Below are 288358 nucleotides of genomic sequence, written 5' to 3' on the forward strand. Positions count from 1 at the left end.
CAGGTAAAGTACGCATGCAACATTTTCTTTCTTGTTTTTCTCTAAGCTTTACTGTATTCACCAAAATTAGAGAACTTTGTTAAACTGAACAGTGTTCATCTTACTTCGGCACACAAGACTTAAAAATAAATAAATAAACACAATACCTGGAAGTTTGCTTGGCTGTGCTCCCATCTTTACCAGATTACTTTTTATTTGTAGTGAGCCTAGTTAAATGTATTTGCACAGCCGGGTTCTTTAAAATAAAACACAGTACACTCCCCCAGTGACTTTTGACGTATGGCAAGAATTTCCGAGGTTAGCCAGGTTTAGAAAAAAGCACTGAAACGCTCTTTATTTCAGTGGCTAGCTGTGGGCAGCTAAAGCCGGTAGTGCCAGGCAGTGGAAACAAGTCATTGGATGCATTGTTTTCAACCTTTTTTTTTTTTTAACATTATGGTAAGCAGTTATATCTATACTTCACTTGCGAGTCATACAGTTAAATAGGGCTTATTGTAATAAGAAACCATCAAAAAGGCTTTTCTATTACTATTCAATGTTTTGACTCAATAACAGAATGGTTTGTTTTTTTTTATAGCTAGATATATTGAATGTTTATTTATTTTGTACAATAAAATCACTTTTCATGTGGTTTTACATTCTTAGAATTGGTAGCACAGAAAAAAACCAAAAACATTTCTTTAAAAAAAAAAACAAAGAACTAAAGCAGATCAGTTTAATGGAAAAATATAAGATTAGCATTAAGTATCATAAAGTGTCTCACCATTAGATCTGGTGCATTACCAAAGGATGGGCCAGCTGGACTCCATTACTGTGTGCAGCAACATCACTTGGTAAATCAGGTCCTTGCTACGGATACACAGAATGACTCAAATCTATAAAAAACTAAATACAGTGGATTTCCTGCTAGGTGAAGAACTTATATTTTATTGATTTAACAGATGGAAATGAAGTACATAAAAATCCCATGGCTAGTTACAGTTTCCAGGGTTCTTCAGTGAATAATGCAGCCTTGGGTGTGTCCTTGGTCCAGTCTACAAGCACAGGGCTTAGGTATCTTCTGCGAGGTGCGCTATCTGAAGCTGAGCAAGGCCAAAGTCAGAAATGTCTCTCAGGCTTATTTCAAGCTTTTTCTTCTCCAGTGCCTGCCTGTGGATTTAAACAACTCCCTCACACACCCATGTATTCACATTGCATTACTGTGCAAACAAAATGCTGAAGGCCATTATCACACAACATATAGCAACATACGGGCTTTTTCTTTCACCTGCAAGAGACACAAAGAAGTACAATTAATGCCACCCTTACTTAATCTGCCTTTTCAGTTTAAACAAAGAACGGTTTCCTATAAAACATAATACAAACTTAAAGAAGTGCAAACCTTGTTTTTAAAAAGTAAAAACGTGTGGCTATTGTACAAGCGCCAGGACACAGCTGCGAAGTGCTATATTTGAATTATTGCACATCTTTAATGCAAAACAACTGAAAAACCAAAAGATCACAATAAAGGGGGCCTGTAATGATGTTCATTAAGGTTATAAGAAAATGGATGGGTTAGTGCTTTAAAAAATCCCTTGTAGTTTCTTGCAGCACTGAAACATTTACATTTTTTTGAAATCTTGAGGAAAATGTGCCGCAAAACTTGGAACTGTTAGAAGCACTGTATAAAAATCTGTAAAATATTAGGGTGTGTCCCTGTCACCTTTACAGGTCTACCATAATCCATTCTGAGAAGCTCTGCTCTTCTCACTCTGCAGTATTGTTCTCCTATAAATCTCCCACAGAACAAACACCTTTCCAGAGCTACATTCCTTAGTACATGACCTTCCCTGGGACTGCAAATTCAGTGAGCCTGCCGAAATAAAAACTGAAAACATCTTTCACTGCATCCCCAATGATTTTCTGTGTCAACACTTCTATTACGTTCTGCAGTGTATCGGATTTTTAAATTGTTAATAGGGCTGCAATTTCATATTAACGACTTCTTATATTCGTCCTCTGAGAACACACTACACCATGGATCAGGTTGGAGGGTTAACATATGGGTTTCTACAAAAACACTTTTCATGCAGAAAAGAGCCCAGAAAAGAGAGGAGTTTGGTTCTTAAACTCTGTGGTGTGCTACCGGAAGATAAGGGGACACTATAGATATAGTTCCTCAGAGTGTCATCCTTTTTCATTTGACAGCCTCTCCTGTGCCATGATGGTTCTCACTATTTCGGTTGATACCTGAAAGCTAGACCTAGTAAAGCCTTTTGTGGGTCTGGGGTCATATTCGAGGAAATCTGATGAAGAGAACTAACGCAGACTAAACTGTGTTAAAATGCTGCAGTATTTTGCACATTATTATTAATAGAAATCAGAGTAGAATTATTAGTGGAGAAAGGTCAAAGTTATAATTTACTATCATTAAAATGTATTTTTTCCAAAATAGTATTTTCCCCTTTATATGGTGATATGTATTTTTAGTGCTGCAGGAAATTAGTGTTCAGTTTAAGTTGCAAGTGCTATAAAAAACAGAAGGACTGCTCAGATTTGCATAATTCTTTAATTGTGGAAAAGTAAACTTTTCAGGGTGTGTTGTGTGTCATAAATCTTTCAGCTATACCATCTACTATTTTTGCAAAATTTGGGCGTCGACAACAAAGGATTTATGTATGTTACATGCATATATACCTGCTTCTAAAAGCTACAGCTGTTTGAATACACTAGAATTTGTAAATAATAACTTAAGAACAATTAAATAATTCAATTAATCTATTTACTTTATTTACCCAAATCCATATTTACAACAATTAATCTCAAATATACAAATTCACATAATTCCCCATGTGCAGGGCTTCCATCCTGTCACAGCGATGCATTCAATATATACTGTAGTTGCTACAGATTTCCAATTTTCCTATATAATTTATCACTGCAAGGCTTTACCAAACGTTCTACCTGCGTGGCAGTCAGAAGGTTAAATAAATAGAGGTTAATGAATTAGCTATGCACTTTGGTTTGTACAGCATGAAGCATAGTTCATTGAGACCACAGCTATGAAGTCTACAACTCTGGATACAGAATTATTAGGATGTATCCTTCCTGAATCCATACTAAACATTGCAGACATAACGGGACTTACTGACCTATCCTGGCACACTTCCAGAATATTCCCAAAATTCTGAAAAACAGAAAGAACAAAAAAAAAAAAAAAACAATTAATAAAACAAACACCACCTTGCTAAAAATCTACAAATATCAACTAATCTGGGAAGGCTAGGCTGAAACAGCCACTGTAAAAAACACACAGGCACAAAATCACGTTTGACATTTCAGAATTCCTCTTTATTTACATTTAATTTATCGTTTTTACAATTTATGGTTTGCGGGCAAAGCCAAAGGTGACCAGCGTTTCACATGTAAATTACTACCAAACACAGAGCAGACAAGAGTGGTTAAGATCACACTCTGCCTCGCTCATATATATTTCACTAAGTCAAAGTACCATGTAACATGAAGAACTAGATTTAATCTTACAAAGATTGCACTTACACGTACCTCACTCCCAGTCATGTAAATAGAAACCTTCAACACAGACCTCAGAAACTGACTTTCTAATGCAGAGCTTCTCAAACTCAATGGTGAGTGGAACTACAGTGTGTGGTTAGTATCTTAAATTTGCCCTTGTGTCCCAGCTCACAATTCCTCCAGACACAGTACTGTATGTTGGCTACTTAAAGATCATTTGGAAATCTGCCATGCAAGAAGAGTGTCTGTTCCAAAGACACTGACAGAAACATCTTTGCACAACTGCATTTAAAAAGACATTGGTCTTTCTGCAACTGTATCGTATAATACTATAAATAAAAGTACTTGTCTTAAAATTACTTTTTACACAATTAAAAGTTTTAAGCCTTGGGGGTCCTGTTAAGAACATAAGTGCTCGTCCAGTTCCTAGTAGCTACTTACTCTTAAAACTTTGTTGGGTCTTACCGTAAAAAAGGGCAGATCTTAAAAGGAACCTACAGGCTCAGTATACAAAACATGGCTGGTCAAACCATTCTATACCCGTACCACAATTGTAAAGAAGTGTTTCTCTCCCTCTGTCCCAAGCCTATCTCCACTTAATTTCTACCTGCCCCTGGTCCTAGGTCCTGTGCTGTGTTTGAAGTACTAGCTTGGGGTTAACTTCTCAACTCCTTTTAAGATTTTAGAAGACTTCATGAAGCCCCCTTCTCATTTTAGTACGAGTCAGAGTTAGAGATGGTGTTCTAATAATTGCAGACGAGCGAGTGCCTGAACATTGATGGTCATCTATTCCCTGTATTGGCCTCCCTTATTTCCTGTGTGCACAGAAGAGCAGCTGTACCACTTACTAATATAGGACTCTGTGTTTAAATGATCCAGCTCTTGAAGCCAAGGAAAGCTACACAAAGGCAGCCAAGGCTCATCAATGAACAGTCTAGATAATTACCCATATTCTAAGCTATAGAAAGCAATTCATAAGAATCTGCCAGGCAGTTATAAAAAAAAATAAAGGTAGCTGTGTAAATAGCCACATTACAGTCTGACTTGTTGTGAGCTTGTGGCTGAACACTCTTTCACTCCCTAGACTGCAAGAACATTTTTTTACAACAGTTAAAAACAATAAAATAAAATTATATATATAATTTTTTTTACAGATACTATATTTAAACAGCATAATTGCTCAGCTTCACTAAACAACAAATAGTTTGATTATTGTGACTATGAGAAAATTAAGACAGCAATAAAATGAAATTTTATAATTACATTTTTTCTGTAGTCAATTTTAAGTTTGCAATACAGTATTGGTATTCATATGGGTGTGTTTGTTCATCTTTATGACCACAAGGGCTTTTCTCAATGGAATAGTATAAAGATTTTTATTAAAAGATTATTGCTACCTCAGTCTGTACACCAGCTGTCAGATATCAGTGGTTCACCAGTCTAAGGCATAAGTCTGATCATGGAGGAGGCAATGACAAAAAGAAAACAGAATAAATTACTATAGGATAAATACATGAACTAATTTTGGCTGGTGATACTACAGTGTAAGGAGCTTTTATCAACAGGTCAAGTAAGTAAAACATAAAACAAAGTCAGCAGCTACTGTTTTATTTAGTAATGTCAGCCATAAATGGTACATGTGCTCATTGTTTGCTTTGCCAGATTGGGTCATTGTCTAGCACTTTCATCAGTGGAAAAGTAATACCACAAATCATGAACCTTACACACTCTGGATCTAGGTGCTGGGGAAGAGCAACAGATGGTACTCTGACTGCTACATGCTCTCAGAAGTGGCCATGACTGGGTGGATAACAGAATAAACTGTTGCACTGCCAAGGAAGCAACCTCAAGTCTTGTGTATTTTTTTACAAAAATAAATCTCGTTATTTTTGTTTTAACTCAGTCCAATGAGAGACAAATAAAACAGAGAGTATTAAAAGGCTCCGCTTAGCTTAGAACAAAGAGAGGTGGTAAAATAAGCTTTGAGGCTAATCTTATACGTTATAGCATTATCATACTCTTCACTGAGGCGTGAAGAAAATAAAAATCCCAATGCTGGGAAAGCGCAGGACTGCATTAAAACAATGACTAGCTAACGTGATATTATCTTTAGTCTGATCAGTCTTGATTACTGATTTTAATGGAAAACGTTTAGCATTAAAACCGTGTTTCTGTCAGTCATCTAAAGATAAAAAGGATCAGTACCAGAAGCAAATACCAAACCAAGGCGATACAAAATGAATGGGAATTTAAGAAATCTTTTTTAGTCCACAAAGGAAACTGGACAGAAGTGGAAGTGTGGAAAATGCAACGACATTCATACTTCATCGTGGAATCATATGAGGCATCGTCTAACATCACTTAGAATTTGAAATGCCAATCAATCATTTTCCTGATCTGGTAAATACCTACTTTATTTGCCCAGGTAAACCAAAGTGGAAATGTTATTTCCAAAATGTATTCAGTCAGCCTTTGATGACTTCTGACAAGAAAACAGCCCAAGATGCAACTTCTTAAGACCAGAAGACCCAGCAGCGGTATGCCTACAAAACAGCTTCTGACAGCTACTGTTTGCTGTCTTGTAACTACACCAGGTGGGCTGGGTTAAACCAGATGGTATCTGACAGCCAGCCACCTATTTTTTCAGATCAAGATATATACATGCTCCATTAAAAAAAAAAAAGTGTATTTCTATCTTTAACTATAGAGGTATGTAATTAGCCTACCTTTTAAAACTGTGGATACTGATTTCTGGTACTTTACATCTTCTAATTTAGTCCACGTTTCTACATTAATTGCTATATCATAAGCTTTAAACAGAAAACGGGTGACATTGAAGTGGTTTTAAAAGAAAGCATACTTTATAATGGGAAACTGTTCAAAAGCTAGGTAATCATACAGGTGTTGGCAGTCTTAGACTTAATTTTGTGTTTGTTTGCTATTAAGATGGGTTTGTTCTTAGAGATAGATCCTCTGGCCAAGAACTAAACAACTTTCTTTTTTTTTGTTTTCATTTCTAACCGATAACAGATACAGTAGGTATCTAAACTCAATTATCTAAAATGTATTATCGCTTGAATCCACTCTTTTGCAAACAGTAGTACAGGCATACATGTGAGGTTTCTAAACAGTAAAATCTCTGTAGTTTAAACTAGGGATGCACCTGAACAACTGCCCCTTGGACACTACATTTCACTTAGCATAATGTGAAGCTAAACGACTCAAATCCATGTCATTAACTCACCTGAGTGATTGTAAAGTACAAGTGGTGCGGTACAGACCATGAAAAGTAAAGGGCACTGATTGAACAATCACTGGCAAACAGGACAAAACAGTCATAAGAACAGAAGATGTTTAAAAAATGTATGAATGAGAGGAGGCCATTTGGCCCAATAATGCTCACCTAGTTCCTAATTGACTGATCTCAATCAGGTCTTAAAAGGGTCCAATAATTCAGCAAGTCCTACAGTAAGTCTCTCTCCACTTAATCCCCAACTCTGTCCTCAGGTTATGGTTTCCGTACTGTGCCTGAAGTATGTTAGGGTCAACTCATTTAAATTTTACATTTTTTTTAAACTTCAATAAAGTTCCTCCCTAATTCTCCTTTGTTCTCGGCTGAAGAACTTCAGATCCTGCAATCGGTCCTCACAGCTCTTTCCTTTAAGCCCTGGGACTAATCTGGTTTTTCTTTGTTGGACTCTCTAATAGTCATATGCAGATGAAACGTTCATTTGTTATCAAAGTTATGTAATGTATTTTATAAAATATAAACCCTACAAGATTTATTTTTTAAATAAAAAACAGTGTGCCCAATTGCCTTTCCACCCAATGTGTAATGTCCAATAATTTTTCTCCTCACCGCAGCAATTCCGCACAAAGCTCAGGAGAACAAGGTTCAGTAGACATCCTCTAATCCCATGACTCAGCCAGCTTCCTCTTTCACACCCAGGAACTCCACGAGCTACTAACCTCTGCATGACAAAGGCCAGGTGTCCGCTCTTGAGCTCACTGAGCGCCTGGCCAGCAGGGTTCCCTGTAGCACGATGAGGTGAAACAGTCCCCAACGGTTTTGCCTCCCTAACCCACGGGAGCACCAGAGCCACTGGGACACTCCCTTTGAAGTCCACAGCGAAGACCAGCCTACTTTGCACAGCCAGGACACAAACCTGAACTGTATGACTCCCCCTGCGGCTGTGCTTTTACCAGGTGAGCCACTCGGGAACCCCCCCCAATATAAGATTTTTAACATGTTTAATATACATTTCATTTTAGAGGAACAATTGTGCACTCACTGACTAGCGTATAGGGGATTTCAGAATTGCTGATAGACCACAAAAACTTCTGTGTTGTATGCTATGTTTTTTTTAAACTCTAGGAACTTTGATGTGTTTATAATAAAACAAACCAAACCACAGTCCATGTGGCTGCTGTAACTGTCAATGAACTTGCCCTTACCCGGATTTGTTTTTATCCAGAATGCTGGGAGCCAGGGCTCTGATGTAAGCGCAGGTACATATTAACAGCAGGATGACCGTCAATAAGCTCTGGAAGTTGAAAATGGCAGACTGCAAAACAAACAGGCAGAATTGAGGATTTAAAGGTTTAACAAGGAATAGTATTTTTTGGTTTCCATTATGGCAAAAAGATAACATCTCTCCAATATGCGTGCAAGACTCCTTTCTGTGAATGGGGTTTAAAAGGGGATGAAAAGTGCTATCTTTTTTCTAACAAGCATGTGGTCTTCATGAAATAAAACTGCAATGAACATTCCCAAAAGTAGTGAAGGCATTAGCTGAAATGCTGTTTGACAATTTGATGAGTACATTTCTGGAAAAAGCGTGACTTTACAAAGTGCCACCCCTGAGAAGAGGGGTACATGTAATTTAGGGAAGAGGGGTACGTGTAATTTAGGGAAGAGGGGTACGTGTGGGGAAGGGAAAGTCTTGAACTTTATGTCAGTACTGTATTTACGGTGTGCATTTCATGTGTCAAGATCGAGGATCATACCATAATGATTCCTTTTAAATACTATCAAATAAACACAAATAAATGTATCTTGAAAAAGAAAAAAAAAAGGTTTGTTTTAGCTTTCAAATAAAGATGTAGAAACTCTTGTTGTCTTTACACAGTGCAATTAATTTGAAACCTTATCATGTAGGAAAAAAAAAAAAGGTAGTATTTTTGCAGTCTTGAGCCTCTAGGATACCCTGTAGTGCTGATGGGGTTTTTCCTAGAAAACCCTTGAAAAAAAACCCCACATTTTTACATTCCTGAATCCCTGCCAGAATAGACCCTGCTGTGTCTGTCCTGCTCCGCACTGCTATGGTTCATCAGACTCTTCCCCCATCATCATTTAATTCCAAGAAGTGTCTCAGGGGCAAACAGATGTGCCATTATAGTCATAAAAGATGGTGACGGTGAAGGTGATGAATAGGACTCCAAAGGGTGGCTGATCTTTCCTCTGCTCCCAGTCTCCAGAGACTAATGCAAATTTGTTACTTTTTTTTCAGACGCCACTATATTTCTTATTAATAGTGTTGTCACAGCTGGTGACAAAGTTGAAAGTTCAGTTTGTCAAGGCAGACAAACAAATGTGGAGTTTGCAGTGGAATCTAGGGCTCACCACGCAGCAGTGACCCCTGTGGCGGATAGGGCATCTGTGGTTCCGCAGTGGAGCCACCAGATCTGTGTTGTCCTCTGGCGCGATAGGTCTGGCTGTGGATCCACAGCATGTAAAATTACAGATTGGCAGGAGAACGTCTTGTGAGCGGTGAGCCGAGGATACAGATAATAATTGGGCATACCAAACTGGGGAGAAAAACCGGGATAAAAAATTGGCGACGGCTAAATTTATAAAAAAAAAAACGTACTCATTCAAATAAATCTTCATAAAATGTTTTGTAATAATGGGAAAGAAAACAAACATGTTTAGGTAACAGTCTTATGTATTTATTTTTCCAATCCTTCTACACAACGGTATTCATGAATCACGTAGAGAATTAGACAGCGTTATAATTCTGACTCGACATATATGGCAAGCCATTGTAACATGTAATCCTCAATTGCTGATATCAGCAATTTTAACACTGATATCAGTAATGTATTCCTGATATCAGCAATTCTCTTTTTGATATCAACAATTCTCAATGTTATTTTTTGATATCAAAAATAGAATTGTTGATATCGGAAACAACTGGATATCAAAAACAGTACCTTTTATTTTGATATCAAGAATGGCATTTCTGATATCAACAATTATATTTCCGATATCAAAAATGCATGCTAATGAACATCCGGATTCAATTTTGGACTTCAAAAACGTGTACTAATAAGACAGGGACTTCCAGTCGACACATTTGTAAGCACATTATCCTGGGTATGCCAAGATGGGCGATAGTGTTGATAACACTATGTAACACAATTTTTGTTCCTGGGTAGTAAGTGTTATTTCCTAATTGCTTGTGCCTCAAAAGTATAGAAAATGGCTATCATTCCCCACAAACTTTGCTTTTGTGACCAGGACAGTGATATTTCAAAATATCACTATTTCCAATGGGAAAACGGGCAAATGTGTGTCTTTTCATTCACATAAAGTCAGAAAAAAACAACATATGAATCAGTATAATCGTAAATCTCGAAAAACTACTCACTTCTAAATCTTTTGTAGTCATTTTTGTATTACTTTAGTATAAATACATGTTAATTTGGATTCATATGTTGTTTTTTTCTGACTTTATGTTAACGAAAAGACACAAATTCGCCCGTTTTCTCATTGGAAATAGTGATATTTTGAAATATCACTGTCCTGGTCACAAAAGCAAAGTTTGTGGGGAATAATAGCCATTTTCTATACTTTTGAGGCATAAACAATTAGGAAATAACACTTACTACCCAGGAACAACAACAACAACAACAAAATAATAATAATTGTTACACGGTGAAATGTTTCTGCTGTATTAAGGCGCGTTTTTCATCTACAGAACGGACATGTCTAACAGTAACGAAGCATCAGAGTTTGTGACTTTAATACGAAGGTCTTTTCAAAGACGAAGAAAAAGCGATTTAACAATTTATTGTATGGTCATAACACATTGTATAACACATTTAAAAAAAAAAAAATGCTTTAGCTGAACATCACTACTTCTGTTTTAATTATCTGAAACTATATAAGCCTCGCCAGTTCCAGTCCTGCCTGGAAGTGCATTTTCTATGAATTGCTGTTGTCCATGTCACCAGAATTCTCAGACATTTTGCCAAACACAAAACAGACATACAGACCAGGTGTAATTCATCACCTAATTAGTATGCATTTCTGATATCAAGAATTCAAACCGGATGCTCATTAGTATGCATCTGATATCAATTATTCAAACCGGAAGTTCATTAGTATGCATTTTTTAATCTCATGAATGGCATTTCTGACATCAAGAATTGTATTTTTGATATCAAAAATACGATTACAATATTGATATCAGAAATGCCATTTGTGATATCAATAATGCCATTCTTGACATCAGCAATTGAGAATTAAATGTTAAAACGGCTTGCCAGGGGGGCATGTAATCATTATATTGGATGGTATACACTGTACACACCATCAAGACATCAAAGTGCATTTCTTGTGTATTTATAAATTATATGCAGAGAGATAAACTATCTGATTATATGAATGCATGAATACAGACACGTACAGCAACAGGTACTTAAACTACAGTAAATTACACTATAACAGACAGGCGTAGTAGGTCGCTACTTTTTTTATTTTAATTATTTGTAACTTTTAGCGACGATGGCTGGGCACAAGAAAATAACAAATTGAAGAAACGTTTTACGGCTGCATAGTGTTTTGATGTTAAACTTTATTAAATGCTCCTGTCTACGATTTTCTTGATTTCATATATTCAGCAAAACAGGTCGTCTAATTAGCAAGCAGTTCTGTCGGTTTTCATTAATAACATGGGGAGCAATAAACGACCCGCTGTAGCAATAGGAATGAATGATAAATATCGTGCAGGTATTATTTCAAAAGGTTATAAACAGCACATTTCTTACCATAGCGAAAACGCTCTTACAGCCACCTCACACTTCCTGTGTGTCCCTGAAAATGACGTAGATTATGTGCCTACCTATGATTGGCCAGTCGGCCATAGTAATTCCGCGCTGAACTATTAGTCATTAAATTCTCTTTTTTTTCCCATTGGACAAGAAAGCTACACAACTGATGACGATTTTTTCTACGCATTATGATTCGGTCGATAGGTGCTTTTCAACGTTCTACTTTCTAGCACCCGGAAGACTATGCAGTTTAAAGGTAAGGTGCGTTATCAACGTTAACACTAAGTGAACAACTGTAAACATAAATGAGAAAACTTGCAAGCACAGAAATAATTAAATTCTATTTTCTACTGATGCATTTGCTGGAGGCGGAGCACACTGTTTACGTTGTCTGGCTGCATGGTTTCTGGTGAGGCTAAGCTGCGGAAGAATGTAAACAGAAAGCCACGAAGTTGGCTGTGTTTTTAGTGTGAAATGTAACGAATGTTTTGGGAAGCCAAATATGCCACACTGGAAGCAATAAGAGATGTCTGTCTTGCCGTTTGCAGGATTAAGGTGTGTCGAACTTGCTAAGTTGCTGTGTTTGTTTTGGCAATGCTGTGCCCTCATATTAATAAGTACAGTATGTACAGTCTACAAAATGAAGATAAACAAAACTACTATCATAGAAATATGAACATGTTTTCCATGTGTAAAATATGTATATAGTGCACTCCTAAGTTTTTGAATTTGTGAAAAGTACTAGTATAAGTACCAATCAAGCGCTCCTAAAAGTAAACCTTTTGTATCATATTTACTTTTTTTATGATGTACTATTTATTTCTTTAAAATAAGATAACTTCTGAGCTTTGTTATAAGGGAGGCCGCTGGAAACCATCCCCAAAATACATTTAAATGGGTACCAAGAGTAGCATAGCCCCTGTGGGTTGTTTTAAACACTGTGCATCAAGCAAGAGTAGCATCCCCTGTGGGTTGTTTTAAACACTGTGCATCAAGCAAGAGTAGCATAGCATAGCCCCCCTGTGGGTTGTTTTAAGCACTTTCAAGCAAGAGTAAACACTGTGCATTAAGCAAGAGTACCATAGCCCCTGTGGGTTGTTTTAAGCACTGTGCATCAAGCAAGATTAGCATAGCCCCTGTGGGTTGTTTTAAGCACTGTGCATCTAGCAAGAGTAGCATCCCCTGTGGGTTGTTTTAAACACTGTGCATCAAGCAAGAGTAGCATAGCCCCTGTGGGTTGTTTTCAGCACTGTGCATTAAGCAAGAGTAGCATAGCCCCTGTGGGTTGTTTTAAACACTGTGCATCAAGCAAGAGTAGCATAGCCCATGTGGGTTGTTTTAAACACTGTGCATCAAGCAAGAATAGCATAGCCCCTGTGGGTTGTTTTAAACACTGTGCATCAAGCAAGAATAGCATAGCCCCTGTGGGTTGTTTTAAACACTGTGCATCAAGCAAGAGTAGCATAGCCCATGTGGGTTGTTTTAAACACTGTGCATCAAGCAAGAGTAGCATAGCCCCTGTGGGTTGTTTTAAGCACTGTGCATCAAGCAAGAGTAGCATAGCCCCTGTGGGTTGTTTTAAGCACTGTGCATCAAGCAAGAGTAGCATAGCCCCTATGGGTTGTTTTAAGCACTGTGCATTAAGTGGGTACTGACTTTCTTAAAGGACTAAGCTGGCACAAATATTACTTTCAGCTTTGTGGGGGACATTTGTGGGGGATATTTTAGAATCTTCTGTTTTCTTTTTATAAAAGCAGCTAGATTCCTTTCATCTCTGCCTTCCACATATTAGATATATTTTTAATGACTAATTTTCAAATGATCCCAAACAAAATCACTGAGTATAGGTCTGATCCCTTATTTAAGTGAGTTTTCGAGTAGACAAGGTTTGTGTGTGGGGGTAGGGGAGAGTCTTTAATCGTAGGAACAATTTCAGTTGCTGTTTCTTTTAGTTCAATAAGTAGTGGCTTTAGCCAGTCCTCATTTGTATTATTTTATCCATGCTAAATCACAGGCGTGGTTTAAATTAGGATATGAGTTTGGAAGATATTGTTGTACATTTCTTTGGTCTCTGTTACAAGAATAAATCACTGCACCAAGAAATCAGAAAACCCCATCAATATTTGTTTGAACCACAGAACTGAAAACATGTACCCTCTTACTGTAGTTACTAATTCCATGTTTACACAACCCTGTCCATCAGTGTTAGTGTGATGTGGCATTTTCATTAAGTTTGCTTGCCTTTTGTAATGTTTTCCAATAGTTTTTTTTGTCTTTCATGTGTCACTTCATTGTTATAAAGGTGGTCTGGGTATGGATTTTATAACTGGGATAGATCCTGCCTGACTTTTTTATTTTCTGCTCTAGTAACTCTTCCCTATACAATTGCATTATCAAGTAAACAGTCACCCACAGCTGGAAACAAGGTTCTGTCCCAGATTAATCCTCCGTTACCTTGCTGTGCAATATAACTGAAAAAGATCAAAAGTGTGTGTTTGTTTTTTTGTAATTTTAAATATATATATATATATATATATATATATATATATATATATATATATATAGTACTGTGCAAAAGTTTTAGGCAGGTGTGAAAAAATGCTGTAAAGTAAGAATGCTTTCAAAAATAGACATGTTAATAGTTTGTATTTATCAATTAACAAAATGCAAAGTGAGTGAACAGAAGAAAAATGTACATCAAATCAATATTTGATGTGACCACCCTTTGCCTTCAAAACAGCATCAATTCTTCTAGGTACACTTGCACAAAGTCAGGGATTTTGTAGGCATATAGTCAGGTGTATGATTAAACAATTATACCAAACAGGTGCTAATGATCATCAATTCAATATGTAGGTTGAAACACAATCATTAACTGAAACAGAAACAGCTGTGTAGGAGGAATAAAACTGGGTGAGGAACAGCCAAACTCAGCTAACAAGGTGAGGTTGCTGAAGACAGTTTACTGTCAAAAGTCATACACCATGGCAAGACTGAGCACAGCAACAAGACACAAGGTAGTTATACTCCATCAGCAAGGTCTCTCACAGGCAGAAATTTCAAGGCAGACAGGGGTTTCCAGATGTGCTGTCCAAGCTCTTTTGAAGAAGCACAAAGAAACGGGCAACGTTGAGGACCGTAGACGCAGTGGTCGGCCAAGGAAACTTACTGCAGCAGATGAAAGACACATCATGCCTACTTCCCTTCACAATTGGAAGATGTCCAGCAATGCCATCAGCTCAGAATTGGCAGAAAACAGTGGGACCCTGGTACACCCATGTACTATCTGGAGAAGTCTGGTCAGAAGTGGCCTTCATGGAAGACTTGCGGCCAAAAAGCCATACCTCCGACGTGGAAACAAGGCCAAGCGACTCAACTATGCACGAAAACACAGGAACTGTAGTGCAGAAAAATGACAGCAGGTGTTCTGGACTGATGAGTCAAAATTTGAAATATTTGGCTGTAGCAGAAGGCAGTTTGTTCGCCGAAGGGCTGGAGAGCGGTACATGAATGAGTGTCTGCAGGCAACAGTGAAGCATGGTGGAGGTTCCTTGCAAGTTTGGAGCTGCATTTCTGCAAATGTAGTTGGGGATTTGGTCAGAATTAATGGTATCCTCAATGCTGAGAAGTACAGGCAGATACTTATCCATCATGCAATACCATCAGGGAGGCATCTGATTGGCCCCAAATTTATTCTGCAGCATGACAACGACCCCAAACATACAGTGAAAGTCATTAAGAACTATCTTCAGCGTAAAGAAGAACAAGGAGTTCTGGAAGTAATGGTATGGCCCCCACAGAGCCCTGATCTCAACATCATCGAGTCTGTCTGGGATTACATGAAGAGGGAGAAGCAACTGAGGCTGCCTAAATCCACAGAAGAACTATGGTTAGTTCTCCAAGATGTTTGAGCCAACCTACCTGCCGAGTTCCTTCAAAAACTGTGTGCAAGTGTACCTAGAAGAATTGATGCTGTTTTGAAGGCATTGGGTGGTCACACCAAATATTGATTTGATGTAGATTTTTCTTCTGTTCACTTACTTTGCATTTTGTTAATTGATAAATATAAACTATTAACATGTCTATTTTTGAAAGCATTCTTACTTTACAGCATTTTTTCACACCTGCCTAAAACCTTTGCACAGTACTGTATATATACAGTATGACTTGCTGTACACTATAGAACAATATTTAAATCCAGCAAATTCTTTTAAATCTACTAAATTTTTTAATTTTTGGGAGGGGGAGGTCAGAGGGCAGACAAAAGGACAGTTAACATCATAAAAGTTTAATTTGATCTTACAATCTTCTTACTGTGTAAACCTGAAATTTAAACTCTGTTTTTTTTCTAAGTGGTAGTAAAATAAAAACAAGAAAAGGTTAGTGTTGTTGCCTTTCTTAGATTTTAAACTGTATGTGCTGTCTGTGTGCCAAGAACACATATGAAAGCAAGAGGCATTTGAAAGTGATTTCAGTAAAAAGACTCTTTGGCTCCCCTTGTAACCCATGGTACATAGATAATTAAAAAATTAAAAGGTACCTGACATTTTCTAAATCTTTTTCATTTTTATTGTTTTTATCAGAGACCACCTCAATTATTTCTTTTGTAGGGGTTAGAGAACATACATAAAAGCCTTTTTGATTTGAGGTACTGAGGTATTGAAAGCTCTTGGAACCATCTCATTGGAACAATACAAACAATCCTACATCTGTGCCACAGACCTGACCGTTGATTTCGAGTCAAACTTCTCTTAAAAAAGGCATCCTCGGGACACTGCGGAGATTGTAATAAAAGTAGAAGAGGCTCAGTTTCTACTGTATATGGCTCGCTTGCATCCTGAGTAAGATTGATGGCTCCAGTGCAATGGTGATGGGAGAGAGCCAAATTACACATTGTTTTTATTGAGAGGCAAATTAATGAATGAGATAGTGTGAAAATGAAGCTGTGTGTCCCAAGCACAAACCCGGCTTGTTTTTACAAATGAGCCAAATGATTGGGAAGGAGGTGGACTATTTGTTTATGTGTCTACAAAGGGAGCTCAGAGGCCACCCATTTCAACACAGTAGCCGGACAGGAAGGCTTTCCAAAGGCAGTCAGCTGTATCTGACTCGCTAAGGAAATGACATTCAAAATCCGAGGATGGATGTGCTCTGAATTGTAAGCCTAATAAAAGCGTCAAATGAAGTCCTGCTGTAATTTTAGTGCCTTGTTTTCACACAGTTCATCTGCTAGCCTGCAGTTCTCCTGTCCATTTCAAATAGTGGTTAAAACACCAATAACAGGAGAGTTAATTTGTCAAATGGCCTGTAGCCTCAACATGGGAGAGCAGCTATTTTAATGCTAAGTCAACCTTAGTGCTTCATTGCATATTTCAATTACTCTAGATAATAGCACTCTGAAGTAGTCTGCACTTAAGACTAATTCAAAAGTTTGAAGTTTTGAAGACATGAGTGAATAAAGCTATAAAGAATTGGGGCGGGGTGTTGGTGCAAACCTGTGAAACCCCTGAACTGTACGCATGGGCTGGCTTGGAGTTTGTTGAGAATCTGGTCAGGATTTAAGTAAAGGTTTTGCTGGGCGCTGTGTATTTATTCAAAATGTAACAACTTCTCTAATTAAACAAATACTAGATTTTTATGTGAAGGCCTTATTTATACTACTGCAATACATACCAGTTGATATTGAGAAACATTAACATAGTTGCAAGTACCATACAAGGGGTCCCAACTCCCAGCTAGTTAAATGCGTTGCACATTTATTTCTTTTTATTTAGTGTGTCCAATTATTATTTTTCCCTGAATTTTCTCCCAATTTGGAATGCCCAATCACTTTTCACTGCAGCAATTCCCCACATGGCTCAGGAGACCTGAAGGTTCAGTGGGCATCCTCCGATCCCATAACCAAGCCAGCATAGTTTAACACCCAGGAACTTGAGAGCAGGTATCAGTGAACTACCGACCTTTGGAGGACAAAGGCCAGCCCTGCAGGTGTTCGCCTTTGAGCTCACTGTGCACCTGGCCAGCAGGATTCGCTGTAGCTCGATGAGGAGGAAACAGTCCCTGACAGTTTTGCCTCCCTAACCCATGGGAGAGCCAGAGCCAATACAATGCTCCCTTCGGAGTCCCCAGCGAAGACCGGCCTACTTCGCACAGCCAGGATGCAAACCTGTGCTTCTACGAGGTGAGCCAGTCGGGCATCTCTACACATGTATGTTTTGGGGATAGCTTTTTTGTTCAAAGAACATAAAGGCAGCATGATACTTCAGAAAGTCATTTTATACACTATCAGCCATAACTATTTAACAGTCAGTAGTGCTGAATTTAGAAATACTAAAAGTATGCTGGAGTTCATATTCTCAAAGCTATTTACTTCAAATAATAATTGGTGCATTTTTTCTGAAAGACAAAAAATACCTATAACAGTAATACAAATAATAAAAAAAAAACTTAAGTTTCCTCATTAGCCTCTAAAGAAAATGTCTGAGCTGTTTAGTACATTTATTGGGTGTTTCTTTTTTGAGAATCTAGCCATTAATCTACTGTAGTTATCGTGTTATCTTTTGTAAAGCTACTTAGTGCTGAAAGAGTTACTGTAAATGGGTGATGCAGGGTGAATTTTAATTGTGTATTTATTTTTTATAATGGCTCAAAGACCCAACACTATGGGGTCCCTGCTGTGTATTGGTGGTAGTAAAGTTCTGTTGAACTTCTTCCAAAAGCCTTCATCTTGTTACCAAGTATAAAGATTTCCTTAATAAAATCAGTGCAAAGCAGCAGATTTCCCGTATAACCTCAGGGAGAGAGGGCTATATAGTTTCACTTAACAAATATGTGGGTCAGCTCAGTGCACTACAGTGCGTTGCATTTAATAGTGTTTTAACTTGCCTGTTCAGGAAGACTAAAACCTATAAACCATGTGGAATTAATATAAGTGTTCAAGCTGTATAAAACAGGATCAGAATGGTTTTCTGACAAAAAATACCAGAATAAGAAGCAGTAATTACTAATTAATTAGTTGCACAGACTGTTACCAAACTAATTCATGTCTATGAAGCATCTATGACACAGTATCCAGTGATCTCAGTCATTATCTTCAGCCAGACACTGTCAATACTAAAAGGCATTGACAGTGTCGACCCAAGGGACTTTTTCAGCCTGAAAAAAGAAACAAGGACCAGGGGTCACAAATGGAGTTTAGAAAAAGGGGCATTCAGAACAGAAAATAGGAGACACTTTTTACACAGAGAATTGTGAGGGTCTGGAATCAAATCCCCAGTAATGTTGTTGAAGCTGACACCCTGGGATCCTTCAAGAAGCTGCTTGATGAGATTTTGGGATCAATAAGCTAATAACAACCAAACGAGCAAGATGGGCCGAATGGCCTCCTCTCGTTTGTAAACTTTCTTATGTTCTTATGTTCTTATGCTTGATAGAATCATGCCAAAAGCTCATTCACAAATATCCTATTTGTTTAAATGAGGTTATTATTGCTAAAGGTGCCTCAACTAGCTATTAATTTAATTTTCCTTGTCAGGGACTGAATACTTCTGAATTAGCATTTTTGGAGTTTTACAAAAAAATTGCTGAAATAAATAATTGTAGACATCTGTTTCTTATAACTGCCTTTCCTCATCCACAAAAGCAAACATTTTGTTACAAAAGATTTTTCCTATCATTTGTTTTGAGAAATTATAAATTTCCATTGGGGTATGTAAACATTTGACTAGAACTGTATGTTATTAACATTACAGGGGTTATCTCAAAGGTCCACTTCAGGTATGGTAACAGGTGATGGATGTTACGCTCTTTTCCAGCCACATTTTTAAAGATTGTTAACATAGGCCAGTCTCTCATCAAAACAGTGAAAACTACTGTTTATACATTAATTCTGTGTTGATTTGCCAAATAAGTTTAGACAATTGCCCCAGTTTGAGATGACTGTTGTAGAATGTCTGCTTTGTTATTCAACCATATGAGAGATGCAATACATTTACAAAATTCTAATGTTAGGTGCTCATATTAAACAACAAATATACCTTTTTATAATTTGTGTTTCTTCTTCCTTTTTTTTTAAAAGGCAAATTGAAACTGGGTAACTTTCAGATTTGCCTTTTTATGGCCTTACAATGTTTTAGTTCTATTCTCAGATGTGTTTTTCAAACTACCTCATGCATTTGTGCCCTGTATAAAGTTTGTACAGTGCAGTCTAGCAGCTGACTCTCTTTACAGTGTCATCAAGCTTCTCAAGAGGTCTTCCTGTAGACATTTTTCAATTAAATAAACAAACAGAAATCAGCTCACTAGGACCACTCCTCGCTGTTAGTTAGCCGTACAGGAAAGAGGTTGTTTTGTATTGCCGTGGGCTCTTTAGGAGAAAGGGCTGATAAAATACAAATCTCTCACTTCACTCTTTTGCAACGTCGTGCTTCTTGACGTGAGTGATGCTTCAACTCAGTCACTTATAGCAGTATCTGAAGAGACAGTACAGACGGATGCAGAACATTATCTCTACTGGCACTTCCTATGTTTAAGTGTCAGGTTATGTGGTCTTTTTCTTGCTGATTCTGTTGGTTCTTTGTTGCGGTGCTAATGTTTTCAGGTTTACAATACTTTTTAAGACTCATTTTTTATCTATGAAAACAAAATGTGTTTTTTTTTAATGGAGAAAAAATGCCAATGTTTGTATAGTTGTTTTTTCTACACAATCCAGCCACCTTGCAAAATATTTTTGTCAGTCTTTATGTCCTGGATTTGACATTTAAGTCAACACGAAAATGTTAACCTTTCTGTACATTCCCTTTCCACATGGTCTTCAGTGGTAATTAGAAACCACTGTACTTAGGTGTATTACAATGTCATTTTCCACTTACAGAATGGGATCATGGTGATACAGAACTTAAATATTTGTTTCTGACTTTATCAGTTTTTTTCATTTATTCTGTCTTTTCTTTCTTCCTTTTTCTGCATGCCTACTAATGCTAAAATACTGTTCCTGATCTAGATGATCTACAGTAGTTATAAGGCATCTCCACCTCTGCAACGTGTTTATAATTGCACACATTCATAAGTACAGTATACACAGTCATACTTTATGCAAACATAAGAAACATATACAGTGCCGAGAAAAAAGTTTGTGAACCCCAATGATAATTATGGAAATTCCATAGTTTTACCATGATAGCTGCCTTGATATTTTCTTAAATATACAATAGGGTTTATATTAACCAAGTCCATGTCTTTTGAAACAAAATGATGTATGAATTAGACAAGCAATGAGTAAGTAAGATTCAGGGTATGTGAAAAAGTAAGTGAATCCCTGGTTTTATCAGCTTAATTAAGGGGATAATTAGAATCAGGTGTTTAAATAATTAGGTAGATCTTCAGGGGTGAGTTTGGGAGGCCCCACCCTATGCAAAGATCAGAAACTTTGTGAGTTTGGTCTTCACCATTTACAGGTGTGTGGAAACATGTCATGTCAGTCAAAAGAAATCTCTGAGGACCTCAAAAAAAAGTTATTGATGCTCATCAGTCTAGAAAGGGTTACAAAACCATTTCTAAGGATTTGGGGCTCCACCAATTTACTGTCAGACAGATAGTCTACAAATGGAGAAAGTTCAAGACCACAGTCACTCTACCCAGGAGCGGTCGTTCTACCAAAATCTCTCCAAGAACAAACCAGAAAATCATCAAGGAAGTCACAAAGAACCCAGAGTAACATCCAAGGATCTGTAGGCCACTCTCGCCTTATCTAATGTGAGTGTTCATGACTCAACTATCAAACTGAACAAGAATGGTGTTCATGGAAGGATAGCCAGGAGGAAACCACTGCTCTCTGAAAAGAATATTGCTGCCCATCTGAAGTTTGCTAAAGAGCACATAGATGATCCAAAAGACTTCTGGAGTGTGATGTTTTGGGACTGCTTTGCTGCCACAGGACCTGGACAGCTTGCCGTGATTGACACAACCATGAATTCTGCATTGTATCAGAAGATTCTAGAGAAGAATGTCAGGCCATTCATCCCTGAGCTGAAGCTGAACCGAAAGCGGGTCATGCAGCAAGACAATGATCCTAAACATACAAGCAGATCTAGAAAATAATGGCTGCAGAAGAAGAGATTCCACGTTTTAGAATGGCCTAGTCGAAGTCCAGACCTAATCCCATCGAAATGTTTTGGCAGGACCTGAAGCGAGCTGTCCATGCAAGAAAGCCCTCAAATGTCCCCAAGTTGAAGCAGTTCTGTAAGAGGATTGGACCAAAATTCCTCAAAACTGACCTACAGTTACAGGAAACGCTTAATTGAAGACATTGATGCTCAAGGGGGTGCCACCAGTTACTGAATCTAAAGGTCCACATACTTTTTCACACATAGCTATTGAATGTTGAATCATTTGTGGATCAATTAAATGCTGAAAATGCTTTTGTGTAATTTGTTTAACAAGGTTATATTTATCTATTATTAGGAGTTAGATTAAGATCAATAACATTTTAGGTTTTGAAATATGTGAAAATCCTGAGGGGTTCACAAACTTTTTCTCGGCACTGTACACAAGAATGCACCGCAGGATTGAGATGAGACTACAAAAAAAGTGTGTAGGTCATCTTCCAATTACTAATTTCCAAAGACATAGCCCTCTTGGTCCTTTTGAAGTGCTTTCTGTAATGGCTTAGCCTTTAGGTAAATACTGGTTACAAGGGGAGAACATGTAGAGAATGCCCAGTATCTTAACTATACCATGGTTACTGACCTTACAGTGCTGTGGTGTGTAATCATGAGGTTTCTAATCACTGAAGATAGCATGACTTATGGACTTGTTCTTTTCAGATAATTGAACACAGTATTGTAGAAATGTAAATCTAGGTTGACAGGTCAGGAGGCATTGATGAAAGTGTGTTAACTTGGGTCACTGCTGAGAAAGGTAACATTAGATATGGAAGATTATAGGGAATAATCGCCTGTTGATTTTTATGTTTGTACTGATTTTCAACCTTCCTTTTTGGCAGGCTGTTTTTATTTATTTTTTTTATGTTGCATGATTAGCTGAATGTAAATTAAAACACAAAACATACTTAATATTAAAGCTGTGCTTCCATTTCTTGTGAATTAAATGTCCAAGAAGTAATCAGTTCCTTCATACAGTACTTTAAAAACATATGGATCACCACAAAGTGTTCCTTTTATCCTATGCAAATTAACCTTGCATGACAACTCTATGAATACAAAGTAATCTTACAGAATTGGAGTATAGTTGGGCTTTTTAGTTTCTGAGCTGTTTTGAACAGGTATAATCTGCAGGATCTCAGGTCTCTACACCCCAAGCCAGGGTGACAACCCATTCTGAATTGGGTCACATGCCGTGGGATAGTACATTTCACATTATGTTATGCAACTTGTAACACATACCATATGTTTAATCGTAGATAGAGATGAAAGTTTAGTTTAGTTCAATGTACCTTTATTTTAAAGACTTTAAATTGCAAAGATTAACACTTGATGTTCATGTACAGATAGTACTGTACAGTATAATACAGTGAGTTGTTCCTGCTTTACTTTTGGTAATCTGAGTTCTTACCTTTTGGATGTACTTTTAGTAGGTTATTACTTTAATCATCAATCAAATAAGTTATGAGGCACAGGCTGATTTGATTTACAAACGCCGGAATTTTCACTTGACATGCCTATGTATCTGTCAAATATCTCTGCTCTGTACATTCTTAATCTTGCAAAATCAATCCATTGAAAGGTGGAAAGTTTGTGCATGTAAAGATTATTTCTTATAAACTGTATGTGTGTGTGTGTGTGTGTATATATATATATATATATATATATATATATATATATATATATATATATATATATATATATATCTGCCTTAAAAGTACAGTATTAAAACTTAACTCCAACAAAATCAGCAAAGCTAATTTTACCAAAATGGTTGTTTAGATAATGTTGATTTATTATCTTGCAGTGTGTGAGTAACATAAAAAATGCAGACCACTGACAAATAAAAAAAAAAAAAGCTGAATTAATTTCAGCAGAGGGTCACGTTCAGAGCTATGGAAAGGGGGCGTTGCTTGCAGATGGTGGGATTTTGTTTTGCTCAGCTTGTACTCTTCAACCTACTGCTTACTTAGTAGATATACTGCATTCGACTCTGTTAACCACACAGGAAGTCAGGCTGTCATTAAAGCACTTATGAAGAACGGCTGAAATCAATCTTTGTGTCTGCCTTTGTAATAGACACGATGTCTATATGAAATCTGTGCGCTATTATTGGCTGGCTGAAAGAGAAGTTGTAATTATTATTATTTTTTGTTGGTGAAATACAATTTGACATTTTGTTGTTTTCTAAGAGTTTCTTGAAGGGTCAGAATTCAATTGTTCGCTGATAATAGCATGGTTTTGGCTGCTTTAGCTCAGGTAAAACATAACAATACTATAATATTCTGCTTTCAATCATGCTTTTGATTATTTTAATGATAAATAAAAAGAACTTTCGGATTTGCTTGATTTTTAAATGTATTTTTATGAAAAGATTATTTAAAACAAAGGGGGGGGGGGGGGCACAAGCTAGCCCCAGTTGCGTCTTGCTTAACCTGACAACTTTATAAATGGCTTGTTCTGACAGATTGACGAAAAGGAAAAGCTCTATCCATCAGTAAGATTTCTCTTGCGGGACTGGTGATTGTTGCCTGCAATATTGATCCCAGTGGACAATCGGGACTACTAGTATGTCAAACTAAGTCAATACAAATGAGGTATCTGAAATGCTTGCATCTGCCTTGGTAACTTTAAAATTATGTTAGTTTAGAATAGAGGGTGTTTATAAGCTTTCCCAGAATATTTGATGAAAGATAAATACTGCAGATGGGTCATTTAAAAGGGTTTCTTGAGTAGTAAGTAAGTCAGTGTCATCTTTTTTATGAGGTTAAAGATTAATCTTCCAAAATCCTTAATGCCTGGCATTGTCTACCTAAGGGATCACTGTCAAACTGTGATCCATGCTATTAATTTTAAATCCCCTTTATTTGTCCCCCAAATGACTTTGGTTAAGGTGACCCTCATGTCTGTGAATGTGTGTTATTGTTGCCGTTTTTAGATCATATAACAGGAGCTGTTTTGTGTGTGTTTTTTTACATTCCAAAGTATTTCTTAGGGGACGACAGGATAGATATGAAGTTGTGTATAGTTACTCTGAACATATCGGTAATGCCATGTTCGTTTTTTTACACTGAGTAGGAAGATGCATAGCTAGATACTGTAATAGTGGAAAGGCAGCTGTAGGATGACACAGCAGCAAGTTAGCTTCAGTTGTTAATGATGTCTTCGTGCCACCCACATATAGTACCGTACAGTACAAGGAGATGCAATAGACCTACCTGGAGCTAATATTGAAAGTGATGACGACTTAAACTAGTGTATGGCAGAAAGATTTTATTGCAGCCTAACCCTATCAGTGCCACAGACTAGTTTATTTGGCATCCCATCTTTAGAGCCAATGGCAACTTGTGTTGATTATCAGTCATTTTAAACAAAAGTCTGTGTTTACGCTGCCCAGTGGAACTGTCCACAGATACAGTTGAATTCTCAAGCATGTGTGTCTTTTTTAAGCACCATTCTAATTGGAATAACTACTGTATTTAGTAATGTATAATAGGAATCTGTTTACTAGAAAGTCAGTGTTCTCAATAGCATGGATACCAACATAGGTGACTGATATAATAGGCTTGGGGAGGCTCAGCCTCCCCAAAATAAATTGCCCAAACCATCACAAGAAATTGTTCTGACCAACACGAAAAATATTTGTGAGAGAAGATCGATTATTTATTTTTATTTTTTTTTATCCCCGCAAGCAGGCAAAGCAGGTCTAACAAACATATTTCTCGTTTTCCTACTGCGCAACTGCCAGACCGCTAGGGGAGCTGGGATATCAAAATCAACACTGTAGTACAGATACAGGATTTAGGTGCATTTCAATGACTGGTTTAACGTCAATTCTTCCAGCCGATATGAGCCCCTCATACCGCTGCAGGAGGCAGTCAATGAAAACTCCTTTTCGCGCATTCCCTTGCCTGGAACATCCTTGTTACAATTTCTACATTTATTCAAATTGCTGTTATCTATACAAACAGCTTGATCCGTATCTGATTTTACAGAACGTTTGGCAAAAAAAATATTTTCATAGCATACTGTCTGTTTTCACGCACCACCGTTTTGGGAGAATTTGATAACTGTGACGCTACAGTCATAACATATTTCCTTCGACTATTTGAACAAATGCCACCTTTCAGAACACTGTTTGTGGTGCCAGATTATGAACGCTTCTGAAGTTTTCTCTTTAGATTTTTCCAGTCCTTCACTCCATTTTCAGTGAAAGCGGGGTCTTTTGAACTTCTAAAAAAGTGTCTGCAAGGAAAGCATCTACCTGCTTACTGTACTGAAAATATGAAAACGTATTTTAATATTCTGACAAAAATGAATGGTTTTGCTTACAAATGTTTTCGAATACACAGGTAAACAAGGCTATGATGGTCCTGTTGCAGTATCATCACGGTTCAATATACAGGATTTAGTTGCATTTCAGTATCATTCGAGGAGACAATGCTTGGCTGGTTTAACGTCCATTCTTCCCACCGATCTGAGCCCCCCCATAGATATTCGAAAGTTTACGGTACTAGTACAGTTATTTTTGTTTTTGCAAATATACCTTTTGAAATACATTGAATGCCCCTTGATTATAAGTATGATAGTAAGTGCATGTTTAGAAGCATAAGTCAGTGTTAATAATTGATTTAAATTGGTATGAAATGATGGAAATGGTGCTTGTGAAATTTGTGTAGGTACTGCAGGACTGCAGAACAGGTTAACAGATTTAAAGGTTTTACAAACAGTGCAGCTTGTTATCCTGACTACACTGGACACGGTTAAGCTCATTCAAGGTCATGAATATCACATTATTTTAGCTGGTTGGGACTCGTTAATGCACCATTTGAAGCCTTGTGTCGTTTCCCTGTGTAATTCTATTCAGTCTAACTTCGAGGCATAGGCCTAGCTGGTAATCGCATGAACACGGCAGTGATTAGCAAATTCAACTGAAGTGTTAAAGCCCTTGATATAATACTTCCTGATTGAATGCTGCCATCTCATTTTATCTGACTCTCAGCCTTCAGCTGTGGTTCAGTAACAGGATCCCCTGATTCTCGTTCATTTGCTGGAAGCATTTAACAATGTGACCACTGTGTTCTATCACATTATATTGCACGTCCTTCATTGGGGTGATCTACAGCATATAGTTGATTAATTCAAAGAGCTTGGCACTCCTGATATGCTCTGCAAGAGGCATTTAATCTCTAGTATCATGCTGAGCCGTCTCTTTAGAGAGGGGGTGCATTAATGTACGAGTACATTTACCATTCATTAAAAAAAAAAATGCACATGGAAGAAATAAATCAGGAGGCTTTTTTATTTAGTTTTTTATAGCAAGCAAAAAGATTTTTCAGAAATGTTTTTCAGTGCTCTGTTGCTGTAACAAAATACTTGTGGTTAAAATGTACTGTATTGCAGCTCTGTTGCTTTTAAATATACTGTACAGAAGTAAAATAAGGCTGTCCTGCTGGACAGAGATGATTTGCTGGTGTTAAATTCTAAATTGCCTTTACAAGAAATAAGTAATTTAAAAGTAATGCAGCCTGTCTGCGCTACCGTTCAATATTTCAGGGTCCCAAATATTGGTCTCATGTAAAGCAAATAATGTTTCACAGCCAATTTTAGTTTTTTCTTAACAGGTTAAAGGGTACATAAGGACCTTTTTAATTTATTGTGTCAGAACTACATTTCCCATCATCCTCCTGCTCACATATGTAACATGAGATTGATTTACCAGTGAGCAGGAGGATGATGGGAAATGTTATTCTGAGAAGTCAATGCGGGTACATGGGACGCCATCTTGAGGCAGGGAGTGCAATGTAAAATAATAATAATGTAAACAGTACACACACCTTACATAAACAGCTGTAGCAACACATGGGAACATGTAACACAATAAAATAAAAGGTCCTTATGTACCCTTTAAGCATGAAGGTTTTTAAGATCACATTTACCTACTAATTTAAGTGTGTTAAGGTGATTTCTTCAACACCCTTAAACAACAGGAAGAGTGCATTATGTAAGATAACTGATATGCTATTTGAAAGAGAGGAGTTTGACCTGCCAGTTATAGTGGTCCAGCTTTTTGTCTTTGCTTAACACATCTGTTATTCACAATATGTAGATGTAATGTACAATTCCAGCAGTGCTGCCATAGGGTGTGTCTTTTTAAATCCAGATTCTTTTTTATTTGTTTTAGAATGGACACAAGCGTGCGCAGGATTGAAGTTTCATCGGAACCAGGGAAAATCTATTTCCTGAGAATAACCTGGGAAGAGGATCTTGGGTCAGGTTTCAGTGTGGATTTGTGTGATGGACAGTCAGCTTGGAGTGGGAAAGGTAACGTTGAACTCCTGGTTCATCTCTAACACATGCTACAATTATGAGGAACATTAAGTCGCAGTTTGAGCAGCTGAGTGCTGAGCACTTCAGAAGCTCACCCGTCATAGGCTGTGTTTGTTGTCAGTCAGTCACCATGGTTTCAGATCTATGCTGACCCAACAGACAGATCATCATCAGTAAGTACAAAGAGAAATAATTCCTCACTATTTTGTTGTTATTTTATCAAAGTGTTTCAACGTTAAAGCAAAATCTGAAAAAAAAAAAAAAAAGTGTAGTAACTTTTAACACAAAACAATGCAGTGCTTCCCCTGCACTAATTGTGACTGTGTAATGGACCTGGAATTGTGTAGTTAATGTGTAAGACACCTGTCTATGGAATTCCATGCAATTCCAGGTGTTTCACACAGTATTGAACGTGCTGCCTGCAGTCCATTTAGAAACGTGGGTTCACTGCAACTTGCACATGGTATACGATAATGAAAACCATCGGTAGGTGGCAAAGTCATCACAAGTACTAATCATAATCGTTAATTATACACAGACGTATGAACATGTTTTTAAGACTAATTGCTTAACAAAATGGTAACTATACACAGTAAATTAAACACCAAGACCTCTGTGGTTGTGAGCTGAGGTCAGAAGCAGGGTTCGGTTGTCAGGTTGTGCCCTTTTCATAACCAGAAGGTCTTTCTGAATAGCCATTCCAACATTTTGCTTAAGCTATTTATGCATTCATTCATTTCTTATGTTTTACGGTAAAGCTGCTGTAATTATTAAAATATCAACCAACTCTGAAAAAACATCCCTAAAATAGCTGCTATTATTGTTATTAGGGCTACAAAAATGTAATAACTGCCACTTTGACTAGTGTATGTGCAGAATAGACATTTGCAGTATCTTTTGATATTTTATTTTGCCTGTATATGCCACTTATACTCCACTGTGGTCTAGACTACAAGTCTTGAAAAAGCAGATAAATCGTGATTCCTGCAGTCTTTCAAAAGTCAGTGATATTTTTAAGCAGTACTTTGATGGCTGGAAATGTATTTATGGTGTTGAAATTGAAAGTGCACAAAGACATTGCTCGAAATCAGCACAAAAAAACTCCACAAGGTAAGATTGTTTGGAATTGAAAAAGAATGCATGTACATTTCAACACTGTGAAGTTTGAATATGATTCTGAATCTTTAAGTGAAGGTAAACCTGTTGAATTAAGGGGTTTCACTCACATTGCAGCCTAAAGATCCAGAAGGATTTATGGGAAAGGCAACCTCTTCATTAAGCATGCCTGCGATCAGTGGCAGTTTTATCACATTTGCAGAAGTGTGTGTGTGTGTGTGTGAAAACATACACCTGCTATGATAAGATTTTGTGAGGTATTTTACCCAAATGACTGCTCATTTTACAACATTGAAAGCCATGATTACATTGCGATAAAGTGCACCTGTTGGGACTTGATGTTGGGCCTGAGGGTATCTGGTGGTGATTGAAACACTCAACTTTGGCTCTTGCTATAATCCTTGTATCTCGTGTAATCCAGTATGCGAACAGCTGTATCTGACTGATTGATTCTGCAGGTCTTGAAGTACATCGAAACAAGCAGTGATTGTACAGTAGCTATATTAATCAGTTCAAGTTCTCTTACATGCAGTACAAAAGGATTTTAATAAGGGTTTATGAACTAATCATATAAGGAATCATATACATTCAACTGCACATAATAGGGGTCTAATTTCATTAAGGCAGTGGTTCACACCCTGTTTTCCGTGAGTAAACTCCAGGTGGTCAACTCTCAAAATTTGGTTACGCAATTCTTGCAAAAAACAATTTATACACAATCACTCGTTGTGCTACTAATATTACTAAGCAACACAACAAATAGCCTTTTTTAACAATATGATATATAATTATAAGAGATGTATGTAGTCTGCATTTCCCCCCTTTATCGGTTTTCTTTTATCACGTGTGTATTTATAAATGAATTTATAGTCCAGGGCTGGCAGTGGAATGTGAAACAAGCAATGTGATTGGTCGAGCAAGGTTCCAGCTGTCCATATATTGGATGGACAATTGGAGCCTTGTCACATATTTGAAATCACTGCGCTGCCTCACAGAATTTAAAGTACCGGTAGTCATCTTGTTTACAGTTAGATGTACAGTAACTGTCAAACTGAGTGACCAATTATCAGCAACAAAACCCCAAAAGCAGTAAGCAGACATGCTGATTTGACTAGCATAGGTGCAAATATTTTTTGCCCATAAAATCCACTGTTTGACCTTGATTATAAATGCAGTAATGTTGAGTATACTTCACTTCGTCTCGTGCTGCACAACGCTCAAGGCGTCCGTATATCCGACGTATACAGACACCCTGTTGGGCCTTATTGCCTCGCAAAAGTATTCAGACCACTGACCAATTCTCTCATATTACCGCATTACAAATGGTACATTGAAATTTCGTTCTGTTTGATATTTTATTTTTAAACACTGAAACTCTGAATCAATTATTGTAAGGTGACACTGGTTTTATGTTGGGAAATATTTTTAAGAAAAATAAAAAACTGAAATATCTTGCTTGCATAAGTATTCAACCCCTGTGCTGTGGAAGCTCCCAGTTTGCACCGATGAAAGAAATTGCCCAAACGAGGACACAATTACCTTACCATTGGCCTCCACTTGTGAACCATTAAAGTTGCTGTCACATTTTCTGGATAAAAACCCCACTGTTGAAGGATCATTGGTAAGGCTGTGAATCTGAAGGAAAATGAAGACCAAAGAGCATTCTACAGAAGTTAGAGATAAAGTAATACAAATGCATAGATTAGGGAAAGGGTACAAAATAATATCCAAGTGTTTGGATAGCCCAGTGAGCACAGCTGGATCAATAATCAGGAATTGGAAGCTGCATCACACCACCCAGGCACTGCCAAGAAAAAGCTGTCTCTCAAACAAGAAGGAGACTTGTGAGACAAGCCACAGAGAGGCCAACAATCACTTTGAAGGAGCTACAGAGTTCAGTGGCTGGGAGTGGAGTAATGGTGCACCAGTCAACCATATCAAGAGCTCTGCATGACACTGGCACGTATGGGAGGGTGGCAAGAAAGAAGCCGTTACTCAAAAAGTACCATCTGAAAGCACGTCTGGAGTTTGGCAGAAAGCATGAGAGTGACCCAGCTGCGATGTGGGAAAAGGTTTTGTGGTCAGATGAGACCAAGATAGAGCTTTTTGGCCAAAACTCAAAGCGCTATGTGTGGCGCAAACCTAACACTGCCCATGCCTCAAGACACACCATCCCTACAGTGAAGTATGGTGGTGACAGCATCATGCTGTGGGGATGCCTCTCATCAGCAGGGACTGGGCATCTTGTTACAATTGAAAGAAGAATGGATGGAGCAAAATACAGGAAAATACTGTAAGAGAATCTGCTTCAGTCCGCTAAAAAACTGAAGCTTGGGAGGAAATTCACCTTTCAGCAGGACAATGATCCCAAGCACAAGGCCAAAGCAACATTGGAGTGGCTCAAGAACAAAAAGGTGAAAGTCCTACAGTGGCCCAGTCAAAGTCCTGATCTCAATCCCATTGAGAATCTGTGGCACTATTTAAAAATTGCGGTCCACAAGCATCGTCCAACCAACCTGAACAACCTGGAGCATATCTGCCAAGAAGAATGGGCCAAAATCACTCTGATACTCTGTGCAAAGCTGGTACATACTTACCCAAAAAGACTTAAAGCTGTTATTACAGCGAAAGGTGGCTCTACCAAATATTAATGTGTGGGGGTTAAATACTTATGCAAGCAAGATATTTCAGTTTTTTATTTTTCTTAAAAGTATTTCCCAACATAAAACCAATGTCACCTTACAATAATTGATTTTGAGTTTCAGTGTTTAAAAATAAAATATCGAACAGAACGAAATTTCAATGTACCATTTGTAATTCAGTAATATGAGAGAATTGGTCAGGGGTCTGAATACTTTTGCAAGGCACTGTTTATTACAGCTCCCTTTATTGCAATATCAAGCATTGCCATCAAGGCCACCTTTAACTGAAAAAGCTTCAAATGTGAAACAAATACTAACTGAATAATTTACACATTGTGAAGTCACATTTGTCTTGTCAAAAAAAAATGTATTAATTTTTTTAGCCAGCATTATTAAAAAAAAAAAAAAAAAAAAAAAAAACAAGAAATCTGCATTTCGCATTCATGTAAATGCACTGCTTTCTAGTCTGTGCTCCTTCTACTGCTTGTGTTCACTGAATTTATGGGAGGGTGGAAACACTAATCTGGCTGTTCCAGCCTTTTTGCTCGGCTGTATCGCACTGCATTGAATATTCCTAACTCCATTTGAATAACTAAATAAAAAATAAAAAACACGAAAACCACAGTTTTAATAGTTTTCATTCTCAACAATATATATGCTACAGTGTTGCCAGGGATATAGGAATATACCATCATTTCAGTACAGTTTTTGGAGAGATTAGGTGCATATAGTAACAGAGGTTAATGTGAAAAAAGAGGCTATATTTGTAGATTGATTTGTGAACTGTACCATAGTGTGAATGATCGATTTTACTTCTATATTATTACACATGTTTATTAAGCCAGATTATTATTTTTTTATTTAGTTGTCGCCAATGTGTTTACCCCGGTTTTCTCCCCAATTTGAAATGCCCAATTATTATTTTTATCCCGGTTCACCGTTGCAACCCCCCGGTGTCCTCCGAAACATGTTCCTGCCAGTCTGTCATTTTTTGCACTGTAGAGCCACAGCGAAGCCACCAGACTTATAGTGCCAGAGGACAACACAGATCTGAATGGCTCTACTGCAGACCAGGAGGCGCCATATCAGCCACAGGGGTCGCTGGTGCATGGTGAACCGTGGATTGCCCTGCCGACCTAATCCCTCCCTACCCGGGCGGAGCTCGGCCAAGTATGTGCCACCCCCTAGGAACCCCTGGTCACGGTCGCCAATGACATAGTCTGGAATTCAGCTAGGTTAATATCTCACAAGATAGAGAAATTCTATTAGCACTACTTCTGGAGATAATGTGTGCTGTCTGTTCTTGACATTGTCGTATTTAACAAAAATATTACAAATCCTATCGACCGTGTGCCACCAATCCCGTTTAATTTACACATCACAGCCCACCTGTTGTGGTAAGTAACATCCTGTACACTCTCTAATCATTTTTACGTTTTTCGGATTGCTTCCCACCCACCTCGTCTTCGTGTTCCTGTGTTTTTTATATGTACATTGAGCGAAGTTGGCGATCAGCGAGTGTAATAAATTACATGTACTTATACACATACAAATGAGTTTCAAAAAGTGGTCCGTGGGGAAAATCCAAACACCTAGGTGGTCCCTACATTGGGAAAAAGGTTGGGAACCATTGCTCTAATTCCATTTCATATGAGACTAAAAAAAATATGGAATTAACCAACTTTATCCACTTGATTTAAGACAAAACACCAAGATCACCCCCCCCCCCCCCCCAGATTGTATGTGTGAATCTGTGCTAGAGTGTGATTGAATACTTTTTTCTTTTTATTGTCGATACCAGTGTCTGAAGAAGAGATTTCCAAAGAAGCCCAAGAAATGGAAATGAAGAGAGACATTTATGTTGATGAGCTCTGTCAGGCTCTGACTGCTGGAGGAAAGCAAACTAACAACTACAGTTTTGATCTCTCCAGAGATCCTGCAGACAGCCACACCCTGCATTTCTCTTATGAGAAAGTCCTGAAAGACGTATTTGTAAGTAGTAGATTAAGTAATATTTCCGTTACAGCTGTGAATGAGAAAACAAAAGTGTTTTTGCTGTTAGTTTTTGCAAACTCACCCGACACCATAAGGTTTAACTCAAACTGTGGACTACTGTTTGGTTCACACAGACATGACTGGGAGATAAACTCTGAGATAGTTTTTAGTTATGTAAAATATGAACAGATTTCAAAAGTCATTTCTGTATATTGCGTGTGAGGCTAATTTTTCGGAATATCACTAGAATTTGATATAGATTTTGACGCTGTTCAGACTTCCGTGTTTATAGTACGTCACAATGACACACTAGAACTTAAACGATACAGCGTAACAGTGATACAGCTGTACCAATGTGGCAAAGATAGTTTGTTCTTTCTTGTCTAGATTAACCATATACAGTACTTGGAACACCTTGCTTGTTTTTACCATCTGAAGGTCAACCTTAAATGTATGAATACATTGATCTCAGTGTCGGTACAATTGCATCATTTTCACTGAACTACTGGCAAAAGTAGTTTACTTAATTAAATCTGTCTGCTAAAACAGTATCTCATTTACAGTAACTCGTTATAGCATCTACAGTGTAACTGCAGTAACTTGGAGAACAACAAAGAAGGCCTTCTAATCAGTTACAGTATTTATTGTTCTTATAGCCCTTAATTTTAAAATATCGGTAAACTTTTACAATAAGCATTTGCTGTCTTTCAGTTTTAAAACTAGCTGTGGTTCACAGCATAACACAGTGGAACGATCACAGTATCATGTAATTGTAGGACAGTATTGCCATGTGTGAAAGCTTTAACAATATAAATCTGAAATGAAAATGCTTTAATTTTTAAAAGTGCCCAGCATTTGAAGTGGAGATATCAAAAACACAACTGTAAAACCAATGGGGGCCAGGGTTTCTGCAACCGTTTCTTCTAACTTGTATCAAAAACACAAGTTAAGTGTTGTAATTGGTCAGTCTTGTGAAAAAAGCTATGCAACCTTCATCTTTGTCTCTTTACTTATGGTAGTTTGCAAAGATCTCTTCATAGCTTTCGACTTATCCTTAAAATGCTGACAACTCCTCTTTTTATCTGTACAATCTGATGCTTACTGTATATTGTCTCGGGGGGAGGGGGGTAATTATATTCTTTAATAGACAGATTTGCATTTGTGTGCATTGTTTAAATGTGTTAATTAGTGTGTGACATCATTTTTCAAAATGTAAACTATTTGCATCAGTTATAGAAAACTATAAGATATCTCTAAAGTAATGCACAATGTAAACACACAGATGCGTGTTCAACCACTGAGAAAGGCATTGCTAACTACATAATACCATGCATTGTGGGGGGAGTATAAGGATCAAGCCTGTCTCTGTGCCCGCACTTGCCAGCACTACAGACTTAATTGCAATCTATTGCATCTCTGCAGTATATTTAAAACTCTATGCTGCCTTTCTTTTACAGAAGGTGTTGAGGGTACCCTAATCTAGACTATGTTATATTATATGCTATTTTAACTACCTGATTTGCTGTTTTATTGAAGGCTGTTTCTAGAAACATCTTTTCAGATTCAGAAACAAGAAATACTTCAATGGAAAATTACACTTTTCACCTACGTTTCTGTATTTTAACTGCACATTGCACCCTGGCTTTTTCACTGTAAGGTGACCTTTGGGAAGCAGATTTTCTCCAATGCACTGCTCCAGTATGAATTGCATGTGTACTTTAATGCCCTGTATTGATTGCTTTTTTTATGCACACATAAATACGCTGGCTGTAATATTTTATTAGTCATGCCAGACATGGAGCCATATACCACTAGTAATCAATAGATCATTAAATAGCAAAATAAAATGTTACGGTAAAGTACTTCAAGTTTTCACACAGAATCTTTGCACTGATACTTTTTACTGTTCACATAATATCAGCACATTTTATGCTGTTCATTTACTGATATTCTTAGGTGTCTGTATAGGCATTAAAGGAAATAAATGCTTGGGAAGTTGGCTGAGCAAAAACTTTAATATATATACACACATACATACGTACATACATATATACATACAGCGGTAAATATCTGTATGTAGTGGAAAAGCCTTGCAGGTTTATTATATGTATGAGGTCAGCCTTTGTGATGTTGTCTGGGAAAACATTACAGAAATGTGAAGTTAGGTGTTGACGTATTCCCACATGTTGTAATGTAAATAGTTTTTTTTTTTTTTATCCCATGTTTCCTGTATTTATGTTCTGTGTTCCATCACAGGACTCATACACACTACCTATTAGGCACACCTGCCTGGAAAGAGAATGATTTACCCATGGCAGCTCAGTACCTGCAGGTGCAGTGTCTGCTCCTAATTCAATGCTGTGAGCTTCTACTTTTCCTCTCTCCAATAAGAACGATGACAGAAAACAGATTTGGAAACTTTTTTCTTTCGACGCTCACCTGGGATTATAGAAAACAGCAGAATGTGTTTTTTTTTTTTTTTGACAAGCATTAGCTGAGCATGTTATCCCTCTGCCGACACAGAGCAAACGTCAGTAAACCTAAACAATAAATGAATGGTTGTATAATTAGAACTACGTACGCACAAACTAGTAACAATCTCTTGTGTTTTTCTATCCATCTCTCTGGGGTGTTCTGTCTGTGAAAACCTAAAATCGGAAACCCAAGATATGTGCTTCATTGTCCTGATCACTGACCATAGCTTTATATAAACCTCTTGACCTAATGTCAGAAATCTGGCATTAGCCAGCAATGACCGAGCTCACCATGCAACAGGACGTATTTCGATTGTCACAATCTTCCATGGACAATGATATAAATACACGTAGCATGAGGCTGACATGCAGAAAAAGCAATTCAAAATGTTCTTTTAAATTCTGATAAGAGTAACCCCAACAATATTTTAAATGCTACAAAGACTGTTTGTAATACATGTTCTGTGTGGAATATATCAGGTTCTTTCTGCTATGGATGAGCTTTGATCTTGAAAACACACAGAACAGAGAGTATGATCGGAAAATATGAACAATGAAAATGATCCTAAATATCCAGTATTTTCGAAACGGTTCTAGAGCTTGTTCATGAGAAGGTCCCAAATTGCAGTCTACAAAGAAAACTTTACCATACATTGAGCTACTGTATTATCCAACAAACTATTATTTCAAGGAGGTCTTTAATAATTCTAGAAACTACAGAGTTTAATTCAGTTTTTTGTGTTTTATTTTTTTCTCAAACACCACATATTCAGTTAGGTAGGTAGTATATAATAAGTATTGAAAGCTTACTTAAGTTAGGAAATACTACTGTAATACCAAGTGTAGCTGTTTTTTTAGATATGTGCAGCAGTGGGATCATGTCCTGTGAGCAAACTTGCAGCAATGGGTAATAGAAAGGGTTTCTTTCAAAGAAAAATAACTACACCGAGTCCATTGTATGGATGGAGGTTTGCTTATGAGAAAGCTTTATGACTTATAACTTGTGAACATGGATTAATCTGAAAATCGGTATGCACCTTCAACATGTTGGGAGAATGAAACACGCACAGTTGCCAATTGTTATAACAAAGCCTTCCCCCAGGTGATTAATTTAATGCTGCTTTATGCTTTCTCACGTTTTTCCCTGGTGCCCAATTCCTTTCAATTTAGCACAGGTACGGGAAACATAAAAATAGTGACTTTATGGTGTCAGGGCAATCTTATGATATTTGCTAAAATGTCATGGAAGCGATTTATTGTAATAGTTTACTCTGACTGTTATGCAGATTGGCTTCCTGGATTTTTATTTTCAGAAAACATTACATCAAACTGTTTGCTGATGGTGAAAGGGTAGCATAACGGGAGGTAACCATCTGTCTTTCACATTTTAAACCACAAGGTATGTACAATATATTTGTTTCAGAAGCTTACGTAGCAGAAGTAAAAGTAGTAAAGGATATAAGAACATAAAGTTTACAAATGAGAGGAGGCCATTTGGCCCATTTTGTTAGTTTGGTTGTTAGTAGCTTGTTGATCCCAGAATCTCATCAAGCAGCTTCTTGGAAGTATCCCAGGGTGTCAGCTTCAACAACATTACTGGAGAGTTGGTTCCAAATTCCCATGATTCCTTGTGTAAAAAAGTACCTCCTATTTTCTGTTCTGAATGTCCCTTTATCTAATCTCCATTTGTGACCCCTGGTCCTTGTTTCTTTTTTCAGGTTGAAAAGTCCCTTGGGACAACATTGTCAATACCTTTTAATATGTGTACTTGCTTGAATTGTGAAATATTCAATTAAAATGAAAGCTGCCTGTTTAGAATCACTGACAGTTTGCGTATATCACATCAAAAATAACCTTTTTGTGACTTAAAAACTAAACAAAAGTATGCCCATAATCCAGGGGTGAAATTCATATCTATATATAACATCGTGTAACAATTTTTTTTTTTTTTTATTCCTGGGTAGTAAGTGTTATTTCCTAATTGCTTATGCCTCAAAAGTATAGAAAATGGCTATTATTCCCCACATACTTTGCTTTTGTGACCAGGACAGGTAAATTTCAAAATATCACTATTTCCAATGAGAAAACGGGCGCTTTTGCAAGCTTAGTGCAAGCAGGACAAACTGCTGAATGAAAGTGCATTTGAGAAACGTTGCACCAGTGGATTGTGTGAATGGATGAAAAGCAGATTAAATAAGTCCCAGTACCCAGTACCGGCATTAAAATAAGTCCCGGTACAGAGTACCGGCAGAATTTCACCCCTGCTTATGATTTATTTTTAACTTCCTTCCACTTCAACTCTGTGTGATTTTGATTTCTTATGATGAGGGGGTCTTAAAAAAAAAAAAATGTACATTTCTGAAACCAAAGCTGTTATTTTAATGATAACCCCTGGTCATTTCTAGCATTTCCTTACTTTATTTTATTAAGATTCTGATAGTTGGGACACTTAGTAAATGAATTACTGCAAACCTGGAATGCAAAGGTTGGTTGTAAAAAGGGGAGTGAAACAAGTGCATGTTGTCTGTGTAAACTGAACATTCCTGGTTAAACTCACTTTACACAGTTACCCTGTGACCTAATAAAGGTATCGGCTGGTGAGCCGATGGTGTTGTCTGAGTGTCTCGTCAGCCACCTGTCTAATGTCTAATGGAGTTTTCCGTGCCTTGGCTGTCACTTTCTGACCAACCACTCTGTAAATGATCTGACTCTCCTGATCCCTATCCCTGTTTTACCCCTCCCACTTGTCCAGTTTGATTTGATACCTTCTCACGGCCGATGTCATTTTGTAGGGCGTGCCAGCGATTTTATTGCCAGTGTGTCTTCTTCACAGCTGCGAATACAACCAGATTGTTTTGCTTTTGGTCTGTTTTTTTTTCCTTCCTGAAATTTGGGACAAACATTGCTTTCTCCTCTAACTAATGAGAGGAGGCTCTGGTTTTACATGTACAGCTGTGGTGAAGTCACTGAGAGCGGTTGTCATTTGAGGGGATTTTTTTTTTCTTTTATGTCTTCCTTGTAAGCGCTGCTTGATTTACACCTATCAGTGTTGAACAAAACATATTATTCACTGGTCTGAGGTTTGCCTCATGGATTTCGTGCTACCCCCCAGTGACAGCAGCTCTGTATTCACGGCGACCTGAAATGGACACAATTTCACCATCTGATAAACCAAAGGCTCTCCTAGGTTTCCATTTGCAAGGCTCTCCAGAACTTTAGTGGTGCACTGCCAGTGCCACCCACCGCCAAAGCACAACCTGTTCTGTCCAGATAGGAGGGTGTTTATATAATTCCAGGACCCCCTACATTCAAGAAACTCTCTCCAGTGGAATAATGTTTTGCTTGAGGAAAAACTCTTGAAGTTTGGCAACTGTTCCCCCTGAAATATGTTCTTGCTTTACAAGAAAACCTTCTCTTTTAAAACTTAGATATCTTAGCTTCAGCAAATAAATGTACAAAATCAGATGGTTACCCGGTTAAGTTGTCAAAAAACAGAAATAAAAAACAATCCGCCCATTATGTCTTGTACATTGTTTGTTCCTCAGGGGTTGAGCAAAACTGTTGCTAGTTTATCTATTTAGGTAGTTGTTAGCCCACAGGACACAGTTCAGGAGTAAACCAACAAAGGTACAATTTAATCCCTAACTCTATTTGGCATGGCTAGGGCAGGCAGCCTTACTGAAAAAACATGTATCTGGTAATGTTTAAAACACTTTCATATACTGATGCCAAAAGTTTCTATCACATAACTGCTGTGTATTTGAAAACATTAGGAAATAATGGCTCCCTGCAGTTAAATTAATGTTAAATTGATCTCAACATGCCTTAAATATTTAGCAACTAGGAAGGCTTCTCACTTAAAAACAGTGGAGGCTATTGTAGCTCAGAGAACAAGAAGCACACCGCAAATACAAAGAGCGAGAGAGAGAGAGAGAGAGAGGATTTATATTCAAGCAACCACAAATATTCATTGCCTTTGGTGTGGTGACGTACTTTACTGCAGTTCTGGACCTGCTTGGATGAATCGTTGGCACTATAAATTAAGATGACTTGCTTGGATTTACAGATTCCTGAGGGCGCTTCTGTAATGTGGAGCTTTTGTTATCGTCCATGTCTGCTAGTTCCGAAACATACCGTTACCATACTTTTACTCTATACTGTTGACTGTGCTGGGAAAGTAACAGAGGAAGACCCTTTCTGAAATTTGTAGGACTGATATCTCCATAATGTGAAACCCTGTGATTACAGTTCTAGGGCCCCATTCATACAACTTCGTAAGCACAGTTTTAAAAACATGTTTTGTTATGACATGTTTTCAGTTCATGGAAATGTAACCATTTAGAAAGGATTTGCTACTATATTCAAATTTTTCAAAGCACTGTTTAACATAAGATAATGTTCATGAACAACAACAACAAATAAAAATCTTTAAAACCTTCCTTAAAGTTTTGCAAATTGGGATCATTTTTATTCCCTGGCATCTTTAAGATGGATATTGACTCTCAAAAAAAAAAAAAAGTCCTTAAAATGCACTCGCCAAAAGTTTTGTAGTGCTTGGAGAAGTGAAATTCCGGGTGGCTACATCCCATGAAACAACATACCTGGGATATAACGTACCACACTGATATAAAGAACCAGTATCATGGAACTGAATAAAATCGTATTAAATAAAGAGCAGGAAATGGTTTCATTTAATAAAGTTATTTGGTCAATTAATATATGAGAGTATATCTGCTTTACTGTAGGGGGTTCAGGTAGCCAATCTTAATGACATGCCAAAAAGACCCTACTGAGCTGTGCTGGAGTGAGGCAGCGCTCCACAGTTGCTTCCATCTGCAGCCTCTTCACAATGAAGGCTACATCTTCTGCTGTCCAGGTCCCCAGATACAAATAAATTGTGCTTCCTCATATGCGCCTCGTATTTATAGGCCTTTTGGGCCAACAAAATACAGTGTACATATTTATTTTTTTTATTGTATATCTCGAGGCTCTGGGAGTGAGACAAAAAATACAAAATGTTATGAACTTTAAAAAGAAAAAAATAAATAAATAAATATATATATATATATGTGTGTGTGTGTGTGTGTGTGTGTGTGTGTGTGTGTGTGTGTGTATATATATATATATATATATATATATATATATACACATATATACACACACACACACACACAGACAACCTGCTTTCAGAGCCAATAAAAACAAGTGTAATAGAATAACTGCAATAAACAACTCACCTTTATGAAAGCTTTTAGGAAATGTCAAGGATCTGTTCATGTTTTTATCCAGGTATTAATCTGATGCCTTTTTTGATTTTTTTTTTTTTTTGTGATTTGTTATAACCATGGTCATTTTGTTTATTTTTCCCAATGATCCCCCCTTGGACTTTTCCACATTTTATTGTGTTACAACATAGAATCAAAATGGATTTAATTAGGAGTTTTTGCCACTGATCAACACAAAAAAGTCCATAATGTCATAGTGAAAAATAAAATCTACAAATTGTTCAGCAGAACAACGCAGCTATAAACAAGGCAGTCTTCCCATCGACAGCGAGTGGAAGCGACAGCGAGTGGGAGAAGTACAGGCGTGGAAAAGTACAGAGCAGTTTAGAAGCAGTTTGAAAGCAGGCTGACAGCTGCAGAAGAAACTAAATTTAAAAAAAAAAAACCCTCAACATGGTCTTCAAGCCAGTAATCTGTGACACTTGCTTGATGTGGGAAATCCGAGAAAACCCAGCGGAGCTAAACCAAGTGTGCGTAAAGTACCGCGCGATCCAGGACTTGCATATACTAGTAAGTATGCTAGAAATGAAGCTGGAAGAAGTGAGACAGCAACAGGATCTTGAGGAGCTGGCACACCCACAATTCATGGAAGTCTGCATCACCCCTAACAGACTGAAAGCCACCAGTGAGATAGAAGGTCAGAACATCCGGGTTCAGGTAGGCAGAAGCGGGGAAAAAAATAAACTTTGTCAAACACAACCACCAGATATCAAAACAACCAACAAATTTGAGTCACTTCAAAATTTTGATGAGCAGAACCAACAACAAGAGAACGAAAGGAACAACATCCAGGACCCTATTGACAGTGGTGACCAGACAGCAAAAAGAAGGGAGGTCATGATTGTTGGGGACTACATATTGAGAAACACAGCAAGTTCAATTCGCAGTTTGGACCCCCTTACTACAACAGTGTGCTGCCTTCCGGGAGCCTCGGTCAAGCACATCACTGAGAACGTGGACAGGCTCCTAGAACGAACAGGAGATGATCTGGTAGTAGTCGTCCACATCAGTACAAACAACATTGGAAGAGACAGACCAAAATCCCTGCAAAACAAATTCAGAGAGCTAGGAAGGAAATTAAAAGAGAAGACCAAAACTGTGGTATTTTCTGGTATACTACCGGCACCTTGCAAAGGACCATATGGACAGCTGGAAATAATTAATCAAAACGCATGGCTGAAGACGTGGTGCACACGGGAAGGCTTCACCTATCTTGATCATTGGACCACATTCTACAACGAGGACTATCTGTATAGACGGGACAGACAGCACTTAAATAAAAAGGGAACCAATCTACTTGGAGAAAAGATACTCAAGCAGGTTCAGAAGCATTTAAACTAGAAAGGAAGGGGGGAGAAATCAACAAAAAAACAGAAGGGAGACCGCATCAAAACAAGGACAACAACTCAGGTAAGACAACCATTAAATGTATTTATCTAAATGCTAGAAGTATCAGAAACAAAATTCTAGAACTTGAAGCTACTGCACTAACAAGTAACTATGATGTGATAGGTGTTACAGAAACTTGGTTGTCTGAGAGTGATGGGGATGAATATAATATTTGTGGGTATACACTGTATAGGAAAGACAGACAGGACAGAAGAGGAGGAGGGGTAGCGCTATACATAAGAAACAGTCTTGAAGCCCAGATTTTAAACCTGGACAAAGGAAACAAAGCTGAATCAATATGGGTCAGAATAACGGAAAAAAATTCAAAGGGCATAATAATAGGATCATGCTATAGACCGCCAGATTCAGACAGTGAGCAAAATATCTGTTATACAATGACATTAGAAATGCGTGTAGCAAAGGAGAAGCCATACTAATGGGGGATTTCAACTTCCCCCATATAAAATGGGAAAAACCGGTGGGGAGCACGACAGATGAAATTGAAATGGTGGAAATGACAAATGACTGCTTCCTCACACAATTGGTCAAGGCACCGACTAGAGGGGAGGCATGCCTTGATTTAGTCTTTTCAAATAACGAAGACAGAATAACTAAAACAGAGGTCAGAGAACCACTAGCAAACTCAGACCACAACATGGTCTCATTTTTGAAATATTTTTAAAAACCCCAAAAGTAATGACTAAAGCTAAGGTTTACAATTTTAGAAAAGCAAACTATGAAGGTGTGAAACAGAGACTAACATAAGTAGATTGGAGTAAAATAGAGAAAACATCCACAGAAAAAGGATGGCTGTTCTTCAAAAATGTAGTACTAGAGGCGCAAAACAATTACATTCCTAAAGTAGACAAATCTAAATGTAAAAGTAAATTTTTCAATTAAAATTAAATCAATTAAAAAAAAAAATTCAGTGAATAAAGGCACTAAAGAGCGTTAAAAAGGGACCAAAAAGAAAGTACACAGAAAGAGAACACGAAACTGCAAACGCATGTCAAAAAGGCCAAGAGAGAAATAGAAAAGATTGCTAAGGGAGCTAAAACCAATTCTAAAATGTTTTTCCAACATTACAACAGCAAGAGAACATTTAAAGAGGAGGTTAAATGTCTAAGAGATACAAATGGCAAAATCATAGATGAAGAAAAAAAAATAGCAAATATATTAAATGATTACTTTTCACAAGTTTCTACAAAGGAGGATACGGACAACATGCACCACATGTCATCCAGTTCCTATCCAGTTTTAAATAACTTTAGCATAACCGAGGCAGAAGTGTTAAAGGGACTAGGAGCTCTTAAAATAAACAAATCCCCTGGGCTGGATGAGATCCTCCCAATAGTACTCAAAGAAATGAAAGAAGTTATTTACAAAACGCTAACCAAGATCATGCAACAGTCTCTTGACACAGGGGTGGTACCGACAGACTGGAAAATTGCAAACGTAATACCGATCCACAAAAAGGGAAACAAAACTGAACCAGGTTTAACTACAGACCAGTAAGCCTGACTTCTATTATATGCAAACTTATGGAAACTATAATAAGATCCAAAATGGAAAATTACCTATATGGCAACAGGGTCCTGGGAGACAGTCAACATGGTTTTAGAAAAGGGAGATCGTGTCTAACTAACTTGCTTGATTTTTTTGAGGATGCAACATCGATAATGATTAATTGCAAAGCATATGACATGGTTTATTTAGATTTCCAGAAAGCTTTTGACTAAGTCCCGCACAAAAGATTAATTCTCAAACTGAACGCAGTAGGGATTCAAGGAAACACATGTACATGGATTAGGGAGTGGTTAACTTGTAGAAAACAGAAAGTACTGATTAGAGGAGAATCCTCAGAATGGAATTTGGTAACCAGTGGTGTACCGCAGGGATCAGTATTAGGTCCTCTGCTGTTCCTAATCTACATTAATGATTTAGATTCTGGTAAGTAAGCAAACTTGTTAAATTTGCAGACGACACAAAAGTAGGAGGAGTGGCAAACACTGTTGTAGCAGCAAAGGTCATTCAAAATGATCTAGACAAGATTCAGAACTGGGCAGACACATGGCAAATTACATTTAATAGAGAAAAGTGTAAGGTACTGCATGCAGGAAATAAAAATGTGCATTATAAATATCATATGGGAGATACCGAAATTGGAGAAGGAATCTATGAAAAAGACCTAGGAGTTTTTGTTGACTCAGAAATGTCTTCATCTAGACAATGTGGGGAAGCTATAAAAAAGGCCAACAAGATGCTCGGGTACATTGTGAAAAGTGTTGAATTTAAATCAAGGGAAGTAATGTTAAAACTGTACAATGCATTAGTAAGACCACATCTTGAATATTGTGTCAGTTCTGGTCACCTCGCTATAAAAAAGATATTGCTGCTCTGGAAAGAGTGCAAAGAAGAGCGACCAGAATTATTCCGGGTTTAAAAGGCATGTCATATGCAGACAGGCTAAAAGAACTGAATCTGTTCAGTCTTGAACAGAGAAGACTACACGGCGACCTAATTCAAGCATTCAGAATACTAAAAGGTATTGACAATGTCGACCCAAGGGACTTTTTCAGCCTGAAAAAAGAAACAAGGACCAGGGGTCACAAATGGAGATTAGACAAAGGGGCATTCAGAACAGAAAATAGGAGGCACTTTTTTTCACAGAGAATCGTGAGGGTCTGGAATCAACTCCCCAGTAATGTTGTTGAAGCTGACACCCTGGGATCCTTCAAGAAGCTGCTTGATGAGATTTTGGGATCAATAAGCTACTAACAACCAAACGAGCAAGATGGGCCGAATGTCCTCCTCTCATTTGTAAACTTTCTTATGTTCTTATGTTCTTATGTATGTTTGGAGTCATTGTCCTGCTGGAAGAAGAAAGTCCCAGGTCTCTTGCAGACTTCAGCAGGTTTTCCTCCAGGTTTTCTCTGTACTTTGCTGCATCCATTTTACCCTCTATCTTCATGAGCTTTCCAGGCCCTGACGCAGAGAAGCATCCCCATAGCACGATGCTGCCACCACCATGCTTCACGGTAGGGATGGTGTTCTCAGGATGATGTGCGGTGTTAGGCTTGCGCCAAACATAGCGCTTAGTTTTGAGGCCAAAAAGCTCTATTTTGGTCTCATCAGACCATAGAATCTTCTTCTACTTGGTTTAGAGTCTCCCACATGCCTTCTGGCAAACTCTAGCTGAGATTTTATGTGAGTTTTTTTCAACAATGGCTTTCTTTTTGCCACTCACCCATAAAGGCCAGTTTTGTGAAGCACCCGGGCTATTGTTGCCGTATGCACAGTGTCTCCCAGCTCAGCCGTGGAAGACTGAAACTCCTTTAGAGTTGCCATAGGCCTCTTGGTGGCCTCCCTGACTAGTGCCCTTCTCTCCCGGATACTCAGTTTTTGAGGACGGCCTGTTCTAGACAGATTCACAGTTGTGCCATATTCTCTCCATTTTTTAATAATGGACTTTACTGTGCTCCAGGGGATATTCAATGCCTTGGAAATGTTCTTATATCCGACCACTGATTGGTGCTTTTGAAGAACCTTATTCCGGATTTGCTTTGAATGTTCCTTCGTCTTCATGATGTAGTTTTTGTTAAGAAATGTACTAACCAACTGTGGGACCTCCCAGAGACAGGTGTATTTAACCTGAAATCATGTGAAACACCTTAATTGCACACAGGTGGACTCCATTCAACTAATTATGTGACTTCTAAAGTCAATTGGTTGCACCAGAGCTTATTTAGGTGTGTTATAGCAAAGGGGGTGAATACTTATGCAATCAGTTATTTTCTATTTAGTTGTAATTAATTTAGAACAATTTGTAGATTTTATTTTTCACTTTGACATTATGGACTTTTTTTGTGTTGATCAGTGGCAAAAACTAAATCCATTTTGATTCCATGTTGTAACACAATAAAATGTGGAGAAGTCCAAAGGGGTGAATACTTTTGAGAGCCACTGTATCTATCTGTGTAATTTAATTCAATGTATTATTTTTTTCTGGGTAAAACAGGGTATTACTCCAGACCATAGTTTGAGAGATATATTTTTAAACAAGTTCAAAGGCAAATACACATTTTCTGAGAGGAATACAAACAATGGTAATAGAATAAAACTGGCAACAAACAGCTTAGTTGGAGGAAAACCATTTGGTAAAATTGGTTTTATTTATTTATTTATATTAAAAGCCTTTGATTTTATACTTGCTTTTTAAAGAGCTTTGAAAGTTTCATTTCAATTGCTTTCCCAGAATGTACTATAAGAACATGCTTGGCTGTTTTTCTTTTCTTTTTATTATTCTGCATACAACTTTTAACTGGTTTATTAAGCAATATTGGAAATAGAAAATGCCGTAGTTGATTTTACTGCCGGTATGTTCCCAGACAGTAGAGGGTCATTTCCAGTGGGCTGCCTGCTTGCAGTGCATGAGCTAAATCTGGATCCTTGTCTGTTTTTTGCTTGGAATCCTGACAGACAGGAGATATTGTAGAAGCTGGTTTCTAATCGCTGAGGTGGATTGTTGTGATAAGAAGCGAGGGCATACCACAGGCCTAGTAGACCTGATGCTTTGTTTTCCTTCACAGCGTTTCCAGGAAGCTCTGTGCTGAGATTGGAGTCCACTGTACCTCCTTCCAGAATTTCCACTCCTTATCTTTTCAGCGCCTCCAGAGGGTGGGGAATGGGGAGGCGGCAAGATCCTTCCACTGCGTATTTTACACCGCTGTTCACAAACATTGCGACTGTGGGCATCCTGTCTTCAAAATACTAATGCCTGCCTGCCGGGGTTATTTTCAACCAAGGAGATGAAATGGAAAATTATCCTTTTAAAGTGTTAAGGGCAGGGTTTATGGAAATCTTAGTATAATCGGAAGTAAAAAATAAATTAAATTAAAACATAATGTACGACCATGATCACCAAAAGCCACTTCAAATTAAAAACTAATTCCTCATATGTATGTTGCAATGCCTTTATATTTATTACTCCTGTCATTAATAAACTTAATCCAAGCACATTCCCCGGATTACCTTAAGAACTTGACTCGAAACAAAGCACTCTTCAACTAAGCATGATATTCTAGTAATTACATTCATAAATAACAATAATACATATTAAAATGGTCTCAGTATTGCAAGGATACATGCAGCAGTAGTCAATATCTGTATGTTATAGTAGGAGTCTACACAATCTTCTGTAACACAATTATTTCTCAGCCATGTTAATAACAACATTTTTTATCCTATGATATTATAGTATACATATGGTGTGGTTTACCACTGTAAAATAAACAGTCATTTTATAGTTTGCTGTTCCAACTTGGATATGGTGCATTTACAGTGCTTTCCATGACTTTCCTATGATCAATCATACTTTCAATGTTTCTACACTTTGCTACAGAAATGTGTCTTCATTTCCAATCCGTGCTTTGTGTTGAGATCTTTGTTTAACACATGCGTAACATTACAGTTAATTTGATCCGCAGTGATCAACGCAGTTTAATTGACAAGTTACCATATTTCCATTACAGATAATTTAGATAAAGTTGGAAACAAAAACTTAAATGCTGTAATAAATTAAAAATAAAAAAAAAAGTCCTTTTTGGAAAGTTGAAGCCAGTAACATCTCAACACATTTCCATTTCTTTTTCCAGTTATGAAAACCTTAAGTAAATCCTTCAATTTGATAAAACTAATAGAACCAACCTATATTAGATTTAAAACATTAAAGATAAAAAGATTAAGCTGCAGTGTGTGTTGTAAGACTCTAATACAATGTTGCAGTTTCTGCTAACTATAACTGATGTGAGCTTTGTTTGTGCAGGTTGCATTGTCACCCCCCCCTTGACTGTAATAGTGACTTCTAACACTTCTCTGTTCCACCCTATAGTAGACATATGGCTTGTATGTTTTTCTGGTCCATTATTTAATATAAAAAAGAAACAAAAAAAACAAATTCAATAACACTGCTGATGAAAAGACAGACCGGTTAAACTAGGGAGGGCAAAATAAGTAACCCGAATTGGCCTCACCCTCCAGCTGAATCCTCGAACATTGCATGGGCGAAACTTTTGAATAATAAAGAAAAACAGATGTAAAAACTTCACCTGGGTAGACCCGAGACTGTAAGCATGTGTCCTTTAGGAAGTTTAGAATTGGTGTTCTCACTTATAATGGGTACAAAAGCCACTATCTGTCAGACTGACGTGCCTGGGTTAAGATGCATCCATATGTGCACTCTGGTGAAATGGCGAGGGTGAAACAGGTTATCAGACCTTTAGCTGGGAAGGGAGCTGTTTGTTGAAGGATCGGTCTGTAGGAAGTTTGGCTTCTTTGATTACTCAAGTATGACTTCCGTGCTGCTTTTAATATAGAAATGCTTTGTACTTTAGGTGGTTTTCTTTGCCGGAGTTGAGTAGGGAATCCAACTGGGGCATACAAGAGCAGACCCAGTTTATGGAAACTTTATATAATCTACATTTTTGTGATAGTTAATGTCATACTACGTGTGTGTTCAGTATGATTCTCTATTGTTGTTTCTCCTTACATCACTTTTGCTATGCATACTAACTATGGTTGTGTGGAAGCATGTAAGTGTTGTGCATATAGGTGAAGCATTGCACACTGAAGCTTCTGCATCACTAATATGCTTCCTCATCTAACTTCTCATAATAGTATATGAAAGGGTACATAAGAAGCTTTTTATTTTATTGTGTTACATGTTCCCATATGTTGCTACAATTGTTTACGTAAGGTCTGTGTATTGTTTAAATTTTTTTAAAATTTTATTTTGACTACTTTTTAAAAAACTTTTAAATTGCATTTCCTGCCTCAAGATGGCTTCACATGTACCTGCATGGGCCTCTCAGAATTATATTTCCCATCATCTTCCTGCTCATATATGTAACTGGGATGGATTAACCAGTGAAATACAGTCCTGAGAGGCCCATGCGGGTACATGTGAAGCCATCTTGAGGCAGGGAATGCAATTTAAAAATGGTCAAAATCTAAAAAAATAAAACAATACACACACCTTACATAAACAGTTACAGCAGCACATGTAACACAACACAATAAAAAGGTCCTTATGTCCCTGTCACAAAGACGGCAGCAGTAGGTGACATCAGACCAGAACCAGGAACCAGGAAATAAGCAACAGAGAGGTGGGGTTTGGTGCAGCTGAGCGATTTTTCTCGCTCAGTATTTAATAACGAAACAAACAGAAAATAAAAGACAAGCAAGACACAAGACACTGCACTCATAGCCAAAACAAAAAGACAAACAAAACGGACTATACAGACAAAACACAATGTGCTTGTATTTTAACTATTAACTATTCTTATTACCTCCTTCTCCAGTTGCGGTACAATTGCACGTGAATTAATAAAGTGCAATTCCCTGTGCTTGCATATTATTACATTTTACCTGCATGTGAAGTACTGTGCAATCCTCGTGCCTAAATACAAATATACATTTTAAACAACTTGTGTTCCACAGACCCATTTATATCCCATGTACCAGTGATTATACACCAACATTAACACACAACACGCAACATATAACACTGAAATATACACAGGGGCGGGCAACATTGCCACAGTACCCTTTAAAAAAGTTACCCCCCACTGTAAATGTTTATCATTAATTCTCTGTCTGTGTCAATCAATCAATCTTTGTTTTATATAGTGCCTTTCATAGTGGACCACCATCTCAAAACGCTTTACAAGATGCAGTAACAACAAGAAAATCCATAATACTTTAAATACAGAGAAATGCATAATACATGATATACAGTAAAAAAAAATAAAATGAATGCATAATACATAAAATACAGTGGAAAGTGCATAATACATGAAATAGTAGCAGCAACATAGCAGCTAATAGCAGATATCATTCTTAAAGAGCACGGAAAGCAAGAGAGAACAGGTGGGTCTTTAGAGTTGATTTTAAAGCGAGCGATGGTGGGAGGGAGTTCCAAAGAGTCGGAGCTATGAAGCTAAATGAGTGTTCTCCAAGTGTGGTGCACTTTTGCTTGGGGATAACAAGCAGGCTAGTCAGAGGACCTCAGTTTGAGGGCAGGGACATATCAGCAGGTTGAGGAGGTACTCCGGATCTGTGTGATGAAGGGCATTGTAGGTGAGCAGGAGAGTTTTGAAAATAATCCTGAACATTACAGGTAGCCAGTGCAGTTGGACAAGATGGAGGTTGATGTGATCACGGTTTTTTACATCTGGTAAGGATACTGGCAATGACATTCTGATCTAGCTGCAGTCGGTTTATGGTACGTGCCGGGAGTCTACCATATAGAGAATTGCAATGGTCGAGTCTAGAGGAGACAAATGCATGACAAAGTATTTCCGCATCTGGTAGGGAAAGGTAGTGATGGACTTTGGAGATGTTTCGAAGCTGGTAGAAGATTTGACCATGAAGGAGATGTGGGCATCAAAGGAGAGGTTGCTGTCAAGAAGTACACCAAGGCTTCATACTGTGGGGGAAGGCAGCAGCAGACAGTTCCCAAGGTTCAGGTCAGCTATATTTAGATTCTTAAGTTGAGTTTTAGATCCTACTAGAAGAAGTACATTAAGCCAGATCTTGGGCTTCTTGGATTGTGATTAAATTTGTTAAAGGCATCCATCATATTTTACAAGACACTATCGGGCATACAGTCCATGTAAGAACATTAGAACATAAGAAAGTTTACAAACGAGAGGAGGCCATTCAGCCCATCTTGCTCGTTTGGTTGTTAGTAGCTTATTGATCCCAGAATCTCATCAAGCAGCTTCTTGAAGGATCCCAGGGTGTCAGCTTCAACAACATTACTGGGGAGTTGATTCCAGACCCTCACAATTCTCTGTGTAAAAAAGTGCCTCCTATTTTCTGTTCTGAATGCCCCTCTGTCTAATCTCCATTTGTGACCCCTGGTCCTTGTTTCTTTTTTCAGGCTGAAAAAGTCCCTTGGGTCGACACTGTCAATACCTTTTAGAATTTTGAATGCTTGAATTAGGTCGCCATGTAGTCTTCTTTGTTCAAGACTGAACAGATTCAATTCTTTTAGCCTGTCTGCATATGACATGCCTTTTAAGCCCGGAATAATTCTGGTCGCTCTTCTTTGCACTCTTTCTTGAGCAGCAATATCTTTTTTATAGCGAGGTGACCATAAATGCACACAATATTCAAGATGAGGTCTTACTAATGCATTGTACAGTTTTAGCATTACTTCCCTTGATTTAAATTCAACACTTTTCACAATGTACCCGAGCATCTTGTTGGCCTTTTTTATAGCTTCCCCACATTGTCTAGATGAAAACATTTCTGAGTCAACAAAAACTCCTAGGTCTTTTTCATAGATTCCTTCTCCAATTTCGGTATCTCCCATATGATATTTATAATGCACATTTTTATTTCCTGCGTGCAGTACCTTACACTTTTCTCTATTAAATGTAATTTGCCATGTGTCTGCCCAGTTCTGAATCTTGTTTAGATCATTTTGAATGACCTTTGCTGCTGCAACAGTGTTTGCCACTCCTCCTACTTTTGTGTCGTCTGCAAATTTAACAAGTTTGCTTACTATACCAGAATCTAAATCATTAATGTAGATTAGGAATAGCAGAGGACCTAATACTGATCCCTGTGGTACACCACTGGTTACCACACTGCATTCTGAGGTTTTTCCTCTAATCAGTACTTTCTGTTTTCTACATGTTAACCACTCCCTAATCCATGTACATTTGTTTCCTTGAATCCAAACTGCGTTCAGTTTGAGATTCAAGTTCACTTGAACTCACTTTTTTGAGATTCAAGTTCACTTTTGTGCGGGACTTTGTCAAAAGCTTTCTGGAAATCTAAATAAACCATGTCATATTCTTTGCAATTATCCATTATCGATTTTGCATCCTCAAAAAAATCAAGCAAGTTAGTTAGACATGATCTCCCTTTTCATATAGGTAATTTTCCATTTTGGATCTTATTATAGTTTCCATAAGTTTGCATATAATAGAAGTCAGGCTTACTGGTCTGTAGTTAACCTGGTTCAGTTTTGTTTCCCTTTTTGTGGATCGGTATTACGTTTGCAATTTTCCAGTCTGTCGGTACCACCCCTGTGTTAAGAGACTGCTGCATGATCTTGGTTAGCGGTTTGTAAATAACTTCTTTCATTTCTTTGAGTACTACTGGGAGGATCTCACCCGGCCCAGGGGATTTGTTTATTTTAAGAGCTCCTAGTCCCTTTAACACCTCTGCCTCAGTTATGCTAAAGTTATTTAAAACTGGATAGGAACTGGATGACATGTGGGGCATGTTGTCAGTATCTTCCTTTGTAAAAACTTGTGAAAAGTAGTCATTTAATATATTTGCTATTTTTTTTTCTTCATCTACGATTTTGCCATTTGTATCTCTTAAACATTTAATCTGCTCTTTGAATGTTCTCTTGCTGTTGTAATATTGGAAAAACATTTTGGAATTGGTTTTAGCTCCCTTAGCAATGTTCATTTCTATTTCTCTCTTGGCCTTTCTAACTTCCTTTTTGACTTGCGTTTGCAGTTCCGTGTACTCTTTCTGCGTACTTCCTTTTTGATCCTTTTTTAATGCTCTGTAAAGTGCCTTTTTTCGCTGATTTTTTTTTTAATTGATCTATTAAACCATTTTGGCAATTTAGTTTTACATTTAGATTTGTCTACTTTAGGGATGTAATTGTTTTGCGCCTCTAGTACTACATTTTTGAAGAACAACCATCCTTCTTCTGTGGGTGTTTTCTCTATTTTACTCCAATCTACTTCTGTTAGTCTCTGTTTCATACCTTCATAGTTTGCTTTTCTAAAATTGTAAACCTTAGCTTTAGTCATTACTTTTGGGGTTTTAAAAAACACTTCAAATGAGACCATGTTGTGGTCTGAGTTTGCCAGTGGTTCTCTGACCTCTGTTTTAGTTATTCTGTCTTCGTTATTTGAAAAGACTAAATCAAGGCATGCCTCCCCTCTAGTCGGTGCCTTGACAAATTGTGTTAGGAAGCAGTCATTTGTCATTTCCACCATTTCAATTTCATCCATCGTGCTCCCCACCGGGTTTTCCCATTTTATATGGGGGAAGTTGAAATCCCCCATTAGTATGGCTTCTCCTTTGCTACACGCATTTCTAATGTCATTGTATAACAGATTATTTTGCTCACCGTCTGAATCTGGTGGTCTATAGCATGCTCCTATTATTATGCCCTTTGAATTTTTGTCCGTTATTCTGACCCATATTGATTCGGCTTTATTTTCTTTGTCCAGGTTTAACACCTGGGCTTCAAGACTGTTTCTTATGTATAGCACTACCCCTCCTCCTCTTCTGTCCTGCCTGTCTTTCCTATACAGTGTATACCCACAAATATTATATTCGTCCCCATCACTCTCAGACAACCAAGTTTCTGTAACACCTATCACATCATAGTTACTTGTTAGTGCAGTAGCTTCAAGTTCTAGAATTTTGTTTAGTGCAGTAGCTTCAAGTTTTTTAGATAAATACATTTAATGGTTGTCTTACCTGAGTTGTTGTTCTTGTTTTGATGCGGTCTCCCTTCTGTTTTTTTTGTTGATTTCTCCCCCCTTCCTTTCTAGTTTAAATGCTTCTGAACCTGCTCGAGGATCTTTTCTCCAAGTAGACTGGTTCCCTTTTTATTTAAGTGCAGTCCGTCCCGTCTATACAGATAGTCCTCGTTGTAGAATGTGGTCCAATGATCAAGATAGGTGAAGCCTTCCCGTGTGCACCACGTCTTCAGCCATGCGTTTTGATTAATTATTTCCAGCTGTCCATATGGTCCTTTGCAAGGTGCTGGTAGTATACCAGAAAATACCACAGTTTTGGTTTTCTCTTTTAATTTCCTTCCTAGCTCTCTGAATTTGTTTTGCAGGGATTTTGGTCTGTCTCTTCCAATGTTGTTTGTACCGATGTGGACGACTACTACCGGGTCGTCTCCTGTTCGTTCTAGGAGCCTGTCCACGTTCTCAGTGATGTGCTTGACCGAGGCTCCCGGAAGGCAGCACACTGTTGTAGTAAGGGGGTCCAAACTGCGAATTGAACTTGCTGTGTTTCTCAATATGGAGTCCCCAACAATCATGACCTCCCTTCTTTTTGCTGTCTGGTCACCACTGTTAATAGGGTCCTGGATGTTGTTCCTTTCATTCTCTTGTTGTTGGTTCTGCTCATCAAAATTCTGAAGTGACTCAAATTTGTTGGTTGTTTTGATTTCTGGTGGTTGTGTTTGACGAAGCTTCTTTTTTTCCCTGCTTCTGCCTACCTGAACCCAGCTGTTCTGACCTTCTATCTCCCTGGTGGCTTTCAGTCTGTTAGGGGTGATGCAGACTTCCATGAATTGTGGGTGTGCCAGTGCCTCAAGATCCTGTTGCTGTCACACTTCTTCCAGCTCCATTTCTAGCATACTTACTAGTTTATGCAAGTCCTGGATCGCGCGGCACTTTACGCACACTTGGTTTAGCTCCGCTGGGTTTTCTCGGATTTCTCACATCAAGCAGGTGTCACAGATTACTGGCTTGAAGACCATGTTGAGGTTTTTTTTTTTTTTTTTAAGTTTAGTTTCTTCTGCAGCTGTCAGCCTGCTTTCAAACTGCTTCTAAACTGCTCTGTACTTTTCCACACCTGTACTTCTCCCACTCGCTGTCGCTTGGAATACTGCCTCGTTTAACTGCGTTGTTCTGCAGTGCTGTTGTCTCCTCCCCTCGCTCGTGTCTCAGAACGGCGCTGAATTTGAATCAGCTGCTCTGAGTTTCAGCTTGTTTGTTATCAGAAAAACACACGTGGCTGTTTGACTTTGAGCTGCTGCTGTGTTTCCCCAATGTCCTTTGTTTTCTGATTAAAGCAATTAAAGATGCAATTTCTCCTTACTGCTTCTAAACTGCTCTGTACTTTTCCACACCTGTACTTCTCCCACTCGCTGTTGCTTCCACTCGCTGTCGCTGGGATAAACAACAACCTTGATTGTTAACTATAAATAAATCAGATGCAATGGCTAGAGCTATATAATTCAAGTAATTTATTATGCCAGACTAATACTTTTTGTTACAGTAATGAGGCCCTTTCCGTGATGTGTACTGTAGAGAAACAGATTGAATGCAATCCTGAGCACATCAGTGACCCTAGAATAAAATTGTATGAATTTACACAAGGATTGAAATGGTTACTTGGGGAGTAATGACTCACCTGCCTCTTGCAACCAATATTACTGTGGGCCAGAGAGCAGTTCCAGATCTCATGGGTTAAATAATGAATTGATATTGGAGTTAGGGGAGTGTTCTCGGTGCATAAGCACAGCCCACTAAATAAAAATATGCCCAGTTTCGCAGCTTTACGAGAAGTGATGGATTCGCTCCTTAGTCTTTAGAATGGAGTAACAGCTGCTGTGGGTCTCAGATTACTTGAAGTACTGTTTTATGATCATATGTAACCACAGAGGCAGTTGTGTATGCTTCTGGTTCAGTACAAGAGACAATATAATAATTTGTAATGTTTTGAGAGCAAATGGCTGTTTATGGGGCCGTAGTTTGAGTACATCATACCTTAGTTGTGTATTGTTTGAGCTGCTTTGTTAAGGCTGGAATTCACGACTAATCTAATCACAAATCCTCTAGAAGGTGCACAGAATCGAGACACTGCAACAAGAAGTATTGAAAATGAATGTGCTGTTGGTTAATCTGCATTATAATTGTAGTGCCTATGTCCTTTTAGGTTTTGTTGTTGAATGAAATACCAAAATCCCTGAGGTGAAAACAACTTGGGAAGTGCTAAACCTTCATTAACATAGTGTGATACCAGATATAATATATAAGTAAATAATTGTTTACTTATCCTGTAAAGAAAAAAAAACAAAAAAACTAATGTTTGTATAGAAAAACCACTCAATTAAAAGAAGATGCACGAAAATGTGTTTTGTTACTGTGGCAACAACGGGTTGGAAACTAAACATGAAGAAAAGCATCTGTTGAAAAAGACCATGGACATGTTATATTACCCTTTTTATCTGAAGTCTTAACTTTAACTAAAACCAGTGTGATAGAAACTAAGGAATAACAACAAAATGCACTTAATTTATAAAGCCTAAAACAAAGAATAATTATGTCTCACAAATTTAACCGTAACCAATATATGAAGCACATTACAGAAACCAGGACCAGAGGACACGTTTGCAAATGAAGTGGAGACAGGACTGAGGGTAGGACACCAGTCCTTAATCAGAAAGTGGTGACAGTATGGAATGGGTTAGCTAGTCATATTGTTGACACTGAATCATTGAGAACCCTCACACTTTTGAGATCAATCATTGTCGTTAAGGCAAAAGTGTGGGGTAGGCATTAGGCATAGGATTGATGGGAGGAATGGCCTCCTCTCTGTCATACGTTTTCTCTTGATCTTTAATGTCGATGTTATATTTGCTGTCGATGTAGTCCACAACATTGAATTAACTCTTGAGCACATTTTCATCCTTGGAAAAAACTTGGCAGCTGGTTAAAGTCATGTAACAGCAAAAGGCCCGTCAGAGGCTGTTTCACTGGGCAGTTAACACAAATATTTTATAATCTGTCATCATTACAGTGAGTGGCTATTTCTCTGTGTCAAAAATAATTATTAGAAACGCAAAGGAAAATACAGGATACTCCATGGGTGTTGGCTGTAGTTATTTCACAAATGTATTTGGGTGACTGAATACAGATGAGCACCTAACAATGAGTGAAATAAACACAGTGCTCCATGTGCATTCATATAGTATTCTATTAGTAGAAATAAAATGAATGGAAAAGAAAGTATTTCTTTAATTGTTTAAACCTAACAGCTGGATTTAGGGAATCACTTCCTATATATCAATCTAACTGTGCATCTGCTGCTCAACAATTAGCTTGACACTTTGGAATTCTGCCCAGTCATACTCTCTTTGGACTTGAATGAGATCTGGTGATACGAAATATGATATATAGAATCAGTGCAGGTGACTGTGGACAGTTGACGAAATGACATAACATTCATAATTCAAACTGAATTAACACAGCACCCCTACACATGTTACAAAATGCAGCAGCAATATACAAGACATGTACATTATTTTATAGAATAGTGAAGCAACTCACCAGAATGGGTAACACCAAATTGTTCGGTGACTGATTTTTACAACTTTGTGCAGCAAGAGAAACAGCTGTGTATTTTGCCATTAGTTTACATGCCATTTTGTAGCGATGAGATACACTCGTGGAAATCGGAATAAAAAACAATTTAATGATATGATGGCGATTCTGGAAAGATTTAATAAACCAATCAATGTCCCTCAAAACACTCTCATGATAACAAGTTGTTTTTTTTACAAAACAGTACTGTATCAGTTGTGAACAAATCGCTGTCCTTTAGCTGGAGCATTTACAATGGGAAAAATCTTTCACCACAAGGGTGTTCCCTTAGGCAAAGTGTTCTCTTAGGAGGTGTTCCTATATCCTATATATATATATGTGTGTGTTATCTTTTTTTTTTCACTTTGAAATTTTGAGGAGGCACTGCCTGCCTTTCCTCCACTGATATTTATATAGCTAGACAGATAGATAGATATACATGTATATAGAAACAGAGTTAGGACATCCTTGGTTATTAAATGTATTTGGGGATATATGGAGGAACCTGCCCACCTGTCTGTATGTGTGTCACCCTTTCATTTTATATAGAAATAGGGTGTATGATCCTAATATATATATGTTTTTATTCCTGAAGCACTCCCAGCTTGTGTAGGCTTCACGAGCATTGCACTGCGTATGCTGTAGAACAGTGGGGAAAACGACTATAAAGAGATGTACTATACAGAGACTATACAGAGAATCGTGGGAATCTGGAACCAACCCCCCAGTAATGTTGTTGAAGCTGACACCCTGGAATCCTTCAAGAAGTTACTTGATGAGATTTTGGGAATAATAAGCTACTAACAACCAAACCAGCAAGATGGGACAAATGGCCTCCTCTCGTTTGTAAACTTTCTTATGTTCTTATAAACTAAAAGTCTCATTATTAGTGAGGTCCCCGTATTCAAGTATTCAAACCAAACCCAGGGCAAATATAGTTGTATTTGATATTTTATTTGTAAACACCAACTATTTCAAATAGTTGAAATATTTAAATATATATGCTCAATTTATATTTATATAAATCAATTTTGTTTTTAAATATTCAAATATTAATTACACAGTCAAATCTTATTTGAAAATATTTTCATTTTTTTGCAGAAAACACATACTATTTGAAAATATTAAAATCAAAATATTTTCAACTATTCCCAAATAGTTAATGAATAATCAAAAACTAAAACTAATTATTACCCTAAATGTATAATTATATACCAAGTCTTGTAATTACCACATGATGATTGAGGAGGATTTCTAACGAGGAAAACGCTAAACATGTTCAATAACTTCAAAACAGGCCATAAACCAGTGGTTTAAAGATATTTAATTGTTTTCAAATATTTACCCACTGAAATAAAATATACAAATATTTCAATTAATTGATCAAATTAAATCAGTCAATCAAATTTATTTTGTATAGCGCCTTTCTTGTAACGACATCCCAAAACGCTAAATCTGATTGAAAAAGAGCAGTTTCCAAAAGATAATTGAGGCTTACCCTGCTTACAATGCAGGATAATAATCAGGCTGCTGTATGGAACAGTTACATATTTATGAAGAGTTTAAAGTATTTCAACTACTTTACTCATTTAACTATTTTCAAATAATAATTGCTTTCCACAAACCGTATTTAAATATTTTCAAATAGTTACTTTCTGTAATTTGTGTTTAATTATTTACAAATAATAGTTACTTTCTGTAATCTGTGTTTATTTATTTACAAATAATAGTTACTTTTCACAAGCCATATTTATAGCTATATTTATCCCAGGTCTGGGCTAAACAAAGGCAGTGTGCTTGGGGGTTGCAATCTGTGCAAACTGGGACTCCAGTGTGGTCAATGCAATAGTAAAACATAAGACAAGTCATCTAGTCTAGGTGATGTTGTGGGTCTTAAGCTTGTGCTAACCTTGTGTGGTCCATGTAACAAATAATGGACTCCCAGCTGAAACCAATTTGCACATTAACTAAAGGAGACTAAATGACTGTAGTGAAGCAGATTGCATTGATCACACATTCTGCTACAGAGCAGAGCCCTGCAACTTGAAGAACTGCACAAACACTGCTATAAAGGTGTCATTAAGTGCAAATGCCAATAGCATCTGGCTTATTGATTGTTTACCTGCGCTTCTTCTTGCTTATGACATTTTACAGATAATCACACCACCAGATTCACGGTACAATATGTGATCTTATCTCTCATGTAGTGGGACTTTTAGCAGAACTGATAAGGTGAGATTATTCTCCATGCCATCTATAGCTAGGATATGAACTCAAGATGACCTTCTGATCCAGGTCAACACTCAACTGTACAGGCTTGTTATTTTAATGGCAATCACTAGTACTAGTGTAGTAGTAACAGGACGTTTTAAGAATTAATGCCACACTCACAAAACACATCAAATATTGAAAAATAGTAAAGAGTTATGCAAATACTGTGCTGTGTTGCTTCCCACAGTTTGAGACACATTGCCTCACAGGTATGACATTTTACAGAGCAATATTCAAGGCAGCGAAACATAGAGTCCGAGACATCCTAATTTAACCTGACAAGTTGCTTGGTACAATATGGTCTTTGACTTGCCTCACGGTTGTTGACAAAGATGAAACGTATTTCTAGGATCTGCAACCTGTTACAGAGGTTACTGTTGAGTGTTATTGCCATTAGAAATCAATGAGGGAGTAGTTAAATCAGCTGGCATCTATCTGCAAGGCTGGTTAGGGCCGCTAACCTTGAAACTCAGTTCAACAGCAGTTTACACAACTATATAGCTGTCCAATTTAAATTAAGGTTTGAGAACCTTCTCAGCATACTATAATTGTTTAGTTTATTGGAAGGTTGGATAAACTATGTGAAATTTGTGAACAATTTCTGTTTACAGAAAATCATCAGTAACTATAACAAAAACTCTTCCTCAGCCTTCAAGACATAAGCCCCTTTCACAAATAAATACCCATTCACACAGCATGAAATTGTGCAGTCTATGCCGGTATAATACCGTCTTAACCCTTTCACACAGCTAAAGGGATCCTGTGAGTACAACTTTCAAACCTGTCAGTCAACAGATCTTTTTCATGACAACAGCGATTTGCCCATAAATGTGTATGCTTCATAAAATTAATTTGGACCAATTATGCCTTTGTTTAGTATTTACTATCCAATAGGATGTGAACTACGCTGAAAAAATACAGCAAGTCAAAAAGAAAAAGCCAGCAGATTTTAATTTTGATTCACAGTTCGTGCTGAGACTTTCCCGCGGGCATCTATCATCTATTAGAAAACGATTGAGTGTGAACAGCCAATCAGCTTCCAGATGTATTTTGCATAGTTGCCCGCTGGAACATTGAAGTGCTTAACTGTGAATTACATTTTAAATCAATCCGTGCATAAATACCGGCTTTTTCCTTTAACATTCCAATCTACAACTAATGTGATAATATAAAAAGCTACTTAAACATACTTTCTGACGCTGGTCTAGAGACAAGGAAAATCATGTCTGTGACAGGACACCGTAATGGTGGCTCAATTCGCAGCTACTGGACAGCAAATCAACAGGGAAGACACGATTGGTCCACAATTCTGTCTTCGGCTGGATCCAAACAACACCCTCCCTCAAAACCAGCCAGTCAAACTGCCAACCCTGTTTCAGTTCTTTCCGCACCAGCCAATCCACTCCCTGCCTGCTTGAATGACGCCCCGCCTCCAACAACAAGTTTCGAGTCTGACTCAATACTACATGGACTATTCAACAATTGTACATGTCCAGACAAATTATAATAACAAAGAGTAAGACCCCAATAAATAAATATGTTCGCAATAATAAGAATAATAATAATATTTTCTGTATATGTGTGTTGTTTTTCTATTCTAATTATGTTAGGGACTGTTTTCCTCAGCGGAATGTTACCTGGCGAAATATCAGAAGTTCAAGGTAAATATAGGTTTTAAAGATTTATTTTTTTAAAGAGAAAATAAAGAAATAAATAGATTTCTAATAGCGATAGAGCCCTCTCGGTGCGCGCTCTACCATGTGGTAGATGACCTTGACTTTCATTAGCGCCTTTGCCTATGGCTCAGGACACATAACTCCAGTCATGGTCCTCTACCACACCGGTAGAGCCTGCATCGACAGGCTCTATCGCTTAATTAGAGCCAGCTAGAACTGGAAGCTGATTGGCTGACGGTACTGAATCATTTTCTAATGTGCATGTTTCCACCAATAATTCTACCATTAAGCCTAAAGTATATCAATCATGTATAAATTCATTGCCAAATATCAAAATGCATAACAGCTATTTGCAAGCTAACTAGCAGTGCAGAAGATCGTAGGTTAGAGTTCAGCTAGGAGATTCCCAGCAGTATATGCTAGTCTGATTTCTAGGGCTTGAGGAGGGCCTTATTTCTAAGAAAATGACTTTTTTCTTTTATACCACAAAGCAGAGTAAATACCGGTTTGTTTTATTATTATTTTTATTTTACTAATTGAGAAAAAAGATTTTACTATTGCAGACTTTCAGTTCCAGCTGTAGGTTTGTTGTTCTGGATATGCTACCAAAGATTAATTTTTTTGTCTATATATTACTAGTTAGCAATGCATGCTAATACATGCCCAATAGTGGATTTTTCCACAGGTATTCATGAACTATTCAGTACTAATTAGTTAATAATCTGTGTTTAATTTCATGGTTTATGCAGGGTCATTAAATATGTGATAGCTAATAATTCCTCAATGGTAGAATAAAACATGTCATTTTTCTAATATTTTTAAATACAGTTGCATAATTAAATGTTTATGTTATAAAATGAAAAGCTTTACAGTATGCTTCCAGCTGCAAAGCAAGTGTGCCACATTACTGCACCGCTGAATTTCTTGCTTTGATGCTACTCCCATGAGATTTTGTAGATAAGAATCTTAACTGCAATGTAGAAACTTGTGCAATGATACCTTGGTTAGGACAGATGGCCAAATGCCCAGGCACAAACAAGGTAGCTGTGAAAACCTTGGTGGTGGGCCGATGCCACGTCACCTTGCTGTTTGCTAAAGTCAGGGGTGCAAGCACCTCTAAAAGAATCTGACCTATCTGAGGCAATGTGGCTTTTCAACAGCTCTAAACAAACATGTCCAAGGAGGTTTGCATTCCACGAGTAGGCCTAAACGCACAATTTTATTGAGCTCCTAAGGTTGAAAGTGATAGGTGACCGGAGTTTAGTACCATGTATGTAGGGCTGTATTTCAAAGAGTATTCATGAAACAATAGCCTAACAACAATTCCTGAGACTGTACCATATAATTATTCAATTTCTATAGCATTGTGGTGCCCTGCTGACATGTGCAGCTACCTGGATAATAGTGATAGAGGCGTTTGCTGAATCCGCACCACAATCGCCTCTAATCGATACTGTAGGTAAGCTGCTCTAATTTGTAAGGAGATCTTTTGGTTTGTAATAATTTGTAATGTCATGTTTTACAGCAAAAGTGATACCCTGGAGGAAGAAGGACTTGTATAAAACAGGCAGTCATTGAACTGAATGCCTGGTTGGTATGTTACCAGCTGATATGCTGGAACATAAGACTCCAGGTGTGTTATTATTCACCCTGTCATCCAGCATGGGAACATGTCTTTGTACTGACAAGCAGACTGAAAGAGGCATAGGGAGGCCTTTTAATGGGACTGAATCAGTGTAAATAATGTCCCACTGAAGTTCTCCTTTGTAATGGCCTGTGAGGTTCATCTTGTCTGCTCAGCATCACTCATTGACATCTTCATTTTACAATGTTGAAAGATCCCTCCTAAATGTTCTTCTAATGTACTGTACAGCACATTGGTCTTCGTTTGCATTGGTTTTCAAAGCTTGCTTCACAGTGTGTTTGGTTTTGCAGACATTGTCTTTCTTTCCGATAAATTGTCTATTCTCTATGAGTTATTCTTCTCTAGTGGTGTATGGCTGCTGTCACTTGTTTTTGTTGGTCCTATTTGAAAACATTAAGCACTAATGTTCAGGTTACCATACTCAGAATGTATTGCATAATATGTGTCTCGAAAGTTCTTCTCCCTAGAACTGGAGCCAAGATTCTAACAAAAAAGCCATATAAAAGAATTAATCTTCGCTATTTAATAGAATTAAGGTGCCATTCCGTGGATCTGTTTGTCATGATTCAAAAGACATAACTTGTATATGAGCATGATATGCAGGCTTATTTAATAGCACTTTCCTGAGGACAATCCTTTAAAAAGTTACTTGGGTGAAAGGACATGCCTGCTCAACTTACCAATAGGAGATGCTCTCTTGACCCACTGGGTGAAGCAAGTCCACCCTGCATAAACAGGTTTCCAGAGATTGCCATCTAAGAAAACATAATACAATATTGATTCTAAAGCATTGGCTATAACTCATTTAAAGACAGAAATATCTGTACCTAAAGCTAAACACATTAATGAGTGCTGTAACAGCTGCTTCAAATATATATTTTTCATTTACACATCAAATAATGAATAGGTTTGCAAATTAATCTGAATGTCTGTAGGGAACAGCTGTTTGGCTGGCCATAATAGTTAAAGGCATTCCAAAAAACTATGAAGTGGCCATTTTTGAAGAGGCAAGTTTATAATGATGGGGACCTGACCCCTCTGTAACCTTCCAAGGTTTAAGACAGACCTAACTTCTGGTTTTCCAAACCTCATTACAGATCATTGTACTGACAGCAAGGATGAATTAGAAACTGGGAGATCGAAAGAGAAAAGGAAAAAAAAAGTATGGGAAAGGGAGCAGTAAACAACAGAAGATTGTAGAGTACAATTTGCATGATAGCTGCTGGGTGTTTATTGGCAGCGGTAAGGAATTAGCACATTACTTTCCAGCTTTGTTGTGGGGTAGCCGAGCTGTGGCTCTGCTTGCTGCAATCATGTGGGCATTTTCTTTTGTACTGTACTTTCTCTCAAGGAGAGTTTTGTCTGCATGTTGCTGCAACTTTCAAATAGTAAAACAATCGAATAAACTATTGAACTAATACTTAAAATGTTTACTCAATTACAGAAAATGTTGCTTATTTTAAAGACACAGTACTTCTACCATCAGTAATATTGGCGGCCACACTGCAAATTCTTCTTACATATTCTTAGTTAATCGTTTGAAGAATAAAGAATATGTGGACATGCGCACATCTAAAAAGTTTTCAATCATTTCTGTAGTAAAGCTAAAGTACAACAGTCCCCCTGTACTGGATCTTATTTCCAAGGCTGTTCTAACAGCAAACTGGAGATATAAAACAGGTACAAGAAAACCTTTTTGCACAAAGCTTGCTCAGTAAAAAGAACAGCACCGGTTAGTAAAAGAACACAAAAAAAGATTCTGCTTAAACCTGTGATCACGTAAACACTCCAGAAATTATATCTTGAAAAAAACAAGCTAAACATTTTACAATGGTCTCTAGATTAAAACGTTTAGAATTGCAATATATTGCATAGAAACAAAAGATGCAAGTTTATATAAGATAAAAAAATAAATAAATCTGCTACAGTAATTAAATGGTTAATTTTACTTCATGAAGTTCTTTAAATGGAAAGTATGCAGGCTCACAGTATTCTTGTGAAACTAAGAGTGAAGCTTCCTGGTTAGGTTCAGTTTAACGGTTTCAGTGCTTGTGTTTCAGTGCAGAGTACTGAATGCCCTCTCACGTAGCACTGTAGTTGGGAACGGACAAGAAAAGCAAAGCAACTTTAGCCAGGAGCTTGTAGTCCTGTGCAAACGGGTACATATTACTCCAGGACTCCTGTACTGTAACACCAGGCTGATTGAAGTATGCTTGCATTCTTGCATCATTACACATTTGCAACATGAGGTACTTGAGACCGGTTCAGTTCACTGAGGTATAACAAGCTAATCTGTTTTGCAAAGCAGTTTAGGTTGCTTACAGCCAAAGACATTTAACCACTACTGTTGAACAGGTCAGTCATGAAGGTGACTTACTGATGAAAAAAGTTCCCCTCACTGAAACATTTTTCAAGATTCTCGGAGAGGATTTTCAGATCCTCAGTTACAGTTGAACAGATCCTTTGCTCTACACACTCATCCTGGCACACGAGAAACTGGCTATGCACTTAAAACTGAAGAGTCCCATTCCTCTTGAATGTGAAGGATGATCATCTTCACTGCTACAGGTTAACAGAAGCAAGCCTTGGTAGGAGGCTGTTAAAGTGGTTAAAGAAAGGGCTTGTAACCAGGACATTCCCGGTTCAATTCCTGGCTAACTCACTGACGCACTGTGTAATCCTGAGCATGCCACTTAACCTCCTTGTGCTCCGTCTTCCGGGTGAGACGTTGTTGCATGTGACTCAGCAGCTGATGCATAGTTCACACACCCTAGTGTCTATAAGTCGGCTTGGATAAAGGCATTTGCTAAATAAACAAATAATAGTAATAAAAACTCTTTCAGAAAGAGCAAACATCTGTGCACCACTGGATCCTGTAACTTTTGGTCCAGATCGGGAGAAATGGTGGTCAAAACTTCCAATGTGTTCTTCCTGAAGCTCAAATAGGCTTTGTTCACAGTTATTAAAACTGAGCCAGCAGATTGGATTCTAATTCAGCAGCACTCTATGGGCCACACTGCCCATTTCACATAACGTTGCAAATCTCAGTTTATTAACATTGCTAGTGTTGACTGCATTGATAATCATTTTTTACTGTGGATTCAACCTCATCCATGGTTTTCATGGAAGCCTTACTGGCAAGAACTTCTTGGTGAGCAAAACTGTGAAAAATATAAATCTTTTGGGAGCAGCTCTCTTGGAAATAATTCAGCACATAAATATATTTTAAGACAGTTAGTAAAAGTCAGGCAAAAGAAAGGTTTCAATTTTGACAGAAATGAAGAAAAGTAGAACTCACTACTGTATTAAGATTTTCCTCGCCTGACACCCCTTTTTGAGGTTTTATTTCTGAATTTGCTGCATTCAGCTGAACCTGTATGTGAAGCATCCAACATCTCAAGGCAACATGAAGCAGCGTCCTGACCTGGCATGCTTTGTAAAAAGTAGGCAAATAAGGCATGCAACTGTAGAACTGAATCATCCTTGATAGAACGGCGAGCAACACAAACTCCTGCTGACACAATGGAAAGTTTAGTGCTAAATGTGTTGACTAATCCATTTAGAGCAAGAGACTATGCAACGAAAACAAATTATAAAAAATTAAATGAAAATTGCAAGTAGTTTGTATTTGCTGAAAAGCAGGAAAATAATTGAAACAATATTTAAGCGAAGCAGTGTACAGTTGTGACTGGACCTGTGTGTGTGCCGAAAAAAAATCAAGCTATTCTACTGGCCGAGTCATAAACAAATGATACATCTTCCCTATGTCATGCCTGATGTTTCACAGTCCTTAACATAACATGAAACAGTATCAAAGTGCTGTCCATCTCTCTTCAAGGTGTTAAGCTGTGAATGTTCTGCACCATGGAGATGACGGAAGATGATTTACCACACGTGGGTGGTCAGTCATCTTCTGTCACACTGACTAGCATTCTTTCCAATAGCTGTAAAATCCATTAAGGTCTTTAATGTAATTTATCATCTGAAACAAGTCTCCGGGTGGCTGTTCAACAGCCCAGGGTCTTCTTTTGACAATACAGTGTTGAGTAGGTTGTGCATTGAGAGTGTACTTATGTGCCACCCACATGCCCACAACTGGTGTTTTATCCTGTATCTTCTGTATGAATGGTAGAGCAGGAGCCAGCTCCATTGACATTTTTTATGGCCATCCACACTCGGTTCAACTCCAGCAATGTGGATGTTCTATAATAAAAAACGAATGATTATACTTTACAGATACAGCTTTTACAATATATGGAGCAGTTATTTGATTGAATCCAGTTGGCTGGAATGCATGTGTGTGCCAGTACGATGAGATTCTCAGAAAAGTGTGTGAATGTAGTGTGCCTGCAGGTGCCATGCTAAGCTTATTGTCTGTGAGAGCACCTTAGTCCAACCTGAACACCTCTTACCGTTAATAACAGGTGTTGTTAGCTTGGATACATGGTAGGTATAAAAACTCAATTTCTATAGGCAAAAAGTCATCGCTCAAATCTGTTAACAAATTAACATTTACCAAAATCTACAAATTAACATTTACCAAAATCTACAAATTAACATTTACCAAAATCTGTTTTTGTTTTAGCAAACACCTGGGAGTGATACAGTTATTTCAAATATTGTACGGTTTGGGATTTTACATTCCTTCACGTTATCTATAGAACATTTACAAAAGAAAAATTCACAGCTTTACAAGCCTTCATTTACAGCAAGCTTGTGATGATAAATTGCACGTGTGCATGTTTGTAGATTGCGCTAAGATGTCCACTAACCTCATGGTCGTGTGCGGGCAGTGCATTGCAAGTTTCAGCCTAATTTCACAGCAAAGTACTTTGTGTGTGTTTTTTTTCTTTTTTTTTTTTTTTTCTTAAACAGAATGCTTCAGGTGTGTTACTGCAACTGGACGTGCATTTAAAGTCCCATTAAACAAGAACTTTAATACAAATGGCAAATAAATAGGAACTAATGAATTTAGTAAAATTAAATTGACATTAAGCCTATCTCTATTCTTGTCTTTTGAAATGAAAGGGAAAAGGGTTCTTCTCATGGGGTTGGAACCAGACAATTACTGGCAAGTGACTCTTTCTTCACAGACCCCTCTACATTACCTCGTGAACTAGGATCTCAGGGGTGCAAATCCTGGCACCAGTAGACATGTTTATTTTTTATTATTATTATTGTTATTCCTTAGCAACCTTGGATGATGGTAGTTTTTCATTGAGTCTGGACTACTCATGTGACCCACCCACTGCACGAAACACTTAAAACTAATTGAAGAGCGGTAGAGGGGAGCTTGATTAGGGCGGTTTTGATCATTTAATACCAGTAGGCTTTCTGGTGCTAAACTTTCAAAACAGTTTAGCCCCAATTTTCAAAATGATTTGCACCCCTGGATCTGCTTGGTAATCTTTGCAGGATTAACAAGAAGTTATTACTGTTACATTATGTTTTTAGTAAGACCTTGTTACCATCATACCACTTTATGATGCCTAGGGAATTCCTAGTACAAGGTTTTCAAATGCATTTACTTATTTTGGAGATTTCTGAACCCTTTTTACTGCACAAGCGTTAATGTGAAGGGAACAACAGTATAAATTTAATGAACTCTCCGGCACCCTTCACTTTGACCTGTGATCTAAGAGGCTGCCATATTGGGGTCCTGTGTTTTTTGAATGATAAGGACCTAACGCTTGCAGCTATTGGCTTCATACTTGGAACACAGCTTCATTCTGTGTTCCTCAGTCAAGTTGTATTTCAGTCGTGAGCAAGAAAAAATAACCCTTTCATGCAAATTATTTTATAGAGCTGCCTTCTCCACATCATGCCCACATATCCCAGAAACCATTTAAGCTAGCGATTCCATGCTGCTGGTGAGCGTGATCTCAGATCTAACATGGCTGACATGTCACTTTCTAAGTTTCTGCTATACAGTACACTTGTAGCTACTGTCTCAGTAAGGTCCCATTGGAAGGTTGTGTCATTTAGCTCCCAGCGATGCTTGCTTTTTGTTCACATAAACTTCCATTCCTAGTTACAGCTGTTCGCAGTTGTGAAACAGCAAAGACTTGTTAGAGGCATACTTTTAAAGACCTTTCTTAAGTTGTGCGGAATAGTAATTGCAGGTTTATTTGAAGGCAGTCAACCTTGAATGTTGCAACCCGAGCGAGAAATCAGGAGAGAACAGATTGGTTTTGTTTTTTGTATAGTCTAACACTTTGGGGAAAATGGCTGACCTCTTGACTAAAGGATTCTTGCCAAGCAGTCATGTTTGGCATCAAATCAAGGAAAAAGAAAGATTAAGAGCAGAATTACGAAAAATGAAGTGACGTCAGAATGGAAATGTAACACTGAAAACCCAGGAAAGCCTCCCAAAACTGGGACAAAACTGTTTTTTCTCAGCAACTGGGGTCACTGCTATGAGGAATGCAAGTGATTATTGGTGGAGCTATCTTTAACTCAGCATTCTTCAGTGTTAGGTTAACACCAATCCTGCAAAGTGAAAATTAGTCAGGCATGTGTAGAAAACAGATTGCACACAAGGATGTAAAAAAGAGGGTGAGTCCAGGCTAAAACTTAAAGCAAGTGTTAAATAGGGTAACTTAATGATTAGTGTCACCTGTCATTTATTTAAAATGTATTTAGCATAATTAAACCAGAGTTATTAGAGTTTTGTTTATAGCTATTTTTAAGCACGTTGAAAATGAACCACAAATGAATGATGTTAGTAAGAATGTTTGGACCACTACTGTAAGTCTGTCATCTCAGCCCTAAGTTTAAAGATGTAATGTAAAGAGTGTATTCATGAAGGTGTGCATGCTTGTTTAGCTCTATACCCTAACTTGTTCTGCACGTTTCAATAACTTGCAGTGTGGGGGATTATTTGAAATGGATATTGTTTTGATAAGATAGTCGTCCGACTTGTCGCTGTGGGTTTAGCACGCGGTTCATTTAATAAGATTATGGGGTGAAAAGGGTGCCTGTGTATGTGAAAGGAAGGCTTTTAAATTCTCATTCAGATGATCGTACCCAGACAGGTTTGACATTCTGTTTAGCTGAACTGGATTACAGGTTGATCTGCAGCTCTTGTGCTTTAAAGCGAATGGCTCTGATATCACGGTGATGCTATTTAGAAGTGTATCTAATCGTGATATTTCTGTAATCACTTTGTTTATTCATCATTTATGAAAAGGAAATGCAGTCACGCGTTCTACCTCTGAACAGCCAGTAAAGTAAAAAAGTTCAGTGTATTCAACTGGCATTTTCTAGCGTTTTTTTTTTTTTTTTTTTTTTTTTTTTAATTTATATGTTTAATCATTGAAAAAAAAACAAAAAAACACATGACATTTAATTATTAATATTAATAAGACAATTTATTTTAGGTGGCATATTTCTAGTGACCAAAGTATATTTATATGGATGTACAGTGATTGAGATATTATACAGTAGCCAATGGGTTTGATATAAGGTTGAAAACAAGTTACATGGGCATTTATCTAACCCTAGCTAATGTTATACTGTGTTTCCAACATACCGATACTATGCCTGGCTTCTTATTTGAAAAGCAGTATTATGGATGAGCAGCAGATGCAATGGTACAGTACTTTTTAGATATTTTGAGAGTGGTGTGATTGTGTTGTCTCATAAGGGGATTGGTGAGTCACCACAGGAAGTAAGGAAGCAGGAGAAAATGATAGTTCAGTCCAGAAGAGTAAGCCTGGTTGCCACTATACACATTTAGTTCCCGTTTTCAGAAATAAGTCATCCAGAGTTGTCTCCATAGATGGTTGTAATGTTTCAAACACACATGTCTAGCCAGGCAGAGCCTCTCCATCAGTGCCCCGCACAGCAAGTACACGACTGAGCCATCCCTGCACAGTTGGAGGGTGGCTAGTGCCAGACAATCGCCCTTTTCTTTCAGCAGGTCAGTCAGTGGCTGCCGCATTGTTGATCATTGCAGGTTCCAGTCAAGGCATGTTCAAAGAATGAACCCCCTCAGGAGGAGAGGGGTCCTGTGACTGAAGAGTTTAGGAGCTTAATTAGGTAACTGAAGTACAGTACTGAAGAAAAGTGGAATTACTGGACAGGACTCAGGGCTGCTAAAGCACTGCCTACCCCACACATTCAGCATGATTTATTATCTGTCAAAGAAGACTGACGCAGCTTCACCGGCGACCAAAAGGTGCGTTTGAACATCTCTACCTTTCAAAATGACTGATTTGCTTACAATGTGGCAGCCCCTATTATGTAAGCAGTGTAGAAATCTTTATAGGCCCCATTTTCCAAGTGGTTGGCCAGCATGCATGAAAGGAATATTAGTTTATTTTACTAAGTGCTAATTCAATGCTCGTATGAAGAGTGATCCATACATGTGCCCTTTAAGTCTTGTTTTCATCATTTCATTCTGGCAGCTGGCAGCCTAATGTCTCTTAAAACAGCAGATATTGCACCTGTTTTCATACCTGACTGAGATGCACGGTGTCCCACAATCACATTCAATTTTATACTGCAATATGCTTTCTTTTTTTTGTTTTTGGTGCAAGATAAATCAGTTTATGCGCCTTCAATGTACCTTCATAGAATGTTTAAAAGCTCCAGACAATGTTTCAGCAGAGCTCTCTTAAGCTAAGAGTACATTAGTAAGGTTTTCTAAGTGCTGCTATATGTATAGTATACTCGGGGCTTCTGCTTTTCATTTTTAACTGATATAAAATGGTAAAACTCCCTAGATGCAAAAAAAATGATATCAGTGTATATCCAATAAGCACCATCAAATCACTGGAAATGGTTACTCAATTCGCGTTGACTTGACCCCTTTCCCCTTATAAAATAACCTACAAAAAAACAAAAAAAAAACACCTTTCCCAGTGCAGTGGGCAATGTCCCTCCTTCCTGACATGTATGTATCATTGATTCATTCTGAACCCACCCCAACTACTGAGTGGCAGCAAATTCCCACATTTCTATTGGGGGATAGTGCTTGTGTGAATTTAAAGCTGTATTACAGTTCTCTAGTATTTACACTCTCATGGAATTTAAAACATTATAGCAAATTGTGGTGAAATGTAAAAAAATGCCTAAACACACAGAAAACCCAGAAGAATATGCCCGTGACTATAAGGACTTTGTTGTGGAAGATAGCAAAGGAAACAATTGAAGTGTTCAAGTACTGTCAAGTTACTATACATATTGTGACAGAAAAAAAAAAAAAAACTCCCTCAATTTTTGGAAAGTAACCAAAAACAATAATTTCATACAGTATGTAAAAAGTGAAAGCCTTGAAAAAAAAAAAAAAAAAAAAAAAAAAAAAAAAAAAAAAAAATATATATATATATATATATATATATATATATATATATATATATATATATATATATGTGTGTGTATGTATATGTATATGTATGTATGTACATACCTAAGAATATGGATAACATTGTATGTCATTTTAAAGGTAATACTTATAGATCAGACATTATCACTGTTACGGATCCAACCTTCTGAATAGGCCTATGTAATGTTCAAACATATATCTGGCACAGCACATCTTTAAACTGCAGTGCTATATCTCTGACATACAAAAAATAAACTGAAATAGGTTCCCCACTGAGAGTAGACTGTTAGATTAATGTGTGGATCTCAAAGGGAATGATACTGTAAATACATCATTGTTAAAATGGGAAAGCATGTAAAATTTACAGACTAAAATCTGTTCTGCTGCATGAATGCACCTGTTATTGATATAACTAATAACTGGTGCATTGGAACTCTCAGAGTAATACATCAGTGCACAGTTGCTTTTTTGGCACTGTCTGAAAAGAGTTTAACTAGTTTCAGTCATATCTTCCTTAGGTCAGCAATTATGTGATAATATAGCTCTACTGTTAACCATTTGGCAGACCAAAGACGTATTCATAAGATGGGTTTCTTGATTTATACCTTGAGTATTGTATGTGTCTTAATATACATTTCCACCCTAGCTGTCCACTTCAAACCATGATCCTGTTATTGTGTTGCGTTTTGGGTCTCATTTACTGTCTCTCATTGAGTACCCTTTTATACTACCTTCGCATACAGTTCACTGCTTAAATTAAGCAATTAATTATGGTAAATAACCTGGACTTCGCTATTACATTTATATAAAGAAATACTTATAGCCCAGTATGGTTAATCTACTGTACTTTGCAATATGTTTTCAGAATACAAAAGCTATATACAGCCCCCTCCCTGACCACATCACTCTTACTTTATGGGAGCAGCTCTGAAATCAGAGACTTCCTCTAGGAACTGTTAGATTAATCACACATCATTTGAATGCATTTTTAAAAAATACAAAAATACAGTAATAATGAAAACTTATCTTGACACGTATTAGTGAGAGATGACATTCTGCCTTCAGATTTATTCCTTGTGATGTTAAAGCAGTACTTGATATTACAGAGTTTAAAGAAAAACTAAACTTATGAAAGACTTGGGAGTGTTCCGAGTTTCATGTTTGCTTACTGGTTCTTTGAAAACAAAAGCTAAGAGCTAGCTGGGGAACTACAGTAAATCATACTTGATTCTTTGAATTCTGACTTCTTCTCATGTAGATGCAAATCAGTGGCCTTATATTTTACTTTGCAAAGTCCAGCATCCTCTACTTAACCCCTTCAGCAGCACAGAATTCTTTTTTCTCTTTTTTTCTAACTACATTTAAAGTTAATTGCTCTTTAATAAGGTATTAACCTAACCTTCTTTGTTCAGCAATGCTCAGTGTACATCAAAAAAGGCCACCATCCAAAGTGTTGAAATAAAGTCCCAATATATTGTATTGCTATATCCGCACTTCTGTACATTAACACTGTCACACTACTTAGATCTGCTGCTGTCAATGAACTGATTCAACTAGCTATTGAGTTGGTTCTTTTATGGGAGCCTGTAACAGGTTTCGTGCGTGGACCATCACTGAATAACGAGTCAGACACTGTGCATTGGGTGTTAATAACAACACAGGTGCAGCCACTAGGGTACCAGCAATGATAGCCCTTGTGTCAGATTTAATAAAGAAAACAAAACAAAGCTAAAAAGAAAAGTTTGCCTCACAAGGTGAGTGCTAGCCTCATTAAAAGAGACGTCCCGCTCTAGGAATCTACTACACTACATTACCCTCTATACTGATTGGGATCAGCACCTCCTAAACTAACCTACTACTGCTGCTCCCGAAGCCCCGGCCTCCCAGCAAGTCCAGGTCTTTTCAACAGTCCTGACTGGGTAGATCATCTTGTTACAGTTGAAGGGTTCCCTAGTAGTTCTCCTGCAGAGCGGACACTCTCCTCGATGTCAACAAAGTGCCCCTATGTGTAGCATGGCGTGCAGTTGTCTTGAGATGTAGCGCAGACGCATTGTGAGCTGTGCGCAGTTTCCCTGGGCACACCCCCCCAGCTTAACAGCTCAATTGGTTGCCTAGCAACGCATCTCCTGTTACATGTCCCAGCTGCATACATCTGCGCAAGAACCAGCGACAGGGTCCTCCCTGTCACAGAGCCAAACTGGAAATTTTGAAAGAGCCAACTGTTGTCAAATTTTCCAGTAAATTTGCTTTATTAAAATGTTCAGACCATCGGGCCAAGTGTAGATCTATTGATCCATTTATTTTCTCTAGGCTATGCCATTTAGAGTAAAGCTCACGAATAATAATAAGTGTCTCTGCCATTGAGCTTTCAAGGGAGTACTCAGCACTTCCAACTTTCCATGACTTAGGTAAATAATAGTCGAAAGGGCAGTACAAGTTGGAACTTTCTGCTTGTTGGATGTTTCTTCCCCTAGATGTCTTAATTTTCTGAGTAATTTGTGTGCACTTTGTTTAGTAGCTTTGATCTCAGCCTTGCATCTTGGCCAAAGCTAGTCATCCTTTCACAATCGGATATAAACCATTGTTATTTAGTCCAAGTCCAAGACCCCCAAGCTTTCTAAATTGGTCTTGTCCAGGAAAAAAAAAAGAAAGCAAATTAATTATACAGTCACTCTGTCGTCCACGTCCAATAGCCAAGATGCAAATGTACTGATGCACATGTGAAACTTCAACCCGTGCCATAATATTTGCTTATTTTTCTCTAAACAAAATCTTATAGATGTTGTGTTTTTTGGCATATACTGCATTGGCAGGCAGAACCTCATGTTTAGTAGAGCACTATGATAATCCACCTAGCATTGTTACTGGCCTGCAGGAATATTATTATTTCACTGACTCTCCTTTTTTTTTTTTTTTTTTAACAGATACACTTCATATGTCCTCTAGTTACAGCTAGATTAAATGCTTTTGTCTTCCTTTTGGTCTTGTTTTTAATTTTAAAAGTCAGGTAAGTGCCACTTCTGCTCCGAGTTTGACTCGGTTATCAGTTATCTGTGACAGGCTGCTTTTGCTTTGCTGCCAGTGGACATCAAATTTACCCAAACTGTACTGTCTTGTGTTGTGAACCTTATAAGCATAAAAACTGCAGGTTATGTTGCAGTCACATACTTTTGGTGTATGGGCTTATCTGAAACTCTGTTATAATTGGGATCCCTGTTCCATTCTTATTGGAATTCCAAATCGTGTTCTCCTGTCACCCGGTGTGGCTCATATACCACAAAAGTGCGCAATTGCATTTTTTGTTAAATAATTTTTGTTCCCATCTTTCCCTGATTATGTGGTGTAAAGTAGACACTGTGTACATGTGGTACACAGTGCTCATTGATAACAGGAATATAGTGTCCTAAACACCTTTTAAATGGGATCGGAAGAGGGTTATTTAAAATACTAATAACAATGCTGAACATGTCAGCTCAATGGGTGTTCCCTTTAAAACATGTTTTTAATGTTGCCAGTGTGTCATTTATCACTACAGGAGCACGTCATGTGTTTTGCCTCCAGGACTGGGAGTGGCAAACAGATTTCAATGGGGTTGCCACTCTACTCTTTCTGGAAGAATCCACACATATCTAATCTATGGTGGGATGTAGTGAAGGGACACCAGTGAAATCATATGTTTAATGTGCTGTTGAATGCAATTGTAAGTCATTACCAAAGACATTAACAGCATTGGCTGTAGACACTGACAGTATCCTTATTTCTCAGGATAGTATGCAGCAGGCCACTTCATTTCTGGTTTTATGCTTTTGGCATTCAGACTAACTCGTATGATGTCCAGCAGTGTACCTTATCCAAGAAACAATAAATATGTCTGGTAAAGGGTACAATCTTTGCAGGTGGCTTTTCACATCACTTGCAGTTGCTTTTCCAGTAATAATTAGCATGCCAGAGCGTCAATGTTTTAGTCTATGCACAATTTAATTTGTTCAGCAGAAGAGAAGTGCTTTTTATTCTCTTTGTAGGAGTAACATTTTGAGTAGGGGCTTAACATGTCAAATTAAAAACTGAAATTCAAAAGCTTAGGTGTGATCAAAGCTCAAACACACATCGGTTTAACCAAACTCAACAGCTGACATATTCCAGAATTCATCATATTGAAAAATGAAAAACAAAAATGATCATAAAAAAGGCTTTACATTTTTTGTCTCAGTTTTTAAAAATAAATTGTCGATTTGTGTCAAACAGTTACTGGGCCCATTTTCTATTCAAACAACAACTATTTATATAAGTATAAGCAGTTTTCATGCTTTCATTCTGAAGGGGAAATCTAATGGTAGCCTTCACTTTGATCAGTGACCCCCTTATTGGTTTCATGCTTGGTACACACCCATATTCAGGGATTCTCAACGTCAAGTTTGTGGGTGTCGTACTAGGATAATGAACCCTTATGTACCAGTTACTTTACAAGGTTATGCAGCTGCAGTGTTCAAGCCTCATTCTGCTGCATTCTTTGATTTTCTTTGTCAAGTTCCAATGCAGGTGGTTTCCAATGAATAAGTCATTTGAGGGCCATGTTTGTATTTCTAATGATATTGCTCAGGATGTCTGGATCCAGCTCAAGAGCCTGGCTGGTCTCACAGTAAAACCAGAGAAGGTAGTCTGTAGGTGTGAGATCCTATGACCTCAGTTGCCATTCAACAGGACCTCTGACCCAGGGTGACAGTTGCCCACTTCTTTAATGTAAAAATAGCGATAATTAATCATGCAACTTATTTTTAGGTTTTACAATTAAACTAGCGCCATTTGGCAATGTTTGCATCAATCTTGAGAAATTGAGAAGTGGGTATTTGAATATAATAATTGCAGGTCCAGTGTTGTTAAGTGCTACATAATTGCAATAGGAATTGGACCCAACAAATTCCCAACCCTCCCAAAGTAATTTCTGTTGCCTTTTAAAACTTTTCATTAATAGTGACTGCCAAACGGTGTCTTGTTTCTTTTACGTTATCATTAGGGAAGAGTAAATGAGGTTTGGAAAAGATCCAGACTGTTTCGAAGCTCCCTGGAAAATGCAGGTATGGATGTCACTATGAAATCAGTCAAGCAAATATCAACAATTGAGCCAGTTTTACTAGGAAGTTGTTCAGGGTTTGACATTTATATGCCATCATGTTGTGGTAATAACAGTAATTTATTGTACAGTCAGTGCAATCAAGCCCAGAAGGGCATGTACGTATATTATTATTTGTACAATTGTGTTCCTTGCTGGCACACTGTCTTATTTGGTGTATGAAGCCTGTTTTTTGTCAGTTTGCTTGTGACGTGTGTGTGTGTGTGTGTGTGTGGTGGTGGTGGGGGTGTATTACTATCAATGTGTGGACAAAATTTGAGAAAATGCCCCCACAAAGATAGTAACTCCTGAAAAAACAATATTGTGGGGATGTCCCCACTTTGTAAAGCACCTTTTTTTTTAAATTAAATATGCTTTAAAAAAAAAAAAAAGGAAGAAAGAGAAATAAACAAAGTGCCAAAATATTTAATTTGTTCTCAACTTTCAGCCTGTGTGGAGTTTTGTCTCACTGGAGTACATAAAAATACAGTGAGAGTAAATGAGAAGTCCTTACAAATATAGGAGTGCAAATGTGTGTGTGTGTGTGTGTGTGTGTGTGTGTGTGTGTGTGTGTGTGTGTGTGTGTGTGTGTGTGTGTGTGCGTGCGTGTGTGCGTAAATGGGCGGGGTGTGTGTGGTCTCAGTGTGTGTGACTGTGTGTGTGTGTGTCTCTGTGCGTGGGTGTGCATGCATGCACACATACACGTATGTGTCTCTGTGCACACACCCATGTGTGTGGTGTGTGTGCTTGCACACACACGTGTGTGCATGCATGGTCTCAGTGTGTGTGAGTAGTCATCCATAACATTCTGTGTGTGTGTGTCACATCATGAGCTTAAACCTATATAGTAGTAGTTCCACAGTACACCCAGTGACGTCATAGATTGTTTCACAATTTCCCTTGTAACCTAGAACACGGACTGATTGATTCTGGAAATAAAATTATTTCCAGGCTTGTCCTTTTAGAGGAACAATGCTTCCTCTGTAGGAAGGCCTGTGAGTGTCATTATCGTTCATCACCAGGCTCTTGGCGATTTTAAATAACTCAAAGCATACAGTGCTTGCCTTTTCACATCTCATATCAGGTCCTGTTTTTTTTTTTTTTATTGTGTGTTGGCCTCTTCATTTAAACCAGTCATCTAATAAATGGCAGGATGTCGACCTCCTTGAAGCTTTGCAATTAGAAAAGGGCATTTTGGAGAAAGGAAACAAAGCTATCCTGGGAGAATTTGACAAGGATCCTGGTTTAATGACAAGTGCCATGTGAACACAACGTCTACCAAATAGACAGAAGTCCACACATGATTGCCTATGTCAACACTGTCCTTCAAATGCCATATGAAGGGTCGGTAGCCTGATAGTGTCAAGGTCACGGGTGGCAACTTCTGGCTTGTGTCAAAATACAGACCTTCAGATGTTAAAATCTATCCCCAGACCGCTCTCCACAACACAGTAACTACAATTAGCACACCCCTGGGATATGGCGCTTTCATATTACAGTGTGTGAGTTAACCCTGTCAGAACTACGAACAGGCCACAGCATTACCAACACAACCAGTTTGGAACAAGCGTTGTGCAGTGGTCCTGACATGGTAGCATAGACTAGGTTCAAGGGGCAGAGCTGCAGTATCCTCTTAACTACTCAATCCTGTATCATTAAAATGATCTTTTAAACTGCGTTTTAATGTGATTTTCTAAGCAAGATGTAAGCCTTATTGCGAATGTATTCTTTAGATTTGTAGTTTATAAAACACACTAGAATCACTATTTTTTTAAAATATATTTTTATTGGTTTTCAGTTTAGAGCAGGAAAAACAAGGAAAATGATGTTTAACATTTTGACAAAATGTTAATGTGTTACTAGAATCACTATTGATAGTGACAGTCGCATGAAGAAACAACAATAATGTCCAAAGAAGTGATGGGTTTTAAAAAGTCACAAAGTGTATCGCTCAACAGGGCATAGTTAACACATATACAAATATATTTGTACATCAATGTAATTAGGAAACAAATTGTTAGGAAGCCTGTCGGACTCATCATCAAAAAATCTTGTTACTTTGATAAAAAAAAATATATATATATATTGAGCTCCTCTTTGTATTGCAAAAGTAAAGCAATCCCATACAGTAGGTGAGAAGCTGATGTTATTACCAATCTGTTTGTAGACATAGTTAAAGATAATGCAGGTAACAAGGCTGCACAAAAAATAAATAAATAAATAAATAAAAAAATCCAATGTGTGCTGCTGTCGAATAATACTGTGCAAAGCAGAGTAATTATAGACATGGCAACTTTACTCTCCAGATCAATACTGAACAGCATTTTTATAGGTACTGTGAAAGGTAGCGTCACAGCCCAGGCTGGTTACTCTCAGAAAGCAGATTCAGAAACAGGAGTTGTGCAGTCTAAGTGCAAGAGCACAGATTATCGCATTTGATTGATACAGTGAGTATGGGGCGTTTGTGTGGTTGAATTTTGACTTACAATCGAAGGCAATAGTACTAGGTGAGGTGCGCATCAGTTTTCCAACAGCAGTAAGTTTGTGTAACGATAGGGATGCATTGTAAGCATGTTTTTTTATTAAAGTTTAATTTCTGAGGTGTTTTGTACGTTCTCAAGCTGCACCCCCCTCAGCAGGTTTATTCCCAAAGTGGTGTAACGATTGTTTCAAAATGACAGGAGTTTATATGTAGCTACATAATTAAATAGGGACGCTTTTATTGTAATTAATGCTATTAAGCCTACCACTGACAGTGGGTGTAGAGAAAACGTTGAGTACGAAAGGCTTTTCAGATTGGAAAAAAACAACAGAAAAATGTAGATCACCAAAAAAGCTATTCACGTGTTCACATTTTGGACCCAAACCCCACCTATGGATGGTAGTGTATATATACTGTGTGGCACCACAGTACAGTAATTGATTCCATTGTAGCTCAATACATTTTGATAGCACTGGCATGCTAAAATATGAGAGCTGCCCTATGGCAGCATTTCCTCCTTCTTACGGACCCGTCATTATAGTCACACGAAATTCACATTGAAGATGATTTGGGGATGGATGCTGGGATGGATTTTCCTCTTTCCTGTGTTAGGTTGCATTGAAAACACCCTTCATTTAAGCCAAAAATCCCAGTTTAGGAGACATGCTATATGAAAACAAATGTCATTTAAGAGTTACAGGAAAATATGCAACATGTTTAATTCCATTAAATTATATTTCATTAAATTAAATGTGTCACAAAGTTACAAGCCTGTTAACAGTTGGATAACTTTTTTTCCAATGTCGGATTAATTTCAATATGTAGTTTCATGGTGCAGACAAATTAATCTGGATTTGATTTTTAATGGATTTACTTGCCTTACTTCAAATACCTGCAACTTTAAAGCAAATGCCAAGCGATAATGAAAAACTAGTGTTACATTAGCCTGCTGTAATCCTCCGAGACAGGTTCTGGCTGATGTATTGTTCCATTAAACTGTGTCCTAATGAAACACACTTTGTGTGAAAATACATGTGATGCCTTTGCTGTTGGTTTAAATAAACTAGATTATCTAAGACTCTGACTTCATGATTAAATTAGTGTCACTGAAGCACTAACACTCTTACAGTGTTCATGCAGTTAGGGAGGATTTTCATTGGATGCAGGAACAACTACCAACATTGTGGTCCATACATTTTTTCTGCATGTTATGTTTATGAAGAGCAAAAACCACAAGTGCACATAACAATGCTGTTAATCAACTCACTGGCCATTATATAGAAATAAGAATTAAAAGCAGTGCGCTATCACTCACTCAACCATTTACCGAAATGTTCCTGTACTTGAGTCGCTAAACAATTACGCTTGTTTTAATGCTGTTCTCCAATGATCCCTAATCCGTCCTCTGATAGTAGTTAATTCCATGGTATAACAAGCACCTTGCTATAACATGTAAAATAGTTGGCTCCCAATTTACATCTGCAAAAAAAATCCAACTGATACCTTTCACATACCAGCTTGTAAATGTAAAAAGTTTGACGTTTTTTTTATTTACCTTATGTAAATAAATTGATCCCCACATGATTTGCACAACTTGAATTAATGGCAGCAAATGTGCTTACTTAGCAGATGTGCGCAGATTGCTGTTGAGTGTCAGAGACTCATGGAAACAGTTGGCAATGTTCAGTTCACTATTAAAAGCTAATTAGGTTTATATATATATATATATGCTGTTATTTGTTTAGCTTGCCACATTAAGCAATGTACATTAATTCAATTTATGCAAAGTCAGTTGGCTAAATCGTAATGTAACCGGAGTACAAGCATGGATTGGGTGCTGTATTTAAATACAGTTCCAAGAACTAGTTCAGATTGAAAGTTCATTAGGGAATATATAATTAGGAGCACACATCAGCTTAATCAAGACTTAACCACCTCCCCTTCCACATTGCTGATTGAGTGATGTCTGCTCACTCAGCAGATTCTGCTCTGAATCATCTGATGATGCTAAACAGCAACCGCACACATGTGAGGCTGCTTCCTGCATTGTTTGAGGTATAAAACAGATCCAGGTGTTGGAACAGAGAAGCAATCTACTGGTGAACCTTCTCTTGCATTTCTGTTCATGGCAACCCAAGAGCGACCCCTAAAGCTGGGTTTACAGTAAGCAGTTTTGTTGTGTGAAAAGCTGCACAATGAAACTGCTAACAACCACACTGTAGAAGACAACCTGTGACAATGGGGGGTATGTTGCTTTATGTGCTCATTTAAAAGCAGAACCCCGCTCTACTCCATGCAACCAGCTGCACAACTGCTCGGAAACAGCAGCAGCAATGTCCACACTACACTAAGTTTGTTAATTATTAGATCAGCTTATTAGATCAAATCTGGTAGATATGGTCTTCACTTTATAAACAAGTACAGTACCCCTTTTTGAAGTTAATTTAAGTGCCTCATTGTGGACACAATGGGATTGATTCTCAAAGCTTTTTTTATACATTATTTTTATTTAAAACTAATAAGAAACAACTTATGACTACTTGCAACCCCTAAAATGAATGTCTTGATTTATTTATTGATTTATTTCTAGTTTGGTACTATTATATGCTTTTCCTTTCAAATGACAATTCAGAGTAAGAAACTATCAAAAGCCAATTCAACGTCGCAGTTGATTCCTGGAGGCTTTAAGCTGAAAACCTTGTGGGTTGGAACACTCAGTGTTGCTTTACTGGTGTTTAATGTAGTGGTGTTTATAGGAGCAGTAGACAGAAGTATAAACTTTTAAAATAGCTGTTATAACCTACATTTTTTCATCCTAGCAGTGTCTTTTGAGTCAAGGCATACAATTTGCTACAACAAAAATGTCAGTCTTTAGAAGAAACTGCTGGTTGGTTAATGACGGGAAAGAAGGAATTGACGTTTTCTCACTCTCCAGTTGATATGAGCCAGGAAGTGCATGACTGCCTGAAAGTGATTCTTGCTGACAGGACTAACCTACTATAGTAGCAGATATAATTTGTTCAAATGAAATACATAACTTTTTGCTTCTTTCAAAATTGTACATGTCTAAATAGTGAACTGAAGTGCAAGACAGGAGGTAAGTATTTCTGGAGTCACCACTGTGCGCAAAGTCAACATGCATGCACACATGCTTTTATTTTCATTCTCTGTTTGTACAGTAATTCATCGTAACATTTCCAGATTTACTGTACATGTGGCAGCTTAAGAAACACTTCGAATATGAATTTGTTTAGCTTGCTAAAACATATGGAACATACTCTTGCTTATATACTGCTAATTTCATTTTAATTGATCCTGACATTTAACTTGCTGGAATGATGTAGTGAGTTCAGTTTATTAAAAATGTAAAAAAAAAAAAACATGGTGGTTTGTGGTAGATACTCTATGTGGTGCATTAAAGAAATGTCTCTGTGGTTAAAATACTTATGCAAATGTCTCTTTTCAACCACAAGAAACCACAAGAAATGATTAACAACAACAACACATTTCGTTTACTTATAAAGCTTAGTTTTTCTTTAGGTTAGGCATTGGCACATGGATGGATTTTTGGTTTAGCAAGCTTGGTATTTAAGCAAGTTCCCTCTTTTTCCCAAGGTTCAAGGTTGCTTGGTTTTCGCTGCTGATACAGGCTTATTGGTGCAGGCAGGACTTGTGCTCTAAAGTGGAACTAAATGTCAGTTTCTAGACTATAATGAAACCTCCCCATTTAACCACATGTATATAATTATTGCTTGCCTTTGTGTAACTGAATATGCTTGAGAAATATTCCTTTATTTTCAAGCAGTTTATTATTTTAACATTTTTTGGCAGGTAAAGTGAGGCCATGAATGCCTAGCTATGTCACTTTTTTTTGCTAATTTGTAATTAAATTGGTTAGTTGGCCATACCTCTCATCTGTAGAATGAAGCACTGTTACATGTATAAAGCACTTGTACATATATGGGTAAAATAGTCTTAATGATAAACAGTCTGAAGTGTAGTAGTGCTTAGAAACGTATGTCTCTGTTGTTTTTTTGAACATCGCCAAATTTTCAAAGCTTTTTTTGTGACAGGAGATTCCACTTCAAAAATAGAAGCAAACCACTTGAGTGTGATTTTTTAAAATTAAGAAATTAAGTTAATTAATTAAATATGTGATGAAAAGCTTTGAAAATATGTTCCTGTAGTTATCATTCTGCTTAATACAGAAATTAGTAAAAGAGCATACTGGCTGTACTTTGCTCTGTTAATTAGTAAAAGAGCATACTGGCTGTACTTTGCTCTGTTAATTAGTAAAAGAGCATACTGGCTGTACTTTGCTCTGTTAATTAGTAAAAGAGCATAACTTTGCTCTGTTAATTAGTAAAAGAGCATACTGGCTGTACTTTGCTCTGTAAAAGAGCATACTAATTAGTAAAAGAGCATACTGGCTGTACTTTGCTCTGTTAATTAGTAAAAGAGCATACTGGCTGTACTTTGCTCTGCTAATTAGTAAAAGAGCATACTGGCTGTACTTTGCTCTGCTAATTAGTAAAAGAGCATACTGGCTGTACTTTGCTCTGCTAATTAGTAAAAGAGCATACTGGCTGTACTTTGCTCTGCTTTCTGGTGCTGGACAAATATCTTATAGTGTATGAAGCATGAAATTCATGATGTTTTATGTTGACGTTTGTGACCTGTTAATGTTAGCTTTGATTATATAATATAATGATAGTAATGATGTTTGTTTATTTGCTGTCCTAATGGATAGGTCTCTCTTGTAATAGAGATGTTTTAATCTCAAGTCCCTTATTAAAGTTTACCATAGTGGCGTTGCAATAAAGCATAAGTAAGCATTGTAAATAACAGATATGATTTAACACTGCAGAAACTCTCTCTTGGTTTGTCTCACAGTTTCTAGCAAACATACCCCAGCTGAAATAAAGTGAAATGCATTTTAAACGCCCTGTAATTATCCAGCAGCTACAGGCTACAATTTGGCTTGTTGGCTTTCCTTTGTTTAATGATGCAAGTTTTGAAGTAAATTTCACAAGCATGTAATGTATGGTAGACTGTCTCCTAGAAGGGCTTACACAGGCCCTGTTATCACTGCTGTATTACATTTCAGAATGATGCAAGCAGCTGGTGCCACCAGCATCGCCACAGTGCTTTGGCTGAAATGCCCAGTGACTGAGTTCAGGTCATCAACATCGCACTCCAATATTATGAGCTGCAGTCCCAACCAGAAGATTGATGCTTCTGTTGTAAAACTTACAACAAACTCAGTCAAGCAGACACACTTTTCAGCTAGTGCCTGCCTTAGTCCACCTAACAAGTAGGCGTTTAACTTTTTTTTTTGATTGCATGTTTTGAAGTCGTAGAGGATTGATTCTTCTGTCGACAATGCTGATATGGAAAGAGATAACACAGGGGTTCATTTTGCAAGGCAATGGGAAGTGGGTACTTCCTGTGTGTTTTTTTTATTTTTCTTTTTTAATAAATTTTGAAATATCGCAGATTTGCATTCTGCACATTGTCAAATACAGTTTGTCAGTACCCAACTGTATAGAGTGGGTACAGGCTGTGAAATTAGGGTTAGGATTAGGGTTAGTCAGATGGTAAATCTAGACACTGGCCACATCATCCCCAAATGTTCCAATGTTAGAAACAAGCACTGCTATCAATATTTGCTTAGAGAGTCAGGTAGGACTTTCAACTTATACATGAACTATTTTTACCACCATGGCACAATGTCAAGAAAGAGCGTCTTTTCTTTCACCATGTTCTGCTGCATATATAAAATAAGGGTCTTAATTTATTCCAAACACCATATCTGTGACATTGAAATCTTCCATCTCAGTGGCATCATGAGTTAATAATGTACTTTTTCAATGAATTTGCTGCCGTGAAACGGTTTACTAATGTAAACACAATGTTGCATCTGCTTTTCTCCTTTCACGGCTGAAGCATCTTAAACTGAATGAAGTAAACCAGCAGCCGATGGCACTGGCCGTGGGTCAGCCAAAAAATGTTCCAGTCCTGAGTCACCGAGCAGGTGTCCTTTTTAGTCTGTAACGATTGATGAGTGACAGTTAGACAAGAAAGCGGGCCATTACTGCTAAAAAAGAAAAAAAAAATGTGCAAGGAAATTTAATGAACCAGGCTACAGTACAGCAGGATTAGAGTCAGTGCAACTCTGATAACATGATGAGACCATGTACTATACACTAGGCATAAAAGTGTGCTGTAATCTTACCCAAACTGTTCCATAAAAATGGAACAACAAAATTACAAACTGTGTAGGTCTTGGGAGCAACAATAGGCACCATTATGTTATCTACAGTGAGATGCACACAATACATGATGTGGGATTACAGAACTGTTTGTGTACCTAAGGAATGATTCACAACTTCACTATCTCAGTATAGATACCTTCTGGAAAAAGGAAATGTCTCTGATAGTTCATTCATGACCATTAGTTGTCAGGCTCCAGTGGGACTACAAGTGTCCATTTAAATTATCTCTAGTACGGTATGGTGAAAACAACTTTACTGTGGATCAAAAGACGGTCGTCTTGGTTTATCCCTACTACACCGAGCGCTTTGCGAGTGATGAAGAACAGCTCCATGGTCATAAATGTCCAACTGCATCTCTTAACGCTGGACATGTTTCGATAAAGAGCTCAGTAGTGTGTCACTTGAGTGATCACTGATAACATTTAAACAGTTCCACTTTAAAATAAGAATCTTGCAGCCGGCACACTTAGAATTTCAGACGCTTCCTACTTCATCCCAAGGCATGGGCGTTTCATAACTGATGAATGTCCATCTGAGGTCCATGCCTCCACTGATTATATCTTTCTTAAGAATCATCTGGATTTCATTTATTTAATCCAGTAATACAAAAATAATCCTAGTTGTTTGAAAATGACCACTGGAGGTGTGCAGTTGAAACTGATTTAATATTTTTCCATTTGCTTCTGAAATCCATCTTTTAGGAGTCTTTTCAGAAGCAGCCTAGTGGTTTAAAACAAACAAAAAAAAGACATTAGTTAGTAAGCCTGGTCTGTAATCATCTAAGCAGAAATTAACTATAGAAAATTAAAATAACAACAACAACAACAACAACAAACAACAACAACAACAACAACAACAACAACAACAACAACAACAACAACAACAACAACAACAACAAAACAACTACACACAACAACAACAACAACAACAACCATATTTAACAGGTAAAAATGTAGATAACGTCTCTTCCCTGATAACCTTTAATAGGAACGTGAATAACATAAAGTATATTGTGGGCATTGTTATGTCGCAGTGTATGAGAACCCCAAATCTTGTACTAAGCATGCTCTCTTACCCAGGTGCCGCAGCATACAGTAACTCAGTTTTTGTCTCCCATGTAGTTCAAACTTGGATCCGCTGAGCTGCATACCATCTCAAAGCCCATTGAAGTCATTAAAGAGCTGATTAACCACGGACTCGACCGCAGCAGCGAGCTACAGGCCAGGAATGAACACCTGCTGGGAGAGAACGAGAGGCTGGGACGAGAACGAGACTACGTTACTGAAGAGTAAGTGGAGTTCTATTGAGGTGGAAAATAGGATGCAGAACGTGCTGACTTTGCATTCCCCAAAATTAGCATTTTTAAACACCCAGGTGCTTGGAGCTTTTATAGCTGTGTGAAGTGGGGCGCATGTTTAAAAAGCCCCCTTCTACCCCACTGAGACTCTTTTTCTCACTAAATATCGTGGTATTACTGAAAAAATTCCTCTCTAAATACAAACAAAATATTTGAAGGATAATGTGACATCACAAGTGCAGTCATTTCCCAAAATGTTACCCATTTAACCCCACTCAGACCCCTTGTATACTAAATATCTTGTTATCTCTGAATAGATTATCATCCTCACTTCAAAAACTAAGCAACAGATTTTAAAAAGCAAGACATCCCATAAATCCAGCCTCCTATCCCAAATGTTATTCATTTCCAACCAATGCAGAATAACTGGCTGGGGTGTTCACTGAATGCTGTTCCATTAATGGTGATTTATGTTGAAAAAACAAATATCCCACATTGGTATTAACTGTATTGTAGGTGATTGTAATTGACTTGCCTTAGTTTTGTTTCATGACTTTCATCCCTTTACATTTTAGTTCCATTGGTTAAAACTTGCATACTAAACTGTCCTAATTTGGGAGCACTATAGAATACAATGGCCCTGTGTTCAATGCTTTAAAGAAAGAAGAAAACCAAAACAGAAGAGCTGGATAAAATGATGTAATGCAGTGAACTCATTTGGTAGCATGGTGTTTTTTAAAGGGTGACGTGGGTTGGCCTGAAATATATGTCACTGCTATAAAATAAAAAAGAACCTGGGCTGTGCCTGAAATTCTGCTGCACTGTTTGCTTGATCTCAACCTGTTTTAAGTGCCATCAATTTAGCATAGCGGTACAGCACTCGCATTGTAAGTGTTTTTATGGCATCCTTAGTTGTGGCCATATTTTTTCCAGTTTGCCCCAGCTGCATGCAGTTGTCTGGATCAACAGTTACATCATGATTTGTGCTGGTATCAAAAATTCCCTCTCAAGAAAGCAAAACACTCCCAATTGCAGCAGGTTTAAAGGGGCCGTTTTTCATAATCTGTCCTCTCCAGTATCTGCTGCAGGACTGTGTCTTGATTCAGACAGGAGGATAAGGCATGCCTGGCCTTTCAGATCAGATCCGGAGAATGGGAAGTCTATAAGAGCTGATGTGACTTGAGATTGCTTATCCTTTTCTTATTTTTGGGGTCTATTCAATTGATCTAAATATTTCATATTTGTGTACCACGGTTTTGAAAATCGAGCATTTTAACAATGCATGTATGTATTCCCAGTCCTATTTAGTGTTTTATATGACAGCAGGTTTTAAGTCCGCCACATAGATCAATTTAATAGACCCCAGAGTCAGTCGGGGAGATAAGCAGCTGCTTTTATTTTGCAAAGTCAGCAGACAATAAGGGACAGCGGTAGAAGGTAATTGGTTCTCAGTTAAAATTGAAAGTAAAATTGCAGCTCGCCTTTGTCTTGAAAAAATTTGGTCATAACTCTTGAAATCTTTGTTTTTGGATAAAGTCATTATTATATCCCCCTCTGACACTGTACATAATAAACTACATATGAGAAAGCAACCAGGCATAGTTAAGGGTTGTCAATATTCCAATATCACTATGTGCATAGAAACTAGGCTTAATTGTAAAGTAAAAAAATACATCATCACTTTTTTATGTTTAATAGTAGTTGTTGGCTTGGTTCCAATATACATTTTTTTGAATTAATATTGTAAGTTAATATTTTGTATGTAGGGTGACTGTTGTTATAGTAAACATCATTTCACTATTGATGCAATTAGAGACACCTTACTATCGATGTATAAACTGTAGTTACCTGGGGTGTAAGTCTGCTTCAGGAACTAAGGCCGCATTCAGTGTGTGATCCTGTCATTCATGTGTTTTCACTCTGAATACAGAAAAAAGGGCAGGAGGGGATCTTGTTATGCATACTGATTCTGTTTTCCGATAGGCTATCAGAACTGAAAAACCTGTGATTATGATATTGTAATTCCTTCAGAATTGAACAGTGAGACCCTAAACACTGCTGGTTATGGGAACTGTTGAACTCTTTTGGAGAAACAAGGCATTGGGGAGGGAGGAGCCTGAAATATATAACTCTTCAGATCAATTCAGTACATCATCGGATTTCCAGGAAAAGAGGTTCAAAAGGAATGCACTTTCATTGTCTTTGGGAGCACCAACAGTGGATGATTTTTTTAATTACATTTTTCAGGTTTTACTGCTGAACCTCACATCTCAGACACCATCTGAGCTACTGACTTCATACTGTTCTTAGTTCTATTATATTGCCAGTGCTGTCCACTTACAATGAATGATTTCACTGCCACGTTTTTTGGCATACAAGGGTTCATTGTTGTTGTTATTTGTTTTTTGTTCACATTTCTAGTTGTATATCACCTTTCATAGCATCATTCAAACAGCTTTCACCTTGCCTGCTTCTATACTGTCTGCTGTCTGTCTTCAGGTTGAAGAAATACGTCCAGGCCAAGGAGGTTCTGGAGCAGGATCTGTACACTCGCTTTGCCCTGGTCCTCAATGAGAAAAAGGCCAAGATAAGAAATTTGCAGGAGAAGTTGAAACAAGCACAAGAAGAGGTGGAGTCGGAACTGCAGCACAGGTAATTCTGTTCACTAATTACTTATACAGTACATTTCACTTACTAATATTGACAATTGCAGGTTAAAACATAACGTTGGGGAGATCAGATTGTCTGGCATTAGTGTGAAAGCAGTATAATTTCTGACTGAGGGCCCTACTTACTGCACATGACGTCAAGTGAAACTCGTTCAGCCATTATGGAACATCTGCTATTTCTAAGGAGATGTCTCATTTATTGCTCTAGTTTCCAAGAAAGATGATCAAAATGCAGGACAAACTATAAAACATTTGACAGGAACATAAAAACCCCAATGAAAATCCCACTGGCACTGTGCAGTGCATATATAATTCTCTTTAAATGAGTCTTAATTTATTTTTCTTTGTCCTTGGTCCTGTTGCATTGATAGCAATGGCAGTACTTTTCCTTTTGTAGAAGAATGTTTTAGACAAAAGTCAATGATTAAAAAAAGGCTTCAGATCTCTCTATGTTATTTCAAATAAACACAGTTGTGATACATGTGAGTGGGGTTGGTTTTGTTATTCGAAGAGTAAGCATTCTAATGGCATATTTTTACAACACTATTAAACTTAAAATAAAAGCCTCCAGTCAGAAAAGTTCTGTACAGTATTGGGCAGTGATATTAACATCCTGAATTTTGTATTTTGATGACATGCAGGAGTCATGTCCTTCTCCAAGCTAAACGACGCAATAAATAAACATCTCTTTAAATGTCCTGCATTGGAGTTGGGTGTTTGGGGTGTTTCCAGTGTGTTGGGAATGTTGGGGTCCTCCCAGTTCCTAGAAATCCGAATTCACACATAATTTTTGCTTGGGACTACCGTGCGAGGATGAGAACTAGCAGCCGTGTAGCGGACAGAGTAGTTCACATTCTTCCTTGGGCAGGAACAGCACGGCAGAGCGCCCCCCAGCAGCAGCAAGGCAGAGGACCCCCAGCCAAAATACATGGAAGCTCCCAACTCATGTTTCTGTGCCTCTGTGACCAGGGGGTTGTAGAAGTCCCGGATGACACTATTGGCTGACCAGTGTTATCAAGTAACCTTTCTTCTGAGACTGGGATGAGGTTCCTATTTTTAGCAAAGACAAAATATAGTCATATTCCTTATGAGTGGAGATAGAGCATGATTCCTAAAAGACTAACGCTGAAAATGTAAAACAACATGCTTTTATTAATATATATATATATATATATATATATATATATATATATATATATATATATATATATATATATATATATATATATATATATATATATATAAAAGCCTACACTGGGTCAAAGTTTCTTCCTCCCAGTTGTTGTTAGCAGCCCTGTCAAACCATTTGCCCAAGTAGTTGATACATAGAGGATAAACCGTGAATGTTCATGGAGTACTGAAGTATGTCCTCAAATGAGGATGGGCACATACCCACCATGTGTTATGGCACTTTGCTGATTTAATATGGTCCCCAATTGGGGTTCTGTCTTCCAAGACAATAAAACAAACAACTGGATAAGCAGAAACGTTTCCTGGGATATAATCACAAGTAATCACACTGTAATATATTATTAAACAGTGTCTTAAACAATACTTTAACTGCACACTAGCTTAGAGTCTGCTGTCTGTGTCGGCGATCCACAGAGTGCAGTAGGTTGTTGACAGCTGTGCAATTCGTTACCTTCTTTTAGAGGTGACACATCTCCTGTTGAGAGCAAAGCGCCAGCAGAGCAAGATTATGAGGGAAGCACAGATGAAGAAAGCAAAGAGAATGAGAATCCCAGACCTTCAACGTCAGCCAGAGGTAAGATAAAGGGGCTTTGTCTTTTCCAGGGAAAATTGTGGCCAGATATATATCTGTGCAAGGGTGGACCACAGCAGTGCCAAACCAGAATTAATGAGATCCTTATGAACACTCTATGTATTACTGGGAAAAAAGTACAAACAGCAGTTTACTTTGGGGAGGGAGGGACGGCTATTGGGGCAAAATCCAAGACAGAATCTAAATGCTTCGTAAACAGTGAAAAGCAACTCGTGTAAATAAAATCTTGTATTGTTTCCTTTTAATTTAACTGAGCTTGGAAGGAATAGTGACAACACAAAAATGTTGCAATATTTGTATCTATGAAAGAGAGTATAGTTGTTTAATCAGCCACGTATTATAGGTAGCCAGCATTCTGTTCCAACTGATATTAAAATACCTTTATTGCAACATAAGGAACATATCCGTAATATATGAATACATTATATAACCATATAGAGTAATTGAATGTCCTATACTAAACTTGACGTGAACAGAAGCACTGTTTCTGCTGCTAGCTGGGTGCTTGTGATCTAACTGTTCCAACTGCATTTCTAACTGCAGCAAATGAGTCTTTCAATAGCAACTTATTGTTCAATTTAAAATAGCTTCTTTTTTTTTTAATTGCAACAATGTTGCTACAGTAGCTATTATATTACCAATGGCATGCAGGTACACATTGTGTCTCTTGCTGTTTACATAGCTGGGTGAGAAACACCACAGTGTATTCAGGGTTTGAGTCTGGCTTGATGATACCCTGGATGTGCTGTGTTTACCAGTAGGCTGGCTTGATGATGCCCTGGATGTGCTGTGTTTACCAGTAGGCTGGCTTGATGATGCCCTGGATGTGCTGTGTTTACCAGTAGGCTGGCTTGATGATGCCCTGGATGTGCTGTGTTTACCAGTAGGCTGGCTTGATGATGCCCTGGATGTGCTGTGTTTACCAGTAGGCTGGCTTGATGATGCCCTGGATGTGCTGTGTTTACCAGTAGGCTGGCTTGATGATACCCTGGATGTGCTGTGTTTACCAGTAGGCTGGCTTGATGATACCCTGGATGTGATGTGTCTACCAGTAGGCTAGCTTGGTGCAGAGGGATGTGCTTCTCTTAGAGATGCTGCTCTTGAGAGGGGGAGGTATAACACCAAGGCCGTATCTGTTTTGTCTGTATTAAAGTTCCCATGATACTTGGAGCGGACGTTTGCCTTAAGGATATGTTTTAGTTTCTCCCAAGAAGCCACATGCACAGCTATACAGACACATGCAGACATACTAACATGCGCCTGTATCTTAACCTTTCAACTTCCAGCTGCTAGACTTATGAAAATCAATTTTTGGTATGATTCACCCCCAGCCCCCCCAAAAAAGAAAGATATATTTTTTGTTTTGTTGAGCACAAATATTTATTTATTCTGTTTCTGTGGTTTTTGGCCATTTCTAATGAGCTCTTTCTGCAGCTGACTGGTTGACAGGTAACAATGTGTTGCTCCTGTATTGAGTGCTGTCTTTCTGTTTGGTTGTCGATGCGTCATGGTTTAATTGCTTGGTTGGATTTTGGACAAGCTGCACATTTTCAGGATGTTAAGGATACAGACAGACATTCTCAGCAGATACCCACACTATATATCAATTGTAAACCCCATTTCACTAACAGAAGAGGTCTTCTTTAAATCATAGTACATCTAAAGGAATATTTCTAGCAATTTACCTTTATCCTATACATTTGACAAATGGTCCTTTTTGATTTATGAAAGTGTTTTTTTGTGTCCTAAACTATTTGGAGTCTTTAAATCCTGTGGTTATACTCCTCTAGCCAGAGGTGGCAAGTATTTCTTTTATAATCTTTTTAAGTGTCTCAAGATGCTACATTGAGTAGTTTTATATTTAGAATAGTCAAGGAATCCCATGATTGTATTTTGTTGTAGGTTAACTAGTACTTTATTCTGCAAATTGAAGACAGTCTTATTGTGTGATCTTGTCACAGGAGATCATAACACATAGCTCAGGACCCAGCAGGATACTTAACAAACCTACCCTGGTGTTTGCTATCTGCATAGTTTGCAACCCGTTCTGGTTTCTATTTTCACCTCCAGTAAGTTATTTATGCTAATCTAACAAAGTATATAAATGGTATTATTACAGTTATGTAAAATAAAAATGTTGGGATGGCGTTTGTTCCAGATGGTCAGCTGAACTTAAGTATAAATGTTGGTCAGAGGTTAAACCTGCAAAATATGGGGTTCTGTGTCTTAAAATAAGACTGAGCAGTCTGTGTGTCTGCTTGCAGTTTACCCCCTGCTGAATTATGAATTTACCCATTCTTATTCTTTAAAGTCATTAGGCTGAGATAGAAATGAAGTGAAAAAAGTTACCATGTGTTAAGAAATGGTTAGCAAGTTCCCTTATTGAAGTATTTGTCAGGTAAATGAGTTGTTCCTTCATATGACTGTAAATGGGCCAGATGTTCTTCCCTATTATTTTATCCAGAGAGGCCATCCCATGCCATGTTGCTTAGTTTCATTTGGTTTTGTTTTTTCTACTGAAACTCGTGTGATTGGTCACAAAGTGCTATACGTTACCACAGATTGCTTTATTGGCCACAGGGTTACAAAAGCTTAATTTATTGCAATGACTTGAATGAATAAAATGCAACTCCTGATTTAAATGGACTCACGCTTTAATCAACAGATTCAATATTGATTCTTCAGCAGAGTTCCAACATAACCCGTCACTTTGCTCAGGCACTGCGGTTTAAATGCATGTTTTATGACATAGAGCTGAAATTTAAGCAACTATGCATCACCCTCTTTTTATGTTTGCAAAATGCAAGATCTGAATACAAAAATGACAATTAGTTTAAACTGAGACGTGAGATCAGCCCATAGTAAAACCTAGAATAAGATAAAACATAATGCTGTATAATTAGAATTTTATCCTTAAAGTAATTGGGCATATACTGAAGGCAACAGACCCCTCTTCAAACATGCTTTTTAAACATTGTTGCATTCTGTGCATGTTCATTTTCAGTACTTGGAAGCTGAATGGAACAAGCAGGGAGGAAAGAAAACAATACTATAATTAGAGCTTTGTGACACCCCTGTGTAATTGGTAGAGGCCCTGACAGCACCTCCTGTTTACTGTATCTGTGAAAGAGTAATACAGTCGTCTCCGCGCATAGAAACACCTCCTAAGAGAATACTTCGCCTAAGGGAACACCCTTGTGGTGAAAAAGATTTTTCCCATTGTAAATGCTTTGGCTAAAGAAACAGGAACTTTGCTTAAAAGAACACCACCTTGGCCCCATTAGTGATTAGCTCACAACGGATACAGCACTGTTTTGTAAAAAAAGTGAGAGTGTCTTGAGTGACACTGATTTGGTTTATTAAATCTTTCCAGAACGGCCGTCATATTATTGAATTGTTTTGCATTCCGATTTCCACAAGCGCACCTCATCGCTACAAAATGTGCCGCTGTTTCTCTTGCTGCACAAACTTGGAAATTGTTTGAGCTCTTAAAAAAAAAAATTGAATCAGACACAAGTCGCAGAGCAATTTGGTGTTACCCGTTCTGATGAGTTGCTTCTCCATTCTGTTAAATAATGTGCATGTCTTGTATATTGCTGCTGCATTTTGTAACATCTGTAGGCGTGCTGTGTTAATTTAGATTGACAGTTAGTTTATTAGCCCTAAGTAAGTCCATTATTTTTGCCTCTGCCATTGTGACAGACCATACACATCCACCAGCTAATTTCATAGTACATACTTATGTAAGCTTTTTGACTGTGCTGTTTTGCTTTAGTTTTATTAACATTAGTTTGTCTTTTACTTTGTTATTATAGTTATTAACATACATTTGCATATTGTTTTGCTTTTACTTATTCAGTTCATTTCATATGTTGATGCATGTGCATCATGACAAGTAATACATATGTATTTATTTATTGATTGATTCATATTGTGTTCTGGAAGCTAACTCTGTCTTAGAGAACACTTCAGCTGTAAGAACACTGCAGCCAGTGGCTACTGTATCAGTTTTTTTTTTAAATGTTCCTGCACTTTAATAAATTGCCTGTTTGTGCTTGCTTTAGCTTTGCCTCTCAGTACCCCAGCAGCAGTTTATTTTAAGCTTAGTTACAATGTTCAGAAGTTGGGGATGTTTTTGCATAATAAGGGTGGCTTGGTTGGTTTATTTTCACACAGACTCCATTTCAATAATTAAAAAAAAAAGAAAAGTAAATAAAGTGAGCATTAAATCACTCTATTCATTGCCCGAGCTTTGGAAAAGGCTTTGCGTCTTACTCCTGGGGTACACTAGTGGGCTATGATTGATTGTCTGCAGAAGAAGCAACTCTCACAGGTTTCCAGTGTTTTAATGCTGTTTTGTAACTGCTAAAGTGAGTCACAATCCCCACTGCTGCATGTGGTGAAAATGCCAAGGAAGACTAGGTGAATGTTTTCTATGTGAAGGAAAGGAAGAATTATTTCACGATCCAGTAATTTCTTAAACGTTAGACATTAAACCACTTTTAAAACCACTTCTGATATGAAAAGATTTGAAGATGGGTCTTATCACGGAACATACTTCGAAATAATAGGAGGCCGCGAGTGGTGTTTCCCAGGACAGGCGGAGCAAAGAGCTGCTTCCATGCTCTTCCCAAGCAGCAGGCCAAGTAGGGTTCAGAACTACTGGTCAGAATTACAGCTAGAAGAACCCAAAGCAGTCTCCTTAGAAAATCTCTACAAAACTGTTCATTCGCTTCCCTATAGTAGGACGCAGTTCTGTACAGCGTACTGTCATTTATTAAAGCTGCTATCTGGCCGAAAGCTGTTACTTTGCTGTCAAGGCTATACTTATCTTAGGATATTGGGGTCAAGGTTGCCTGTGGAATGTAGGCACAGAAATAAAACAGATCTGTAATATAAAGCAGGGAGACTGAGACAATGATAGATGCCAGTTGTATGGAAAACCAGTTGCTGATTTGGGGCTTTGTATACAGTAACATGCATCTGGGATCATTGCAAGTATTGGATTTCACTTTAAATAAAAATAATTAGTTTCAGTATGAACAAAAAATCAGGATCAGTTCTCCAGCTTTTATTCACCTTGGCCATATGCATGCTTGTATGTGCTGGGTTTGTATGTAAAATAAATGAGAATTTAATCCACATTAGATGACATTGGTAAAAAAACAATTAAAAATGCATTTCATGGTTTTTTTCATTGTAAAAACATTTTTGTCACTGTAGACCTGTAGACCCTGATATCACAATCTCTCTCTCTCTCTCTCTCTCTCTCTCTCTCTCTCTCTCTGTCTCTCTCTCTCACACACACACACACACACACACACACACACACACACACACACACACACACACACACACACACACAAAATTTTGCTTTATCACCCTGTAGCTGCTTCTGTGATTTAAAGGGTGCACTGCAGCAGAACTGAATGAGATTGGTCCCCATTGAGAGAAATAAAACTATTGTACACATTAAATGACACAACATTTTTAATGGTTTTTTTTTTTTTATGAAGAGAAAATAAAACTAATACTTTTGCAAAACTAGTAAAAAGCAGTCCATAAGGTTAATTTAAGGACTCAAAATCGTGCTGTTGCCACAGTTTCATTTCTGGTTTGGCAATAAAGCCCTTAGGACACTGTTTACCAAGATTCAATCAAATGTTACTATTCAGCATGCTTTTTTTGTCAAGGTAATTCTTGTTTCATTTTTAAATGCAATATATGTTTCTTTTTTCCTCTGTTAGAAACTCATGCACAATGGTCTCAACAGGGCCTGCACCACAATGATTTATGCCTATCCCTAGTGAATCCACAGTGGAAGCAAAGTAATCCACACGTGCTTTCTTTAGGTTTTCTCAGGTAGCAAGACAAACACGGTTTTGTTTTTGGTGTGAATTAAATTACGTGATCTTGGGCAGGTTTTGGGACTGTGAGAGGGAGTTTGGAATTAAATCTTGCGCTTTTCTTGTTTTCTTTCTCCAGGGTGAGGGAACTGATAATAAAAGAAATTAAACAATTTAGCACTAGACCATGTAGATTGACTTAAAACATGGGAAGCAATTCCCTGGACTTTCCCAGTTGAGATAGGGAACCGCTTCCATCACCTTTCAGCTTTGGGTTGATCTGTATCATTCACTGCCCTACTCTGAAATTGTATCACTGTAGATAGTATAACTACAACGAATTTGAGTGTCTGGATTCAATGCTTTGTTATTGCACAGGATTGAAAGGATAATGTCACTGTGCATTACATGGCAGAATACAGAGTTTAATGGATATGATTGAGTTAAAATGGAATTTGTAGTACATCATCTTAGTGTTTGTATTACTTGCTCCACAGTAATACAGTGACAACTGAAGGTAATGCTTTCAAACTGTGAGTTGATTACTTGGTGAACTGTTTAGGGTCTCTCAGTGAATGACTTTTATATCCACAGTATTAATATCTAGAGTTGTGTTCTTGACATTATTCACTTTGTTGTGGAAGTACGCGTCAACTTGTTACTGTACAATCCAACCCAGGTCCTTTGGAGGTACAGTACTAGTGTGTACATCTAATACCATGCAATGTTTCCCAGTCACAGATGGATGTTTCATGTTGACCCAAGTCAAAGCTTATTATGTGTAAAGATAACCAAATTATATATGTGCATATTCCCTATTGTTCCATTGGTAGGTAAATAGTATTAGAGTATTGGAGCGTCATACATATCAGATTTGAAATGTTAAGCCCTGGGCAATAGGAATGGTTTTGAGGGTTTTTCTTTTTTCTTTTTTTTCTTCTCATTTTAGTTTGCACAAATTTGCTTCTACTCATTTTCAAATCACAAACGTTGTGTAAACATTCAACTCTCTTTTGAGGGCTGTGCGGTTCACAGATTGTTTTGTCAACACAAGATGGAAACCAGTTTTCACTGATCACTTCAATCCAAAACTAACAGCATGAGAAGAAAACTGGGAGATCTAGAGGCGCCTGTTTATTTAGGTTTGCTAAAATAAATATCCTGAACATTTTTAAAGATTAGTGGCCATCCTTCATAATGCCTTTTACCTCCCAATGGTTGCATCACCAAGGCGGTTTTATTTCACGCTGATGACAGATACTCTGCTCTGTAGTTTAATTTGAGGAAAGACAGTTTATGTCTGTGGGATAAAATGAGGTTAAAAATAGACACTGGACCTACTTGAGTTCATTGTGCTGGTCATTTATTAGAAATAATTCTTAAGAACACAGCTGATGTGTAAGTAAGGCTGACAGATGTATTATAAATGAAGTGCACTGACCACAGGTCTTGTATAAAAACACTGGGCAGTAAAACCTGATGGTGGACCACACTATGGTCGACAGAATTGTAGGGCTTTGAAAACAAAAGGTAAATAGTGATTGATTGATTGATTCATTCCAAAAAGCTAATTGGCAATACATGTCTATTGCAGTGCTGCCGATGGACCACCAAGGAGAGAGAATAGCCTGTAAAACACAAGCTTTGTAGGATGTTCCAGAAGCTGAACAAGTCCCTGTTGCTTACAGGATAAAACAAAAGTGCACAAGTGAGATTCCCTCTTCACCCTCCTCTGACCTTGTGAACCGGTTGTTTTGTCTTTGTTTATATATCCTACCTCATTAACATATGAAACAGGATTAGCGTTAGAGATCTGTTAATTGTTGTCTGTGATTGTTCAGGTAACAGATAGAATCACGTTTATGTTTTCACTACCAGTGGAAGCAAAAGTTATTTTAGTTCTCCATCATAAACTGCAAAACAAAGCATTACGCTGGCACATTATTGGAAGTTGCGAGCCTGGTGGACATGGTTGTTGCCTCCTGATTGTAGTTTAGGTTTCTTAGCCCACCCTGGTGACCATACCTCCCTCACTACTCAATAAAGGGCTCGGGTTTCCTGGTTTCACCTGGTGTTTTTTTTTTCCCTGTGTCATTATTGTTGTGTCTGCATTTTTTTTTTCTTTTTACATTGTAGACATTGTAGACACGTTTTTATGGTTAAACAGGGTTATCCATAGATGTGATTCCTTCTGATTATGTTAATGTTGTCACTGTTCACACATAATACAATGTATTTATTTTTTTATTTATTTATTTTTTTACTGTTGGTGGTTGACCATGACCATACCAAACGATCAAGATGGGCCGAATGGCCTCCTGTCGTTTGTAAACTTTCTTATGTTCTTATGTTCTTATGTCTGTGGTTATAAATCTGTTTAATTTCATGGCTGGAAGAGATGGAAAGAAGTTCCCAGTATTCCCAGTTGTTTATAATTTTTTTTAAATATATATGTTTCTTGTTTACCCGCTGGGTAGTATTTAACAGTATTCTGACATTCCTTATAGCCCACCAGTGTCTGTGGGAGATTATAACTTCAGAGAGGCTGTGCTGTACACATAGGATGAAAGAAATCTGATGCTGCTTGAGCTTGGATCCCAATGGGACTGGCAGAGGTATGAACTCACCATGCTCTGCTTCAGAGCTCTCAGCCGGATGGGTGCGCTTGTGTTTAGAAAGGCTTGCCAGCTTCATGGCAGTACGCACTCCTTTCACCTCCTCCTGGAACTTCATAATGTCTGATGTACATCGTGGGGAAAGGAGCATCCTGAGTTAGACTGCAAAAATATAATATTACGCTTATACAACGTCCATGCATTTCTAGTCAATCACTGGAATTATGTATGGGAAAGCAAATCCCTAGCAACTGTAAACATGTCTACTAGTAGTTTGTGAATAGGACTCAGTATGTCACAGTAATACCCCCTGTGTCTGGAATCTCAAGATTTACAGACAAGTACTTTCTTAGTTTAATGCTATTGAAACATTTAGTAATAACGTTTTGATAATAAATGTGAAAAGATGACTTACTTCTCAACATTTATTTTTTAAACCTAATGAAACCAAATAATTGTGGAAGGAGTTGCAGGGGCTTTGCTACTTATTGCAATAATCTAAAATATTATAATCAAGAATACCAATACTGGGGAAATACACATTGTGTGTGTGTGTGCGTGTGTGTGTGTGTGTGTGTGCGTGTGCGTGCACTGAGGGCTCCCTCATTTTATGTTTTTAAATATAATCTGAAAGGTCAATCACTGAGGTAGGTAGTTTTATGTGATCCTGTGTGAAGGGAAGGAAGGATAGTTAGAGATAAGAGACCCCCAGGGGTAATTAAAATATGCATGTATCTGTGATTCCTGCTTTAGGAAACCGTGGCATTGTTGTTTTGGTTTGTTTTGTTTGCAGGCAGTGATCTGTGTAATCTGGAATGTCACTTTATATAGCCTTCTGTGTTGTGTGTGGGGTCAGCACCCAAGAACATTCTTCTGTGTTGTGTGTGGGGTCAGCACCCAAGAACATTCTTCTGTGTTGTGTGTGGGGTCGGCACCCAAGAACATTCTTCTGTGTTGTGTGTGGGGTCGGCACCCAAGAACATTCTTCTGTGTTGTGTGTGTGGGGTCGGCACCCAAGAACATTCTTCTGTGTTGTGTGTGTGGGGTCTGCACCCAAGAACATTCTTCTATGTTGTGTGTGGGGTCGGCACCCAAGAACATTCTTCTGTGTTGTGTGTGCGGTCGGCACCCAAGAACATTCTTCTGTGTTGTGTGTGGGGTCGGCACCCAAGAACATTCTTCTGTGTTGTGCGTGGGGTCGGCACCCAAGAACATTCTTCTGTGTTGTGTGTGGGGTCGGCACCCAAGAACATTCTGCCTCGTTAATATTTTTTATTTGTTTTAGGAGGGGTCTAGTGTTAAATTTGCTCAGAAGCAAATCTTTTCATTTTGTGACCTTGCCATTGACTACAATGAAATCGAATACAATACAATACAATACAATCGAATATGTACCCAACTTCAGTATAATAATGTACAACACAGCTTATTAATACAAGTTTCAATGATAAATAGTATTAATGATTACCTATTTGGACAGTGATTTTTAAAAAAAATATATATTTATGTATTGATTGATTTAATATATGTTTAGCCAAAGAAAAACACAAAACAAACAGTGAACAAAGTACACTTGATAAATGAATCTAGAACCCTTGGCAGGAGCGAGGTAAGGCAGAGAAGAGTTTAATCTTTGAAGAAACCTACCGAACCCTGTCCTTAGCCAAGAGACTCACTTTCCTTTAGTCCTCAACCTTTGACACCACAAAGTAACAAACCAGACTGACTCCTTTCAGTCTACTAATCAAACCGGCAGTGATGCCTTTTTTACACCCTGCTCTTCGATAAAGCTGCCGAGGTCTTTGGCAAGGAATGTGTATTAAATATGTAGTGCAAGTCTTGGGGGATTGGGTTTCACATTGGTCATGCCACCCACTTGCACACTGAAACCAATGAAAAAGAGTCCCCTGTAACAGGTCATTCTTAGGCGCTGGGGTGGGTTTGGAAAGTGCTTTCACTGAAGGTCAAGACATACATTTTCCTGTGTTTAGATCTCAGAATCAGCCGAGATTGCACTCTTCTTCCTGTAGAATGGATTGTTCTCCTTTGTTGACGAGCACAATGGCTGCAGCCACCCTGTTGCACTGTGTGTTTAGGAATTTGACACCAGGAGAATGAGTGGTAAAGTAAACTTTCTTATAATCCAGTTGCTGTTTTCTTTAAGACATGGAAGCTGCAGTGGCATGGAAGTAATGGGTAAATGTTTTCTTACTGACTCCCCTTACCAATCCACTTCACCCATAACTAGGGGTATGAGATTTTCAGTAACATTGAAAAAGCTCAAGAAACATGTTTGCGGTAAATATGCCATCAATGTTCCATGTGTGAAGATTTCAAGCCACATCAATTTAAATTTGATTTGCACAACATACATGTACATAAACTTTCCTAATTTTTTTCTGGTATGTGCTCAGGCTTGGATCCACTATTTAACAACATAGCATAACATTGTTTTGTGGGGTGTGGCACGGTAGCCTCCTAGCCCATATGTTACTGCAGGGTAGAAACTTTAACAAAAACACATTTAATAAAACAAAATGGCACTAGGGCCAAAACAACAGGTTCTACAAAACTCACGAAATGTGAACAAACAGATGGGACAGCATATAAACACTAAGTTTCCCCACCAACACAGACATTAATTCTCCACACTAATTCCAGTGATCACCCTTGAACACCTATTTTGCATACCCGTGGCTGGAGCCTAATTAGTCATTTACTTCCTTATTTACTTGTCAGCTCCAGTCACATTCCCACGTGTTTTGAGAGGGAGAAGTTGAACCCCCTCTCTGCCGACCCACACACACAGCCCTTTCACCCTGCCACATAGGCTAACATCGTTATTACTGGCCCAGGAGAAGGGAAATAACTAATTATGTTGTTAGCATTTCCATCAACATTTCATCCTGTTTATGAGCTATAAATTAAAAATACAAAATTTATTTTCCAAAGTCAGTCTGTTCACGTGTGCCACATTGTGATTTATTAGTTTTAAAGCAGGTGCAAGCATCGCATGCTCATCTATGAAAGGAAGGTTTTAAACAGAGAAAGCTTCTGAGCTCTAGAGGATGCTGCTCCAAGGGACTGCAGCTAACTTGGCAAATGGCCTGCTTGACGAGACCTTGGAATGTTCCCGGGTCCTAGACCACATGCTGTTTAATGGAAGCAAAATGGCAAAGTGACTAAGCCAATAATTCTTATGCCAATGCAGTTCTTTTCACAGTGGTAGGAATTTAAGTCACAGTCTAATACAAAACATGCAGCTGATTTTATAGACCTAGTCTTTTTTGGACAGAACAGTTTCCTTTCCAGTATATTATACCCCAATAGATAGCATGTACTCAATATTTTTGATTTCTGTCTTTAAGAGAGAAGATTCAACATACTTCATGGTAGCTGTGCTCTTCATCCATAGCACATAGCAGAAGAGTTGACTGTTGGAAATTAGGTGGATAAAGACTTAAGACACAGAGTGGGAGACACTTTTGAGGGTATGGAATTGTTACGAAGTTATGGTGTTGATGCTCAATCACTGGGATCTGCTAGGAACTACTTGGTTCATACGTTTTTTATTTTTATTTTCTTATGTGTCAAATATAAAATTAAGGAACAGGTTTGAACAAAGTCCTGCAAAGGAATAGACAGGAAGGGCCTGCCTCTGTTGCTTCAGTTTATTAATAAACCAGGATATATGGAGAAAGCTATCGAAATCATTAAATTGTGTTTTTAAAGTATTTTCAGCTATTATTCTTTATGATGTAGTGGGCTATAAGAACACCATCTGGTAAAACAATTGAATTAAAAAATGAAATGCAGGTGTTTGCCAGGACATAAGTACAAAGAGGTTTGAACAAAATATAGCGCCTGTTTATATATATATATATGCTCATTTTAAAACATTATACACTAAAACGTTTCTGCTCCAGTGATCTAATGGCCTTCTCCAGGTCCACTATTAGGTGATAATATACTAGAAATGAGGTCGTTGTTTTTTGTTATTAAAGTTCAGGTTGAAGTTGTTGCAGTAAATGAACGTTCTGAGTTGTTTCTTACTGGTTTTCTGTAACTTTTGCACAATGTTCAAACCTTACAATTTTGAGTTTTCTCAATTTCTGGGTTTAATACTTGCTCCGATTGCTTCAACAGTTAAACGTGGCCACACCCCACTTGATGACAGTTTACATGATGTCACTGACGTAGCACCCACCCGCAAGCGCCGACAACGAAACCAAAGAGGTGAAAAGGATGCTGGGAAAGAAGCCCAAGAGCCACAGGAGAAAGGAAGGTACGACTAGCTGAGTGGAACAAATAGTAACATTAGCACAATGCACAGTAGTTTTAATAGGAGGTGTCTCTTTAGTGGATGGGGGTTTGTGTGAACAGTCCACTACACCTACTTGAACGCCTATTTGGTCTTATTAAGACGTGCATTGCATGAGAATGAAGTACCAAGCAGTAAGACTACACAGTTCTCTACATTTCATACTTTACAGCTGTCTGCCTTGAACAGACAGCAGAACAGTCTAATATTCTCAAGATAGTAGGCACCCTGGTTGCCAAGTGTTTCTATATCTAAGGGACTATATTCTATGCTTTGGACCTTGCTGCATATATCCATTCCCAATGTCTTTTAAAGGAACTAGAGCAGGGCTTCTCAAACTTGGTCCTGGGGATCCCCTGTGTCAGTTGGTTTTCATTCCAACCAAGCTCTCAGTTACTTAACTGTACCCTTAGTTGAACTGATAATTTGCTTAATTAGACCTTTTTACTTGTTTTCAGCTATTAAACAGTTGTATATTTCAAGTTAGCTATAACATTTTAATAATAACTTGAACTCTGCAACCAATTAGGTAATTGAGTGGTAATTGGAGTATTGTCACATGTATAGAAGAGGAGAAAATACTTTGGTGAAGAGAGCTTGGCTGAGTGTGTCCTGTGTTAAAGGTGTTGAGGTATGTTGTTGACTGTGTAGTGAAGGTGATTGTTCAGCCTACAGCCGGTTAGTCTTTTTTTTGGCCACTATGTCCACGTTTGTTTGTTACTGTATTTTGTTTGTTTAATAAACATGTGCAACAGTGCTTTAACTGCAGCTTTTTATCTGAGTCTCGTTCCTGCCACCTAACATCTGGGTCCGCAGTGCTATCCTACCACAAGTGGTGTCAGGGTGGGATAGTGCCCCTACGACTCAGAGACAAGAAGCTGCAGTTAAAGCGCCGCCTGCCTGCCTCGTTTTGTTTGGCATGGTGGCCAAAACAAAAAGCTGTAGGCTGGGCAATCGCCTTCACTATGTGGTCAATAACACACCTCTAAATACACAGTTTAACAGAGGCTACGCTCATCCAATTTAAACAACAATCTTAATACTGACAGCCCTAGTTTGAGCTAAGTGAATTAAAAACGCTTTGCCTAATTACATGCACTAGTATGAATGTTGTTTTTCAAAGCTATTTTATTGATCTTGATATTTAGATTTGCCACTGCTTAGATTGAATACCTGCTGTTGGTTACCATTTGTGAATTAGTGCATAATGAAAAGTAAAGCAAATGTTAGTCAAATACAAGTGAAGTAGAGCAATTAAAGGTGATGCTGTAATAATTCCCTTACATTGATAAGAGAGTAACTGCAAGCCTCCAGCAATCCTGCAGTCAGGAGATGGGTGCAACATCCTAAACATTATCTTAATTTGTACAAGAAACCTTTTCACTGTCTTCATAATTTTGTGTAATATAAAATCACTGTCGTTTACAGCAAGAATGTACAGTGCAATTACCTGAATGAGTGGGGTTCCCTGCAATCAGCCACCTAATATAGGGCATGCCTGTCTTTCTCCACAGTGACAGAGGATAAGATTACTGGATTTTATTTTTTTTTTTTTTTTTATTTATTATTTCACTTTTTTTTTTTAAATTGGAAGTGATTTGAGATTAAAAATCTATTTTACAAGGAAGACAACATTAAAACGTCATATAAAACAGGAACAGCTTTGTTACGTAGTTTGCAATTATGTGATTAAAATCGTGCAAAGAGTTGTTTCAGTCTGTTGGTTTGCAGCCTTTTATTGAAACAGTCTCCAGTACAATAACAGGAATGTAGCTAATGTTAATGCAAGGTGAGAAAACCTTGGCTGGCTCTCCTTTTCAAAAATCTACACGATGGAAGTTATGTTGTGGAGCGTCAATGGCAATCTGTAGGCACACATCAGTCTGAAATGCATAGATTTGTAAAGACACCCTTGTTTTGAAATATGTACATAACTGACGTTGTGTTGCAAGTTACTCTACAGCCTTTAAAATGTTATGTATTGTTGTGTGTTCTTTAGGAAATAAGGAAAATAAGAGGTTTTAATAAGGTCATTACTTGGAATGGAATATTTTCTTTAGAAATTGGCGTAATATGAACAGGCAGCATGTTCAGCTTTAAGATCTCAACTGGGACATGAAAAGTATCACTGTCCTGGGGCAGAAGATATTTATTGACATGAAATAGGTCAGTTTAACCCAGGAAAAGTCCTGAATTAAAAAATGAAAACCACATGCTGGTTAACGAAATGACACTGGAAGATAAAAGGACGGTCTAACAAAACATCTATCTTTAATCGGACTGCAGTTTTTTCAAGCCTCAAGTCCCTGAATCACTTCCTCTCTTGTAATTGGAAACACAGAGGGCCAGGGTCTGGGTGAAAATGGTAGGCATGCAGACAGGCTTCCCTCTGCTTACTAATGAAGACATTTGCAGGTTGCGGTTCCCTTTGCAGGTTACGATTCCCTTTGCAGATTGCGATTCCCTTTGCAGATTGCGATTTCATTTGCAGATTGCAATTCCCATGATGAAATTTATAATCATCCTTAAACTCCAGGAAAGGAATCTAACCTTTATTGTAAACTATGCTGGTGAATTATAATTAGGGCTTCGGGTTTTCATTTTTTATTAAATTAATTTTTTGGTGTTTATGTTTAGCTAAATCATTTTTTGGGGGGCTTTCGCTTTTTATATACTGTATGAGATTTTGTTTTTCAGTTACTATTCAAAATGCTTATACTGTTGTTTTTTTTGGTCAAAATATATATAGTAACTTGATAGTACTTGCATTCTTAAGTTGTACCTTCTTTCCATTGCTGTCTTCCACAACGAAGTCCTTCTCATCACAAGTACATTGTTCTGGGGTTTTTGTGTGTAGGCATTTTTAAAAATTCCGCCACAATTTGCAATTCTGTTTTAAATCCTCCGTATCTTAACTGTAATGCAGCTTTAGCAGGTATTTTAACAGTTTTTATTGGTTAAAACCGAAAATCAGAAACCCTAATTATAATGCATGGGACAGATAGTCAGGGGCATGTGGTGAGTTGGATGAGGCAACATGCATGGAATATAGAGTCACGTGATTCCCAGAAATATCTGCCTTGTTCTTATTCTTATCTGGGAACTAATGAGCTTCAACAGTTGGGCCCGATTCGCCAAGCGATTTACTCTAAACATAGTAATACAACCCTTTAAACTGTCTGCATTGTTTATTTCTGGTTTGGTAAATGTAAAGTTTTTTTTTTTCCTTTCTGATTTCTTTTTTTTTAAATTAAATAATTCAGTAAAGAGCTTTGAGAATCTTGCCCATGTGTTTGTGTGAAGTTTTTCTCAGTATCCTACAAATTTAATAAAATATTTTATTGATGAAATGATCTTATTTTATTAGTTATATTTATTAATTCATATTTTTTTTTTATTCAATGCTGAACTGAAGAATCATTCCCAAATTTGGGAGAAAACCGGGGTTAAAACCATTGACGAAGACTAAATTAAAAAAAAAAAAAAAAAAAAAAAAAAAAAAGTATAGTTATACTGAGTACTGAGCATTTGTTCAGCACCAGTGAATCCTGGACAGAGGCCATGTTCCAGAAGACTGGTATTGTTGCGTGTCTGTTGCACAGCAGGCTTCAATATCAACTCATCTCTGCAGCCATGTGTATAATTATTACACTGACCCAAAGCACTTCATCACTTTTTAATACCTGCTAAGCATTTCCTACCTGTGCTCTGTAGTCAAGTCAGGAAGAATGAGAAAATGAACCATATTTTAATTTAAATATCTATCTGTCTATTTATATGTACCAGTCTTCCCATTTTCAAGGCAGAATGGCATTTCAAATTCACTCGAATGCATCCTTTACATCGTTAGATAGATGTGGATTAAGTTTCCAAGTGTGCAGATGTTGTAGTTGATTTGACAATGAACTGAAATATAGTGCATTAATATCCTGTGTTCTGGCACCCACAGCTGCGGTGCAAGCTTCACCACACCTGGCAAACGTGCCTCAACCCTGATTTTATCTCAAGGGTTAGAGCAGATAGCTCATTCAGCACATGTTTCTTGCCCCTTTCATGTGAGATTGACAAGGAAAGCTCTCAGTAATGCATATTGAAACACTATTTTTGGTGAATATCACATCTGATCAAAATGAATTAAGTCTAGGCTGCCTTGAGAAACCATCTCAAAGGAAATTTACTTCTTCATGTGAAGATGTTCATTTCTGTTTTTAGCTGGTTTACACTGGCCCATTGAGTCTTACATCAACATGAACAACAAAAATCATAGCCAGGAAAGTCAGTAAAGTCCAGCAGCCTCTTATGGTTTCGAAATATAATCAATTATTATAAGCTGTTGGAAATGGAGCCCCATCTAAGTTTATAAAAAAAAGAAATGTAAAAAAATTTAACTTGCAATAGGTTAGTATTGCATTGTTAAAAGCATTCCAAAAAGCTTTGGAATATACACTGGGGCCAATTCAGTTCATCTAATCAGTGGCAGATCTAAAGACCCCCATCGTTAAATATTACAATATTTCTAATTAGGAATATAAATATATTAATCTCCATAGAAGTGTGTGTGTGAGATTCTTAATCAACTTGTAAGTAAATGTAAGGAAATCTGGTATCAGACATCTCAGTTCAAACAAGGTCTGCATGAATTCTGCTGTAGCAAAAATAACCCTTCCCTTAGTAACAACAGGTGCTCAACATCAGAGAGTCATCTGCAGTATGTGGGGTGCCCTATAAAACTGTCACATGAAGCTTAACTTGTCAGACGTGATTGTTGCCATTTCTGCCTGTTGGCACCATAAAAAATCAATAAAAGGCAATAGTTTAACTGTCATCCATTTTCCCTAGATTACTGTCAGTTTTGTTTGCATTATCCTACGTAAGATTTCCTTTGTAAAATGAATACATTGTTTGCAAAAATAGCTATGGTTGTGTTGATGTTAGATCTTGTAGAGTATTTCCTTGTAAAATACATTTTTAAATAACTGAATTATTTTTTAATACATTTAAGTGCCACATGTGTTCAAACAAATTTTGGACTTCATCTGATTCATTCTAAAGCCAGCCTATGTTGTGTGTAGTACTACTGTAATGCAACTATGCAAGAGAAATTAATCCTGATAGAAGGCGTGGTATGTGATCCTTCATGAGAAACCCACAACAGTGCATTCAAATAGCTACATACAGTTATATTTCCACCATACTGTAGGTCAGTTCTTAATAATTATTTTGAAGTGGTTTAACTTACTCCATTGACATAGCAGTCAAATAAAATGAATGAAAATACAGTATTTTGTGGAATAAGATGCACACTGTTTATTCCATGCACATTACTGAGCAGCCTTTGATAACACCTCTTGTGTAACGCTCACACTTGTGTCCTATGTGATATACTCCCCCATGGAGTGCTATTTCCCTGGCATGCTAAATGTATTAGTGACCTTTACATTGGTTATGCTCTAATATGGTTGCTAAGTTGAGAGCATGTGACTTTTAAAGTTACTCCTGTGTAGAGACAGTACATAGAACAACTGGGGAGTTGGTTCCAGACACTCACAACTCTTTGTGTAAAAAAAAGTGCCTCCTATTTTCTCTTCTGAACACCCCTTTATCTAATCTCCATTTGTGACCCCTGGTCTTTATTTCTTTTTTCAGGTTGTGTCGACATCGTCAATAACTTTTAGAATTTGAAATGCTTGAATCGGATCGCCACATAATCTTCTTTGTTCAAGACTGAATAGATCATTTTTTTGCCTGTCTGCATATGCCATGCTTTTTGAACCCAGTCTTACTAATGCATTGTAAAGTTTAAACATTACTTCCCTTGATTTAAATTCAACACTTATCACTATATATCTAAGCATCTTATTGGCCTTTTTAGCTTCCCCACATTGATGAAGACATTTCTGAGTCAACATAAACTCCTAGGTATTTTTCATAAATTCCTTCTTCAATTTCAGTATCCCCCGTATGATATTTATAATGCAATTATTTATTGCCTGCGTGCAGTACCTTACACTTTTCTTTATTAAATGTCATTTGCCATGTGTCTGCCCAGTTCTGAATCTTGTCTAGATTATTTTGAATGACCTTTGCTGCTGTAACAGTGTTTGCCACTCCTATTTTTGTGTCGTCTGCAAATTTAACAAGTTTGCTTACTCTGCCAGAATCTAAATCATTAATGTAGATTAGGAAGAGCAGAGGACCTAATACTGATCCCTGTGGTACTCCACTGGTTACCTCGCTCCATTTTGAGTTTTCTCCTCTAATCAGTGCTTTCTGTTTTCTACATGTTAACCACTCCCTAATCAATGTGCATGCATTTCCTTGAATCCCTACTGCGTTCAGTTTGAGAATTAATCTTGTGTGCAGGACTTTGTCAAAAGCTTTCTGGAAATCTAAATAAACCCTGTCATATGCTTTGCAATTATCCATTGTCAATGTTGCATCCTCAAAAATATCAAGCAAGTTAGTTAGACATGATCTCCCTTTTCTAAAACCATGTTGACTGTCTCCCAGGATACTGTTACCATATAGGTAATAATCCATTTTGGATTTTATTATAGTTTCCTTAAGTTTGCATATAATATAAGTCAGGCTTACCGGTCTGTACTTTGTAAATAACTTTCATTTATTTGAGTACTATTGGGAGGATCTAATCGCTTTAACACTTCTGCCTCTGTTATTCTCAGGTTATTTAAAACTGGATAGAAACAAGGCGACATGTGGGGCATGCTGTCTCTATCCTCCTTTTGTAAAAACTTGTGAAAAGTAATCATTTAATATATTTGCTATTTTTTCCTTCATCTGTGATTTTGCCATTTGTATCTCTTAGACATTTTATCTCCTTTTTGAATGTTCTCATGCTGTTATAGGAAAAACTTTCTGGAATTGGTTTTCGCCCCCGTGGCAATGCTCATTTTTATCTCTCTCTTGGCGTTTCTAACTTCCTTTTTGACTTGTGCTTGCAGTTTTAAGCACTCTTTCTGTGTACTTTGTTCTTGGTCCCTTTTAAACGCTCTGTAAAGTGCGTTATTTTTTGGAATATTTTTAAAATTAATCTATTAAACCATTTTGGCAATTTTGTTTAAGATTTGTCTACTTTTGGGATGTAGTTGTTTTGCGCCTCTAGCACACCATTTTTTAAATACTTTTTCCGTAGTTGTTTTCTGAATTTTACACCAATCTACTTCTGTTAGTCTCTGTTTCATACCTTCATAGTTTGCCTTTCTAAAATTGTAAACCTTAGCTTTGGGCATTACTTTTTTGTGTTTTAAAAAGCACTTCAAATGAGATCGTGGTCTGAGTTTGCCAATTTATCTCTGACCTCTGTTTTAGTTATTCTGTCTTCGTTATTTGAAAAGACTAAATCAAGGCATGCCTCCCCTCTAGTCGGTGCCTTGACAAATTGCGTTAGGAAGCAGTCATTTGTCATTTCCACCATTTCAATTTCGTCCGTTGTGCTACTCACTCGGTTTTCCCATTTTATATGGGGGAAGTTGAAATCCCCCATCAATATGGCTGCTTCTTTGCTGCATGCATTTCTATAACAGATTATTTTGCCCGGTGCCTGAATCTGGCGGTCTATAGCATGCCCCTGTTATTATGCCCTTTGAATTTGTGTCCATTATTCTGATCCATATTGATTCTGCATTGTTTTTTTTTCTTCCTGATTTAACACCTGGGCTTTCAGACTATTTTTGATGTATAGTGCTACCCCGCCACCTCTTCTGTCCTGCCTGTCTTTCCTATACTGTGTATACCCACTAATATTATATTCATCTCCGTCACTCTCGGATAACCAATTTCCTGTAACACCTATCACATCGTAGTTACTTCTTGGGTTATTGTCTATTTTTGTTGTTGCCCTGTAAAAATGACCAGTTTCACTTCCTCATAGTTTCAACCTCTGGACATATCAAAGAAAGATATCTTTTACACATAGCCAATATACTTAATGTTTTCAAACCATTTCATGAGATAATCCCTTACAGTTGCATTATGCCCTGGGGACAATTTGATTTTTGTCACAGCAACACAATTTCCTGTTTGTATTTTTTAAGTTTGCTGCTGTGAACTGTTTGGCTTGCTTGTTCCTGCTTTGCTATATATCGTGTCATGCATCATTATTCATTGGGTAGTCAAATAATGTCATTCTAATGTAGACTTCAAGAAGAACCCAGTCAACTGCCTCTACAAAACAGCATTATGTCAACTGCAGTCCTGAAGTTAGACTTCATAACATTGTAGCATAGAGTAAACAAACCCTTACCGGTTCTTTTGGATTTCAATTATAGGCGGGACTCGAGTGCCCTCAAGCAACAGTGCTTAGTGCACACACTTTTATTAAGCTGTGTTTTTTTATGCGATAGAACAGGTTTAAAAATATAAATTACAGAGCTATTTCATGAGCTATTGTAGCACATATTTATTGAATTGTGTTCATTTAGTTCATTTATCTTAATCCTTAATTAAAACAGCAGTAAACCCTTGTCTTTTATGTTGAGTTTTTGAGGGGGTTCACTGTTGCACTCTATACTGTTTCTTTTATTTATTTTTTATACCTATTACTTAACTTGTGTGGTTTACATTTGAAAAAATGAAAAGCACACTTCGTTTTATTTTAATGTGTGGTTTTGCCAGCACTATGATCTCAGGTAGCAGGAGCCGAAGTTTATCTTGGACTGGTGCACACATCAGAATCATATCTGACACATGAAGTAATACTTTCCAGCCACTTTTAATTTTATTTTATTTATTTTTTTTACTGTTTGGAAAAGGATTCGATGCGAAATGCTACCATAACCTCTCCTGACCCTGAGGGACTATTATGTTTAAACCACACTCGCCATCCTTTTTCCCTTCTAACTGCTATGTTTGCAAAGGTACACGCTCCATTGTGTGCTACACCAAGAGCACAATCACTTTTCTAGGTGCATAATGAAATACCAGACACTGTGGTTGCTGCAATCTAGAGCAGATTTATGACTGGTCATCATAATTGTTAGGATGTGTGTATGCGATTGTGATCGTTATGTATTTGTTCATCGGCCACAAGTGTAAGTAATTAACTGAATAAATAGTCAATAGCTCACGCACAGTTAAATCACGTTACAGGAAATAGTTAGTTACTAGAAAGCTGTGCTTGCCTTTAAGGAGGGCCTGTGCGTTAGCTTTAGTTAGGGAGGGGGTGTGCTACACAGGGAGGTCTTTTTTTTTTTTGTTTGTTTGAATTGTTTTTTAACAGTGCGGAAGCAATGAGACAGAGTTTCCCAGAGTATATAAGCTCTTGCTATAGAACACCTGTTAAGTTCCACTTCAACCCTCTGCAGTGTTTACTGAAGAAAAGTACAAGTGGGGGGGAGCCACTGATGGTGGTGACAGTAAAGAAACAAAACCTCAAGGGTGGGGAGCTACACTTTGTATGAATTATTGCAAATAGAGCTCAGGCAAGCCACCAAAACCCTGTTTGTACAGCAGCCCATGTGGCGACATCTACCACACACTTTCCTTGCCGCAAGCCCTTTCATCCTATCCTGCCTTAAATACGTCTTAGCTGGAATCAATACAACAGACAAGCTCTGCAGACCTCAGAGTGCTCTCCTTAAGCAAAGCAACTCAGTACACTTAGATAAAGGTGAGGTCCCAGCTAATTAGCAATAACAAGCCTACAGTCTGGTTTTGCTAAGCCAGCAATGTGTCCCCGGTCAGAAACCGCAGGGCGCTTGTAACATCATAGGAGGTACAACCTAACACTCACAAGGATTTCCTTACATAATCAGCTCTGTTCTTTGAATAATCAGTATCTACTGTATGTAGAAGAGTCTGTTTAGAGCCTAAATAAGATGTTCATTATACAGCATACCGTGATACTGAAGTCTGCTTAATTAGGGCATTTATAGTACAAGGCTACACCTATGCCTAGACACACACTATTCTTTAAGCCTGTCATATATTGCATATCAGGTGCTTTGTGTTATCATGCAGTGACAATGTCAGTATCCAAAATGTGCTCCTGGAAATAAGGCATATTATATACAACTAGTATTACTACTTTATGTCCAGTGTTATCCTGTTTGGACCCAGTCCATTCTTGCTGAGTGACCCCTAAAACAAATCTCCAAAATAATATTTGTGCCGGGTACCCTTAGTAGACTTTGACATGCTCATTTTGCAGTGGATCATGCTTTTCCCATGCTTGTACTATGTATTTACCAACAGAAAAGATGCTTGTAAATAAAGTGGCAATTGAGTTGATTACAGTACAACTGGCAGTTGTGGTTCCAGTAATCCTACAGTATGCTATTACATGCAGCATGCCGTAATTCAATATCTTCTACAACAACTTTTTACTTATCATTGTTTTATTCAGTATGTCTGCCATAAAAGTAGACTTAAAAAAAAAATCTGAATATCAGTGATGCTTCGCTGTAATCTCAGACAGGGATCCTCTCCCTTCTCTTAGAGTGACGCATCACATCTTTGGATTGATAATACAAGGAAGGGATGGGCTCACCTGGGTTCTTGAGTTGTTCGTCTGCTCCTCGCATGCAAGTGGAATCCATAACATGAATTCTGTACTACCTAATGAGCTCCATCTCTCTGTCACTATCCTTTTCAATCATGGGGCACGTCAAAGAAATTATGGACTAATAATATTTTCATCCCCAAATAAGAGTGAATCCTTAAGGAATGTTATACTTAAAAATATGTTTGCCAATTTGAATCTATACTGTCCTGGTGGCCTGTGGTTGACAGTGTTCTGATACCGGCAGGCGTTTACAATGTGTTGTTCATAACCTGCATTTGGAAGGCCACACCGCAGTATGACGGTAGTCAGCAGCAGCTTATTCTGCAGCTCTGAGAAAGGGTCTGTTCTATAGCTGCCCCATCTCCACCAAGGGGAATTGAGGAGTTAAAACAGCAAGTCATTAATTACCATTAATGCAGCCATTGTCGACAGTTCTGTGTACTGCCCACGCTACCTCTCATACGATATCTCTCATACGGTTTCTTAATAGTTTTACAAACACAGATTGTGTTGCCTGTGGGCACAAGGAAGGCAAAGACACCCTGGGGGAGGTGTGGATGAAGACCCTCTGAAAGAACAGGAATACCTAATAACAAATCAATGGTGCTCACAGAGACTACTTCCTTAATTTGTGTCAACCATTAATAATGGGAGGTTAATCTAATCTTAGGCAACTATAACCTCGTTTCTGGCAAATGCTAGCCACTGTGTCATCAAATTGATTATCTCAGCTGACCTTGATATATTGAAGTATCTCTATGAAGGAGAAGCGATTAGGGATTATTTATGAATGCTAATAGATGTGGGTCTTTACAGGAAGTTGTAAATGAGAAGTGTTTTGATACATGTATTATGTATCCCCATCTTCTGGCAATTCGTATCATTTATTTAATGTAATTCTGAGCTTTTCAAAAGTCAAAGTACAATTGCGCTGCACTGATGAGCCCCAAACAGGGTGAAACATGTCTGCATATACTGTGCTTTGACACTTAAAACACTGTGAATGTAGAAGCCTTTAGACGACTTTCACACAATTTGATTGGCTCTTGTAATACTGAAATTTGCATATTTCCCGGTTACCCATTGTTCTCTATTTATTGCTTTCATTCCCCTTAACACTGTCGTATCGTATATCGTGTTGCATGGGACTGTGCCTTTTAAAGGTTCTGCAGAAGAGCGAATTTCACTGTGGACTACATATTCTTTTAGATTCTGGTCACTTCTATAGGACATTAGTGGAGGATTTTTAAAGATAATTGCTGTAGATGGGTCTTGCTGTAGAATTTTAAATTTCTTTTTACAATTTTCTGTACTCTGTTGGTGAGATGGGAAGTGAGGCCTGGAGGAATTCTGTTTAGCACTGCTGATCTTGTCACTCACTGAACAGAATTCCTCTAGTCTGCACTTACCACCCCAACTATAGAGAATTACAGAACATTGTGCAAAGAAATAAAAAAAAATCTATTGTTATTTTTAGTTCATTTTTTTAAAATGTTTTTTCTTCTTATCAACCTTCACTTTTTGTTAATTTTACTTGCAACTTTTTAAAAAGATTTTGCACAATAATTATTTGTCTAGCGGATTCATATTTGTGGGTTTATTTCAGGTCAAGGTTTGTAGACAGTTTGCTGTATGACTACTGCAAAGGGGATGTTCAGACAGAATCCATGCTTGGTGAACTCATTTACCTCTCTGCCCCCCTTAGTAGTAACAATGGGAAGAAGCCAGCCCTCACTGGAGACAAGTATTACATTCATTTAGATTTTTTATATCAAGAGCGTTTTAATGGAGAACTGTTGCCCTGAGGGTCAAAAAACTGACTGACAGTCTTGGGCTTGCCAGTAGTCTTCTAGTTTTTAGCAAGCAGCATTGTATATTCATTGTTAATCAGCATGTCTTTCTGTATTAGCTTGCCTAATAACCTAGATGGCATTGGAACGATATGGATTTGAATAGGAGCCCAACCCTCCTTCACGGAAACTACCGAAGGTGAAATGGTACACCCTGTCTTTAAGTAATAAAAGCCTTGCCAATTTCTAAATGCTGGTTTTGGATATCAACTATATTTATGTAATTTTAGCAGAAAGAAAGTATTACTGCATGCTCTTTCCTTTGAGTTGTGCTGTTTTAAATAAAAGGTATTAGTTAACATTTCTCTTAAATAGATTGTCAATTTCAAGCTTGTCTTTATGAATAGCAGGCATAATAAAAAGAAAAGCAGCTATAATAAGGTTTGCATTACAAATCCTCCTTTTTATAAATCCAGCTTTTTCCTAAAGAAAAGAAACCCCAAAAAACATTTAATTTGGTTGGAATGTAACATTGTATAAAATTATTTTAACTAGAGACAGACCTAAGCGAAATGTTTTGATAAACGACAATGACGTCATCTTTGGCTTGTTTCCCCTTCAAATATTTTTATACCTAAATAGTGGGAAATAAAATAAAACAGTATCTCAAGAATGCTCTACTGTTAGGAAACTGAAACAACTTCTAATTAAAATGATCCAACTTTTATTCAACAGTACAGTAGCTTCCAAGTGAATGTCACAAGTGATTGCTAAATATTAATGTTACGAGCCATCAATAACAATGTTTTGTAACACTAATTAAAAGCCATAAAAAAACTTAATTAATTACTCATTGCTTACAAAGAACCAGATTCCATCAGCTTTTGCTCAAAATTATAGTAATTGTTTTTGAAAAAATAACTTGTAAGAAACATGTTAATTTCTAGTTTTGATGCAAATGTTGAACTGCAGCAAGACCTTAATGAATAAATCTATATTACTGTATAGCCAAGGCATTTCATGAACTTCTGAACAGTTCATCCTCATGGGTCTTCATTGCTCTTTCTTCTTAATTTTGATACTGATATTATCAGGTATAAAAAGTTAAATGGTTTAATAGCTGTCCGTTTTCAGAATCACAGCTAAGTGACTGACAGCTCTGCATTGTGTCAGCTCTGCTTTGTGTCAGCTCTCCTTTTCCCTGACTTGCACATTTGGTTTTCTTTGAAACCAGCAGGACAGAGAAGATGTCTGTAACTTCATGCCGTGCGCGGGTAGGGATTTAAACACTACGCTCCATTCGAAGTCGCTGCTGAGCCACCTCTTAGACGGGGGACCTACGGTAGATAATTACAAAACCCATTTCAGAAAGTACATGCAACAAGGGTTCCGATGAGATATGAAGCTTTCGCCTCCGATTGCCAGGTTATTAAGAAAAGCTGAAGCCAGCCTGTCTGCAGGATTCTCATGGAAATGAAGGGGCTTGTATTTAGTTACCCATCTACTAAGGCAATGTTCTTTTTATAATGCTCCTAACAGACTGAGGCAGACACCGTGGGTGCCTTGGAGTTGTATTATATCCCTTGGCAGGGGATTAGAGGCCTCACTCACTGACAGAAAGCCCTAGCACCGCGCTCCACTGGTTCAGTGCTGATATGAAACTTAGACAACACAAGGAAAGCTGAAACTGCCACTTTAAAGAGCTTTCGATTTATTCCATCTTCACTGACTTGATGAAATCGCTGACTTGATTGGGTGTAGATTTAGCTACTTTATTATGATTGCATACCTCAACTTTAACCAATGCTTGCATTTTCACAAAAATGGTCTGTAACAATGTCACAGGGTGCTCAAGATTGGACTTTGCTACTGATGAGTTGGCATCAATTAAAATTTGCCCATTCACCACCTTTCCCTATTACAGTGTTTTGTGGTGGAGGAGACCAAGTTAGTCCATAAAACGAAGGAAGTAGATCTGTTTATTTGTCTCTGTCTCTCAGAAAGGAGTTAACTTCTGTTTCAGAGCATATCTTCGCTCAGGGATTTTAGAACACAAAAACTAAAGAAAATGTACAAACCAATCAATGCTTTTCTGTTTCTTAATATTGATTGATCTAAAAACTTAAAGCAAAACAATGTGTCTAGGTAACCCAATGCATACTCTCACCACTCTTAAGTCTGTCTCCAATTAATTTCCAATTGTTTTCCCTGGTCCTAGCTTCTACGCTATGTTGAATGTATTAGTTATGTTTAATATTGCCAATACCTTTTAAGGTTTCAAATAATACAGTATTTTTATATTGAGCATCACAGAGAAAAAAAAGGATTAGGAGCCAAAATGAGAAGAATTCAAAGTTATACAACAGCTCTTTCACAACCAACTGCTTATAATCCATCAAACAGTGTGAATCCAGAAGTGTTTTGTTGAAGTGTTAAAGCTGTGTGTGTGTGTGTGTGTGTGACAGGTCCTCACAGGTACAGAAGGTTGTTAAAAACCTGACATTAAGGGGATATTTTGGGTGTATTTCTGTACTGTGTTTACAGTGATGTATTATGTTTTACTTTGAATTGTTAACAGTACTGAGTGGGTGTGCCTCCATGTGCAAAGTGTGTGGAATATGTACGAGAACAAAATAAAAAGCGTAGCTGGAGTGCTGAGGGTTAAGGGTTTATCCGGCTCGCCTGTGCAATTACAAAGCTTAAGCTCACTTGACATGAAGAGAAATAGACTCTGTTTCTAGCTTCCTGATTTTATGTCTTGATGTAGTAGTGCTATCCATAAGGACGTTTGCTAAATCCATTTGTAACCCAATTTTTTTGGTGTGTTTGTTTTAGATTATTTCTGTGTATTACAGAGCTATAACCACTACCCACTTTTAGTTCCACTGAAATAATTAATTTTCTTATACCGTAATTGTTGTCTTTCATACACTGGATATCAAATATAATATTTTTCACCTTCTTCGGGTGGTATACACATTCTGTCTTCAGTATCTAGGGACTGATTCCTCTGAAGATCATCTAGAAACGAGTCTTTGCTGTTGCAGCTATCAGGAAGAGATCTGCGCTTTACAGTGTCCTAAAGGGTTAAATCCTTGTACTGAAAAAGGTGTTGAATGGTATGTGAGCCCTAAATTAAATGTCAAATTATCAGGTTATCATCATTTTCTACTTAATAGTGCACCTGCAAAGGGTCTTCAGGTGCAGAACAGGACAATACTTATTGCTTGTATTATTTCATGCTGCTCTATGTGTGAAATAAAACAGAGTGCCTATTGTCTCCTTGATCAGCACCCGGGCAATAGTGGATAGAACAACTGCTGTTTGCTGACTCAGGGTTGGTGTGTTTTGAAGTGGGGAGAAAAGGAAAATGTGTTTGACTTTTCACATCAGACTTTTTAAATAGACTTTTTTTTGGAAAATAATTCATTAAAAAATGTGCATTGTGTCAATTGTAATGATCTAAACAGTGGAAGATGTACACACTTTATCTCAGTGTTTACCTCTCTGTTGTTCCCCTCTGGGTCTTTATTCATGGACCCAGTTTTTTTGTTCTGTTTGCACCAAAGAGAAAAACAACATACCGTAAATGTTAGAAAACTAGTAATCCTAAACCTTTATTTAACCGCTTCTCCAAAAAGCCAAGTTGTTTCTTGCTAGTTTTAAACATTAGGATTGTTTTTTTGACCTGGTCGAAAAAATTGAGACAAAGTTTGCACTGGTGCAAACTGACCAAAAAAGACAATCAAAATTTTCTCACAAAGATTTACAGTGGCGGTATTAAGATCTGCCACTGCTTGGATCATTAGAATACACCAGATTGCCTTGCATGCAGTGATATCCTGTGATTGATTCACCTACCGACTAGTGAGGACTATACAGGATTGTGATCAGCATAATAAACATTCTGATTTGTAAATCATACTTCTTTGAGATATTTGCTTTCAGGGTTCACATTACCCCTCTGCCTCAGAATTGATTAAACGGGTTGGGAAGCCAAATCCTTACAATCTTAATGACTTAAGGTTTTTAAAATAGCCAACAGGGGCTGGTTATGCAATGAAGTGAATGCAATGTTAAACCAAAAAATTACAGTACCTCTTCTGACTGTGCTATGGCCCCTGCTTTCTAGGAATCATCAGTCAGATTTGCAGAACTTGAATGACTTGGGAGAGGTTAGAGTTTGCTCTTATAATTCCTTGGGCAGTAAGCAAGACCTGAGCAGGAAACAAGAGAAGAAATTCCAGAAAGCACCAGAGGAAAATAACCTTGAACATGATGTCATTGAGAATACTGCACTTAAATCATCGGCAGATTAATAGCGAGCGCACCTGACTTTCATCGTCCACATGACAATACGAGATATTTAGCTTTTGAAAGATAAATAACGTGAAATTAAGTGACAAAAATTACATTTGTTTTGCACAAACAACCATTTGCTTTTCTGTGCATAGTTTTGTGAAATTAAAAAAAAAAAATTTCTTTTTTTTTTTTTTTTTAATTGATGGTATCATACATAAAACATGTTTCCCGTGTGCTATAGATAGAATACCTTGTTCTTTCCAATTGATCAAATTATCTTTTTTGCAATTAACAGGCTTTCGTAGTTAATCATGTTCATGTTTATTTTCTAAATACAGACCATCACTAAATCAATTCATTTTTTTTTGGTGCTTTGGTTTTACAATAAGCATTGATCAGTACCAGGTATCTATTATAGCAGTATGTATATCCAGGGCTTTAATTCACATGGAATGGAAAAAGGAGACTTCGCTATTTTTGGGATGTATATAAAAATATGTATCTAAAAATACAGTTCCCCAAACTCTAACTAACAAGGCTCCTCTTTCAAAGGAAAGACCTAAAGATCCCGGTCCTGGATCATAGTTTACAGCACCTCCCTGGTTACACAGACTATCCTGCTAGCATATTTACATTTCATTTCAACTTTACTAAAATGTTCAGTTTGTAACAGGAAATGCTGTGATCAGTGTCTACCCATCAGACTCAATATAAAACACTAAGCGTAAGCTGGTGCATTGGTTTAATTTTTTTTTTTTTTTAGAATGTTAAACCACTGAAAAGTGTTTTTTCCCTTTGCAGGTTTTTAATTGGCTTTGTTGGGTTTTGTTTTACATCAGTACATGTTATTTATTGCTGTACAGAGTAGCATGGTGCCTCCAGCAGTTAATTATGTTGCGCCTGCAACTATGTGAGAAAAACAGCAGGCAGGGTCATATAAATGTAAAATGAATTTCTTTGCAATACAGACTCAGTAAGTCTTCCTGTAGCCTCTTATGCTTGTTGTGAGCTCGTCCTCAAACATTCCCTACAGTGGTCGGAAGGAATTCCTCATCCAAACCACTGCTACCAGATTACTGCTCGGACTGCTTGAGATCACTTTGATTCAGCCACTAAAAATTCACTAGAAATAAAATATAGTAAGTTCTGGTAAATTCTTAAAGCATCGCAATGATCCAGCATCAACAACAGACACGCACTAGGTAACACACTCCATACACACACCACTCTATGTAATCGGTTGTCTCCTAACCTCTGTCATAAGTCTATCACCACCTAAGTTCTAACTGTGCCCTCTGGTCCTGCTTGCTGCGTTGTGATTAAAGTATTGGTGAGGGATATATTTGTACTATTAAGATTTAACAAACTTAATTTTACAACCTAATCGTAGCCTCTTTTAATTAGTACTCTACACTTTCGACTATATAACAAAGAATTTTGTTTAACTTCTTAATTGTTCCAACACACTGTCTGGTTGCTTTTTTTTTTTTTTTTTTTTTTTTTTTTTTTAAAACAATTATTTTTATTAATTTTCCAACTTTCTCCCAATTTTGGAATGTCCAGTTATTATTCAACCTGGCTTACCACTGCAACCCCCAAACTAACTTGTGAGAGACAAAGATGAACATTTGTGTCCTCCGAAACGAGTGTCGTCAACAGTCCGTGTTTTTTCACGCTGGAAGTCCGTCGTGTAGCCATATTCAGAATTTACAACATCGGAGGACCCCACAGTTCTGAATTGCAGCCATAGGATCACTCGTGTGCGGTGTGCTGCTTTTTTATATAAGTCTATTTTTTCTAGTACTATACTATATGAATTAGCATTTTTGATTATATGAATACATATATTGGTTGTTCTCTAAACCTGAAGACATGACATGTCTCTGAGCTGATTCTGCAGTAACTAATTGTTAAGTTCTGTGCCTGTCACGGGGTAGATATAACTTTCAGTTGAAGGCAGAACTAGAGGCACGCTGCTCAGCTAGTACACAGGAACTCTAGTTTTACTCTAAACCATTACAGCCATGTCATATAAAACTGGTTTATAGTCCAGTGCAGGAAACCTTTATAATAGCTTGAACATGATGGTTTATTATTTCTAAGGCTTGTGCATTTCATGGTCCTTCTGGTGCTTCACAAAAACACAGGATATAGCTATATCTAGACAAGCTGCTAATGAGTTCTCCATTCTGAGTAGAATTAAAACAAACCACTGTTCCTTTTTATCCCTGGTCTTACTTGTTATTGTCTATGTGCACGATTTGTTGTTTATTACATGCTGGACAACAGTAATATAATTCTGTTATCTCGGGCTATTTTAGCATTGACATACTTTAACATACCAGTGTTTTCTAATAACACTCACATTTGCTTGTTATATGTGACACTTTTGATGTATAAAAGTCCTGAAAAAAAAGTCACAACTTATTTTCTTATTATAAACTTATTATACATTTATAAGTTCATGTGTTGTGTCTGTTATTATTTCACAGTTTGAACTGAATGAGATTATGGGGCTGATGTAAAGGATAGGCGTAATACAAACAGTTGTGACTGCAAAATCCAAATTGTCTAGAGGACAGTCAGTTTATTTTGCATTGTGACCTATATAAGCTTAAGAGCAATGCAAATTACTCAACACACACAAATAATGATCTGTAAGCTGCAAGCCTGTGCAGCGGGCTATTTAGCAGCTGCACTTACAGCCCAGAGGTGAGGTGAGTCAGGAGTACAGAGAGCAGTAGGTGCTGTGTGAGATTTGTGAAGCACGAAAATCAAACCAAACTAAACAAAATCGGAGGAAGGGCAGCAAAGTCCTCTTGATTTCAGGCCACATTTTTGCTCTTGCCTTTATTGAAATCATAGGAAAATCACTCCACATGTAGGTCCCACAGGAATATTATCCACAATGTAGTCACCCATTGACTGGATAACTTTGCCATGGCTTCATTTACCTCCATGCTCTTTTTGTCTTAAGGCAAGATTTCCAGTGTCTTGGAACACAGTGAAAGGTGCTTTATAAAAGAGCCCTTCACAGTCCTCAATATTGCATCTCTATCCCTTGATAGTACAGGAAATAGAGAACGTCATGGATAGAGTACAGGGCAGATGCATTCTTTGTAGAATTGGCAAGAGCTTTGAACATTTTTAGTATGAATGAATGAATGAAGCCATGAGCCACCCCCACGTTATGTGCTCATCTTGCATCACAATTACTCAACACTTCAGACAGTTATTTTTTCATCACAGTGAATAGATGCTTGCTGAATGTTTCCCCCTTGAGAGAATCCCACCCTAGCTTTGTTCAGACATTTATTACCATCTGCATTATGTGATGATATATTTGGCAAAATGAAGAGAACCCTAAATCACAAAGTGAGTCAGTTACTGCACTAAATCACAAGCCCATGGTCTACTGACTTTTTGAGTACTTTACTGAAACTGTTCGACCACACTGCCTCCTATATACTTGTGTCTTAAATTAACCATCACATGCTTTTTAGACATGCTGTATATGTACAGGCGTTCACTCAAAATATGTTACAGTTCTGCTTTTGGGACACACCACATTACAACATATTCTGTACAGTGAAAGTTTCTTTACATCTTGCATTTACTTTCCTTTTCAAGAATAAGAGTTTTGGCATTTCTTCCTGATTGAAAATGTCCCCTGTGGTTTTAGAGAATTCATATTCTGGGAATCAAATCCTGAAATGTTGTCTGTGTCTCTGTTACGAGGCATGCATTAAACATTTAAGGTAGTGTTCCCCCTCCAGGTCATTGTGCAGACACTACTGATTAACTACCTTGGAAGAAGATAGTGCCACACATAAAGCAGGACTGCATTGTGAACCAAGTCTACTGCTAAACCAGACATGAAACAATAAGGGTATTCCTTGCCTTTTGCTCCGCAGTAACATTAGCCCTTATACTGTAGCATCCAGTTGTTTGAGGTGGCTGCCATACCATATATTTACTTGTGCACAATTTAGCTGTTTGACTACTAATTGGAGAGCATGTTTTAAAGGCAAATAAACAACAGAAAACAAACATGTCCTTCCACCTTGTGTGAAAGAGATGAGATTGCTAACTTGACAACCTGTAACTGCATATATAATGATATCATTCACAAGCACGGCTTGACTCTAGCATTAGCCCTACACCCAGACCTGGGTTTCAGAACAGCCCATGTTTTGGTAGATTCTTCAAAAGACCAGATACCAGGGGTTTGAACAATTAGGCTTTGATAAATCTGCTCTGAACTGATCACTCTAATCACAGCTGGAGTAAACCCCTTCAGGTCTATGGGTTTACTGATAGGAGCTGATAATGCAGCTATAAGGGAAGAACAGTTTATTTAACACCAACTCCTGGCTCCTGGCCATTTTCAATAATATACTTAATTTAAGGTAATTCTGAAACCCAGGAATGGTCAGTTAGTCCAGTTCCTTCAGCAGCCCTTTTGTTTCCTTGTGTGCATGTAAAGTTACAGCTACTAGCATCAGTATAGTTTGATTGATTGCTGCAGTAAGAATATCTTTTTTTCTATTTTTATAAATGACCATTCATTCACCCCACTCTCCACACACTAGGAACCAATGTACCGAAAATATTAAAATACTGTTTTATTAAACCTTCAGGCTGAAACTTAGAACAAAACTAAGTTAAACAAATCTGTTGGTAATACAAAACAGCCAAGGGCTATTACATATAGAGTGGGCATCACATCCCATCTCCAATGTCAGTGTGGTAAAGAGACCTTGCACAATGACCTAATGTTCTTTCATTTCTCTGATTCTGCCTGTGACCTATCACACGTTAGAAGATCCCCTCTCAGGCATTGCTCCTACTGCACCAGCAGTAGACATTTGTGCTGAGCCACCATACTTATTTTAAGCCCTATTGAAGAAACTGAAGAAATGATTTAAAGTCAGTAAATGAATAGGCCCTTAACCAGTGCTAAGTGACCAAATTCCTCTCAGAGGATGGGTTCCTGCCGTACAGTAGATTTACACAGGAATGCTTCCCCCCTTGACAATGAATGGAAATTACAGAAGAGAGAAGACAACTCTTTATAGAGACTGCTCCATTCCACACTAGCACTGTGCCTAAATACATCCGAATTCTGCACCGTGGGCATCAAAGATCTTGCAGCGCTGAAGAACAAGAAGGGTGGAAACAGTGAACAAATTCAACAAAGAAATGTTACAGCCTAACCATGTCTACAAGGCATTCATACTTTCAAATAAACAAACAAGCTGCTCTCAAATCACATTGGTTTGCCCCAAGCAGGCCCCCCTCAGTAATTATTATTTTTGGTTTGTTAATACCTCTTCTCTAACCTTTTCTAAACTGCTGGTTTAATATTGGACGATTGGGAAATGGCGCATGTGATGTCATACGTTTTAATAACTTCTGTGCCATAAAATGCGTTTTAAACGTCTTCCTCTTACACTGTGTTCCTGCGGAAGGTGTTCCAATTGCCCTGTGGTGGTTCTGTGTAAAAGTGCATCCGAAATGCTGCTGCTGCTGCTAACCTTTTGAGCCTGGCTTTTCAGCTGGGATTTGAACCTTGAAAGGTCAGCAGAATTTTACATATTTGAGCTGCCTAATAACTGAGTTAAAATGCACTGATTTACCAAGTACTGTACCTCCAGGTCATTTTCATTGCTTTGTATATCATTGCAAAATTTACATACTTACATAAGTGGGCCTTTTATAGGGTTCAAAACACATGGACCTGATAATAGACAAGTCAATTTCTGCAAATATAACCTTTTGTAGTTCCATTAACGGTGGAACAATTTCCATAGTAAATATTTCCTTTTTGGCTGTCCATTGTAGGACAAATTCCCATCTTGTCCTTTGGATATTTGAACAAGCTCATGGTTAATTGTTGCATCTCATAACTTAGAATTTGGGAAGGTAGAGTTTGGATTCTTCATAATGTGAATTGGCTCTTACATGTAACTTTTAGGAATAGCTTTTTCTAAGACTTTGACTTTGTCTTTGAAAGTTTGTGATCCTAGGTTATGTAGCTTTGCAGTCTTTTCTTGAAAGATATTTGCCACTTTTTTATTTTAGGCACCCATTACGATGACACTATATAAATAAGGTAATTGGAATTTCCAAGTACAGTTCTAGATTTCTTGTAAGACTGGCTTTATATGAAATCTTTTCCCGTAATAATAACTTTTGTAACTGTCATTGCAAAATCACTTGCACAAACAGAAGTCATATCTGTACAATAAATCTACTATATAAAGAATGTATTTGATTTCTAAGTGTCTGTACTGAGGTGAATTGTGTATGCTAAAATACTAATTTCAAAGTTTAGGATGCTGGGTTTTGTGTGATATTACTAAAAGTAAAAAAAAAGAAAAAAATGGCAGCGGAATACATAAGATCTATTAAGCGCTTTGTGATGGTGCTCCCCTGTGACAGGTGATATATAAAATAAAGACTGATTGATAAGAAACGCTTTTTATTTAATATAATAAAATAATGAGTAAGCCATTCTAATTTCTTCTGTATAGATTTCCCTTACTTGGCAATCAATCTGAGTGGTTCTTGGTTTACCACTTATCTCTAATTTAGCTTTTCCCAGGCTTTAAGCCTGTCTAGAGAACCCTACGTATTGGGACTAATACACACTGTATATATAAAACACAGGTAAAGACAGATTTATAGAAACATGATGATAACTCAGTATGGGAGCTGCAGGACCTAGAACCAATCAGAATGTTTTTGAACTTTGAACTTTTGAAATCTTGTTGGTCTTTTTTATAGCTCCCCCACATTGTCTAGATGAAGACATTTCTGAGTCAACATAAACTCCTAGGTCTTTTTCATAGATTTCTTCTTTAATTTCAGTATCCCCCATATGATATTTATGATGCACATTTTTATTGCCCACATGCAGTACCTTACACTTTTCTCTATTAAATGTAATTTGCCATGTGTCTGCCCAATTCTGAATGCTGTCTAGATCATTTTGAATGACCTTTGCTGCTGTAACAGTGTTTGCCACTCCTCTTATGTTTGTGTCATCTGCAAATTTAACAAGTTTGCTTACTATACCAGAATCTTATAGTTTATAATTATAGTTTATTATTATTGTAATTTCCATAAATTTACATATAATAGAGGTCAGGCTTATTGGTCTGTAGTTACCTGGTTCGGTTTTGTCTCCCTTTTTGTGGATCGGTATTACATTTGCAATTCTCAAGTTTGTCGGTACAACCCCTGTGTCAGGAGACTGTTGCATGATCTTGGTTAGTGGTTTGTAAATAACTTCTTTCATTTCTTTGAGTACTATTGGAAGGATCTCGTCTGGCACAGGGGACTTGTTTATTTTAAGAACTCCTAGTCCCTTTAAAACTTCTGCCTCTGTTAGGTTAAAGTTATTAAAAACTGGATAAGAACAGGTCAACATGTGGGACATGTTGTCCATATCCTCCTTGGTAAAACTGAAAAGTAATTATTTTTGTGTTGTCTGCAAATTGAACAATTTTGCTTACTATACCAGATTTTGCCATTTGTATCTCTTAGACATTTTACCTCTTCTTTGAATGTTCTCTTGCTGTTATAATATTGGAAAAAAACTTTTTGGAATTTGTTTTAGCCCCCTTGGTAGTGCTCATTTATATCTCTCTCTTGGCCTTTCTAACTTCCTTTTTGACATGTTTGCAGTTCCAAGTACTCTTTCTGTGTACTTTGTTCTTGGTCCCTTTTAAAAGTGCTGTAAAGTGCCTTTTTTCTCAGAATTATTATTTTTTTTAGTTAATCTATTAAACCACTTTGGCAATTTTGTTTTAGATTTAGATTTGTCTACTTTTGGGATGTAATTGTTTGTCGTGCTACCCACCAGGTTTTCCCATTTTATATGGAGGAAGTTGAAATCTCCCATTAATATGGGTTCTCCTTTGCTGCATGCATTTCTAATGACATTGTTTAACGGGTTATTTTGCTCAGTGCTTGAATGTGGTGCTCTATAGCATGCTTCTATTATTATGCCCTATCACATCGTAGTTACTTGTTAGTGCAGTAGCTTCAAGTTCTATCATTTTGTTTGTGAGACTTCTAGCATGTAGATAAATATTATTAATGGCTATCTTATCTGAGTTGTTGCCCTAGGTTTCATGTAGCCTCCCTCATGTTTTTTTGTTGATTTCTCCCCCCTTTTTCAGTGAATTAACACATTAACCGCCATATGGGTCAGTGTGACCCATTTTGCATTTAAAATGTTAATTACGCTTCTGTTGTAAATCCAATGTGCATGTCTGTTTTTTACGTTTCCTAAATATATGAATCAAATATCCTGACGGCGGTTGATAGCCAGAATCACAAAAATGATGTTATAAACAGGTCTACCTAGAACCGCCATGTGGGTCAGTGTGACCCATGCATTACAATACATGTCTTTTTGGTTTAACATAACGTAAGATATTATATTATTTTTGTAAATGCAGCCAACAAGACATGCCCCCTCCACAAAAAGCACACAAAAAGCGCACAGCACAGTACGACACAGATGTTGCTATGATTATGGATTTGTCAAGAAGCCAACTCGGTGAAAGCCTAGTTGCTTATTTTCCAATGTACCTGGGAGACAACAATGCTTCGTTTTGTTTCACAAATGCAACTGGGAATATATTAGAAGGAAATATTTAATCTTGAATGACAGGTAGGATAACAACGTATGTGCCTAATATGAAACATATTTTATATAATCTTTATATTACCTTTAAAAAAAAACATTTTGGTTTTACACAATTGTATTCAATGGAACTGCGTCTGTGTTTACAACACAGCTCCTGGATGCAGGCACAGTCAGCTGGCAGATGCGTACGCTCCTCCATAGAGTACAATGCAGCCGTCATGCCGGAAGTAGTGTTGTATTTTATTTTTGTGTAGTATTAAAAATAATGATTTTGTTTGTATAGTTTTGTGTGTACATATACCTGTTTACACCTGTACACATGTATACGTACATACCCGTTTCTTTTGAATTAGTGCATTATATTATTTTTTTCACTACTTGTAGTCATGCTGTATATACGCGCATTTCAAAAATAAAGCCTTTTATGTTTCATTTTCCAATTAAATACAGTGTTTCTGCGATGCAAATGTGAGATGTGAAGTTCATGAATACAACTTATCAGTTGTATCCGATAGTATGTCTTTCAATTTCATAACAAAGCAGTTTAAAAATGTATGGGTCAAAGTGACCCACGTGGTGGTTCTAGGTAGCTCGAAAATCCAGTGGTTCTAGTGTTAGACTTGAAATTATCAGCCAATGTTCTTATGGGTGATGTTCTTATGTTTCTACTCCAGGTGTTTGTTTTTGCAGTCATCATGTATTTTCATTTATTTATTGGGCATTAGGTTTTTCTATATTGTCCTGAGCTGCTTGATATTTTTGTCTGCTTTAATCACGGACATATGACACACCAAGTTTGATCCGTGCTTTTTCTTTGAAGTTAGGCATGTATTCTGCATTCCTGCCAAAAGTGCAGTATTGTCCAGAGACTTTCCAGTGGGAAAGCTTGTGCTACACCCACTTCCTTACCCTACTGTTGAACTGATGGTACGTGGAACACAAATGTTTTTTCATTCTGATTCTTTGCTGTTTGAGAAATATGTTATGGTGTTTCAGCTCTTCCAGTGTTATGTGATTGGTGCCACCTACTTTTGACTGTGCACTTTAGAGGGCACAACTTTTTATATGGGCTTGTGTTTGTACTAGTTTTTTGTATACAAAGTGGTATATGACAAATAAACATGAACCCATGAAAAATCATTCAAACACATTACTGAGAATGGGAAGTACTGTATGGACCCATATGGTATTTCACTGTGCCATTGTTGCATACCATTGGAATTGGATTGGGAGATCATAATGTTATCAGCAGTATTGTATCACACTCTTCAGACATGCGGTAGTGTAAGCCTTCGTATTGTTTAACTGATATTTGATTATCGCAAATAGAAGAAAAATGAATAAGCAATTATCTCCTTCACCGGTCCTACTTTTTGGAAAGTTTCTGATGAGATGCATGGACTAGTGCCATAAATACTGTTTGAGGGGCTTTGATACTTTGACAAATGAAGCATTTCTGTTCTGTGCTGTTTTTAAGTCACTTACATACACAATTCTGGTAGCTTGAGGTAACTGGTGGCATCAATTATTGATATTTTGTGACAGGAAGCCCTGAGTGTCTTGATCTTTTTTAAGTCTGCCCGGGGGTTAGGGTTAGGGTTATGTGCATGCAGTGCTCATGAAAGGGGAAGCCTAATGATACTAGCTATAATCAGTCTTCTCTTCACAGCTCAGTGAGAGCACCTATAAACCCTGTCATTCAGTCTTGGGCCTTTTGACAGCCACTTGTGCAGTTTTAGATGCCCAAATCAAGCTACCAATAGACTTTGTGCATAGATTAAATTTGTTTCTAATTCAGAAGATGGCTATTTTACCTTTTGTATGCCATCATTATTTAAGTGATACAGAGGATGACTCTGTCATCAAGGGTTCAGAGTCTCTGACCTAAGTGCTATAAAGTAACATTTCATTGTTTTTAATTATCTATTGGTTGACCCGGGTCGTACACCCCAGTGTCCGAGAGTAACTGATCTCTTTACAGCTGGCATGGAGGTTGCAGGTCAAAAATCGGAGACAAGAGTTTTCTCTTTGAAAGCCTTTCAGAATGATGGCCGAAGCTAAATATTTTCTTATAATTAAATTTGTATTACATAAAATGGGGAAAAAAAGTAAAACCCCAAAACTTTGATTACGTCTGATTGTGTATAATATTTCAGTAAGGGGAAATAGGGTTTGTGTGGCGATGCTGGTCTGGTCTGAAAGTAGCCATACTCCTAAAATGCTGCTGCAAAGAAGGATGGGGGGGAGGACGACGAAACGACGGAAAGACAGTGAGGAGTCCCAGCTTTAACGGAGTGGGGTAGTGACAAGCCTTTAATACAATGACACTTTATAGCTGTCAAAGTCATTGTGAGAATCACATCCCATCTTGAGGGGCTCAGGGGGCTTGGACTCCAGTTCGGTTTCAGGTGTCGCTGTACCTCCAAATATTTTGAAGGCTGTAATTTAAGTTTTTGTTTTTATATTGATTTTGTAAAGAAAGAAACTTGTATGGTTAGTTACAATCTATGTAGTGTTAAATAACCACCACAGGCATGTAAAATACACCACTTAAATAGTAAGTAGTGATTTATAGCCACACTTGGGGACGTATAGCGCTATATCTTTCGGAACCCCGCTACTTAAGTATCTCTCATACCCTGACATACCTCATGATATGCCACAGTCTATTGGACAGTACATATTGATTTCAGACTCTTGAAATGCAGGTTTGTTTGTTTTTTTCCTCGCTTCAAAATAGAGGGACATCATGGTGGCCTACTTTTTCAGAACCATAAACATTAATATACATTTTGGGAGTCCAAGATCAAGCATGGTTTAAAGCTGCAGAACACTATATTGTAACAAAGAACACGTGCTGTAATTGACTCGAGAGAGAGAGACAATACCACAGAACTGAATAAACATGCGCGTTGGACTTCGCATGAATGTCTGTTTTGTATTCAGTCAGCGAATGGGGTGAATTTAAAGAGGCACCAAATAGCCACACAACTCATGGGAATAGCTTTGTAGTTAAAGCAAGAGATGTCAATGAACAATCCCTGAGATGCAGAACAAGTTGTAATTACCCTGCAGTTATTTATGTTCATCTTTTACAGACAGAGGCTCATAAATGAGCTGTAAAGTTTTTTTTTTTTTTTTTTTTTTTTTTTGTTTTTTTTTTTTTTTTTTTTTTTTTTTTTTTTTTTTTTTTTTTTTTTTTTTTTTTTTAAGTATTTACTTTGAGAAAGGATTGATCCAGATGGAAGTGAAGTAAGTGGCCAGACTGCTAATAGCATGGACAGATATGTAATTACGCTTTCAGTGATTCATTTGCATAACACCCTGGGTAATTTTTGCTCTGAGCATCTGGTTCACATGTGTACAGTGCTATGATTGACATCTTTGTTCTCTCTATAAAGTGCAGATGTGTGCACAGGCACACTTTGCTTTCTTTACTTTGCTAATGCAAATTAATGGCAGGGCATTATTTTCTTAACCGCATCAGCTTGGAACCACATGAATTGCATTGTTAACTATGGAAGCTTTTTACAAGACGGGGAAATATATTGTAGATTTTTCTGTATTTATTTGTGTGCCTTGATTATAGGTGCCCCTTGGGATTTCTCCTTTTTTCTGTTTGCTTTTATAATATCTGCTATAGAGTTTATAAGTCTTTCATTACATTCTTCTCAGGGGTGGTACCGACAGACTGGAAAATTGCAAACGTATTACCGATCCACAAAAAGGGAAACAAAACTGAACCAGGTAACTACAGACCAGTAAGCCTGACTTCTATTATATGCAAACTTATGGAAACTATAATAAGATCCAAAATGGAAAATTACCTATATGGTAACAGGGTCCTGGGAAACAGTCAACATGGTTTTAGGAAAGGGAGATCGTGTCTAACTAACTTGCTTGATTTTTTTGAGGATGCATCATCGATAATGGATAATTGCAACACATATGACATGGTTTATTTAGATTTCCAGAAAGCTTTTGACAAAGTCCCGCACAAAAGATTAATTCTCAAACTGAACGCAGTTGGGATTCAAGGAAACACATGTACATGGATTAGGGAGTGGTTAACATGTAGAAAACAGAAAGTACTGATTAGAGGAAAAACCTCAGAATGGAGTGTGGTAACCAGTGGTGTACCACAGGGGTCAGTATTAGGTCCTCTGCTATTCCTAATCTACATTAATGATTTAGATTCTGGTATAGTAAGCAAACTTGTTAAATTTGCAGACGACACAAAAGTAGGAGGAGTGGCAAACACTGTTGCAGCAGCAAAGGTCATTCAAAATGATCTAGACAAGATTCAGAACTGGGCAGACACACGGCAAATGACATTTAATAGAGAAAAGTGTAAGGTACTGCACGCAGGAAATAAAAATGTACATTATAAATATCATATGGGAGATACTGAAATTGTAGAAGGAATCTATGAAAAAGACCTAGGAGTTTTTGTTGACTCAGAAATGTCTTCATCTAGACAATGTGGGGAAGCTATAAAAAAGCTAACAAGATGCTCGGATACATTGTGAAAAGTGTTGAATTTAAATCAAGGGAAGTAATGTTAAAACTGTACAATGCACTAGTAAGACCTCATCTTGAATATTGCGTGCAGTTCTGGTCACCTCGCTATAAAAAAGATATTGCTGCTCTAGAAAGAGTGCAAAGAAGAGCGACCAGAATTATTCCGGGCTTAAAAGGCATGTCATATGCAGACAGGCTAAAAGAATTGAATCTGTTCAGTCTTGAACAAAGAAGACTACGTGGCGACCTAATTCAAGCATTCAAAATTCTAAAAGGTATTGACAGTGTCGACCCAAGGGACTTTTTCAGCCTGTGTATGACCTTTGCTGCTGCAACAGTGTTTGCCACTCCTCCTACTTTTGTGTCGTCTGCAAATTTAACAAGTTTGCTTACTATACCAGAATCTAAATCATTAATGTAGATTAGGAATAGCAGAGGACCTAATACTGATCCCTGTGGTACACCACTGGTTACCACACTCCATTCTGAGGTTTTTCCTCTAATGATTTAGATTCTGGTATAGTAAGCAAACTTGTTAAATTTGCAGACGACAAATTTGCAGATAGGAACTGGATGACGTGGGGCATGTTGTCAATATCTTCCTTTGTAAAAACTTGTGAAAAGTAATCATTTAATATATTTGCTATTTTTTTTTCTTCATCTACGATTTTGCTATTTGTATCTCTTAAACATTTAACCTCCTCTTTGAACGTTCTCTTGTTGTTGTAATATTGGAAAAACATTTTGGAATTGGTTTTAGCCCCCTTAGCAATGTTCATTTCCTGTCCTTTCTGTTTTCTACAAGTTAACCACTCCCTAATCCATGTACATGCGTTTCCTTGAATCCCAACTGCATTCAGTTTGAGAATTAATCTTTTGTGCGGGACTTTGTCAAAAGCTTTCTGGAAATCTAAATAAACCATGTCATATGTTTTGCAATTATCTATTATCGATGTTGCATCCTCAAAAAAATCAAGCAAGTTAGTTAGACACAATCTCCCTTTCCTAAAACCATGTTGACTGTCTCCCAGGACCCTGTTACCATATAGGTCATTTTCCATTTCGGATCTTATTATAGTTTCCATAAGTTTGCATATAATAGAAGTCAGGCTTACTGGTCTGTAGTTACCTGGTTCAGTTTTGTTTCCCTTTTTGTGGGTCGGTATTACGTTTGCAATTTTCCAGTCTGTCGGTACCATCCCTGTGTCAAGAGACTGCTGCATGATCTTGGTTAGCGGTTTGTAAATAACTTCTTTCATTTTTTTGAGTACTATTGGGAGGATCTCATCCGGCCCAGGGGATTTGTTTATTTTAAGAGCTCCTAGTCCCTTTAACACTTCTGCCTAGGTTATGCTAAAGTTATTTAAAACTGGATAGGAACTGGATGACATGTGGGGCATGTTGTCAGTGTCTTCCTTTGTAAAAACTTGTGAAAAGTAATCATTTAATGTATTTGCTATTTTTTTTTCTTCATCTATGATTTTGCTATTTGTATCTCTTAAACATTTAACCTCCTCTTTGAATTTTCTCTTGTTGTTGTAATATTGGAAAAACATTTTGGAATTGGTTTTAGCCCCCTTAGCAATGTTCATTTCTATTTCTCTCTTGGCCTTTCTAACTTCCTTTTTGACTTGCGTTTGCAGTTCCGTATACTCTTTCTGTGTACTTTCTTTTTGGTCCTTTTTAAACGCTCTGTAAAGTGTCTTTTTTCGCTGAATTTTTTTTTTAATTGATCTATTAAACCATTTTGGCCATTTAGTTTTACATTTAGGTTTGTCTACTTTAGGAATGTAATTGTTTTGCGCCTCTAGTCCTACATTTTTGAAGAACAACCATCCTTCTTCTGTGGGTGTTTTCTCTATTTTACTCCAATCTACTTCTGTTAGTCTTTGTTTCATACCTTCATAGTTTGCTTTTCTAAAATTGTAAACCTTAGCTTTAGTCTTTACTTTTGGCGTTTTAAAAAACACTTCAAATGAGACCATGTTGTGGTCTGAGTTTGCCAGTGGTTCTCTGACCTCTGTTTTAGTTATTCTGTCTTCGTTATTTGAAAAGACTAAATCAAGGCATGCCTCCCCTCTAGTCGGTGCCTTGACAAACTGTATTAGGAAGCAGCCATGATAATTCTGACTCTGCTGTAGTTGACCTCACAGAACTAAGTTATTTCATTTCCTTAAAAACTTTGCATAGGTAGATTTGAACTGTATTTCTTCAGTTTTCCTATGAAAATTCTTACCTGTGTTTCAAAATGACCTACTTCAGTATATTACTGAAATGATCAACAGCCAGTAGTTTGATATTAAATAAAGTGTACAACTTTATTTAATAACTATTTATTTTAACTATTTATAACAACTCTTACTAGTAACCCTCCAGCTCAGGTGTGATTTATTCATTCTGTGATTGTTTGATTAGTTCAGTTGCAGATTTACCAGGGGGCTGATTGTTCAGACTTCAGTAATGTAACTAAACAAGGGAAGAAAGCGAGGACTGGATGCAGGGCTGCTCCGAGTTTCAAGCCCTGCTGGTTTCTCTTGCTTCAGATGCTGTGCTTCCCATATTGCTTTCAGACTCTTGGCACCACACTTCTCTTGGGCAGGTGCATTCTGTGTGCTAGTCAAGGCTGTAAAGATACACCAAGGTCACACAAAGACATGTATCACCATGTGCAACTCACAATACGATATGTATCACTACTTTGTGTGATGTGTATTAAGATCAGATCATAATGCTGGACTTGTTTGTTTAAAAGCAAAACTTTATTGAGACAACACTCTAGTAGGATGCATTCATACCAGCTATACATCACACGTATTCATCATCACTGAAGATCTGCTTGGTGACTGCAAGTAACTGTAGAGTGCTTTCTGTATCACTATTCATGCTAGTCAGTATCCCACAGTTAGGCTGGTCTCTGTTTTCTTACTGAAGTAATATCCCAGCCCTTATCCTATATGAATATGAGATAACACAGCAGCTTTGTGTGTACACGTACTCTAGGGCCATGAAAGTCAAACTTTTACTTTTACACAACTAATAACAAATCACTTTGCCTCATTTATGAGTCCTGAAATTGAGCAGATAATACTGCTTATTCCTAGTTTTATGTATTTATTTATTTTTAAAGTGTTTATTAAAAAAATAAGTTGCACAAAGCCATGATAAATCTGACTCTGCTGTAGTTGTGACCTCACAGAACCAATTTATTTAATTTCCTTAAAAACTTGGCATAGGTAGATTTGAACTGTATTTCTTCAGTTTTCCTATGAATATACTATGCTTTTCCCATAGCTTTAATACACTTTGCTAGGATTTTACTATTGTAAACTATTATCAGAGCAGTATTTATTTAGCTTATCTGTCTGTCAATAAAACCATTAATCTTTCAATATATTTTTTTCAAATAACTTACCATCTACATGGTCTTCAATCAATACATGGGTGACATTTTATTTGTTTTGATTCCCACATGTCTAGTATTTTTAAACCATTACTAAATTCCCCCAGTTTTTTTCTTTTTTTTTTGTATACCTTTTATGTTTCGCTTTGACTGGTTGTTGACACCAATGCGTTGTTTTGGGTTCGTTTTTAGAAACTATAACTTAAGTCCTGAATCTGTGGTTTTGAACTGTGGGGAACAGCACAAAAGAGAATATGTGGTGTTTAGCGTCTGTTATGCAGAACATCTAATTAAGAGTAATAAGTTAACCATGCAGAAGTGTTGGTGGTCTACTTTGTGGTGTCTTTACTTGATAACAATACAGTGCTGTGTTACTAAATCCTTGTGGCTTTTTCTAATTGCAGAGTAAACGCATCTAGTTTTCTTGTTCACTAAAGCCTACAGAGGCTGTCTGCAGCTGTAGTTTAGGGGGGGCACACCATCATAGGTTTAAATGGCCTTTATGGAAACTCATGCATGAACTGTTTTAATTGCCAATGTTTTGTGGCTGTAAAAAACAAAAGGTGCTGTTTTGCCTAATCCCAAGTATGGTTTACAAATTGCATGTATATGGATCTGTTTTTCTATTTTGTGGTCAGGACACATTCTGCAGTGGTGAACCAAAGGATGTTGGTGGTAAGCAATGGCTTCCCACCAGTATTGAAAAAGGCTTGGGAAAATGTGCATGTCATATGCATCACAGAATATAGGAACTATGCATGTCATATGCATCACAGAATATATTTAAAGAAAATGTGCATGTCATATGCATCACAGAATATATTTAAAGATAATGCGCATGTCATATGCATCACAGAATATATTTAAAGATAATGATGGCACTATTAAATAAGGTCTGTACACCAGTGATTTTTGATGTTTTGCGGAAATAGAAATGCTTTACGATGCACAGTTACAGCTGTTAACGCGTTTTCTGAGAACGACACAAGGAAGTTAGAACAAATTGTATTTCATAATCTTTGGGTCAGAGGAACAGCATGATTATACAAAGATAATACAAAGATTCTTTTTTAAAGTTACGCCAACTTGAAACTCTGGAATGTTTGTCAGAGGGATGAGACTATGCTGTTGCTGGCGGCAGCCCACGGGAAGAGCCTGCAGTAATTTACAAGGTTTTTTTCTTGTTTGCTAGAGAGCTGCATGGTGACACTTCTCCATCCCCTGCTGGATTCAATGACATGCTGTGTCGACAGGGTCTTTTGATCAGCAGACTCATAGACGGCTGGGAGAGCTACGCCTTCCACCTAGTGCATGACCTAGTGAATGAACCAAAAAACCAAAAGTATAATACTAAGAATAATATTACTAAGAGTTTCTGCAGTATCGATTCATTAATAATGCATTTGCTAGTGGAAGATTGCAATATAGTTTCAAAAGCTACACAAGCTTTGTGCACTGCAGTTGTTTCTAGGAAAGTAATGCTGTTGATTTGCAGGTAAAGAAATACATCAAGGTTTAAGTAATGGAATAAATGGCATTCTCTATCAAAATCTAAACGAAATTACAAGAGGCAGTGTGGTCCAGTGGTTAAAGTCTAGGGATTGTAACCAGAAGGTCCCCGGTTCAAATCCCACCTCTGCCACTGACTGACTCACAGTGTGACCCTGACCAAGTCACTTCACCTCCTTGCACTCCATCCTGCAGATGAGATGTCAAATCAATGTCCTGTTGTAAGTGACTCTGTATATAATGCACAGTTCACAGCCTGCCTCTGTAAAGTGGTTTGTGATGGTGGTCACCTATGGAAGGCGCTATATAAAAATACATATATTATTATTATTATATTAATTGTATGAGGCAGCTAATAGGAGTCTAATACAGCCCCTACTGTCTTTATTAGACATGTGTTCGTCATACCGTAGGTGATCATAGGACCCCCAGTTTATGTAAGAGCCTAAAAGATTTGGAAGTCGTATTAAATCAATAGGCTTCATTGCATTCGAAGCGCATGGTTTCACAAATGGCTTACATTGCATCAGGATAATTTAAAACAGCATTGTCTTTTTGGACAGGCTTTTTCATTGTTTAAAGTTTGTGTTTAAAGTATTGAACAAAATTGCAGACAATATCAGAGACACATGCTTATTCTCTGAGATGATGTGGTTATTGCTACCTTTTGAACCTCTTGAATGATTTCTAAGATCTGTTATATTATTGAGAAGAGAAGCTTTTTAGATTTTTAAACTAAGAACATTAATGCCCAAGGGACTCAATGAAGACTTTCAGTTATCTCATTATCTCTGGTTCATTTAATTTGACTTATTGTTTTGTTTTGGTATGAATGAGTGTCTTAACTGTTTAGTATTCCATAATGATTTAGTTGTTTAATTGTATGCATTCAGCTCCAATCTGTATTCTTCGGGTTATTAGTATAACTCTTTTTAACCTTTGTTAGCCTAAGTGTGATATTGATATATTGTTTGATAAATAGACATTGTATAATATGCCATTCATTTTTTTTCATGTAACGAATGACAAGGATTATTCAAATGTAAAACACATCGTGTTATATTGAATATAATATGTTATGGATTGTAAAATGATTCACATCTGTGCTAACTAAGTAATTATACATCTTAAAAGGTCCCAGTATCACAGGCACCTGTGAACGCTGATGAAGCCTACGGGCGAAACATGTTCGTGACTGAGAACTTTTCTAAAAATGTTTTTCATTTAAAATAAAGGAAATCATTTCTAATTTTTGAGTGCAAACCTTTTTTAGATTTCTTTATAGTTTATGTTTCTACGCACCGTAACAGTTTTGTTTACAAAGTGTGGGTTATTTTGCTTTTTTTGAGATCTTAACCCCCAATTTTTAAAATAAGGAAAAGCTTGCTTGTTGTTTGCAGCCTCAGTCTTTTTCAAATAGTTCCGGCGGGCGAGCTTTCTTCTTGTGTCAGTTAATCTAATAGCGGTCTCTCTCTCATTCCTTAGGGCTTCAAGAGCTCTAAACATTTTTTTGTGAAAGTTGCATTAAAACCTCTTCCTGATCATGATTTTGATTGTTAACTGACACACACACTGACACACACACACACATATATATGTTAACTCAACCCTTTAAATTAAGCTTATGCAGCTGGTTTCACAGCTCTTGATTAGCACTGTTCTCGGACCACCTTACCTAAAGTAATATGGAGTAGTAATCCAAATTTGTGCTAACCAGGTTCTGTGAAACCAGCTGATGGTGTTGGTGACTGAAAAAGTGAAACTCTGTAAGAAAACTACTTGCAAGGCTTATAGCTGGTCTTGTTTGTTATTATCATAACTTGGCATGGTATACAAATGGAACCATGGAAGCCATGTGGACAGTGTTGTAAACCACACACTGGAACAGGAAAGACAGATGGCAAGTTCTGGCAACTTGGGTTCAAGCTTTCATAATATTCCAATATTGGTAGAGAAAGGGTGTCAGTAGGAGAGTGAGATCTGAACTTATTGTTCTCCACGTGGAGAGGATGAGTTCATCTGAGTATGTTTTAAAGCTTGTTTCAGGGGCTTGCCAATAGAAAACAAGCAAACATGAACTTAAGTAAATCAACCCATTCTCCCACAGTGAGTTTTTGTTAGTCACCACTATGTTATAAAATGATAGATCTTAGCACACATGTTCATGGTCACTTGGCATCCTATATTAATTGTTAAATGTTTGAATACCCCACCAAATCTACAAAATAAGCAATGTGGTCTTACCTCAGTCTGCAGGCCTTCATTGATTGCCTGCTGGAAGGGTTCCTGGCTACAATGAAGTCTTACCCCAACCATTTTAAAACAAACAAGTCATGGTTAGGACCGATTGCTGGCTCGTTTACTGCAGTACATCTTAACATGGTTCAGCACTGTAGTTTTAACAAACAGGACTGCTAACAGGGCATGTGGATTTGGCCAGCCCTGCTTGCAATATAAGTGTTACATCTGCCAGACAGGGTTGCCAGTGACTTTTGCAAAAAGCTAAATTATGTTTCTGTATGACTTACTGGAGATGAAGGAAGTACATTTACTGTGATGATGTTACCCAAGCAAAGGTTTAATGGTCCATGTGTGCTTACAAAGTAAAGGTAAAACTATATATATATATGAAAATGAGTCAGAGGCTTGTAGCATGACCAGATTGAATTATATATTGCACCAAAATAAAGTAATAGGAACAGTATGTTTTTAAAATACAAATGTAAGTGTTGAGAGGCTCTGGAAACATTTTCCAGATAATTGCACATGAATACTGATAAATACTAGTACCAGACCTCCACAGTCATGGCATGACAGGCTGTAAAACTGTCACACACAGCAGGACATTGGAGAATGGCATGAACAATATTGTCTTGGGGAAAGATTTGTGACTTATGGTGACTTTTCCACAAGGACACAATGGGAAAGATTCTCAAAACTATTTACTCAAGATCATCATAAACACAATGTTCTCTTCTCAACAGAAAAAAAAACCCACCAGTTGCAATTTGAACACTAATGATAATCAACATATCACTGCTTACATGACCAAATTAGATGTCAGAGTTGTTTATGTTTGGTTTAGTAACTTTATGGGATGAGCTTCAAGAATCAAGCCCAATGACTTTAAAGCTTATTGCAGTTTCCATGTAAATGTTATTATCATGTATCTACATTATTTCAAACAGATTGAGGCAGAGAAACAAAAATAAAAAAAAAAAAAAAAAAAAATTTCAAATAAATAATAAACCGTGATAAAATCCCATCTGTTCGGGGGTGACATGATTGTGTTCTGTTCGGGGGTGACATGATTGTGTTCACATGTTACGCTTGTATAATTTCTTTGCTGACACAATGAGAGTAATAATCAAACAAGATGAAATCACCTGTTGGATAACATCCCAACTGGATGTTCTAGCAGAGGTAAAAAGTAAATGAATGATGTTCACTTTAACATTGGAACAGTAACATAACCACATTGTCTCAACGGCCTGCTCTTCTGATCTGTAGCTCTCCATCTGCCGTCTGTTTCTTTTGCCTGTTTTTTGTCTCGTCAGGCTGTTGAAAAGTAATCTTCCAGGTTTTGCTACTTTGTTGCCGTCTCTTCTCTCACGTGCCATTAGACAGCCATGCTTTACCTACTGTGGATGCCTGACCTCAGCGATGATGATATAATTCAAGCCCAATAAATCAAGGAGCATTTCTATAATTAAAAGTAAAGTAGTAGATAAAAGGTTCTACAATAATGGTGAGGCAATACCAACAGTGTCCGAGAAGCCAGTGAAAAGTCTAGGGAGATGGTAAAATGGGGATCTGAAGGACACAGTTCGTGTGGGAGAAGTTAGACAACAAGCAATGGAAGGGTTGAAGAGCATAGACAGCAGCGCTTTACCAGGCAAACTGAAACTCTGGTGCTTTCAGTTTGGTCTACTGCCAAGACTGCTGTAGCCACTGACTGTATATGAGGTTTCCTTGACAACAATTGAAAAGCTGGAAGCTTTAATCAGTTCATACATCAGGAAATGGTTGGGAGTTCCACGCTGCCTCAGCAGAGTGGGACTTTATGGTAAATGAATACTGCAGCTACCAATGTCTGCTCTAACCGAGGAGTTTAAGTGCGTCAAAATCCGACCGGAAATGACATTAGTAGATTCACGCAACAAATGGGTAAGGGAGGCAGCACCTGTGTTGAAAACTGGAAGAAAATGGACGGCAAAGAAAGCTGTGGAAGATGCTAAGGCCGCCCTTCGAATCTGAGTAATTATGGGGCAGGTTCAGGTTAGAAAAGGAGGTTTTGGTCTCAGTTCAGCTCCTCCTACATGGCACAAGGCAACCCCAGCTCAACGAAGGAAGCTGTTAGTCAATGAGATGCAAAAGCAGGAGGAGAGGAGCAGGTGTGTAAAGGCCATTTCCCAGGCCAAGCAGGGAGAATGGATGAGATGGGAGAGTGTGGAATAACGCAAGATCGGCTGGCAAAACCTATGGACAATGGAACAGAGCAGGATCAGTTTCCTCATCAGATCAGCATATGATGTTCTCCCATCACCACAGAACCTTAACCTCTGGGTGGGTGAGGATCCCTCATGTCCTTTATGTTCATCACCTGCAACATTAAGGCACATTTTGACAGGATGTAAGGTGGGTCTTAGCCAAGGACGGTTTACTTGGTGCCATTACCAGGTTCTGCGATGTTTGGCCTTAGTTTTGGAAGACAAGCGTTTCCTGACCAATAAGTTGCCACCAGTTCCATCAAAGCATTACACACAAAAGACAATATTTCTCTGTCCAGGAGAGCAACCACCAAGAAAAGGTGTTAAAACTAAGCCTCGCCCAGGACAAATGGAAGCTGCTAGAGACTGGAAGATGCTGGCAGATGCTGGTCAACAGCTTATTTTTCCACCTGAGATTGCCACCACTAACCTTCAACCAGACAATCTCTTGTAGTCTGGAAAATCATGCCTTGTTCATCTGGTAGAGTTAACAGTGCCATGGGAAGAGTCTGTGGATGAGGCATATGAGAGGAAGAAACTTTGGTATGCTCAACTCGCTGCTGAAGTGGAACAGCAAGGATTGAGAGTCCGAGTTTACCCAGTGGAGGTGGGTTGTCGAGGATTTGTGGCACATTCTACAACCCAGTTCTCAGAGACGTTGGGTTCAGTGGCCAAGAGTTGCGTCGCACAGTGAAGAACTTATCTGAAGCAGCAGAAAAGAGCAGCAACTGGCTGTGGTTGAGACAGAAAGATTCTGGATGGGGATCTCAAGAACAATAGAAAGAAAGCAATGCTGATGTATAGGTAAGTAAGCTGGGCTGAGCTGAGTGGGGGATGGAGGGGGATGATGCTGGGACGCCAGAATCACTGTTGAGCCTCTTGAGGTGTCATGGGCTAGTCAACGAAACACTGACGATGGAAGGTGCCCACTTGAAGACCCCAGAGATGTACCCTACTTAGCTCAATCCAGATGGTTGTTATGCTGATTCGCTGGGGAGGCCGCACTGGGTTGTTCCCCGGAGCCGGCATCACAGCCGTTGTGTGTGCTGATGCACTGGGGAGGCAAAATGAGCTGATCCCTGGAGCCAGCATTACACTTCGGAAATCAACACCAGACAGAAGGATATCTACATCATCAAATGCAAAACAACACAAATGGATGGAGATGCAGATGGATCACATTAGTTTACTGCAAAGCTGTGTCTTAGTTCAAATTAACATGAAGTTCAACATCTACTCTCATGTAATGGAAATCTTGTCAACTTATGTATTGCAAGTACTTTAGCTGTGTGCATAGGCCTAAGCTTTTAGTTTTGCATGCAACAATTACATTCATGTGTGAGATTTCTAGACCATACTTTTACTGAAGTCTGAAGGACAGCTACAGGTGGATTTCATATGGGAATAGTCTGGTAACTGTTGGTTTAATTAATTACATGGAGACAAAACCTACTGTGATTCTTCACCTTGGGTTGATTTGAAAAGCTTCTGAAGTTACCTGGAAACAAAGCCAAAGTTAAGTAGCACATTAAAATGCTTTACTTTCTTTTACAGTGTATCACATAAGTCAAGCATCATAGGCATAATTTTTAATACTGTATTGGTTGTCTCTCTATTCCTTTCAAGTGTGTAATGTCTTTAAGAACATTCAGATCATTTTGATGTGTGGTGTAGGTAGTCAGTGTGGTGTGAATCATTTCCAACAGCACAGTCTGCCTAAAATTTGGGGCGCCTTGTATTGTAACTGCTGTTGTTGGTCTGATCTCCTCATTTCTCTCAGGTCGGGCTCCACCCAGCAGAAATCAAGTGGCAGCAGTCAGCCCCCAAAGGAATTTGCAGCCGCAGCCAGGAGCACCCCAGACCCAGAAGACCTCTTTGATGACATCTAGCCCATAATGCCTGTGGCACAATCTCACGGTGCCAGATTGTTTTGTAGTAAAGTGTATGCATGTTGTAGGTCTTTTATTTATATGATTGTTGAGTAACTATTACAAGCAACTCATTATTTTTTTTATAATAATAACAGCCATTGATTCACTGTAAGAGTTTGTTTGTTTTTTTTCTTCAAAATATAACAAATGTACTTTCAACATGATTATACTGTAGGTTGGATATGAGCACATATAACCTATAAAATAACCTATAAACACAGGCTCTAATATATACAGCAGCACACTTGAATCAATATCATTTTTCTCTCTTCATCTGGCTTTGAGCTTATCTGGAGATTTTAAATGCATATTGTCACCCAAGTGGAATGCAATTAGGAATTCTGTTCAGTGCCAGCAGGGAAAGATCAAAGCCTAGTGAGGACAGATACAAATATAAAAGTGATCATTTATAATCCAATAGTGGAGCAGCAGAAGATCCCCAAACCACTCAGAATGAATGCCAACATCGTCATGTGAACAATCTGAAGTTACTTAATACATTTTGTCACCTTATTTCACAACCTTAAGTTACAACTCTCAAATATACAAATAAATGAAGCTAAAATGAAACTGTGAATATTTCGAGGTTAATAGTTCAAGCCTTCTTCATTGTGTCTGTTATTGATCCTCTATTGAAATACCGTACTGTAAATGCAGCTCCCATGTGGTCCTTTACCTTTTTGGTACATTAGTTTACACTAGTTGCTTTTGCTACTTTAAAGATTTAGAAAAATTTTCCCAGTTTTAAAAGGTTCTTACAACTTACTATTGCTGCCTCTTGTATGTGTGTCTCATTATGTATCATTGCAAAATCCTTTATATACACTATTATATACACATATACACATATACACACTAATATTGTTTTAATAATTTCACCCACATGTAGGAAAATTAATCACCTGACCAAACTCCTCACTACCCATGCTCAATGTTGGGGAAGTTGCTTTTAAAAATTAATTTAATTACATTACAGTTACTGTACAAATTACTTGTACAAAATTGTAACTCGTTACTGTAACTATTTGATTTTTTTTTTTTTTTTTTTACAGTTACAAATAATTACTTCATAGTTCACATTTATAGAGAGATTTTTTTTTTTTAATTTGGTCAGGCTGCAGTTTCTAAATATTATTTGAAGATCCATCTATAAGACCCAGTCATTTCCTCCTCTGTGGGCATTCCATCAAGATGATATACAAGTTACTGAAAAATGTAATCTGTTGTATTGTAATGTGTTATTCCCCAACACTGCTGATAATATGTGAACAAAATCACCTCCATTTAATCTTCTAATGTTTTTATGTGTGCTTTTGTATAGATGAAAGTCCTTCTGGACCATCTTTACAGTGTGTAGTGGGTGATTAAAAATGACCATGTGATTATTTTCTTAAAAGGATTTCCACAAAGCATGCTTATTATAGTGGTGTTTTATACTAGGCTCCTGGATATTAAATCAAAATAAAAAAATAATCTAAATAAAAATGTATTTGGAGACATTTGTGATGGAGTTGTGTTTAAAATATTGTTGTGTGTTTAAGATCAGCAGGACTATGCCATTGCCTGGAATTCGTCCATACATTCAGTGTGGTTTTGTTAATGAGGTGGCTGTCTGTGTATGAAACCATTTACAAGATTGTGACGAGCGAGCACATAAAGTCATAATTAGGCATGCTTGACGCTGATTGTACTTCAAAGTTTAGAACATCCTTTTATCCTGCTTGATACCACACACATATACACACAGTGAGACTTCTCATGATGATTGTAAATTATAAGTGCAGCAATATTAAAAACAAGTGCTGTAACCGAAAAACAACTTACTTTGTGAAACCTGGTCAAATATCTATCTGTTCTAAATGTTTATTGTCCCAAAAAAAAAAAAAAAAAAAAAAAAGCAGTTTAAAAATGTTCAATTTATGGCATGCTGAGGCTTAAAATGGCAAATAGATCTATAAATTAAGAGGCAGTAGAAATACTACATGTGTTGTGCCTCTAATGGTAAATCTGTAATTCCATTCCGTCTCTCCCTGGTGTATTTCAAACCCCAGACAGCATTGATTATTAATAATATCTAGTTAGATAAATGGCAATAATTACAGAGCCTTGACCAGCATAATAAATTTGAGGGTTTTATTTCTTTTTTTTTTTGCCTATTGCGCAGAATAAAAAAAAGAGAAATGAACAGGGAGGAACCCTCTGCATACAAAACACAAAGACACCATTGGCAATCTCTGAAAGCTTGAACTTGAGAATGACTTGTATTGATTATTTGGCTTAATACTGTCTCGGAGCAGCAGAAGCTGCACAGGACCGCATAGCTCAACGTGCTTACTTATTTAAACTCCACAGATCGCCACCAGTCATAAATTTGCACCACAGAAATCCATATCGAGCCACAATACATTCTTTATGACCAGGCTCATTATTTACCTCGCTAACTATAACAGTTTTTTTTTTTTTTTTGACCAAACGTCAAGTTGCATGTAAGGCCCTTGTATCTAAGGTTCACATAAATTTACACAAAATAAAACTGTCTAGACTCTGTATTTATCTGTTCAGAGGGTCATTTATAATTTTCAACATTTACCCGCATGCAACAGTGCAAACACTCTGGGTTTCCTTCACGGCCAGCCTAATTCTACAATAACTGGAAAAGTATGCAGAGTTTAACTCTTTCCTTCACTTGTCAAGAGGTGTTCATGCCCACGGGGGCCAAGCAGAGTCACGGTTATTCACCATCTACAATACATTTTCTTAATATTGCATTCATATCTGTTTAGTATCCTGTTACATGTGTTCACCATCATTTCTGATGCCACAGAAATAGTTGCTTTGTAGGGAGGGTTTCCATTTATTCACTTGCAGTTGCTGTTGGAGTTACACTCGGGCATTTCTACAACCTCCTCACCTCAGAACCTCAACATGCAGGAGTATCTTCAGAGGCAAAGGGCATTCATTTGTGAGTCTGGTGAATGATCTGAGCAGGAACAATAATAGATAACACATATGGTATAATAAACAGGAATAAACAGAAAATTATATAAATGATCCCTAAATGCTGAGGGAGGGGCGAGGGCATATATGAATTGAGCTATGGCAATAACAAACTATGTATAAACTATGCTTTAACCAAAAATCCATATAAAACCCATGAATGCTTTACAGGACCTTTGACATTTCAGTCAGCTGGCATAAAGCCTTGCTAGTGCTTTTTGTCTGATTTCATTATTAATTCCCAGTGGTACAGCAATTTACTTCTGGTTTCACAGAGCCGTATTTGCACTAATCTTGCACTATCTTAAGTATATTAATCCAAGATAAGGGCTGTGAAACCAAGCTTAAATGTTGTTAGCTTAATTCCTACATTTATTTGAGTGTCACCTTACCATACTACATGAATGTATAAAATCTGCAACAGTGGAGCAAGCCAAATCACGCTTTGTATCCTGTTATTTCAAATGACTCGTGTCATCTTACTTAAACCTTGTGACCCTGCTAGAACCCCATTTTCCCATTGCTTTCCACTATTACAGTTTGCTTAATATGTGAATTGCTTCATCCATACCTGTAAAACACTATCATATTTTTGATCATCTTGATCTGAAGGAACATAATCAATATAACAGTGTCAGGTTGAGTGAAATGGAAAGTTTGTTGCTGAGCAGTGTTTAGAACTTGATTAGAACATTAACATTCTGTGAATACATTCACACACTGTACAATTCTAAGGGTAGTAATTGTGTAGAGATCTGATTAAAGGATTTATTTCACCTGCTTTCTCAAGTAAAGTGAAGAAAGACCCAGTCCTTAGTTAAGCAAAAGTGGTGTTGTAATTAAAAATCACTACAAGCAGACAGGGGGAGGTCGAAGACAAAGAGTGAAAGAGATTTGGAATGTAAGAACAACATCCAGTACTGACCTCTTTCAACGTGCTTATTTTCACTGAGCGGTTTAATCATTTTTCTGTTAAATGCATTACTTTTTCAAGCAATGTTTTTGTGATTTTGTATTTCAGATTATTAGACTTTTTAATTGGTCATGTTAATACTATGGCTGGATAGAACTTATTTGAGAGACGTATAATTTGTTTGTTAAACAACCCAACACATCAATTAGTTTAGCCTTTTTTGCACAGAATACATCGTTCAACATAGAAATTGCTCTCACGGAAAGGGTGTCCAAGTACAGCAGCCCATAATGTCCCACAGATGTTGAATTCTCAAACAAGGTTATGACCTTGCATGCTATTGTTTTGAAGCCCCTCATGGTGTAAAGAGCAGCTGATCTGAACACACTGATTAAGGTACCAAGTGAAACTCCTGTCTGCTTGATCACCTCCCTCTTGTTTTTATTTTACTTACAACACTTTGTTGTATTCTCATGTTGATGAGAACAAAGTGGGCTCAATCGCCATGTGTCAACTTGTAAAATCATTTCTAATAAATTCATAAATAAAAACACAACTGACAAATTAATAAACCATTAGGGCACTGGTGATTACAAGACTGTTGCACTCATCAGCTTGTAAAATGTATCATTAGAACCAAACAGTTTTGCAGTCACATTTTACTTTCCCTTCATGATGAGCCTGTTTCAATTAGCCTGTCTGAAGTGATGGTTATTTATTGTACCTGTCAGATTGTTGTGACGATTTCCTAAATGACTTCAAAGAGCTCGGACCCTGTTAATGGATTCCTAGGAAATAAGGCTTTAACCCCCTTGTGATCTTTGTAATCCAGCAGTCTTGACAGCAGCCATTCACAGGTGCTAATAATGGTGGATATCACTGATTGCTGTTTCTGACGTTCAGTGTGAGGAGTCACAATTTGTTTTAATACAAATCGTCATTAGCACAGTTTTTTTTAGAAAGGAAAAAATGCACTCATTTAAGTGGTAAAACCAGATATGAACAAGATATTTAATTTAGGGGCTTGTTTATAGTTTAAAGCTGTTTCTTATTTGTTTTAGAATTGTAATTGCTGTTTTTTCCTTCATATAATAAAATGCGCTAGTGACTAATTTGGAATAAATAGCTTTGAAAATTAATCCTGCAGAGCACTGTTATCAAGCCTTGTAGAATCCATTATCTCTGAATCTGGTAGTTGTTAGCCTATTTGACATGTGTTTTCGTTGCAGGAATCTCTTCTCAGATTAACAATATCACAGTACAGCTTTCCGATTGTATTTTTCAGTTGTGTTTATTCAATACAAATAATGTATTAGTTTTTAAATAGATTTCAATTTACGCTCCTTTACTTTGGGTATGGTATAACACTGTACTTTTTATATTCAAAGCTTGTATTTGTTTGACCAGAAGCAATGGTTTATGATCATACTTACCTGTATGATTTTGAAATCAATACACTCAATAAACACCCATTCTCTGACACACCACTATTGATGCCCTGCTCTATCACTGAACGGAACCTGACTTATTAATGGGTACACTGTGTAAGAACTTCTTTGGCCTTTCCGCTCAAAAGTAAATGTGAACCAGCTGTTACCAGATGGTAAACAACAATCTGTTGAAAATTTTAAAAAAATACATAGTTTTAGTTCAAGGTTAAAAAACACTTGGGGACTTATTTTCTTCAAAATATAGTAACGTCAAAATTAACTTGAAAGTTCTCAAATAAACAATTGCTAAATACACACTTACTTTCCCTGTGGATGTTCACAGCTGGGTTTACAGCTAAAACAGTGTCAAATAGTCATTCAATTGTACATTTGACTATACAAGCAATATCCATATGGAGATCAAAAAGATTTACATTTTCATGCAAAGACCCATCTAAAATCCTATTGGATTTAAAAAGAATTCACACACACAAAGTGTTTGTATTCCTATATTTGTGGAGTCTTCTCATTGACTCTCATTATATTTTTATTTACTATTTCTAACTCCAGTCAGACAAAACTCCACACAGGGTGAAAGTCGACAACAGACTAAATATTTTGGCACTTTCAGTTTTTTTTTTTTTTTTTTTTTTTTTTTAAGACATCCATCCCCACAACGTCGTTTTTTCAGGAGTTACTTTGTGGAGACATTTTCTCAAATTTTGTCCCCACATTGATAGCAATACCTGCACATATATCTATATCTATATCTATATCTATATCTATCTATATATATATATATATATAGATATATATATATATATATATATATATATATATAAATTTATATATTAATAGCACATGTGTGGTTACTACTGTGGTGCTGACATCTGTTACACCAATGACAGCCTCGAGTATTACAGAACTGGAAAAATTCAGAGAAAATAGGGAGTAGGCCTATGTTGCGACAGCACGCGATATATCACTGCATACAAAACCCAATGCTACAGGCGCCACTTTATCAAACTATAAATACAGGGCAGAGTTATCAAAGGGATATCCGGACCGTCACCGTGGAATATTGGATTGTTTCTAAGTAATCTGTTTGGTATTATACTACAGTACAATAATTAGGATGTGTAATTGCGACACATTAATATATTATATATATATATATATATATAATTTATAGATTATTAATATATCTATATATATATATATATATATATATATATATAAAAAAAAAAAAAATAAAAAAATAAAATAAAAAAAAAAAACTTAGAAACATAAATCTAGTAATAAATGAAGATTGTGCAAATGAAAACTATTAGAATAATAGCGTCTAGGCTAAGCTAAAACGTACTCAATGACCTACCCAAACTTGTTCTTTAGAGGTTCTGTGTTATATCTGTTTTTCTTTACATGTGTATTCATATTTCTGAAAGGTATAATGGTCATTATCTGCAATTGAAAACGAGTTATTCTATTGGCTAATCAGAATCATTTTAGCAGAGACTGCGACGTCTCTACACCAGGGACGCTCTATTGTCTGTGTTGGTGTTAGTGGGCAGGGCTGGTAATTTGTGGTTAATGTTCTACATTCTTGTCCCAGTTACTTTGATTGTGTGTTTTACAAGATTAAGCCAAACAACCCAACGAGTTAAGGACAATACATAACTCGCCATGTGGATATTACGAATATAATGAACCAAGAAGCTTCAATATGATTGGACACTATTAATGAAATTCGAATTACCGGCGCTTGCAACAGTTCCAACCTCACGTGGTTGGGTGCTCGCTCGGACCTTGGCATCTCTGTAGTTGTCGTAGTAGGCTAGCATATTCATAACACTGTAACAAGCGACCCTGCGAGCGCACATTTAAAACATTATAATGCACTTTCTAGGAACTTGGGCCAGGGGAACTGCTAAAGATTGCCCTTTGACAGTCTAATTTTGATACATGGGATAGCTCATTGGCTTTGCAGATTGGGAGCGCTGCTTAATGGGTCTGGGTTACAAGTGAAGGTTTGGTACTAACTGTGTCTCCTTGTGGATCTTACCTGAGATGCATGTCACCACACTGACAAGCGGACCATTCATTCATTCACTCATTCATTCATTCATTCATTCATTCATTCATGTGTTGTCTGATTTGGGATGCTTGGCCATTGTTGTTGTAATAGGCATTTTCTAACTGTATAGCCATACATGGATAGGCTACTAGCTTTTAACGTTAATTTGATGACAAAAAAAGGGATATAAAAAAGCAAGTATGTGATTTAAAGATATACTAATGACAATGCGTACTAAATATATTATTTAAAAAATGCGGAATATTATTATGTATACTATTAGGATCGTTTATGCAGTGTAGGCTACTATGCTAAACATCGTTGAGCAGGTCTCTATGTTTTTGGTCATGTTAAATACAATAATTTATAATTTAAAAAATAACATGTCAATGCTGTATGTTCCTACAAAATATCATATATGATCATATATTATTTATTTTGTGACACAATACGGAAATTAGGTATGTTTGTTTTATCTGCACTGAGAAGAATTGCATTACCAAAGTAGACCATTCGTATTTTATGGGTAATATATATGCATATACTGTACTATAGACCGGCTGATTATCTGTGAATCATAGGGTGGTTGAGCATTTACTGCGAGTGATTTTGTTGATCCCATTCTTTTGAATGGGGAGTAGTTTGTAAAGCGATCTCTGCTGCATCCTTGTGTTCAGGTACAGGCACTCCTGCAGTAAGAGCTGCTGCTCAGTCCAGAAACTTGCGTTAGAGAAGCAAAATCCAGCTGTGCACTGCAGAAGAATGCGCTTTGATACGTGGCTCCTCCTGCGGGAGTTCTACTAAGTACCTTTAGAACCGTTATAGAACTTGAAATTAAAGAATGATATTAACGAGGGAAGGGGTGGGGCAGATTTAAAAGTAGACTTGTACATTAGAGTTATAGTGGGCTGCCGTATCCACGATCTCAAATGAACCAATGCATTGTTAAACTGACAGCTAACTATATATGGGAACGTGTCAGTCTTTCTATTTGTTTTCAATGCAATTTCATGTTCAAGTTTTTTGTACACAGAACACCATACGGACTTATAGCCTTCCAGTGCTGTGCTGTGCAATGCATTGTCCCGATGTACTCGGGGTTGCTCGTATAATAGCAGAACAGCCCCTCCCCTGTGTGTAATGACTTGGAGCTTTGTAGCGGGGCCATTGCGATTACACAGAAAGGCTCCTGGTCCCATTGTGTGTAGAGATGTAGAAACCAGCTCAAACGCCCATAATGAATTATCAATGCGTTGAGAAGAAGCAACACGCCCAGACTGTGAGCTCCTGAGATGGTTGGCTTCTGACACCTTTTAAAAAACCATACCGCTTTATAAAGGATACTCGTACCTTAAGCTAATTGTTAACATTGTGGGATATTTGATCTGAATAGACAAACAAATAACGCGCTGGGGACATACTGAAGACTTTACAGTTACCACAGCTAGCTAACTCTTAATAGTGATCTGTTAATAATAATAATAATAATAATAATAATAATAATAATAATAATAATAATAATGTAAGAACCACAAGGCGATATAGTCTTACTGTGGTACATGTCAAGAGAGAAGGAGAAGAAGAGGGAGGATCTGCTACCCTAAAATAGCATAAAGAAAGATGAGTGTAGTAGCGGGCAAACCTCATTGAAGCGACTCGAGTCCAGTTAATGCACACTCCTTCCCTCCCACAAACACACCCACCCGGCTCCCTTTCCACTACACCCTAATAAATCTGACCGAGGGAAGACTTTCTATTGGTCATGGCAATTCTCTAGAGAGTACCCCCACGTCTTTTAATTTGGGGGTTTCTTCGTGCACTCACTCAAGTGTGCCCCTCCTCCGGAATGACGGAATAATAAGCGATGTAAAAAGCCGTGTTTGAACTTGCAGTCGGCTGGTTTCGTGGTTCTTTCTGCCCGGATCAGAACATCAAACTGCAACCTGGAATCGGACCCGCTGCCGCGGTTATAGCAAATGAGATAACAACTGAACGAGAACAAGAGTAGTTTATACAAAAAAAAAAAAAAAAAAAAAAAAAAAAAAAAATACATACAGCATCCTTTTACATCAAAGACCCTGGAACTTCTTAATACAATCTCTATTGGAAATTCCGTTACTGAAATTAAGGATATAACTAGGATTTCCTGATCATCTGAATTTACAAGATCTAAAAACAGGTATTTTAATTCACTTTCATAATGTTAGTGTTTTTTTTTTTTTTTTTTTTTTGTATTTGTATTTGTATTTATTTATAAATGATAAACGATCAAATATATATTCAAAAAGTTTTTTTAGGTAATAATGTACAGTAAATAGTTAAAATTATTTCAATACTTGCTTTTACTTCTTTCGTGTCACAATCAGAACAATTTGTAAAAATAAACAACTATATTTACAAAAGGCTAACAAATTGTTACAAATCGCAAATAAAAGGTATACATGTACTTTTTATGCAGTTTACTACCGAAAAAAACAAAAAAAAAAACAACAAAAAAAAACATTTTCACAATTTTAAAGCAAAGAGTATAATTTGATCAACAGAAGGAAACTAAAGCGAATCGAATTGTGGTTTGCCTGGCAGATTGTGCTTTGGTCTGGGTTACCGCTAGCTGGATTGTTCCTAGAAAGCGTAGCCCATGCAAGTCGCAGCCACTCTGGAGCAAGCGGGTGTTTCACTGAAACAGTTTCACAGTGGAATGGAGTGACAGCTCGTATTTTGCAATAGTAAAAATAATGAGAAGACTGTAAAAGTGAAAGTTCCATCCCAGATGATCTGATCCGAGAACCACTGGAGGCAAAATTCTCTTTTTTTGTTGCTAATGCTCTACTCCATTCTTTGATTCAGGGTCGTCAACACAAAAATGATTACTTTGTTTCTCCAGGCTATTGTTTTAGCAATTTTTTAAAATGTAGTTTAGATTTGTGAAAATTAGATGAACCGCTATTGGCACGTCTGAAACAAATACTAATTTAAGTGATGTTTGCGGTTTTGTATGTTTAACTATGCACTTTAGTTAGTATTCAGTAGTACATTTCTTCCTTGACCCGACCTATATACACGTTAATTTCATCTCATTAAAGAGAAGCCCCAGCACGGGATACCAGCTGCTCAAGAAAAAGGCTTACAGCGGTGAACACAGGGATCTGATGCTTAAAACCTGCTAACAATGAAGGGGCTGTGCGCAATGCTGGTATGCTGATTCTCAACGAGTGCTGATTATCACTGGGTGCGGCTTTGGCTGGTGTTATACTATTCTCTTAAAAAAAAAAAAAAAAAAAAAAAGAGAAAAGCCAGAGAAAGGTATTGTCATGGTTAAAGCAAAATAATCCGAGAGTTGACCAGATGTTGGAGAGACTTATCATATGTGTAATATTAAAGGAATGCTGAACTCCGATCCAGAAGTATGTCATGATCACAATGAACAGATCCGCCTTTTTTGAGTCTTTAAATGTATATACCGTAGTAATAGAGCGAGTTGGAACATAGCAGTTCATATGTATGTCTTTTAATGACCCTATTTATAACTGTTATATATGTTATCTGCGGAATGATTTATTCTGTAACATTCATTCATTGACTTCCAACCCCAGCGAGTAGGTGAACTGTAATGCACAAAGAGCTTCAAGGAAACTATTGTATGTGGACCATTGTCTTGGAAACCAGAATGTCGCGAGCCGGTCAGGCACACATCGCCCCCTAGTGTACAATAAGCAGCTGCGTTTCATCTTGGCATTCAGCCATGAGATAGTGACTCATATTAGGAGCTCACTGGCTGGCAGCTATGGTTTGCCAGACTTTCCTTTACTATAGGGTAATCCCCTTGAAAACGTAATCATTCTGAAAGAAGTATGTTATTTGAACTGCAAATATATATATATATTTTTTCTAATCTTAAATTTACACTAGGCTTCTGATTATATATATATATGTAACTGTTCATAATAATATATTACAATACAATATACTACTAGTACTACTACTACTACTATTGCTGACCGGCAGCTCTTCTGGATCGATCTCCCGGGAATCCGTCTCCCCGAGCTGCCGGTCTTCTACCAGGACCTGCTCAAGACCCGGAGCTTGTTTTCCGTCAGCCGAGACGCCGTACCGACCGAGGACCAAGGACTCCTGCTGGAGCCCCTGCTGCACAACCCCCACCTAGGTGCGCAGGCGTTGGAGTCCCCCTCGGTGCGGCGCGCGCTGATCTCGGCCAAGGTGACCAGAGTCTGGGATCTCCTGGATCGCGAATCCGGGAGTGCAAAGCAGCGTTGCACCCAGTCTCTGTCAGGTATCTCGAGGGAGTTCTCAGGACCGGCGAGCCATCTACCCCCACCCCCCATACCCCCGGCTCTCCGGTCCTGCTGATCGAACCCAAGGCCCGAGCCCCCCCTCGGCCCGCCCTCGAGAACAACCTGAGCAGGATCTCGCAGTTCTCCTCGACCCCCTTGCCATCGGCGTCGAGGAGGACCCTGTACGCGATGACGCTCCACACCCTCCACTTCCCCGCCCTCGTCTCCCTCCGAGACACTGCTTGGCGGGAGACCCTCCGACCACCGGAGGGCGTCGGTCCCCAGTGGGAGGCCTTGTACTCCCTGCTGGTCTCCAGGGGAGCTGGGGACCTGGGATGGAGGGTCCTGCACGGAGCGCTCGCTTCAGGAGAGATCCTGCGTCACTTTACCGACTCGGACGCTGCATGCCCTTTCTGCGGTCAGTCTGAGTCGGTGGCTCATATTTCTTTTTTATGCGCCAGGCTGCAGCCGTTCTTCCTGCTGCTGAAGAACCTCCTGCTGCAGTTCTGGCTGCACTTTTCACCCACCCTCCTCATTTTCGGGCACCCTGTTCATGGCTCCAGCAAAAAGAGAGACCTCCTCGTCAATCTGCTCCTGACTCTTGCTAAACTGGCCATTTACAAGACCAGGAAGCGGAAGATGAGCGGGGAAGGTCTCTTTGACTGCGGGGCCATGTTCAGGGCCCTCCTCCGGTCAAGGGTTAATTTAGAGCACGCCCACGCGAAGTCTGCTGGCGACATGGCATCGTTTGTCGACCAGTGGACTCTAGGGGGCGTGCTCTGTACCACCTCCCCGTTTTCTTTAAATATTTAATTTACAGTCCTTTTTAACTGGTTTTCGTTGAATTAGTTAAAAGCCCATTCCTTTTAGCATCCTCAAGTTGAGGATGCTAATGAGAATTTTTTTCCTGTACATTGGATTGGTACATTGATGTCCTGTACATTGGACGGTCCCATTTAATGGGCTTTTAAACTACTACTACTACTATTGCTGACCGGCAGCTCTTCTGGATCGATCTCCCGGGAATCCGTCTCCCCGAGCTGCTGGTCTTCTACCAGGACCTGCTCAAGACCCGTAGCATGTTTTCTGTCGGCCGAGACGCCGTTCCGACCGAGGGCGAAGGACCCCTTCTGGAGTGCGCAGGCGTTGGAGTCCGCCTCGGTGCAGACACTGTTGATCTCTGCCAAGGTGACCAGAGTCTGGGATCTCCTGGGATCTCCTGGATGTCCTGGATCTTCTGGATCACAACCACTCCGAGTGGCTGAGTCCCGCGTCGCTGGTTCCCAGGGCGGCTCGGGGGACCATCAGAACGGCTCGCCGAGCAATCCAGGAGTGCAAAGCAGCGTTGCACTCAGATTCTGTCAGGTATCACGAGGGAGTGCTCGGGACCCTACGTCACTTTACCGACTCGGACGCCACCTGCCCTTTCTGCGGTCAGTCCGAGTCAGTAGTCCACATTTATTTTCTGTGCGCCAGGCTGCAGCTGTTTGTTTTGCTGCTGAGGAATTTGTTGCTGCAGTTCTAACTGCATTTCTCCCCCACCCTCCTCATATTCGGGCACCCTGTTCGTGGCTCCAGCAAGAAGAGAGATCTCCTTGTGAATCTGCTCCTGGCTCTTGCTAAACTAGAAATTTACAAGACCAGGAAGCGCAAGATGAGCGGGGAAGGTGTCTTTGACTGCGGGTCCATGTTCAGGGCCCTCGTCCGTTCCCGGATTCAGTTCGAGTACGCCCACATGGAGTCTGCTGGCGACACGGCCACCTTTGTCGACCAGTGGGCTCTAGGGGGCGTGCTCTGTACCACCTCCCCTTTTACGGTTCTTGTTTTATTTACAGTCCTTTTTTCGTTTTTTTCTTTAAATTAGTTAAATGCCTATTTACTTAGCATCCTCTTTTATGAGGATGCTAATTTGAATTTTTCAATGTCAATGTGATGACTGGAGGTGACGATGGCCTTTTAGGCATTTAAATAGGACTACTGCTACTACTAATAATAATAATACAGCTGGTCATTTGATGACAACGTTATATGTGTTTTATTTTATTTACTACAATGACTTATGAACGTTCATTTCAGGTTATAATTATTATCGCTAACGGCGATAGCTGGTGATTTTGAAAGGAATCAACAAAGGGAAAAACGAAACGACAGCTGAAAAAAAAAGAACAACTACAATAAAACTACCAGCCAGGCGTGGAATTGACCTGTTAACAGAGTCCTCAACAGAAGACTTCGTATTGGATCTTGCTTCAGGTTAGTGGTAACAGACTGGAGTCATTCAGATTCACAACAGAACAAAGAAACATGAGCATTAATACATCTTGTCACATAGGGCAGCCATATGTGTATACCCCTGTATAGCATTACTGTATACATAGTAAGTATGTCTAATATACATTGCCTACATAAATACTGTAATATCATATTAAACAGTCATGTGTAAAATGGTCCATGTTTATTTTATGTTTTATATTAAATATAGTCCTAAGTAATGTGCACTTGGCCTTCATTTTTAATTTTTATTAGATTTCTGCAGAACACATTTGTTTTTATTAGTGAGACATGGGGGTGGAGATTAGGCTGGAAAGGAAGAGTTAATACTTTATTACATCAAATCTTGGCAGTACTATTATAGTCCTTTACTGAGTTCTTAACTGTTTGAGTGGGTGTTTCATTCCAATAGTTTATTACCCTATATGTAAATTGTAGTAGTTATAGTTATTTACAATTATTTATTAATAAAACCTGCTGTACATATTCCTTTATAGAGCGAATAAGAGCACAATACTGACCCCGTTTGACACATCGGAATCTGAGAACCTATTATATATACAGTATACACACACACGCACACACACACACACACACATGAAACGGACATTACAATAACTTCTAATACATGTAGGAAGAATAGGTCAGTCTCGTCACCCCTTGCATTTAACCCTGACCCAATAAAGCCTGCCCACTGTCTGCTTACTGCCGATCACACCCCTCACCACCCAGCACTGACTGCCTAGTTGAATGTCAATCGTGTCCATTATTTCACCACCCACTTAGAGGAGATGCTTTGGTTGACAAATGATGATTGTTCAGAACCATCAGGTCTTTAGAAACCACTGGCTGATTGTAACTCAGGGAGAGCTACAGAAATAAACTGCCAGTGACACATCTATTCACGTCCAAATTAGGACATGAGAATTCCACTTTGTTTTAAAATAACTGGACAAGACTAATCTTATTGATTTTGCTGCTGTCAAACAGTGAATTTATTTTGTATTGTACATATCAAATTGATATACTAGTAATGTAACTCTAAATGATTATAATGTTTTATATATGTGATCATGTACACACACTTGACTTGTACACACCTTTGCAGTGATTTGACCCTTTTCACTGATAAAGGAGCAATCATGTTGAATGTGTTAGCCGTTTTTTAAGTAGCTTGATATTAGCTAGTGAAGCTTAAAGCTCAATTTTGCACTGCAGAGGTTAACACAATTTTTTTGCTCTTTGTAGGTCAAGATGTTATTAAATATAAAACATATCCTGTGGTTATCCTGCACCCTGACAGTAACATTTGCAGTTCATAACAGTAAGTTTGCTTTGACATGCTGAATGACTTCAAAGGGAGAGTGTATTTGACTGCTGAAAGCTTTATATTAGGCACTTTATATAAGGTAGGAACAGGACATCCTTAAAAAAAAAAAAATAACAACTTACCCTGAGCAAGAGTTTTTAGGCATGTGTCCAATGTTTTGTGATTTCCTGGCTGCTGGAATCACTGGGAAATGAAACAGATAAATTGCTAACGAATGCACGCTAAATTGAACAGGTAAGCTACAACTTCAATCATGCAGTTCCTCAAGTATGTGCACCATTTGCTTTCAAAAGCATGCTAAGGTAATCATAAAGGCAAATACGTGCCTCATTAGCAGCACCATTCAAGTGCAATGAATGCTACATTCTAAATACAAAACTATACGTCAGTAAAGTAATATGTTCTTGTGCTTACTTTTACTAAAGAAAATATACTTTGCAGCCTTCCCGAGATATACAATTTCATGAGGGTTTCATTTTGACGGGAAACTGAAGAAAGCTTCCTTAGAGTAGCTGAAACATTTAAAAAATAAATCATGTTACAAATTGAAACTAACATCTCAAATTGAAACAGAGCATGGAATAGGTATTTTCACATTCCATTTAGATAATTGCCCAGCAGGACTTTTTTTGCTGAGCCTTGTTGAAAACAGGATTCTAAAGTGTCTCTTTTGAAATGCTTTTTTTTTCAGAGAGAATCCCGGTTATAAAGGTAGTAAAAAGCCCCCCTGTTACTGGGACTCTAGCTGGCAAAGTCGTGCTGCCATGCCACTTCTCTGCCACGCCCACATCAGCGCCCATGCACAACGCCACCCACGACTACCTGAGAATCAAGTGGACCAAATTCGAGCATGACATGGAGACCACAGTGCTGGTGGCCCAGAACGGGTTGATTAAAATCGGCTCAGAATACAAGAATAGAGTGTCGGTGCCCAGCCACCCGGAAGACATTGGCGATGCCTCACTGACAGTAATTAAAGTTCGGGCAAGTGATGCCGGCCTTTACCGCTGCGAGGTCATGTATGGAATCGAAGACACCCAGGACACAGTGGCACTGGACGTGGCTGGTAAGTCAGATATATTTATATAGATACTGTACATCAGGGCTTCTCAAACCCGGTTCCTCCTTGACCCCTGTGTCTTCTGGGTTTTATTCCAACTGAGCTTCCAATTACTTAACTAAACTCTTAATTGAAGTAATCATTTGCTTTAATTTGACCTTTTTAATTGTTCTCAGCTCCTAAAAAGTTGCAGATTTCAAGTTACTTATATGGAATTTTATACAAAAAAGCAAAAAAATTCCCCAGAAACCACCATGTCCCCCCAGCTGTGATCTTCACACCACAGTCCAGCAATCTGCAAGCAGTGTGCCATGGAGTGCTGAATCATTCAGTAATTGGGAAGGTTTGGAGTCTGGGGAGGAAAACTTAACGTAACACATGGCAGCTTCTTGAACCGCTTGTAAAATGATTACATTAATCATGTCTGAAACATCTGTTGAAGTTCGAGCCATACTGTTTTCATTTGAAAGTAGTAAAACTTTGAAGTATGAGAATGGCTATCGTAAAGTTGTTTATCTAACTAGTTAATAGTGAGTAATATAAATAGGCAGCCAGTATGCTAGCTCAAAACTACCAATGCATTGGCTCTACCCTCAAAGTGCTTGCCTTTTTACAGACAACATATCCTGATTAAAAAACAAACAAACAAAAAACACCATACATGTATTCATAAAGCTTGTCTTGTTAATTGCGATTAGGTTACATATGCGTTTCCATTAAGCTCTGTTGTTTCTGGTTCTTGTAATCATCTAGTACTCAGAAGCAGGTTCACTGTTATTTATCCTAATTAAATATTCTTAACAGAATCCCCAGAAAGCTCTCAAGTATTTGTGTGGTAAAGCAAGGGGTTCCGTTTCAGAGGTCCATTAAAAAAATAGCCCTGAACCAAAATCTTGTGGTGGCTTGTGGCAGCCCCACTACCCTGAAGAGCTCTATACATCCATGGGCATTTACATAAGTGGCTTCTATTATATTGCAACACAATGTTTCCAAGCACTTAATGGAGGTCTGGAGCTGGCATCCATTGCTTCAGCTAAGCTGGGCCAAACACATACGCTCTGAATGTTGCTTTGCCATGCCTGTATTTATATAGCTAGGTTATTACAAGGTGCATCATAAAATCCATCAGTTAACAAAATTTATGTTAGCTCCTCAGGAATGTTAAAAACATAAGACATGTTATTCAAGGATAACTGGCCTGATCGAGCGATTGGAGTAATTCCAGAACTAAAAAGATGATGCAATCCTTCAACCCAATTGGTTGGGCCATTCCATAAAGTTCTCCCAAGCACTGTATGCCAGGTTTCCAAAGACTTTTGGAATATTTTGACCAAATGGCTGTTGTCAATAAATAGATTCACTCAACGCATTTCTGTGATTAAGACACTACTGGAAATGAAATCAATACTTCAAATTATATTGAATTTGGTTAGCTTCATTTTCCCACAATATACTGTAGCTCGAATTTGTCTCATATATGCCTTGTCAAGCCACATGCTCCATATGTTCAGCATTAAGTTTCAGCAAGAACAGATTCCTATTATAGAAAACAGATACCAGGGAGTTCATTTGTATGGTGCTGTGGTGTTTTATTCTGTACAATGGTATAGGATAATATAGTATAGTATATTATAGTATAACAGATATATTCACTGTCTAAAAAGGGATATTTTTATGTTTTAGAAGGTGATCCCTTACATTCAGACGTGGAGTTATAATAAGTAAATAATTATTAGTCGGATAAAGGAACACACTTCATTGTAGAGTATTCTCTTCTCAAGTGGGTTTTTTCCTTCTGCAACTGCGCACAGTTCACAATGACGGATGTTTGTTGGAGACAGATGTGTTCGTTGGGTTTTGACGGCTCTTGTTTCTGTCTTGCAGGCGTTGTGTTTCACTATCGGGCCCCAAGCAGCAGATACACCCTGAACTTTGAGATGGCTAAAAAAACCTGCGAGGATATTGGGGCTACCATGGCAACCCCAGCACAGCTCACTGCCGCCTATGAAGATGGCTTTGATCAGTGTGATGCGGGCTGGATGTCTGACCAGACAGTCAGGTAAATCAGGACAGCTCAGCTGCCCTTAAACCACGGCTAGCACAGAAAACTATTCTGTTATTAACAGTAGTGACTGTGAACTGTTTTGTTAATAATTCATCAGCAGTGATTTGACCTCCACTTTTACAGGCCTAATGAGATAAATGTGAGCTGATCAAATTGATTATTTGGCCTTACTTTCCATTTGTGAATATAAGCAATGTCAATTTTACATACACCTAATACTTTCAGAATATATGCCATTAAGCTATAATTGATTATGTATTTTCTTTCTTGTTATATTTTTTTTATTTTAGATGTAACCTTCTCTAATCCCATTTGTCAAGCACTAAGTTATTTTGTGACATTATTTACATCATCCCCATTTCACAATTCTTTCCTTTTTAGATATCCAATCACCAAGCCTAGGGCAGGTTGCTATGGAGATAAAATGGGACGACCTGGTATCAGAAGTTACGGGATCAGAGACCCCAAGGAAACCTATGACGTTTACTGTTTTGCTGACAAGCTTGAAGGTAAGATATGCTCTACTAGTTGTTGTAATTTTGACAGAGCTTTGAATAACAGTTAACTACAGTAAATGTGCCAGATATAAAATTGTGACACGGATGGCTGGTGGTGACGTCAGACCTGGAAGACAGTGGACACAGACAACAGTGTTTGGTTAATGAAAGCACTGCTTGCATGTTTTATTTAATACATAAAAGGTTTAAACAAAAACAAAACACTTAAACGGCATGATAGCCAAAAGAAACAGACAAAACAGACCACTGAACCAAAACCAAATATATGTATAACCAGCAAGCATAGCAATTGTTTATATTTAATGAACTTTACTTTGCTTTACCTCCTAACTCTCGTTCCGCCTCCGAACACACCCTCCCCGATCAGCCAATGCTGCAGGTTTATATACATGTGACCGTCTCCAAATTAATAATAAATGAATCAATCAAGGGAAGTTTAACCCTGTCCGTGCTGCAAAAACAATAACAACAAAACATCGTAGTTTATACAAATTTAAACAATACGTTTTTATCTAATAACACTATGTAACACAATTTTTGTTCCTGGGCAGTAAGTGTTATTTCCTAATTGCTTATGCCTCAAAAGTATAGAAAATGGCTATTATTCCCCACAAACTTTGCTTTTGTGACCAGGACAGTGATATTTTGAAATTTACCTATTTCCAATGAGAAAACGGTCTTTTCGTTCACATAAAGTCAGAAAAAAAACAACATATGAATCCAAATTAACATGTATTTATACTAAAGTAATACAAAAATGACTACAAAAGATTTAGAAGTGAGTAGTTTTTCGGGATTTACGATTATACTGTAAATCACTTTCATGAATCAGCCCCCAAATGTAGTCTCCCATCATGTTCTCGTTATACTGTCCTTGGTAGCGGCGTTCAAAATCCAGTATATCCTGGTGGAAGCGCTCGCCTTTCTCCTCTGAGTATGCTACCATGTTCTCCTTGAATTTATCAAGATGAGCATCAAGGATATGGACTTGGAGGGACATCCTACAGCCCATAGTGCCGTAGTTCTTCACCAGCGTCTCAACCAGCTCCACATAGTTTTCGGCCTTGTGATTGCCCAGGAAGCCCCGAACCACTGCGACAAAGCTGTTCCAAGTCGCTTTCTCCTTACTAGTGAGCTTCTTGGGGAATTCATTGCACTCCAGGATCTTCTTTATCTGTGGTCCAACGAAGACACCAGCTTTGACCTTTGCCTCAGACAGCTTAGGGAAGAAGTCTTGAAGATACCTGAAGGCTGCAGACTCCTTATCTAGAGCTCTGACAAATTGTTTCATAAGGCCCAATTTGATGTGCAGTGGTGGCATCAGCACCGTCCGGGGGTCCACCAGTGGCTCCCTCTTGACGTTGTTCCTCTCCACAGAGAACTCGGTCCGCTGTGGCCAGTCCTGCCTGTGGTAGTGTGCCTTGGTGTCCCTGCTGTCCCAAAGGCAAAGATAGCAGGGAAACTTGGTAAAACCGCCTTGGAGACCCATAAGGAATGCCACCATTGCAGCCTCTTGATTTCTGGGTGATGCCAAACAGGCATCCCCAGGCGATGGTGAACAGACATCACAAGGTGATGACAAACAGGCATCCCCAGGCGATGGTGAACAGACATCCCCAGGTGATGACAAACAGGCATCCCCAGGCAATGGTGAACAGACATCCCCAGGCGATGGCGAACTGGCCCTCCTCAAGCGATGGTGAACAGGCCCGCCCCAGGCGATGGCTCGGCAGCCCTAGGAGGTGCAGGCTCAGGCAGGAGTTGATCCTTGGAAGGTGATGGCATGAGCCACAGGTAGTCTCCCTCTTGTGGTTGAGGTGGGAGCTGCAGGTAGTCTCCCTCTGCTGGCGGAGGCGGGAGCAACAAGTGGTCACCTCTGGTGGAGGAGGTGGGAGCTGCAGGTAGTCTCCATCTGGCGGTGGAGGCGGTAGCAGCAGGTAGCCTCCTTCAATCTCTGAAGACTGGTTTTCTCCCCCTCGGTCACTGGAGACTGGTGCAGCTCTTCCTTGGTAAGGCTCTGGACACGTGGACCTCCCCTTCTTGGTCGCTGGAGATGCAGGCTTACCCCTTTTGGGCTGTGAACACTCGGCCTCCCCCCTTCTGGACTCTGGACGCTCGCCCCCTCCTTCTGGGTGCTGGACCCCCCGCCCCCCCCCCCCCCCCCCCCCTTCTGGGCCCACTGTGAGACCTGGAGCGGGGGGGGGGGGGGGGAAGACCAAAGACCTGCCATAACGAAGACCCGGGGCCCTGGCCCTCGGGGCAGCTTTAAGACTCTTGTCATGTCTGTAGCACAGGCAATATGCACACTGTTTAGTACTCAGCCCGCATCCCCTGGGCCCCCTCAGTCAGCTCCCATGACTCTCCATTTTTGGCACTGGAGCTGGTACATGCTGCTTCCTCTTTTTTGTGGACAGGTGGCCCTTCCTTTCCATCCTGGAAAGGACAGTCACCGGTGTAGTGCCTCACCTTTGCACAGTGCAGGCACCACAGACCCTCCTCCATCCTTTTAAAAAAAAAAACCAAAAAAAATCTCTTCAGTGTATTGCACACGGACGCCTGCAGTACTGTTCCTGTGACCGGACTCTGTGGACACCTGTATCCATAGGGTGGTGACCACGGGCCTACAGACCATCACTGGTCAGAAGACAGTGGACACAGACAGCAGTGCTGGGGTAATGAAAGATCTGCTTGCACATTTTATTTAATAAATAAAAGGTTTAAACAGAAACAAAACCCCCAAAATAAACAGCACGATGGCCAAAAGAAACAGACAAAACAGAACACTGAACTGAAACTAAACAAGTATCGTGCTGGTGTATAACCAGCATGCGTTGCAATTGATTACAGTATATTTAATAAGCTTTACTTTGCTTTATCTCGTGACCCTCGTTGCGCCTCCAAACACACCCTCCCCGATCAGCCAAAGCTGCAGGTTTACATACATGTGACCGTCTCCAAATTAATAATAAATGAATCAATCAGTCTGGAAACATTCTACAAGTTTAGCTATGCTCAAAAACAAATAACAACAAAACAAATTTAAACAATACATTTTTAAATTACAGTACAACAAATACAAACTGCAAAGCATAATATGCACAGGGGCGAGGTGTACTCCATCACAAAAACAAACAAGTAACACACCTTTACATAGCATAAGAACTTACTTATGGCAATTAAAAGACAATTATTATTGTTGATTAGTTTGCCTTATTTAGACTTCTTTTGTCTCATACCCATCATTAGGCAATGTACAGTACCAGGGCCATGTGTGGATTTCAAATGACCTTCCAGAGACGTAATAAAGGTGATATAATAGTATACAATGATGTTCAAAACTTTCTGTCTTTAATTGCAAATTGTTCAGTAATAAACTTCTTTGAAAAAGTGGATTTGTTAACGAACTGCAGGCTCCCAAAAGAAATTGGATAGGACCCAAAGTTATTTCACCACTTGATCTTTCAGCAGCAGGTCATAATTCCACATAAAATAAGCTTTAAAATATAGAAATGAAAATGTGATCCTCAAAGTGCTTAACTTTTCTGGCCCCATAAAGCTAAGTTTACTAGCTAACCATAGTTCATCTCCTTGTATTTCTTAATTGTTATTAAATCACATTCTTAGCCATGCATGTGGGATTAAAAATATGATGATGACCTATTAGAAGTTTAATTAAAACCAGAGATCTAGGCCAAACATTGCTTAAGAGTATGTGCAGATAAAATGACTGTGACTGGAACTTGTCTAAACTGAGAGGCTGGGGTTTTACATACATCGGCAGTGGACAGATTCAGCTTCCAGGAACGATTTCAGGTGCTACATAAAGACATAAACTGACCATCTGAGCCGAGCCTAGAACAAGTCTTAACTTTCAAAGTGCTTAAACGGTTGCTTCTTGAAAATCCCATGGACTGATTTTCTACTGAAAACTCAGGCAAGGGATCAGCCAAGTGGGCTTATTGCCCTACTTAAATAGAGTTGATAAAGGTGAATAATTTTTCTTTTACCAACTGAAAAAATATCGTGTAGACCGCTACAAGCCAGTATTAATATAAATCAATTCAAAACAGTTTTACAGGAATAAAGTCCCTGATGGTTTTCAGCCACAACCCTTTTCCTGAATAAAACCCAACAAAAATGTATATCATTTGAATGAAACCATTTTTTAATTTGCTAGGATTTAATTTGAACCCAGTCAATATGGGCACTTATATACATTCAATATCAGGTACTGGCACTAAAAGTGATTTACTCTTGCTTAGTTTCAAATGCAGAATTTGCTTCAGGATTAAAAAAAGGATTTAAAAAAATCACAATGGTCAATCCCTCTTTTAAGCAGTTCTAAAATTATTTAAAAAGAAAAATTGAATTGATAGGGCAAATGTTGTGTCTAAAAATTGACATTAAAGTTTCAATTGATAGCTTCTGGACAAGAGCATGGGGTTGTTAACTTGTTGTCATGGATACATTCCAGTGCAGGTCTCAAACAGGTACAAGACATTCCTGGACACCTGAGATAAAATAGAAATAATAAAAAGTATTCTTTCTATACTAAATTCTGAAGAAACATGTGCCAAAAACCTGCACCTAAATCAAGACCTGCTTATTGCGGTCTGTTTCTCTTGAGTAAATTAGCTAGGTGCTTTCCTACTGCAGTGCAATTACGAACAATAGGAGGGCAGAAATTCCTGGGATTCTTTCAACTCGTGATTTATAGGACCGAGGCCAGGGTTTTGAATAGAAAAGACAACAGGGACCTGCTTTAGCACACATGCCGTTATAGTGTACCATCTCAACATCATCCTGGATTCTGTCAGCTGGCAGGCAGTCGTGGAGTCAAGTTCCCGTGAATCAGACACTGAAAGCCTGTCTGTTGAATTTTTGCTGACCATTTTCATGGCACCAGTCCTGTAATCCTAACATAAAATGCCCTTTCTTAAGTGATTGTCTCTTAATATGTCTGAGGTCTGGGAGATGCTTACCCTGCTAGATCGAGGTTTGCAGAGCCTTTTACAGCCAGCCCTGTAGTGTTGATGAACATTTGATATGGTAAACCCAGTGAAGGGGTAATGCAAATGCTTTCTCTTTGTTTATTTTAACACTTCTCTGGAACTATAACTATCAAGCTGCTGTAGGTAACTTGGAAACCACAAAGGGCACTGTTAGTTACCACATGAAATGATGCAAGTGTAATGTAGAAACTGCTGTTTAATGTTCTAATTATAATAGATTATTTTACTTGAACTTAAGTCAGACTTTAAAAAGTAAACAAGAGCATGTTAAGTATCATTAGTTTGTAAAACATGGGAAGGGCTTCTCACCACACACCACTCACTTCAACTCTTACACTGATGGTTTGTTGCTACCAGGTAATTGATATGAAGAATATTTGTCTACATGCTTCAAAGAAGCACTGAAAAAAACAGTGAAGAGTATTTTATTTTTTATTTTTTATTTAATCAAGTAATATGGTCACGCTACTGTTTCATTGGGGCTTTCACTAGCTTGAGCCCCTGACCACCCGCCAGATTTGTCACCACTGCTTTATGTCTACATAAATACATTTCAGAAATATATATAAATTGAAGTTGTTTTGCCATATATGGTTTTCAAAGGCATTTGGTTGTTTTACCCCAAAGGAACAGGCTGCTAAAGCATTTTTAGAAAGAGATGGTAATCAATTTATCAAACAGCACTGGTTTCTCAAACACATTTAAAGAAGTAACAGCTGTTTGGCTGTCGTATCTGACAATTTGATTTATCCCCTATTCAGGTGAAGTATTTTATGCAGCAGTTCCATCTAAACTCACCCTCAAAGAAGCCAGGATAGAGTGCAGGAAAAGGGACGCAGTTCTGGCAAACCCAGGTCAGCTACACGCAGCCTGGAGGCAAGGCCTTGACAGGTGTGATTACGGCTGGCTGTCTGATGGCAGTGCCCGCTACCCCATTTCCATTGCCAGGACTCAGTGCGGAGGCGGCCTGCTTGGTGTGAGGACTCTATACCGATACACGAACCAAACTGGCTTTCCTCATCCCACAACAAAGTTTGGCGCCTACTGCTTTAAAGGTAAGAATTTGTCCGACATGACAATTTGATCAGGTTTCTTAGTAACAAGCTTTTCTCATGCTTTTCCCAGGATGTTGTTTTTGGTATTTCTCCACAAATTGTTTGCCTTTTCAATCAATACATTTCTGCTATTGTCCCATAAAGGAACCCTTAATGATTCCTTTTAGCAAGTAGCTTTTGGAAATAAAAAGATGTTTGAGGGAATGTTCCGCAAGACTGGTGTTTGCTAAGTGGGAACATGTGAGGTTTCAGTCAATACAGCCTTGTCTAGCTTTGGTTTCCCTGGTTCCTTAGCTCCATATCCAGAGGCCTGGGTAACACATGTTGTTCAAGCCATTGAGTGCAAATGATGTCACCTCTCTGGGTCTTTCACTGAAGTTTTCCCAGCCTGCTGCAGGAAATCGGATTTATCTCCTCCGCCTAATGATCATGTTCTCATACTTCCCTACCTGAAAGAAAACAGCAGGCTTTTTCTTTAAAGAGAAAAAGGGACCTGTGTTATCTACTACCAGCTTCAGTTCTGTACACAGCTGCTCTTAAGCTTGTTTCTGACAAGTCAGCTTTCCCTTAGAGTTCAGGCCTGAGACACTTCCAACATGTATACATTTCTCTAGGGATCTCCTTACTTCATTGTATTTCTTGTTGAGTCTAGGCCTGTTTCCATGGAAACCAGCTTGGACTCAAGATAACAGGAAAGCTAAATCATATTTTTTTCATAAGGCAGTTACAGAGAATCTCTGTTTTTGCAAATCTTCTAAATTGAGTTGACAATTAGTGATTAATAAAAGATGGTGGTCCATGATGCTTTTTATTTTTAACCATTTGAGTTTTGCCAGAAAGAAGTGTCCCCCATAAATGAACTCAAAACTTGCTTTGCTTAATCTCTGGTTTGACTTAGGCTCACCATAGAAACACGGGGCGAGTTAAATAAACATAATCATGGTTTTTTTGGCAATTATGTGATATTACTGTGTGACACAGTGCTGTGTGAGCTGACCCAGCATTTGGGACCATTGCCAACCTACCTCCTACTGTGTACCCCAAGGGTCGTATTTCATAAAACTTAGAAGCAAGAAAGCACAATACTAGTAAAAAAAAAACAAAAAAAAAAAACAATACAATATTATTATATGAAAATTCTTAGCCTCAGGGTTACTAAGTGATTCCGGTAAACTAGCTTGGACTCAAGATAACTTTTATTTCATAAAACTTAGAAGCAAGAACAATACTAGTAAAAAAAAAAAAAAAAAAAAAAAACAATACAATATTATTATATGAAAATTCTTAGCCTCAGGGTTACTAAGTGATTCCGGTAAACCAGCTTGGACTCAAGATAACAGGAAAGCTAAATCATATTTTTTTCATAAGGCAGTTACAGAGAATCTCTGTTTTTGCAAATCTTCTAAATTGAGTTGACAATTAGTGATTAATAAAAGATGGTGGTCCATGATGCTTTTTATTTTTAACCATTTTTTATTTTTAACCATTTTTTATTTTTTAACCATATATTAAATTATAATAGTGCATTGATACAAGATTGTCATGTTTTTTTAAACTAAGTTTAGAGCTTGCTATTTTTTATAATACTGCTATGGAATCAGTTAACTAGTCAAAGCTACACAAATACAAAAATACGGAATACCAGCTTGTCGGAATTTGTGAACCTTTTTGTTGATTCAGTGCCATATTTTTTATTTCTAACTGCTTTCAGTCAACCATTTCCTTCACATTGCTCCATTATGTGCATGGCTGTCAAAGAGAAAACAGAAGCTCAGTGTTAGTAAAATAACAGAAAAAATAAATCTATATATCACTGTGATTGTGGAGAAAACAAAGGTTCTTTGAAGCAAACATACAGTGATGAGATAATGTGCTTTTCCAGTTATTAGATGTATGCATCTTTATTAGGAAAATGTGCCTTGTGGCATACATCAGAGATAGCCTCAGAGCACAAGAAGCAGGGCTCTCTAATGTCAAACAGCTGCATGCTGCTCCAGACAACCAGTGCTGGAGAGCAGCCTGTGAAGTCACAGGGGGAAGTTTCTTACATATCTTTAAATGTGATGGTGAGTGGGGTGTGTCAGTTGTGGTAATTAATGCAACTGCTTCATAGTTACTAAAACACAGCTTGTATTATATACAAAAACATGAATGATAATAACCTGTAGACATTTATTAGAATGCATACAGAGCTCATGGTTGTTCCAGCCAATCGGAGTACAGATAGCCATTAATTTATTACACAGCAACAGAAATTAAATCCAAACTATGTCAACATACCTCAACCAGGCAGTTATACCGCTGAGCGCGTAATTATAGCCACACAGATATAGTACTGGCCCTGATCAAACCTGCATCTCAACTGAATTAAATGCAATTATTATGAACTTAAAACTGCAGGTATTTTCCATACCAATGCTTTGTATTCCTAGAAAAACTGATTTGCAATGTTTCTGTAAGGAAATGTTATCAAAAGAAATGTCTTGAACCAAACTAAACATGTGTTGGGAAGTAAGTTGGAACATATATGAATGGGTCATTTTATATTGAACTGTGTGACTGTGCAAACACTTATCACTAGAACACCTGAAACAGACTGGAAATCGCATGAGCTGGCTCTGATGCTCAGAGGTTTCCCTCAGTCCTTGTATGTCATCTAGTTGACCTTATCGCCAGTTCCTTCCATGACTTACTTAGTTTGTGAGTTCAGAGTGTGAAGGACCACAACAAAGGCTCTAAATGAAATTGTTGACTTCATATCGTAACACTTACTGTAGAGCAGTGCTGCCCTGTAGTCAAGGAGGGAATCCACTCCAGGACGAGCTGTCTGCTGTGGGCAACTACAGTACATGCCATGCCTTCAAATTACAGTAACACAGTACACTAAAAATACCAGACTATTAAGGTACACTTTTGTGAGAATCTGAGAATATTATGACGTCCTTGGGCGTGTTTGTTTTTGTGTGTTTACATTTATCGCTGTCAGGTCCATTAGCTTGTTCATACTGTTTATGATAATCATGTGGCTAAGAATATGCAAACATTAAAAGCACGCTAATCCCAGTTGTTAAGTAATGCTTAGCTCATGCTCAGCTTTGGTCTAGCAGCTGAGGGAGGTATGTTCTTTTTGGTCAAAACATGAATCAAAGTTCTGCATATCAAGCTGGAAACCAGACTGTACAGTTCAGAGACATAGTAGTGTTTTAAATTTAAGGCAAGCCACACCAGACTGATTCAGAATATAGTCATTTTCAATACAATTGTAATTATTTTGTTTCAGATTACAACACTCATTTACGTTGTATTGAAAGTTTGTTTGCAGTTATAAATACTGTCTTTAAGTTTCACAGCAGACAATAAAACAACAAGCAGACAAACCCATGGCTTGGGTTTATTATACCAAAAATGCTCAGTACTTGTTTTTGTCTATTTTACTGGTAACACTTTATATTAACGGGCTGTTTATTGATGTGTTATAACTGTTTTATAAATATATAATAGAGGCTTAATAAATATTGTAGTGTTAATAAAACATTGTAGATCGTTTATAACCATGCAAAAGCCATAGACAGAATTACAGTTTTATAAAGGGGGCAGTTTTTTGCCACCTATTGTACTTTGGGATGTTTAAACGTAATTCTGTCTATGGCGATTGCATGGTTATAAACCATCTATAATCCTTTGTTAACACGCTATAACATAGTTTTTAATATATTTCTGAAACATTAATAAGCAGCAACTTAATATAAAGTGTTACCATTGTACTTATTTCCACGGAGGTCTGTTCAAACCAAACAAACGTATTGTTAATACATTAAAGGCTGGTCTACACTTTAGAGTTGTGACCAGTGACCAGTTGGAATGCTAGAAACCTCCCTCAGAGACAGAGACCGATTGAAGCATGAACCACCCTTTAGCCTCTGAAACGGGAGATACAAGTTCGATCCTCAGTTTCTACCACCTGTAGTTTCTGACGGACACTGACATACCTTCTCTGCAGGACACAAACCAGCAAATGAGAAGCCTTATCTCTTGTCACAAAATGGCAATTAAGGAAAGGCTTAGTTTATCGTACTCATTTATCAACTTATAATATGGTTTAAGATGGATCTTAAACCATATCAGTCAGCACACCATTGTGTTGACTGTAAATCTAGTTTGCTAAATTATTTTGGTAGTACCTTAAAGTTATAATATTGCACTGACACATATTTGGTATTATAAACATGTCTTAATTACTTTGGAATCTGTTAGCTAATCAATGCTGCCAAAAACGAAAAATACAGAATACTGGCTAGTGGGAATTTGTGAACTCTCTGTTGTTTTATTTTGAACTGCTTTCAGTCAACAGCTTCCTCATTATGCACATGGCTGTTAGTAAACATATATATTGCTATAATTGTGTAGAACAGGGGATAAACAGTCTTGATAGAACATGTGCTAAAAGAAATAGGCTTCAGTTTAACACCATTTCCATTTGCATAGGCAGGCTGTGCTGCTTTGAAAGTAGATAGAATGACTTATAATTATATAGTAAAAATAAACAGAAAATAAATAAAATCTAGTGACATTTATACAAATCTCACTAATGTGGACACGTTTTATACAACTGAGTAGAAACAAATGTACTGGCAATTGCAGTGACTTAAAAAGAACAACGGTCTTTTGCTTTTTCTGGCAGTCTCATTCAGATTTAGTTAGCCAAAAATTGTTTCTTTCCATTAATGGAAAAAAAAGTATGAAAACATTTTCGTATAATTTGATTTATTCAAGACTACGTTTAGTATTAATAAGAAGAATCTGAAAAACGAATGAACTGCTCAATAAAATCTTTCCTGTATATTTTATTCACTGAAATGCCTGCTTTAGCAGAGGCACACTGTACTAACAATGCCCACAAAGGTATACCTGTATCAAACCCTTCTCACAATGTACAGAAAGCTCAAGAAAGTATGTTAATGGATCGTGAAAAACAAGAAGGAAGACCTTACTTTATATAATTTATTTGCCAGTAAACATGTTTCTCTTTTCTATTGTTATTTTCATGTAACATCAGTGGTTACTTGACAATCTCAGGATAGATTTGTTTATATGTTAGACCTTCCAAGAGCAGAGGATTAGCAGAATATCCAATTTGCCTACTAAAGACCATACTTTGTTTTATATTGTAGACTAGACTGGCTGACATTTTCAAAAATAATTAGAAAGAGCCCTGAAGAGAATTTGCAATAAAGCTCAGATTGATTTTAGATAATTACTAGGTCATTATCTCCACATCATCACTTAAATTACACCACAAGTTATCCTGACGTTTTGTTAAGACCACTTCAATACAGCTAAAGTGCAAAACTGTCATTGAGTCAGTTCTGATTAGAGCAATCTCCTGGACCAAGTCCATCTACCATGATGCATGTCTACGGGTGGTGTGCTGGTGATGAGATGTCCTTCTGTAAATCCAGTATGCCCTGTGCTTTGTGCACATTGAAGATCCCTTACCCCTTGTGAAAGAATAGCAGCTATATCAGCCGTACTGCCTGTTTTTCTCCAAACAAGTTTCAGTGCCCCACTTTTTTTCTAGAGCATATATTTAGGATTCCTTTGTGTTTAAAGTAACTCATCTGATGTAGTTCTTAAGGGCAGAAGACACACTCAAAATATTATTGGAAAAAATGGAGAACTTCAAATGTAGTTACAAAACTGTCCTAATGGGGACATGCTTTTATGATACTGTAGCTAGAAAGGTTTATACCCGAAATGTAAAAAAGCAAGATTAAGCCACTGTGGACAGCCAAGAGATTATAAACCTAACCCTAAATCGTAGTTTGATAAAACACCACATAGTCTAAAAATAAAGAGCCACAGACAAAAGACTAATTTGCACATCATTTATCTCCACTTTGACATGACTGGAGAACATAGTTTTCATAAAATAAAAAATTAACTGAGTAAAACAGAAAAGCAGCCTTTCATATAATTACTGAATTTAAAAGCTCATTGGTACCCTTCATCAAATTCAATCTATATAGGGAAGTTCTACATCACACTTACCATCTGTACAGTATATGTAGTGTTCTGCGTTTCTGGTTTATTCTGAATTTTACCGAAAAATTACAGGATTTTTTTGTTTTTTGTTTTTTTAACAGGATGTCGGTTTTAACTGATTTATACCCGATTTTTGCCTATTATTCAATATTTTCTCAGTACTATTTTTTAGGAAATGCACAATATTTTGATTAAAAAGCTGTTTTATTTTGACTCTGACATTGTAATAAGCAGACCTACGCAGTATCCTAGGATGCAGCAGACGTTTAGACGTCAGAGGATCAAATAACGTTCAAACGCAGTTCTCTGTCTCTTCACAAATGCATTATCACCTGATTATGTTGGCCAGTCAAAGTCTTATTGCTCTGCATGGTAACTCCTAGCTTGAGCAAAAACTGAAAATATAATATTTTTAGTGGGTGAGGAATGGGGAGAAAACTTAAAACTTAAATATTTAAAAGAAAATGAATGTTTCAAAGTATACAAAAAACAAAAATAACAGAAGTGGTTCAGATGTGGCAGAACATGCACAGCACTGCAAGTACTGTTATGCACGCTGACAATAAAAGAACACAGAAAAATAAGTGACACATTAAACTAAAACAATAAAGTGAACTGATAGACATGTAATCAGTTTATGAAGCTTTTACACACGCTTTATTAAAAAGAGAGCGCAGAATGACTGTGTTAACGAGTTTGTCAGAGCGCTGTGCTTTGCTGTTTATTGCAGACTGCAAAGAGGGATGTCTTGGTGACTTTGTGCGTCAGTACTGTCCAGTACAGCAGCTAAAACACTGCCTAACACTGCCAATCTTAATCGTAAATATTTGACAGAAAATGGTGATGCTTTAGCTGGTAAACTTATGGAACACATTGATGGAAATGTCCACTGTGATTTTTGACGCGTCTCCCCCGATGGCTTGCACCACCCAGTTCTGTCAATTTTCTTTTCTTTTTATGATGTCAAGGCTAATAAACCTGGCTTGTTTTGTGCTGCTGTCATGTTCATAACTTCTGTAGATACTATTTCCATCAGCACAGCGATTGCCCAAATGTTCGCAACATGGGAAAATGTGGCCTCGACTTGCACAGATTCTGCTTAGTCATACATGTCAGCGACATTAAACTTAATCAGAAACCAGACCTGCTATGCATCATATTCCACGTAGAAAGTGTGTATACTGAGATTTTTCCCACCCGATTTTTACCGATGTTTCAATTAAAAACTATTTATTACTGAATTTATTCCTATTATGATGTATGTAAAATAAACTCCCAGATTTTTTTTTAAATATAAAAACCGAAAATGCGGAAAACTAAGTATATGCTAAATGCATGTTTATGTCCATTGTTCGCCATATACTCTTCGCCATATACTATTATAAATGCATGCACTGTAATACTGTATGCCAGGTGTAAATGTGTGTAGCATGCTGTGTATGTTGAACTGTGTTATAGCATTGTCACATATAAACTAAGTAACAGACAAAGCTGATAATTAATAAAATATACATTATTATGTTATGTCGTGTTAAATGGTAAACACTTTTATCTACTAACTGAGCCTTTAATAAATCTGCCTTGGTGGTTTGGCTAATCTTCCCAGCTTATGAAACACCTGCAAACCCCAGACAGTGTTACAATATGTCACACCATACTGACTATTAATCTTCCATTCATCCGAAGACTAATCACTATGCCATTTTGTTTTTCCAGGTAAAGAGTCTACAAAGTTGTTCACTGCTGTTGAAGTATCAGTGGAAGGCGTGGATTCAATACGTAAAAACATATCTCAAACATCACAAGCAACAGTGAAACCCACCATGGCCATCACTTTGATAGAAAAGAGTAATACCTCAACAAAGGATCCAACTTCGGAACCAGCAACTAAAGAGAATGAAATTAATGTGGAAGCTGAAGTAGAGTCACAGACTGTTGCTGATTTGCATTCTGGAGTATTCCAACCAAGATCTCCACACCACGATAAACCAAGTGAGCAAGGTCCCCTTCTCACTAATGATGTCTTAGCAAGTTCTGTTGCCCCAGAGGCCGGCACTGCTGCTTTGACAGTTGCAGAAAGCATCCCTGTCGGCCATGGAGGGACTGAAACTGTACAGCCAGACATCAGTGAGCAAAATGCTACAGAATCTCCATCAATGTTTTCAACAAGTATGGCTAGTCCTGTTGAGCAAGATACATTTGAACCTGAACAGGACCAGGACAGTGAGACCACACGAGTGCCACCAACATCTTTAACTGCAGATATGTTCAAAACAGCAAGAGTCTATGTTTCCAGTGAAGCATCAGTTCCCACTGAGGTGTCTAGCACTTCTGATGCTACAGTGAAAACTCCTGTGTCTAATTTCCTGTCAGAAGAAGAGAGAAATTATATTTTAATTTCTGAAGAAATCCAACTTGAGAGTATGCCAGATGTGAAGCCTAGAGGTGACACTTTTTATCCCACTACCGAAGAAACCACCTTTCCAGAGGAGCTGACAGTGAAACCAAGTACAGCGACGGGTTCCAGTTCTGTGGCTCTACCGTCTACCCCAGTGATACCAGCTAAAATGTTGCCTCCAAAATCTGATGTTGAAGATGATGCTGAAGAACCTTTCACGGTAGATGAAGAAGTTCTTCATGTGTTTACTACTAAGCAGCTCTTGGTTTCTACAGAGGAGGAAACTGGACCGAATAGAGTTTTTGAAGTAATCTCAACAGCTTCAATGCCTCCAACACAGAAAAGCACAGTGGAAGACCTTATTGAGGAAAAGAGTGGTCTTGATCAATCCATTGTATCTGAAGGCACAAACACAGTTTTGGCTGAAGAGTTTTCAGAAGCTGCAGCTAGACCTCATGGGCTTACAACATACACACCTGTACAAACACAAACTAGAACAGTTTCCTCAGGTGTGTTGTCGTCCAGAACAGTGACTGAAGAAATCCATATGCAGGTTGAAGCCACCTACATACCAATGGAAGCCAAAAGTGATGATCATATTACAACATTACTAGGTTCACGTGAAGCTGAATCTGTGCATTCACAACCTACTAACAAAGAACTACCTGACATTACTGTACCTACTGAAAGCACTAGTCTTCTTAGCAGCCAACTAGGAGAAGAAGTAGAAAGGACAACTATATATAAAGATGCCTTTGATGTTGTATACACAGAAATTCCAGCTGCAGGTGCTGTTACACAGCAAGACCTTATTGATGAGGAAAGAAGTGGCAAGGATCAGGAAATTCCTTCAACAGCTAGATCTGAAACTGAAGTTACCACACAGGATGAACATAGCACAGTCCCCTACATAGAAACTACAGCCACACTCTATGGTCTGGATGGTGATAGAAAACTGGCAGCTAGCACTACAACTACAACTACATCTCCTAGCCCTATGACAGAAGCAACTCAGAGCACTGTGTCCTTGACAACGGTTTTGATGAGGGATGGTGTCACAAGTGATGGGCCTACGGAGGCATCTGTTAAGCCAGAAAAAGATGTTGAAGGATCAGCTCTGTATGAAGAAGACGGCTCTGAGTCTACTGTTGTATACACAATTGAAGATTCATCTACTTTTCCAGGTGTCAGGTCAGAAGAAATAGTAACACAGAAGATACCAGATCAATCTTCTGAGGAAGGAAGTGCCATGGACCAGGTAACAAGTTCATTTGTCACTAGCATTGGATCAACACAGGCCTCTTCCCCTCGTCCACACAAAGATGAAGAGACCTCTTCTGATAAAGGATCTGCCATGTATGAGGAGACCACAACAACAGAAGCCGCCAGTCCTCGTGCAACATCTGTGCCAGAATCCAGACAAATGGAAGACAAAGTGACTGCAACTGAAGCAGCTGTGGTTTCAAAGACTCCTCACACAACTGAGCCTGCAGGTACTCCCACAACTGATCAGGTTGACACATTATCCAAAGACCTATTAGGAGAAAGTCCAACCAGTGCACTTCCAGATGTAGCTGAGGGATCTGCTGTGTATGAGGAGCTTGATGAAACAAAAGTCAGTACAACAGAGCCTTCTAAAGTACAACCAAGTGAAGCCACAGTCCTTTCTGAAACTCTCAGAGTAAGTGCAACCAGTCTTTATAAAGATGAAGTCATCATTTCTTCTGAAAAGGCAGTAGAAGCTACACTCCAGATTGAGGAAGGATCTACCATGTATGAGGAGACTACAAAAATGGAATATAGTACTCTTCAGTCAACATCTGAACCAAAATCTGCACAGCCAGCAACAGGCATGCTGGACAAGGTTGAAATAATCACAACTGATGCAGCATTGATTTCACAGACTACTCGCACAACTGAGTCTGGTATGGTACGACAGGTTGCTCTTCACTCAACTGTGCCTCCAGGTACTCTCACAACAGAGCAGGTTTCCACCTCATCCAAAGACCTGCTGGAAGGAAGTCCAGCCAGTGCAATTTCAGATGCAGCTGAGGGATCAGCTATGGTTGAAGAGCTTAAAGAAACAAAGGCCAGTACACTTGAGCCTTCTAAAGTACAACCAAGTGAAGCCTCAGTTCACCTAACAGTAGGTTCTGAGGCTACATCTAGTCCTCACAAAGAAGAAGACCTCACTTCTTCTGAGCTGTTAGACAAAGCTATACCCACCAGTGTGCAAGGATCTGCCATGTATGAGGATACTAAAGAAACAGAAGACATTACTCCTCGTTCAACATTCATACCTGAATCTGCACAACCAGCAGACAAAGTTGAAGTGACTGCAACTGAAGCAGCAGTGGTTTCAAAGACTCCTCACACAACTGAGCCTGCAGCTAGTCCCACAAAGGAGCAGGTTGTGACCTCATCTAAAGAACTGCTGGAAGGATCTGCTATGTTTGAGGAGACGGAGCTAACAGAAGGCAGCTCCACTGATCTTTTTACAGCTAAACCCACATCTGCAGAACCAGAAGCAAGCACACCGGAGCATGTCAGAGTAATACCAACTGAAGCAACAGTTGTTTCTGAGACACTTTCATCCAGAGTAAATGCACCAGAAACAAGAACGCTAGACAAGTTTGAAGTAATCATGACTGATGCAGTATTGATTTCACATACTCCTCACACAACTGAGTCTGGTATGGTACGACAGGTTGCCACCTCATCCAAAGAACTGCTGGAAGAAAGTCCAGCCAGTGCAATTCCAGATGCAGCTGAGGGATCTGCTATGTTTGGGGAGCCTGAAGAAAGAAAGGCCATTACACCAGAGCCTTCTAAAGAACAAGCAAGTGAAGCCTCAGTTCACCTAACAGTTGGTTCTGAGCCTACAAGTATTCCTCATAAAAAGGAACTGTTAGTAGAAGCCGGAACCCCTGAAGAAGGTTCTGCTATATATGAAGAGACTAATGAAAGAGAAGCCAGCTTTCCTGATCTTTCTACAGCTGAACCCAAATCTGCACAACCAGAAGCAAGCACACCGGAGCATGTCAGATTAATACCACCTGAAGCAACAGTTGTTTCTGAGACTATTTCATCCAGAGTAGATGCTGAACCTAGCACCTCTTCTGTTAGCAAGCCTGTGGCTACTGAACAATTAGCAACCTCTGCTGAACCTACAGTGGAAGAAGGATCTGCTACGTATGAGGACCTTAATGAAACCAGCAGAGCAGAGCCTTCAAAAGTACAACCAAGTGAAGCTGCAGTTGAACCGACAGTTGATGCTCAATCTATGACTAGTCCTCAAAAAGATGAAGACACCACTTCTTCTGGGCAGTTAGTTGAAGCTGAACCTCCCATTGAGGAAGGATCTACTGTGGGTGAGGAGACTACAGAAATAGAAGCCAGTACGACGTCCAAATTTGAATCTGCACCACCTGAAGTTGAAGTAATCACAACTGAAGCAAAAGTGGTTGCAACCACTGGCTTACTAGGAAAGAAAGAGACAGTGTCTGATATACCAGAAGACACAGATCGGTCTGCAATGTTTGAGGAACATTTCCAAGGTACACCACATGAAGCGGTCACTGTTTCCAAGCCAGAGGTTACATCAGAGGCTGCCGAACCTAGCACATATGATACTAGAACTCAGGCGACACCAGCTAGTGATGTCACTGTGTCACCATCAGTCACATCGAGCTCAGAAACTAAAGAGGGTGAGGCAAAGGCACCTAGTGTGACCACAGAGGAAACTGAAGGGTCTGCCATGTTTGAGGAGACAAAGTCAACAGAAAAAATTGCCAAAGTTACCTCTGCACCTGAATCAAGCTCCCCACCAGCATTAAGCACTGTTAAATTACATGAAGGTGTAACTAAACCTGCAGAGATTCTTACCTCTCCAGACAAGAATGCAGGGAAGCCAGTAATTGTTTACAAAGAGAAAACTGAAGAACCATCAACAGTTAAGCCAACTGAGGCTATGAGCATGGCCTACACAATTTTATCACCTGATTTAAAAACTCCAGTTCAAACAGTATTGCCCAAAACAACTGCAGAAACCGGGAGACCGTCTGTCCTCCTGGAAAGTGAACCTGGTGAAGACACAACCAAAGACATGGTCATTATTGATGAGTCTCCAACTGGAATGCATGAATCTTCTGCCGAAGAAACCATGGGCAAGGATACCATGTCAGAAATTGATACTGAATACTTCACTACTGTTGCCACCAGACCTTATTCTGTTGCCAAGCCAACTACAGCCACCTCAGAAACCCTTACTATTCCCTGTACAAGGAAAACTGCCACAGAAAAGCCTATACCTTTTGGGAAGGTGAATGTCATTGTCATCACCATCAAAGGGAATGGATCAGGTAAGATCAATCCCTTGATTTCTTCACTAGAACTGGCTTTATAAACATCATGTGAGCCTTATTTTTTTTTTTTTTTTTTTTTTTTATCTTATTTTGAGATTTGTTGAAGTTTAGTGAAATTTCTATTCTATATCTCTGTCGGTTAGTAGTTGACACAGTTTAGTTGCATGTTGCCTCTAGACTACTGTCATAGGATTGTTTTTGGCTCAGAGTGTGCAATATTTATTTTGTTAGATTTTGATGCTTATTTTCCAGTGTACAACTCAAGTGCTGTACCTAGTAGTTACCAGTTCCAGACAAGATGAAATCACTTGCTTTATAATGAGGCCTCTTTGTAAAGTAAATACTTTATATTTAGGGTTGGACAACTTAGTATTTCTTCTTGTTTATCTCTAATTGTTTTTGCTTTGAAGTTGAAATATCTTGGATTTTCTACAGTGCACAAATATTACAGCCTGTTCATTATTAACATTTTTTTAAATCTCAGTTTGCAATTTTGCAAACTTAAAGTGTTAATATCTTTAATGATGACTTTTAAAGAGGCTATTGATTTCTGTTATGTGCTTATTAACACCATTGGGAGGTTATTGTGCTGTATTTAATATAAACCTTGGGTTTGTAATTCATATAATGTACTGTATGGGTCCCTTAAGCTACAGTTTAAAACAATTGTTAAAACAATCGTCTCATTTAACCGAAGGGGTCAGTTAAATTATGGTTCTGAGCAGTTCTTTGCTAGTTTTATACCCTTAAATATTTCAATGTGCTTTTTGCCTTTGCACTTGTGCCTTAATATGGGCTCTACATACACTTTTTGTGTTGCGTCTTACAAAACATAGGGTCGCTACATTTGGATACTCTGCCTTGAACAAGACTAGGCTTCACATACAGTGATGAAGACCTGTGCTAAATAGGATTAATGTACATGGTCAGGTACACAGCTACGTGGTTCAGTACCGGGCTCCTGTCACGCCAACATTAGCTGTTACGCAGCATGAGCTCTGTAATCGAGGTATTTCTGATTGGCTGGGCCTGTCAGATGAGATGATGTGAACGGTGAAATGATTAAACGCTCGCACCATCAAGGTCTATTAGTGAACCTTGTCAGTATAGTGAAATATGATTATGGAGCAGCCTACAGATGTTTTTGGTTATCATCATTATTTTTCAGCTGGTTTCAATTTCTGCTTTTCAGAAGTAATGCGGCAGTTAGAAAAGTAGGACCTCGCACCAGGGCACCCCTGTTTCAAATCATAATGCTACCCAGGTCCAGGTGCCACATTACAACTGCAAAATCGGGTAAAACCTTGCTGATTTAATGAGAGATTCATTCTTTTTTTTTTCTTTTCTGGTGCATGTTTAAAGGGCTGGGGAGAATAAAGTATTAAAACTGTTTCAGCTTTATTTGCCAATGATAACTTAGCCTGCAGACCTCTAAGCTAAAGTTTATATATGTTTTTAATACAATGTTTTAAAGAGACTTGGTGGTCTGGTGAATAGGGGTCTGACTATGAAAACTCTATTTTAAGCAGGAGCTTCATTCCACCAGGTTGTGTTCTTTGGCCCTCACTCCGGCTATAGATCTTGGCAATGATCGGCTTTTTTCAAGATTCAAGTTAAACTTACTGCACTGCTAGCCATTTGTTTTTGTGGCATGGATTTAGATTTGACAAAGAAGTTATTTTAAAAGGTAATATATAATCAATTCACTAGTTAAGTAAAAGCATATTTGGGGGAGTGTTTCACACTGTTGCTTATACGGTGGTCCCTCTGGCAGTGCTCAGCCTAAGTTCCCTTGGGAGTAATCCATCTTCATCAAATATAAGAGTTGTCAAGTGAGTGGCAGCCAAAGGAACTCTTCGTGATTTTCTAACCATGAGAGAATTTTGACATCTTGTCATATGCAATTGGTATGTATGATGACTGCTCTTCACCCCTCTAGCTAGCCCCCCTTTTGACCTCATTTAACATTACCATGGAAACATGAGTTACAAACTATGAGTCAACTACTGTATGCAGGGAAGAAATTTAACTGTAAACCTGTTGCCATGGAAATGAAAATCAAATCAGCATTGTTATATGACAAACTGTAACTGAATTGCTTTGACTGAGCTTTTATTCATTAAAAGACAATAAAAGAAAATACTTTATTATGTACAGTATTGTTATTATGAGATTCTACACTTGCATGGAAAGTTCATACCAAAATTACTTATGAATAAGGCAGTTTAAAACAAATTCTTATTTAGAATGCTTTTGGTGCTGTTGAATTTCTAAAATATAACTAGAGTAACGATGGAAACAGTCTGGTTTTAGAATGACCTAATTCTGTTTTAGGTCATAAATCTCCCTGCCATGTGATAATTTTCCTAGCAGCTAGTTTAAGGCATCTGTTATTTCCCGAGCACTCTTAGGATTTCGGAAGGGAACAGCATCCTTGACTCCAGGGTCTGGTTCACTGCTATAAGGCTGCATAAAACACTGTTCCTGGGATGCCATACCTGTGCAAATCCGTGGCATGATACAACCTGATTCACGGCGCTGGATAAAGTGTTTAGTTATTCAAATGTGATGGTGGTGGATCCCTCATATCAACTCCTCTCTTTTATTCTGTAAATAAAACTTTGAAAATTATTCAAAATTTTGAACTAGTTACCAAAAATGAACACAGTTTACAGTTCCACATCTGTGCCTTGTGATTGCAGTGAGCAGTGATAAACAGTGAAAATTCTATTGGAAACCAGTTCATTACAAAAGAGTCTCAGCATGGGATCTCTTTGCACAGTCTGAACATTCTTGAACTAACTCCTATGGATCCAGGAGTTGCAGGCATTCCCATAGCACCATAGCAACTTACAGAAATTGAACTATTTAAATGTCTTCATTCACAAACTAGACTGTTTCTTCATATGAATTGCACGTGACTACTACCTTTGTCTTCTGTATGTTGTCTGCAAAGTCAGACTGTCAGAGGTTAGGGTGTTGGGCATGCACTGGAGTGCAGGGATAACTATTAACTCTTTAAATGCTGCAGACCTGGAAGAAGTCTATGAAAAATAGCTCTACACAAAACGAAAGAGTGATACGGTAGTCTAGGAAAAGTAACACCGCAGACCAGTTAATTGGTCCTGGTCTTTGGTATTGCCCACTATAATCTTTGTATAGCTTATTTCCATGAGACATTGAAACTAGCGATAGTGGGGTTGTCTTTTCTGCAAAGTTTCTTAGTGCTGTGAAAGTTAATTCATTCAACCTTTTTCTTTGCATGCTGTAATTGCTCATTTTGACTAATATACCATTATGTGTCTTTAGTGATGTTGATGTTTGTTACAAGAAAACAAAGTGTACAGTTTCTGTATTTCCAACATCACTTATTCACAGAACATGTGCAGTCTGCGGTTAGGTGAACACTTTGCTCCACAGTAATTGCCAGGACCACCTTAGTTTATACAGATGCAGACTCGTGAGGCTTAAATTGTTTTTAAAAAAATCTAAAAAAAATCAGCCAACAGCTTACAGCTGGAGATTGCATTAAGGGATGTGTAGGTCACTGCAACAGGGCATGGCTTTTAGGCCTCTGTTATTTATTTATTTTTTTTGCATCAGGGTTCAGAGACTGCTTCATGTTTCAGATGATTGGAATTAGTTTAGCTTTCCACATGATTCCTTGGGTTAATCACTTAAGAGATCTGGGCATAAGGCTCTTCTCATGGATTGAAGCTTCAGAAAAGGCAATATTTATGTAAGGTGGTCTAGCTTTGAAGCTGAGTAACCAAAAGAAAAAGAAAAAAAAAACAGAAGACTGTCAATTAGCTTTAGAGGGCGGTTAATTGGTGTTTGTTCAGAATTTGCAGGAGTTTCAGACATACAATACAGGTACTGTCCAGAAGGGGCTGTGAACCGGATATATGTTATTACAGCAAGGGGTATTCAGTTCAAAGAACTGGGTATTCAGTTCAGTGTGTATTGGCTGAATCATGCCTACAGCATTAAGTCACAGATCCCTACATGTTAAACAGTTAAAGGAACCATCCTGAAATCTCTGCTTTATAGTTAGATGTGTTGCATTAATTGCCACGCCACTGTCTTTGCTTAGGGCCAGTTTATATCAAACTGGACAGGTGACCACAGCAAGACTGTCGTTGAGTCTAGTGAAATGAATGTGTGATTATAGCGGGATAATGACCCATTAGCTCTCCGTTTGCTTGGGCACAGAGCCCACCTCAAAGACCTCTTGTTGGCTAACTACCTGTATACATATAGCAGCCTGTAACTGGGATGCCACGTCAGGAATGATGTCATGCAGAGCCTCAGCCCGTATGGCGAGACTGCTGCTTACCATCTGGAAGCGGTCCAGCGAAAGTGAATGTTTATAGGCATTTTAACATTCGTTTCGGTGGTAGAGATTTTATTGATGAATTCCCAAGCACTACTGCTGCCTGCTGTAGCCTGTTACTAAATGAAATACACTGGAAAACATGACATTATCATTAATGTTAAGATATTCCATTAGTTTTTAGTGGTGCATAAAACATGTGTCCAGTGGTCTCAATTGCCAATTGTATCATGTTACTAATCTTGCTTGTTTAATATAATTTATTATTTTCCTATTTAAAACAGATCACTAACATTGTTTTAAACATTAGTTTAACATGCCTGTTAGATTTGTGTTTATAGGGTAAATAATTACTATATAGTATTATATATACAGGGTATGTTAAGCAACCATTACAATTATTCAGCTGGTAAATACTAAGAATGTGTGGTAAGGATGTGTTAAACACATGTTACCGTGAATCTAGTGTTATAAATGTACTAACACAGTGCTAAATAGTTTAGCTTTTCCTGTTATTTTGTGTACATTTCCAGTTTGCACACAAAAACTGTGATTGCACTGTGGTTACCCTTAAAACCAGAAGGGAATAGAACATTATTTAACAGAAGAAAATATCCAGTTGACAGTGTGAGAAGAAAGTTCACACAAGGTAATTACTTGCAAACCCATCCATCCACATAGAAGAGTGACAATACAAACTCTTGTAAAATCGTGCCCTTGCTTGTTTATGTGCTTGTCATGATTTATTTTAACAGATGCTTAGTATGAGGCTTTTAGTTTTGGCAGTGGCTGTTAATGGTCTTCCAGGTTCTTCCTAGCTGTTCCCAGGCAAACACAGCAAAAAAAAGAAAAAAACAACAAAAACCAAAACAGGTGTTCACATCTGTAACATCCCAAGTTGCAGGTGTTCTGCTTTGGAGCCATTAATCTAATCATCTGTTACCTGTGAGAACACTATTATACTTTATAATTGAGTTTAGGTTTATTGGAGGAAGAAACATATCCTTTATTACTGAACTGAGATTACAAGCCATGGTTTGGTAATGTGGTTTGCAGCCTCATTTTGAAAGTCATCCGGTTGTTGCCATCCACCTGTGTTTTGTTCCTTGTGTCCCAATGCGGGATTTGGAAAGGAAGGATAATTCGTGTTTAATTCATTGGTAAATTTGCTGCAAGGTTTATTTTGAAAGATATGTGGGAAACAGAATTGTTTGGCTTTATGCATCTTAACCAAATAATTCAGACTGAATGGACCAAGAAAAGACTATTTTTGTCAGGAAAAGGAAAATGTTGCTTGCATGAGTGTATTAGCTTGAGTCTGCAACAAAAGCATGCAGTGGAAGGGCATGGTTATGGGATCATAATATATAAATGTATCATCAGTGACCAATTTTTATATGACTGACTTTTAATAAAATGTATTTATAGATTTAGACATAGCTTTTAATTAACTTTTAAACTTCATTTTAGTCACATTGGGCACTGCTCTATACATGGAAATGTCATGTTATACTGCTTCATGTGTGCTTTAATAACATAACATTGTGTGATATAACTGTAGGCGTTCAATAAAGGTAGCCTGTTGTCCAAACACCCAGTATATGTAGAAGAAAATCATATCAAGAAGAATTTGTTTCTTTCAGGGTTAGTTTGTGGTCATTATTAGACTGTCCTGGACAGCTATTGAAACAAAAGCCTTTTTGTGTTTAAGGGCTTAGAAACTAACAGGAAGACATAACCCCAGGGCAAATGGCATGGCCCTTCAATCATCAATCACCAATCTAATCACCCCCTCTAATTACTTTAGCTTTACTTTTACTTTCTGAGGATCGTGTTACCAGGGTGCTGTCTTCAATGTAGGCCTCCTTGGGTCTGCCTGTTCCCTTCAAGGGAATGTTATTTATTCTAATACGATTCCATATTTATTTAACAATAAATTAACAATTGCTGCTTTGTGTTTCCATGGTTACAACGGGTGTCATCAGCTAAACAGGATGCAAATTGAGAAATTAGTAGCATATGGTTGAGGTAGCCCTTTTCTGCTAAACTCTTGCAGATGGTTAAATCTTTGGGAATGAGGACACAATATCCAGGTTGATAATTGGTTTTGAAATGCAGGAAGTTTAGCAGTTACAAGTGCTTTCATTTCATATAATGCTACATACAATGTATAATTTGCTTAAATACTGTATATTTGATGTAAGGATTATTATACTTCTGCCTGTAACATCCTGCAAACAGGTTTTTATATAAGACGCAAATTTAAGATGTAGTCTACTGGAATGTATATTGAAAATATATATATATATATATATATATATATATATATATATATATATATATATATATATATATATATATATATATATATATATTAGCTCAAAGAGCTAGCTGCCCAATATCGACGTTATTTCAAGCTTATTTTAGTTAGACAAATTGAACTGCTTTTATTAGCTTAGCTTATTATAAATTATTTTGTTACCACAAAATTACCACCGAACTTTGTTTCTTTCAAGTTTTGTGTACCTAAAGAACATTTGTCTTCCTATTCCCATGTTCGGAGTCACAGTTAAATAACAGGTTAGAGAAAAGGTAGATTACAGAGTAAAATACTTATTTTGACACCTGTTATTTTTTTCTAATTGCTGATAAAATATACAGACACTAAACCACATTTTAAGTATCATCTTATAACCACTGGTTCTCATTTTGTATGTTGTAACAGAGACCTGTATAATTTAATTCTTTCATTTTAATCAGGCTTCTGTAAAGTATCATTATTTTATCTGACTTTATTACCAGGTGTGTGCTATTAGAATGGTTTTCTGTTTAATTTCCCACTCATATTTACTAGACCACTGACGGAGACATTTGTGGTTCCCCTGCTTGAATCTTACTATTGGGGCAGACTATTCAAAGAGCAGACTGTCAGTTCTGACAGGAATTAGAGCCTAACATTTCCCAGTATGTTGTACCATTCAGTACTTTCGTTGCCTTGTTCAGCTTTTGTTTGTTATTTTTTGTCATATTTTGTGAGTGCCATTGGCTTTTTTAAAGAGGAGCTTGCATTGTCTTTATGTGACCACACATTGTAATCTATTTAATGTATATGTAGGACTCACAACAGTGTTGTGAGTACATTAGTAAAGGTTTCCTACCCTCCTAAACAAATGCCCAGAAATGCGTCGATAGGGGAATGTGGTAACAATGTGGTTCAGTGCCTTCTGGTTCAAGCTGAGGAACCCTTTGGCAAACTTTAGATGTAAAAGGGTATTGGTTTTAAGTAAACTAAATAGTTGGGATAATATCTACACTGACAAATTGAATTTTGGGTATTAGTATTAGGGAGGACAGTACAAGTAAATATTTTTATTGTTGTTCTGTGTTACAGTGAGCTGAGGTTGTTGAAATATTAATCTTATATATATTTATTTTTTCAGATGCAGTTGGCCCTGTTTTGGATATATTGGGTCAACCACTTGATGCTGACTCTTCAAGACCCTCAGGCAGTATTTTTCTACCTTACCCTTTTGACCACCGAGTGCCTTCTGTGACTGATGTTCCCATTCCCACAGATGTAGAAGGGGAACCCATTTCTGAAGGAAGCGGGGAACATGATTTCTTTGCCTCTTCATCTGTGACCCACACCCCAGCTTTGAGCTTCATAAATGGGAAGCATCAGGTGACACTTGAAACTGAGCATCGTGATGCACAGGAAGCAAGAGGAGATCAATTTGAGACTGTGTCCCCCACAGAGTGTATGCTTCCAGTCCAAGAAACAGCAACTGAAGACATTGCTCCAGCAGAAGCAACAACAGTGCACACTTCCACTGGCCAGCCTGATGTCCTTTCTGCACAGGTATTAGAAGATACATACACGACAGCTACAAAGCAACCTGAGGAGGACGCCAAAGTGCAAGGTGACAGCAAACTGGAACCAGAAAGTGGTGATGCAACCGAGAAACTTGCTTCTGTCACTCCCCTTGCAACTTCCCAGCCCATGTCAACGGCTTCAATTGACATTGAAACTGTGGAAAGCGACAGTCCAAAACATATTTTTCCTTTTGGGGAAGAGGAAGGCTCTAGAGAAGAATCTTCCAGAATAGGTGTAACTGTGACGTTCACTGTATCATCATCAGTTCTCACCGACAAAGATGCAGTAGTTTCAGTCACAGAAAAAGAGGAAAGTTCTGTTGTCACATCTGCTCCAGGTTTGTCAGACACTACTCCAGCAGAACCAGCTTCTCCTTCAGGGAAAACTATAGAACTGACCACCAGCAGCATAAAGGAGACTGGTGTTATTTCCAATCAGGAGGAAGAGAGCTCTGGAGATGCTCCAGTCACCGAAGCTTCCTATACTACAATCTCTGAAAAGTATATTGTGAGCTCTTCTGTACCACTTGATCATATCATGGAGCAGGATACTTCAGGAATGGAGGTTGATATTTCAATTTTCCAGCCCCCTATATCTCCCAGTACTCTGGTGGATGTAACCTCCAAAAGCATTATTGCTCCACTTACAGATGACCAAAAAGAAGAAGACACTCAAAAACCATATTCTCCAGCTTCAGTTGCTGATGATGAGTTTATGAGCACAGCAGCTACATCTACACATGACTATGACACGAAATCTGGTGATGGAGACGTAGTGAGTGTTGAAAGCTTACCTCCTGTCGAAATAGATGAAGAAAGTTCTGGAGAGGAAGCGTTTGCGGCCGAACCACTTATGAGCACCACTGTATCTCCTGCTTCCGTCACTGGTGCTGAGGTGTCTGCAACTACATCTGCAAGGACAGAAAGTACCTCTTTAAGACCAGCCATCACATTACCAGAAGAGGAGAGCTCTGGAGAGGAAGAACCTATGAGCAAAACTGTCATTGCTCCAGTCACTACAGAATCACTGGTTCCTGATATCAGAGCTGAAGAGGAAAGTGCACCAACCACAGAGGTAACTGGTAGTGAAGAATCTGCAACAGAAGCAACTAAATCTGTTGAAAGAGTAACAAGTGCAGACACCCTTTTAACAGATAGCGAGAGTTCAGGAGAAGGTGCTGTCACGGCAGAATCCATGTTCCCTTCTTTTGTTACCATTAGTACTGTTAGTCCTGTATTCAGCACTACGGGGCAGGCTGAAAAGACATCAATGCCCAAAAAGGACGGTGAAACTGCAATTACAGCATCACCCACAGAGAAGGTTTCTGTGGCTTCCAGCAGTACTGAAGAGGAGTTCACAGTTACCACTACAGATAGCAAAATTGCAAGTGCAGTCACTTCAATCACAGAACAAGAAGAAAGCTCTGGTGATATGCTTACAGAGATAATTACAACACCTATACCCAGTTCAACAGAGAAACCAAAGGCAACAACAGAAGCAAAGAAAATTGAAGAGACCCAGACAGATTCACCATTTGTAGAAGGCATCAGCTCTGGTGAAGAGCCATCACAAACAGAACCTCATGTACTGTTTTCTACTGTCATCCCCACAGAAGCTGCCACAGCCAAGGAACACACAGATAAAGGGTCACCCATGGTTACAGAAATAAGCAGCACTGATGGCAAAACACCCATTACTTCTGATCTGGTGCCTGAAGCTGTTAGCATTATTACTGTTAATGCAGTTGATGGTGTTGAGATGGCTGTTACATCTACTCCAATGCTATCTTCCGTAGTGTACGAAAAGTTTGATGAGCAACAAGTTGTATTTCCAAGTCTAACAAGCAGTCAAGCTAAAAGTGGCATTGAAGAAATCTCAGCCACCACAAAACCTTATGAAAAGACTCCATCAGTAATTATTTTTACTGAAGAAAGCCTGGATGAAGATGAGTTGTTCTCAAGTCCAAGGGATAGTGTTACTGAAGACCATCAAAGCATTGGGGTAAAAGCAACAGAAGAGACTATTATTGATGCAGATGCAGTTAAAATAGAAACACCTTACAAAGAGTCATCCCCACCTTTTCCTCCTACAGTTATTACAGAAGAAGCAGGGGGTATAGCAGCTGTGACCTTTACTCCAAGGTCCTCTGGGATACATGATGAGACTGAAGGATCTGGTGAACCTACTTTGGCTCTTACTTCTGAGTTTGAAACAACAGACTTCAATGTTGAAGCTGTGACTTCTGAGTTTGGGGTTACTCCTACATACATATCTAAAGGCATGGTTACAGTTGAGAATGATAGGGAACCTAGTGTAAGTACAGAAGAAACATTAACAAGTGAAAAGGAGAAACACACGCAAACAACACCTTTAAGTGAATCATCAGGAGATGAAATTACTGAGATGGATACAGTCCCAAAATCAGTGGAAACTACAGTTGCAGCGGAACCTTTTAAAGTCACAACTCTTTCACCAGTTCAAACAAGTTACCTGCCTAGTGAAGATCACACTGCTGCACCAGAGAGCAAATTAGAAGAAACATATATCTCTACATCACTGTCTTCTGCATCAACAGATGCAACTGAATACCCAACACCAGGACCTGATACAGAACTTCATTTAACTACTCAACTTCAACAACATGAAAAAATTGTTCAATTAAGCACCACAACTTTGCCAAAAACCCAAGTAAGTCCTTCTGAAGATGCATATAAGGAAGTAATATCAGAGGATGCATCAACTCACATATCATCTACTGAACAGTTACTTGAACAATCTGCCACTCCAGATCCCCTGGATTCTAATGCAGAATCCAGCCAAACACCTGCTGTTCCTGAATTTGTTGATGCAGGACCACCCTCATCAGCTATTGAACATTCCTCCATATCGACCTCTGAAGTTCAAGATAAGGAGAGCTCTGGGGAGGGAATTACTCAGGAAGCTGTTCAAGAAGAATCCACTGCCGGAGTAGTTGTAGTTACCACAGCACAACCTTCAGCACTGTCAGCCATCTCTCAACCAGGACCTTATCCAATGGGTGACAAGGAACTTCCCCCCTCATCTGAAACTATTAGTATAGCATTAACAACATCAACATCCCCAGTATATGAAAGCACTCTGAAGGAAACTGATGGCGAAGAGAAAAAAGAGGATGAATCCCCTTCACCTATGAAAATATCAGAGCAAACAGATGCTGAAGGTTATGCCCCATCTGCCATTGATGAGGATATCACCAGAGGTGAAACTTCAATAACTGACAGTGTTATGCCATCTGCTACTGTAGATAGTATTGATTCCCCTACACCATCCATAGGCGCTGTTTTGGAACATGAGAGTAAAGCTGAAGAAGCAGAGACTTCAACTCCACCTGCTGTCCTACCAGCTGTGGAAACTCAAGAAACTCTTCTAGAGGAGACTGAATCTTCCCCATCACCAGATGAAGAGCTTACCCCAGTGTTACAATGGGTTGAAAGCATGCCACACTTCAAAGCAACTGATGAACCAATAGCATCAAGTGAGAAGATTGAGGACAGAGAGATTGATCACAATTTATTTGACACTGAATCCCCTGGAGAGCAAGTTGAAGCTCATATGGTCCAGATTCCAGGTATATGTTATGAGAAAATAAAGAAAACAAACATTATTGGCCTGTTTTTAAGCAAATGCAAAGGGAAATAGAGAAATAAAGCAATTGCACCAGTGTAAAGATACCAAGGGACTATTTAGCAGCAGGATTCTTTCCTTTGCATTTATATTATTTCATTATTGGTTTTAAAACATTGCATTTAATTTTAAGTCTGATCTAATGCATAACAGGATTAAGTCATTGTTAATAGGAACATTTTTAGAACAGGGAAGATTCTATCGCTTCCTCTGCAACTTTCATTTCATCACTGCATGCTTGATTTATTTTTCAGTGGTGTTGTACATTGCACAGAGACTCACCAGCAGTCTGGGCTTTTTATACCTTGGTACAGAAACACAAATGCTTACGACATTTATAACAATAAATTATACCATGCTATAAATTGTCACTGAAACAAATGTATACATTATTGGGCTGTATTGAATCAAGAACATGCATGGCTAAAATATATTTGTGTCATTTGACTTAATCACAGGACAGGGTCTTTGTAACGAACAGTTGTGCCTTAATGGAGGTTCATGTTACCCAAGGAGCAATTCCTACATCTGCACATGCACACCAGGATACAGCGGGGAGCACTGTGAAATAGGTGAGGATTTATAAGCAAAGGACTCAAGCTCACACAGAACATAAACACCCACCCAGACTACAGATCATTTCTTCTCAGTTGGTCTGGTGGTATCTTAGACAACAAGTTTGTTTCTCTCTCTCTCTCTCTCTCTCTCTCTCTCTCTCTCTCTCTCTCTCTCTCTCTCTCTGTCTCTCTCTCTCTCTCTGTCTCTCTATCTCCTCTTTATCTCTGCTGAAGTAATTATTAAAGCATTTAACATATGTGGATTGCAAACATATGGTCTGTTAGACTTGGCCAGGCTAGAATAACTAAAACTATCTGGGGAAACCTGGCTGCCAATACATGGCATTGAAATATGATTACTGAAAAGTCTTGTTTTAACATATCCTGTGTACAATAGATGTATTATTATTATTATTATTATTATTATTATTATTATTATTATTATTATTATTATTATTATTATTATTATTGTATATCATTTGTATTTATTACATGGATAACATCAACATTATACTGTAATTGCAGGCTAGCTCAAAGAATAAAATTACTTGTTGTCATACTCAGATATTGATGAATGCCAGTCGAACCCTTGCCGAAATGGAGGCACTTGCATTGATGGCATCAACTCCTTCACTTGCATGTGTCTACCAAGCTACGCCGGGACTGTTTGTGAACAAGGTAACTCGAAAAACATTTACTGTAGTAAAGTGAATGATATGTTAGACAGTGCCAGAGTCATTTAAATTGCAGAAGCAGGGAACTAGAAGCTCTAGTAGCTCTCTGGTAGAAATAACAGATGTGGACATGGTCTTCTCATTTCTGTGTGATCCTTTACTAAATAAGTCACCTTAGGGTTGTTAATGGGGGCATTTCCTGTCAGTTCTACTGACATCTTTTTTTATTAACCATCGGCTTCAGGTAATAATTTCCTAATCTAGTAACTCTAGTATTCTAAAATAAATTCTGCATGCAAACTTTCCACTCACCCACATAAAAGTTTCTTACAGTTTCTAGACATGTCTGGCAAGTACCTTGAATCTATGGGAGTGAACAGCATGGCAGAATGTTCAGAAAACACTGGTAATTCTTAAAACATGGCTGAATCAGAGAGGTTTTAAGATTATCATCTCAATCCCCCCGCATAGATGCTAGCCATCACAAAATTAACCTTTGAAGTGCTGCAGAGAGGAGGACTTGTTACTAAGAAACACTCAGCAGATAGCCTCATCCTTGAAGTTTTCTCCCTTCTCTTTGATCTTGATTTGCGTCTAGACAGATTTCTGATGTAGGTTATAGTTAAAAGCTGCAGATGACTCACACAGCCCTGTTCAATTTTTTACTACAATAAAATATCTTGGTGTATGTTTGCTACATTCTCCCATAGTGTGTCCTGCACTATATAAACAGTTGTTGACAATTCAGTTTGTTTACATTCCCTAACAGTAGTTTTATTTGTAGGGGAATGTGTGGTTTCTATGAGCAAAATAATGTATTACTTACACTAGACAATTGGCTCTTTTAAAGCTTTGGAAGCAAAATGTAGTCTTTTTTCCCATGAAAAAGTGGCCGGGCCTTGCATGGAATAAAAAGCTAGGCTAAGCTTATGTAGTACTGTAGTTCAAGTAACAATAGCTGACATTGATAGCCCACACCCTTCCAGACAGGTTGTGCAAATAGGATATAAAATAAGTTGAATATTTAAATAGACTATTGTACTGTACTTTACAACATCTATACGGGAAGCATCTGTTATCAATACATGAAGGCTTGTCTTCCTAAAACTTCACTTTCATTAGGGGGTCCCATCATACTATATGAAACACACAGTTGCTCCGGTTCTAACGCTGATAATTATTATTTGGAAAGACATTAGCAAAGATGTATATGACTTAAACTACCATGTAATTGTGCTTCTGGTTTGTGGCTTGACACTTATAAGTAAGTTCAGGGGTCAATTAACATCCAAAAATTTCCTGTTTGATGGGTAGTTCTGGACACAAATGCCAGTCAGTCTGCCTGAAATTAAACTCTAACCCATTTGACCTCCAGAGTAGCATCGCTGGGTGGCTTTTAAACAAGCTGATATATTACAGGCTGACCTGAATATGGTTCCAATTTCTGAACATTGAATCACCCCGCAAGTCTGCCTCCATTAATGCAGCTGTGTTCTCAGGCTCGTCTGCCAAAAAAATACAAAGTCCCCCCCCTTTTTTTTGTCAGAACAAAAATTGTGCAGCTGTGCAAGGGGATAATGAATAAAAGAGCCTTATTAAAGCTCTGGATTAAATGCAAATGTTTTCTCATCAACACATGGGGGATTGTAGGATTAGGAAACAATTACACGATTCCTTCCAATGTTGCATGGTGTTTTCCTTGCCTGACTTCAGTGACAATAACTGGATGCCTCTCAATTGTGCGACTTGGGACTATGTGAAGAGAATTAACTCTTATAGACACTCTCATCTTCATAATACTTTGAATGAAAAAAGACATAGAGTATAACAAGAACCCCCAATGTGCATTAAGAAACTCAATTTCTCCCTTATTGACCATCTTTGACAGTACCAAGCTGCCAGAGATGCCAACAGCCCTATATTATATAGTAGAATAAGGCCATTTACTGTCTTTTATAGATGAATACAGGATGATATTTATGCAATATTTGTCAATGTCAGCACATTTTATGTGGTAAACTAGTACAACTATGGTGCTGTGCTTAATCTTGAATGACTGCCCTGTTTGAAATATCTGCAGTAGTTTAATTTAATTAATTCCATCCAGCTATCAAAATTCTACAGACCAGTTCTCTACAGTAATTTCTAATGTTAAATGAATCTGTTGTATATACATGAACTGGGCTTTTAACTATAAATAAGATGAGTAACCACCAATAAGCTGTCTTCTCTACTTCTCTGCTTTTTTTAGTTTCTAGCAGGAATTGTATTTTATTTATAAAAGAAACAAACAATGTTGCCAACCCTATGGGCATCCACACTTTATAATTGTTGACAGTTTGCAAATTGATCAACTCCAATCAACACCCTTTGATTACACACGTCTTTCACACGATGCAAGTGTAATTATGTAAATAGCTATAATATACTGTGATTTCTAAAGAACAACTTTATTAGGAGTCACAGGGCAGTGGGGGTTGAGAAGTCGCATGACGGTGAAGCAGAAAATAATTGGGAGCATCAGGACTGTGACTTCCTAGACAGTCAGACTGAAAGATGTTGTTATTGTAGCTCACAGGCCAATGAAGTCAATACCTCAATGCCCATGCCTTTAATTATGACTGAATAGGGTACCTCTGAAATGAGAAGAATTGTAATATAATAGTTGGAACTGATTCCTGGTTCCTAGTCCAAGCTAATAAGCTAGGAGATATTGAAGCTGGAACATGCAAAGCTGTGATAGTTTTTTTTTTTCATTTGTATAAATTACTCAGTCTTTTCTTAAACAATAGTTCTAGCCTTTTGATTGAGCTAGTGTTCCCCAAACCACTGGGGGCAGAGGGGTGTGTGAAAACACTGGGGGGGGAGAATATGTTTTTGGCATGTGAGAGGTATATCTGTATATTAAAAAATGGATTGGAGATTTCCTTTAACCTTAATTACATGTAAGTACGGCATTCTTTTATGCATTTGAGCTTGTAGAAACTGGATGCTGACTGATTACTTTGAATAAACTTTATAAACACACTGTGAAAACGTTACACTTAACTGTTTCAGCTCTCACGATGCACCAGGAGAATGGTGCTAGGAAACGCTCACATGTGCTCAGTATAGTACAGCATGAATACAAGCAAAAAGAAAGTCTACAACATTTTTAAAAATGATATGTTTGTCAGTGCTGTATAGACCATGCTTTGCAGAGTATCTGAACAATTCTGTGAGCGCATTTCTGAACTTTGAATTGTAAATATAAAGGCATGTCTAGGCTGGCTTTTGTGTTCCAACAATGTTTACTGTGAAATAGTCTGCTGGACTGGATTTTTTGTAAGTGATGTATTGTAAAACATTGTAAACCATTTCAGATTGGTATTTATGCAATAAGAAAATTAAATGCTGTATGGCTTTTTAATTACCTAAATAATTGGGGCAGTAGAACTACATTTCATGTTTTGGCATCAATTGAGCTGCATTTTCTGAAGATCTTGCCACGATTTAGGTAGGGCCTTAATTAATATCATTATTAACTCATGAATTGTGTTTAGGTGGGAACACTAACGATAGCACTGAGGAAGTTTCGACCCCCCAGTCGTAAAAAGCTTCCACCGCCACTGTCCCAAACCCTAAATGCCTCTTCAGGCTTCAAAATCCCAACAGAAAGGTCAGCAAAGTTAAACAGACCCCAAATTATTTTTAGGCTGAGTGTATGTGTGTCAGAGTTCAACCCCCCTTGTGCTCTGAAATGTGTGGCTCTAGTTAGTTAGGGGTCCCTGGTTAATATTAGTAATCTCTTCCCTGGTTTTTCATCTGTAGCTGTCAGATCTAAAGTAGAAACTGATACCTTGTCATTTACTAAGCCTCTCTCCTGCTGGAGGTCTTTAATGTCGTTTCCAATGATCTTGTTTGCCTCTGCTCCCCCCACTCTGTTCTTTCCTTTTCTAAAGCTGTCATCACTCAACTGCTCTGGCATGTAGTAACAGCACTCACCGAAAAAGGTCTTTATGAGCAATATTTAATATAATCAGCAAAAACTGAAATACTCTTCAGGGCATCATTATAGGGAATGGCTAATTAATTTATAATGACTTATACTGAGACATATCATTATGTTCTTAATCTAAGGTCACTCCTTCTCACTGAAAGGATTTCAGTGATCCTGTATGTGTGGGTTCATTCACTAAAGCCTGCTGGGGACTGTGTGGCACTGTGGGTTAAAGTACAAACCCTTTTCCTCTGGAGGACAGGATTCAAATACAGCTTGGACCCAATCAATTTGGGATTGAGCATTTTGGTCCCATACCCATATACCTTTCTTTTTGATAACTGACATAGAATAATCCACACAGTAAATACCGGGGACAGACTGAAACTCACTTTTTTGAGAATTCCAAACCGTCTTTATTGTTTATATTAAACACAATGGCAGTGTTGTACCTTAGTACTTAGTGCTTTTCATGTTTTTTTTCAGACACTCAGACCTGCGACTACGGTTGGCACAAATTCCAGGGGCACTGCTACAAGTACTTTGCCCACCGCCGCACCTGGGATGCCGCAGAGAGAGAGTGCCGCCTGCAGGGGGCACACCTCACCAGTGTCCTCTCAAATGAAGAACAGCTCTTTGTGAACCGTAAGTGTTGATACAGTACAAAAATGTGTAAAAAAAATTTCTAAGTAGTGTTAAATGGTTTTAAGAAGCTAATTACTTGTTTTTTTTTTCTTTTTAAATATTGACTTAATAAGGTTTTTTATTCCAGTACAATTGTTTTTTTTGTAAGTCCAGACAAGTTTCATGGTCTACTTGAATGCTCTACTTAAATAAGTAACATGACTTATTTAAATCAATCTTTACTAAGCTATTTGTAGAGTGCATTAGCTGTACAGTTCACTGGGTTGACTACATGGGAGATTACACTGTACAACTGAATCATGGAGAATGTACTGTATGTGTCTGGCAGAGCTAGTGTTAGTGTGCTGATTGTGGTTTTCAGTTTAAAGTACAAGCTAGTCCCAAAGACTTTGAAGGTTGCAGGGTGAAGGCCAGAATGGTTAACTGAGCTCAAAGGTCAGATTTCCTACAGCAAATAAACAAGCAATTTTCCTGTTATCAGTAAGAATTGCTTTAAGAACTTGAGGCCAGAAGGCGTTAATAACCACATTGTGGCCATGCTGAATTTATATAAAAAAGAGACAGCTAAATAGTTCTGACTGTTTCCAAAGCTGGGCTTGAGAACAGGAAGCATGATTCATGAGTATAAAAATGATTTTTCTTATTATTATTTCCAATGGCATCCTAATATGGAAGTTCTGTCAAGGCTTTACTTTTGTTTCTGTTGTTCCCTTTAGGTTTGGGTCATGACTACCAGTGGATTGGACTCAACGATAAGATGTTTGAGCAGGACTTCCGCTGGACCGATGGCAGTCATCTGGTGAGACAACATAAGAAACAACCTAAGCTTTTCATTGCTTTGCCAGGATCCGATGTGATACAAAAGCAAGCCTTTGCAGCAACAAACTCCTTCCTATATGACCTCGACAGAATGGTCCTGTTGACCACTTCCTGTAGTCTTCTACTGTTGTCATGTTACCCGCAGCTGAGCTTTGTACAGTGAAGGGGGTGCCCCTGGTTGGTGACCCCACTGTTTGCAATATCAGTGACCTTTTATTTAATTAGTAATGCTTCAGATAGGATAAAAGTAGGTCACTTTTTATTTTCTTGGAAGCGGATTGTGCATTGATGACCAAGAAACCCAGTGGCGGGTTTATGGAACCAGTGCTTGCATTCCAGTCTGGCAGCTTTCAATCCAGTTGGAAATAGGTGTCAGTAGAAAAGCCACTTTCTGTATCAGAAAACAAGGCTCTAACCGTCTATGTTGTTCATAAGAGCACTGAATTAGGAGTATATTTTATATGTTACATTTTTAAAAGGGAGATTTGAATCTTGAAGTGTATATTATCTTGTATCTGCCTGTCGGTGTGCGTTGCCTCACTGATGGATCACCCGTGGTGTAGACTACTCCACGTGGGGCTGGTTGTCATGGAGAACAGCAGGGGTGGAGCAGACTCTGGCATGAGTGTTGCTTAAAGTAAGCAGGAAAGTGGCTAATTGTATGCCCCGGAGTTCAAATTAGTTTTAACTTCAAAGTCAAAATTAACATAACGCCGGGGGGTGGGATATTGAAAAAATAACCCTTTGGTTATCCCTGCATGTCAGTTCAATTGTACAGTAAATCAATGCATGAGTAGCACATTGAAAGCCAGCAGACAGATGAAGGCAGTTGAACATGTTGTTTCAGATATGTTTGATGCAGGCAGCGAGACAATTTTGGAAGTCAGCATGATCCGATTCATTAGGATTGTACTGCAACTGATGCATCATCAGGTTCACACAAAAATACACAAGAGATATCCTACAAAGTGAATATTACCATTATGTTAATAAGTCACGAGTAGGATGTCTCTTACTGTTATAATTTTGGCCGAAGCGAGCTGGAAGCTCAAACTGTGAACAATTATTAGCACCATAGTGTGTTTCTAAAAAGGCTGGGGAAGGAGTACTCTAAATAACATTTCCCCAAGTTACTCCCACAATGTATTGAGGAGAAAAGAAACCACTCTGCATCAAGGTCTGGATAAGTGAAATAGCACACAATTATGGAATAGGGGTAACTATCATTTATTTATTTATTATTTTATTTTTTATATTATAAAAGAAAACAATAAACTGTGCAGTAACAAATAAGAGCACTCAGAAATAAAGTTACTGAAGTAGAGAAAAGGGCACTCCCAGCATTGTGCATAGTTGCATTTCCATTTCTTAAAACTGACTTTCATTTTTCAATTCTGAGAAATGAAAGCCTCCTGGATAGACAGCTGAAGGACAAACCAAGTACTCCTAATATTACATCAGTGTTTTTTTCTGTGATCTCTTCCCAAGTATGTATTCCAATGACTAACACTGACTAACATAAGCCCCAATGGGATGAGTAGCTAACTGGTCACAGTATATCTTTCTTCCTCTGGCTGATGACTTCCAGTTATCTGTCACTTAGACTGAGCACATGACTTCCTTCAGTTGTGCCAGTCTGGATTTAGTTAATGCAGCGTAGCAGACAGGGGCAGGGTGCAAATACCCACACAACATTTGGGATTCAAGTTTCAAAAGCACACCTCAGGGTGTTTTCATGTCCCACGGTATAATTTCCCAGATAAAAAAATTCTCAACCTGATGTAATTGCTGGATGCTGCAAAGGTCCTGCTTTTAGTCCCTAGTTACAAAAGATTGGAAATAATTTGTGTTTTGTGTGTGTTGTGGTGAAGTCTACCACTACCCACGATCATTTTGGAGAACCAGTTGACATTCATCAAGGGGCAGGCCAGCAGTGAAGGGCAAATGACCTATCCCATGCCAAGCCCTGGCAAAGACAGTGACTGGGCACATTTTCATTGGGTCATTAGCTGCCAAAACTATTTAGCTCTCTGTTTCTCCTTTTATATCAAATGAATGTATTAGATGGTTGAGACACAGGCTCGGATTTTATGATTAAGTATTCTCTATATTCCCTTCTGATGAAAACGCAGACGATAGCGCTTCCCGGACCAAGGGAAAACAACAGAATATTATAAGGTATCTTTACATGTCTTTAAAACGGTAGATAAAAACCCCCGAAAAAACATGTTATTTTTATAGATGGTATTCAGGGAATAAATAAAGTGGTTTCCTTCTTTGTTATCTTCAACTGCTTATCAGTCAAAATCAAGAAACCAATAAAAAAAAAAAAAAAAAAAAAGCTTGTTTCAAGGAAAGTTGACCTTATTTATTTGCTCAACAAAAGTAGGGCAATGCTGGTGAAACAACAAACAATTCAGTCTTCCTGGTTTGTGGAACTTGTGTTCATAGTATTTAAGGGCTAGGAGTATGAAGTGCCAACAATAGCATTTTTTGGGTGAAGAGTTTTAATGTTCAGCTTCTGAAATACATACTAAGGAGCTTCCTTCACTCTGTCTTCCATATAAAGCTTTGTTGGGGCGCATCTAAATGTGGAAAAAAGTATCGTGAAAGCATGGTACAACATTGGCAAACGAGAGACTAAAATTGTATGGTGAAAATAAATTTACCATGGCACACTATTATAAGGAGTGGCCCTGACCATGCTGCTGTGTGTGCATTCAGCTGTGACATTACCAGATGGGGCTGGGCACTTGTAAACCAATGCTGCACACACGTAATGCTAGCACACCCATGTGGACAGATCAGGTAATACTAGTATGCGTTCACTATTTTTAAAGTTATATATATTATTTTTTTTTCTCTGGGTGAGCTGTCAGGTTTCCAGATTTATCCAGAAATTGAACAGTTACTGTAAAACATTCGGTCACTTGTCATGAGCATTTGAAACATCTATTTATGGGTCACTAAGGCATTCTGCTGTATGTCTGCTAATCTTCCATTGATTTAACTAGCAAGGAACCCTCTAAAATAACAGAAAGTGGGTCTCTGTTTCTGAAGCAACTTCTTTTCACATTGAAAATGGTGCATTGCAGGCACAGGCTCATTCATCTTTTTTGTGTGAGGAAGAGTATACATTAACATAACTTCTAACCTCTTCTGCCTGCAGAGATGAATATAATCAGCCATATGAATTTAACACATGAAATAATATCAGTAATTGGACAAAGACACTATATAACAGGAAAGCAAACATGACGTTCTCTTAATTGAGTGTAACAGAAATGTAGGTCCGGCTGATGCACTGATTACTGTGAGGAGACTGAAACCTGCAGCATTGTAAACCAAACCCCAAAACATGCTGCAGTGTCTACACAGTGAGGAGCCTGTATTAATCCCCATAACGCTGAGCTGTTACAGTAACATATACACAGGGTATAATAATTGGAATACAGGAAGTGGAAACAACATTGCAGTTTTAGCTTAAATTCTGCAAGCATAAGCAGGAAAGTTTGTTGTATCCAGCTACTCAAATGCATTGTAACAGATTATAATTTGTGACGCATTATCAGTTGCTGCAGAGTGGAAGTATTAAACAGATTGCAGACTCGGGAATCCCAAGATAATGTAGGCCTGCTGCTTGCTGTTAGAGGGAGATAAGAAGGCTGTCTGTGTGGGCAAGTGCTGAAAGGCAACAGTAGATTATGGGCCCATAGCTACAGCTTACAGAAACCAGTAGCGTTTAATTTACTGTACATTCAATAGTTTTCACAACTATGCAACAGAAATATATTGTCTACGGTATTAAAATGCAGTAGACAGAATTAATTTCAGTAGTTACACTGGAGGAAAAAAAGCTGCTCAGCTATTCATCTGAAACTGGGTGGAGTGCTGCTGAACTATTCATAAGCATGGCACTTCCTCCACTCACACTGATCGGACTATTGCAGTTTATGCTAACTAAAAGAGGGCCAAAATAAACCTGCTTAATGACGTTATCAGATCTGACCTAACGGTCTTGTAATGCCTTGAGCTATCAGACATTCCTGCCAAACCACAGGAGTTTAGCTAAATCTGAGCATTTTTGGCCCTGTAGTCACAATCATGCACAGTTCCCATGATTGTTTTAATGTCTTATTGCACAAAATAACAGATTTTTATCTGATAGCTAAGTGGGGTTTATTAGCTGAAATATACAGTTACTGTAATGTAATGTTTATCATTATCCCAGGGAAATAAAATAAATAAATACATGTTCTTCACTCACAAGATCTTTAAGAGAGCTTTGCTGTTGTGGAGTCCTGGTATGAATTGAAGACAAGTTAATGGCGCTGTCGTAGTTGTACTTTGTTAGTGCTATGACAGATCCATAGTTTTAATTTAATCCAGACCCCTCTTTATATTGATAACACTGTAGATGGCATGCATACAGTGCATTACTTGTATTCCTATCATGAACCACCTATTGTATATGGTGAGGGGCAATGCAATAACCCGTTTGCTTGTTTTTTTCTTTTAGCAATATGAGAACTGGAGACCTAGCCAGCCAGACAGCTTCTTTTCATCTGGGGAGGATTGCGTAGTTATGATCTGGCATGAAAATGGCCAGTGGAACGATGTGCCCTGTAATTATCATCTCACCTACACCTGCAAAAAGGGGACTGGTAGGAGAAATACATTTTCATTTTGTATCATTAACCATTAACAGTATCATTGAAGAGAGATTTGCAAATGTGGAACATAACAGCTTTTGTATGTAATATTTTTGAGACTGTTTTACAGAGCAGCACTAACAGGACGGTGTGGTGAAATAGTGGTTGTCGATAACCTCGTCCGTAATACCAGGAAGAAACTGATTCGCTGAGAACAAGGCCTGTGGCAACTGTAATTTGGAAACAAAACTGAAACTTTTAAGGACATAGAAATGAAGCAAAAAATAAAATAAATAAATAACTTCAGTTGGGAAAAAAGTAACTTTGGTCAATTTTCATTATTCAGTTAAGTTACTAAAGGGTTGATTTGATCAACCCATATCCTGGGATAAGACAAAAAAGATCATTTTACAGCACTGGGGAATCACCATTTAGAATGCTTTAATAAAATCCATTAAAATGCTTTAATAAAATCCAGCTGTGGCAAGGTTGATGGAAAGTCCGAGGGAATATTAGTTGTGAGCCTCTAAAAGTGCTACAGACCAGTTTACAATCAAAACACGTATACTGTGCTTGTGTTTAATAAGCTGAAAAACAGATGAGTCAGCGTGTCATGACAGAAGCTTCCAGCTAGCACATCTCTGCTGAAAGTTTCCATTGAACCCCATATGAAAAAAAGCCAGCTCCGAACAATGAGGAAACCTTACCCATTTTAATGAACCATGACCTTGATTTAGGATTTAATGTACAGCCCTTCAACCACTTATGTCTACAGTATAAGAAACTTATCAAAGTAGGTCACTATTTATCTCTGCCCCTGTAGCCTTCAAGCTTACAAAAATGAAAATCTGTATTGAAAGACAGAAATGTTAGTAATCCCTGAAAATTTTATCAGCGTAACTTTTACTGCTTAAGATGTTTAAGTTGTTGCATAGATACTGAATATTATTTTTTTTGTTCAATTTTAGTTGCCTGCGGTCAGCCTCCGGTTGTGAATAACGCCAGGACGTTTGGCAGGATAAGGCCACGCTATGAGATCAACTCCTTGGTCAGATATCACTGCAGAGAAGGTTTCATCCAGCGGCATGTACCAACTATCAGGTGTAGAGGAGACGGAAGATGGGACGAACCAAAAGTATCCTGCTTGAGCTGTAAGTTGTTGCATTAAGTAATATCAACACAAGCAGTTTAAAAGAAAGGTTTATACACAGCTGGCCAGCATGCATAACACATCTGAGAGTTGACACAGGACAGCCTACCCCCTTGAAATGTGCAGAAGAAACCATTGCAGGAAAAATGACATTGTTTATTTAGTGTTGTCATATTTATCATAAACCCTTCTGTTTTTTTTTTTTTTTTTTAAGTTTGTGATGTAAGGTTGTAAAAGCTAGATTTAATAACTTAAGTTTGTGATGTAAGGTTGTAAAAGCTAAGAAAGGTTTATACACAGCTGGCCAGCATGCATAAAAAAAAAAAAAAAAAAAGGAAAAAATACCCCCTTGAAATGTGCAGAAGAAGAAGAATTTGAATTGAGTGGGGGAAGAAGTACCTTTTTTTATAAAAAAAAATTTCGTTTAGGCCGATGAATTACACCCGTTAGGGACGGCATGGGTTGGGGTCACGATATTAGGGATGACAGCCTTGTGACCTAAACTTGAAAAGAATTTACTGTAACAAATAGTATTTATAACGATTCCAATTATAAAAGCTAGAATTTAATAAATGGTCATTTAAAAAAAAAAAAAAAGAAAAACTCGCCAAAAACTGTGTCTTCTTAACTCAGGGGCTGATATGTCATGCCCTGCTGATATAAATCACATCTGAATATTTTTTAAATCACCTGTATTGCATCAACTACTTATTTTGATGTGCAATCCCGCAATAACCAAGTACAGGTGACTAAACCCAGCATTATTCCCCAGTGCTATATAATGCCCTAGAAAATGATTTTGCCCTCTGCCACTGTGTACACTGTGATTGTTTATTAAATGACCTTTTATTTTGTCTCTTTCGCAGCATCCACTTACCAAAAGACTTACGCAAAGAGATACTATAACAACAACTTTGACAAGAGTGGTACAAGGAGCCCCAACAAAAATCATGTGAGACACGTACATCGCTGGATCAACAGGCAAGAGGAATGGAGGCGCTGAGCAGCTCCAGGGAGCCAGGTCTCCACACTCATCCAGCCAAAGTCCTGATGAACAGTGCCTTTAATGACGTGTATTGGGAGGTTTTAAAGTGCATTTCAGAGAATGGCCTTCAGTGTTAAAAGAACACACCAGAAACGAGTGCCTGATAAGTTATCAGATGTTTTATTTTTTTTTAACTTCTAAAATGAGTTGAAAGTCTTGTTATCAAAGCATACTGAGAAGTCTTTTTCTTGGGTGATGTTTTTTTGGTATTGTTTATTTTTTTTTGTCTTTATCTGTAAACTTATTTCCGGCCTCATACTTTTTCACTGTACTAGTCTCCTGTTTAAGCAATTCCACAGCACGACACAGCAGTCTGTACTTGTTTAACAAGTAACACCATCTACCAGTCCAGTGAAGAAAAGAAAACATGTAAATAAGAGTAATGTGACAGTTTAATAATGCTTAAATAGTGTAAATAAATATTCATATTTAAGCAGACATAGTACTTGTTACTTACCATTGGTCATTCAGAGGATCTTATCCATTGTTTATGCTGCTCCAAGTTGAGGCTGGGAATTGTTTGAATAGCTTTATTTAAAAAAAAAAAAAAAAAAAAAAAAAAAAAAAAAGATTTGTGAAAGGAAGGAAGGCTAACTGAAATTTAACTCGTAACTGAGGGCCTGTTTCCTGAAAATGAAACATTTTCTGCTATTCTATATAGTATAATGCATTCTAAAGCACATCTAGAGACTGCAATACAGAGCCACTCACACATTCAGCCATCATCGACCAATCACATTCAGAGACTGCCCGAGGATATGACTGCCTTGCTCAGAATATGGTTGGCCCCCACTAGAGATCAAAGTGCCAGTAATACATTAACACACTTTGTATTTTGATCTCATTCACTCTCTCGGATATGGTAGCTTTGAGCGGTTCTCAAACAAATGCGCTAAACTAAAATTATGTTATTATAGAACTGCATTTTGCTACTTTTATTGTAAATAAAACATTTTTTTGTATATATAACCATTTTGTAACCCAGCTGGCTCCTTGAGCTATATTAATAATATATATATATATATATCTATATAAATATATATATATATATATATATATATATATATATATATATATATAAGTGTGTGTACATCTGAGTGCTCCAGCTTTACTCTAAATAAAAGGTTAAAGATAAAGCCACAGAGATTTAATTTATGTTCTATTTGCCTGTGAAAAGGGCAAAATGTTTTTTTAAATATAGAAAATATATATTTTATTAATTATTTCCCCTATTAACCCCTGAATTCCTTGTTATGTTTACAGTTAACCTTAGCATGGTGTAGCTTACTAAGACAACATTTTTATTTTCTTCATTAACTAAATGTAAACTGGTCATTTATACCGAGATAAAATCACATCACAGCGCTCTGTCCCTGCTTACTAAAAGTGCGCTGCACAACAGAAACAAAGTGTTGAAGTGTTGAAGAGGAAGACTTATATTTACTCTTAAGCAGATGTAGAATCTAGAGAAGACATTCAGGGGTCAATAAGGGATAATCACAGGTAGTATCCATCAATTAAAACTGCTATGGCTCATTTGCAACAACTCTTTCACGCAGAAATCCAATCAGCTGGTGCACCAGACAATAACCATCCAATTGGCTTACCCATACCAGCCAGCAAAATGTCACATTTTCAACCTGCTTTTTAGTACCATTTCAAAGCACATAATACCTTTTTTCTATGTTTATAGTATAACTTGTATATTGCATAATGTGAAGATTTTTGTGAATTACAGTTTTTCAACTTTTTATACATGCCCTGTTTCACCAAAGAAACTCAAGAAATGTTTTACTATATCTCCTTGTGTTTCACTTGTGTCTTTTATTTTTACATGTTCTAAACTATGAATAAGAATTAGTGGAGTTATAAACCCACACCCTCCCAAAAGGTGCCATTTATACATATTTGAACACTTTTATATGCATAATAGATGGTGTACCTTGTATTCAATAAGGCATTATTGGGGATGTAATAAATTGTAGTGACAACATCTACAATTACTTTGGAAATATCTTACATATTTCCCTCCCTCCTTCCCTCTCAAACCCTTTTCCAATCAACATTCTTGATGTTCAGTTAACTACAAAATGCAGCACTTTCATTCAATGGGTGCTATATAGACTGTAGAAATCACAGTGTGTAGTGCAACCTTCTTTTATTACAACCCTGTATGGAACAGACTATTAACAATGCTTAGATACAAGGAGGCTTGGTGGTCCAGTAGTTAAAGACAAGGGCTTGATACCAGGAGGTCCCCCATTCAAATCCCAGCCCAGCCACTGACTCACAGTGGGGCCCTGAGCAAGTCTCTTACCCGCCTTGTGCTCTGTCCTTCGGATGAGACAAAATAAACAAGGTCCTGTTTGTGCCTCTGCAGCAGCAGTTGTTGATACATAGTTCACTTCCTAGTCTATGTAAGTTGCTTTGAAAGAAAGCCTCCACTAAATAACTAATCTAGTGGAACGGTAGTTCCTCACGCCAAGTTACAGCGAATTGCGAGAACTGCCAGTGACTGTCTGTACAGCACGGATAGTTTGTGTGTTTTTGGAGTATTAGGGAGGTAAAACTAAATCAGCCAAAAGCACTATTCCACTTTGAATATGTAGTTTCCAACATTCTTAAGAGAAATGTAAAAAAAAAAGTCAATACCTGTCATACAGTAAGAGAAATAAGTTGCCAAAGTAAGGTAAAAATGTCCTCCTTCTCATTTTTTAATTCTGCCATATTTTTGCAGGCTCCAGGTACTTCGATCCACCCATATGTATATTACAGAACATCCGTGTTTAATGACAATTAACATGTTTTTTCTCAACATGGAAATATACTGGGGAACGCACTTATTTTGACATCTGTATCATGTATATAAAATGATTTATTGACATTTTAAAATGGACTAGTTGGACAAATCACACGCAAAAAAAAAAAAAAAAAAAAAAAATCACATTGGAAATGTGTAAAAACAGCAAGTTATCAAAAGTGCCCAGCCATTTAGAATTGAGATATCAAAAAAACAAGCCAAGTTTCAAGAAACCAGTGGGGCAACCTTGCCCAGCACAAGCTAGTAGGCACAACTGTCAAAGCTGTGGGGGCCATGTTGCCCCAATTGTTTCTGATAACTTGGCCTGTGTTTTTCATGCATTTGCCAAGCCAAGTTAGAAGTAACATTTGGGGCAACCTTGGCCCCCATTTTGTTTTACAGTTGCCCCTATTTGCTTTGTGCTGGGCAAGGTTGCCCCAATGGTTTCTTGAAAATTGGCTTGTGTTTTTGATATCTCCACTTTAAATGGCTGGGAACTTTTGATAACTTGGCATGTTTTTACATTTCCAATGTGTTTTTGTTTCAGATTAATAACATAGCACTGGATGTAGGACTGAATATACTGAATAGAAATGTATGGTTTGAGATTTTTAACTGATAGATGACTGGCTGCTGCTAATGTGCTATAATGAGTTCTCAGGAGGAGAAGTAGACAGATAAACTATGACCCTGGGGGTTGTCTATCACTTCTAAGCATTGCAAATTAATACTGTTTCTATTAGGGATAAATCAAAGAGCCAGGGGCGGTGCAATGTTTTTTAATTTAGGGGAAACATTTTCAAAACTATATCTTACCAATGAAATCACAAACTATATACACAAGGTATCCCTTGTAAGAACTAACAGAACCACTGTGGAATAGTATTCAGTTCCAAATCCATTGTTTACAGCACATCTCTCCTTGGCTTTCTGCTATTCAAATTACCGTTATTTCCCTGATTGTTAATCCATCGTCCAGACATTGGAGGACATGCCCGAACACACCCCTGTGATTGGAAACATTGCTAAACTATCGTGTTAACATTCTGAGATCTCTGAATTGAAACCACATGTATGTACTGCTGATTTGATTCTGCCAGTGTAGGTCATACATCCAGACTTACTTCCAGGATTTGACAAGCAATTTCTGGACAATACTTCTTAAATATGAACGTGAGACAATGAATGTGATACAGAGCCATTTACGTAGTGTAAAACAAACTGAACAACATTCATTATAAATCAGATATGAGAAATCCTCATTAAGGAGTAGAAATGATTCAGATGTCATCCAATGCATAGACCATACGGCACCATTCTAAAGTGAGAATTTATGATATGTTAATTTATCATAAGCAGGGTGTTTGAGCAGCTTGGCTTTATGGCCCTCTTGCCCAAACTGTAGGAGAAACATCTCTGATACAATAAGAGACACCCAATAACCGATGTATTCACCTATAAAGAAGACAATGAAAAACATCATAGATCATTATTCCTTTCCCCCACTCCTTCTACATCATAGCACAACAATGCTAATACAGTAGCTCTGTATAGAAATTAATGTGAAAAACAATGACCTTGTCAATAACTGCTTAACAGAAAACAGCGCAATTACAAATGAATCCACCAGAAGGCGACAAAAGCTGCAGCTGGAAAACCAATGAGGAGCAGAAGAAAAAACAGCCACTGAGTAACGACATGATATTTCTTGATTTTATGTCTGTGATAAATTTGGGAGGTACTAAACTGGCAGCACCGAGCACTGAAGTCCTCTCTACTGTATGTATCTGCAGTGTAGGATACAGACATGCAGATTTCTACACACTGTCCCATGAGCGGCCCTCAAACCTTCCCTGGAGGGACCACCTTCCAAGAGGGTGAGGAAACAATTCAGTCTACATGCCCACCATGATCTGTGTTTCTGAGACTCACTAACAAACATGCCCAGTACCATCTATATGTATAAGTTAAAAAGTACATTTTACCTTGCTTGGGTGGGAAAGAGGAACGTGAAGAAAAGCTGGTATAAGAGTGTGTTCTCGTGCGACACACAATTAACCAAAAGAAACACGGTCAGCAGTACATATCAACTTATTATAAACACAACACAACACAACACTTTCCAAGTCTAGCATGCATGAGATGACTTATGGCAAAATACGCTGAGCTGGATGTTCAGAGACATGACGTTTTGGTTGGCTGAGAGTGGCTTCACGATTTATAATTGGCTTATGATTTTGACTATGGCACTGAGAGACTTGAAAGTTAAGACAACCAAACATGCTTCACTTGTGACTCAGACAAATTTGAACAAACCATCAAGGGGATAAGCAGTGGGAACAAATGGAACAACAACTTTCAGCTAGAAACACAAAATGTGCAGGTTATACAGTTATAATTACAATGTACTGTATAACCAAAAGACCAAAAGCTCATAAATCAAAAGACCAAATGTTGGTTTAACAGAAAAGTTTTAATAGAATTTACCCAACTATATGCACCCAGTAATGGAAATGAACAATCAAACCGCTGTCCCTAGCAACCTTGAGCGAGAGCCCTTTTCAGCTGCAAGTTTCTCAATATTTATTATACTTGGATTACTACAATGCCGTCCCTGCCATACCTGAGAGCTACATCAGTTTGCTAATTGCTTTTGCTGCTCTTTTTAAACCTCATAATGGTATGAAGTAGGTGCATTTTTGTAAGATTATGGCATACTGGAAAAATCTAGGACAATTCTCCATTCATGGGCACAGAGTGTTAGGATAACATTATTGTAGGGATTTCTTTGTAAAATGACATCATACATATCAACCTTTTAGATTTGGCACTGCTACCACCTCTTTTTCTGAAAGTATACAGTACTGTTTTGTGTTTGGCAACCTTGGAGTATAGCTGACAACCTTAAGTTGCATTAATGCTTTCAGTAGGGCTGGTGTGTGTGTGTGTGTGTGTGTGTGTGTGTGTGTGTGTGTGTGTGTGTGTGTGTGTGTGTGTGTGTGTGTGTCATGGGAAAGTCATTTTTGTTTAAAATCTTTTATTTTTCTTTTTTCATATACTTTTTTACTGGTAAAAATGCACTTGACTTTTCAAGTATTATTGTTCTAATTCAATGCACAAATCAAAATGTTATTTTACTGGCACCTTGCATACCAGTTGTTTCTTACTAGTTTTCAAGTTTTTTTTTGTTCATTTAGATTATGGTGCAACATTGCATTGGAGCTTAAATTTTTTTGGATTATGTTAGTAGATTGTTGTTATTATTAATAAGATACAATAGGTTCTGTTTACAAAATGTTAAGGTCTATTTTAATCAATGTTTTGTTAAAGCCAATTTAATAATTCACACTGAATGAAATAGTAGCCCATGCTAGGGACTACCAATCTCAGACGAAATACACAAGCACTTAAAAAAAAAAACAGGATTTACATGTGAGCTCAAGTTTCATGAATATTGGCCTAGACCTATAGACAAAGGTGGGCATCTATCACTAATAGCCTTGATATCCTGTAGTGTGAGCAAGAGGCACACTCCTCTCCTGTCATCACACTGATGCACAGTGCAGTACTGTGCTTGGTGAGGAGCAATGGTAATAACAGATTAAATAAGCATGAGCATCACATTTACTAGACCTTTGCTCCCATACTCTTTTGGTACATTATTTTCCAAAAGAAGAAAAGAAAAAAAAAAAACGTTACAGCTAAGAAATTGTTTTGGTGCATGTAATATATCTCACATTTGCAATTTTGCATTTGAAACTGTAATGTATTTCTCTTTTTCCTTTGAGGAACTGTATACAGTGGTAGGACCCAAAGCGCAGTGAGGGGGTTGGGACAGCAGGTGGTGCTGGTGAATGTGATAACAATCGAATACTGCTTGGACTGTCTACAGCAGTGGTACTCTGGTGCCCTCGAGATCTATTCCAGTCCTGCTCTTTATTCCAACCAGGTCCTACATTAGTTAATTGCCTCTTAATAGTTTCAACCTGGACTGGATTGGATCCTGAGGGCCAGAGTTGAGTACAGCTGCTCTAGAGCCTCATTTGAAAAGTTAACACCACATAGGAGAAGCCGCATGGGGTATTTATCAACATCTGATGATAGATACAATGACCATGGACCATATTAAAATAAACATTATCCTACAGGATCTGTTCAGTTACTTAACAGACTCTAAACATCATTCAGAATAACACTGTTATATGTTGGTGTTGTTATTTTTGTCATTAGTTTAGGAAACTATAAATGTTCATCTTTTTCATTAACACAGGGGGAATGTCCCCTGACCCTGAAGTAAATTCATAGGAACATGTATTAATGCATTTTAAAGGCATTGCAAAGCATAGAAAAGCATATTAAAAACATGACAAACCACGCTAAATGCATAAACAGTTAATTTGTGAGTAAAGATACAAATAACTCAGAGGTTAGCCCCTCTTCTTCTCTCACACTGATTACACCATGTAACAAATTTTTTTTTTTTTTTGTTCCTGGGTAGTAAGTGTTATTTCCTAAGTGCTTATGCCTCAAAAGTATAGAAAATGGCTATTATTTCCCACAAACTTTGCTTTTGTGATCAGGACAGTGATATTTCAAAATATCACTATTTCCAGTGGGAAAACGGGCAAATGTGTGTCTTTTCGTTAACATAAAGTCAGAAAAAAACAACATATGAATCCAAATTAACATGTATTTATACTAAAGTAATACAAAAATGACTACAAAAGATTTAGAAGTGAGTAGTTTTTCGAGATTTACGATTATACTGTAAATACAGGATTATACTGTAAATACAGTATAATCGTAAATCTCGAAAAACTACTCACTTCTAAATTTTTGGGCAATTTGGATTCATATGCTGTTTTTTTCTGACTTATGTGAACGAAAAGACACACATTTGCCCGTTTTCCCATTGGAAATAGTGATATTTTGAAATATCACTGTCCTGGTCACAAAAGCAAAGTTTGTGGGGAATAATAGCCATTTTCTATACTTTTGAGGCATAAGCACTTAGGAAATAATACTTACTAGCCAGGAACAAAAATTGTGTTACATAGTGATTTGGCGAAATGGCCATCGAGTATCTTCTTTATATATAGCATATTGTATATATAAAAAAAAAAAATTGTGAATGTATTGTTAATACATTGCAATTACCATTGTTGAACAATTCAGTCCAAACAGGACACATTGTTTTCTGCAGGTTTTGAGAATTAATGCAAAGCAAGAAATCCCAGCTGGTAACAGATAGCATGCATGTGAGTCAACTTCACAGTCGAAATCAGACATTGATTTTATACAAAGACTATAGTAAATAGACCTGTACCTACAATAGTTCATCAGGAGGATTACTACACTGGGGACTTCAACATCCTGAAGTTAGCAAATACAAGCTAGCCTCCCTTGAGTCGGAGTGATGCAGCAAACCTTGGCTCTGGTTAAACACAGTCAGCAAGCAATGTTGTATGAGTTATCAGGATCCCAGGAGCTGCTTAATATTAATAAGTAGCTCAGTTGTGCACTTGTCTATAGAGGCGGTGTATCCCTGTAATGAAATTTGGTGTTTGTGTGTTTTTAGTATTGCTCTACAAAGTAGTTTATGATGAGTTGATTTCAGCAGGTGGTGCTGCTGAAGCATTTACAAAAAAAAATAAAAAATGTAATATTCTTTTTTGGGACATTTTCAACAATTGTACTTTTATTTTAAAACACAAATATGGCGGGGTAGCGCTAAAGCTACTAAATCTAATACGAAAGAAGTGATTTGCGCTATTCATATATGATGTGAAGGTCCGTCTACCCTATCAGGGGAGACATAATGTACCTTGAGGCATCCTATACTGAATACAGCAGCTTAATGCTGCTGACAGAGGAGCACAGAGGACAGAGAGAGTCCAAGATGAAACCCACAGCCACCTACATTCTACATTTTATTGGGGAGGAGATAAAGTAGGGAGAGGAAACTGGTCAGAGATGAAAAACCTTGAAGCTTAGTTAGTGCTGTATTGATAAAGCATCAGTATGCCATACTGCACTTTCTAGCACTTTCTGAATACTTTCCAATACACTGTAGATCCCATACTTATATCATGGGCATTATTGAGCTTGCAGTTCTGTATACATGAGATGCTGATTGGAAAACTTAGATGTTTTAGAACATATAATATAAAAATATATATATATATATATATATATATATATATATATATATATATATATATATATATATATATATATATATACACAATTAATAGAGTATGAAAAAATATTAATGAATGTATGCCACTGTTTTTGTATTGGTCTGAATGTATCTAGTAGTAATGTTAATACATTAGTCAATTGATCGACTGGGTGAACGCTCCAGCAGGATTCAAGCTCTACTCTGCCAGTCCCACCTATCCCATGTCTACTGTATGTAAATGTAGAACACAGCTGAATGACCACATCGTTACATGAGGAATTTTGTTAAGATCTGGCACTTTGGATTCTCCAGACAAACACTCAAAGCAAATTTGGTGCAATTTATAATAATAGATTCTAATCCAGGACCACTCACAACAATTGCAAACAACATAATCTAATTATTATAAATAAATTAACTCTTTTGATAATATTTGAAGCTTTTGTATAACATTAAAATCAACCCCACTGTCTTTTAAAAACCCTTTGCAAATTACATGGGCATAGTCAAATGTAGATCTGCCAAGTTAGTAATGATTTGTTGATAGATTCTACAAAGCAACAGCCTGACTCTTTTTTTAATGCTAGCTTGCATTGTGTTTAATCAACATCAGCAGACATAAAAGGAAAGAAAATTGAGCAATGCATCCTTTAGCTGCCTTTGAAGTTTACATAACATTACAAAAGGAAAACATTCCAGTAAATACAGCCCTACGACAGTAATTCATACAAATATTTCGTAGCACAGTCATGAAAAAGTAAAACATTCTTAGATACAGCTTTGCCTTTTCAAGGTTTTTATTTTCTTGTTGGATTCAGTTCAAAAAGTATTTCACATATAGATACAAACAATACTGTTTTTTATTTCATAGATTAATGCTTTTGTATATGTACATAACAAAATAGGAAAACTAATCTTACTGTTGATGTTTGGAGTGTTGTTGTCACTTTCAAAAAACAGCATTTACTGTTAGACTGTAGTATGACCACTCTGCCTATTATCCAATTCACCATTCTGTATACTGCCTTTAAAGGTGGTGACTGGCTACCAGAATGAAATGAGCTTGCTACTGTACAGTACATAAACCCCTAATGGTAAAAATGCATGATATTGCCAGCAATGTCATTTGGCTAATAAGGTTCCAGCTTTGGCTAATATCATTTCCTATAGAGTTTAGTGGCTACTGTGAAAAAGTCTGAAGAGCACCCTCGTTTTAGTCTCCCGAACTGTGGCATTCACAGTATTCTGATGCAAAGAAAACATTAAACATTGTAGCTACATATTTTATAAGATTATAACATGTTCAAGGCTAATTAAAATGATGCTGCTTATTTTACAGTCTCTCTATCCAGCAGTTTGTGTTGGTAACTGCCCTGAGTTGGTGCTAAATGCTACATAGCAAATGGTTTCTCTTAAATACCTTAGGAAAGCGACTCAAATGGGAAATGTGATACTTTCCAGGCAGCTTTAGGTTTTCTGGTGATAATGTGTACATTTGTCAGTGTTTTTTAATTCTTTTGACCTTAACGGTTACAGGCAAAACAAAATGTGTTTTGAAGTGATTGTAGCGAACATGTACTTTCATTTTAGAACACACTATCTGCTACTACACTAGGTTACTGAAATCCCTGTTGGCAGGCCTTGTTACTTAGTCTCCCTGGAGATTGAAATTGTCCCCACACCTTCAGGGCCTTCTTTAACCAACCAGCTGCTTCCCTAATGGCTGATTGCAGCCAGTAAGATGCTTTGACCCCAAAGACAATATTAAGGGAAATGCCCTAGGAAGTAAAGCAGGCATGGCAAGGCAAGCAATCTTTCTTTAACCTAGTGTTGTGCCAGATGTCATATGAAGACACACGATTGCCATGCCATGTGTTTCTTTCAAAACTGTACATCTGAGAGCTATATAGTAGAGTGGCTTGCGAAAGTATTGACCCCCCTTGGCATTTTTCCTATTTTGTTGCCTTACAACCTGGAATTAAAATTGATTTTTTGGGGGTTTGTATCATTTGATTTACACAACATGCCTACCACTGAAGATGCAAAATATTTTTTATTGTGAAACAAACAAGAAATAAGACAAAAAAACAGAAAACTTGAGCGTGCATAAGTATTCACCCCCCCAAAGTCAATACTTTGTAGAGCCACCTTTTGCAGCAATTACAGCTGCAAGTCTCTTGGGGTATGTATCTATAAGCTTGGCACATCTAGCCACTGGGATTTTTGCCCATTCTTCAAGGCAAAACTGCTCCAGCTCCTTCAAGTTGGATGGGTTCCGCTGGTGTACAGCAATCTTTAAGTCACACCACAGATTCTCAATTGGATTGAGGTCTGGGCTTTGACTGGGCCATTCTAAGACATTTAAATGTTTCCCCTTAAAATACTTGAGCGTTGCTTTAGCAGTATGCTTAGGGTCATTGTCCTGCTGGAAGGTGAACCTCCGTCCCAGTCTCAAATCTCTGGAAGAATGAAACAGGTTTCCCTCAAGAATTTCCCTGTATTTAGCGCCATCCATCATTCCTTCAATTCTGACCAGTTTCCCAGTCCCTGCCGATGAAAAACATGCATGATGCTGCCACCACCATGCTTCACTGTGGTGGTTCTCGGGGTGATGAGAGGTGCTGGGTTTGTGCCAGACATAGCGTTTTCCTTGATGGCCAAAAAGCTCAATTTTAGTCTCATCTGACCAGAGTACCTTCTTCCATATGTTTGGGGAGTCTCCCACATGCCTTTTGGCGAACACCAAATGTGTTTGCTTATTTTTTTCTTTAAGCAATGGCTTTTTTCTGGTCAGTCTTCCGTAAAGCCCAGCTCTGTGGAGTGTACGGCTTAAAGTGGTCCTATGGACAGATACTCCAATCTCCGCTGTGGAGCTTTGCAGCTCCTTCAGGGTTATCTTTGGTCTCTTTGTTGCTTCTCTGATTAATGCCCTCCTTGCCTGGTCCGTGAGTTTTGGTGGGCGGCCCTCTCTTGCCAGGTTTGTTGTGGTGCCATATTCTTTCCATTTTTTAATAATGGCTTTAATGGTGCTCCGTGGGATGTTCAAAGTTTCGGATATTTTTTTATAACCCAACCCTGATCTGTACTTCTCCACAACATTGTCCCTGACCTGTTTGGAGAGCTTCTAGGTCTTCATGGTGCCGCTTGCTTGGTGGTGCCCCTTGCTTAGTGGTGCTGCAGACTCTGGGGCCTTTCAGAACAGGTGTATATATACTGAGATCATGTGACAGATCATGTGACACTTAGATTACACACAGATGGACTTTATTTAACTAATTATGTGACTTCTGAAGGTAATTGGTTGCACCAGATCTTATTTAGAGGCTTATTAGCAAAGGGGGTGAATACATATGCACGCACCACTTTTCCGTTATTTATTTTTTATAATTATTTTGAAACAAGTTATTTTTTTCATTTCACTTCACCAATTTGGACTATTTTGTGTATGTCCATTACATGAAATCCAAATAAAAATCCATTTTAATTCCAGGTTGTAAGGCAACAAAATAGGAAAAATGCCAAGGGGGGTCAATACTTTTGCAAGCCACTGTATGTGAAAGTGCATGGCAGGTAAGATTTACAAAGGTATTTCATTAGCTACAACCACCTGTAACTCCTAAATGGACAATGCATCATTCTGATGTTGCTGCTATAAGATATGCAGTCAGAAGGTGCTCGTGTACCTTCTTCTGAAGCAACATAAACCTGTACCATAATGAGCAAGCAGCATGCATTCATGCCACAAGCAGCAGGTCCTTTGACAGCTGTTGGTGCTTGACACTGTGATAAGAAATCAACTTTGGGTCATAACTTTCCTTCCCATAGTGAAATAGTAAAATGTTCCTGATACAGATGGTCAGAACACTGGGGCATTATGCGTCAATGCTGGCATTAAGCCACCTCTCCCTTTTTGCCTCTTACTAAAACAGCTGCTTGTTGGAGCTATGGCTGCAATGCATCACGCTCACAGAGTTTGTATTTACTTTAGCTCAAACAGGTTTAAAAAATGTGTAGCACCACAAGGAACGAGAGAACCCAAACAATTGAGTTTTTTTTTTTTTTCATTTTAACAGCATCATTCTTGTAAAGCAAAGGGTCATTCCTGAATAATAATGTATTCCTATTCTAACTGTTATAAAGCTGTGTTGAGTTAGTCAGCTTATACTCCCGAAATATATGCCACTGCTGGAATATTTTAGATAGAATCCCAGATTTCATCAAACTTTATCCTGCGATTACTCAGGAAAAAGAGTTGGTTGATGCAATCCAGATGGATTCTATTAAGCATAAAGAAGCAATCTTAGCACTCACCATGGAACACCCATCAAAAAGGATCAAGGAACTTTAAACTGTTTCTGTGCTCAAATGATCTTAATAAGAATTTTAAAAGTATCTAGAAATGTAAAGAAGTATATAAACGCTCTCTTAGTTTTATGCATAAAGTCAGTTTCTGTTTCTGATACAACTTTTCTTTGTTTAGCAGGCAAGTATGATAATTGGGATGAGTTCATGTTGTCCATAAGGGTTCTTATCTAGGATATGATGTATCTCCATGCAGTGCACAGTAAAAGTTAAAAAAAAAAGTGCCCAGAAAAAGAAAAAAAAAACAGTTCCCCTTCAAGAAGCTTTACTATTGTTTATATCAGTCCTAACAATTTTTCAGGCTTTAGCATGCTCCAGCCATTCATGGAAGTATATTTCTTTTGGGATGATGTAGCTCAATCATTTTGTCTTTTTCTTTTTTTATTCAGTTCTGCTATAATGCAATTTGTTGTACAGGCTATAGAGCTACAGATACAATTATATCTAAGAATGATAAAAAAAAAAAAAAAAAAAAAAAAACATGTAATGCTTGGATTCTGATAACAAAAAAAAAAAAAAGTGTTTGTTAATATATGAAAATGCTTTTGTAAAAAAAAAACGGTTATCACAGTTTTGGTAACTTTATGAGTTCATACTATTGCGATTAATTCCCTCACGTGATTGTAAATGAATGGATGGCTGTGCTCTCAGTTGTAGGTTCTGAAGCAGTAGACGCCATACAGCTTGTGTTTCTTGTCTGGGAACCCCACGAAGCGAACCGCCGCCTCGTCCGGACTGCAGCGTCGCCTGGGCCTGGAGATCGGGTAGCGGACACTGCCGTCAGCCAGCCAGCCTCCGTCACAGCGGTCGTATCCCATTAGCTTCCAAGCAGCGAACATCTGGCCCACTTTAGCGACCTGAGATCCGTCCTTCAGGCATGCCTGGACTGCCTCGTCGTAGGTCAGCTTGGTTGGGTGTATCAGGTAGTAAAAACGTCCTGCAAAATGACACAAGTTGGTTTCAGTCTATGCTCTCATTTATTGATGTAATTCTCTTCTAAAAAAAAAACAAGCACTGAAATAACTGAAATGAAATAAAAGTCCTCTCCTAGAGGTGATCCAAATTGAAAGACCAATTTGTTGTTCAATGGGCTCTAACAATGACCAGAAAGATCATTCATATCTTTAAACACTCAATCAAGTACTAAAAAAACTTGAGAAACATTTCATCGATGAGTCTATTGCTGCATTTACACTTGTGTTCTGGAATCGATTCAAAAGGATTCCAAATCACTCTGTTCTGGAAGGGTGTGTTTACACAGCAGTGGGTACTTCTGTCAGGAGAAGAGAATGAGCATGCACGCTTTGCAAGAGGAAGACGTCTGACACTATGATCGAATGATGACATTATTGAGCACCATCATTTGGAAATAGTGCTTGCGGTGGATGTTGATGAAGAGGATTAGAAAGACCTTTGGAAAGTTAAGCAACATATATTTAATCTTATTTTACTTGCACTATGTTCATGTAGTGTATAACGCAGTGAATATTTAAACAGCATATTTAATCCTACCCCCTAGTTAATCACAGGAAGGCAGCAAGGTGATGATGTAGCTGGCTTGTGTGCAGTGCCTGCTGGAACATTTCTTGAATCGCTCCTGAACGTGTCCTCAGTGTGGATACACTAGCAAATATTCTAGTTGTGCCGGAATAGAACCCCTGCTTTTGAGAGGATAAGAGGATGTGTTCCGGAATGCGTTTGGTAGTATTTACTATAGCAAAATCTTCTGTAATAATTCCTCTTGGTCGATTGTTCCAGAAGTGTAAACGCACCTTATATTTGATAAAGCAGTCACCTTTTCTTACCATTCAGGACTGGTAAATTCTCATAGTACATGTAAAATACTTTAGAATCATGAGACTATTGACCAACCCAATACCTAGAAAGGGGAAATGATTCTAGTAATCAGACAACGCACAGGGAAAATTAGTTTAAATAAGCATTTCTCCCAAATTAGATATTTAAAAGATAGATAATTTGGTAACTTAGTTTAGGGATCTGATATAAGTGATTATAAACAAACCATAAATATGTTGTTAATTATGCTATTAACAATTATAGAATATAAGTAGAAATAATACAAGTATTATTATACACTTTTGTCATTTTTGAGTTATTGTTTATTGCTTATAATGGACATAGTCTGTTGATTATTGTAATCGCTTATAATGGATGTAGTCTGTCTGTCTTTTCAGGTCTGTTTGTCTTTCTATGCCTGTATGTCTGTCTGTCTGTCTGTCTTTATATGTTTGTCTCACCAATTGTATGGGGCTGCTTTGTTTTTGCAATACAGTTATTATACACTTTTGCCATTGTGTTGTTTTTGCAAATCCCTAAACTAAAGTTTTACCGATAATTGGCCACTGTCCTTAGGAGAGGAAGTGAGCTATTCTGACCAGGGCAGCAGGAAGGTCTGTGGCATGACCATGTGTTTTTCTCCCTAAGATCACAGCCACCAAAGGGTGTCTCCAACCAACAGATGTAAGATGTGAATATGTTATAACAATCCTAAACATTTCAGTACACATTTTAAAGAAAAATGATTGTGTTACTTATTATTGGCAGTATGATAATCAGAGCAACGACTGGGCAGGGCATCACAAAACTTATTAAATGCAGAGTCATCTACAGTATGCAATAGAAACTGCAGACCAGGTATCAGTGATCCAAGTTTATGTTCAGATGATGCAGGACAAATGCAAATTATCAAATTACTACAGTGTACTACAGATTTCAATGTGTCTGTTGGCTTTGTTAAAACATCGATATACTTTTTGCCAAACTATTTCCACATGGTGGCGCTTCCATGGAAATAAAGTTATGAACTTAGTTGAACTTGGTTGCTCTGCTTACCTTTGTAGTTGGAAGTGAAGCAGAAGACATCATATCTTCCCTTCTCTTTATCACGAAGGCCATAGTTTCTCACACCAGGGACAGTATCCTTGCCTCCACAGGGTTCTCTGGGTTTGGTAATGGGATATTGCACCGACCCGTCACTCAGCCAGCCCGCGTTACACCAGTCTAGACCTCCTCTCCACGCATCATACAGCTGGTCGAAGGAAGCAATCACTGCATCCTCGTTCTGGCAGGTCTGCTGAGCCTCTTGGAAGTTCAGGTTGTAGCGCCCCATTCGAGGAAAGTAGGGGAACACAACGCCTGTGGAAGAAAACTTGTGTGAGTAAAAAGAAACCAGCAAGTAGCCACTGTTCATCTGGAATTTGTATTACCTTTTGATGGCTCAAGGTGCTTCGCACTTGACCAGCAGTAAAAAAATAAACAAAAAACTATGACAATGGGATAAAACTCTGTCAGACAATTTGATCTTCAGCATGTTATTGCACATTTAAAGGGTTTCCTAATTTATAGCGTGTTGCAAGTTTTTAGAAGATCTGAAGCAGGTTAAAATGTTCCAGACCACCCTTTAGTGTTTTACAAAACATGCATTACTTCACCATTGTTGCATCCTGTGTTGTACGTATTGCTGAGATATATTTTTTAACATAATGACAATTGTTTTTATTTTTTTTTCACACATTCTGGGTCATAAATCAGCTGGAGAATGAAACTGAACATGTTTCACACATTATTCTAGGCCGTGTCTACTAGGAGGGGCTGCCTTCTGTCTATCAATGAATCTTGTGTTTGCATCCAAATGAAAGCTCCCTCCTGCAGCAACGCAGCTTGGCTTGAAAAGCAATAGTGGGAACAGAAAAACAGTGGTTTGCAGAAATATTCACCCCCCCCTGCAAAGTGTTCACATTTTGATGGAACCTGAGCGCACTTTCAAATTACACTTTACATGTAGAATCTACACAAACTACTCTACATTGATAAAGTGAAAAAATGTATATAGAATAAAAATAAGTAAGATTTACAGAGAAAAACAGATTAATCTCAGTTGCATAAGATTTCAACCCCACTGCTATTGCAGCCTTAAATCAGCTCAGGTGCAAATTATTTGTTTGAAAGGTCACAAAATTAGTGAAATGGTTTCTGCCTGTGTAAATAGACTTCCAAGCTGCTATTCACATAGTGATCCAACAAAGCAACCATGAAGATAAAGGAGCTTTCGAAAGTCAGGGATATAGTAGTAGAGAGGCACAGAGCAGGAGAAGGGTACAAGAAAATGTCAAAGGCACTTCTTATCCCTCTCAGCACAGTAAAGTCCATATGAAGTGGAAGATGCATCATACCACCCAGACACTACCAGATCAGGTCGCCCTCCCAAACTGAGCAGCCTGGCAAGCAGGAAACTGGTTGGGAATGTCACTCTGAAACCAACAGTGACCTTGAGAGATCTGCAAACGTCTGTATCTGGGATGGGAGTCAGTGTTCACACATCAAAAATAAGCCGGTCCCTACACAAAGCTGGCCTGTATGGACGGGTAGCAAGAAAGAAGCCATTACTCAAAAAGCCTCATCTTAAAGCACATATTGAGTTTGCGAAAAAGCATGTAGATGATACTGTAGATATGTGGAAGAAAGGTTTTGTGGTCAGACGAGACAAAAAATTTACTTTTCGGTCTAAATTCCAAGTGTTACGCATGGCGCAAGCCCAACACTGCACATCACCCAGTCAACACCATCCCAACTGTCAAGCATGGTGGTGGCAACATCATGTTGTGGGGATGCTTCTCTTCAGCAGGGACTGGGAAGCTTGTGAGAATAAAGGGGAGAATGGATGGTGCAAAGCACAGGCGAATCCTTGAGGAAAACTTGTTTGAGTCAGCCAAGACTCTGAAACTGGGGAGTAAATTTACATTTCAGCAAGACAGTGACCTGAAGCACAAAGCCAAAGCCACACTGGAGTGGTTGAACAAGAAGAGAATTAATGTTCTTGAGTGGCCCAGTCAAAGTCCTGACTTGAATCGAATTGAAAATTTCTGGCAAGAATTGAAGATAATAGTCCATCGACGTTCCCCAACAAACTTACCAGAACTGGAGCAATATTCCTATGACGAATGGATAAATATTTCACCATCCTACCGTGGAAAGCTAGTAGAGACCTATCCAAAAACAAAATAGCAGTAATTGTTGCAAAAAGTGCTCTACCAAGTACTGACTTAAGGGGCTGAATATTTATGCAACCAGTAAATTTCTTTTTGTACATTTTCTTTGCAAGTTTTGCTGACATTTAACCTCCTCCTCATATAACAGTGTTCAGTTTAACCTCTGCAGCTTTGAATAAAAAAAGTTTGTTTGAAAAACTGCATAAATTATTTGTAATTCAACAAAATGTGTGTATATATATAAGACTTCATTGTATACATGTTAGGGTATAAGTCTGAATCGGGTCATTGTTAAGTTTTACCGGTAACTATCAACGTTTACCAAGTAAGGTGGTAAATGTCCAGCATTATATAGCTTTTTTGACTTTTAGTTGTTAATCTTATGACTTACCAAAGCTTATTAGCAAATGTTCGTAATTATGAAGAAACATTGCTTTACTGACATTTACCAAAAACTCACTGGTAAAGGCACTTGGTTATTCTTGAGGTTTACCATTTCATAGCACATGTGTCTTTGAGTTTAAAAAGACATAGCAGCATTTTTTACTTGTTCTATGAAGGACACAAGAAGCCAAACTAATATAAAAGACTTAATAGAAAAACTAAATCTCAGATGGGTCTTGTAGATGTAATAGAAATGGATTTCCCTTGTTAGAGAAAAAAATGTGTCCTTTCATTTTTCATTGGACTTAAAATAGAACAACAGCTTCCATTGTGTGAGCTGTGTGGCAATGACGTGTGTTCATTATACAAGGAGTGCAGCTATTTACTTGAAAGAAAAAATATTAGTTGAAACTCATTATAAAAAAATAATCCATCGCGTATCTGACTGCGGTGGGACCAGATTAAGGACAGATATGTAAAAAGTCAGATGAATGAATCCTGTTTTAAATACTGTAATGTACTCGGAAATTACAATGACAAGGAGGCTAAACAGGGTTGAACACCAAGCTTATTGGCACTGACAAAGGTACGAAATGTACCAAACATTAACAAACAGCTATGTGCTGTAACAATTGCAAGGTTGCTGTTGGCCACAACCATGCCATAACTAATATTTTCTTATCTCCAAAAACACAAGGGGCTCCTTTACAGTCCTTCCTTCTACTCCACTCTACTCGACACTACCAACATGGTTGACCCCAAGTCCAACCACACCCGTTAATCCCCCCCCCCCCCCCCCCGCCCCCCTTCTCCAAGTCTCTTGGACCAATCACCACCAGCAGTCCTGTGTCTCCACCCATCACTTCCCATAGAGTGCTATGGGGACCCATCAATCCGCATCCAGACCGGTGATTGCCCCTCAGTGCAGGGCTAACAAGGGACTCTCAGCTAGAAATTTGCTGTATGAGCACCCCGTGCATATTACAATACCATTATACACAGCTGTAACAATTACTATATTCACACAATTATTGTTTTGCGCTTCAGCTTTTATTAGGGAGCTCCCCTAACTCCCTTGTTTAGAAAGATACAGGGTATTAATGCTTGTGACAGAGTAGCTGCCTGCCATGCATTCGCTGCTGATTGACAGACAGGAAATCGAGACGGTTGAAGTTGATACACCCTCAGTCAAACAGGATTTATTTAAATATCAACACATATGTTTTATATGTTCATTGCAATCAGCTGAAACAATTTTGGAAAGTTGCCAGGCGAATGACCTTGGATTATTCCTCCACTGTGTAGGTAGTATGATCATTCAATCTGAGTCCCCCAAGGAAACAATATAAAATAACCAAGTGTTGTTCTAGCTATTTAAGATGCATTTTTATCATATTTTTGTTTCAATGGTAACATGATTTGCAAACATTTTCAACTTTCAGGTTACAGCTTGCACCAAGGTCTTTTTCAAAATATCTCTGGATTGTGTCTTGTGCACAGGGGTAGCCAGGTGGTTGTAACAACCTTTGGGGGAAGGTAACCAATTCCAGGCAGTATTATGAAACAAACTCACTATAAGGATATGGCCATTGGCCAAACATACAGCAAACTATATTGTTTTCCAACAGCACCTAATAAATATTTTGGTTATTTTTTAGTTAATGGAACTGAAACTAATATTCACACATTTTTCCTGTACATGATTTGGTATGTGTTACTGTCCTGTGATTTAGTAAGCCTTTTCCTTGGTATATTGCAGTAAACAAGTCTTATCGTATTACTTAAATATAAAGACACCCTTATTGTCCTCCACCTCCCTTTCTTTACTCTACAGTTGTCCCCTGTCCTTCACTGTGTCCCACAAATATCAGAAATATGGACAAAGACAGTTTATGTATTGCATGGTTCGACCCGTTATATTTCTTCTGAAGGTCTTGAGAATGGATTTCACTGTATTTAGATTTGACATTTCCTTTTAAATGTAAATTCATTTGGAAATCACTGATAACACCATGCAACAATTTTTTTTTTTTTTTTTTTGTTCCTGGGTAGTAAGTGTTATTTCCTAATTGCATATGCCTCAAAAGTATAGAAAATGGCTATTATTCCCCACAAACTTTGCTTTTGTGACCAGGACAGTGATATTTTGAAAAACCACTATTTCCAATAAGAAAACGGGAGCTTTTGTGTCTTTTTGTTCACATAAAGTCAGAAAAAAACAACATATGAATCCAAATTAACATGTATCTATACTAAAGTAATACAAAAATGACTACAAAAGATTTAGAAGTGAGTAGTTTTTCGAGATTTACGATTATACTGTAAATTTACAGTATAATCGTAAATCTCAAAACTACTCACAAGTCTAAGGTTACTCGTTTTACGGCTGTATTTCTTGTTGACTAATTGCTTTTGAGAGTGACAGCTGAAGAACCAATCAAAACTTTACACCCACTAACTGTTCCTCAACCATCTGAAGAGGATTTTACATTTGCATTACTATGAGTAAATAAGATGTGGGGTGGGAGGGACATAGATATTAAATAAATATAACAAAGTCATAGCAAAATAGCAATTACCTTGTAAATCAAGAGTGACAACTCCAGTGTCATCCTCCAGTCCTTCAATGATCTCACATTTGTATTTCCCGTAGTCGTCCAAGGTGACGTCAGTGATGACGAGGGAGGCGTCCCTGTCGCTGGCTTCCTGCAGAAATACCCTGCCATGGTAACTGCCGTAGCTCTTCTTATGGTTGCCCATGGCAACAAAGACATCAATCTCCTTGAGGTAATCTGTGGTGAGCTTGGTCCATTTGATCCTCGTCTTGGGGCTGTTATCAGTGCCGGAGCTGAATTCGCGGTGGAATTTGCAAGGCAGTGTAGCATTGCCACCGCGGTGGGAGATTACTTTGGTCTGCTCCATCTCCACTGATAGACGAGGTCCATTTTCTGAAATGAGCCCAATAACTTGTGTTAATAAATGTACAATGAAGAGTACTGTACCCTTGAACACAATCTTTTATACTATAGAAACGTTCACAATTGGCCCCTTTTCCTTTAAGATAACTGAATAACTGAATTACTATGTTGATGCAAAAATATATATTTTTATTTACAGTATATTACAATATAATTAAGTACTATTTGTACTATTAGGGAAATTCTATATTTTTATCTATCTATCTATCTATCTATCTATCTATCTATCTATCTATCTATCTATCTATCTATCTATCTATCTATCTCTATATTCCATACGTATTCAAGATACTAGCTTTCATGTGGATTACATTGTAGAGATCTAAATACAAGGATGCATGTCTTCAAGTTTACAGTGATAAGGCTTTAGCATCCAGTGTATTTTATAATATTTAATTAGTTGGAGAGCTACAGTATAACTTTAATTTAGATGCATTGTAGTTAATGTTAGGAAATGTAGTGATTGCACTGTACACGCAGGCAGTTATTTCATATGGCATAATGCACAATCCATGGCTATATAGTTGTCTTACTTAGGTCATGGAACTGGGACATATCACCAAGTACCAAATTAAATGGCAGCTCTGCAAATGTGCTGCTATGCAGACTAACAGTATGCTTGTGAATAAATATTAATTGATCAGATGTAGTGCTGCATGTAAAGCTGAGTTTCACAGTATCTGCTTAATGCTATCCTACCAAAACAGGAAATGAATGGGGAGAAGAAGAAGCTGTTCAGCCCAGTCAGCTGGTCCCTTGCTGGAACACAGTTAGCTCCAGGACTGTTTTTTCTTGAATGACCCTAGTGTTTAAAACACCTGTCCTACTCAAATATTATACACCAGCGAAGAGGTGAACAATATATTCAGTTGGACATCTGAAAATACCACATAAAATGCAGCTTAAGGTTAAATCAATTCCTATGTATCATCCATGAAAACACTACCATAGTCCTGATAATACTACCTCCATAGAAATCTAATCCTGAAAACGTCTAGCCAGATCGATATAAAGCCCATTGCATAAGTCAATTAACTCACAAAGTTCATTCTCTTATTAATGGGTTAGTTAATAAGGGGAGAGTAAGTCAGTTCTCAATGGCGCATGTCCATTACTCCATATAAAAGTTTCCCATAGTAAAAGCAAAGCAAAGTGCAATAAAGCATAGTACAAGTATGGTAATGCATAGGTAAGCGTTGTAAATCCTACAGATGTAAGGTAAAGCATATTTATAAGCACTGAGTGCAATTTGAAAGCAAGATGGCAACAGTTCCAAAACCATTGTATTCTCTAACAAAAATCAAGAGAACAGCTTGTCAACATGCTATTCTTAGTCCACTTTATTTATTTTTATTTGTATAGCTTTAGCATCTATTCAACTTAATTTAGGACCATTGGCATAATGTAACACCACGTTTACAGAGAAAGAGGCATCTTTCATCATCAAGTTAACATATTCTGTGCCACTGGACTATTCATAAAGCCACTAACCCACACAGTTACAGCAATGGGGGTGATAATCATAATACCCTTAATCTCCATCGTAATAGTGGCTTTTAAAAAGTGTCAAATGAGATCAAAGCAACGGCATGGATTTAGATAACTAATGTTTTTGTGTATTTTAAACAGGGTTAACATGGAGCATCTGGTTCACTTTAACAATATTTTCAGGCTGTAAATTGGGAATATGCACAAAAATCTTAGAGACAAGCTATCAATATAGTGATTTGTTTTGTGCTGAATCAAAGCGAAACAATGACATTTATTTATTTTTAACGGAAGCATGTTAGTAACAGAGATATCATTGAAGATACTGCATACAGATTATATATATATATATATATATATATATATATATATATATATATATATATATATATATATATATATATATATATATATTAAGAACAAGTTGCTAGTCTTTTGCTGTAACAGAATCCAATGATCAGTTATTATCAGCACATTTTATAATCACAAATGTCCCTACTTTGCCTTTTCTATTAATGGAGACATCAATTACAATGCCACTGGAAAACCAATTAGTTTGAAAGTCAGGTAACAATAACATTTAATACTGCAGAGCTTGTAAATCAAGTTACCCAGGAGCACGATGCCAACCATTAGAGCAAAATCAAAATATGTACTGTGACATTTAATTTGACATTTAGCAATTATAACACCAATATTTTATCAGCCCTCTCAGAAGTGTAATACTGTGGCTTAGACATTCTAAAGAGCTACAAGATTACCCCAAGCATAAAAGTATGAAGCTTCATAAACTAAACACCTCATAAACAGTTATGAAAGTGGGGCCAATCTTAATTAACACAGCTGCTGGTCAAGTGTGCTAATATCTAGTGTACATGTTGGTATTTACTGTCCATCTGCTTTTGATATGCAGTACTGTGCTGGTATTTCTATATCAGTTTATGGGCTCATATTTCCAAACCATGTCCAATCTATGTTGACGTCTTAAGTGATTGACCTTTTATTGTTGTTTGAACTGATTGTTTTTTTTTATTTTTATAATATAAAATGTTATCATAAATATTTAAATGTCTCCTGCCCTGATATATATATATATATATATATATATATATATATATATATATATATATATATATATATATATATATATATATATATATATATAAGGTATTGGAACAGATGAATACTGTGAATGCAGAAGGACAGGTGATGGTGCATTTGTTGCCTGTTTTAACACGTTCAAATCCCTGGCATTATAATAATAACAATAGTCTTTATTTTTATATAGCACCTTTTCATAGAGGACCACCATTACAAAGTGCTTTACTAGGGTTTGTGAGGTATGCATCAGTTGCAAAGTCACTTACAACATCTCACCTGAAGGGCAGAGCACAAGGAGGTTAAATGACCTCCTCGTTACAAGCCCGTTTCTTTAACCACTGGACCACACAGCCTCCTATATTATGCATATTTTGGTATCTCTAAATCGTCTCCACTTGAATGCATGCAGTAATTCTTTTATGATATTTTATAGGGGTGGGCTGCACCTTATTTTCACCACAGTCAGTATACAATGACCTTGTAGCCTTGTGTTAGCATCATGAGAACTGCACCCTAACTACAGTATAACTATAATTCAATGCTAAAACGGCAGTCTAACTACAAGGTGCAGTGTTTTCTCCTGCATTTAAACTGCAGTAAATCTTATGAAGATTTGATTGTAACCACTACCACATTAAGTTTGCAACAATACAGATAGGTATACATTATGTCCAATATTTGTTAATGCTTGTGCTCTTCATAGAAGATATGAAGATCACATTTTGCATTGCTGCCCTTTAAGCTATTGTTTTTAATAGAAGCTTGTGTAATACACAAGTCACCCCCCCCCCCCCCCCACCCTCACCAATATGTGTCTAATCTGTTGAGTCAACATGATGATCTGAAAGCTTGCACAACCAGCTCTGACCAGACTAAACACTACGCTGGCCATTGCTGAAATTCAGTGGGGCCATGCTCTGTGTCAGATGGCAGTTCTTCAAGTCACTTAAGAACAATTGGGTGTACCAGTGTCAGAGGCAAAAGCAAACTAGGATGACTTCAGCAACCCATGGGAGGTGAAAGGCTGGTTGCCAATGAATGCTGAAGTCTCATAGAAAGCTTAATAGCTCAAAATATTTAATGTTTAGCAATTTTCCTCTGTAAATTGGACAGATTAGAACTCAATGAGGCTGAAAGTCATGGAGAAAATAACCAGGCACATTCCCATGAAACTCAAACACATTTAAAAGTGGTGTCCCACCCAGGCCTTTGTTATAATGTCCTGAAACTCAGTTTTTATTCCATGAAATAAATTAAAGAAATCAATGAACCTGTCAATCATTATGCAGCCACGTACATTATTCTATTGCAAGACCAGTACTCTGAGGAACCAAAGCATTTCAACAGTTTAGATCTACTTTGACAGTGAAACCATAGAGATTTCATGAGGTACCTTGTTTAAAATAAGACTTTTTAGCAAATTGCTTTCAAAATCATAGTTGGGTTGGGCAGCTGTTGTGAAATGATTTAGTAGTTTTTCCATATATAACTGTAACTTCAAACTAAATTATAAAGTTGCAGTGCATCTCAATGTCTGTATATATTTATATTGTAGGTGTGAATGGCCAGAGTCAACACTATCAGCCCACGTTACTTTACTGGCTCAAAAATACTAAACTCATAATGCAATTACTGACCTGCTGGTACTATATGGGTATGTTGTAGTGTTAATTAATAAAATAGTTGTTTTTTTTATTAGCAATCGTATTAGTAGTAGTATCCTACCTGAGATGTAGATGGTTCTATGGTGTTCCACATCACTGTAGCTTCTCTCATAGGGATCTGCCAGACACAGTGAAGTCAGAGCTAGCAAAAGCAGGGAGTTCATTTTTCAGCACCAATGGGTCTCTTTACTGGGGAAAAAAAACAAGATCATATTAAAATGAATCCACTGTAATGCTACTGCACGTCATGAACAAAAGGGGTAATATATGATAGCAACGTTTTAATCCCGATTAATATATCTTATGTTTTTTTTTTTAAAACAATGTCACAGTGTTATTTAACTTTACAAAATTAGCCCTTTTGAAATACTCTTGATTTTTAATACAAAGTAAAGGAGATAATGTATAAAGACTATACACAATACAGTGTATAAGCAAACATACTGTACATAGAGTAAGTCTCTATCTCTACAGATCTGCACACGCACACACACACACACAGTCACACACACACAGACACACACACACACACACACACACAGAAATTCAACTGCAGTATGATTCCCGTGAAGCCTTGGAATGCAGATCTCACAATGTCCTTCAATGTCAGTGTAAACCTTGTTATTGCAGAACCAGCCCAAGGAAATGAGCATGCTTATTACTTATACTTGACATTGCCATTAAATCAGTCAAACTTTGAACTCGCATTTTTAACATTCTTTAAATAACCATTATACAGCATAAGAACAGAAACTCTCTATGCAGTATAAAACACAAGAGCAAATTGTTACGCAGCAGTACTAAAATAAAAGCATAGTAAATGTAATTTTAACATACTTGACACTCAGTATCATGCAGCTAAATGACACTTGCTAAACATATCTAAACATAAGCACATAACAAGATTAAACTCCCCTCTAAGGCAATTTGTATCTGAACATTTTAAAATATCAACTCACCATGATAAAGAGTGCTTGCACCTGAACGAGGTATGTGGAGAGACACACACAAACTAGGTTAGGGCTGTGGGGGTTCACACTGCAGTCACACTGATAGATTTTTCATTCATTTCTACCTAGAATGCTGACGCACTCTCCCAGTGTGGCAGGTAGAGTTTCTGCAGTCAGCAGAACCAAGCGCTGCAGAACAGCCCTCACCAGCCTCCGAATAGTAATTAGGCAAATGAGGATCCGAAATAGATTAGAAAAGGACAGAAATAAAAGGCCCCTTCCGAAGGGAGTCCAAAATCATAGACGTGGTTTCTTATTTTAACCCTATTCGTCTCGGAAGAGCTGGAGAACTTGCTCAGTGCTGTGCACTTTGCCAATGCAGAGATCCAAGGGTTTCAATGCAACACTAGTGCATTGCAGGATGGCCTGTTTATACAGCACTGTACAGGGTTTTCATACAGGTTTTTTACCCCACATCCTTTGCTATGTACAACCTTCCCACCTCTTAATATATAAAATATTTGTTGTTCATAAAATGAATAATTAGGGTAACTTTTGAGGGGTGCATTTTTTTTCAGAATTGCAAAAATATCATGTGGGATGTTTGCCCCCAGGCAACCCCACAATAAAAACTGTTGTTTAGGTAAAATGACTAACATACGGTGAACCGGGACTGGAGGTAAGGGATAGTTTCCAAAATTCATATGCTTCTTTGTAATCTAACGCATTCATCAGTAAAGCGTGTCACCTCACAGTAGTGGAAACAGCCAGTGTATACCATTCTGGGAAAGCCCACAGCGCTAAACCAATAAGCAACAGCAAGATAGGACCACAGAGCAATGTGAGCCGCATAAGAAAAGACAGGATTCTCAAGTCACAGGAGCAGTGCAGCCATCACATACTGTATCAATGCCCAGAGCCTTGATGGCATTTGGACTATGTGATAGGGCTGTTTAATGACTCAGAAAAAACACCCTTGGCAAGGCCGAAAATGAGGTTGAGGCTGGGGAGGAGGTAAACTGAACAGTACAGGACAGACTGCATGACTCAGTCATTAACAAATAAGAACAGGTAGCAATGACTCAGTCTTTAACAAATAAGAACAGATAGCGATGACACAGTCATTAACAAATAAGAACAGATAGCAATGACACAGTCATTAACAAATAAGCACAGTTAGCAATGACACAGTCATTAACAAATAAGAACAGATAGCAATGACACAGTCATTAACAAATAAGAACAGATAGCAACGACACCATCATTAACAAATAAGAACAGATAGTAATGACACAGTCATTAACCGAGATCACTACAACACACACACACTATACATAATACTATATATATCTTATATATATATATATATATATATATATATATATATATATATATATATATATATATATATATATATATATATAGTTGCAACTTTCTGTTTTGTGGAATATAATAAACGAGAACTAAAATGGTGAGTTTTTTTCCCCTCTTCACTTTACAATGTCATTTCCACGCTTGTTTTATTTGAAGTGTTTAAAGTTAAATTTCAGTTTTCGTTTGCTTGTTCAGCTACAAAAAAGGACAAGTAAACCTGATGTCATTAATTTATGAAAACATGTCGATGGCCACTGATTACTGTGAAGAAACAGCAATGTCAAGGAATGAAAAAAATAATAATAAATGTGTTGTCAAGTTTATGTACTATTTATTTTGGGAATAAACAAAACAATCTTTAACTTGAACTGCTATTGGGCTCATTTGCTTTGAAGTTAACTCACTAGGGTAAAGTAAGTCCTTTACTCCTGGGATATTTTTCTGTTTTAACGTGTTACATATTGTAAGGTCTTGCTGTAAAATAAACACACACACAGGGCCACGCCCCCTGCCCCTGCTTCTGCTATGCTGTCTCTGCTGGCATTCAAAGTAATATAATGGCTTTAATTACTTTCTGAAAAACAAACTAATATCTGAGCGAATATTTAGATTGTGAGTGAATACCTGAACATGAAAATCTTGTGTTCATCCCAGCACTAATATATAGAAGTCAATCTTTTTTATTATATTTGTTTCTGATTGAGCACTTTGAAGTTGTGATGGATACTTTTAAAAGTCAACATGCTGTTAGAAACACTGCTTTGGTTTATATATCTGCTATAGATTGGGTGGGTATGTGTGCTGGAGGTGGGTGGGTTACTCTGTGTACTCACTGTATCTTGTGAACATCCCTGGCAAAACAGTGATGTGTGTGACTCACCAGTCAGGGCAGTGATACACTAGTGAGCAGTGATGCACACAATAATGCAAGCCTGCAGGGAGCAATTACTGGAGTTACTGATATATATATATATATATATATATATATATATATATATATATATATATATATATATATATATATATATATGATCTATATATAGATATATATATATATATACCCCTTCAGTCTGTTCTTTTATCAAACTAATAACTCCCTTTTTAGATTTTTGTTGCTTTAACAAGTGATATGTGCATATCAAATGTTTTTCATAGTATCGACCGGTCTCAGTTAAGCTTTCCCAGGATGGAGTCATGTCTGAATATGTCAGTGTGGTTTTGTTCACAGAAAGGCAGAAGTAATCTAATCTCTTCTTGTAGTTTCTGATGAAAGAGGGTTTATCAAATGTAGTATTTTGCCAGGGTGATACCTCTAAGATTTCTTCTTAAAAGCTTTCCCTGAACAGAAGGATTTTCTAAGAAAGAAAACAAAAAATTCAGAAAAACAATGTTTTCCTGGGCTTTTGAAAAGGAGATAGTGATAGGAGCACGTGAACTGCATCAGCAAGAGTTAATCTTCACATACCAGCGCTGGTCTTCTTCCTGCAGGCTCAGCTCTGCCTCACCAAACAGCTGCTATCAGATCCTTCACAGAGAACAGAAACGGCATCTAAAAGGAGAGACACTGGCAGCTCCATAGGTAACTTGGTCATGCAGATCATTATTTCTGTTGATTCCTCTTTAGCCAGGAATTCCCTCTTGAGATTTAAAAAAATAAAACTGCAAATATCAGCACTTTTACAATATGCCACCTCGCTATAAAAAAGATATTGCTGCTCTAGAAAGAGTGCAAAGAAAGGCGACCAGAATTATTCCGGGCTTAAAAGGCATGTCATATGCAGACAGGCTAAAGGAATTGAATCTGTTCAGTCTTGAACAAAGAAGACTACGCGGCGACCTGATTCAAGCATTCAAAATTCTAAAAGGTATTGACAGTGTCGACCCAAGGGACTTTTTCAGCCTGAAAAAAGAAACAAGGACCAGGGGTCACAAATGGAGTTTAGAAAATGGGGCATTCAGTACAGAAAATAGGAGACACTTTTTTATACAGAGAATTGTGAGGGTCTGGAATCAACTCCCCAGTAATGTTGTTGAAGCTGACACCCTGGGATCCTTCAAGAAGCTGCTTGATGAGATTTTGGGATCAATAAGCTACTAACAACCAAATGAGCAAGATGGGCCGAATGGCCTCCTCTCGTTTGTAAACTTTCTTATGTTCTTATGTTCTTATGCAGCTGCCAGACAGAACCACTATTTATTCACCGATAGGTTTTTGTTCTTGTTGAACTCTCTCCTAGTTTCCAAACACAAATGTGTCATGTGAATATTATGATTGGATGTTGAAAGGACACACATTTTGTTTCTAATAATGAAATCTAATCTGCTTGCCAGCTAAAGTCGGCATTGATTTTGCTGCAAAGATGAAGATAGGCAAAGCAACAACATAACATATGAGCCACACTACAAGTACATGCGGAATAAAACTACACCATTCAACATCGGCACTGCCAGTTAATCCTTTACATGTCTCACTAAATCTTTAAACAGCAGAATAATCACATTTAATCAAGGTTCTTGTACTCTTTCTCTTTTCCTTTCACCTTTGCACTTTCCTTTCAACAGACCTTCCAAGTTATCAAAGGCTCTTAGTTGAGAAGCCCATCCCTGCACAAATATTCATGCAATAAATCTTCTACCGAGTGCATTGGAGTCTCATTGTTTCAGTCTTAAAAAAAGCATGTCCTTGCTTTAAAACCAAAACAGAGTGAAGGGTTGTTTGTTCGTCTGGAAACATGCACACTTTGGCATTTATTGTACAGAGAATAATATTGTATTCGTTCGCTGAGGGACTCAATAGCAACATCTGGATTATTAAGGTCTGGATTAGGTTTCTGTGTACATGTACATTTGATTGAGGCCAAATGAATATGTCTTTCAAGACACAGTATAATACAAACATTACTCATACATTAACCATAAGGAAATTACATTAGGAGGCACATGGCTTGAGTTTAGCTATGGTATGCCATTATTTTTGTGCATATTCACTTTAGAAATACTCTTCGCCTTATAGTTGGCCAATACATATTTTGGTTCTTTGCTTACTGATATTACTTTACTATAGATGTGTTCATTTTTTCTTTAAACATTTTACAATATATTGTACAAGTTGCAGTTACTTCCTGAAATTTAATCATTTAAGTTTGTTCAGTATTCTACAATAAATACTACGATTTGCAGTAGTGGTATTTTTTTTAATACAGAATTATTCTCCAGTCCCCACAGTAAATGCTGCTGACTACTTTAACCTCCTTGAAAGCAAATACTTGAGAATACTATAACCACTTAAAGTATGTTGCAGTTATTTGCACTAATTGTATGCATTTGGATCTGCACGTGAAAGTATAAGGTCAATGTTCACAGAGGAGGAGAGTTTTACAAGGATATCATTCGGGAAGCTGGGAGAAAAACACAAAAATCAACACTTCACTGGTGCATGGAGACTTGTGACACAGCCGTCTTTGATTCCCCTGTTTGTATTTGTAGTCAGGTCTATAGATCCTTCAACTTGTCAGGCATCCATTGTGATGCAATTCTTATAACGTTAATCCTATGGTGCCCATTTTACAGTCCATTAGCAGCTTTAACTTTGCTTAACCTCATGATGTGCCAATTTTATGATGCTGCCAGAATGTAATGCAAACTGAAATGCAATATGACTTGTGCACCCAACTGTTAATTATCATTATTTATATGGTCTGGCATATTTAAACAGAGATTTCACAAGTATCCAATTTTAAACATTCTGACACATAGCCTGGAACTCTTGGAACAACCTGGGTTCCTTTCCAAGGATCTCAAATCTAACCTACAAAGACAAATGTTGTCATGATATCCGGTTACAGACAGAAGTTAAAGGGATCCTTTATGATATATACAATTCAACAAATGACATAGGAGACCGGTAACATAAACTAAATAAACTAGAACAGTGCACCTGTGAAACTTCGCTCTGGAATAGATAAAAAAAAGACTAAATACATACCTCTGTTTTCACCACTATGAACATGATTGGACTAATGTCATCTGAATCACGTGAAAGTCCAGTTCAATAAACAAGGCTAAGAACACAAACCTCAGCTTGCTGCTTTGAACCTGTGTGGATAACACACCAGGGCCTGTCTCTCATCCCAACACATTCACCATCGCACTATTGTTAAGAGTAATACAGACTAGATAGGAGTAATCAGCCGAGCCTGGCACTTCCACGCTCCCCAGCTGGTAAAAACACCATGGTGTTTCTCAGAGTCTTTGGAACAGATTTACTCCACTACCATTAGCTTATTGTTTAAAACTCATATAAAAAAGGGAGAGAGTTTGAAGCAACACTTTAAATTGCACTTACCATACCTGCCTTTCACTATGATTTGTTTTGCCTTATAACAATTCTCTAAGCATTTGCTATGCTATACCAAAGCTTTCTGTTCTGTATGATACTGTACAGCTCCTAGAAACAGGTGGGATCAGTTATCTATCTCTTGAAGTCTTTCTTCCCAGTTTTAAAACGTTACATTTGATTGATAACTTTCAGAAAAAGAAAAAAAAAATGCACTACTTCATTTTAACAGTAGCGGTCAGTCACGTACACTCCCACTACACTTTTATTTTCACAATCCCACCTCTGACAAGCTACAAAATATTCAGTTTGAGGTTTTAGTCAGAATGAGTTGGATCTTTTATTTTTTTTTTTATTTTATTGTTTTGCTTGATATTAGTTAGCGGTAAGCCATAATAAGTAAATATAAAGTTAGTAAGTGCTGTCATAGACATCCTCGTAATAACATCTTGTGCATTATTACACTCAAAAGAGTCTTGCACTGGGAAAGAAAGTGGCATCCGATCATGGGCGTAACTAGGTATGAGGACACCGAGGTTGTGTCATGGGTTGTTTTTTTGCATCATCAATGCTGATGCTCATGTAAAAATTCTGTTGGTTTGCCATGTAACATAGATTTGGAGGTTGAATAGTAAATACCAAGCAGTGATATAAATACTGCAGTTATAGCCTCAGTAGAATGGTAGCTCTGCTTACAACACTGCATACGATATGATGTATTCATTCATTTTAAATGCAGTGTCTCATTTACACAAAGGACCCTGAAGTGCCATGCTATTCCTGGTGTAAATGTGTACATTCTCCAGAGGTCATCACTTATAAGTTTGTTTTACAGGGGGGTGGTCTTAAAAACATAAAAATCTTGTAACCATGTTCATACAGCTTTAAAAAAAAAATGTGTTCATGTTTGCTTTGAAACAATTGTTGGACTTCTACAGTAGATAACAAACACAACAGGTGCTGCTGTACAGTATATCCCAGACAGGAATTTAGAAAACGAATCCTCAGATGAAAAGTAAATGAAATACCTGCTTGCCACAGCAAAATAGTGGACATAATGTGTGTGTGTGTGTACAGCACTGTATCTGTCTTTATAAAACAACATCACAGCAACTATCTCAGGACAACTGCAGAGATCTTACAAACCTCATCACACTTACAGCCTATTCATGCTCAGCAGTAATGTGTTGGAAACTTCAGTCTTAGGGATTGTCTTGGTCAGGGGTGAAATTCTGCCGGTACTCATCGGTACTCTGTACCGGGACTTATTTTGATGCCGGTACTGGGTACCGGGACTTATTTAATCCGCTTTTCATCCCATGCGGATGCATTCCATCCATTCACACAGTCCACTAGCGCAACGTTTCTCAAATGCACTTTCATTCAACACAGCTCGTGCTGCTTGCATTCTGCTTCCTCATATTGCTTCTGTTTCAGCTGCTATTTTCCACCATTAACATCAGCATAATCACTGCAAGTTGATTGGTCAAGCTTTCATTCTGATCAGATTTCATGAGTCACAGATCTCCGCCCATTTCTCTTTGTGTCAGTGCTCATTCATTGATCAGTGAAAGAAGACCTTAGCAGTGCAACGTGAAAACAGCGGTATGGAGTAATTTTGATTATTATGAAGTAATATTTATTTTCTTTAGTGCAGCGGAGAAGCTATCTGAAATATTCGAAACAAACATTGCTGCACATGAATTTGAAGGCAAAAAGCCACATCAGTGTTCTCCATAAATTTCACAGTTGATAAATATTATAAATAATAATCATAATGTGTTTTGTCTTGCACCAATTTACCACATTGCCAGAATTTGCATGGAAGTGATGCATGGGACTAGGGATTGACATTGAAAAGACAGACTTTTCAAACACTGGCTCAACTTGCAAAGGTACATGTTAAGCATAGTGATCAATGTTTTGCTTTGTTTCGATCCTAGTATTTTCTGTTATGAGGACTGTAATAAACCAAAACCAAAACAGGGAGATGTTTTTGCTTTGTGCAATAACCCCGTTTCTAAAACATTCTGAAGAGTTTATTTAAGTTAAACATGAGGTTTTAGTTCTGTGTACATTAAAAAAAAAAAAAAAAAAAAAAAAAAAAAAGCAGAAATAAACCACAGTAATGACATTATTTTATGAAAATGTGTCTTTTGTCATGTTGATTATTGTGCACAAACCATAATACCAGGGATACATTTTTTTTTTAAAGTCTACTTTTATACTGTTTTTGCCTGGAAAATCTTTTTATGGAATAGATTATGGTAATTAATCTGCGTAGAAACACAACAGAGCAACACACAGAATACATTATTGTAAGATAAGTAATAAGTAAAAAATACATCAAAGAAACAAGAAACAGAGATATATGTTCTAATCCAATCCATTGTTGTAGCATGGCCAGGTCCCGTTGTTAGTGAAGGCTTACTTTGTATTCAGAAATATATTGTGTACCGATATGTACACATTTGAAAAGTATTTATTCATTGTCACTCAAATTGTCTCCATTTTTAAAATGTTTACGCCTGGCTGTGCATATGAGTATCTGCACTTCTTTGTTCCGAGTTTCACCCCTGGTCTTGCTGATATAAATAACGTATTATGTGTTGTTTGAAGGAACCAGGCTGTGCTACCTCATAATGTATCTGAATCTTACTTAACTGAATATGCTGAGAGATGGACAGACAGAAGGCACTAGAGGGCACTGTTAATCTAATGTACATACTTTTGCAAAGTACAGTGGTCACTTCTGTTTGCTATTCAGATCTGCAGAGTTGCAATACTGCAGTCAGTTTAAAGCAACCTCCAACTTAATTCCTTTGTAAGGGTGAATTTGCTACCCCTGTAAATGCAGCAACACTCTTTCTATGACAACAACAACGACTCTACTACTACTACTACTACTACTACTACTACTACTAATAATAAATAATAATAATAATAATAATAATATAATAATAATACCTGTCGTATTTACTGTTCCATAATATTACAAATTCTGAAATACACATGATGAAAAAGGTTTTACATCTCTAAAGAAATAGACAATGACATCTCTCTCTCTCTCTCTCTCTCTCTCTCTCTCTCTCTCTCTCTCTCTCTCTCTCTCTCTCTCTCTCGAAAATACAGGTTTACAACACACAGCGCAGACGATGCCAAACATGACACGGTTTGTACTGTCAGCACATATATATATATAATATAATCTTATATATATATATATATATATATATATATAATATATATTATATAATATATATAATAACATTATGACAACTATTATAAGCCACAGCTAGTCCGATCCGTTTTTACATGTAGGCCTGTGTCATGTATGTATGTATGTATGTATGCATGTATGTATATATGTGTGTATGCATGTATGTATTTCAGTGTCAACTGCAGGTCTGTATACCACTACAGTACTGGACACACGGAAAAGATTGCCGTTCTGATACTGAATTTTGAAAGCCATCTTTCCTCTTTCAGCGACCAGTAGATGGCGGACTACACCCACTGAACTGCACAAAAAGTCCCCATTCATGCAGTAAATAAAGAAGCGCATTATTAATTTATACCGTTACACAGAATCTGCCCCCAATATTTGTTTAGTCAGCTGTTTCCTCCAGCACTCCCTATACCTCACAGAAGTGTAGGTCTTGTATAAATTCCCTTTATAAGATCGTTAGAACATGCAGTCATCATAAGCACTACACAAGCAGTCTTTTCACCCGCTCAGCTCCTGCACGATACAGCTACAGACTGGAGCCAGGCAGTCTCCATAGTTCAACAGAAGCAAATTGAGCTCTGAAAACCCGTTTAAATCTTACTTTCACTTTTTGAACCCTTGCTAGTTAACAATAGAGCATCGTCTTACTTTTTTCTGGAGGGGTTCAACAATAAACACTAATTATTTGCCTTGCTACAGTTGACTGCAAAGAAATACGAATTATAATACGAACTGTATCTGTTTGCCTTTTTATTTTAATGCCTTACAAACTCCGGTATGCATATACACATTGACTGATAAAGTGTAATAATACATTGATACACAGAATGTAATGTGTGTTGTGTCAAGAAGAGTAAAGCAAGCGTTGGCTTAACTTTCACGGTGTTTGCGCCATCATAACAATACATTCATTCTGTCCGGTAGGTACGGTACTGTATACATAGTAATTATACTGTATTAATATGCAATATCAACTGATCTGGATTTATGACAGGTACGTCGATTCATACTTAATTCTAAATATATCACAGTAAATATGAACATTATCATATGACTCAAATATTCTATAGCCGAACTATTTGAACGAGATTCAGTAAAACCATTTAAAAAAAGGCGCTTTCCCACCTAGGGATTATATTTGATTTAGATTTGGCTCTGCTGTTTGTATTTTATTAGATCTCTATGACGATCTGTTGCGTTGGATCTCGAATGAACAGCACCGACCTGAACACTAGATACCACCGAATATGCATTCCCAGCTGCGTGCGTCTTGTATACTCGACAGGTTCCAAGGAAAATATTTCGCAGGTCGAGGTCAGAATATTACATCACAAGTCAACTCACTCTCCTGCCATATGCAAGCGTTTTTGTATGATTTAGCTGACAAGCCACAGAATCAATTAAAAATAACCGCCAGGAATGCTTTAAAACAGCCACATTTTACAGCTGTAAACAACATGTACCTTACTTAACATAGCATCGAAGTCTAATTATACAACTACAACAACAAATACATTTACTACTACTACCACTATTGTACATCTTAAGATACGCGATAATATTATACATGAATCAATTACTCGATTAATCAATCCCTGTAGTTCTACACAGGTGTATGTTATGTTCACGGCAAAGCTTCGTTCTGGATACTGTACTAATAGCTATATGGCACCAATGCATACCAAATATGAACTAAAATCCCCCCAAACTCTATCCCTTCAAATGTACACATTATCCACACTCAAATGAAACGGTTCCTTCTGTACTGCGCATCCCACCATTAACACGCATACATAAAACCCTTGAAATGACAGGTCCTTCTCTGAACTTCTAAGACAATCTGTTTTATAAATTAATACTGCGGTCGTATTGTCAGATCCGTGTATATAACAGAACCAAATAAAACTTCAGTGTGCTCACCTTGTTCAGCTGTGTATTAAGTTCAGAATGCGTCTTGGTGAATCAGTGGTCCTAACCCACGGAGGTGGGGACCCTTTTTTTTCACAAAGTTAAAGGAGGAACCACGTCATAAGCAAGCAATACGCCTTAATTCGAGAACTGTTATTTACTGTGCAAACAAACCCCCACATAGAAAACTGCATTTTGAAAAACAAGATGCACTTAGGGGAGAACAACCCATGCATTCACCTTGATACAGAATCCCGGTCTCCTGACTTTCTTCTCCAAGATCGAAATAATAAACAAGGCATGAATAGTCCAGTATTCAAGTTTCCTTCGGATGCACAGTCAATGCCGCAGTTGTATCCAATGTAACTTTGTGTAGCGTCTTCTTTGAAACTGCTTAACCTGTGTAAGATGGCACTTCAGACTGGTAGCTGAGTACATTATCTGGCATTTATAGCGCGATCAATGCACTGGGAGTCGAGTGGGTGCGGTCCTAAAAGAGATTTATCCCCCCCCCCCCAGCACTCGATGTCCCATTTCTTGAAATTATGTGACAAGTGTGAATCTTGCACGGTTTGCTCCACCCAACATACTAGTGGTGGCGCTATAGTCTGTGAAATCGGGGAGAACAGCGAAAACAAAATGCCCAACACATTTAAAGCCCTTTAAGGTCATGGAAAGCTCTGATATTTTGATTTCCTAAAAGCTTCAGGAATGTGTCTCTTTTTCTTCTTACGTAATACATATCCCGTAAAAGTGGTGAAGTTTGGCGTTCTAGAAAAGTTTGCTCAGTATAAAACGATGTGTCAGGTATTAATTCACCTGGTGTCATAATGCTAGCATCAACAGTCCAAGGGTAAATTAGCATGTTAAGGAGAAGAGTGACTATTTGCTGAAAAAAACACCACTGAACTAGATAAGAATATATTTAAGGTATGTGTAATTATGTGTTTGATGCATTTTAAAATTAATCTGTAACAGTTTCTCTATATCATAGTAACTCTTAGTAGGAGATTTAAAAGTCACTGTTTTGCTGGGTAAGCGTGTACGCTATGACTATGAATGGGGTTTGTTGTATTTGTGGATTCCTTCCATCAAATGACCACAAAGTGTTGAATTCCCTTTAATTTCAGTGCAGTGCAAAGATAAACAAACAAACAAACAAATAAATAAATAAATAAATAAATAAATAAATAAATAAATAAATAAAGCAATAATAAGTGAAGGGTGGATTTTCTAAATAGAAAAAAAAAAAAAATCTTCAAAACTTCAAAAAGTCTGAAAACCCCTTTGAAGCGAGCCGCTATTAATCATCTTTCTAAGTGGGTGTTTGTTATACTGGTAATATCAACTATACAGCTATATAAATACGTCATATTTGTAGTTTAATTCATTGTAGAATTTAGTTACAGATCATTTAACTAGTGTTCGTATGAAATCTGATGTACCAGAAGGGGGCGCGTATGTGACAAATCAGCTGAGACCAGAGGAAAGCAGTTCTATGTATGTACAGTAGAGAGTAGACAAAAATAGTCTCCCGAGAAAAAAGGGATTTTTATTAAAAGGAAAACTACTGAAGTGACATGTTTAATAGCCTTACAAAACTTGAACACACACATTTACTTTAACTGCAGGTCAAGCAAACATGAATAAGCATGTCTTTGCACAACAGGGGCGTTTCACTGAGGGTACAGCACAATTGACAGTATATGGTGCATATATCAGAATGTTGGAAAGGGTCTGATCTACTGAGGGTGTTGGGATTACAAAGCCAGCGGGCACCAACTCTACCACCTACAGAAGACCAGTCCTAGCTGACCCTATCTGGGACTGTGCTCAATGATGCCTCGAGCATTTAGGTTCACGTTCAGGGCATGCCTCCAATGCTACTATTTTCAAAGATTCATTTTGTCCATTGGTAAACATTTATAGGTTTATGTTTTCTTTCTTTCTTTCTCATAAGGCGGTATATTTGTAATGAGTTTGTACAAATTTGTCCATTTGTACAGAGGAGCAGTTTAGGAATAAAGGCTTTATGGTGTCCTGTTTCACACAATGTTTTGTTGCACTGATTCACTACCTGATTCTCAAATGAGCTATTGGGGATATGCATAGGAAGGAGGGTCTTGTTTTTTTTTTACCTCTTAAACCCAGGGGTGACCCTTTCGTGGCCCTATCTTATCACCAGACCTATCAAACATCGACGCTGTTTTGAAACGTTCATTCTCCCTGGGGGTCTAATTAGCGGATATGCTTGAAACAATACATATAAACAAATACACACACACACACACACACACACACACACACACACACACACACACATATATATATATATATATATATATATATATATATATATATATATATATATATATATATATATATATATACACACACACACACACACACACATATACAGTACATATATAGATAGCTACATACACATACGCATGTGTACATAAGCACAAACATATGCATGTAGAAATGTAGTAGCAAATGCAGGCCTGGTGTAGAAAAAAAAATAATGATAAAAATAAAAGTAAAAATAAGTGTAGAAATAAATACATAAAAAGCATTATAACTCCTGAGCGATAAATGAAAAAAGGGGTCCCATATTTAATTGTATTTACCCTGTAACCTTGCTGTGAGTCTCTTCATAGATGCATGACTAAACATTGTATTTAGCCATTTGGGGATTGATATGTTAGTTCTGCTTTTCCTGTTCAGCAAAATTAGCTTTTTTAGCAACTGTAAGGCATATTAATGAATTTTTAATGAAAGTCAAAGCATGAAAGGTCACCTAGTAAACATAACACAGGTGAAGCAGGGATGTCACTGCCAAAGATAGAAGATAGAGTGTTTAGTGCCTTCTTCCAAAATGTTTCTATTATTGGACAGTGCCATAGTGCATGGAAATAGCTGTCTATCTCATCTCCTGAACAGTACTGGCATGTTTGGGTGTCAGAAAGACCCAGCAGAAACAATGTTCTGCTGGAAGGGTGTGCTCTGTGCAGAGCCTTAAATTGGATAAGGTTCACTTTAGCATTCCTAGAAACTGGAGGAGAACTGCTGCATATTTTACCACAGAAAGCAGAATCGTATGACAATTTAAGCTCCCTCACCCACTTATTAATGAGGGCAACAATCTCCCCTTGATTGTATGTCAAGACAGAGTATATATTAGAAACACATTGATTCATCCCTCTGTATTTTAAAACACTCCGAGCCAGAACAGAGGGGGGGCTCAGTGCGGTGGATAGTTTAGTTTTTAAAGGCTGCCTCATTTGAAGATATTGAAAGTAGGAGTTTCTATGAAAAGGTGGTTTAGGTGGGAAATACTGTTTTTCCTCCAGGAAATAAACTCAAACGGTTTACCTGCGATCAGGATTGTGCCGAAGGTTAGAGCATTGAGATGGGTGCAGGCTATTTAGTAATTGTATGGGCTCTTAACCATGCTTTAGTTCTAGCAGAGACACATGGGTCACTGAAACAGGAACACAGGGCAAGACCCTCACATGTAGATCCACAGTCTAAATCTTCCAAATCTACCCAAGCTGGGGAAGCATCATCGTGATGATCCAGCCATTTTGAGGATCCAGCCATTTTGAGGATCCAGCCATTTTGAGGATCCAGCCATTTTGCTAATTTTGTAAGTTTGAAAGCAATTAAGTATTTAAAAAAAAAATCAGGGTCTCTTAACTCACCTTGGACGTTGGACTTGAAGTGTAGATCATTTAGTCCTGCTTTTTTATGTTTCCAATAAATGCTATTAATGGCCTGATTAAGGGTATTACTCCACTGGGTTTTGGGGTAAACTGGAACCATTGTAAATAAATAGTTAAGTTTGGGAATATATTCTTCTGCACGGCCACCACCTATCCCAGCAGTGTAAGAGGATGGGAATTCCATGTTTCAAGATCTTCAGTGATGGATTTTAGAAGGGGAACATGATTACAATTAAACAGTTCATCAAATTGAGGGGATATGTTGATTCCAAGATATTTAATACTATTAGGAGACCATCTGAATGAGAGAGTTGAGGCTAAAGCATCCCATCTAAACTGATTTAGAGGCAATACAGATTTAGTCCAATTCATCATATAACCTGAAATCGATCCACAGTCATTAAAGAGCTCAAGAACAGGTGACAATGTGTTATGAGGGTGCTGTATGAATAGTGACATATCATCAGCATACACATGTATTTTACGATGTATATTTCTAGATACAACTCCTGAGATGAGGGTATCCTGATGTATGGCAATGGGAGGGGGTTCAATAAAAAGAGACAATAACAGAGGAGAGAGTGGGTAGCCCTGTCTGGTACCTCTGAAGAGTTTAAAGGACTGGGAAATAATCCCATTTATAATAAGCGAGACATAGGGTGGAACTATTATTATTATTTGCTTTATCCAAGGCGACTTACAGAGTCACTTACAACAACGTCTCACCCGAAAGACAGAGCACAAGAAGATTAAGTGACTTGCTCAGGGTCACACAATGTAACATCTTAATCCAATTGAGAATATATTTCCTAAATCCAAATAAAAGACCAATTAACCCTATGGAAAACCTTCGTGCATCTAAAGAGGTTACCACAGTAGGATACCACACATCCATGGTATTAAATAGACGTCTAGTATTATATGATGAGTGCTTGGGAGTGTATAATGGCACTATGTTACCTATAACACCTTTAAATTACTAAACGAAAACAGTTTGAGAAAAGTTTTCAAATCTTAAGTTTCCTATAGCAGGGTATAATAATTTTATAGGACAACTTCTGTATGAAGGCATTTGCTTATTACATACGAAGCTGAAAACATAGAGACAGCCTATTCAGCACATTTTTTAAACTGGTGTTGGTTGAATAGCAAGTCACACTCCTGATCAAATCTTTTTTCTTCTAAAAGTGGAAGCTTGGCTAATGTAATACAGTACCCTTTTTGTTCGAAGAGTATGGCTCAATTTCAAAACATGACAAACAGGTACGTTCACTGTATAGCATTTACACAAGTCTTTCCCTAAAGAAAATAGAGTGAACTGCTGTTGACTGTTAGTGTTGTATCAGCTTAGCTAGCAAAGACTAGGCAAGTCATAGTGCCTAGGTGGATCAGGAAACTAACATATAATACTCATGGTGAAACTGTAAGTCTGTGGTCATGCCCTGTTTAACTGGTTAAAATGAACAGAACAAAATAAAATAAAAAGTGTCACATGAATAAAAAGCTTGCAAGGTTTTCAGGCAGGAAATCTGTAGTACCATTAATACAGTTCCTATTACATTACATTTATTCTTTGGTCAATTTGCAAGCCAATTACTGGCAAGTTCCCATCAACCTATTAGGTATATAAATTTACTTTGCAAATGCAGTCCTGCTGTGCTCTAATACTTATTATTAGTTTATTTGGCAGACACCAAAGCAACTTTTTAATTACTTGCTTTTAGTCAGGTCTATGTAATGTAAAATGTAATAAACAGAATATGTTTACTATTTCATATTGCTGGTTTTTGGATCACAAGAGGACATTACCTAATTCAGCTGTAATAATGCTATTAGTGGCAGGCTGCTGTGGTGCCAGGTGCTCAGAGTTAATTACGTGATTATTACTTTTAAAGTAAGACAGTGGCTTATCAGATTATAGTGCTGGAGGGTTTATTGCCTGCATCAGAAAGTCACTGAATTGAAAGATAAGGAAAGCTTGCAGATCACAGTCATGAATACTGTAGAAGGGAAGGTCATTGGATTGAAAGATAAGGACAGCTTGCAGATGTCAATCATGAATACTGTAGAAGGGGGTTGCAAAATTCTCTGCTGCCAACTGTGGATCAATACAGTGAGCACTGGCAAACAAAGATCATAGGGGAGCCAGCAAAGCCTGCCCATTAGAGTTAGGCAGACTGACTCAATTGTAATGGTCTCTTGAACAATCACAGCTTTTATGTTTGCTTGGGTGCCTGGGTATTTTCTAAACCTATTCCTATCTGTGCAATATCACAATTGCAATATCACATTACTCTTCTGAAAATGATTAAAGTTTGTTTTCAGACATCTCCCTTTTGACTTGATTGACAGCAAAAACAAGCACGAAAAGCTCTGAAAACAACTTTTTCTAATGCCTCACACTTATCGACATAGTCTCTACCACCTCACCAGTGAAAAGAGAACTTTAGCAGTATTTATTCAATTAATAAAACTACAAAATATTAAAGAATAAATAACTTCAGGTGCCATTTGAATTGCTTTCTAAAAATATATTTCCCTTGTTATTTCATGCAACCATTCTGAGTGGTCCTTAGTTGCTCTAATACTGAGTCATTACAATTTTCTCATGAATCTGCCTTTACCTGGAGAACTAAATGTAAGTGGATTCCGTCCAATCCCACTGTCAAGCTACTCACCTTTTTATATCTAGGAGCTCACAGCTGATACCGGTCCTCTAACAGTCCCTGGATGACAAAGGCCCATGCCATCGGGGGCCGCTGTAGCACGACTAGGTGACAGTCCCTGACGATTTAGGCACCCTAACCCAGAACCAATGCAAGGCTCCCTGTGGAATCACCAGAGCTCACCAGCAACTTTGCACAGCCAGGTCATGAATCTTACTATATGAATTCTTGGATAACGGCATAACAAATCTTACTGAGCAGAAGGGTAGAGGACTACCACATATGTCTTTAATGTGTTTTTGCTGTGAATAGATCCAGCAATACAATTCTTACCCATTACTAAAGTACAGTTTTCATACTTTACTGTGTATTTACATTTTTAAAAAAAGCATAATAGTTTACATCATAGGCAAGCATGTAATAACACATCTGTATTTCCCATTCCCATTCAAATCTAGAGCTTTTAACCTTATTCTGTGACATTTCATATTATTCCAGCAATCTCAGGCTTCAACAATTTCCATTGCTGGCAATCGCAAGTATGCTGCTCAAATCTGGCAGCCTTAGCAGCCAAGGTACAAAACACAAAACCATTTGATTATTATTCACAAGCCATGCTTTAATTGGTTTGCATGAGTGCATTTTAACACTGGGGACATTAAAAAAGAGAAGTAAATTATTAGATGCTGGTGCCAAATTATTTTGGATGCATTATTACTCTATTACACTTGGCTCTTGGGATGTTCCTAGTGGAGTACATTGTTCTACCTGTAGTGTGTGCCAGTGATTCAGGTGCAAGACCTGTCCATCTTTCACATATGGAGGGGCTGTGATCTGTGACTGGGAAGGGAAATTAGAGGCATTTTCACGTTGGTACACTCCGGGTGCTATAGCTAATTCAGGGTTTGATTTCCTAGTCAGAATGTAAAGCTATGCAAACTGTACATGCAGCTAAGAAAATGATCCTTTGATTGAAAGAAAAATCATTGCAACTACCACCAAAGGTCGAGCAGACATTGGACCATGGAGGTCCTGCAACACCACATTCATGTGAAGCTTTATTCTGCGGCAGTTATAAATAGTACTCAACCCAGGTACATTTAAACCTGCTTCTCTTCACAGTCTGTGCCGTGCTATGGGTTTGGTCTCTTCCCCAGCCTCATTTTCGTTGGCAGTCAGATTGCCTCCCTGTCTAATGCTCAGTGCCAGCTGAGAGATGTCAATCAAAGCTCTGAGGCAGCACTAAGTGTAAAATCAAGTAAGTCAAAAACACTGTAATACACTCTGATGTGAACTGTTTTTATTCGCCAATAAAATATTGTTTTTATAATTGAAAATCAAAATTAATTAAACAAAAATGTAGACGACAGATATTTTAATGGCACCTGTTGAAGGAACTAGTTGAATGTGACATTTTCAAGCAAATTACAACACAAAAAAATTGCAGGGGGGATTATTAAATTGGTGCCATAAAACATTGACTTGTGTTTCATGGGCCTTAGGTTTCTGCCAGTATATTATAAAATATGTATTACATATTCAACTTAAATTGTTAACCTGACATAGTTTGTTTCTCCAGGTATCACTCTCATCTGTAATAAATGTATCAAGAGGTTTCCGCAGTCATTATATGAAGAATCCGCTTCCTCTATTATCTGTGACAGTCTTGGATTAAAGCATTAAAGTCCAATGCAGCAGTCATTACCAGTTTGATAACTGACAGCAATGTTGTTTTGAATACAAGCCGTTGCACTAGTTAGTTTGTGAAGGACTATATTAAAAGCAAGGTTGTTTTTTTTTAATATATTGCTTATGCAGATGGTTGTTATATCAGTACAGAGCAACAGAACATGATGGAAATTTACAGCTACTGGTACTGATGCTTTCAATTACTAGTGATTCATACGCACACTCATTATTAATAAATACATTTAAAACTAATCCATTGGCTACTTTATCTAGTTATTTATCCGATTGTATTTTAATGCCCCATGTCATTAATTTCCATGACCTGTCTTAATTCTGAATGTTTATATTTTCTATAAATAAGAACAGGCCTACTGCAGCCGCCTAAACACATTTCAGGGTTCTGTATGGTAATCCCAACCCATGGCATTGTGCTTTCAGCTCATTTTTTAAAATGAATCTCTTAATCTGCTTGAATATTGATTGGTAAACAGTGCAATTACACTGTAGCATACCTCAGACAACTCAAAACACAATGTATCTTGATCACTGGGAAGAAACCAAAAAAAAAAAAAACCCTCTTGTTCCCAGAACAGAATGATTTCATTACTGAAATATAACTTTCCTCTATCTCCCATGAATAAAGCACTTAAGAAGAGTTTAATTTGTTTTGTAATCAGTATATTCCATATAGACCAATACAGTAGGTGTAGTCCACCTCGTTATCGTTATCTTAAATCAGATATTCAGGTTGGTATGCTCAGTATGAACACCATAAACCAGGAACGTGTTCAGTTTTGCAAGCCGATAATATTTTGGTTCAAAATCATTAGCCGGTAAGTTGAAAGCAGTGCAATGTTCTGGGCAGACACCAAAAATTTTTGGTCCATTTCCTAGAGTGGATTAAATTTAAAATTTTAGCACATTTCTCACTTACACTTCTGAGAATGTGCTTTGAGAGGAACGTTTTATATATATATATATATATATATATATATATATATATATATATATATATATAAATCCTCTCTTTTGGACTGAACCTCGATGCTTAGAGGTTGTGTGGAATGACTGCTGCTACTGTTTATAACCTCCCAGCCACACAAAGAAGCCATTGGGGATGCATGTAAGCAAGGCACTCGGAGTAATCATGAAACTGGCCTTTGCTGTGAATGATTTCTTCTGTAGGTCAAGTTGTAAGAGGAACAAGGTGAGGCCTAGTCACAGAAAGCAGGCTCTGTGCCGGCATTACAAGGTTTAATTCACTTCTAAAGGCCCCTGCTGGAATTTACAGGCTGGTTCCCTGAGGATGATGGTGTGGTTGCATTATTGCTGACTGTTTTATTTAGATTTCTGCACCCTTTGCAACTAGTCGGTAAATGGAAAATATATTTATAAAATCACAAATAGAGATGAGACAGATGTTACAGCTGCACGCCCCCAGTGCCCATTTATAAAACCACCCAATTTCAGAAAAGGTATCTTTTAGGAATCCTTTCTTCAAATATGACTCATTATAGAAAAAAGGAAATATTGAGATTAGTAACAACCTAAAGAATAAAAAAAAAAAAAAAAACTCAATATGGAATATAATAGAAATCACACAATAGGATAATAGAGGGTTAAGAAAAACAGATGGTATAGAATCACTTAGATACACAATCCATTAGTTTGAACCCAGAGAGACTGTTGAAAAGAAGAATTTAAAAAATAAATCCATTGTTCTTCATTGCTGAATTTACACTAGCCTGTTCCGTGATGCAAAATAAATACCAAAGCACTGTATGTAAAGAATAATGAGGAATGCATTGTATCCAGTCACTTGCATTCAGGCACAACAAAGATAAGAGACATACCTGAAATTTTCTTTACCAAACCCTGCAGTACATCAAACAGATTAAAATCGATTGTAAATGTAAATTGTACTGTTTTGTGCTGCAGATAATTAAAAAAAGGAACAGCAAAGGGAGTCAATCTTCAATAAATGACAATAAACAACAGAAAAATCATGGCCGGCGCCAAGGGGGCCTTAGCCCCCCCCCCCCCCCCAGTTCAGATCCCACATTGAGATAAAAACAATCTCCAATGAATACTGACATTGTGCTGTTTTTTATTAACTCCATGTTTATTTGAAGGATGTGTGCAGTTTTAGTAAAAGTACATTCTGTAAAACACACCCTATGGTACAGTTAATTGATTTTTTTCCCTTTTCCTCTAATAACCTAAAGGAATGAACAGTGATGATGATGCACAATGTAACGGGACAGGAAGCCCCAATGATTCCGATGCTGCAGGCATACACCCCTGCCTTCCTAACAGTACCCAGCTGGGTTGTTTTTAATTTCCTATACCGTTAGGTGATTGGAGGAATAGAGACTGTGGCTGGGAATAGCTGTAAGTCTAGCGATGGCTTCCCTGATTGCTGTGGTCTGCTTCTGTACTGACAGCTATCCATCCTCACTAACCTTCTGATATATAGTTCAGAAACTAGAATGATCTATACATCATGTTGGTTTACTTCAATACTCACGCTTAATAAGTCCATCAAAGCCAAACGCTTAATCTCTACATTATAATGATGTATTATTTGATGTTTTCAGTCATTCTGGGCTCTGTTGTTCCATATCAATATCACCTGTATTACCTGGCTTTGGGCTTGCTTTGAGTTGGTCTGGAGTACTCTAAGTGTTGGGATGAGGAAACGATTCCCAGTCCCAGCGTTTAGGATTCTCCAGTCAAGCTGCTGGTAAAGTAAAGACAGATTTAGAGAACAATGCTAAAACTTATTATTGGAGCAATGGAACCCAGAACCTCTCAAAATGACACCACAGAAGTGCAAGATAACTGTAAAAAGCTACTGAAATGACATTAGAAGTTACAGTACATACTCTTTATTATTTGTGATTGAAGATCATTCATGTTTTGTCCACTAGGGGGAGCACTTGCCTTATAAGTTATAGCTCCTAGTACAATATAACATAGCTAGAAACATGCTTCTCTGTTTGCAAATAATTCAAATAAAAATATTATTTGAGTTCAATAAACAGTAATCCTGATTCAATCCAAACCTTTTACCTATTGAACCTGTATTGTATTACAATGCACCCACCACAGGTTTGCTGTACACTTTTGCACGCTGGACAGCACTTATTACTTAAATAATGTAATATTGACCAGCAAAAGCACTTAGCACCTTAGCATGGTTCTGTATCCACTGATCACAGGTTCCAGTCCATCAAAACCTACAGTATATCTGCAGCTTTTGTTTAGAAGGAGGCAAATAAGAACAGTGGGTAATTCTCCAGAGGTGGAGAAAATAACAATCAATTATTTGTGGAAAAAAGCACAAGTTTTTTTGTGTTGAATAAACAACATGAAACCTGTCTGCAGTGGATCACAGTGGTCTCCTCTGGAAAGATCACATTATTTCAGAGATTCCAGCTGGATTGCCCTGCAGAATATACCCTCTGTGTATATACCCCCACACACAACTGCTTGTTCAAAAAAAAAACCTCTGAACTGTCAGCTCTAATTCTCCACTGGCCCAGGTCAGCCTTGGGCAACAGACAGCTTAAGTGAGCTGTGGGAATCATAATAATTTTGGAAGGTAATGGCTTTTAGACAGACCACCTGAGCATCATGCCAAAACCAATTTCATTGTCCCTTCCCTCTGCATTGCACATCACATAGTGCTTGAACTACTGGCAGTCAGTTACCTTGTTCAAAGTAACTTTTAAGTACATCCAAGCTTGTCACCTCGAGTAAGCCATCACATCTGTTTGGCTGGATTGCAGAATATTTGCACTGAATGTGCTTATTTACCCAGGAGTCAGGACTACAGAAATAGAGAATACACTGTGAGCTGCTCATGGCCTGTAGGTGACTCTCTATAACATGCAGCAGTATGCAAACTGGCTCCACTTAGCCCAGTATCTCAGATCCCCTCTGCCAGCAGAGCAAAGCATATTGTCAAGTGGACACAAACTGGATTTTGGTGTAAGGTGGTCCCACACGTGCAGAGGAGGAAATTTAGAACTATAGACATGCCCTTTAACCCACTCCCTCACATTTCTCCCCCGTCTTCTTCTCCCACTTACTTACCCTACTATCTGCATTCCAGGATGACTTCCAGAGGTGACTAGGATCCCAAGTGGTGAAACCAGAGTTGGAGCTGAGATAATTCAGGCTGGACTACGTACTTTTCCCCGCAATGAGGTCATTCCGGCAGTTCTACATTTCTCCCCCCTGCTTGACCCTTCATTTTAGTGATGTTCTGTTTTTTTTTTATTATTTATTATTTTTAATCTTGTTTTTTGGACTCTCATTATTTTTAAATTTTAGATGCTTACCTTTGTCCTACAAATATAGTAGAAGCTGTAGAAGCAGTAAAAGCCTCCGCATAATAGTTACCTGTTCGTGTGCCTCCTTGCTTGCTTGTGGACCCCCTGGATCAAAACAAACCTGTGCAAAGAAAGAATAGAACAAATTGCCACGTTCCTGGTTATAAACTCAGCCCTGTGTAATTCTGACACTTGCCTCCACCGGCTTATGTAGTCTAGGATACGAGTAATTTACGTTGACATGTGCCGTCAGAGTTCTTCAATCTAATCGACTAAATTGGCAACCTGCCTCTATTGATTGCCTGCTTGCCTCTTCTCAGTAATCTACTTACAGTACAATTGGTTTTAATTGGACTGTGTGTAATGATCCTTAATAAAATTATCAACTAATTCCATTTTCTCCGTGCCTCTGGAATACTGCTTAAGTTATATGCATCGATATCTTGTTACTGTTTAAAGAATACAAGATCCGCAAATTTAATCAATCTGTCAGATGTGACAGAAATCCAGTGCATGAAAACTGCTGGAATGTGTGGCTGTAATTTCTGTCCCCTGTGTAACTGTGCAGATTAGCAGAAGGAAGCCACATTTACAGTTGAAGCCCCCATAGCGCCCCAAACCACATCTCTTCAGAAATGTTACTTTAAGGAATCTTTTTTGAAACATCGCAATAAACACGAATATGCTAAAGAGCACCTTGGTATGGGAATGAAACATCACAGTAAATAAGAATGTGCTCTTCTTGTTGTTTGGCATGGCTTGTAAATCACTTTTTGTTTCCATAGTGACTTTCTAAAACTCAGAAGTTTAAAGCACCCCTGCCGCCTCAACACATTAGTTTAGATTACGGTGATATTTCAGAACAGCACCAAGTTGCTCTTGAAATAATCTGTTTAAAAGAGAAGGAGGAGATTGAACATGGTAATCACCAATAGTGAATTAACTCAACTACTCACGCTGTGCGGGATCATTACCCTGAGTCTGGATAGATCCTATATACACAGCCTGATTCACCGACCCTCCTAGTTTTGAATCATCTATCTGATAACAGCAATGGGCCAATATAGATATAAGAATAAAACGCATACAGTGATCAAAACCACTGGAACAAAATCATTCCTCTACTAACCCAAGTAAAATATTCAGGTTGTAAGAATCAAGTAATTCGGTACTTGATCAAGTGCAATGATGTTTACAGCCAATAAAGCTGTTTTTGAATTTGAATTTGATCACATCTCGGGTGATTAGGCACGTAGCGTGGATAATGCAATAATGCAGGAAACACTGCATTGTTGTTATCAAATGTGACTGCGCTACTGCATTGTGCAGGTATGATTTTTTTGTGTTCTCTGTTAGTGAAAATTTGTTTCATTAAAGTGAATACACATTCATTGAATACATAGTGAGTACAGCAGTGATATGCATATATAGGGAGTAGGCTTGTGGAGTGGTGCGATTAGGAGGGGAGTGGATTGGAGAGCTTTGTATCTCTGCTTAATGAAAAACAGAGTGATTTGCATCACAACAGAAAATAAGTAACTTCATAGGAGGCTGTATGGTCCAGTGGTTAAAGAAACAGGCTTGTAACCAGGAGATCCTTGGTTCAAATCCTAGCTCAGCCACTTATTCACTGTGTGACCCTGAGTCACTTAACCTCCTTGTGCTCCATCTTTCGGGTGAGACATTGTTGTAAGTAACTCTGGAACTGCTGCATAGTTCACAGACATCTTATAAAGTGCTTTGAGATGGTGGTCCACTATGAAAGGTGCTATATAAAAATATTAAATGCAGTAGTAGTCCTGACAGTAAAATACTATACTTTAATTACACTTAACATTGCACAACAGTTTAACTAGGCACCCTCACAAGATGATTGCTTTTCAAGACAAGTAAACTGTAGTAAAATAGGATTATGCAGCCCTGAGTACATCAATCATGATCATATAACAAGCTACTTAACCACAAGAACTTGTTTTGATGTATTGTCCTCAGTGATTGAGCATCATTGACATCTGTATATTGTATTTAAACTGCTGATGGCACGCTTTTGCTAATTGTAATGTGACAGGCCAAGGACAGTGTAAATGATCTGGCTGGAGTTTTGATTTACAGTTTTAAACCAGTGTTGGTTTTATTTTTCTTACACTATAGTGGCAAAACAACCGCTAATAAAACAAACAAAATAAATATAGCTCTCAGCTGGAACACTAAGTAAACAGTACTTATACCCCCCATCACAAGCTATCAGTTAAGCCATTTCTATCAAGGTGTCATTAACTTTAACAAGCAGTCAACCAATTGACTATTATCCATAATTTGTTAAGGAAAAGCAGCTGTCGATTTTCCATGGGCGTGCATACATGTGGGAACTCATGCCATTTAGTGGTCAATGCGTTACACTGCAGACAGGGAACAAGCTCTTATCTTTCTCATACTAAGTTTGATTCTGCACCACAGTAATCATACAGTATCAGTCCACTTTTAAGACTCAACCGCTTATAAGAATGAAAACACCTGGAATGGATGTGATTCTTATAAATGGAGTGCACTGTGTGTGTGTGTGTGTGTGTCTATATATATATATATATATATATATATATATATATATATATATATATATATATATATATATATATAGATACACACACACACACACACACACACACACACACACACACACACACACACACACCAACCCTGGGACTGATTAGTCACATCACTGCCAAGGAATGACTGTATTTTTTTTATTGATTTAGACATGATTGATCGTGATTGATATCCAGGTGGTGGCAGTCCATCAAATAACCCAAGCAATTTCCACACATCATTAATTTAGTTAGAATGACAATGAATTTTCAATGGCATATGCAGATTATACTGTCTAATGAAAGATATGTGCTAGAGATGTAGACCTACAGTGGTGATTCTTTCCAAATCAAGCTGATCGTAAATCCTAGATTGTGATCAACTATATTTGCAGCTTAAGATGTCCAAAAAAGTTTGCACAAAGATGCACCTTTATTTTAAAAAATACATTTTTATTATCTCTATAGCAATCTCATGGACTCCTCATGAACTTCCATTTCAGATGCATTTCTGTTTCTTTTTTTTTGTTTAATGTGTGTGCTCTGTATGGTGGTGTAAATGATCTCAGTAAACGTGACACTGGTTATTAAATGGAGGCACATCATGAGGCAATAAGCTTCCATTGAATTTTGTTGTAGCATTTTGCAGCCCTGGGAAATCACCCTCGATTGCACCTATTTATACTGGAATTATCCCTTAAAAAGAAATTTTGATGTATTTCCTGGTAATGTAACATGCTCTACAATTCCAGCTGTGACTTATCCTGACGGGAAAAGGTTGATCAAATCAATACCATCTTTGCACTGAAGCATGTGTCCCAAAATCAGGTGATGCTGGGACGTCAGAATCACTGTTGAGCTCTCTTGAGGTGTCGTGGGCTAGTCGAGGTGAGGTGCCCTCTTTAAGACCCCGGAGATGTATCCTACTTAACTCAATCCAGACGGTTGTCATGCTGATGCGCTGGAGAGACCGCACTGGGTTGAGCCCCGGAGCCAGCATCTCAGCCTTTGTGTGTGCTGATGCGCTGGGGAGGTAAAATAAGCTGATCCCTGGAGCCAGCATTACACTTCAGCAGTCAACACCAGACAGAAGGATATCTACATCATCAGATGGGAAGCAACGCAAATGGATGGAGATGCAGATGGATCACATTAGTTTACTGTAAAGCTACGTCTTAGTTGGTGCTTATCTTGGCGAGAGCTGAATTCAAATCAGCATGAAGTTTAACATCTACTCTCATGTAATGGAAATTGTGCTAGTTTACTGCAACAGCTCAAATAAAGACCAGTACAAATGTGACTCATGAATCAAAGGGGAAGATAATGTTTTCAGAGAGAACACCCACTTCTTAATAGCACATAATAATAGGATCAATAATGGGATCAATATGGTCTATAGACAAAATTAACAGTATCAGTTCCTTCTAAGAAAGCAAACTGGTACCTGCACTTGGAACATGTAATGACAGAAACCAGCAGTCGAGGGCGCTTGGTGCCTTTATTTAATTATGTATCAATTTATTATTATTATTTTATTATTATTATTATTATTATTATTATTATTATTATTATTATTATTATTATTATTACAGGCTCCAAGTTGGGTGGTGTTATGACATTTTTATTGACGTTACATGCCATATCATTAAAAGGATAAAGCAATAAAGCTCACTAAATCTAAAAAGTCTCTTAAAGACATTATGAAATCTTTTTGTATAGGATTCACTTCATTCATTCGCTTCATGGAAATTATTATCTATTTGGAAAAGCTATGGGGGAGGGTGAAAGTCCGCTGGATAAACTATTGTAGATTTTTAATGCGGTCGCAATGGATCTTGACATGTAACCAATTCAATTAGATTATTTTACTACTGTATTTTACTGTATTACCGCAAGCCACTTTGACAAGGTGTTGACAAGAAATTATTAGTGATATATAAAAAGGGGAAATGTTATTGAACAATTGTGTCAGCTTGCTAGTTCAGTTCAGATATGCCCTATTGCTCTTCACGCGATTTCCGGTTGAATTAAACCTTTGACATCAATTTTATGAACGATTACCTTCAATTTGAGAAGGTTGGAGGTGTTATCATTTTATAGTAGTAAGAGAATGCATTATTACCCTCAGTAATATACAAAGGGAAATGGGTAGGAAATGGAAGATGTTTAAAATATATGGGGTGAGTTTTCTTTTTAGAAAAGGTATTACATAAGAATGCAATTCTGAAGCAGCCTTAACTCTTGATTCTAAAACAGACGTGGCAAAACCATGTATTATCTTACATAATGACTCGTAACCTGGCTTTTGACTGAAGTGTTCATGGAAGATTAAAGCTTACCTGAACTGAACTGATGCATGGCTTAAAGCAGTCAACAAGATCAGCAATGGAGAAATAATCTTCATTGACAATATTTCTTTGTATAATATCACACTTTCAATCCCCATCAAAAGAACTGACAAATAGGCATAATGGTGCAGTGCCCTGACTCATATCAGAATCTCTCATTTTCACACTGTTTAAAGCAACACTCACGGAACAGTGATTTTTTTCCACCTGCATTATTTATATCAGTGTTAACAGGGATAATAACTTGCTGAGTCTAAAACTGTCACTTCCAGTGAAGTCTCGTGCTAATACATAATTACATTACATGCACACAATAATCAACATGCGTTTACAAATTGCACGGCCTATTATTTATTATTACTTTTCAAGGTTTTTTTCTTTAACAGGAATATTTAGCAAGCCTGCTTTATGACATCAAGATTCATTTCTTGTGCTGCAGGTTATATATTTTACAGCATATACGGGGCTCTGGCTGTCACTAGTGTGTAGCACACGTGAGGTGTGGCTTCTCATACCAGACATCACTGGAAGCCAGGCGTGTCTTTGGTGCAGTATTTAAGGGGTTTAGGTAGGAGTTCAGTCATTAAATCTTGAAGAGGTGGACTGGCTCTGATCTTGTACTCTGTTTTGTGAGCAACAAGACTGTCAGAAGATAGTGTAGGGATCTATTAGCTTCAGCTTCAGTGTCTGTGAATATTTTACCTTAGGTTTGCACAGCAAGTCTGTACTTTTCTTTTCTCACCGTCCACCCCTGTTACATGGCAATATTATTATCTTCTCAATAGTCTCAGTCAATCAGGTTCTGAACATGTTTTTTTTTTTTTTTATACCACAAGTAGATGACCTCTAAAGCTTAAGGCTTCCTTTTAAGTTTCAAGTAGCCTATGTGATCCACTCCAAACCTATAAATATATTTTAAAGATGTCTTTATACTCAAGACCCCCCTTTATAGGTTTATAATAGCATGCCGAAAAGCAAAACACTGAACATGAAATTAAAGCAGTCATTTAAATCAATGAAGGCACTGTTAATGCATTTCTAATCGTACAAACCCTGACTGATATTTGACATTGTTTGTGTGTTTAAGTTCTTACCTTTCTGTTGTGGTCGAATATCAGACAGGAATGACCTCTAATCAGGGTTCTATAACCTAATTAGACAGGAAAAATAATAACAATACAAAACAGACTAATATGAAAACCTGACTGTTTATTATGAAGACAAATCTCTCACAGTTCGTAAGAGGGCCATTTTGCTCCATGTTTAATATGTATAATGGCACAGACTTTCGGACCTGGGTGGAGGTTTAATCAGTCTGTTATATTCCTCTTTACACAGCCTGGGTGAGATAATCTTGCTTCGGACATTCCTACTATTGCGTTCATTGATCAGAAATTATCGTTGAGCCACAGCTAACAAAGAGCTCAGTGAAAATGCTGCTTCAGAGAATTGCATTGCACATGAAACAGGAAACAGCTCATGAGGATGCTGAGCTGAGAGAACAGAGATAGCACTTCCAGAAGGATAGCAGGGCACTGTTTTTGGCCACTACAGTAAATGCACTCACCAGACTCCAGAGCCTGCAGAGCAACAGCATCATGTGATTTATAAGCGTGAGGAGACTCGAGGCAAAGGGTGTGACAGAGGTTTATTCAAACAAACTAAACTTATTAGGGAGCCATTACAGTGTGCCAATGTCTAAACCGCTTGTTTTTTGCTGGATGTTCATTTGAAGAAACTGATGTGCAGTACGTAGCAAGGGTACTTGTTGCTTAGGCTTGGCACCATCTTTAAGCTGTTGTTGTTGTCTGTCCACACACTGTGTGGTCGATGGTTTCATAATTATTAGCATGCTTGTTTCTAAAACAATCAACATGTACTGTTATAATTTCCTTTTTTTTTTTTAAACCAAAGCTGGTACTTCAGTCTTTTTTTGAGTGGGACAAAAAGGCTTTACTGTATATCAGAAATATTGGTGTGTGGTTTCCTTGGTTTTCTCTGCACTTCTTCATTAAAGGAGAACTAACTGGTATGGTTACAGAACTTGTAAGAAACAGCTCCATGCATGCTGGAACTATACAATTATCATATTGGTTGATTTATTTAATGTTCTCCTTTTTGAAACTGCACTCAAATGCTTAGTGAAGCTGTTATGTGTGTTTAGTCTCATGCCTATTAGAAGCACATAGTATAGAACTGACAGTGACCATTGTGACATGTACTTGAACCACACACAGGTCATTAAAATATGGAAACAAAATACATGGTTGCAAAAACAGTTGCTATAGGATAAAGAAATCCGAAAAGAAACTTTGTACATTTAATAACAAATGTTTCGACTAACTCTTTTACGGCGTAAGACAAGAGAAGATGAAAAAACATCAGGTGCAGAGGCTTTAAATGCTATCAAAGACACCGCTGTGGTCTTTGTGCACCCATATAAATAAGGCAAGTACTGGGCCGCTCGTCATCTCTAAAAAGAAACCATTAATTAAATCTGTCAGCACCTCCTAGAATGACTCTTACAGTATAGACCTTGGAAGCATCATTATTCAGAACTATGTTAATTAATAAAGTGTGGTGCCGCTCTTCACTTGCCGCCTCGATCTTTTTGTACAGGCGCTCAGGATCCAAACCTAAAAGGGAAAGACCTTGATTTATGGAGTATAATCAGATTAAGGAGATTACCTAAAGGACTGGTAATGCAATCTGTAGTGTGAAACCTTTAGGGCTGGGGATCGCATTCACTAATGCCAAAGTAATTAGTATAACTGTAGAAAAAATAGCTGCCCATATGAAAAATACATATATCAAGCTGTTGTGTATCAAAATTAGATCTCTGAAATATGAAATTATTATTATTTTTTTTTTTCAAACTGCTAGCTTCAATCACTGTTAACACAATCAACAATGTTAACAGCTGGTCTTCAAAGTTAAAGATGTTAAGATGTCTAATTTCAACCTGCAGTCCCTCAGCACAGTATCACGATAAATAACATGTTAACCCAGGTCGGAAGGAGGGAAAACATCTTCGGCCCTTGAAAGCATTTCCCACAATCCTACAACCAAGTCTGCATTGAGCCACAGCTAAGGGTTTGGGTTAGGGTTTACAGTTAGGGTTTAGAATTTAGAGTTTGGGTTGGGGTTTAGGGTTTGGTCTAGGGTCAGGGTTTAGAGTTTGGTTTAGAGTTTGGGTTTTTGTTAGGGTTTAGATTTTGTGTTTGGGTTAGGGTTAAGGTTTAGAGTTTGGGTTAGGGGTAGGGTTCGGGTTAAGGTTTAGTGTTTGGTTTAGTGTTTGGGTTAGGGTTAGGGTTTAGAGTTTAATGTTTGGGTTTAGGGCTTGGCAGAGAGAACCATTAAATCCTGTAGAATATCATGAAGACAACTCTGACAAAATACTGTAACTCCATGTACCTGGTGAACATTACATATTGATTGTGGATTAGATGTTTAACCTCGCATTAAATATAGACTGCCTAAAGTCCCTGTAAATCAAATCTGTTGATGTGTCATGATCCACAGAGATGTTCAAATTGAAGGACAAAGGAAATGAAAATGTTATAACCTATTAATGCATTTAAAAAAAAAAAGATAATAAGCTGCAAATGCTGTGTCATATTACACAGAGCATACATTAATTTGGTACAAAATGAATCACAAAATGAATCACAAAATGCGCCTCTTCATGAATAGCATGTCTACGCCAGACACTTCAATGGGCGGAGAGTCATTTGTATGTTAGCTTCACATTTAACTGGCAAAAGAAATATTTATTTAAAAATATTTTAAAGATTTATTTTTTCACATTTAATTTCTAATGACAAAGTTTTAACTTACTTTAAGATGCGGAAAGATCGTGTATGGATCATGTGCTTTTTCTCTGATTTATTTTTTAACACGTCAGCTATATGTTTACTCGCCAACAGTAAGAAAAATAGATTTAAAGACTGAAGCATTTTTTTTCCAGATTGAATTGTCATGGTGATTTTAAATGTACATTTGTGTTAAGCATTTTTGAATATTTTTGAATTATATCTGAAAGTGTTTTGAAAAAAAAATAAAGATTAAATTTAAGAAAAATGACATGCTTTAAGTTCAATCCTTAAAAAATACACCTGGTAAAATATTAATGCTTTTTTTTAACATTTAGCACCCCATAAATATGTACTATAGTCTAACTATACTGCTCAGTTATTAAGCATCTCTCATAGGCTTCAGCTACAGGACCTTTGTTGCCCTTCATTTTGTGCCTCCACCTGCCAAGTTCCGATGCAGTGAATGGTTCTGACACAGCAGCGTTATTTATAACCACCCTGGATTGCTGTGCTCCTCTAGCCTAGGTGGTAATCTGGGTTTTGCTGACTGCTGTTCTAGCACAGTCTGTGAACACTGCCCTGGCTTTGCTAGCCAGCTTTAGCATCACAGCACCTTGTAGTGATCTCAGAAACCTCTTTGAAACTGCAACCCTGTGCTTGCATTCTAGCTCTTTCTTTCACTTTCTGGATAGACGTATTTTGTGTATTAAGTCTTTCTGTCTTCGCTAACGTTGCTTTTGTTGGTTTATTCGTGAAGCCTGTAGGCATGCTGGCCGAACCATGTGGGTGAAGGCTGCTCTCTCCTCCAGGGCTACAAAGCAGGAGTCAAAGTGCAGCGAAGCACAGTAATAGCATGCTAATTTAACACATGTTTTTGGGGGATTTTTTGTACTGTAATGAGATTTAAAACCAGATTTTCAGCTGTTCATTGTGTTTAAACAGTATAAGTACACACTGCAGTTGTCACCCCTGGTTTGGAATTAAAATCCACTAAATTCACTAACCCTTTGCTGTCCAATGTCCACAATATTTGACTTTGAGAAAGTAGGCATTACATAATTATGGGAACATACCCAGGGCTGTAAAGGGTTAATGCATTTAAACTTTGTCTGCCATCTAGTGGCAGGAGTAATGACACACATATTAATGAAAGCTTGTCAAAAATAAAATAAATACCATTGCAACACTCATGGATTTTCCATGCAAGTTTTTTTTTTTTTTTAACTCGAGACATTTACACGAGAAAAATGTTTATTTTACTCGAGTAAATCAAGCTTTTCACACAACGTCGTGCAAATGAATGGGAAAGGTGGGGGTTGTTATGTAAATTAGCTATGTGTAAAGTACTCATGCTGTTTTTGAAGATTTCTAGTGAAACTTTGTGAAAATGTGGTTTCCATGCGCAGAGAACTGGTACACGAGTGAATCTAAGCTGCTGTAATAATATAGCTTGTGCCTGGCTGGTTAATAATGTGTTTTACTGTTCTTGCCCAAAATGTTTTCCAAATGTCATTAGTAGTGAATACTGTTTCAAGTAATGTATCATACAACTCATTAATTAAAAATAAACTCGGAGGTATAAAATTAAACTGACCAACATGTATTGCAGATCTGGCAGAGACGTGTATATATATATATATATATATATATCCCTTCCATTCAGGCAATACAACATATAGGGGATCAGGTGATGCTGCGTATACTACCCTGGCTTAGAATCCCTACCTGTCCAGACGGCTGACTGCTGCTGAGGAAGTATTCAACACCACGCTTGAGCAAATACGGGTAGTGACCACTTGAAAGGGAGGTGGCGGATACTGATGAAATGGACTGAAGTGCATTAATTTGTTCCCAAAATTGCCACTGTCTGATGTATCCTGCACAAACTCTTGTCAAGGTTACAGTCTCACGAGAAAAAAAAAGGGCACTGTCTTTCACAACATGCCCAAAACAAGCGCAACCCATGTTAGAGTGTGTGTTTATACAAATTACAACCAGCGACTCTCAAAAACAAGCCCAAGAGGGCATCAACAACTTGTTGGATGTTTGTTGCGCTGTTTTGCCCGATCGAGCTGACTCCTGATATCCAGTTTGCAAACTATATTTATTAACCTGGAGGGCCAACACGCGTTGTCTTTGGACATAACTAGGATCAAAAATCATTAATTTGGTTAAATTTAAGCAGCTCACTTGCACTTCATGTTTAAATTTAGTTTTTACAGCAAGGGTATTCTCAAACAGCTGATTTTATACAATAACAAAGGCATAATGCAGTCCATGGTAAGAGGTTTTATACAGAACTGTAAACCCAGAAGAGATCTACAACATGATAGCATAAAAAATTATTTTTTTAATTTTTTTAAATAAACCCCAAACCTCAGTAAAGAAGTATTTAGGACATCTTATGAAATTAAACCATATTAAACTTGTTTTTTGTTTTGGTTCCTGCAACCAAGGTAACAGCCATTGAGGCAATGTGACCACTGGCATCTTTTTCGGAAAACCTTTCTGGTTATGGTGTCTCCTTTAATATAGGGTATTTATTCTATCTTGTAACGCATTGATACTGTAGCATGTCAGGGGGTTGGGAAACACGGCCCATTCATATTGGATTAAATCACTACAGGGTATCTGAGTTTCCATTTTTACAATGAAGCAAATGATAAGTTAAGAATACTGACTTCATCGTGAAGTAATTACTTCTCGACTACAAAGCTTGCTCCTTATGTGAATGGTAAGACGCTAATCTTTTAACCGTAAGGTCTGCGGTTTGTGTCTATCTCTTGCCTTTCAATTCATTTCAATTCAATTCAATTCAGTTCAATGAGCTGTGAAAAAAGATGACATGCCCATTTCAATTCAATATTCAATTTCTCAGGGGCTTGTCTGCTGTTGTCTTTGAATTTGTTTTATGTGGAGAGTTTTAGTAATGTTTGAATCAGGCTTTAAACTATTCAGAGGTAAATCTAAATATTTGTTGGGGGATAATATTTTGGATTAAAGCAAACAGTGGATAAATTTAATCTGTGGTGCATCTGATTAGTTTTTTAAAGATTAATTTATTGGAAGAAAATTACCCCAAAAAATGATCAAAATCGTCTTTAGAAGCCGTTTTTGAAGTTTCACATTGATATGGACAGATACATCCTTACCCCCAAAGACTGCCATCAAAATTATTTTTAGCCTGTGTGTATACATAGTGCATCAGGAATATCTAAAACAATGTTGAAATATTTCATACAGGTGTCACTTTTGTGAACTTGCTAGATGAAAAATTATAAACACCTTGCAACAGATGCTTTGTGAAAACACATAAGGCCTCCACTCTGCTAGTGTTCAGGTTGCCTGTTGTTTGCCTGGTGACAAGTGTGTGTACCAGTCACCAACACATTTTGCCATGGCTCCTACTGTTCTTCCCACATCCAGGAGTAGAACCTTTTAAAATGATAATTTATTGCCAGTTCAAACATTGGCATCTAATAGGATATGTGTGGTAGTTGTTAGCAGACACTGTTATCCACAACAATTTAGAGAGACTAGGGGTGGAACTATGCATCAATAATTGCTGCTGCAGACCTTACAATACAACGACAGGTTGCGAATGCAACCCCGGTTCCCTGAAAGAGAAAATAACCATTATCGTATGGGACATTGCCATCAGGTAGTAGGGATTGGCTGAGCTTTATAGCAAAGCTGCCGATAGGCCTCTGTGCGAGCTGCCGTGTAAGCCCGCCCCCCTGAAAGCTTACTATACGCAACGCGCAGAGACTCTCTTCCTCTTTTGCTCTTCAGGCCGAGAAGGCTTCTGGAGCGACCTTAAGGGTTAATAGTTATTTTCTCTTTCAGGGAACTGGGGTTGTATCCCCAACCTATCGTTCCCTTTCAATTCGAAAATAACCATCAAGGTATGGGAACAGTGTACCCAAGCCGTCGCGAGGGAGGATTCTCGGCAGTAGGACAGACCTACGTCATAACGCAACTGCGTAGGCAATACATCTAGGCATATGCGGAGCTGCATCTCAGCGTCTATGCTCGCAATGACACCTGTCCTAAGGTGGGGTATCAGACACTACACTGGCATCCTGAGGTGCCATAGAGTGTAGTACAGATGCTCCAAATAATGGAGCAGAGGAATCCGGCACGTTTAATCTGTAAAACCTCATAAAGGTATGCGGTGTAGCCCAACTGGCTGCCGCGCAAATATCAGACACTGGCACCCCTCTAAAGAGGGCCCAGGACGTTGCCATACCCCTAGTGGAATGCGCCTTCAACTGCCCTGGCGGTGGAAGGCCTGCAGACTCATAGGCTAATTTAATAACATCCACTTTCAAGTGGGAAAGGCGTTCTTTTGATAACGGCTGACCCAACGTCTTAGAACCATGGCATATGAACAGTTGTTCTGTTTGCCTCACGGTCTTTGTACGGTCAATATAAGACCTCAATGCCCGCACAGGGCAGAGCACGTGTAACCGTTGTTCCTCTGGAGAGGAAAAGGGAGGAGGATGGAACGCCATCAACTCAACCGGCTGGTTCATATGGAACGGGGATATAACCTTTGGCAGAAAGGCTGGATTTGTACGCATGGAGACCTTAGAACCCTCTCCTGCGAAGCGGATACATGAAGGGTGCACTGACAGTGCATGTAATTCACTGACGCGTTTTGCTGACACTACCGACTGCAAAAATGTGGTTTTCATAGACATGCGCTTCATACCCACTGAGTGGAGAGGCTCGAATGGTGCCTTGGTAAGGGCTTCTAGCACCACGTCAAGGCTCCATGACAGTAAGTTGGTCACTCTTAGAGGTCGCAAGCGTCTTTCGCTTTTAAGGAACTGAGATGCCAAAAAATGGCATCCCGGTGATAATCCGTCAATGCGTACATAGCAGGCTGATATGGCGGCTAAAAACACTTTAAGTGTAGAGGGAGATTTCCCTTCATCTAACAGAAACTGTAATATTACTGCCATAAGACAAGATATTTGGTCATGGCCCCCCGCCAGACACCAATCTTGAAACAACTGCCATTTGTACGTGTACTGCGACCTGGTAGAGGGCGCGCTGGCACTCTGAATGGTCGAGATCACCGCTATCGAAAGCCCTAAGGCTGACAGGCGCTCCTGCTCAGGGGCCAAGCCCATAGCTGCATGAGCTTGGGGTTTGGGTGCCAAAGCCGACCTTTGGCCTGGGACAATAGGTCTGCTCACAGGGGAAGCTCCCACGGTTGACTGTGCAGTAACTGCACCATGCTCAGAAACCATACTCTCCGAGACCACCGAGGAGCGATCAGAATCACTGTCGCTCGCTCTACCCTGACCTTCTCTAAGAGGGAGGGGAGCATCGGAGTCGGTGGAAATGCATATAGGAGGACTGGCGACCAATCTTGAGCCAGTGCGTCGACTCCTAGGGGGCTGTCAGGATCCCTCACCGAGAACCATAGGGGGCAGTGTGTGGTCTCTCACGAAGCGAAGAGATCTACCTGCGCTCTGCCGAACCATTCCCAGATGAGCTCTACCACCTGAGGGTGGAGACGCCATTCTCCTGCAAGAGGGCCTCCTCTGTACTCTGCCCGGTAGGTGAACCTCACGTAGAGAGGTCAAATGCGGCTGTGCCCATAGCAACAGCCGTGTTACCATTTGGTGAAGGCGGGGGGACCGTAGGCCGCCCTGGCAGTTGATATACGCCACAACCGTGGTGTTGTCCGACTGCACCAAAACGTGTTTGTCCAGAAGCACTGGAAAGAAGTGCTGAAGGGCAAGGTCCACTGCTCTGAGTTCTAGAATGTTGATGTGGGCTGACCTCCAGGGTCCTGACCACACTCTGCGGGTCCCTGAGCTATTCCAGACTGCTCCCCAACCTTGGTTGGAAGTGTCGGTTGTAACCACTTCCCTCCGGAAGAAGGGACCCAGGCGAACGCCCTGGTGGATGTTTGCCGGAACTTTCCAAAGGTGCAGTGCTTCCCAGCAGGTCCGGGATACCGTCAACCTGCGATGTTTGTCTCTCCACGGATGTAACTCGAAGGCATTAAACCAGGCCTGTAGAGGTCTCTGGTGTAATAGCCCAAGGGAAGGGCTTGTGAGGCGGCAGCCATCAGCCCAAGCATGCGCTGACACAGCTCCATGCTGATTGTTTCTCTCAACCTGAACAGGGAGAGACACCGTTCCAGAGAGGCAACTCTTTCTGTCGACAGGGTCGCATCCATGGACACCGAGTCCAGATGCAACCCCACGAACTCCGTCTGTTGGCTTGGCACGAGGCGGCTCTTCTCTGAATTGACCTTCAGACCCAGCCGCTGAAGATGGTTCGTAACCATCATTGTGTGCTGTGCCAGCTGCTCCTTGGACTGCACGCAGATGAGCCAGTTTTCCAGATAGTTCAGCAGTCAGACACTTTGAGCCCGCAAAGGAGCTAAAATGGCATCCATACATTTGGAAAAGGTTCGAGGAGCTAGAGACAGACCGAATGGGAGAACACAAAACTCGTACACCCTGCTCTGGAATGCGAAACGCAGATACTTCCTGTGACCCGGGCAGATGGGAACGTAAAAGTACGCATCTGTCAGGTCCAAGTGGTAAATCAGTCACCGTGTCGGACTGACTGGATGATGTGCTTATGCGTAAGCATCCTGAACGATAACCGTCGTAGGTATCTGTTCAGTGTTCGCAGATCTAAAATAGGGCGGAACCCGTCGTCTTTTTTGGGCACTAGGAAGTACTTGGAATAGAACCCCTGGTCGATCAGAGCAGGGTCTACTTGTTGAATGGCACGCTTCCTGAGCAGTGCCTGTATCTCCGCATTCAGAGCTGAGGACTGAACCGAGTCCTTCACTGCTGTTACAACCACCCCCCTGAAGAGGGGAGGCTTTAACCGGAACTGAAGGGTGTACCCGGTGGAGATGGTCTTGTGCACCCAGATGTTGTTGGCGCACTGTTGCCAGAACTGGATCTGTGGAATGGTGTAGGGGTGAGCTTATAGCTGCCTGGATGTCTCAGGGCTGCTTTGGTTGGGCTCGCTCACGATGGGCCTGACTAGCGCCACGAGGACGCGACTTGCCACCACCTCTAGGGCGCCATTCCATGCTCCACGGTCTTGGAAAACCAGGCTGGCTGCGTGCTGATGGACCTGCGGGGGAAGTCCTGCTACCCTGAGGTTGCACCTGTTGCTGTGGCAGTGTCTTACGCCAAGGCTGTTCCTGAGGCCGCTTCAGCTGGAACTGCTTACTTGGCCACATTTTGGCCATTTGCTGTGACGCCTCCCGTGCCTTGGCAGAGCGTTGCAGCATCTCTTCCATTGCCGGACCAAACGTGTGTCCGGGAGTGATTGGAGCGTCCAGCAAAGGGGCCTTATCAGGCTCCTGCATTCTCGCCTGCGAGAGCCAGAGCTGTCTTCTGGCCACCACCATGGAAGCAATGCTCCTGCCTTGCACCCGCGCATTTAACTGGTCCAGCCTTACCAGCAGCTGGCTGACAGTACCCAGCTCGCCTCTGAGGGCCGCAGAAGGGCACTCAGGTAATTCCCTTATCAGTGCCGCCTGGTATACCTTCAGTAGACTGGCTATATTAGACAGTCTGACTGCCTCCGTGACCGCAGAGTACCCTTTTTTAAGGTGTGTTTCTGTGGTCCTGCACTGCTTGTTAGGACATGCTGGGTCTTTGGTAAGCCCAGACAGTGTCGGCGTCTTCACCAACGCGGCGAACGCAGCGTCCACAGGTGGAAAGGATGCTAGGCTGGCATCACTGGCCCCCTGCATAGTAAAGGCCGAAGCCTTACAAGACATCGCAGGAGCAGAGGCCGGAGCCCCCCAGGTAGACTGAACTTCCTTGATGAAGTCTGGGAATGCCGGGAACATCATGGACTGATGGGACTGGGCTGAAGGTGACTCGAACAGAGATCGCCGGGGAAGCTCTGTCTGGGGCCAATCGATGCCCAAGTGGCGGGTTGCTCTGTCAACCACAGACCACATAGGGTCATCAGTGTCCATCAGCTCAGACTCAACATCCTGGTCTGAGTGGTGGGAGGCTACCTTAGCCTCTACACTGTCCCCTTCCAGGATGTCAGAAGAATCTCTGGAGACGGTGTCAATATCCCAGTCCTTCTGCCACTGCATTGGGAGGGAACTAGCCAATGGAGGTTGTGGGGGAGCCGCTGGTTGGCTGAAGACGGGCCGGGCGGGCTGCTGTTGGGCTCGAGGTCCTGCTGTAGCCAGGGACATAAGCAGGGACTGCTGTCCCATCATGACCTCCATAAATTGGGACATTTTGGTGGTTAGCTCCGCCACCTCGGATCTATCCCTGTGTCACCTGTCTCGCCGAGGAGAACGAGAGCGTCTTCCACGCCAAGGCGATCTAGAGTGCGATCTAGACTCCCAACGAGGGTGTGCCCTAGAAGGGGAGGGGCTGCTAGCCCGAGCACGTCTGGTGGGGGACCTCTGACCAGCTGTAATCTGGGAGGCTGGGCTAATGGAGAGCTGCAGTCACCCTGGTGGCATCGCTTTGGATGATGGTGGGGCTGAGATGGTGTGGGAAGAGCCTGATGAAGGGGAGTGCCCACCCATTGAGTTCTTGGCCCTTTGCCTAAGGGCGCGAGTCTGGAAACCAGCGCAAGACTGGCAAAAAACCCTGTCTACCAGCGTAGATGTGGCGTGCTCCAGCCCAAGGCATGCCACGCACTCATCATGTGGGTCACTGGCAGGCAGCTTTGCCTGACAGGATGTGCAGCGGTGAAAGACCGACATTTTGGGTGAACACGGCACAGTGAACATCGACCGAGCTCGAATCGAAAATGTCGAGCAACGAGCGGGGAACGCTGATGCGTCGAGCATTTTAGCGTCGAGCATTGATACTTCAAGCGTCGATGCGCCGAGTGTCGATGCGCCGAGTGTCAAAGCAGTGAGCGTATAGCGTCGATGCACCGAGCATCGAGTAGGTGCCGTCGAAGCGCCGAGCGTCAAAACACTGAGCGTTGAAGCGCCGAGCGTGAAGGCGCCGAGTACCAAAGCGCCAAGCATAAAGCGTCGAGGCGCCGAGCGTCAAGTACGTGGAGTCGAAGCGCCAAGCGTCGAGCCGGTGACATCAAAGCTCCGGGCTCCGAGCGTCGGAACAACGAGCTTTGAGGTGCGTGTATCGAGCATCGATGTCGAGTACCGAGCCCCAAGCGCAAATCGCTGCACCAAGCGCAGAAGCGCTACACCAAGCGCCGAAGCGCTGACACCCCGCAGAGCGAGTACTGAGCATGGAGACGCTAGCACAAGACGCCTAAGCGTCAGCTGACCCGTAGAGTGGAGACACTAGTGCTGGTACGGTGTCTATATGGTGTTTATATACCTACCTTGTTGCTGGGGAAAATGTGCTTGGTGGTACAGCTACACCGTACAGCTACCACGCGGTGGGGAACACATAGCAGTGGAAGATAATAGCAGGCTGCAAAGCAGACTCCACACACACACACACGGTCTAGCCACGAAAGACCAAGGCTACAATATGTGCATGGCCAAGGCCAATGACGCGCGTCCTATATATATATATATATATATATATATATATATATATATATATATATATATATATATATATATATATATGATATAATATATATATATAACCCAAAAACACACAGTATATAATATATAATATTATAAATAATTATAATATTTAATAATAAATAATTATAATAACAGGAGAAGACGGAGACCACGAGGTTACACAAAAACGCAATGCTGAAGCAAAGCTTGAAGGATATATAAAGTAATATATAAAAAATATATAACACAATTATATAATCCAGTAACCAATAATAAACGTAACTGAAATAAACATGGAGAAGGGGCCAAAATCAGCTTCTCAAGCCAAAGCTTTGTGAGTACAGACAGTCACAGGCTTTAGTACCTACCGCAACCTCCAATGCTGAAGACAAAAGAGGAAGAGAGTCTCTGTGCGTTGCGTATAGTAAGCTCCCAGGGGGGCGGGCTTACATGGCAACTCGCGCAGAGGCCTATCGGCAGCTTTGCTATAAAGCTCAGCCAATCCCTACTACCTGACGGCAATGTCCCATACGTTAATGGTTATTTTCGAATTGAAAGGGAACCTTGGTTTTATGTCTCATCTGAAGGACGGAGCACGAGGAGGTTGTGATTTGCTTGGGGTCAAACACAGTTATTCAGTGGCTGGGCCGGGATTAGAACAAGGGACTTCCTGATATCAAACCCTTTTCTTTAAACACTGGATCACCAAGCTTCCTATTATTAATGATTCATGTCCAAACAGTAATTACAAATTTAACATTGTTCCTTTATTTGATTCCAAAATTAAAGAGTTACACACCTATTACTTAAACATTATCTTTATACAAAATAACGTAGCACTGGTTATTACAGAAGTAAAGGTTGCGCTCAATCACCTATCCTTCTGGGAGTGCGTCGGCACACACATTCAAGGTCACAGGCAGGAATTGGAGAGAGTCTCACTGAGTGCTTGTGTGTACTCCTAATTTCTATAGACAGATAAACAAGCTTACTTGCTGTGCTAAAGTATACTCCTACGTCTACATTCTCCTTCCTTTCGTAACCCCCCTTTCTCAACATAGTCCTTTTCAGAGTGTGTTACTTTTATCACACTCTTACAACCTGATATTCCATTCTCTGCTGTGTCTCTAGATTTTGCAGTGTGCTTGCAATACAAGTTTTCAACAGCTGAGCTTAATGCACCAGCACTGACCTTACTTTTTACCTTACAGGTTACTGAGCACAACTTATAGTTCACACTACAAAGACACTCTTTTATACAGTCCAGTTGGTGTACATGGTCACATTCATATTTTCCTACAGCAGACAAAGGAGAAAATATAAGGTTTTGTATGTTTTATCTTAGTCCTAGTTGTCGCATAAATATGAACCTCAGGTTACTTAGAGTGCAAAAACATGACATTTTTAAAACCAGATTAAAGACTGTGATGTATGTGGTATGGTGTGCTTAACAATAAGAAACAGTGTTTTTTCTTTTAAATACTGTATCAATGGAGACAGTCTTAGTCATTGGGATCCTTTTAGAGATGACTAAACCAAGTCTTGGGATTCATCATCTACTAAGAACTGGACAGGCACAGATGGAACAAATGACCTCCACTCAGACATAACTTTTAATAAACACAACTTCAAAATCAGCAGATTGCGTGTTCAGCCTTTCAAAAACACTCAGGAGGTACACTTTACACTAGTTAGCGTTCATTGCAGCAAGGCTTTATATTTTGTGTTTTTATTAGAGAAAAAGTCTGTTAATTACTGTGACAGAGAAAGAATGAATCCTGGTTATAAATCGTCCTCTTGACATGTGTTGGCGCTGTGTAAAGTGCACTGGACTGGATGGTTTGACAATTCATTCCAAGGGAAAGGTGGAAGTTGGCCACCTAAAAAGGGGGCGGAGCTATGGAATACCAAGTCATTGCCCAGAAGGGAAGCGATGTGGCAACCGTGGCTTGGATGAGAAACGGTTGCACTCTCTAACCAAGGGGCCGTGACTGATGGTACAAAAAGGAACTAGGTGATCTGTTCCTTTGTTATGGTTAAGAGCAAAGCGTTAAAGGAAAATCAAATTGTACCATCAGTGTTTAGTGTTTGTTTTGTCATGTTTAATTGTATACTTGTTTATTACATGGCTAACACGTACCGGGAGCTGTCAATTAAGGCCAGAACCAACACGGACAACAATTCACAACAGTACATGAATAAATTGTATTTCACCACTTGCACGTTAGCACTCAGTCTGGACTTATGATCATGTGTCTTTGTGTGTGTGTGGGAGGGTAGTGGGTGGAGCTTTTGGGAAGGACCAGAAATGACAGCACACAGGAGCCGGAAATGAAGATTAGTCCTTAGAGCCCTGTATCATCAATGGTATCAGGGCAGGGTTTTATTTTACAAAAACAATAAAAATAGAACAGTCCAGTATTGCAAAAAATAAACAAGAAAACCACCTGGAATACCAGCAATGGTAAACTCAGGTTTGAAATAAAAAGAGTAAACAAAAATGTCACGGTTACAAAATAAATAGCAACAAAGGAAGCACTGGGTTTCGTTGCGGTACTGCGGTGGGTTTCCTCTCACCGCTTCTTAGTTCCCTTTCACAGATTAATGGCCAGTCCTCGGTTCCTCACTCCAGTAATCCAACAGTGTCCAAGATTTTCAAGCTTCTGTGAATAACAGCAGTGAATGAAAGCAACAAAGCAAGCACAGCATGTGTTTTCAGTTCAGCCCAGAGAGCGCGAATGGCAAAACCATACTGCTTAAATACTGCCAAGTCCCACCCCTGCAATCAGCACGCTGCCCCACGTCAGCCAATCAACGAGAACAGCACAGCTGATTGCAATGATGGGACCCGACAGCCGCATGGTTCTACCTTGGGCCAAGATGGCTGCCTGACCCGGAACTTCCTGCATGGTCAGAGTTCAGCCTCCTGATCCAATCACGGTCAACCCTACACAGCGCTGCCGGTGGTCGGGAGGGCAAATTACGACAGGGACTCCTTCCAGTCCTGTCACACATCCCCCCCCCTCAGAGTGGAGCCATAGGCACACTCGGCCAACCCTAACTCCCCTAAATCACCACCCTCCCTTGAAAAAAAATCAGCATTTTGATGCTCCTTACCCGAACGATGTTTAACAGTGAAGTTAAAGGGTTGCAGCGCCAGACTCCACCGAGTAATCCGGGCGTTCGTGTCCCTCATCGTGTTTAGCCACTTAAGAGGAGCGTGATCTGTGACAAGAGTGAAGGACCGCCCCAGGAGATAATATCGAAGAGAGTTCATGGCCCATTTAATGGCCAGGCACTCCTTCTCAATAACTGAGTAGTTGCGCTCCCTCTGAGCCATTTTCCTGCTAATGTATAGCACGGGGTGCTCTACCCCATCGATCTCCTGGGACAAGACTGCCCCCAGACTGACATCCGAGGCATCTGTCTGGAGGATGAATTCCCTGTCGAAATCTGGTGACACTAGTGCAGGGGCTTGGCAAAGTATCCGCTTTATCATGTCAAATGCTTCCTGACACTCATCTGACCATTTTACAGTGTTTGGGGCACTCTTCTTAGTTAGGTCAATCAAGGGACTAACAATGGTGGAAAACTCGGGGATAAAACGGCGATAATAGCCTGCCAGCCCCAAAAGTGACCTCACTTGAGCCTTGGTTCGTGGAACCGGAGTGTCCACCAAGGCCTGGACCTTGGAAGCCACTGGTTTTACCCGACCATTACCCATGCTAAATCCAAGATATTGGGTCTCTTGTTTGCCAAACGCGCATTTACCTAGGTTGACTGTTAGCCCCGCCTCCCTCAGAGACTGCAGGACAGCTGCCAATCTATCTATCTTCCAGTCCTGTCACAGTGTGTTATACTGTGTTTATTCTTTGAGGACTGTAACCTTTTGTTCTTGGAACATTGCAGTATACATTGCTGTGTATTGCCTGGGATTATTCTTTGTGGTCGCCAGTCCAGGATTATAAAAATAAACATTTTGTTTGGATCATGAACTTTGTTGTCTGTCTCCTGTTTTGTAAACACATCACCTCTACACCTGCACACTGCAAATCACTTTGCCACAATTACACGTCCGCCTTCTAACTTTTCAAAAGGTCATGCCTCAGCACCCTTGCTCAGAGCCCCTTCTAGAAAATTAACAAGGTACAAGGACATTAGCACAATTCATCTCATCAATGTCATGGTCCTGCTGGAAGCTGTATGGTGCATGTGGATGCCAAAGGCTTGTTTGTTCTGTATTAAACAGTGCTGCTTGACATACATCACAAGCCAACATTTCAAGTGAATCACATCAGCAATACATAGGCTGCTATGGCCCATTACCTTGCTGATACAACCTTCATTTCTCCTTTCATTCCAACTTTGGCTTCAACAACATGACCGATAACGCAATAGTACCTCTAGACAAGCTTTGCAGAAAACTGCACTATGGTATTAAATCCTTTTGTTTCTGGAACAGGCAGCCATAGCAATTTAGGTCCATACAATTCTCCTATGTGTTCAAGGAAGCATGTACTTTACAGGAGGCTGGCTGTGGATTAATTTAGCCGCTTTGAAAAGCCTCTGCAGAAGAAAACATTTAGTAGCACAAGAGGTGTTGAATGTCCCTGAGGAAATGCTATGTGAATTGTATGCCAAGGATGGTAGCAGTCATTGAGACAAATGTTGGCTGAATTGAGCAGTCGATAAGAATACCTAATTGTGTTGCTTCCATTGCCCCATGTTATCAGCAGTGGTAAACCATGAGTGTAGCATGGCCTGAGTGGCTTGTCTAACCAAATGAAAACTCAGTAGGATCAACATATCATTTACAAGGGGGTCCTCAGCTAAAGTAGGTCCACGTGAAATGAAACATACAGTATATGATCTACTGTATGAAGTGTGATATAGTAGATATTAAATGTGGATGTACATACTGTTTTTTAATAACTATATCATGCCTTTTGTAAATGGGTTGCTGCATTACCTTAACTGACAATGGTAAAACAATTTGTGGTTATTTTAGCAGTCCTGCTCCCTTGATTCTAGTGATAAGATTTTAAAGATAAAAGGCAACTTGTTAAGATCAAAAGCTGATGAAATTTTCTGCTGTACTCAAATAATCATCCAAATCATTGCCTCGCTTTGGCTAATTGTGAATAATTGCCTGAGCTGTCTTAAGATGCTAAAATAAGACCATGCAGTAATCCCAGTCAAGTGGACCTGCAATCTGTCTCCTAATTACATTTTAATGTTTATACAAATTACAATATGTGGAGATCTCATACAAACAAAGGCACAATCTTCTTTTCAGTCTTGTTTATCGCCTTCATTTTGGGTGACGCACTGAGTGCTTTTAGAGATGACAGAATGAGAACACAAGGGTTCCTGGGTGTAGCCATGGAGTACACCTATTAATTCATATTACTAAGCCTCCTTTAGTAAAGAAAGAGTACTGTATTGTTAAACTACAAGCCAATAGTCCACACACTGGATGTGTTTATGAACATGTATTACACATTTGCAATAATGTCCAATAATACTATTAATAATGTCTTATGAAACCACTTATAAACAAAATAGCAAACATAATTTATGAGTACATTGTTAAAAGTGCAATTCAAAGGTTATGATGATGTCATGCAATGTACTGGCGAGACAGCACTTAGTACACTGTACATTTCTAGTCACCATACTGTGGCCCTGGAGAGAGCCTTATGAAGAGCACCTCGACTAATCACATCACTCAAAGGAATGAGCTCCAAAGTGAGGTTGAAGGAACTTCATTTATTTAGCTTAGAACAAAGAAGAATGGTGGTGTGGGGACTTGAGTGAAGTCTTTACAATCTTAAAAATGTTGACACAGTCAAACAATACTTTAAGATCATCACAGACACCATGACCAGAGGACACAATTGGAAATTAAGACAGACTTAAAACAGAGGGAAGGAGAGACTTTACACAGATACCGATGAGGAAATGAAAAATGTTACCCAGCCTTGTTCTGATACTGAATCATTGGGATACTTTAAAACCCGACTTGACAAAGTTTTGAGATCAATCACCTACTAGAAACCAGATGAGCACTGCTGGGAGAAATGCTCTCCTCTCTTCATCATTGTTATTATAATTGTACGCAATTTCCTGGTAATAGACCCCAAAGCCATCTGTAACAGTATACATCATCATCATCATCATGTTTTTAATTTAAAGATCAAGCTAAAAATACTGCTGTCTGCGTAAGGGCTGAAATCATAAATGTGAAGCCTCGATTCTTTCACTTATACAAAATGCCACAACATGTAACATAAAACATTGAAAAAAAAAATGAAACACCATAAAGTATTATGAAAAGGACAAACAAGAAAATAATAAAAAAAACATTCCTGCACAAATTGTTGGAAATCCTCTATAGTTAGCATAGGCACAATCTGGAAGAAAGCAGGCAAGTCTGACAGCTTTGAAAGTCCTTGTCCTTGTACATATAAAGAATAGATGCTCAGGGTGAGTGAATGCACAGCCAATTGCTTTGAAACATACTTCGAGTAGGGTTGCAGATGGTGTATTTTCAGATCACAGGGATCGGTCAATTGTGCCTCAAAGGGCGAATTCAAGTTGAGCCAATATATTTCACAGTGAATGATGTATGGCTTTTCCTCAGATGTTCTCAGGTTGACTATTCAACCGGTTTACCAAAAAGGCATTCCTGCTTCAACCAGCTTCTTGTTTTCCTTTATGACCACAAACTTCCCTTCTGAAGCAAACCATATGTTCCAGAAGTAATGGAACTGAAACAGCGTGTTTGTATTGGAAGCTTTTTTTTTTTCGTCACAGGCGGGGTAAAGGCAAAACTCTAACAGAGGCTGCTTGTAGCTCTTTAGGTGGAGCCTGTCTAAACATTTTGATATTACTCAGAGTGAAATACATCATTTATCGCTGCCCTTCCAGCAAAGGAAAGAGGTTGTAATAGGCAGTGTGTGATTAAACACATTACAAAATGAAACCGAAATTTTGGATGATCTGCAAACAAAATGGCGTTGCTTTAACTGAAATATCTGTTGCCCAGACATATGACTGTATCCATTGTTAATTAAAATAAATAATAATGTAAGCTTTTTTTCTGTGGATAACTGGTATATAGAGGTTGTTGTATAATAGTCAAATAGTGTTTCACAATTATTTCACCAATACTTTCATCTCTCATAATAGTGGTACACATTTTTATTGTTTTTTTTTTTTACATTTTTAGAAGAAGTTCTCTTTGAACACCTTTGTACATTTCAATGCTGTATTACTTTAATTAAAAATAAATTAAACTGAGTCTGCTGTCTGTGTGTTTTGAATTGATTTCTACAGTATCTAAACCTAAAGTTTCTGATAAAACTGGGTAAGCAAAGATTATAAAGTCAGTTTATTGTACTGTCTGTCTTCACTGACTATTTCCCACTGACTGTATTACCTAGTGGAACATTAATAATTACTTCATGTGTATCAAATCTATAACAAAAATATTGACAATGTAAAAAAAAAAAAAGTTAGAAAAACGCAACATTCATTTAAAGTGGTGATATCAAGCACAAAAGCTCAAGTTAGGAGAAGCAAGTGGGGCAACCTTGTCAAGCATCAAGCTCAGGCACAATTGGAAAGGTGCTGGGGCCCATCATTCACACAATTGTTGCTTCTAGCTTGGCTTCTTTTTTTGATTGCTCACAATAATGTCAAAGTGAAAAATAAAATCTACATATTGTTCTAAATTAATTACCAATATAAATCAGAAAATAATTGATTGGATAAGTATTCACCTCCTTTGCTATGACACACCTAAATAAGCTGTGGAAGAATCAATTGTCTTTAGAAGTCACATAATTAGTTGAACGGAGTCCACATGTGTGCAATTAAGGTGTTTCATCTGATTTCAGTTAAATACACCTGTCTCTGGGAGGCCCCACAAAGTTGCTTAGTACATTACCTAACAAAAACTACATCATGAAGATGAAGGGAAATTCAAAGCAAATCCAGAATAAGGTTCTTCAAAAGCACCAATCAGGGGTAGGATATAAAAACATTTCCAAGGCATTGAATATCCCCCAGATCACAGTAAAGTCCATTGTTAAGAAAAGGAGAAAATATGGCACAACTGTGAATCTGTCTAGAACAGGCTGTCCACAAAAACTGAGTATCCGGGTGAGAAGGGCACTAGTCAGGGAGGCAGCCAAGGGGCCTATGCCAACTCTAAAGGAGTTACAGTCTTCTAGGGCTGAGCTGGGAGACACTGTGCACATGGCAACAAAAGTCCAGGAGCTTCACAAAACTGGCCTTTATGGGAGAGTGGTAAAAAGAAAGCCATTGTTGAAAAAAACTCACATCAAATCTCAGCAAGAGTTTGCCAGAAGTCATGTGGGAGACTCTGAGACCAAGTGAAAGAAGATTCTATGGACTGATGAGCCCAAAATAGAGCATTTTGGCCTCAACGCTACGTGCTATGTTTGGCGCAAGTCTAACACCGCACATCATCCTGAGAACACCATCCCTACTGTGAAGCATGGTGGTGGCAGCATCATGCTATGGGGATGCTTCTCTGCGTCAGGGCCTGGAAGGCTCATGAAGATAGAGGGGAAAATGGATGCAGCAACGTACAGAGAAATCCTGGAGGAAAACCTGCTGAAGTCTACAAGAGACCTGGGACTTGGTAGAAGATTCTTCCAGCAGGACAATGACCCCAAAAATACAGCCAAAGCCAAACTGGAGTGGCTTAAAAACAAAAAGTTCAATGTCCTGGAGTGGGCCAGTCAAAGCCCGTACCTCAATCCAATTGAGAATGTGTGGAAAGAGTTGAAAATTGCTGTTCATCAAAGGTCCCCATCTAACTTGATGGAGCTTGAACAATTTTGCAAAGAAGAATGGACAAAGTGAATATTTATGCAATCAATTATTTTCTATTTTGTATTTGTAATTAATTTAGAACAATTTGAAGATTTTATTTAAAAACTCCTAATTAAATCCATTTTGATTCCATGTTGTAACACAATAAAATGTGGAAAAGTCCAAGAGAGGTGAATACTTTTGAGAGCCACTGTATGTAAGTACAAAACTACAATGTTATGAATGCTTAAAAAGGTACATATGCATGTCAGTGCTAAAGGCTAATATATTAACACATTTTAATGCTGAAAAAAACCATTATTCTCCTTGTTATAGAGGTGTTATGAACTTAGGCCAATGTAAGGCATTTGTAAAGCACTAGATCTCTTCAGAAAATGTCATATCCATGTCCTTTGCTTTTCTTTGCCATGGTTTCACTTCAATGAGTGCATCATTTGCATGCACCCATTTTCCAACAGCACCCACAGCAAGAAGAGACACACACACACACAAAGAACAAGCTGTCCAGTGGCCATGCACCCTGCTTGAGCCACAGTTCTGACTGAGGTCTCAGCTGTCAGTTTCACCTGCAGGAACACCCAGAATGTAAGCATAGCAGAGGGAGCCAATTGTATATGGAGCGGGGGAGCGGAGTGGTATGGTTCCTTGAGCAGACGTTTCCGGCCCCCTCCTTTACAGCACTGAGAAGAACTGAGCATGGTTTTATTTTTCTTAAATATATGTTCGGCCATGGATTTTGGACAAAAGAGTTATAAAACGTCATCTGTGTGTGTTTGTGTCCATCTGTCTGCAGTTATTGTTCTCATACAGTTCTATGGTTATGCACCACACAGCGCCGTGAATATGGTTTATATTTTCTGCACTTTTAAGGATAGTTCATACACTAGTACATGGTGGTCCATCAGCCCCATCGATTCACTCATACAGTGCCTTGCAAAATTTTCACATTTTGTTGTTTTAAAGCTTGCAGTCATGACACTTTGAAATAGGAATTAATGTGTATATACACAACCTACTCCACACATTCAAAGCAAAAACAAAAGAAGTAAATAGATAATTCATATGAAATAAAAAGGGAAAAGTCACATAAGTATGCAAACCCTTTGCTGTGGCAAACCTAAATTAATTTAGGTGCACAAAATAACCTTAACGAGCCACACAATTAGTTGAATGGCCTCTGCCTGTGTGCAATAATAGTGGTTCTTATGATTTCAGAATAAAAACACCTGTCTCTGTGAGGTTCTTTGGTGAGGTAGTGAATTTCAAGCAAAAACTCAACCATGAA

General features: G+C 38.2%; 4 protein-coding genes across 9 annotated transcripts; 2 read left to right on the forward strand and 2 right to left on the reverse strand.

Moving 5' to 3' along the window:
* Window positions 1-907: 907 nt before the first annotated feature.
* On the reverse strand, window positions 908-11650 carry tmem167a (transmembrane protein 167A). Its single transcript, XM_041244733.1, has 4 exons — window positions 11566-11650; window positions 7969-8078; window positions 3132-3166; window positions 908-1267 (listed from the first exon to the last, which is right to left on the reverse strand). The coding sequence occupies exons 1-4, from the start codon at window positions 11566-11568 to the stop codon at window positions 1197-1199; spliced, it is 219 nt and encodes a 72-aa protein (XP_041100667.1). The 5' UTR covers window positions 11569-11650; the 3' UTR covers window positions 908-1196.
* A 114-nt stretch (window positions 11651-11764) lies between these two features.
* On the forward strand, window positions 11765-148035 carry xrcc4 (X-ray repair complementing defective repair in Chinese hamster cells 4). Of its 3 annotated transcripts, none has more exons than XR_005949912.1 (8): window positions 11765-11824; window positions 27913-28052; window positions 33618-33808; window positions 88014-88180; window positions 90689-90841; window positions 92511-92623; window positions 104471-104593; window positions 105249-105336. XR_005949912.1 is itself a non-coding variant. In XM_041244748.1 (8 exons), exons 2-8 carry the CDS (start codon window positions 27914-27916, stop codon window positions 146506-146508), a joined length of 1011 nt encoding a protein of 336 aa, XP_041100682.1. In that variant the 5' UTR covers window positions 11765-11824; window position 27913; the 3' UTR covers window positions 146509-148035. The 3 variants fall into 3 exon arrangements, 2 of the variants coding, with proteins under 2 accessions (XP_041100682.1, XP_041100695.1); XM_041244748.1 differs by lacking the exon at window positions 104471-104593 and adding an exon at window positions 146400-148035 and having other exon boundaries at window positions 105249-105387; XM_041244761.1 differs by lacking the exons at window positions 11765-11824; window positions 33618-33808; window positions 104471-104593 and adding an exon at window positions 146400-148035 and having other exon boundaries at window positions 27941-28052; window positions 105249-105387.
* A 7510-nt stretch (window positions 148036-155545) lies between these two features.
* vcanb (versican b) lies at window positions 155546-210730 on the forward strand. Of its 2 annotated transcripts, none has more exons than XM_041244774.1 (16): window positions 155546-156143; window positions 160333-160509; window positions 161776-161851; window positions 162549-162923; window positions 164802-164976; window positions 165364-165491; window positions 171274-171567; window positions 179326-184368; window positions 192145-196185; window positions 196700-196813; window positions 197363-197476; window positions 201938-202096; window positions 202813-202895; window positions 207435-207579; window positions 208536-208718; window positions 209584-210730. In XM_041244774.1, the coding sequence occupies exons 3-16, from the start codon at window positions 161782-161784 to the stop codon at window positions 209718-209720; spliced, it is 11061 nt and encodes a 3686-aa protein (XP_041100708.1). In that variant the 5' UTR covers window positions 155546-156143; window positions 160333-160509; window positions 161776-161781; the 3' UTR covers window positions 209721-210730. The 2 variants fall into 2 exon arrangements, with proteins under 2 accessions (XP_041100708.1, XP_041100718.1); XM_041244784.1 differs by lacking the exon at window positions 155546-156143 and adding an exon at window positions 156324-157157.
* Window positions 210731-223321: 12591 nt separating this feature from the next.
* Window positions 223322-248001, reverse strand: hapln1b (hyaluronan and proteoglycan link protein 1b). Of its 3 annotated transcripts, none has more exons than XM_041244797.1 (5): window positions 247767-248001; window positions 235791-235918; window positions 231078-231446; window positions 225959-226261; window positions 223322-224042 (listed from the first exon to the last, which is right to left on the reverse strand). In XM_041244797.1, the coding sequence occupies exons 2-5, from the start codon at window positions 235891-235893 to the stop codon at window positions 223753-223755; spliced, it is 1065 nt and encodes a 354-aa protein (XP_041100731.1). In that variant the 5' UTR covers window positions 235894-235918; window positions 247767-248001; the 3' UTR covers window positions 223322-223752. The 3 variants fall into 3 exon arrangements, with proteins under 3 accessions (XP_041100731.1, XP_041100741.1, XP_041100748.1); XM_041244807.1 differs by lacking the exon at window positions 247767-248001 and adding an exon at window positions 247539-247646; XM_041244814.1 differs by lacking the exon at window positions 247767-248001 and adding an exon at window positions 236689-236832.
* Window positions 248002-288358: the final 40357 nt, after the last annotated feature.

Source organism: Polyodon spathula, chromosome 1 (genome assembly GCF_017654505.1).
Source record: "Polyodon spathula isolate WHYD16114869_AA chromosome 1, ASM1765450v1, whole genome shotgun sequence".
NCBI lineage: Eukaryota > Metazoa > Chordata > Actinopteri > Acipenseriformes > Polyodontidae > Polyodon > Polyodon spathula.

Coding starts and splice junctions, on each gene's coding strand:
- tmem167a (XM_041244733.1), bottom strand. Junction 3,167..7,968: donor CTGGATAAAAACAAATCCGG/GTAAGGGCAAGT, acceptor TCTGTTTTTCAG/AATTTTGGGAATATTCTGGA. Junction 1,268..3,131: donor CTGGAAGTGTGCCAGGATAG/GTCAGTAAGTCC, acceptor TGTCTCTTGCAG/GTGAAAGAAAAAGCCCGTAT.
- xrcc4 (XM_041244748.1), top strand. CDS start 27,914: ATGGACACAAGCGTGCGCAGGATTGAAGTTTCATCGGAACCAGGGAAA. Junction 33,809..88,013: donor AAGTCCTGAAAGACGTATTT/GTAAGTAGTAGA, acceptor TCTCCCATGTAG/TTCAAACTTGGATCCGCTGA. Junction 90,842..92,510: donor GAGTCGGAACTGCAGCACAG/GTAATTCTGTTC, acceptor ACCTTCTTTTAG/AGGTGACACATCTCCTGTTG.
- hapln1b (XM_041244797.1), bottom strand. CDS start 235,893: ATGAACTCCCTGCTTTTGCTAGCTCTGACTTCACTGTGTCTGGCAGAT. Junction 231,447..235,790: donor TAGAACCATCTACATCTCAG/GTAGGATACTAC, acceptor GGCTCATTTCAG/AAAATGGACCTCGTCTATCA. Junction 224,043..225,958: donor CTTCACTTCCAACTACAAAG/GTAAGCAGAGCA, acceptor GTCATTTTGCAG/GACGTTTTTACTACCTGATA.
- vcanb (XM_041244774.1), top strand. CDS start 161,782: ATGTTATTAAATATAAAACATATCCTGTGGTTATCCTGCACCCTGACA. Junction 162,924..164,801: donor AGTGGCACTGGACGTGGCTG/GTAAGTCAGATA, acceptor TCTGTCTTGCAG/GCGTTGTGTTTCACTATCGG. Junction 207,580..208,535: donor CACCTGCAAAAAGGGGACTG/GTAGGAGAAATA, acceptor GTTCAATTTTAG/TTGCCTGCGGTCAGCCTCCG.